The sequence below is a fragment of the Ischnura elegans genome, chromosome 10, assembly GCF_921293095.1.
Source record: "Ischnura elegans chromosome 10, ioIscEleg1.1, whole genome shotgun sequence".
NCBI lineage: Eukaryota > Metazoa > Arthropoda > Insecta > Odonata > Coenagrionidae > Ischnura > Ischnura elegans.
Window position 1 is genome coordinate 50,933,023 of NC_060255.1, and position 285,868 is coordinate 51,218,890.

The 285,868-nt window shown below is 36.8% G+C and overlaps 8 protein-coding genes and 2 long non-coding RNA genes across 18 annotated transcripts; 2 read left to right on the forward strand and 8 right to left on the reverse strand.

The window, feature by feature from the left end:
- Window positions 1–36,453: 36,453 nt before the first annotated feature.
- Window positions 36,454–41,376, reverse strand: LOC124167091. The gene is made up of 3 exons (XR_006866608.1): window positions 41,296–41,376; window positions 38,991–39,123; window positions 36,454–36,821 (listed from the first exon to the last, which is right to left on the reverse strand). It is a non-coding gene; the product is annotated as an uncharacterized LOC124167091 (long non-coding RNA).
- Window positions 41,377–77,417: 36,041 nt separating this feature from the next.
- On the reverse strand, window positions 77,418–97,359 carry LOC124166607 (damage-control phosphatase ARMT1-like). 3 transcript variants are annotated; one of them, XM_046544199.1, is made up of 7 exons: window positions 97,209–97,359; window positions 96,997–97,102; window positions 93,403–93,641; window positions 93,096–93,261; window positions 92,828–93,014; window positions 86,726–86,956; window positions 77,418–81,237 (listed from the first exon to the last, which is right to left on the reverse strand). In XM_046544199.1, exons 1-7 carry the CDS (start codon window positions 97,286–97,288, stop codon window positions 80,888–80,890), a joined length of 1,359 nt encoding a protein of 452 aa, XP_046400155.1. In that variant the 5' UTR covers window positions 97,289–97,359; the 3' UTR covers window positions 77,418–80,887. The 3 variants fall into 3 exon arrangements, with proteins under 3 accessions (XP_046400155.1, XP_046400156.1, XP_046400158.1); XM_046544200.1 differs by lacking the exons at window positions 96,997–97,102; window positions 97,209–97,359 and adding exons at window positions 93,713–93,818; window positions 93,924–94,142; XM_046544202.1 differs by lacking the exon at window positions 86,726–86,956.
- Window positions 97,360–103,381: 6,022 nt separating this feature from the next.
- On the reverse strand, window positions 103,382–112,521 carry LOC124167129 (DNA repair protein RAD51 homolog 3-like). Of its 2 annotated transcripts, XM_046544926.1 has the most exons (8): window positions 112,219–112,521; window positions 111,924–112,036; window positions 108,287–108,414; window positions 108,094–108,200; window positions 107,483–107,676; window positions 106,236–106,367; window positions 103,783–104,016; window positions 103,382–103,628 (listed from the first exon to the last, which is right to left on the reverse strand). In XM_046544926.1, the coding sequence occupies exons 1-8, from the start codon at window positions 112,316–112,318 to the stop codon at window positions 103,596–103,598; spliced, it is 1,041 nt and encodes a 346-aa protein (XP_046400882.1). In that variant the 5' UTR covers window positions 112,319–112,521; the 3' UTR covers window positions 103,382–103,595. The 2 variants fall into 2 exon arrangements, with proteins under 2 accessions (XP_046400882.1, XP_046400883.1); XM_046544927.1 differs by lacking the exon at window positions 111,924–112,036.
- Window positions 112,522–117,612: 5,091 nt separating this feature from the next.
- LOC124166664 (thioredoxin-related transmembrane protein 1-like) lies at window positions 117,613–133,521 on the reverse strand. Its single transcript, XM_046544294.1, has 7 exons — window positions 133,345–133,521; window positions 133,007–133,168; window positions 132,756–132,930; window positions 132,117–132,218; window positions 131,905–132,012; window positions 124,048–124,253; window positions 117,613–117,971 (listed from the first exon to the last, which is right to left on the reverse strand). Coding segments are annotated over exons 1-7 (903 nt in total). The 5' UTR covers window positions 133,494–133,521; the 3' UTR covers window positions 117,613–117,970.
- Window positions 133,522–135,497: 1,976 nt separating this feature from the next.
- LOC124166413 (death-associated protein kinase 1-like) lies at window positions 135,498–228,391 on the reverse strand. 4 transcript variants are annotated; one of them, XM_046543942.1, is made up of 29 exons: window positions 228,050–228,391; window positions 227,812–227,932; window positions 227,515–227,685; window positions 227,209–227,430; window positions 226,979–227,117; window positions 226,664–226,863; window positions 221,862–222,014; window positions 211,849–211,894; window positions 201,044–201,133; window positions 200,836–200,952; window positions 194,163–194,297; window positions 186,556–186,672; window positions 184,447–184,644; window positions 181,639–181,737; window positions 179,741–179,839; window positions 177,257–177,454; window positions 173,026–173,180; window positions 172,080–172,200; window positions 169,686–169,878; window positions 168,541–168,662; window positions 158,652–158,859; window positions 152,854–153,113; window positions 150,271–150,459; window positions 147,603–147,815; window positions 146,019–146,195; window positions 144,400–144,612; window positions 141,467–141,676; window positions 140,611–140,884; window positions 135,498–138,707 (listed from the first exon to the last, which is right to left on the reverse strand). In XM_046543942.1, exons 3-29 carry the CDS (start codon window positions 227,571–227,573, stop codon window positions 138,550–138,552), a joined length of 4,365 nt encoding a protein of 1,454 aa, XP_046399898.1. In that variant the 5' UTR covers window positions 227,574–227,685; window positions 227,812–227,932; window positions 228,050–228,391; the 3' UTR covers window positions 135,498–138,549. The 4 variants fall into 4 exon arrangements, with proteins under 4 accessions (XP_046399898.1, XP_046399901.1, XP_046399900.1 ...); XM_046543945.1 differs by lacking the exons at window positions 221,862–222,014; window positions 228,050–228,391 and having other exon boundaries at window positions 227,812–227,944; XM_046543944.1 differs by lacking the exons at window positions 194,163–194,297; window positions 228,050–228,391 and having other exon boundaries at window positions 227,812–227,944.
- A 147-nt stretch (window positions 228,392–228,538) lies between these two features.
- LOC124166415 (E3 ubiquitin-protein ligase ariadne-1) lies at window positions 228,539–236,966 on the forward strand. Its single transcript, XM_046543946.1, has 10 exons — window positions 228,539–228,940; window positions 229,087–229,236; window positions 229,315–229,383; window positions 229,456–229,671; window positions 229,752–229,973; window positions 230,413–230,543; window positions 233,891–234,095; window positions 234,315–234,428; window positions 234,864–234,976; window positions 235,691–236,966. The coding sequence occupies exons 1-10, from the start codon at window positions 228,731–228,733 to the stop codon at window positions 235,770–235,772; spliced, it is 1,512 nt and encodes a 503-aa protein (XP_046399902.1). The 5' UTR covers window positions 228,539–228,730; the 3' UTR covers window positions 235,773–236,966.
- A 2,827-nt stretch (window positions 236,967–239,793) lies between these two features.
- On the reverse strand, window positions 239,794–245,247 carry LOC124166416 (alpha-aspartyl dipeptidase). The gene is made up of 6 exons (XM_046543947.1): window positions 244,981–245,247; window positions 244,811–244,902; window positions 244,548–244,702; window positions 244,277–244,450; window positions 241,972–242,114; window positions 239,794–240,650 (listed from the first exon to the last, which is right to left on the reverse strand). The coding sequence occupies exons 1-6, from the start codon at window positions 245,079–245,081 to the stop codon at window positions 240,584–240,586; spliced, it is 732 nt and encodes a 243-aa protein (XP_046399903.1). The 5' UTR covers window positions 245,082–245,247; the 3' UTR covers window positions 239,794–240,583.
- Window positions 245,248–250,241: 4,994 nt separating this feature from the next.
- Window positions 250,242–272,689, reverse strand: LOC124166585. The gene is made up of 14 exons (XM_046544156.1): window positions 272,478–272,689; window positions 269,884–270,656; window positions 269,308–269,474; window positions 268,546–268,673; window positions 265,205–265,398; window positions 264,502–264,898; window positions 262,304–262,739; window positions 262,110–262,198; window positions 259,260–259,396; window positions 257,893–257,946; window positions 257,684–257,760; window positions 255,484–256,000; window positions 252,909–253,265; window positions 250,242–250,768 (listed from the first exon to the last, which is right to left on the reverse strand). Exons 2-14 carry the CDS (start codon window positions 270,584–270,586, stop codon window positions 250,638–250,640), a joined length of 3,387 nt encoding a protein of 1,128 aa, XP_046400112.1. The 5' UTR covers window positions 270,587–270,656; window positions 272,478–272,689; the 3' UTR covers window positions 250,242–250,637.
- Window positions 272,690–273,222: 533 nt separating this feature from the next.
- On the reverse strand, window positions 273,223–278,138 carry LOC124166587. Of its 2 annotated transcripts, XR_006866464.1 has the most exons (5): window positions 278,101–278,138; window positions 277,733–277,914; window positions 276,662–276,744; window positions 276,478–276,554; window positions 273,223–273,412 (listed from the first exon to the last, which is right to left on the reverse strand). It is a non-coding gene; the product is annotated as an uncharacterized LOC124166587 (long non-coding RNA). The 2 variants fall into 2 exon arrangements; XR_006866463.1 differs by lacking the exon at window positions 278,101–278,138 and having other exon boundaries at window positions 277,733–278,030.
- Window positions 278,139–278,220: 82 nt separating this feature from the next.
- LOC124166586 (mesencephalic astrocyte-derived neurotrophic factor homolog) lies at window positions 278,221–280,925 on the forward strand. 2 transcript variants are annotated; one of them, XM_046544158.1, is made up of 5 exons: window positions 278,221–278,340; window positions 278,426–278,525; window positions 278,608–278,732; window positions 278,815–278,956; window positions 280,461–280,925. In XM_046544158.1, exons 2-5 carry the CDS (start codon window positions 278,441–278,443, stop codon window positions 280,625–280,627), a joined length of 519 nt encoding a protein of 172 aa, XP_046400114.1. In that variant the 5' UTR covers window positions 278,221–278,340; window positions 278,426–278,440; the 3' UTR covers window positions 280,628–280,925. The 2 variants fall into 2 exon arrangements, with proteins under 2 accessions (XP_046400114.1, XP_046400115.1); XM_046544159.1 differs by lacking the exon at window positions 278,221–278,340 and having other exon boundaries at window positions 278,342–278,525.
- The last annotated feature ends 4,943 nt before the right edge of the window (window positions 280,926–285,868 follow it).

Consider the following 285,868-nt stretch of genomic DNA (forward strand, 5'->3'; position numbering starts at 1 on the left):
ATTTTGAATTATATGCATGTTTCAGGAAATTCTACAATAAAATACTACAGATCGACCCAGAATTTCAAAATAAAAAGCTTATGGAAATATTGCTGACAATATCTCAGAAATTAAGTGTACAGAAAGTACACTGGCCAAGTTAACTGGATTTATTAAATTTATTTATATTCCTACCGCACATCCTTCTGAATGTAATATTTTGAAGATCACTCATTCCATATTGCATAAAATTTTTTGCTTGCTGACATAACATGCGACACTAATAACACTGGACGGCAAAAAATAATTTTTTCTCGACCCCTGATACCATTCCAGCTGATTCCTATGTAAAATGACCTCCTGAATCCGAATATGACATTCGTTTTTCTCCATCTCCCACCATTTTCGGGGGGAAGCCCCCCCTCATTTTCATCACTTTTGCAATAATTTGGAGGAATGAAAAGGATTATATAAGTATTTATACTTCTTATTTGGCTTTTGAGAGTTTAAAAGTTCTAAAACATAATAATTAATGGTAAAGATGTAGATTTGGGGGGATTAGTTTCCGTTAATGATTAAAAAACACATAAAAAATTATCAACCTCTCCTTTTTTTCGCAATTTTTTCACTTATTTTCTTCATATTTCAGCTCCCATTCCATCTTCCACAACCCGAAATATCCCAGGTTGATGGGAAAATATATCAACAGCTTATATCAGCAATAATAAAAATATTTAAGGGCACGGCATAGAAAAAAATAAAGAAAATGTGCGCCAACAGTTCAGATGGTACTCTACCACGCTGGCGCCCTGAATACAGGGAGAGGTAACAAATGTGAAGAACGATGAATAACATAAGTAATTTGGCATTCGATTTCCCTTTACACACTGAGGTAGAAGTTTCTCACACAAAAACCAGCAGTAGGCCTAATATACATACCAACATGCCCGCATTCAACTCCCTGAAAATCTCCACTCAAATTTTATGATATCTTCATGGAACCGTTCTCAGTGTTAATCTGAAACTGCTCCAAAATATTCTATGAAAAGATCCAGGTATGAATGAAGAAAATGCATTTTTAGTGATATATTACACCCGTACGATGTAATGTTTTTCTCGGGCGCGGCTGTTGTATTCACAAAGGAAGCAGCAGTATTTCGTGATTGCAGTCCCGTGAGTAGAGCGACAACTTTCAGATCAGCGCAAACTTACCAATTATAATCACGATAATTATTATTTTCAAGTATTCGGCTGATAATTCCGTACGTAATCTTCATATCAGTAGAGTATGTAGATAGGACAGAAGACAGATGGTAACTCATTCCCATTGGCCAACAAGACCACTTTAAAGCTTGTCTTTGACAAATCCATTAACTGTCCCCATTTTTCTGGGCCACATGGCATCATCATTTTTATCAACAATGCATTTAATTACAGTAGAAAAAAAACAAGCCTTCACCTTACGTAAAAAGTAATTTCAGTGATGACTGTCTTGTCCTATAGGAAAAGATTTTTAGGCGTAACTTTTGCCACATGCTATAGTAGTTTGACCAAGTAGGTATTTGGTCAAATTACTATAAAAATTGGTGGAACAAGCACTTGAAGCTTAATCCTAGCCCTAACCGCCAATTTTGCAGCCAGAGTAAAATTTATAAGCAGTTTTTAGAATTAAAGAAAGATGTTATTGTTGCGATGTTTAAGTCAATTCACCGCAAATATAGCAGAAGTGATAAGGATGATTTTACACACGCATAACATAATTACATATTAAATCACGGTAATAGTCACAACTCAAGCCCACATACTGACATTCAATTGGAAAAAGCTGGAGTAACACAACTTTTACTGTTTTGCACAATTTAAACTATTTGGATAAAAAGGATTCTTGTCCAGAGCACCGAAAGAGTTTACTCCGCGATCGCTGGAATAAAGATGACAACTTCAATATACGTAATTGATTTGAGAGGCTGATACTTCCTGGAACTCCATGATGATAGAGAAAGAATACCTTTTAACTTCAATGAGAATATAAAATCTCAATCTTATATTTTTCGTGTAATTATAAAGCATTACCTCTCATTTTTTTAGCTGCGAAAGCAAGAGAATTGCCGTCCAAGCCTGAGCGGGAGAGGCACTGAGAGGGCCGGCGTAGTAAAGTGAATCTTCCAAGCTATAGCTACATATTTTAATCATTGTTGCTATGCTATGCAGCAAATCATTTTAATTATTACTCCTGTTTCTTGTTGCTATATATTTTTATCATTCGGGGAGGATGATGTGAAATGCAAGCTGGAAATTTTTAAAATTACGTGAAAATTTGCGAAAAAAATGGCAAAATTGGTCATTTTTAATGCGTTTTTAGACAATTTATGGAGACTAATTCTCCCCAAAACTACATATTTAGCATAACTATTAATTGTTTTAGGATTTTGCACCTCTAAAAAACCATAGAAAATTTTTAAATGCTAAAATAATCCTTTTAATTCCTCCAAATGACCGCAAAGTGGTAAGAATTAAAAGGGGGGAGCTCCCCCGAAAATGGTGGGTGATGGAGAAAAATGGAGTTCACATTCGGATTTAGGAGGTCATTTTACATGAGAATCAGCATGAATAATGTCAGGGCCGATTTTCATGCCGTCCAGTGTAACCGGCTTCGAAAATGCCGTGAGGCTTGGACTACGCAGCCTTGAGTACTTTTACTCGCACCTTCTTACATCAGTCACTTTCTTTTAAATAAATGATTATAGAATTGTTCATTTAATAATTTATTTAAGCAATGTTTTCTATTTCATTTTTAAAATACAATTAACAGGAGAGCTATGTCCAATGTCGTTCAATGATATTTTTTAATAATGAAAAAATATATGAATAATAATGTTTTATTAATGTGATAATTCATAACGATCACTTTTCTTTGCCATATCTTGACCATTCGAAAAAATGCTTCAAGAAAAAGAAAGATAAAATGAGGATAAAAGGTAGAAAAGGCTGAAAGGATGGTTAAATAAGAGCTAAAAATATAACACTGAAAGGAAATGAAGAAGACAAAGACAGAAAAAACAAAAATATGAAGATGAGAGCAAAACTGACATCCGATACTAGCTATCCTCATCTATCTACAGGCTCTGACAAGTCATTTATCATAGCCATTGAAAAATGAGGAAAAAGAAGAAACTGTATGTAGACAATCCTTTAGTCACAACTGGATTCAGTGTGAACTTAATAAGGAATGGTGGCATGAAGCCTACCTAGCATATAAAGGCAACGGTTTTTTCATTTGTGACCATTGTCAAGTAATTTCTGTTGCGTACTCTTAGCCTACTGTTGTCGTTCTCTTTGACGCCATGGAGACTATGAGTACGCAAACGACTTATTTTATTAACCTTTTTATTAAAACTTGCGAAACTTTGAGTAGCTGGTAAACCAAAATTAAAGAGTGGAGCTACGAAAATATGCTTTGATATCTTTATTTCAGGTGCGTACTCTTACCTTCCTGTACCATATACTTTCTGTACAAAAGTGAGGCGAGGACAATGACAGCAGCGGAGAAAACAAGGATGAGGCCTTCAAAATGTGGTGCCTACAGAAAAATGATGAGGATCAAATGGATCAACCGATGAAAAGATTAGCTGAAAGGAGAATTGAGTGGAGAGCTGCGTCAAACCAATCTTAGGATTCAGAGATTCAGATAGGAAACCAGTGTTGATGAATATCCGGAGAATGAAATATAAAAAAATCACCCCTGAGATTGCCCTGAATTTTTTTTTTATTTTTTCGTACATTCATAACATAGCAATGTCACAAACATGAATACCAAGACAAAGATGAATTCATCACATAGCAACAAACCCAATCTTAAGTCTTTGTCAGAAGGATAGTTTTCTTCTCACTCATTTATCCACAGGTGCATAGAGTTTTTCCTGCATTACAGGTTCCAGCCGAGTCAAAGTTTGTCAAGTAAAGGCAGCATAAGCTGCATGCGTCGCTCGGGCAATCGGCCAAGTCGAAACACTTACTTGATGTTAATGAATACGGACAGTTGTTGCAGCCGTTCCGGATTGCTGTTTTAAATAAAAATATCCTGCACACAATGGCCCGGGCAATCTCTGAAAACGAATGATATAGGGTACTTTAGAAACATGTAAATATGGGACCAAATTCACATCCGATAAGTAGTCGGCGGGGCAGTTCATTCAGTTCAGTGACAACTAGATGCTAATCTGTTGTTGTAAAATCTTGTGAAAAAAATATCTTAAACCGAAAAATAGAACCGCGAACGTTTACATTTACGGTGAATTGCGTAAAACTTACGGTATCGATTACCAACATACGCCATGCAATGAAATGTTGAGGCCAAAGCATTGCAGAATTCTATTTTAAATTAGTAGAAATAACAAGCATTGCTTTCTACGACATTGCATTTAATCGTAGACTAGTTTCTATAACACTATATCATTTTCAAGAATAATATTATTCGATACACCTTTTACCAGTTGATGGCTAAAGGCAGAAAGCAAAGATTGTAGAAAGTAAAGTTTTTTATTATTTTCTCACTTAAATTCTCATGAGAATAGGATAGTTCCCTTCGTGAAAGAAAACGAAAGGCATTCATTGCGATTTATTACCCACCGTTAGTGTATTTATGATATACAAATTATTTGGAATTAGAAATCCCAGTTTAGATGAATGTTAACTGTCAATTTTAACCACATTTGATAAAGGCCAGATTCGCGGCCATGAGATGCCACGCCACGTGACGCCAAGAGGGTACAGATACTGTAAGAGTAGTCGGGAGTTTTACATCGTCTGAGATTACAAATGCATGCATGAAGCACAGAACGCAGGGAAACATCTCTTAATAATCACCTATTAAAATTGCCTATGGTCGGAAATTTTCCTTCGTCTGACAGGGAATTAATTATCCTTATCTAAGCTCAACGCTAACTCCTAGCAGGGTACTCTGTTGCCTGCTAGCAGCCTGCATCGTAGTGGCGTTCATACCCTCACACCAAGGTGCCCTCACACAGCAGCAGCCGGAACCATACTGACGTCACGCGGGATTTTCCCAGCATTCATACCTAGCAGTCGCTTTTTCACGCGCTTGAAAATTTTCACTTTTCATTTAATGGCGAAAAATAGATACCGTCATTTGAAAACCTAAAAATATGTATTACGTAATAGGAAAAAAAATCGGAAACCACCTTATTCTTAGTGTTTCATCCAGCTAGATTAAACGCCCTCGTGGTCCATCCAAGATGGTAACTTGGTTGGTTTGTGCTTCTATTTCCGGTCCAGAAGAATATTTTTTCCCATGAGAATTAATACCAATGGAGGAATTTCATTTCTTAATTATTTAAATCCTTTGAGATCCTAGGAACTGCATTTAATTATTATCAAAGTAATCCTTCATTTGGGGGCACATTGAAACTTGCTCAGACCATTCCCACCTCTATTTAGGGACACCCTCCATGAGCGCCCACTTTTCCCGGGGACCGAACGTATTTCAAGGCCTGTTTCCACGATACAGTACCACGCTCTAGTTAATGTCTGATTACATGAACGATTTGGATTGGAACGGAACATGTACGAATACATGTACCAAATTAGAAGAGTTTCTATCATCTACTCATACGTTCGCGCAAGTTGAGTGGTTACACATTGCATTTTGGTGTTTATTCCCGAGTTTATACATTTAGAAATAAACTTTTACGATATAATTTACCGTGCAAACGGGCCTTTATAAGCAATGTGAATTATAAATCTATTTTCGGTGGACAACTCCTTCGACGACTATCGGCGACACATTGTCGCACAATGGCTTATCCTTAAGTGACAATTACCGGATCTTTAATTCCACGAAGGAAATGAAATTTGAAATTTAACAATTGATCTTGCCTAAGCTAGAAATTTTGCGTTCAAAATAGCTGGAATTTATGCTTAATAGCTTCCGAATAGCTTCTTGGAAAAAGACGATATATCGAATTCGAAGTTCTATGCCTCCATAGCTACTCGATCGGTAGTAGTCAAATAAAACGATTTTATTAGCACGTTAACTCTACACAACCAGTGACTAATCCTCGCATTAAAAGTTTTATAACTGAGTGGAGAGCTGCGTCAAACCAATCCTAGGATTGTTGACCAGTGATGATGATGATGACCAGGTTTTTATGAAAAAATGTGCTGTCCTTGAACAGAAAGCATATTATACTTTATTATTGTACTATATTTACCTTTTATTATTCTTTACAACACAAAAGAAAACGTGGTTTAAATCCTTCCCAAATGGGTTTATTGGGTTGGATGACTATTTTTTTAAGAACCCCTCTAAGTTTTGGTAATAGGACATAAATAAACAGGCTTTTTATCATTTTTTATATTATTCTACATTATTTTATTATATTTACTTTTATATTATACTTTACAGCACAAAATAAAACATAGTTTGATTCTTTCCTGTACATGGTTGATAATTTATTCATTTCTTACGCTACATGGGAGCAACATTGGGTTGGGATGGGTTGGATGGATGTTTTTTCAAGAACCCCTCTATGTTTTGCTTTGAGGACTAAAAGATGATGACTATCTTATCAGCCCGGTCTGACCTTTCACATATATTATGCACGAACGATTAGTATTAATAATTTAAATAATAACCAACGGAATGAATTAAATAAGGTGAAATAAAATTAATACAAATTGAGTTAGAAAAGGCGCGACGCTACAACACTTACTAAGTGAAAGTGAGGGCGGCGGGGGTGGCGGATCTGAAGATGACTCATATGCTTGGACGACAAATACGCAGGCCAAGACGAAGATCAGGACACAGTTTACTTTCATCTTGATCGGCTGGTCCGCTTTTCCAAATTCCGACAGATGGCTCTAATTTCCATGAAAATATTCAAGACATAGTTTTATAACCTTAATATTCTAATGAAATTCATCATACGAAATACTTACCATCAATTACACTCCTTGCTGAATACATATTTTCAAATTTTTGTAAGGAATTATGTTATGTTATGCGATTACTCATCGAAACCCGGGTCGCTTTATGTAAAACAAATTAGCCGTATGTGTAGAAGTTAAGTAACCAATAAACCTAATAATGGAATACCACGAAGTTACGAATGTTTTAGTGATTTTTGTTCACATTTTCCCCAGAGGAGTGATCCTCCTCCTGTCCATCGGGTCGTGCCCCCCTGTACATCGCCCTGGCCCACGTAAATCTGAATGGCTGGCTTTTTTAATTTCATAATATTTTACGATTTTTACAGAAATTTCTCGAATTTTTCGAAAATGACCTGCACAGCCATGACGAAGTTCCAAAGTTAGCAATAAAAACTGCGGCTAATATGCGAAGAAATACGACATGTGAGTTTCAAAATAATAACACCATATACTATTTTATAGAATACTTACAAGGATGTCAGAGGAAAAATGCTATACTTCCGAAGGTAGGAGTTCCTTTCTCTACTCAACGGGAAGAAATGGCTACTTATTCAACTCCGGTAATGGTTTATATATTCTCAGGTACAGGTATGAATTCAAATTTTAGCAGGTGTTATTCGCAATTTACAGGATATTCTGGTTTGCTGTAATATCTCAGTTATCTATTCAACGATAAGGCATGTTTTTAAAATGCACTTACGGAAAAACAAGCAAATGTTCGCATAACTAGTTAGCAGGACAGACAGTTGTTTTTTGCCATCTGACAAATCCTTTGACTCGCTGGCGGAATTATTTAATATTTAATTCGGGGCACCCTATTAAAGACAGTTTCCGTAAAATATCCAAGAGTTAGACTCAATTATGATCTATCGTTAATTAACATATTCGGGAAATAACCGGTAAAGCTAATCGTAAAACAGGTTTTATTAAAAGAAAATTAGGAAAGTGCGACGACAAAGTGAGAGAAATTATCTGCTTAAACGTCAAACATAATTTTTCTAATATCAGGTCCGGTAAAGACGCCTTCTTTCAGTTTAGCTCTTGAAAGGTGTGGAAACTTCTGACAGAGATATTTGAAACAAGGCCCTTCTCTAGGCAAATCCTTTACAAACTGTTTCATGAGACCTAACTTAATATGTACGTAGTGGTGGTAGGAGCATGTTTCTTGGTTCTATAAGGTTTTCGCGAAGAATGTTCTTCTCACCAGGCTTTAAAGACTCCCTAGCAGGCCAGTTCTTTCAACACTAATGCTGATTCCTAGCTCTACTGTCTCATTCACACAGGAAGCATGGAAATTTTGTAAAACCACCTTGCTGACCAGGGAGCATGCACATTACTTTCAAAACAATTCATCCAACCATGTGCAGAATAACCTATTTTATTTAACACTATTTCGTAGCTCTCTTTCATATGTACAGAATGACTGGCAGGTACAGAAGCACACATGTTACCGTTGTGTAGTAAAGCAGCCTTCAAACTTGTTTTGGATGAATCAATAAACAGCCTCCAGTCTTCTTTTTTGTACTTAATTCCAAACTCATTCATTAGACCAGGAATGTTTGAGCAGTACACCAAACCACCCTCTTGTTCAAAATACTTTGTAAATTGCTGTTCTCTCTTCCTATACACATGAATGCTGGTTTCAGCCGCCAACAAGTTCTTTTCTTTTAGCCTAGAGCTTAGCAGTTCAGCTTTTTCTTTCGTTAAGCCCAGATCCCTAACTAAGTCGTTAAGCTCGACCTGAGTTAACACTTTAGGCAGTACATTTTCAGTAACACATTGAAATTCCTCATCGTGTTCATCTAACTCCGACTGTACATCAGAAAATACTTCTGTTTCAAAAGAATTTAAGTCCCCTGGTGGTTCAGGAACAGGCAAATCTACACCGTGCCCAACTGGCCGGATGGCGGACGGAAGGTTAGGGTAGCTTATTACCTTCTTATTCTTAGAGTTATGACCAGTAATATCAACACTACAAAAGTAACAGTCATCGAAATGATTTCTTGGTTCCCTCCTTATCGTAGGAACAGGCAATTTTAAGTGTTTTTTTTTCTCTTTTGTTTACCATTTTCTAAGGTCTTCAACACATACATAAACACATACATATAACACATACAAAACTTATGCGGAGCTCAAGATTTATCCTGATCTCCAAGTTTACTTCCAAAGTATGCTAGATAAACTATTTTCACAAAGTCTGTAGTGTTTCTTTGGTGTTTTTAATGACAAACTCGCCACAAATGTAACAAAAACTGTCTGCAGAGTTTTTACAACCGCGATGAGACATTGCACTGAGCAGATGTACAGGAATTGTGAAAGTCAGGTTAGGATGAAAGTAAACAAATCATCAGCTGCTCAGAATGTGTTTCAGCAGTGATACCAACATCATCTTAGTTCATTAGACCTACTTTTTAATTTTATTTTAACTATAAAAAAGCTGATAAATTCTAAAAATATTGCTTGAATTCATAAACTTAAGTATAAATTGTGAATAAATGGAGGGTGATACAACTTTTTAAGCATCATATTTGGATTCAGAAGCCTAAATAAACATAAGAATAAGGTCTAAGTAAAAAAGTTTTTTCATCGTTGGCCTGTGTAATTTATGATAATTAACGTTCGAAAAGTACTCACTTTCACGCTATCAGGGAATAAGTATGTTGAAGAATCGGTGTAAAAGGGTTTCAAATAGAGAAGAAGGTATACCATTGAGTACTTTCTTTATCATCGTTTTCCTGAAAAAATATACAAAGCATAAGAATACAATACAGCCAAGAGAGTTTAGTACTAGTAGGAACAATCATGACCTGTGCTACTGAATACTAGCACGCAATTTAAAAACTACTTTTAAGACAATATTAGAAGTAACAATGTTACGTTTACTTATGTTACGTTAATTTAATCATGGATTTAATGGGTTTGTAAACTTTCTTATGGAGTTCAGTATTCAGAAAAGTGCGGAGTCAGTATATCTTGAGCGAGTAACCCTAATGGAAAAATCGAAATTTTTAAGACAAATAAATGGGTAAATTGTGAAATTTCAGATTCATATTGAGAAGCTGATGATTCAGCGCTTAAAGTGAACCCTTATTTCTCACTATAGGTGCAGTATTGACGGAGCATGTATGGCTTTATAGAAAAAAGCCCCTTCTGTGTTAATATATGTATATATGATAACTAGCTGACCCGGCGAACTTCGTACCGCCTAACATTCAATGAACTTATAGTTTAGTTGCACCATTTATAAATAAAGAGCGGCTGTATCGTTTTAATCATATTTGATTTATTATGAATTAAATGAGAAAATATTGATTAAATAAAAATTATACGCATTCAGTTGTTGGCTATTTGTGTTATTAACCGTAAAAAAATGTTTTTAGGTCTAAGTCCGTAGCGTAAACTTTATATTTTCACTAATAAATTTTTGAAATGATAATTCAAAGAACCTGGGTAATCTATAATGTTTTCACTAAAAATAAAAGCGTGGGGGCCTCACCATAACATATTACTCCACCCCCACGCTTTTATTTTTAGTGAAAACATTATAGATTACCCAGGTTCTTTGAATTATCATTTCAAAAATTTATTAGTGAAAATATTATGGATTACCCAGGTTCTTTGAACTATTCATATAAAAATTTATTTTTTACTTTTTAGTCCATTTTTTGAAATATTTTTTTAATTACTTGTTCCAAACGAAATAAAAGCGTGTTTTTTTAGTTTTTTTAAAAGAAGTATTTATTTTCTACTCTTTAGTCTTCACATCTTGCAATCGTATACTTGACCACTTTCATAAGTTTTGTTTACCTGTAAAAGCCCACCTCGTTAGTTACTGATTTATCAGTTAACAGGTCCACCAGCGTGAGGTGAGGTTTGGCACGTGATGTGAGAGGCTTTGAGCAGCAATGCTGCTTATATGACGCATCAACATCTTTTTAGACCTTTTTTTTCCGAAAAAATCCGCCATGTTGAAAATTCCATATTTAAAATTAATATGTTTATAATGATCAAAATACACACTTTGGATGTTCGAAAGTGGTAAAATATTGTATTGTCACCGGGAATACGACTTCCTGTAAAGTTTCAGATCGATTGGAAGTCGGAAAGTGGTCGAATTTTCGATTGCAAGATTTGAACTAAACATACAAACAGACAGAGTGAGTTAAATAAAAGCGTGTAAAAAACATTTATCACTTCAATTCCCTACGATTAGTCATTAAGATATGAAAATATATAATTCATAGAGATCTGATGTCTTTCTTGCAATAGGCACACTGCTCAAATGTTCGGTAATTCGACTTGCGGCCTGATGATGCCTCATGTTTGCGTATTTTTTTAGATAAGTGGCTGGTGAATATGTGTGTAAATTCTAATACACTTGTACCTGAATAACATGGCGTCAAATTTTGCATTAATATCATAAGAATATTTCCATTAACAAGGAAAAGATATGATTCATTCCAAATGATTTGGAGGATTCTTAATTGTTAACTTTTTTCTCCGTGCCATTTTTAGATTTTAAATAATAAATGCTGCTAAACAGAGACTCGTGACTTCTCGTTACATGGATACAAAAACATTGCATGTGGGAGTCCAAATGCATGCTGCATGCTGGTGATTGATCACCCCCTGCCAAACACCCTAGAGGTGGCTCGCAGGGTATTATGTGGATGTAGATTTGTAGAAGTCTATTAGATTTTTATTAAAAATGGTACTTCGAGAAATTATTTGGATTTCAACATGAGTGTTCTTAAAATGAATAAATATTTAAGGATGTTTTTTTCTGTGCTAAAGGCACACTTAATTACTCGCATTTGAAGTAAATTTTACGCAGTTTGGTTTAGTCAAGTAAGGACTCTCAATTTGTGTTTGACGATAAGAGGATAATCACATGGTCATATAGCAGACATAAAAAAAAGTAAACCGGCGGGATTTTACTGAATGTTATGATAAGTATGAAGTCATGTATGTACCATATGAACTTAAAACGTGTTATTGATAAAACCGTAACACACAGAGTTTAAGTGAAAAATGGATCTAACTTGAATTCTTGCCCCCAAATCTCATTAGCTTTTAAAGTCGACTGAACAGTGCTGCCCCAAAACTCATACGGCCGTATTCATAGATTTCCGTTAAAACACGCTTGTGGGACGACTAACTTAGTCGGCTACTAAGACCTTTAAGTCGCCTACTAAGAATATGGTATTCATGCATTTTATTAAGTGAGCTACTCCGAGCTACTCACTTAGTATGCTAGTAGCCAGCTCGGCAGCGGATACTGGTGTTAATGAGATTTGTGTTCGACCGGTTTGGCTACTCTTGTCAACACTGCATCCGACTCCTCTGCGGCGCGGAAAATTCGTAAAACTATCTAACAACCCCAATGAAAAAATTGTATAAACCTGGATAAAATTTGTATACATTCTTATACATTGTGATGGCAATTTTTTTGACAGGTTTATACAATTTTTTCATAGGGGAAAGGAAACTGATGCAGAAAAATGAATCGAAAATTTTACTTGGTAATGGAAAAACCGACGTAAATCCATGGAAGATATATTTATTGATTAATCTACACTATAAATTATGTAATACCATTGATAAAGGAGAGATTTATGCGTATTACCGAAGCATTTATGACGTTTGGGATGCAGTTATTCTTGAACAAACGGCCGTGTATTCATTGATGATACATGTAGTGTATTTTATGCACTTCGGATATTTTAATGGGTGCATTGATATATGCGTGATCCGTTTACCTGAATAAATTGGCGTTAAATTTTGCATAACACTTAAAAGAATTTTTGCATTAACAAGGAAAAGATATGATTCATTACAAATGATTAGGAGGATTCTTAATTATTAACTTTTTTCTCCGTACCATTTTTAGATTTTAAATAATAATTGCTGCTAGGTAGAAACTCTCATGAATTCTCGTTACATGGATACAATACCATTTGTAGAAGTCTACTAGATTTTTATTAAAAATGGTACTTCGAGAAATTATTTGGATTTCAACATGATTGTTCTTAAAATGAATAAATATTTAAGGAGTTTTTTTTCTGTGCTAAAGGCACACTTAATAGGGTGGTTTCCTATTATTTTTTTATTGCCTTAATCGAAAGATTATTACTCCTGGAGTACGTATTTCACGCTTTTAGATTTTTAAATGACAATATCTATTTCTCGCGATTAAATGAAAAGTGAAAATTTTCAAGCGCGCGAAAACGCGACGCTAAAGTATGAATGCCGGGAAATATCTCCGTACGTCGTATTTCTGGTTCCCCCTCCCGCCCGGTGAGGTGACCTTGAGGCGAGGCTTAGCGCTGATACGTCGCAGGCTGCCAGCGGGTAGCTGAGTACCTTGCTGAATGGTAGCGCTTGGCTTAAAAAACGTTTATTAATACCTTATCAAACGAAGAAAACTTTCCGACCTTAGCCAGTTTTAGTAGGTGATTATTAAGACATGTTTCCCTGAGCTCTATGCCTCATGCATGCATTGGTAACCTCAGACGATGTATAACTCCTATCCTCTCGTGTAGAAACTAGGTCCCTGTGACGTCACGTGGAGTGGAATCGCATGGGCGCCAATCTGGCCTTTTTCAAATGAGGATAAAATTTGACCCTTGCCATTCGTCTAAACCGGTATTTCAAAAACCAAATAATTTGTGTATTATGAATACACTAATGGTGGGTAACGAATCGCAATCAATGCCTTTCGTTTTCTTTGATGAAGGAAACTACCCTATTACTCGCATTTGAACTGCTAAAAAAACAGCTGCATAATAAATTTCAGTTAAGTTTTACTGGAGTGTTTTGAAAATATAAGGAAAAGGAAAGGAAATGTAAGGAAATTGATGACATAGTCTCATGAAAACGAAATAGAAACATTACACCGACATTTGTTATTTGGATACATCTGGAAACACATGCAATATTTATTTCTCATGTACTATTTTTTAACTTATTATGATGTTAATAAATCATCTCATGAATACAATTTAAAAAATTCACAATTGAAAAAGACTTTGGCTCAAGTAATCTGTGTGTTTTTTATCACACCTTTCTAATACACTCCATGATATACGCGAGTGTTGTGGGGGCCGCTTAGAACGGGTCCTTGGTGATCGCCGACCAGCCGACCTGGACAGACCGCCCTTTCGAAATTGGAAACACACATATATTTCAATAATAAAAAAATAGCACTTCGATTACCTGGCGATTAATCTTTAAAATATGAAAAGGTATAATTCAAAGATATATGAAGTACTTCTTGCAATACGCACACTGCTAAATGTTCGGAAATTCGACTTGCTGCCTGATGATACCCTATTAATGCCTATTTATGTGACAATCCCTGTGAATTCTAATACACGTTTACCTGAATAACTTGACTTCAAAATGCAGCGTAACTCTTATAAGAATACTTGCATTAACAAGGAAAAGATATGATTCTTTCCAATTGATTAGGAGGATTCTTCATTATTAAATTTTCTCCGTACCACATAAAGGTTTTAAAAAAATAATTGATGCTAAGTAGAAACTCTCATGAATTCTCGTTCCATGGATACAAAAAAATTCGTAAAATTCTCCTAGATTTTGATAAAAAATGGTACCTCGAGGTAGATTATTTGATTTTCAACATGATAGTTCTTAAAATATATTTGTTTATGTGATTATATGTTATATCATATACGAGTGTATATTATTGTTCTTAATAAATATTTAAGAAGTTTTTTATGCTAAATGAACATTTAATTCATCGCATTTGAAGTAAATGTGACGCAATTTGGTTTGGTCAAGCTAAGGCTCTCAATTTGTGTTTGGCGATTAGAGAATAATCACATGGTCATATAGAAAAGCTTAAAAAAAGTTAACCGTCAGGCTTTTACTAACAATAAGTAAAATTCATAAGCTCAAAAATATCCATAACCCGATTCCTTTTAAAAAATCGTGTTACAAGAAACAAGTGACCTTTATCGATGACTTACACTCGCAGGCGATAAGAGTGCATTGAGTTTTGGAGTTGTCTCTGCTGACTTCGATGGTATTCAAATGTTAAAAAACCGGAATGTTTTTTTCATGTTTTGGTATATAAATGATATAGCAAGTAAATATATGGACATTTATAAAATGTTATAGTTTTGCTTTGGTTGCGATGCGATGACATGAAGGAAACCTTGCAAGAATATCAACTAGGATCACGTTAAGTATGACGCACTGCACCATTGCATTCACAGGACAGAATTCTTGTTTTTAATCAGCGTCAAAATAAAATTATGTAGTCATGTATGTATCATAATAGCTTAAAACGTGTTGTTGATAAAACCGTAGCACACAGAGTTTAATTTAAAAATAGAATTACCTAGATGTTTGGCCCCAAATCTAATAAGCTTTTGAAGTCGACTGAACAGTCCAGCACCGAAACTCGTATGACTTACACAAGGGTTTACGCTTCTAGAAGTGGAAAAATAGGAACTTGTAATTCATGGTCACATGCTGGGATTTTTAGTTAAGAGTGCAAAGTAGGTATGATGATGATGATATCCTAACGTTACTGCAAACAATGTAAAAAACGATTCCTACCTAAAAGAACGTATAAAACCGGATTCCCTTTTTGTATGCGTATGAAAAATTTCTATCCCCTAAACCCCTCTTGAACAGCCTCCTTCAGATATTCTCCTATGATTTCAAATTTACCAGGAAAAAATTTCTGAAAACGGAGGTAAATTGTGGAATTAACGATGGTCTTCCTTCCCATTCCGTGAGAATTGACAACATACTTAATAGGAGCAACATTTTAGATGAGCGATATTTTTGCAAAGCATTGTCTAGCATAAGAGAGTGAGAGAATTGATAATTTTCTACATTCCAGTACACTTTCTACTGCCACCCTTACTGTCAAAAGTGAATGTGAGATATATTTTACTGGACAGCGTTTGATACCGTTGTTAAATTGCTAGATCGGCGCTTACGGAGGTTGATGCGAAAAGAGATGGTAAGTTTTATTTTCATTATTACTGCATAATATACTCTTCTCACTGAACTGCATCAACTAAGGACAGCAAAAAATATTTATTTTGTGCAATATTTTCTGGAAAATGCATTTTATAACAGCGTATTTATCCAGGTTCCTAAAAGATTAACGGTTGGCAAACAAATCTTTCCCATTTCAATGCAACTCCATCTTTTCATGTGGTTACATAACGTAATCGTTACAACTCTGGCTATGTAAAATAAAATTCTTTTTTCAGTGTTGTGACTATTCTTTACCTCATTTATCTAACTCTCTCCTCTAGGAAACCTAGTTTTTGAAGTATAATTTAAATATCAATTTAACCCTGCATATGACATTAACTTTATAAAACTTGAAAAGTCAATAAAACTAACAATATTTATTTTGGATGAAATTATTGAGCTATATTTCTGTCTTCTTTATTAAAAAAAGTTTTTAATTATGAAATTATCTATAAAATTATTTTTCTGTCTTATCTAACTTATTTTTGTTGATAATATCAAAAATATTATGTTTGAGTCGTAACTCATGGCGTTTGAAACTCATTAAGTTCTACCATTTCGAATAGTTTTCTCCTTTTTTCTTAAGGAGGTGATCTTATTTCTGAATTTTTATTTGAAAAAATTAAATGAAGTATACTAATCTTATACTTCCTTCTATTTATTTTTATGCTATTCATGAAGAACTTCATTCAAGAAATAATTTATAACGAACTGACTTGTTTTCTAATTTACGATTTTCTTATGAAAAATGTACAGATTCACAATAAATCTTATTTGTGCCTTGTTACATTTGCTTATAATTTATTTTTATCAACCTAAGGTAGCCCTAACGCCTACTGTCCTACGGAAAAAGTCCTAAAAAATGTTAACATCGTACTATTAGTGCGGAATGCCGAAAATATTAGACTAGTGAACCTTTCAAGAGTTATTCTTACAAAGTAAAGCCTGTAGATTCCAGTTATAATTTTTATTTTCTCCATGAAAACGGTAAGTACATACCAACGCAGAAAGTAGAGGGGATCGGACAACGGGCATTTATACGACTTAAAATCAGCTTGTAGGTAAGTGAATTGCGTCGAATTGGTAGCAATGCAAACATAACACCCTTCCCAGACGTATTAAAAAGTAATTACTTCATTGGTTTACTACTGTGCAAATAGCTTCAAATTTAATCTTCTGTTTTAAATTAATGGCAAATAAATATTGATCTCATAATTTTTTTTGCCGAAATAACACGAATAAATATACTCAATTTTGAATTGATAGGATCAAGTACTGCTGTAATCAATGCATGGAGCAGTGGCATTATTACCATTTACGAGAATACCTCAAAAGCGACGCTTAAAAGTAAACAAATTCTAATGATACCATTAACGAGCATATCTCCTAACAATACATGCGGCGCTAATAGCAGACTTCGAAGATGTGCATTTTAGAGAAAATCTTAACCCCCAGAGGCAACAATCTCTGATACTTGTGCCTTATATCTCCACGGCGAGAATAACATATATGAAGGTATCCCTGGAAGTTGCCTAAGTTAACATGAGATTTTGCAGTTGGCAGAAGACTACCCACCCTCTTCAACAATGCTCTGTTTGAAATGTCGGGCGTGCTGCTCAGCGAAGAGAGGATGAACGCCGGCGGTGAATTCCGAATAGCCAGCCGTTGAGGGGAGGAACAGTATGCCAATTGTTCAACAGCGAGTAAACAACTGCGAAAGTTGCAGAGGGCGTGGAAAATCGTAAGAAAATTCTAATGATACCATTTACCAGCATGCCTCCTGATATACACGCGACCCTAATAGCCGGCTTCGAAAATGTCTTTTTTGGAGGAAAATTTACCGCCCTAGAGGAAAAAAATCATCGATATCTGCGACTTTTATCTCGACGGCGAGAATAACATATATGGAGGTATCCATGTCAGTTGCCTAATTTAACATGAGATTTTACAGTTGGCGAAACCACTTCTCACCCACCTTCACAACGGTCTGTTTGCCATTGGCGGGCGTGGTGATCAGCGAACAGAGGATGAGCGCAGGGAGTGCATTACGACTAGCCAGCCGTTCAATAGAGAGTCAACAACCGCGAAAGTTGCAGAAGGCGAGGAAAAACGTAAACAAATTCTAATAATACCATTGACGAGCATAAATCCTGACATAACACGCGACACTAATAGCCGGCTTCAAAAATGTCCATTTTAGAGAAAATCTGACCCTCAAGAGGATAAAATCTTTCATCTTTGTGGCCTATATCTCCACGGCTATATAACATATATGGAGGTATCCCAGTAAGTTTGCGAAGGTTAACTTGAGATGTTACTGTTGGCGGACGACTACTCACCCTCCTTCACAATGCTCTGTTTGCCATTGGCCAGCGTAAAGGTCAGCGAAAATAGGAAAAGCGGAGGGGGTTCATTACCATTAACCAGCCGTTGATGGAAGGACCCATGAGTAAGCCGTTCAATAGACAGTGTACAACTGCAGAAGGTGCAGAAGGCGAGGAAAAATGAAAGCAAATTCTAATGATACCATTTACGAAAGGCGACGCAAAAACGTAAACAAAATCTAATTATAATATTTACGAGCATACCCCCTGACCAGGGGCGCAGCTAGGAATTAAGGCAAGGGGGGGGGGGGTTTCAGGCGCAACTAATACTGGGGTGCTTGGGGAATTGCATACCCGCCAGGGTTAGCGGGAGTTGCGGAGGCCTTCCGCCGGAAAAAAAAGATAAATGGTTAAAAATGGTGATTTTTACGGCCTTCTGAGGGACATTTTATTAATCCTCACACCATTTTGTAAGCGATATTAATCCAATTAAGTGAAATAGATTTAACTTAAAAATTTCTGTTAGCTCTGGGGGGGTTTTCTCCCCAAAAGTGCTGTGAAAAAAGTGCTGTGAAAAAAGTCTCCCCACTCTGCCACTGCTCCTGACATATAATGCGACACTAATAGCCGGCTTTGAGAATGTCCATTTTAGAGAAGTCACCCCGTAAGGCTTAGAGTACCAAGCCCTGGGTACTTTTACTCGACCTGCGTACTACTACCTCCTTACCTATATTCGTTTATATTGATAATTATAGAATTGTTGATTTAATAATTTATTCCAGGAATGTTTACTATTTCATTTTTAAATTCAATTAACAAGCTATGTAAAATTGCGACAAATGATATTTATTAATACTGCAAAAATATATAAATAATAATGTTTTTATTAAAGTGATTATTCATCTGGATCACTTTTCTTTGTCATATCTTCACCATTCAAAAATATGTTAGAAGAAAAGAAAAAAGAGAAAAGGAGGATAAAAAGGTAGCAAAGGCCTGAAAGGATGGTTAAATAAAGCTAAAAATATAACACTGAAAGGATATGAAAAAGATAAAGATGTAAAAAATATAAATATGAAGATAAAAGCAAAACTGACATTCGCCGCAAAAATTCCTCAGCCATCTACGAGTTCTGACAGGTCATTCAGCATACCCCATGAAAAATATGAGGAAGAAACCCATGATGTGTACAATCCTTTCATGACAACTGGATTCAGTGAGGAATAAACACGGAATGGTGGCTTGAAGCCTGCTCATCATATAAAGGCAACGGTTTTTTAATGTGTGATTGTTTGTGATCATGTAATACCTTGTGCGTACTCTCAGTACACTGTTACGCGTACCTAATCTAGCGATTTTATCGTTCGATTATTCTTCCTCATAGGATAATCCTCTAAAATCGCCGGCAAAGGGCTTTGCCTGGTTTGTCTATTTAGTGAGCCCTTTTCGCTTTTCTAGCGTGAAGGTGTTTTTCTCCGTCCTATCCCTTCCCTCCCCTTCCCACCCAAGAGGCGTCCTCGGGCTCCTAATGCGGCGTCTCCACTTTCCTTTTTTCCCTCCTCTCCTCCCACTCCCCGGGTGATCCGGCGCATAAGTCTCTGACTTGGTTCTCGGCCCCAGTGTATTATATCCCTTGAGCTCTCATTCTCTTTGTTATGCGTACCATTACACGCCATGGAGTCTAAGAGTACGGAAATTATTTTTATTATTCCTTGTATAACAAGAAGACCTTTCACTTAAACCTTACCAAACTTTGAGTTGCTGGTAAACGATAATTGCGGTTTGCAGCTACGAAACTTTGCTTTGATATCTTCATTTAATAATAAGTTTTAACCACTACGTATGTACTCTTACCCTCCTATACCATAAGCTTCTATACGAAAGTTAGGCGTGGACATTGACAGCATCGGAGAAAACAAGGAAGAGGGTTAAAAATGTGGTGCTGCAGCAAAATGATGAGGATCAAATGGATCGACCCAGTTAGCACTTAAGCGGTCCTAAGAAGAGTGGGAGAGAAGATAAGCCTAATGAAAACCTTAATAATTAAGAAGACGAAGCAATCAAATAGGCCACATCATGAGACTTGATGGCCTGATCAAGAGAATCGTCGAGGGAGGAGTAGATGGCAAGAACGTAAAAGGAAGACCTCAAACAAAATATATGGAACAAGTGAGGAAGGATGTGATAGAGGAGAAACACGTATATGCGAAAAAATAAGGTGATAGAAGAATTGATTAGAGAGCTAGGTCAAATCAATCTTAGGATTCAGATAATAAGAGTTGAAACCAGTGATGATGAATACCCGTAGAAAAAATAAAACAAAAATCACAACTGAGATTGCCCTGAATTTTTTATTTATTTTTTCGTACAATTATAACATAACAATGTCACATGCATGAATGCCAAGACAAATATGAATTCAGTAGATAGCAATAATTCCAATCTTAAGTCTCCATCAGATGGATAGTTTTCTTTTCACTCATTTACCCACAGGTACATGTGGTTTTTCCTGAATCGCACGTTCCAGCCGAGTCAAAGTTTGTCAAGTAAAGGCAGCATAGGCCGCATACGTCACTCGTACAATCGGTCAAGGCGAAATTCGAACCTGATGGTAAGGAATGCGGACAGTTGGTGCAGCCGTTCTTGAGTGCTGTTTTATGAGAAAATATCTTGCACAGAATAGCACGGGCAATCCCTGTAAAACGAATGATATAAGGTAGTATTTTAGAAACTGTGATAGTATATGGGATCAAATTCATATTTGATAAGTAGTATGCGGTAAAGTTTATTCATTACGGTGAACACTATATGCTAATAACTTCCCTGTGAAATGTATATCTTAAACCGAGAATCGAACCGGAATAGATTTTCGGTGCATTGCGTGAAACTTACGGTATCGATTACTAACATTCGCGATGCACTGAATTGTTGAGGCCTTAACCTTTTAGAATTCCATTTTAACTTAGGAAAAATATCAAGCTATGATTTCTGCAACTTTACATTTAACCGTCGACTCGTTTCGATACACCATATCATTTTCAAGAATAGTGTCATTCGATACACAGTATAATTTTCAAACTAGTTGACAATTACAGACAGAAAGCAAAGATTGTAGAAAGCAAATCTTGTTATTTTTTCCCCACTCACATTCTCATGAGAATAGGGTAGTTCCCTTTTTTAAAGAAAACTATAGGCAATAATTGAGACTTGTTACCCATCATTAATGTTTTTATAATATGCAAATTATTTGGTTTTAGACGAATGTCAATGGCCAATTGTAACCTCTAGTTAATTTCTGATTACATGATCGATTTTGGTGGAAAGGAAGGGATCATGTACGAATTCATGAATCAAATAAGAAGAGTTTCTATTTTCTTCTCATACATTCGCGCAAGTTGAGTGATTACACATTGTATTTTAATGTTAATTCCCGAGTTTATACATTCAGAAATAAACATTTACGAGCTAATATACCGTGCAAAGGGGCCTTTATAAGCAATGTGAATTATAAATCTATTTTCAGCGGACAACTCCTTCGACGACTATCGACGACACATTTTCGAACAATGGCTTATCCTTAAGTGACAATCACCGAATATTCAATTCCAGGAAGTAAATGAAAATTTAAATTTGACAATTGATCTTACCTAAGCTAGAAAGTTTGCGTCAATTTAATATGAACTTCCATAGAATCTCAATTTGCCATTGCAAGTGATGTGCGAGTAGTGCTTTATGAACTCGAGTCGAGTTGAAAACTACTCGCGAGTATCGAGTCGAGTACCAACTACTATATTCGAATTTTCGAGTACTCGCACATCACTAGTCATTGCCTCAATTCTCTCCTGACTTCTTTTAAACATTCCCCTTCTTTTTATCAACAACACGTAGCACGTTCTTTTAAAATAAACAATAAGCAATCCAAAGCATCAACCTAGCGAAACAGGCATTACAATATAAATCAATACAATCAAAAACCCAAATAACAAACGGAATGAAGCAAATAAAGTAAAATAAAATGAATAAAAATGGAGTTAGAAAAGGCGCGACGTTACAACACTTACTAAATGGAAATGAGGGTGGTGGAGCTGGGTGACTTCCAACTATGATGTCTTGTGTACGGACGACAATTACGCACGCCAAGGCGAAGATCAGGACACAGCTTACTTTCATCTTGATCGGCTACTCCGTTTTTCTGTATTCCAAAAAATGGCTCTAGTATCATGAAAAGATCCAAGACAAAGTTTTAGAACATTAAATATGAAATGTAATTCATCATACTAAATACTTACCATTATATACGTACCTTGGTGAATACATATTTTCAAATTTTTGTCAGGAATTCAGTTAAACGTCCAAGAATGTTTCATTAGGGGACCAAGGAAACTATAACCACCCATTTTTAACGGGCCAAATTTTAATAATAATAATAATAATATCCATAAAGATCCTCATTTTTGGACATGTTTGATATTATATCAGCATTATTTTCTTCCCCTTATTCTTTCATGGCAATTGTGAAAAATAAATCGTGAAATGTTAAAAATACGTAGTATGAAAGGCATTAGTTTAACTTAGGTTACATAGGGTATTTGTGATATGTCTCTTTTAATAAATTTAATACCTCCTGGCAATCCGTCGAACTTAAATAAACCAATATGCCATATATGCATATATGCGCTATCAAGGAATGCCATTGTTTAAAATCTAGAACAGGTTAGTAGCTGCGAAGTGTGTTCGTTTTTTTACTTCACTTCGCATTTTCGGCTGATATAATACTCGCGGGGGATAAGTCCATGCCAACTATACCGAAGGCCGCGATTTCGCCACCCGCCTGAATAAGTTGCCCTTACACAGGTAATGGATGTGTCATTGTACTTATTGACTTTTGAAAACTCTGATGCAAATGTCTCATTACTCTGTTTTCGGGGGTTATCGAGATAAATAAATAAACTACGTAATGAGATCATTGCTTATTGACTGCACTTTTTAAAAATCGGGAACCAAGTGTAATAATCGAGTAATGTTGCATAATTTACATTAACAGTAATTTAAGTTTTGCGTTTTCTAAAAGGAGAAGTCTGAACTACCATAAAAACCGCTAATCTTGGTGCTCGACACTGAATTTATGTTGATCACTGCTGATTTTTTCAGAATAAAAATTCTATCAGGATATCCTGTCTCGTTTCTTAACTATATGACTTGCTCTCGCTAAGAGAAGAGATTTTGTGCTGATTTCTGAGTAGTTTAAAAAAAACGCAAAACCCTTAAGAAGACACACCACGTCGCCGGAAAGCAAAAAAAGTTCACCAAGTCATGATGGCCATTTTTCCAAATACTTTACATGAAAACGCCTAAAAAATAGTTTATGCCTTTATGACACAGATATACGGAATAAAGTGTATGAACGTGTATCAAGTTTTTACGCTAGCGTTGCTGAATTTGTAGAGGAAAATTTAAAAGAAATATAGTTATACATCCAACATTACGAAAAATCAGAGATACTGATTATTTTTTAAAACTACAAAGTTGGTATTCTTCACGTAATTTGGTAATACACGTCCTCAAAACGTCATTTTATTGTATTACTAACGTACGTGAAGAATATCAATTTTTAGTTGCACAAAAAAACCAGTTACTCTGATTTTATCTGATGCCGAATATATAAATATAGTTTTTGACTTTTCCTTCAGTAATTTCCGTAAGCCAAAACTCGTCATCTTCACTTGAGGCAGATCTCCATGCCGATCTACAGTCAGCTATCGTTTTCATATTTGTGATTTGTCCTATTTAGACGATAATTTATGCGAGCCGTACGAAATTGCTTCGATTTCTCAACCTATGGTCCGTAGCTACTGCTAAAAGGTGTACCTTCTCAAGCAGCCTAGTCTCCGATTATGAGTTGCCGTGCAAAATGAGCCGTACCCAGTGTTTTGGCGACTCAAGCATGAAAAAAGGTAATATGTTCATATAATCTGCACCCTTTTCCTTTAATACCGGAAAAGGGTAAATATCAACCTAAATATAGCATTTTAGGTACTTTTCACATTCCGCTATTGCTACCAATAATTCGAAGCTCTTTCCCCCACCCTTTCGAATTCGTACTGCATACTGTGGGACTACATCAACTCTATCTCTACGTATATTAATAATTTGTTCACCAATTTCACATTCTTCCCCATAGTTTATAACCTCTTTCGTTCCTCTTGAGAGTTGAGCCGGCGTCCACGTAGTTGGCGTAGCCAAAGGGGGGCACAGGGGCCATGTGCCCCCGCCCCCAAAATTATTAATTTTAGCAGAAAAATATCAACCTTTACGACAAATTTATTCTACCCCAATTCATTAACAGTATGTAATTGGTTATAGTGATTAGATCTCTAAAAAAACTCATTTTTGCAAATTTATACAAAAGCCCATTATGCTTTAGCAAAACAGCTTCCCGACGAGACATCAATTTTGTAATTTTTAGCTCCAAATAGAATAAAATGTAATATCTTGAGATAAAGATGTTCACATTTTACAGTTTCTTGGTTAGTTATCTTTTAATTATACTGCTGCTTCTTTATATAAAGTGATCCGAATTTTGTTGAGGCGTAAACAATTATGTATTTATCTTTTCATTATACCATAGTTACCTAACGGACGAAGAGGTGAATTTTGAAATTGACGCCGGAACAGAGGAAAAATATGGGTAAAGGCATTCGTTTATCTGAGTATAGTCTTGGTTTTAAATAAGATTACCCAAATATCATCTTTACCAATCCTTTTCCCTTATTCTGGCGTCCGTTTCAAAATTAATCTCTTCCTCCGTTAAGTAACTAGGATACAATAATAATATTAATACATAATAATTTACGCCTGATGATGACGATTACTCATCGAAACACGGGTCGCATGTAAAAAAAGTAGTGGTATATGTAGAAGTTAACTAACCAAGAAACCTTGTAATGGAATACCACAAAGTTAAGAATGATTTACTGAATATTGTTTTCATTTTCCCCTGACTATCGGGTGGAGCCCCTCCCAGCACATCGTCCTGGTTGCGACCCTGGTCCACGTAAATGTGAATCGCTTGCTTTCATAAATCCATCACTTTTCACCGAAATTTCTCGAATATGACCTTCACTCAAACGCGGTCTCAGGCGTTATTCTGTGGAATTGTTTCATTGTTGAATGAAATAAAATAACTTTGTTTTATTCCACACTTTATTTTAAATAGTACGACCCGGGTTTCAACATCTAGTGTTATCATCAACTATAGTTTCAACATCTAGTGTTATCATCAACTATAGTTTCAACATCTAGTGTTATCATCAACTATAGTTTCAACATCTAGTGTTATCATCAACTAGATGTTGAAACCCGTGTCGTACTATTTAAAATAAAGTGAGGAATAAAACAAAGTTATTTTATTTCATTCAACAACTTCACTCAAACGAAGAGGTTCCAAAGTTAGCAATTAAAAGTGCAGCTAGCATTCATTGAAAAAAGGATATGGGAGTTTCACAATAATAACACCATTTACTCTTGAATAGAATACTTACGAGGATGTGAGCGGAAGAATGCTATGCTTCTAAAGTCCCTTTCTCCACGCAACGGGCAGAAGTGACTGCTTATTCAACGTCGGTAATGGTTTATATATTCTCAGGCACCAGGTAAGAATACACATTATTGCACGTGTATGAAGCAATGTAAAGAACATTTTGCTTTGCTGAAATATATCAGTCAACAATCCAACGAAAAGGCAAGTATTCGGAAAGTTATCTTCAGAAAAAAATGCAAGTTGTCGCATAACTGGTTGGCTGGGCAGACGGTTTTTTGTTTTGCTATCTAACAAATTCTCAGACTCACTGGCGGAATTATGTATTGCCTCATTGCCTCGAGGGTACATGAATTTCTGATCAAGAACACATCGAGCTCAATAAAATTCACAGTGTCAAACGTTATCTATTTTACGTTGTCGAGAATTCGGACGGAAGTTTTTTTTTTCAGCAGATAAACGAAGTACTTATTTGGCCGACTAAGTCCCAGTTTCACCAACACGGATAATATTCTCTATTATCTCAGTTTTCAAAAACTCGGTTAAAATTAATATCTCAGAAATGTGAGGATCGTGTTTCACCAACAATGTTTTATCTTGGTTTTCAAAAACCGAGATAATCAGAATTAATGATTTTGCTCGTACGTTTCTCATAACTCTGACGTGGGAAAATAAATGACGGTAAGCAACCGTATGACATGTAATCAGGTCTAATAAGCCGGTAAGTGTACAATGAAGTACGCACACATTGAGAAAATGAACAGCAACAGTGTTGATATTGACAATGAGAGTTAGAAAAGCTCAAATATTACGTTTTCCTGGGAGGATTTATTAATTTGCCTTACCTAATACCACGCACGGGCAATAAAAAATAAATAAAAAACTAATAAGGGAACCGCGTTTGGTAAGAGCAAGGAATGCGAAAATATTGCGGGAAAAACTTGTAAGCACCTTTGTTTAATGTATCGTTATTTAAAAATGAAAATTTTTAATTTACTGAGACTTCCAGATTTAAATAAACACAGTTCTTGGTTATTTTGTGCTACAATAATTATTTACGTATCACATTGGTAAAATTGAGATTTTGAAGATAACGATGCTGTTACATAGGTATTTATTCAGGAAGAGGACAGAGATTAAAGGTTTTTGTATATATATATGTAAGAAAATTCAAAGAAAGGGTTGTAACATTTTTGAATACGAACATGTTTTGGCAAGAGTTGTCATAATCATTGGCTCAAGAGGAGCATAGGCATGGAAAAGCTCAAGTTTTAGAGAAAGAAACGAGAAATTGCTTTGACGAGGGGAGATCACGTATCCCATTATGACGATAAAAATTTTCCTCATTTTTATGCTTGCTTGAATTATGGTTATTCATATGCTTGTCGCCCTATGATCAAAATGAAGATGACAAAAAAAAGCTTTGCAAAAGTTGCTATGGCGTAGGGTCGAATCTTGGCCCCCCTAGGTGAGAGACGACGACTGTACCACTACACCAACTGCCCGGCATATAAGATTCCGCGCTATTTTAGCATTATACATTATTAATTTATAAGGCTTGTTAAAAGTACGGCATGAAAATTAATTAGTTACAGCCAAACTAAGGCCCATTCATTAGAACCACTACCAGTTTAGAGAAGTGTTCGCCATTCCGAATGCCTTAAATATACGGCTTTGGAAACCTCCACCTCCCCTTCTGAGTAAAATTCGTCTTCTTCAATGAGATCGAGAAATGCCTTTGCAGTTTCATTTGCCATTTTGGGATGAGTAAATAAATGTACTTTACCATATATATTAAAATAATCTGCACGCTCATTTATCCATAATGAACGTGGTCTCCGAATAGAATGCCGATATTCTTCATCGCTTTCATTCGTATTTTCCGAGAGCTGATGAAGCTGCATGCGCACCATGCCACGTTACATCTGCCCTCAGATTAGCTCGGATAATAAGCGTTGAACGGCGGAATATCGTCAGTAAAAGTATGAACCGAGATAACAGCCCAAAACCGAGTTAATGCATCTGGTGAAACGCGTTTATTGTAATATCTCGGTTTTTGGAGAATAGTATCCGAGTTAATTCAATTAACATCGTTGGTGAAACTGGCCCTAAATCTGCGACAGGAATCTCGTACAGCGTGAAAGTCTGTGATTCGCGGTGGCAAGTCTGCATTCCATTTGAGGAGCGTAGCTTTGACTTAGACACACACTCTATTTGGTACAACCTCGACCGGTTTCAATACTCCGATATCATTTTCTAGAGGAAAATCATCTAGTGTAAGACAAAGTAATCAATTTATTTATTTCTTTATTAATAGATTTCTTTCAGAGAAATAAGAATTATTTTTTCTGGAAAATGACCGGTGAGTGTTGAAACCGGTCGAGGTTTCACCAAATAAAATTTTGTGCGGAATAGACTAAGTTATCATGTATTTTAATTTAATCTTAACTAATTCATCAAAGTAAGTTCGTAAGCAATTGAAGATTGAACAAATTTGACTCAATATAATTAGAAATTAGAAATGCTCAGTGGTGTGCGTATTATTATCTAAATACAAAAAAAACTTTGGTTCAATAAATATGAATCTTTTTTTATCACATCTTTCTTATACGCTTCACTGTTGAGGCGAGCGTTATCGGGGTCCCTAATTCTCCGTGAGAATTAAAATAGATGGAAAAAAATATTCAGTCGAAATTTGGCAACATACACCATCGTCGTAGTGTGCCCTCCAGACCCATTACGCGAACACAGATTTTGCTATTTCAATCGTGGTCTGAAAGCCATAAATCGCTCGCACCTCCCTCTCTGATCTCACTCTGATGTTTACCCAGAGAGAGAGATACCACGATGGAAAAGAATTGGAAAATATCAGTGCGTTCAGTGCGATGAAGTCAGTGGCAGGCGATTGACCCCGATGACCTTGGTTGGTGAGACAAAATATCGAATAGGATACAGTAATTCCTACGAGTAAATGCCTGTTTACACGATAAATTAACACGTGTGATTTTGTTGGACTTGAACGGGACATGTACGAATGCATGACTCAAATTAGGACCGATTCTATTTCCTGTTCTTGCATTCGTACAAGTTGGGTAAATAAACGGTACATTTTGGCGTTCATTCTCGCGTTCCTACATTTAATTGTACAAGTCACCGTGTAATCAAGCTTCAAGAATGAGATATCTAGATGAGATTTACGGATAGATTTGGTTGGAAAATGCAATAAAAGATAAATTACTCACCTCAATCAACAAATGTTGTGATTAGTTCTCTACTCTCTCTCTCTCACTTCACTCTCCCCCTCACCCTCTCTCTCACTTTCTCTCTCTCTCTTCAGCATCTACATTTTTAATAGAATATTGTCGAAGATAGATGTTTCCCGAATCAATACGACGACCAATCAGCTTTGAGTAGAGATTATTGCTAGGGAATTTCTTCAGCATAAATAATGGTATAAAGAAAGTAATATTTCGCCTACTTTAACAGGTTTCACGTCATTTAATATCGCGACTGGCTGCACTGATAATAAATATGCATTTATGTTGGCAATATATCTTTTTTGTTGAATTTTTATATTTGATTGATAGTGGCGCATCTATATTTCAAAATAAAAAACATTCCGCACTCCAATTCCCTGACGATCAATTATTAAAATATGAGTGGAAATCTTCTTTTCAATACGCACACTGCTTAACGCTAGGTCATTCAACTTGCTGCTTGAAGATACCCTAAGTTTGCGTATTTATGGCATAAGTGGCTGGTATAAATGACTGTAAATTCTGATACACGTGTACGTGAATAAATTGGCGTCATATTGCGCATCATTATCATTGGAATATTTTCAATATTTTAGTGAACCTTTCAAGATTTACTCTTTAATTATTATAAAGTAAAGCCTGTATATTCCAGTTAGAATTTTTATTTTCTCCATTAAAAAGGTAAGTACATACCAACGCAGAACGCAGAGGAAATCGAACAATGGGAATCTAAGCAACGTAAAATCAGATTGTAGGTAAGTGAATTGCGTCGAATTGGCAGGAGTGCAAACATATTTCACCCTTCACAGACATAAAAAAATAATTACTTCATTGATTTACTACTGTGAAAACAGCTTCTACTTCAATCTTCAGTACTACATCAAATGCAAATAAATATGCGTCAATATAGTTTTTTGCCGAAATACACAACAATATACTCAATTTTGAAATGAGAGGATAAAAGACTGCTCTAATTAATTCATTCGGCAGCGGAAATATTATCATTTACGGGAATATCTATGAATATATTTTAAGACTGTAGGAACCGGTTTTGAAGATTTAGAGCGTATCTGAGGTGCTTGGGACAAAAATCCGTGAGATTTAAGGCTTGTATCTCCGCGGCGAGAAAAACGTGTAAAGAGCTATGTTGCCCCGCTTGACTTTAGCTTTTGTTGCCGGCGGACGACTACTAACCCTACTCCAACATACTAGGTTCAGCATTGGCTGGCGTGATATCCAGCAGAGAGAGGCATTATTGTGAGGGGTGCATTATGAAAAGCCAGCATTTAACTTCAAGAGTCAACAAACCCAAAAGCTGCAGAAAGCGACGCAAAAAAGTAAACAAATTCTAATGATAAAATTTACAAGCATACCTCCTGCCATTACATACGACACTAATAGCTGGCTTCGAAAATGTCCGTTTTAGAGAGAATCTCACTCCCCAAAGGCAAAATTCTTCGATATTCGCGACTTATATCTTCAGGGCAAGAATAACATATAAGGAGGTATCCCAGTAAGTTTGCCCAAGTTAACTTGAGATGTTGCTGTCGGCGGAGGACTACTCTCCCTCCTTCACAATGCTCTGTTTGCCATTGGCCAGCGTGGAGCTCAGCGAACAGATGATGAGCATAGGGGGTTCATTACAATTAACCAGCCGTGGAGGTAGGGACAATGAGCCAGCCATTCAATGGACAGTCAACAAACCACGAAAGGTGCAGAAGGCGAGGAAAAAGGTAAAGCAATTTTCTAATGATGCCATCAACGAAAGGCGACGCAAAAACGTAAACAAATTCTAATGATACCATTTACAAGCATACCTCCTGACATTACATGCGACACTAATAGCCAGCTTCGAAAATGTCCGTTCTAGAGAAAATCTCACTCCCCAGAGGCAAAATTCTTCGATATTCGCGACTTATATCTTCAGGGCAAGAATAACATATAAGGAGGTATCCCAGTAGGTTTGCCCAAGTTAACTTGAGATGTTGCTGTCGGCGGTCGACTACTCACCCTCCTTCAAAATGCTGTGTTTGCCATTGGCTGGCGTTGTACTAAGCGAAAAGAGGATGAGCGGAGGGGGTTCATTACCATTAACCAGCTGTTGAGGGAAGGAACCATGAGCCAGCCGTTCAATAGACAGTGTACAACCGCGGAAACTGCAGAAGGCGAGGAAAAACGTGAACAAATTCTAATGATACCATTTACGAGCATACAGCCAGACATAATATGCGACACTAATAGCTGGCTTCGAAAATGTCCCTTTTAGAGATGGAGTCCTGCGAGGTTAACAGTACGCAGCCCTGTGTACTTTTACTCGCCCTGCGTACTCCTACCCTTATATCAGTCATATTCGTTTTAACAAATTATTAATGAACTTTTGATTGAATAATTTATTTTTACAATGTTAACTATTTCCTTTTTTTCAATTACACAATCCTCAGCCATTTACGAGCTCTCGCAAGTCATTTAGTAAATAAGAAATCACCCTTGAAAAATATGAGGTAGAAGAAGAAATTGTACACCCTGTATGTGGACAATCCTTTAATGACGACTGGATTTTGCGTGGACTTAATAAGGAATGGTGGCACTAAGCCTGCTCATCATATGAAGGCAACGGACCTTTCATTTGTGATCATTTTAAAGTAATTTCTGGTGCGTACTCTTTGACACCATGGAGCCATGAGGACACAAATGATTTATTTTTTGTATAACAAGAAAACGCTTTTTATTTAAGCTTGCCAAACTCTGAGCAGCTGTTAAACCATAATTGAAGAGTTGAGCTACGAAATTTTGCTTTGATATCTTCATTTAATCACAAGATATAACCCATAATCCACTAGGGGCGTACTCTTCCCCTCCTTTGCCATATACACCGTTTGAGAAAATACAAGAAATGCGTGAAAATTATAAAAAAATGAAAATATAGACGAAGAAAACACCTGGGGAGGCGTTGAGTGAATTCAAGACAAAAATATTGGGCGAATATTTAGACGACAGCTCTAAGGCTTTTCGGTCATATGTAAGGGAGCTACAGGGAAATAGCGCTAATCTCTTCACTCTTAAATGAACGTGGCGATGGAGTGACGAACAATCGAGATAAAGCTAATCTCTTAAATAACTTTTTCCCTAGTGTCTTCTCTAATTTCACGACGAATATATATACACCTTTACCTCGACTCTACCGAGAACAAATACTGTCTATCTGTATTTCAAGCAGTGGTTTAGAAAAACAACTCAGCTCTATCAATCCAAAGAAATCGTCAGGCACTGATCTCATTCCAGCTCGAGTACATAAGGAATCAGCATCAGAGATAGCGCCTTACTTGAAGATAGTGTTCGAAAAATCCCTAGCGGATACACACATTCCCTAAAGATTGGAAAACAGCGAACGTCACGCCTATATTTAAAGGTGGGGATAGGGAATAGCCTAGTAATTACCGTCCGATTTCACTTACTTCCATTTCTTGAAGAATATTGGAACACCTTATTTTCAGTTCGATAATGGGTCATTTAGATAGCCAAAATATGTTAGCAAAAGAACAGCACGGATTTAGAAAAGGGAAGTCTTGTGAAACTCAACTTGCTCTATTCGTTCACGATATCTTAGCCGCGGGTGACAGACATGTTCAAGGCGAAGCCATATTTTTACACTTCAGAAAGGCATTCGATAAGGTTCCGCATTTAAAGCTGATTCAAGAGTTGGAAGTATACGGCATAGTACACACGTAACTGGTTGGATCAAATATTTCCTAAAAGATCGCGAACATAGGGTTGGTTTGGATTTAGTTAGCTCGGATACAATTCAAGTTACCTCAGGGGTACCCCAAGAAGTGTTATCGGTCCTCTTTTGTTCCTTCTTTACATTAATGATATAACCACCGCGGTCACGAGCAAAATCCACCTCTTCGCACATGATATAGTTGTATACAGAGAAGTCTACGACCATAGCGATAGATTAGCATTAGAAAAGGACCTAGTTGCCATAAATGACTGTTGCAGTACTTGGGAGTTAGAATTAAATCTTGTAAATTGTATGGTGATGAATTTTTGGGAAAAGGATATATCTTCAAGAAGGAGCTACACCGCTAAAGGGATTCCACTATCAAATGCCGAATTCGTTAAATACTTAGGGGTCACCTTTACCCGGGATCTTTCGTGGGGTAAACACATACGTGCAGTATGCGGGAAAGCTAACCGTAAACTGGGATTTGCCAAAAGAATTCTCTGTAAATGCCCAAAAAAGATGAAAGAAATAAGCTACCTGACTCTAGTGAGGCCTCACTTAGAATATGCTGCTAGCGTATGGGACCCTTACGAAGTAGGACTAATAGCTGAAATCAATCGAGTACAGCGCAGGGCGGCCAGATTTGTGATGAGTTGTTACGACAAAAGGTGCAGTGTTTCCAGTACGTTAAACAATTTAGTATGGGAATCTTTAGTGGATCGTAGATCGAAGTGTAGGCTTAACTTACTTAAGAAATTCAAAGAAGATATTTTCTCAGATAACGTGAATCATATCCTTCGTTAACCGCCGTACTGTGGTGACGTGATCATGAGAAGAAAATAAAAGAAATTGACTACTTAATAGAGAGATTTAAAATGTCATTCTTCCCTCGTACTATTAAGGATAGTAACGTTGTCTCAATTGATAGGATTAATGGCGTCACTCGCCAGGATGACTCATTGCATGTTTTTTTTCCATAGTTCTAACCTTGCATGTATTTGATTTAGCGATTACTAACGATTAGCGAGTTCTTTTTAATGAACATGCATGTATATTATGCTAGTATGCGTAATATTTCTATGACCGTGCGGTGTGCATGTGGCGGTCCCCTTGCATGCTGCATGTTGGTTATTGTTCACCCCCTGCCAAGCACCCTGAGGTGGCTCTCAGGGTATTATGTAGATGTACCATACCGGAGAGCGGAGTTATAGCTGTAAAGAATTCAATCATCAGCCAAGCGGTAACCGTAACTGAGACCAGTGTTGAATCTGAGTGGTGTTCATTTAAATGTCGAAAATACAAAACTATTTTATTGTGCTCGTATTAAAGACCATCTTACTCAGATATAACATCAATGTCGGACTTTCAAAATAAACAGCATAGCATCAGAGTATCCTGAAAGAAACTTAATTGTAGGTGGAAATTTCAACGTACCTTCTATTGATTGGGAGACGTAGTGTTTCATTACTGGTGTGAGGGATAAAGTGAGGCTTTGTTACACACTTTTACATCAAACTCATGGTTTCAAATAGCATCCGTAACAAAGAGAGAAGAAAGTAGTCTTGATTTATTAGCGACAAATATGCCTCATCGGGTAATAAACGTGAGCACCGCCGAAGGAATAAGTGACGACAGGGTAGTAACTGCAAAGTTTTCTCTATATACCGCTGAAAATTTTAAAAAAGAGCGTAAAGTTTTCATTTTTAAAAGTGCTGATTTTTATGGGTTTAAGTGTCTCCTGAAAAATGCTTCCCCCGCGATTCAGGAATTAATAATAAAGTTAAATGTAGGGGGTACTTGAAAAGATTTTCTTTCCCTCGTGACTTCAGGAATAGATAGCTACATCCCCAGTAAAACAAAAAAGAAGGTAGCAAACTGAGATCGTATGACGCGGAAGTGAGAAAATAATTGAAGCGACTTAGAGCGTGCCATGCTAAAATGAAAAAAAGTCAGCTCGTATTTATCCGTTAATGCACGCGAGTTAATAATAAAAAAATACAGGTTGTCTAAAACCGCCAAGAAGGAAGCGTTCAGGAATGCATTCACGAATTATAAAAGAAAAACACTAGTAGAGCAGTTACGGGGTAACCAAAAAGCATTTTGGTCTTATGTTAGGGAAGTTCAAGGTAAACGATCTACCGTATGTTCGATGAGAATCGATAAAGGAGATGTGTTGACAAACAGTTCCGATAAAGCCAATTTATTAAATTCCTACTTCAAGAGCGTGTTCACCGAGCCTTCTGAGAACTCATCCGAAACAGTTGACAATCTCTGCAAACGAAATGTTCTGCCTATTGACATTAGTGCGTACGGAATAGAAAATACATTGAAATCGCTCAGTCCAAATAAATCACTGGTCCTGGCAAAATCCCTTCTCGCGTATGTAGAGCACTAGCCTCAGACATTTCCCCCTTCTTACAGTTAATATTAAGTAAATCCATCAAGCAGCACGAAGTACCTGATGACTGGAAAATGCTAATGCAACGCCAATATTCAAAAGTGAAGACAAGGAACTCCCATCTAATTACAGGCCGTTCATCTCATGCAAAGTCCTTTGAACACATCGTAGTCATCCCAGCAATGAGACACCTAGACGATTTACTAAAAATATTTTAATGAGAACTCAACATGGATTCAGGAAAAGTAGATCATGCGAAATCGAGTTAGCGCTTTTCGCCCACGATATTTTAGTCTCCGGAGAAGACAACATTCCAGTACACGCGATTTTTCTTGATTCCAAAAAAGCATTTGATAAAGTATCCCACGGAATGTTTATAATAAAGCTAAAATCTTCAAGTCTAGATGAACAATTGAACATGCCATTTCCTGGATAAGAGAACTTTTGAGCGACCGCGTCCAAAGAGTATTATTGGACGATGCAGTCTCCAACGAGGTTAGAGTCACTTCTGGCGTCCCTCAGGGTGGTGTCATTGGCCCACTCCTATTCCTTCTTTATATAAACGACAATGGTGAAATAGTACATAGTAAGCTACGATTATTTGCAGACGACGCTGTGGTTACAAGGAAATCCGTTCCATTAAAGATAGGGATGAACGAACGAGTGACCTTGCTGCTATCCAAGCGTGGAGCGATTCATGGCAGTTAGAATTAAATTTGAAAAAAATGCATCGTAATGGATTTCTGGAAGAAGAAAAACTCCCTACAACATAGCAATATAATTCGGGGCACCAAATTAAAGGCAGTTAAATCCGTGAAATATATAGGAGTTAGACTCAATAATGATATATCGTAGAATAAACACGGAAATAAATAATAAACGTGGAATAAACACGGGAAATAACCGGTCAAGCTAATCGTAAAATGGGTTTTTTAAAAGAATATTAGGTAAAGTGCGACGATAAAGTGAGAGAAATTAGCTACCTACTTCTCCATCGTTTGACCCCATTTAGAATACGCTACCAGTGTTGGGACACTCATGAAAAAGGCTTAATAACAGAGTTAGAACGCGTGCAAAGAAGAGCTGCCGGATATGTGAAAGGTCGTTGCGATAGTCTTGTTAGTGTAACTGACCTCTTATATAATCGCGGATGGGAATATCTGTCAGACCGTAGATTGAAAAATAGACTAAACCGTTTTGATAAATTCAAGAACAGTGCCTTTTGCCAGTGATCATGGATATCCGGAGAACAAAATAAAACAAAAATCACAGCTGAGATTGCCCTGATCTTTTTATTTATTTTTTCGAACATTCATAACATAACAATGTCGCTAGCATGATTGCCAAGACAAAGCTGAATGCAGCACATAGCAACAAATCGAATGTTAAGTCTCCGTCAGAAGGATAGTTCTCTTCTCACTTATTTATCCACAGGTACATGTGGTATTTGCTGAATTGCAGGTTCCAGCCGACTCAAAATTTGTCAAGTAACGGCAGCATAGGCCGCATAGATCGCTCGGGCAATCGGTCCAGGTGAAATTCGAACTTGATGGCAATGATTTCGGACAGTTGGTGCAGCCGTCCTCGATTGGTGGGCTGGATCTGAATATCAGGCACGCAATCGCACGGAAAATCCCTGAAAAACGAATGACACAGGGTATTTAGAAACAGGGAAATATGGGACCATATTCACATTTGATATAAGTAAGCGTCGCGGAAGTTTCTTCAGTTCGGTGACAACTAGATGCTTAACATTTTCATGTGAAAAAATACCTTAAACCGATAATGGAACCGCGAACTTTTAGCTTTCCGGTGCAGTGCGTAGATCATACGGTATTGATTACTAACATTCGCGATGCCCTGCATTGTTAGGGCCTTAACATTGTAGAATCCCATTTTAAGTTAGGAAAAATATCAAGCTATGTTTTCTGCATCTTTACATTTAACCGTCGACTAGTTTCGATACACCATATTATTTTCAAGAATAGTATCATTGGATGCACTGAATAATTTTCAAACTAGTTGACGATTAAAGGCAGAAAGCAAAGATTGTAGAAAGTATAGTTTTTTTTTATTTTTTCTCACTTAAATTCACATGAGAATAGGATGGTTCCCTTCGTCAAAGAAAACGAAAGGCATTCATTGCGATTCGTTACCCACCATTAGTGTATTCATAATACACAAATTATTTTCGATACACTGAATAGATTTCAAACTAGTTGGCGATTAAAGGCAGAAAGCAAAGATTGTAGAAAGCAAAGTTTGTTATTTTTTCCTCACTTAGATTCTCAAGAATTTATCAAGTTTCATGTTGCTATGTTAAACGCCCTCGTGGTCCATTCAAGATTGCAATTTGGATAGTTCGTTCTTTTATTTCCGGTCCGGAGGAATAATTATTCCCATGAGAATTATACCAATAGAGGAATTTCATGACTAATTTTATCCATTCCCCCTTTGAGATGCTAGGAACTGCATTTAATTATTATCAAAGTAATCCTTCGTTCGAGGGCTCAGTGAAACTTGCCAACACCAATACCAACATAATTTAGGGACACCTTCCATGAGTGGCCACTTTTCCCTGGGACCGAACGTATTTTAAGGCCTGTATACACGATGTACTAACCATACTAACGCACACTAGTTAATATCTTATTGCATGAACGATTTTGGTGGACCGGAACGACAAATGTAAAAATGCATGAATCCAATTAGAAGAGTTTCCATTTTCTGCTCGATGCTGCAATTATAAGATTAGATTTGCTGCAATTAGAAGAGTTTCCATTTCCATTCGCGCAAGTTGAATGGTTACACATTGCATTTTGAGTGTTTATTCCCGCGTTTATACACTTAGAAACTAACTCGTACGAACTAATGTACCGTTCAAACGGGCCTTTGTGAGCAATGTGAATTATAAATTTTCAGCGGTTTATTTTGATAAATTACGTTCTCATTCTGTCCGCGATTTTGGATGGATATGAGGTCTCTTTATCTACGCAGTAAACTTTTAAAAAATTAACATTTATCACAGAAGGAGTTTCAAGGAGTCTTAATTTTTTTCCATAATAACACAACAAATGGGGCTGAGGAAATAGCCAATTATAATTGAAAGGGTTGGAGAGTGAAACCTGTAAAAGAATGGGGTAGCATTGTAGGCCATGACGCCATTGACCAAAAAGTACGTTCCTTATAATATTTGTACCGCAAACGACTCTTTTCAAAATCACATTTTGCATTCCTTTTGGCAAAAAAAATCAAATTACTGCTGTTTATTAGTCATTACCATTATTCTTCTTACCCAGTTATTTGAAAATAAATTTCATTATTTGCATTATTGTGATACTTCACTTAATTAAACCTCAAGGTTGATTTGGATGGTAAAGCTCACCCCGAACTAAGCCTCAGACGAATGAATTTCACATATTCAGGGTATGAGGTGCCAATTCCTTGCCCTTGGCCACCTCGTACTATGAGCATGATAATTAATTTTTTTGATGATGTAAATTCAAGATCATAATATGAATCCAAGGAATCCCAACTTCCTTGCAATCTCAATTTGTCACTGCCGCTCTTTATTACACATCTTCTCTCTTAATTTTTTTTCAACAACCCCTTCTATTTATCGACAACACATGGCCATGTACTTTTAAACAAACTATAAACAATCTAAAGCATCAACCTAGAAAAACAGGCATTACAATATAAATTAATACAATTAAAAACCCAAATAACGAGCGGAATGACATGATTAAAGTGAAATAAAATTAATAAAAATGGAGTTAGAAAGGAACGACGTCACTGCACTTACTAAATAGAAATGGGGGTGGTTCAGGTGTGGATTGTGCTTGGACGGCAATTACGCAGGCCAAGGCGAAGATCAGGACACAGCTTACTTTCATCTTGATCGGCGACTCTTCTTTTCTAAATTCCAAAAAATGGCTCTAATATTCATGAAAAGATTTAAGAAACAGTTTTAGAACTTTAATGATCTAATGAAATTCGTCATACTAAGTAATTACCATCAATTACATATCTTGGTTTATACATATTTTAAAATTTTTGTCAGGAATTGAGAAAAAGTTCCAAGAAAGTTTCATTTACGTACCTAGGAAACTGTAACCTTTCATTATTTGAGGACAAAATTTAAATACGTAATATATTCTTTACGCTACTCAATTTTGATACAGTTTCTATGGCATAGTTGTCATAATTTTTTCGCCATTGTTAGTTTTATAACACTTTTTCAATAAATTGTAAAATATTAAAGAAATGTTGCCTAAAATTTACCAGGTCAACTCCAATTATAATGGATATTTGTGACATACCGCTTTTCATAAATGTAATACTTTCTGACAATCCGTATGATGGGACGGGACAGCTTAGCTGGCCTAGCTTAGCTGGCTTATGAGACATGATGGCATGACATGATATGAAGATCAGATCATATAAATAAAATAAGAGAGATAGATTGTATAACAGACAGATTCCGAATGTCATTTTTTCCACGATCAATAAGAGATTGTAACGGCAGCAATAGAACTCGTAAATAGATTGCATGACTTGTAGTGTAGCCTACTAACCTATGTAATAATTAATGCATGTTTCTTAATTCAATTATTATTTCTAACAGCATATAGTAGTACAGTTTGTTAGTATACGGGACGTTTTTGGACGGGTAGGTGTGCATATGGAAGTCCAAATGCATGCTGCATGCTGGTGATTGATCACCCCCTGCCAAACACCCTAGAGGTGGCTCGCAGGGTATTATGTAGATGTAGATGGCCTGATGAAAACAGCCGTAAAAGGACACGTGGAAGGAAATAAGGGCAAGGGATGGCCCCATATAATTTACTTAGGACAGGTTATACAGGACGCATAAGAGAGGAAATACTTCGCTATGAAAAGGCTAGCAGACATGAGAGAGGAGTATATAGCTGCGCCAAACCAATCTTAGGATTGTTAACTAATGATGGTGATGATGAAATATATCATACCAATTTCTTACTATGAATTACATACCTTATTGACTGTATACTTTCAAATTTTTACAGGAATTGCGTTAAAGGTCCAAGAATATCAAATAAGAATATTAAATGTACTCATTTGAGGGCCTAGGAAACTGTAACCACCCATTATTAAAGGACCTACGTTTTAATAATATATCTATAAAGCTACTCATTTTTGGTACATGTTTTATATTGCTATTAGCATAATTTTCAACTACACAAACACCATCTTTACGTAAATTAATTATTTGTGCACCAATGTCCCATAATTTAAAACATTTTTCGTCCTTCAGGCGAGTTGAGCCGGCGTCCACGTCAATGGCGTAGCCAGAAGGGGGCACGTGCCCCCACCCCCAAACTTATTAGTTTTAGAAGAAAAATATTAACCTATAAGACAAATTTATTCTACTTCAATTCATTAATATTATGTTATTGATTATGGTGATTAGATCTCTAAAAAATCTCATTTTTGCAAAATTTATACTAAAGCCCAGTATGGTTTAGCGAAACAGCTACCCGTCCACACATCAATAGTGTAATTTTAAGCTCCAAAATAGCATAAAATGTAATATCTAGAGATGAAGATGTTCACATTTTTAAGGTTTCTTAGTTAAGGTAACTTTTAATTATACCAATACTTTTTCATATAAAGCGACCCAGGTTTTGATGAGTGGTCATCCACATCAGGCGTAAATTATAATGAATTCCTCTTGCCATTATAGCCTAGTACTCATAGAAACCCGGGTCGCATTATGTAAAAAAAAGTAGTGGTATATGTAGAAAATAACTAACCAAGAAACCTTATAATGGGTTTAAGAATGATTTAGTGAATTTTGTTCACATTTTTCCCAGAGTAGTGTTCAACCCTCCTGACCATCGGGTCGAGCCCCCTCCCAGCACATCGTCCTGGTTACGACCATGGGCCACGTAAATCTGAATAGCTGGCTTTGATAAATCCATCATTCTTACCGAAATTTCTCAAATATGATATGCACTCACATGATGAGGTTCCAAAGTTAGCAATAAGAAGTGCAGCTAACTTTCGCTGAAATACGGCATGCCAGTTTCAATATAATAACACCATATACTGTAGAATAGAATACTTACGAGGATGTCAGCGGACGAATGCTATGCTTCTAAAGGTAGGAGTTCCTTTCTCGGCTCAACTGCTTATTCAACGTCGAAGAAGTGACTGCTTATTCAACGTCGGAAATGTTTTATATATTCTCACGTACCAGGTAAGAATTCACATTACTGCAAGGATAAGAAGCAATTTAAAGGACACTTTGCTTTGCTGAAATATGTAATCAACTTCAACAATCCAACGATAAAGCATGCATTCAAAAAGCTATCTTCAGAGAAAATGCAAATTATCGCATTACTGGTTGGCAGGACAGACCGTTTTTTTTGGTATCTAATAAATCCTGGGACTCGCTGGCGGAATTTTTTATTGCCTCGAGGGTAAATGAACTTCTGACCAAGAACAAATCGAGCTCAACGAAATTCACTGCGTCAAAAGTTATCTATTTTACGTTGTTTAGAATTCGGACGGAAGATTTTTTCGGCAGGTAAACGAAGTAATTATTCGGTCTGAATCGGTCACAGAAATCTCGTAATTAATCGTGAAAGGCAGTGTATCGCGGTGGCCAGTCTGCATTTGATTTGTGGATTGTGACTTTGACTCAAGACGTCCTTATGAAAAAATCTTAAATATTTAAAATAAAATAATATTGTTTCGAAAAAAACAGTAATTTACGAATACTAAAATTCGAAAAAATACGAAGGAGGACTTTCATAATGGGAAAACTTCATGAAAATAATGTGGTATAAAAATCTATTACCACATGGTAAGTATATCAAATTGTCTATGGCCATTCGTTACTGATACTAGAAAGACTTCGAGCTTCAACCAAAATGATATTTTTGCTGGAAATAAAGTTATATTTCGGCCTTATACAAATATTTACTAAAAAGCAATTCCTTTTCCTCAGTTCAATTATGGCACAAATTACTATCAACCCCCTTGTTAACTATACAAATTCAATCATGAATTTGAAACTTAAGTTGAAATTTATTGTTACTGTTTCAACCATTTTGAATCATACGTATATTGCTGCAAAATCTACGGTAAAATACTACAGATTGGCCCTTAATTTCAAAATATATAACTTATGTAAATATTGCTGGCATTTTCTCAGAAATAAAGTGCAAATAAAATATACTGTACAAGTAAAGTGGATTCTTCGAATTGATTTATATTCCTACCTCACATCCTTCTGAATGTAATATTTTGATGATCACTCATTACATATTGAATAAAAGTTATTTGCTGAAAATAGGATGCAGCCATTATGAAAATATATGAAGACTTGACCCATGCCATAAATATATAATTTGTATTAAATAATTTATAATAATTAACCAGGTAACCCGTTCGAAAATTTCGCATTTTCACGCTATCTTGGAATAAGTATGTTAAGGAAACGGTGTAATTGGGCTTCAAATAGAGAAGAAGGTATACCATTGAGTACTTTCTTTATCATTGTTTTCTTGAAAAAATATACAAAACATCAGAATTCAAAACAGACAAGAGAGTTTAGTACTAGTAGGAACAATCATGATGTGTGCTAATGTATTTTAGCACGCAATTTAAAAATTTCTTATAGACAATATTAGAAGTAATGTTACGTTTCCTTATGTTACGTTTGTATAGTTTAAGTATGAATTTAATGGGTTTTGAAACCTCTTTCAAATTAGGGCAGATTCTTGTTTCTGTTCCTGCATTTGAACAAGTTGGGTAAATACACGGTGTATTTTGGCGATCATTCTCGCGGTCCTATATTAACTTATACAAGCTAATATACCGTGTAATCAAGCCTAAAGAGTGAGAAATCGGGATGAGATTTACTGATAAATTTTGTGGGACAATGCAATAAAAGATAAATTACGCACTTTCCAATGGTACAACAGGGCTCATATTCATCTCAATCAACAATTGTTGTGATTAGTTCTCCACCCTTTCTGTCTCTTCTTCAGTATCTACATTTTTTTAAATAGAATATTGTCGGAGATAGTTGTTTCCCGAATACATTTGACGATCTTTCAGCTTTGAGCTGAGATTATTGCCAGGGAATTTCTTCAGCATAAAGAATGGTGGTAATATTTCACCTACTTTCATGGGTGTCTCGTCATTTACTGCACTAACTATCAATATGCGTTTTGGTTGGCAATATATCTTTTTCGTTGAATTTTTACATTTGATTGATAGTGGCGTATCTATATTTCATAATAAAAAAACCGCACTCCAATTCCCTGACGATCAATTATTTAAATATGAGAAGATAAAATTAATATAAATCTGAAGTCTTTCTTTCAATACTTACACAACCTGCTCAGCGTTCGGTAATTTGACTTCCTGCCTGAAGATACCCTAAGTTTGCGTATTTATGACATAAGTGGCTGGTGAAAATGACTATAAATTATGATGACCGACCTGAATAAATTGGCGTCATATTGTGCATAACTATTATAGGAATATTTTCATTAACAAAGAAAATATGATTGTGCGTATCATTTTGAGATTTTAAATAATAATTGCTACTAAATAGGCACTCATGAATTCTCGTTCCATGGATACAAAAATATTCGTTCAAGTCTACTAGTTTTTTATTAATAAAAAAGGTACCCTGAGGAATATTATTTGGATTTCAACATGATTGTGCATAAAATATTTAAGAGGTTTTTACTGTGCTTAAGGCACACTTAATTTCACGCATTGGAAGTAAATAGTATGCAGTTTGTTATAGTCTAACAAGGACTACCAAGTTGTTTTTGACGATAAGACGATAATCACGTGGTCTCAAAGCAGAACTGTAAAAAAAAGAAGCCGACCGGATTTTACTAAATAAAATTTATGACCCGTGACTCGATTTCTTAAAAAAAAAAAAGTGTTACGAGAAAACAAGTACCCTTAATCGATGACTTAATCACGAGTGCGACAAGAGTACAGAGAGTTTTGGAGTTCTTTCTGCTGACTACGATAGTATGTAAATGTTAAAAACCGGAATTGTTTTCCATGTTTTGGTAGATTAATGATATAGCAAGGAAATTTATGGACTTAAGACAATGCTCGAGTTATTCTTTAATTGCAATGTGATGAGATGAAGGAAACCTTACAAAAATTATCAATTGGGATGAGGTTAGGTATGACGCACTGCACCTTAGCGTACACAGGAAATTCTTGTTTTCAGTCAACTTCAAAATAAGAGTATGAAATCATGAATTTACTACATGAACTTAAAGCATGTTATTGATAAAACCTTAACACACAGAGTAGGGGAGACCGGGGCATGTTTTCGCATGGGGCACGTTTTCGAATTGGCTTTACCTCCTAAACTATCCGCTATAGCGCATCACCAATCGTACTCGAATGATACGCCTATGCATCGACGGCTGTTTTGTGAGTTTCAAGAACAGAGACGCAAGTGTTGTGGAGGAGTGTCACCTTTTGCTGATTTTTACTCAGGTGAGTAACTTTTTCTGTCCTACTTTAAACTAAAAACAAACATATACCGTTTCAGTTGTGCCTTGTTTTAATAATATATTTCGATTGATCATTAACTGCTGTGTTTATTAATATAGGTATTGGACAAAGAATTATTTATTATCACCATTTTAGGTTGGTTTCAAGTAAAATAATGGCGACGGGGCAGGTTTTCGAATACGATGCGGGGCAAGTTTTCGCCAACGAAAACGTGCCCTATGAATCATTTGGTGTTTACTGACACCGACTTCATGCCAAGTTATTTCACGGATAGGCTTGACCCAACTGGGATCAATGGTGAAAACTGATCCACTGAATCTAATTTGGATCAGTTAGCTGAAAACATCCCTCCAACTACTGCTGCTTCTTATACATAGCCAGAGGATGTCAGGCCGTTCGAAAAAGCTCGACCCAGAAAGAAAACCAGGTAATGGTGAAAAAAAAAGAAATTCGGCTATTTAAGAATCAGTTAAAAATGGAACAGGAACGAGCTAAACAGAAATGGCAAAAGCTACAGCAAGGAAAAAAGAAACAGAAAAAGGTGAACAAAGAGACCATGAAGAACGATGGAAAAATGGCAAAGTCAATGAATAAAATTTCTAAAATATATAAATAAAAAACTATTTCAAAGCCATTCCAGTGATGAAGATGAGACCGACTGTACGTGCGTTTACTGCTTGGAAAAAATTAGCAATTCCAAATCTAGCGAGCAGTGGGTCAAATGCAAAATATGCTGCAAAAGATGGGCACGCGATTCTTGCATCAAAGGGGAATCATTATTTTTTGTTTGCCTTAACTGTGACAGTGACGATGATTCTTAGTTTTGCTGAACTTTCTTAATGTATTTGTGTTAAATATACAGTTAATTCCTGACATATGTGTTCTTATTTTCCATTTAGTTATATTTTAGTATATGCGAAAACTTGCCCCAGTATAACTTAATGCTATGCGAAAACATGCCCAGGCCACGGGGCACGTTTTCGCACGTGACTTACATTTACTTCTTTATATTTTTACTAACAAGTATTTGTATTTCATGTGTTACAATAATTTCTAATTGTAGTTGATAAATTACTAGTTGTTATGGCACGACTTTGGTAATTGTAAATGTGCAGGGGAACAAAATAAAAAATAAATTTAAAAATTGCGAAAACCTGCCCCGGTCTCCCCTATACGTGAAAAATTGAATTACCTTGAATTTTTGCCCCCAAATCTTATTAGCTTTTAAAGTCGATTGTACAGTTCTGCCACAAAACTCAAAATCTTTCACAAGGGTTTTCGCTTCTTCCTGGGTTTAATGTGCATTCAGCGGAGCAATCACTGTAAATATTATTAAATATAATTGCAGGCCACCCGGCGTTACTCGGGAAGTACAGTACCAAGAGAAGTGGAAAATTTGCAACTTGTAATTCATGGTCACATGGCAGGATTTTTAGGTAGAGCTACGAAGCAGGTATGATGATGATATACTTATGCTACAGCAAACAATGGAAAAAATGATTTCCGTAGAAATACTGCGTGCGGAATCATTTTGCATCAATTTTGCAATCCTTATAATTTTAAGTGCAACCACCATGCCTCGAGAATGTCTTTTATAACTGACTTTTTTTTAACTTTCAACGATAGTGATTTTTATAATTCAAACTATTCGAAAATCTAGTCAAAACAAAATGTCAGAGCTTTCTTGGTTGGCAAGATAGATTAATCTTCAAATAATAAAAGCACTTTGTATCAAGTAGGATAGTTTTTGCTGTTATAATTGTTGTATTAAAAACTTACATTAAGTTCACCTTTCGGTCCTGAGAAAGAACTTTTGCTTCCATTAACTTCAAAAACACATAACTTCGACTATTCGCACTTAACTTCGCAGAAGTTACGTGCGAATTTTCGAAAATTCCACGTGGCAATGTAACAATTTTAAGAGCAAGTCATAAAAGGAATGGTAAATTGCAGGCTTCTGTTGAAGATAAACTACAGACAAATATACAGGTACTTTATGCTTTACAAACAGATACCTTAAGGTATCTGCAATCACAACACATGCAATAATTATTACTTAAAAAAATACCTCAATAGACATATAGCTAATATCTTTCCCATTGCAATGCAACTGTATCTTCTAATGTATTGACCATAAATTTATCGTTCTAACAATGGGTATATATAATAAAAATTCTTTTTTAATTGTGGCGACTTGCGGTTACCTCATTTATCCAATTCTCTCCTCTAGTCGACATATTTTTTTAAATGTGCTATTTTAGCCCTGAATATGGCATTACTTTTCATTGACACGTTAAAAAACTAACAATTAATCTTGTAGGAAATTATCGAGCTACACTTTTGTCTTCTTTCTTAAAACATTTTTTAATTACGAAATTACGTTTACAATTATTTTTCTGTCTTATCTAACTCTTTTTGTTTATATTGCCCAAAAAATATGTTTCACCCTTTAACACTCCTTAATAGCCATTTTAATCGTAGTTTATGGTGTTTGAAAATCATTAGGTTCTACTGTTTTCCATACTTTTCTTCTTATTTCTTTAGGAGGTTTTCGTATCCTTTAATTTTTATTTGAAAAAATTCAAATGAATTAATATTTAATGGTTTTTTCCTGTTCTCATTAATGCAGGAGTTCATGAACATCAACTTCATTCAAGAAATATTTTGTACTGCTCTGATTAGTTTGCCAATTTCTTTTTCTTGTAAAATAATGTATTAAATCCCAACAAACCTTATTTTTGCCTTCTTATATTTAATTTTAATTTATTTGAATCAACCTAAGGTAGCCCTACCGTCTACTGTTCTACGCCTAAAGTCCTAAAAAAAAGTTAACATTGTACTATTACTGTGAAAGGCCGAAAATAATAGACTAGTCAACCTTTTAAATTTTATTCTTTTATTCTTACAAAGTAAAGCCTGTACATATCAGTTATATATTTATATTTTTCATTAAAAATATAATATATAACATAATATAATTTTATTTCACTCATATTCAATACATTACATCGAGAAAAATAATAAAAAAACCTGTAATAATTGTGGAATATATAGGTACCCCTTTGTGGAAAGGTTTTGGGGCTACCTTCATACACTATTAAGAACATGACTGGTGCTAACATACATAAAAAATACATTTATTTCGTTTAATTGAGTGATTTGTTTTCTTGACAAATGCATTCGATTGTGAATTTACAGTAATTTACACATGGATAACTTTTCTTAACACACACACTTTCCTAACACACTTTCTCTCATAACGCATAAAAATTACATACAATATACCTTTATTCGAAAACGTTTATAACACCTATCTCAGCAGAAACTCTACTTCCTCATATTGCATACGCCATTTTTTAACTGCGGATATAAAACCCCATCTCTTCTCCTTCTTTGCCACATTTTTTGGCAACATACTATATAATTTTGGCCCCAAGTATTGATATGACTGTCTATATATTTCAGTCGTCGGCCTAGGAATATCAAAGTTTCTCCTAGATCTGATGTCATAAGTTTGTGGCCTGGCCTTTTCACCGCTACGGTTATAGAAAACTCTAAGGACTTTATGAATGAATAGATACCTTAGTGAGAGGATATCTAAATTTTTTTAAAAGAGGAAATGAGTGGCTTTTCCTATACGATCGCGTTACAACCCTGATAACCCTTTTTTGCGCCACTATCAATGGTTTAATGTTGATTAAATATGCTCCACCCCAGCAGGCTATTCCGTATACAGCATTAGTAAATACCAACGCACAAAGCAGAGGAGATTAGACAATGGGAATCTAAGCAATTTAAAATAGCTTGTATGTAAGTGAACTGCGTGGGAATGGCAGCAGTCCAAACACATTTCACCCTTCAAAAAATAATTACTTAATTGATTTACTACTGTGAAAACAGCTTCAACTTTAACCTTCATTACTACATTAAATGCAAATAAATATGCGGCAATATAGTTTTTTGCCGAAACACACAACAATATACTCAATTTTGAAATGAGAGGATAAAAGACTGCTGTAATTAATGCATGCAGCAGTGGAAATATTACCATTTACGGGAATATCTGCGAATATATTTTGCGACTGTAGGAACCGGTTTTCAAGATACGGACTTTATAGCGTATTTGAGGTACTTGAGACAAAAATCCATGAGATTTGAGGCTTGTATCTCCACGGCGAGAAAAAACGTGTTAAGAGCTATGTTGCCCGGCTTGACTTCAGCTTTTGTCGCTGGCGGACGACTACTCACTCTACTCCACCATACTAGGCTCAGCATTGGCTGGCGTGATATCCAGCAGAGAGAGGCACAGTGTGAGGAGTGCATTACGAGAAGCCAGCATTTAAAGTCAACAGTCAACAAGCCCGAAAGCTACAGAAAGCGACGCAAAAAAGTATGCAAATTCTAATGATACCATTTACAAGCATACCTCCTGGCATAACATGCGACACTAATAGCCGTCTTGGAAAATGTCCATTTTAGAGACAAAATGACCCCCCAGAGGAGAAAAGCTTCGATATTTGAGGCCTGTGTCTCCACGGCGAGAATAATATATAAGGAGGTATCCCTAATAGGTAGCCCAAGTTAACTTGAGATGATGCTTTTGGCGGACGACTACTCACCCTCCTTCATAATGCTCTGTTTGCCATTGGCTGGCGTTGTACTAAGCGAAGAGAGGATACAGGGTGGTGGTCCAATACGATTAACCAGCCTTTGAGGGGAGGGACGATGAGCCGTTCAATAGAAAGTCAACAATCACGGAAGGTGCAGGAGGCAGGAGAAACGTAAACAAATTCTAATGATACCATTTACAAGCATACCTCCTGGCATAACATGCGACACTAATAGCCGTCTTGGAAAATGTCCTTTTTAGAGACAAAATGACCCCCCAGAGGAGAAAAGCTTCGATATTTGAGGCCTGTGTCTCCACGGCGAGAATAACATATGAGGAGGTATCCCTTATAGGTAGCCCAAGTTAACTTGAGATGATGCTTTTGGCGGGCGACTACTCACCCTCCTTCATAATGCTCTGTTTGCCATTGGCTGGCGTTGTACTAAGCGAAGAGAGGATACAGGGTGGTGGTCCAATACGATTAACCAACCTTTGAGGGGAGGGACGATGAGCCGTTCAATAGAAAGTCAACAATCACGGAAGGTGCAGGAGGCAAGAGAAACGTAAACAAATTCTAATGATACCATTTACAAGCATACCTCCTGGCATAACATGCGACACTAATAGCCGTCTTGGAAAATGTCCATTTTAGAGACAAAATGACCCCCCAGAGGAGAAAAGCTTCGATATTTGAGGCCTGTGTCTCCACGGCGAGAATAACATATGAGGAGGTATCCCTTATAGGTAGCCCAAGTTAACTTGAGATGATGCTATTGGCGGACGACTACTCACCCCCCTTCATAATGCTGTGTTTGCCATTGGCTGGCGTTGTACTAAGCGAAGAGAGGATACAGGGTGGTTGTCCAATACGATTAACCAGCCTTTGAGGGGAGGGGCGATGAGCCGTTCAATAGAAAGTCAACAATCACGGAAGGTGCAGGAGGCAGGAGAAACGTAAACAAATTCTAATGATACCATTTACAAGCATACCTCCTGGCATAACATGCGACACTAATAGCCGTCTTGGAAAATGTCCATTTTAGAGATAAAATGACCCCCCAGAGGAGAAAAGCTTCGATATTTGAGGCCTGTGTCTCCACGGCGAGAATAACATATGAGGAGGTATCCCTTATAGGTTGCCCAAGTTAACTTGAGATGATGCTTTTGGCGGACGACTACTCACCCTCCTTCATAATGCTCTGTTTGCCATTGGCTGGCGTTGTACTAAGCGAAAAGAGGATACAGGGTGGTGGTCCAATACGATTAACCAACCTTTGAGGGGAGGGACGATGAGCCGTTCAATAGAAAGTCAACAATCACGGAAGGTGCAGGAGGCAGGAGAAACGTAAACAAATTCTAATGATACCATTTACAAGCATACCTCCTGGCATAACATGCGACACTAATAGCCGTCTTGGAAAATGTCCTTTTTAGAGACAAAAAGACCCCCCAGAGGAGAAAAGCTTCGATATTTGAGGCCTGTGTCTCCACGGCGAGAATAACATATGAGGAGGTATCCCTTATAGGTAGCCCAAGTTAACTTGAGATGATGCTTTTGGCGGACGACTACTCACCCTCCTTCATAATGCTCTGTCTGCCATTGGCTGGCGTTATACTAAGCGGAAAGAGGATACAGGGTGGTGGTCCAATACGATTAACCAACCTTTGAGGGGAGGGACGATGAGCCGTTCAATAGAAAGTCAACAATCACGGAAGGTGCAGGAGGCAGGAGAAACGTAAACAAATTCTAATGATACCATTTACGGAAGGTATAGAAAAACGTAAAGAAATCTTATATTACCATTTACAAGCGTACCTCCTGACATAACATGCGACACTAATAGCAGTCTTGGAAAATATCCATTTTAGAGACAAAATGACCCCAAGGGGAGAAAAGCTTCGATATTTGAGGCCTATATCTCCACGGCGAGAATAACAAATAAGGAGGTATCCCTTAGTAGGTAGCCCAAGTTAACTTGAGATGCTGCTTTTGGCGGACGACTGCTCACCCTCCAACACAATGCCCTACAAATGAGGAATGATAAGCTAGTGTTTAATAAACAGTCAACAACCGAGAAAGGTGCAAAAGGCGAGGGAAAATGTAAACACATTCTAATGATATCATTTAACAAAGGCGACGCAAAAACGTAAACAAATTATAATGATACCATTTACAGGGATACCTGTTAAGATACTGAAGAAAGATTTAGTATTTTCCCGGCGATTGGATTGCGTGAAGAGTTCTCATGGTCGTCACTAGTCTTGAACTACGAGCTCGTATCTACAAAAAATCGTAGAAATATCCTTCATCATTGGATTTTTTTCTTTTCTGTAGAAACATTAAATAATGGTTTCGCCTGTAGTAGGACCCGGCCGCCTTTGTGGCGGTGCGGGATTCCTCGTCCCTATCCTTCTAAACCTATCCCTTCCTTGGTGAATTCGTCGGGCTCCCATTGCGGCGAAACCTCCAATCCTTTTTTTCGTTCCTCAATCCTTCCCCTCTTGAGATGGCGCGGGCGTAAAAGTCTTTAACTTGGTCCCCAGTTCCAAAGGGTGTACCGGTACCCTGGGTGTCCGCTTCCACTGGTCTTGAACTCTTCACACTGTAAAGATGAAACATTAAGAGAATAATAATATGTTATTAAATACGCTGAAAATCTCAATAATAGCCTCTCTAATTGCATGCAACAGAAAAGTTTCCTTATCACATAAAAGCAAACAATCATCAAGTAAGTTCCAATAAAGTCTTCCATTAGAATTACATAGATTAATGTTATGAATAAGTGCAGCTACATTATACATGTAATACTTCCTAGGCAGCTTTACTCAGCAGAACCTTCAACCAAATCCACTTCTAAGGGCCGAGAATAAAAATTAATTATTATTCGGGAGTTTTTGTTGGAAGAATTAAGTATAATAAAGCACCTGTGTGAAAGCTAACTGTAATTAAAATAAATATAAACTACACTCATTATCGGTATATATTACTCAAATGATATCGCTATTAATTTGCGTCATGTTCGCATGAACTTCTGCTTCTGGTGCGGATAAAAGCCGTAATAAGAAAACTTGGAATATTTTAGTTTAGATTTTTTTTAGTTTAGTTTTAGAATAAAATAATTTGGCCATCCAGCAAGGGTGCAGTGAATTTTCACACTTCTTAAAGGACATTGAATGCTATTTTTTAATTCGGATTCAAGTTGATATTTGAAAATTTTCAAGTATTTAACATCAATCTACACCATAGCCGACATTGCGTTACACTACATTAATAAACGCCCGTGGATGGAGTAAAAGTGGTAATGATACACAGTGAACAGGTATATTACCATATTTTATAGCAAACACTTGCCTATTTTGTCGGCGGACGGACAACGATCGCTGGGTCGTCAGCCGAGATTCATGAGAACTACGTGAAAATGGTGAAAATAATGTAATAACGTACGTTTCATTTAGCATCAATTTTTTCAGAGATACCTCCCCATGGAAGAAAATGAAGAGCAGGATTCTGTAAAATAAAAAGTAGAAAGTCATTATTCAAAAAAATTCGCCACACGCGAGATTCGAACCTTGTGCAATAGATGAACAACCAATATATTTAGCCACTGGACTATGACGTGCTAATTACGAGGGTGGTTTGATAAGTCTGTGACTTGTTTGATAAAATTTATTTTTTTCGGCAAAAAAGTGTTTTATTTATGTGTATTTTTTTTTTAGGCAGGAGAAACGTAAACAAATTCTAATGATACCATTTTCAAGCATACCTCCTGGCATAACATGCGACACTAATGGCCGTCTTGGAAAATGTCCAGTTTAGAGACAAAAATCTATTATAGGATTATATTATATTATTTGTAGGATTTATAGATTCCTCTTAGCCCAATAAATTTAGCTCAACTTTTTTTTTTGTTTTAATTTATTCTAAATTATAGCATTTACCAAGGCACTCAAAATAGGCGTCCATTTTAGTGATAACCTCTTGGTTCGACCCAAATATCTTACCACCTAGCCATTTCTGCATATTTGGAAACAGAAAGTAGTCGCAGGGTCTTAAATCTGGAGAATTTTCAAGGTAGATTAGCAGTTCGTAGCCTAATTCATGGATTTTTATCATGGTGGTCCGTTGTTTTACGGTGTTCCATCCGGTGGACGGAAAGTTGCACTTGAAGTGCCCTCCTCAAGGCACTCAAGCAGGGACCGGACAGCTTCTAAAAACTTTGCCACCCTATCCTTACTATATTACTATGAATTACAGAAACCGCACCATACTTGTATGATTGTTATTATTATTATAGCATTCTAACGAATAAGGTAGGTTTCCGTGGAGTACTAAAGAAATAATCTGGGAGCCTCCCTTTCCTTCCTGCACTGCCTTCTTCAATTCTCTGTAAGGCCTACTCCCTTTCAATCTATCTAAAATTCCTATTCTTTTCCTTCCCCTCCCTCGTTTACCTAACATTCTACCCTATAGCACCGTTTTCAACCTCTCCTCCCCGCTAAGTACTTCCTCCATCCATACCTTCTGTCTATCAGTATCTCATCCACAAGCTGCCTCTCCTCACTCACCATATCCAGCACTTCGTCGTTCCTCCTCCTCTCTGTCCATTTCCCCTTCTCCATTCTTCTCCATGCCCACATGGTAACCCTTCATATTGATTATAATAAGAAATATACCATAGGCAGCCGCATTGACTGATAATTCGGAAAAATGAATTTCTTGAAAATTCGTTGAAATTATCCGACCTATTTTCAGAGTTTATGTTATAGTTAAGAGATAAGTGATGCCCAACTGCTAATCCCTCAATGACGACGGTGCGTTCTCCCTAAAAGCTAAAAAAATCGAACACCTGGGTTCAAATCTTTGGCAGAATCAATGGACACCTACAAGGAAAGAAATTCCTGCAGTGTAAGGTATGGTCTGGCGATGGAAGCTTCATTGGCCTAATTTTCGCGAAAATAATGACCTCGGTAGACCAAGGGAAGACCATTATATCTCTTCCTTCAAAAGGGAAAGGCGGCTAATTGCGTACACACTACGATAAAGTAAGTTATTTCCCACGAGGTTACGTAAGGTGGTGAGAATCATATTCAATACTGGAGTTGAGAGGAAATGGTTTTCTGGGCGGAAAACAGCTCTTGCTTAGAGACGCCAACGGATGCAATGCCGCCATGAATATGACTCACACGGTACAAAGGATATGTTCAGGATCTGCGTAACTAGTTTTCAGACTGAGAGGCACAGAAGTAACAGACACGAAGGAAAAGTAAAAGTAGAAGACGCATTCTTAACTTACTTATAGACAGCACACACAGCACAAGTGAAGGTAACAGAAAAAGAATCTGGTTAAAAAGTCATCGGTGGTGAAATACGACAAACAGTTACTTCACAGCCTGAGTGCATTTATGTTTCAACAAATTTCACCTCGTATATTGGCAGTGATGCCCAACTACTTATCCCTCAATTATGATAGTGCATTTCCCATAAACTTTAAAAAATCCTACCCTTGGGTTCAAATCTTTGGCGAAAGCAATGGACCCTCCAAGGAAATAAATTCTTGCGGTGTAAGATATGACCGAGATAAAGATATCGATCCACTCACTCTGAATGTTTGGACACACCTGCGGTTTAGTCAGGGGTGATCTCTGCCCTCGCCTACCCCTGATGGCACAGCCTATGTGCATCTCTGAACATACGAATAGTGAAGGGGACGGGGAAAGTTTTTTCTTCAGAAATCATCAAACCGAATGATATCTAATCTCTTTCGTGACTTGGTAACGTGGCCGAGGTTGCGTTTCATTGAAATTCTCTGGCATAAAATTCTCTCTGGTCTTAAGGCCTGTTTACACGGCAAATAAACCCGTACGAGTTAATATCTAAATATATGAACGCGAGAATGAACACGAAAATGTCCCGTGTAATCACTCAACTTGTGCTATTGCATGAATGGAAAAAAAGAACCTGTTCTAATTTGGTTCATGCATTCGAACATTCCGTTCCGGTCCACAAAAATCATTCACGCAGGCAGACATTACCTTGTACATGTTAATGTATCATGTAAACAGGCCTTTAGGTATTGAATTTGTCAATGCGTTAACAGAATATTTTTAAGGAACTACTGGAGGCACCTCTTGTGTATGCTAAGACCCACGATTATTTACAATGCTCACGTAACCCCAGAAAATAAAAAAGGAAGCGATAAAGACGAGGAAGTTGTGATCAAGGTGGCTAGCATGGTAATATATTGTGGTAGGATTTTAATACCACGAGGAAAGAGTGAAGACTGAAGGTATAACAAAAAGGATACAACAGCGGGAAAAGTTAATTTGATGAAAAAGCCAAATTGATGATGTGATTCAGGCCAGTGGTGGACCCATGCGTTGGAAAGAGGGGAGACACCGCCCGAGCAGAAGAGAAAGTTTTTTGTTCTGACGTATAATTTGCCACCTTGAAATCAAACGTCTACCTACAAATTTCTCAGTAAAACTCCCAAGTCAGAGGCATTAGAGAGGAATATATAATAAAAAACTCTCAACTCCGCCTCTAATTCTTGGTAGGTATTCCCCAATGTTCCCCGGAATTCCCGACCGCAAAGTGTATGTCTATGTTCGTTCCTCAATCAAAGACGCCCGAAAAATACGAGATAAATGTGTGTACGAGATAATTTTTTGTAAATGAAAAGTATAAAAGAAATGTGTGAGAAGGATAAGACTGTGTCTGGATACCGTTTAATGTTTTGGGGCTTTACTTCGTGACGCCACGAGTAAGGTAATAGAAAAAATAAAAGTGATAATGATATAGTATTGTCCTTAATAATGACACAGTATTGCCACAATAACGGCATAGTATTTTCGTTGATAATGACACGGTATAGTCGAAACCTATAGGAAGGGAATGAAGTACTAATGTGGGATGTACATAATGAATCTCCCACTTCACGAAAAAAAGAATATGAAAGAAGAACTGTAAGTGCTATAATCAGCATATCTACTCTAAAGAAAAGGTGAAAAACGAGGAAGGCATAAGTAATATGGACATGGTAATACATATAAGGATAAGTTAAGTCATGTTTTACGTTCACTGGTTTAATCACACAGGTTTAGCATCCACGTAAAGTACGATAATTATTTTAGATCCTATTACTTTTTAGCAGCTTCAAGTTTGGGTAATTAAAGAGCTATTTCCAAGATTCATAAAAAAAAAGCTTTCGTTGAGCTTTAATGCCTTACATTACGTGGAAACAAACGTTCACGAATCATTTGTATAAATGAATATTTATATAGTCGGTGAAGTAATTTCGAAATCAACACAGACGAATTTTATCAAGGTCTGAAATACTTCACAATTGAGGAAAAAGTCAACCTAAAACTACCGCCTGACGCCCATGGGGTTCACCTTATTTATTTGAATTAAAATAAGAACCAAAATGATAAGTCGACTTACCCTTGCTGGAGACAAGGCTGTGATCGCCAGGCAGGAAGTGGCTGTGCAAGATTGTTGCAGGCCCTTTAAGGGTCGTAAGGGCTTTGAGAATCTAGAAAGTTCCCCATCCACATATGATATTTGAATCCTCCATCGAATTCTTATACTTTCATCCATGAGCTCCTACGAAATGAAATGGTTCTGTTTTAAAAAGTCTCATGTTGTAACTGAAGGGAAAAATGTCCTAAAAAATAAATAAAATGTTATTATGATTCTAGTATTCGCCATAGTGATAACTTAACGGAGTCAACATCAATGTAAAAATGTGCGAAATTCAAAAGAGGAAAATTCATTGGCCTGGCCCGGGATTCAAACCCGGATCCCTCGATTACCGGCCAGTTATGCTAGCGATAAACAGGCGTAGCACAAAAAAACAGGCGTAGAGTGCACAAATTTCCGCAAAGGGGATCAACGCCTTAGTAGCTTCACTGGCAAAGCACTCGGCTGGAAATCGAGGGATCCGGTTTCGAATCCCAGGCAAAGGGAATGATTTTTCCTCTGTGGAATTTCACACAAATATATTATTATAATATCTCAATGTGCCTAGCGATACTAATATGAAGCAGTAATGAAAAATTTCGAGCGCCTACTCAAAAAGCCGTATGCAAGAATTAAAAGGCTATAAAAATTAATTCGAGTTCGAATGTGAGTTTTTTTTATTTCGAAAAGGACTCACATCTGCTTTTTATTTTATGGTCTTAATACTTTATGAATGTACTTAAAGCTTTATGATATTATATTTTACTTTTACTGTTCTTGGTTTATAATGTTACAATACATATACTACAGTAAAATATTTGTTGCGGTTACTCGCCGAGCAATTCTGCTAGAGGGATGCCTCCATATTTCACCAAATCGTTCAATTTCATGCATATGAATTTCACTCATTCATGGCCTGGGGAAGGGGCGGTTTCTTGCCCTATCTTAACCCACATCGAGGATTTCTATTTACGCAAGAGCGAAGGATTATGTTTAAGGTGATCGCAAGTAATAAATAATTCACATTCTCAAATGAACACCATTGATACGGGGCTGATGCGTCCTTTAAATCAGTGGCAAGTTCGAGCAAAATAACGAGAAACTTTCTTTCTCCAGTTTCCGGATCTCCTACTCACCAGAACATCTTCTAAATCCGCGCATGAGTGGGCTGGCATAACACGGTGTACACAACGACCAAGTGACGCAAATGTCAACAGTTCACTCACCAACTACTGAGGAAAGGTTCGGCTTGCAAGTCATAACTCCATCATCATCTCGACACTGACAATGAGAGGAGATACAGCTTTGACTCGAATTACGAAAAAACTGAATGAATAGACGTGTTGAAGGATGGGTGGACGGAGCAGTAAAACTACATAGAGGAGGTATCAGTCGGTCCAGTAGAAGCTTGATTGTTGTAGCGCATTTTGGGCACATTTTAATCGGTTCTCATACATCAACCACCCCTAGCCGTAAAGTAGTGTCTGAAAAAATCATTCCATTCAGGGGTCTCTTGAATTTCTGGTCCAGAAAATCGTATCTGTAAAATTTAAGCCAATTAATAGTATCTGAAACTTAGTTCATAAAATTGTACGTCAGAAATCCACTCAACAGAGCTTTATCTCGAAAAATCAGTCCATGAGATACCTTGACCAATTATTTAATTTTCGTCTTGGTGTATCCACTTCAATTTTTATTTATCAAATTATAAATATTTAATGAAAAGGCAATATTTTCGCGTCTTATCTCTAAAAATCGATTTTTTTGTTTGAGCTCACAAAAAGGAGTCAAATCTCATTTGCGAAACTTATTTCCAGCAAATTGTTATAATTTTGTGATAAAAATCGAAAATATATTTTATAAAACCTTTACATATTAAAAAATTGTATGAAAATCGAGTTCATAAAACGAAAATTGAATTATTGGCCTAGATGCGCCTTGGTGGACTGGTATTCTGACATACGATTTTACGTATGAAATTTCGGATACGATTTTAAGGCTCAAATTTTGCACGCACGACGCCTGAATGGAATGATTTTTTGAGATACTACTTTTCGACAAGGAACGATCGAAATGTCTGCAAAACGGCGATGAGGTGATAGCGATCCCTTTCGTCTAAAAATCTTAAGGAATAGCAATGAAAAGTTATGCAATGGACAGATCACATCATCACGAATTTACTTTTCAGTTAAGAGCCCTGAGTATAGCTTATTAACATTGATCGCCATGTTGTTTTAGTACCTACATATTTCCTGAGACGTCATGTTATTTTTATGTTCTACCTATCTTCGGTTCTAGGCATGTAGAAGTATCATCTCAAATGAATCTAAACTGAATTTTAGTCTGTTTTGAAGTACTGCTGTCATAATGAATATTTCGGTCACGATGCATATCTAAACAATCAAAACCCTCAAAATTGACACTAACCTTGCCTTGCGGGGAACCTACTTAATATCTAATTACTGCCCTTGGAGATTAGAGCCCGCAGCTTTATAAGATTCGCCCGGTGACACAACTTCGCGACCCACGAGTTGGAAATTCGAAGTACAGCATGAAGATGAGTGAAAAATGCTCGAGAGATGTGTCGTTTTCGTCACCTCGCACAAGTCCCCCATTCAATTAAAGCGCGTTTCCCGGAGAAGCGAGCAGCGCAAAACAGCCCGCTTTCCCCCGAGGCAGCAAGGACGGGGAATACCCGGGCACAATGGCCCCCGCTTGGTAACTCAGTCCTTCCGGGTTGCTCGAGCGTGAATTAGACGCGGATCTTCCCAGACACAGGAGAATAGGATGGGTTAGCCAGTGACAATGCGTGAGGATAGGGAAGGTATTCGCCTTCACTGGGAGATAAGAAACTTTAATATCTCGGATGAATAAATGCGAGCCAATGCTTACTCACAGAATTTGGAGCATTGGCCTCAATTTGAATGAATAAAAATCGGGAGCGAAATCATTTCCTCGGTCTAATGTAAAAAAATAACAGCTCAATAATAATGTAGTAAATCATTGCTTTAACACGGTTGTTGCAAGGCATTGTATTGTCTACATTTCTTTTAATTTTTCCAATGGTATACCAACCTCAGTTGTAATATGCACATTTTTTTTAATAACTCAGCTTATATTTGGAATTTGGAACATTTGCTTCATTTTGAATGAATAAAAATCAGGAGCGAAATCATTTCCCTCAGTCTCGCGTAAAATAATAATAGCTCAATATTAATGTAGTCGATCATTGGTTTCAAAGGGTTATTGCGAGAAGTTGTATCCTCTAAATTTCTCTTGAACTCTTTTGACCTTGAAAATGATGTAGTGTCGAAACCATGGTCGGTAGTAGAGTTATATTTAAGTGTGGAAATTACCGTTTGCTGTTAGTATTTTATCATGGATATATCGTACTCAACAACGTTAAGCCTGAAATGATTTCATGAGAAACTATTCGTTCAGCTGTGACGGCGGAGCATGTTCAAATGCTCAATTATCAAGCATTTAGCATGTGAAACCGATCGATTCGGCTTTCACTTGGCGAAAATTCATGCTGAATCGTGCTCGATAATGACGCCTTAGCGTTGAAACGCGTCGAATCAAATAAAAAAATCCATGAAAATTTACAAAGGTTGTATATTTATACATTCATTTAATATGTATAAAGTGGATCAATAGCTTCAAAGGGTGCTCAGAAATCTCTTCTGGACAAGGTGCACTACGGATATGTTTCATGATGGAGGATATTATATGTCATGTGTTTGCTATAAAATAGCCTTCAATCCATTTTTATCAATCAGACAGCGATTTAAAGTATTTATAAAAATGAAATTTGGGGATATCCACGAAAAAAGAAGAGGTGCCCTTCAATTGGAAAATCGGAAGTACTACTCCTTTAGTTTTTAAATACCACAGACGTTCTCTCGATATTTTACAGGAAGCAGACATGTGTGTTGTTTTTATAAAGGTCTCACTCACCCAGTGATTCAGCTCGAAGGTTGGTTTGGAAAAGCAAAGGGTAGAGCTCACCGCAGACTGTGTCACAGGCGTGTAAATTTATAAATTATAGGTTAGAGTGGCTGATATCGAAAAAAGCGGGCCAAAACCCAAAAGTATTATTTTTTACTATGGAAGTTGAAACTTTACACAGTTATTCCCAATATATTAGTACCTACAAGTTTTGGTGCATACCGTTTATCATAGAATACTTCTTTGAACAAAATACATGACCTCAAAGTTAAACGAATTTCGCAAAAGTTTCTCGTTTTCAATTTTTTCGAAATTCAGCAAATTAAAACTAATGGTACACATTTTGAAGATATTCATTCACTGCAGCGAAAACTTTAAAATGTTAACGAAAATTTTACTGTTGTTAATTCTCATCAAATTCCACGACTTCTTTGTTGCATTTGTGATAGATACGATACCAAAAGGCGGACCCCAATTTTTCAACCAATTTTGTGTCTACGTAGGATTATAAAAATAGGATCACTGAGTCCCCTCGAGATATTTACAGCACATATACAGCTAAACCCGCACAGTGTGATCCGAAAAAACTAACCGATGCTAACCGATAACACGATCCCAGTGGCATCAGTCCTCTTGACACTTCGATGCCGTAACATGTCATACTTTCTGCCAATTACGAACGCTAAATTAAACTTTAATCCCTATATAAATGCTGACATACGTAGGTTTTCCGATCGAAGAATTTCGAATTTCTATTTCGTATATATACGAATATGTATTTCCGAACCGAGTAACTTGACAACAAATATCAATAACAATACGCATACTCCCAAGCACTATCCGAAGCAAATTACTTGCTACGTATCCGCAAAGAAAAAAAATATCTTAGAAGAAAAAGATTACAGTCTTAGCTGCCAACTCATTTGAACTGAACTAACATGTTGTAAGATCATAGAGAAAGTATTACAAAGCTATGGAATAAATAAGGAGGCTATAATTTTCACTTTTAAGCGACAAATTATTTTTCATGTGAGCAATAACGGGAGGGTCGTATCCTATTTTTCCAGTGAAATCCACCCCACCTATATTCAGCGACCACTTGCCACTAGAACCGAACGTTATTTCCCAAATAAGAAATGCTAATTTCACTTCTTTCAGCGGGCACCTTCTTTAACGGTGAGTGGCCTTATTTTTTCAGCCATCGGCCGATCCTTAAAAGACCATCTTTGTCTTTTACCTCGACACAGTACTTCTGAATGCCGTTTGGGAATGGGTACCTCTCCATAGAAACTCTTCGTACTAATAAATATTTGAGCTCTTTGAAACACTCCTTTCAAAGAGCTCAAATATTTATCTTTAGAGCTTTCCTTTATTTGTGTTCCTTTCATCTCTAGTCTCCCTCAGTGGTCACCACCTTCAGCGTCCACTTTCCTTTTGGAATCGATTTTATCCCTGAATCCCTGAAGACGATGGGCGAGTTGGAAATCGAAACGTCGGAAGGAGATATGGAGAACCTTATGCGGTAGAAACACGATAAACCATCACGACTGTTGAAAGAATGTTTCATTTAATAGTATACAAAAATAAATTTGTAAACATGTTTGCTTGGACATGAGAGGAACTGAAAATACCTTCTTAAAATTATAAATGTACACCGTAATGTCTCATATTTCTTACTTTTCCTTCTTTACGGTGGGATTTGTATTTGAGGCCCTTTGACCACTGCCGTAGCTAGGGGTAGGATCCGCAGGGTTTGCCCCCCAGAAACATAAAAACGCTATTACTTTGCTTCATCAGAAAATAAAACAATATATTGAAAAATCATGAATTCCTAAAAGATTTCTATGAAAAATGAAGGTTTTTATGATTATGAAAACTGTTGAAATTAGTTTAAAACCCTCTACTTAGTACCACGTTTTCCAAAAAAATTTCCCCTTTTGACCCACCCCGAACGAAATTCCTGGCTACGCCACTGCCTTGGATCAAATCGCAGCTGGGGCTGGTGGGTAACCCATCTTCCCCTGGGATAGACCAGCACTGAAAGTTCCTCATCTCTTAACTCATTCAGGTGAAATCTTCTCGCATTTTCCACTGGGTGAGTTGCTTGTAGGCCGCTGTTTCGGTGGTAAAGGCAGCCATCAAAACGTCGGCCTACACGCAAATCATCCGGCGGAAAACCGGAGAAGATTTCACCTCTATCATACGCCGGGAAAGAACAAAATCATATTTTAACTCATACCGTCAATTTTTTTATCCCGGCCTTTGACTCCACCAGTGTTCTCTTCCTTCCCACCCAACAATCTCCGCTCCATCACGATCTTAAGTCCTCAACCCTCATTACACTCTCCAACCACCCACACAACCGCCTCTTATCCTCTTCCAGCACTTTAAGCTCCTCGCCCACAGTGCCACTTCACCACTTCCTCGTCCGCTATTCTTTTTTTTTACCTTTTTCACCCCCTCCAGTTTTCTCTCTACACCCACCTCTCCAAACGCCTGCAGCTCATCCCTTACCTGAATCCCACCGTCATCCTTGACGCGGTGGAGGCGTTTCCATGACCTCTATAGATGAACTCGTGGGAGTAAAAGTAATTGTCCCTGTCAGGATCCACAGCGCAAGATATATCGAAGAGTGAGAGCCAAACAAAGGAGAGTAGACGCCATTATCCACGTGATTAATGGCCGGGGGGAAATGAACGGGATTTCCATTCAAAAACAAGCATCTCAAAGAGTGGTGAAAATATCACTTATTCCCTATCATGATCTTCAAGCTTTTCCCCATCACCATAGACAAGGGAGTAAACAAATTTTCTTTTTCTTACTGTTTCCTAAAGTATTTTTAAGTAAGCGAGAATAAAAGAATGGGTTACGAGATTGCTAACACTTTAAAATATGGCTGTTTACATTAAATGAGAATATTTTGTTTGTTTTAGAACTATTAACAGTGCATGATGAGATTACATAAATGGAATGTATTACAGATATGAAAAAAGAAAGATATGTAATTATTTTTTCAAAAACACCAAAAAAATCTTAATTCAATGATTCGGTTAAGTCCTTGGCTCAGTGATGTTCCTAGTTTCCCTATGAATAAGTAAAGGAAGGAGATTTGGTGGAATTTTCAAATGAGATATCTAAATTTGCGTCCACGCAAGTACGGAAAAGGATACCAACTACATCATTCAGTGTTGAATGTAGGACGGATAGCTGAATTACAACATTTTTACGTCCTTAATCAGCAGCGTATACTACTTCAAATATCCACAACTGTGTTGAATGACATCGTTTCGTATGTTGGCGTGTGAGGAACCCGTAAATCATTTGGTTTTAATGTTAAAAACAAAACTTACAACATAGAAATAGGTTTATTTACTATCAGTATAGGTTTATTCTTGTGGTTCACATAACTGAGATGAAATTAACTTAATCAAGAGAAACATAAAAGTATGATTTTTAATATTACATTCGAACGCACTTTAAATAAGCATCCATCTAATATTGACTTACTAAAATGAAATTACACGTGAGAAAATGGCAAACAGAAGGATGCATGCGATGATTTTTCAGTCCCAATTGTTAACAGTTGTCTGAGGCTAGGTTGAATATGTTCAGATAACCAAATTGACGAGGATAAAAAAAAACCGTCCGATAAACTGGAACACTTTCACCGAATCCACGCACGAGATAGGTTCCAGGGGCAATTTGAACACAACCATGAAAGATAGATCGAACAACTTGAGGACACTAGTGAAGTTTTTACCTACATCGTGGGGTAGGCAATGCTGAAATCATTTGGAGCATGATGAAAACCCACTCCCCCATCCCCAAATTCAAAGAAGTTTTTCTGCAGAGCCTAATATTTTAACATTGAATCCCATGTCATCCAGAGGACTTTATTCTCTGGCACAAATTTTAAGATGACGTATCACTTCCGCTCAACCGTTTTAAATTCCAAGCTAATTAGTTTAAAACTTACGCTGTCGTCTTGATATTTTCAGAGCATAAAGAGTGGACCCTTATTAACAATTAACTTTACCTCAAATATGAAAAATTCCGTAAGTATTTTCTTATTGAACGGGAGTTATCATCGGAAAGGTCTGCTCTATTAATCCCGGAAAATTTTAGATGACAGAGTGTTACACATTAGAATACATTTTGTCCAAATATTATTTGAATTCGACCCATGTTTCGGCGAGGCACTTTATTTTAGTCCTAATTTTAGTTATTTCTTCTCATTGATTTATTGTTGCTTAGATATCGGTTCATAATTATTTTTAACCCGTATTAAGGCAAACTAAAGGTGGACTTATATCAAAGTTGTTTTAGTTGTAAATCATGAACCAGTTCCACAGATTAACTGCAGACCCAGCCTCCTCCTTGGTATTGTTTTAAAAGTAACACTTCAGAATGCCAATGTTAATAAAGCGTACGCTTGAGCTGGCGTGATGCGTCCTCTAAGTAATTTCACAATTAATTCAAAAATAAATCAATCAATAGAAGGTTATGAATCTCTTCATTGAGCACCCCATTATGTATTGCATACTGCCTGAGCTCCCCTGAAGGTGTCTCACCCAAAATCTATGCCTGGACCGGCCTCTGGGGAAAGGAGTTGTATAACTTAGTCTTTTGAGAACCGCTTCCTCCACAACGTCCAACCTATTTCCTTCGGGCAGGATTATTCGGGCGGAACCGGCGACCATCGTGCGTGAACTGGGTGGGCGTATTCGTCCTCCCGAACGTGAGGTAACCGTAATTCGGGTTCGTCTCGCAGGCGTACTTGGCCAGATCGAACCTCACTTCTCCGGGAACACCGGCCTCCGTGACCGGGGAGAGGGCGAACTCCTCGCTGTAACACTTCCCCGTGGGATTCAGCTGCACATTAATACCCTGGATATCGGCGACCCTGAAGGGCGGAAGGGTATCGTGAGATACCTCCGGGAAACACTGCGCGGAGATGAAAGAGAATTTCGCACTGTTATCCTTCCTCGTCAAGATGATTGTGCAGGACGAGTCGGTAACCGCGTATTTCAGATTGATCTTCTGCACGTCGCTGAGGTTCCTCCACGAAGGGTGACCTCCCAAGTCACCGAAATCGCAAAGGAAGTCCTCTGGATAGGCGCCGTCGGAGCACAGCACCTGGGTGGGCCTACCCTCGCATGATCCGTTGACGGCTGCCGGACCTTGGAGCGGGGGAGCTTCCGAAGGCGCCTCCCCGCGGGCGCCCGAGAAGTCGAAGAGGACCAGCTGAGTGCAGGGGTCGGCGCGCGCGGGCCGCACACAGTTGGACGCGAAGCAGAGGAGGGTGGCGAGTATCGCAAGGCTTGGCGACATGGCTGACGGGCGGCGAGCGTGGAACTGCCCGGCCGCCTTCGCGAAGAGAGCCCCCAGGAAGTGAAGCCGTGTTTTTTTCCCACGCAAGCGGTGGGCGGACGGCCTTGGGTTGGAAGGGAGTCTCTCTTCTCGGAAGATCGGACTTCCCGTGGGGACTTCATTTACGTGGCGCTGTCAGTTGCGGCTCTGACTCCGTGCTCCCACGAAAGTTGGACGTGCAGCCGCGGAGTAGCGCTGTAGCCATACGAGAGCTCCTCGAAGTATGCATGTACTCGTGCAAAGAGTGGCACCCCACTTTTTTACGTCGAAGTTGAAGAAAAGGATTTTGAGCTTATTTCTTAAGGGTACGAATCATTCCCCCCACACTAGTTACTTTTCGTGACATATTGTTTGTTTGAAACGTACGCTACAATCTTGAAATTATCAGGATATCAGTGTAATATAATAGTGTTGTTGAATTCGACTGAATAGTCACACGATATTTTCCTGTATCTCCTTCTAAAAATAATGACCTCGGTATTTTCTCGCACGTCAAATTTTAATATTTGAGATACAGTAAAGAATTTACAAAGTTTAATATGGAAACCCAAAAAATTTCAAGGTGTAATCCGAAGTTTTAGTCGATTAATACAATACTTCCACAAAAATTACATAGTCGTTTTAATCCTAAACCCTACCACTACTTGTTGGGAACCTATCATGTACTCCCTTCCAATATCTAAAGCCTGAATCACATGATCATTTTTTCCATCTCTTTCGAGGGGAGAATCCAGCAATCGCTCTTATAATGGCGGAAAAATTACCTTTTCACGCGTTCATTTTCCGCGATGGCTCGACGGTTGGAAATCCCATACCTTTTTCCATCACGCGGCACGTCCATTTTGCGTCGCTGGCAACGTTCTTCAGCCAATCAGAATTTACGGATGCGAATAATGATCGTAACGCCACGCTGTGACTTTAATTGAATGACATCTGTAAATACGGGAAGTGCCAGAATAAGCGATGGAAAAAAGGACAGTGAATACGATTCAGAAAATGGTGGGTCCGAGCTAGAGGCGGGGGGTGAGGGGGCACGGGGGTACGTTCTGGTGATGTTAGTAAAATTCCAGAACTTTGAGTAAAATTTAAACAAATTATATTAAAGATTAAAATAATTATAATTAATTAATAATAATTAATATTATTGTTGTTAATTAATTTATTAATAATTAAATTATTTTAAATAAATTGATTTTTTATTATTTTTTAAGTAGGTATAGAAGAAATAAAAAGAAGGATAGGAATGGCGAAAGAAGTTTTCAAGAAGAAGAAAAGAGCCTTGTGTAACAAGGCACTGGAATTAAAACTGGGGAAGAGATTGGTGAAATGCTATGTGTGGAGTGTGTTTATGTATGGATATGAGACTTGGACTATGGGGAAGAGAGACAGGGACAGGATTGGGGCGTTTGAGATGAGGGTTTGGAGGAAGATAAGGGAATACGGCGGACGGATCGAGTTAGGAATGAGCAAGTGTTAAATAGGATAGATTAGAAAAAAAAACGCTGATGGACAAAATAAATCAAAGGAAGGGTAACTGGCTGGAACATTTGATGAGAGGGAATGGAATTTCGAAAGTAGCCCTGGAGGGAACGGTGGAAGGGATCAGAAGAAGGGGAAGGAGAAGGCTGAAGTTTATCGACAACGTAAAATTTGGAAGATACGGAGACTTCAAGGAGATGGCCAGAGACAGGAAGGAATGGAGACAGTATTGGCGCGGAGGACCTGCCGACGGGCAGAACACCACAAGATGATGATGATTTTGAAAAAGTATTCCTCGCCAAAACAACCGCGAAGTGCAAGTGCTTATTATAATTTTAAAACTACATTTCGAGAAAAATTACAAATGATTATTGTCAAAATTGAACGAATTTTACTCATGGTGAAAACTGTGGACCATATGCGGATTTAGGGGGGAGACAGGGGCAAGTGCCCTCCCCCTCCACCCCAGACGCTTAAAAAGTAATCTTTTTAATACGTTTATCATTACGTTCGTTTTATTTTGTGCACTATGAAGCCTCAATCATTTAATTTAATATTAATAATTTTCATATCAAAACAAATAGAATATTTTCTACAGTATTTTTTTTATTTTGTTTTTAATCTCAAATATGAGAAGACCTGTCAGACCCTTGCGCCCCCCACCCCCAGAAAAAAATCCTGGATCGAGCGATCATTCTTCTGATCCCTGAAAACCTACCGCTGGAGCAATAATTCGATGGGACGGAAAAAATCATGTTGTGATTCAGGCTTAAGCCTTCCACTTGCGTCTCATCGGGGGCGGATTAAAGGATCTGAATGCTAACAAATTTTTCGTCCTAACGGTCGACCCTCACTGGCTAGAGAACCGCCCCAAAACCCAGTAGTCGAATGGAGAGAGACACAGGGAGCAGAGGTATAAGTTTATAGTCGAATGCAACTGACAATGAGAGTGGAATGAATCAGACAAGAGGTTCTAATTCGCTCAATGGCTCAACTATGTGGAAGTTAATATTCGAAAATGGAAAGGAGACTTCGTTGATCTTCAGTGGAAGAGGTTCTAATATTTGACTATTGCGTGAGTCTCGTCTAATAGGCTCAGCAGTCGCCTGTCTCAGTCAAATGGCACGATGGCGGTTCTTTCATATGTAAACCATTGTCGGGCCATACTAAGTTGGCACCTGGCCCCTAAACAATCAGTCATAAAGAGAAAGTCTTTGATGTCGGTTTTGCGAGGCGGGGCGAGAAGTCATGCGAATCAAACATGGCAACTTTATTACATCATCTGCTAGTATACATTCTACGCAGTTTTCCTTATTTTATTGATAAATAAATAATATTTTATCAAAATATTGCAGTTCTTCTATATAATTGTTTTGACTAACAACATTGCATTCTTAAGTCGCCTTTATATCACTGCTAGCACGTCGTCGTGTATGAACGCGTAGATAATGCAGATGAAGCATTAGTTAGCTGGCATTACTGGTGATGTAAACAAGTACCACTCTTACTTCACTCTGAATGCGTGCTGATTATTAATATTTAGGCTACAAATTGCGTGAATCTCCTGTTAGCCGGATGTTAGGATGTAACAATAGATCATCAGGAAGAAAGTTTACCCAATAATACCCAATCTCGGTAATATTTCGTGCCTTACCAAGATATCCAAGAAGATGTATCTCAATCCTGAGATCTTTTCGACGGCTTCACAGTAGACAACTCTGACAATAAGTTTTCCCGCCTAAGAAGCAGCTACCACTGTGGCCGAATTCCAATTCGGCCGAAACTCTATTCGTGGTCTGAACGGTGTACCTACAGGAATTTGCAAAGGGTTTCCAATTTAAAGTCGTGAGTTAATTCTCACAAAATCGTTTGGTATTTCACGGAATTTTTACGACTCGTTGCACCATGAGCATGACTTGGAATCCATTCTAATTTAATCATCTATTGAAGCCGAAAAAGCCTTGTTCAAAGAAAGAGAATAATGTAAGTCATCCAACTGCAATATCCAAAATTATAAACAACGAGGTTCCAGTAGAAGACTTCTATTGAGTAGCATATAGATTAGGTGGTTATTCCAGGGGTGGTCTGGGCATGTCGGCTGGTCGCCAATCGCCGAGGGTCCCGAGCTTAGGGGTCCCCCACAACGCTCGCCTCTATCGTGAAGCGTATATGACAGGTGTGTTTTAGAAAGACTCAGATCACTTGAACCAAAGCATTTTTGCAATTATGAAATTCTAAATTTTCATTAATTTGATTTATGTGTAACATTCTCAGTGGAAAAAGGTCATATAAAAATAAATAAAATAAAGGAGTCAGAAGAATAAAGAGAAAATGATTCTTTCTAGAAAAAGTTATTCTATAAGCTTATTTTAGAGATTTTTTTTAATTTGTACTATTGAATTTTGTAACCTGTGAAATTCTCACTCCTAACAGTATAGTTTTACGAAATTGCTATTTTAATTAACTTTTATCCACTTTTTAATAGCCGGAATAGGGTCAAAATCCATTTTCGGGCATACAATTTCCTAAAGTTATCCGGGCGAGGGCCCCATCATGAGCTCCAGCCTAGGGCCCCCAATAACCCCATACTGCCCCTTGCGGCCGCAGAAGGCCGGTCTATTACAATCGGTATCGCGAATCACTGTGATGGTTTTCAGTGGATTTTGCTCCTGTGCAATTTATCGAGTTTATGAACGCCAATTAAGTGAAATACAAAGGCAATACCCATGTGAATGTACCTAATAAAATGGGACTTAACTTCCTAATGATCTCTTTTGTAATTATTTTTTAATGAGCTTGGCCACCTAGTATGCCATGACAGCGTTATATAATATCGTGTAAGCCGAATTTTGAGGATAAACAATATTAGAAATGTAGAAAAACCAATGTGTGCAACCACGCACCCAATGGATATAAAGTGAATTAAATGAATTTCTATGAGGGTTTCTGAAAAACTGACGGCAGTCACCTTATTTTTATTTACAAGCCAAGTATTTTATTTTTCGCAAGATTACTTTCTTCAGTTTATGAGCCCTTGCCGCTGCAAGTTGTCATCGTGAGGATAACTGGTAAAAAAATAGCAACGTCATCTACAATCTCAGTAGCAGTCCGTACTGCAACTTAGATTTTCCGGCCCTCCAGCATGGCTTGTGACCAGCACATTGATATTCAACAATATTTTGCAATACTCCGACAGGCCATTGAGCAACAAAGTTTCTTCAGTTGTTCTCATTGGCTGTGAAAGTAATGTATCCTTGCCTTTAGGTAACTTTCTTAAAATTATAGCCTTGTAGGGGCATTTCCAAGTTTTGCAAGAAATAGGCTGAAATGGACTAGTTTATCATTGTCATTGACTACTGGAGGACTGGAGTAGGTTACGGTAATCGCCTAGGGCGCTTAATTTAGATGTGTGTTCCCTTGAGTGATCATCTCACAAGCAGGAGAAGTTGAGCCTAATTCATTATTCAAACACACTTTCTCCTCTTCTTTGCTGTATTAATTATAACCATTTAGAAGAATCCTCCGTGTGCCGAAAGATTTTCAGCACCAAGGAATTTTCACTGGAGCCTAATAAATCGGGTCGCGCATACGCGGAATAAAATTCCTAGCCATTGGATTGTGTCACAGAACTTCTCTCACAAAGCATCACTTATAGCTATACACGTCGACAGAGGTGACGACAAAATCACCAAAAATAAACTCATGCTTCACAGTACTGAAGAAAATAAATTCCAGGATTCTTATTCTCATGCGCAGATTTGAGGGGGGACACGTGCCCCCTCTTAAACACTTCAAAAAATGACTCCATTTTTATTACGTTCCCGTTATCATTACGCTCGTTTTATTTTGTGTAATCAGTAATAGAGATAAATGTAGAGGGAACTTGAAAAGATTTTCTTTCGCACGGAAATTCACGTACCTATCAAAAGTTATATCCAAAGTAAAATAAAAAAAGGTAGATGAAAACAATGCGTACTGATTTATCCTCCATTGATTGCGAGTTAATAGAAAATAGAGCTGTCTGACTCAGGTAGCATTTTTACCCTCTGATTTCTGGCTTTTTCCATCTACCACAGCACCGTTGTCCTCGTCCTTTTTCTATTACATGTCCCTATCCCTTTCTTTCCTTGCCTCTGAATTTATTTGAATTACACTTCACTACGTACGTCGACATATTGCCCTGATGACGATGGAGAACTTGTACATCGAAACGTCGGCCGAGATGAAGTTGGAGAACCTGACCCGGTGGAATTCCCAAGTAACCTTTCACGATTCTATACGCCGGGAAAGCCTGCGATCATTCTTTTCTAAATGAAACATAAAATAAAACTATCACTATTATAAATGTAACTCATCAATAACTTTTACATTCAAATAAGTATATTTCGTACGGTATGTTGTTCTTTATCAAAAATATGAGAGAACTGTTTGCCTGTGATACCCTTGTCCCGCCAGGGGCGCAGCTTGGAATTAAGGCTAGGGAGTTTTAGGCACAACTAATACTGGGGTGTCTGGGGGTTTTGCATACTCGCCAGGGTAAGCGGGAGGTGCGGGGGCACTCCTTCAGAAAAATTTGAAGATAAATAGTTCAAAATGGTGAGCTTTACGGCTTTCGGAGGGATATTTAATTGATATTTACACTATTCTGTAAGTAATATAATTCCAATTAAGTAAAATGGAATAAACTTAAAAACGTTTCTGAGCTCTGGGGGGATTTTATCCCTCAAACCCCCCCCTCGCTGCGCCATTGCGTCCCGCTACCCCCAGAAAAAATCCAGGATCCGACCTTGCTTTTCCCATGCGTTTTCAACCAGGTGAAATGACATTATTCTCATGACATGACTAAGAAGAGAAAATATTTTAATCCGTGCATTGTAACTATGGTAAAAACACTAACTATTGATACGTTACTGCTCCCGCTTGATGGGCAGGTCTCGCTTGCAATGGGAAGATAGATACCCAATCAGGTAACTACCAGAGAAAACGCAGAGCGAGGCCCTCACTAACGCTATCACTCACACTAACAAATTGTTTGCATGAAGTTGTTGAGCTCCCCTATTCTCAGAAAGACTCAAGGTCGAGCTGTTTGAGTCCCGAAGGAGTCGGCAGGGGTGGGTGGGGGGAGGGAACACGGCTACGAAAAGAATTCTTGGCTTTGAAACACAGGCTAAAAACGCAAAACATGGTAACGCTGTAACGCTACTACGGCGTTACCATGAACGCAACATTAACGTGAATTATTTCAATGATTAAATAAAGGGGGGAAGGAAGTGACCTTCAGGGAAAAAATCAGCTCCTCAATGATCATCTTAAGGCCGTTTTACATGGGGTACGGAATTGCGCAGGTTAGAACTGCATTAATTTTTAAAATGCGCGAATGCATGAACGAAATTAGAACAGGGGCTATTTTGCCGTATCGCATCCACGCATTCTCGCATGTGTTCTAGCAATTCACATCTTTACACGACGCAATTTAGACAGCGCCTTTGTACACACGTCAAATTGTGCAAGTACGTGACTCATGTAAAACGGCCTTTATGGTTTGACCGTCAAAGATGATGAAAAACGGAACATTCGCAATTTTTTTTAAATGTTTAATAATGGTTTAAAACTATTTATTCCGTTTGTTACAAATACTGCCCAGACGGCACAGGAAGTTTTCGTACCTAAATACGAGGGTGGACAATCAAGATACAAAAATCGCGCTTAGGAAGTTACTTAGAAGGTTTTGTTTCTTTATTTCCTTTAATGACGAAAAAAGATGCAAGAGGACTGGCAAATTCATATGCATCGATAAAATTGTATCTCATCGATAAAACTGTATTCGGTCTGGGACTATTTTCTTTCGCGGGTGGTGCCATCTGGTGCCATCGTGCCCTATCCTCCTAGAAAGATCACATGCCTTCACAAGCCGTTGGAGATCGCGTCGTTTACGTCACGTTTCACTACATTTCAGGGATTTTTGTGGTTAAGTTAGTGAAGAATAGAGTGTCTGGTAATGGTGAAGTTTCCCTTATTCTTTAATTTCATTCACTGGGCTTCAGAAACGTGTTTGTGAGATATTTTTGTTAGAAATGCCTTTCGTGTGTGTATTGTCGGGATGTAATGGAAACTCCGGGACATATGGTTCAAGTTTTTAGCTCTCCAAAAGATCCTGAGTTGAAGAAGAAGTGCATTTGGGCGATAAGAAGAAAACATTTCACCCCTACGAAAAACTGTGAGGTATGTACTCTTTCTCGCTGTAATTATTTGGATGTAATTTTAAGTCAGAAGTGGCTTCGGGATGTTGATGCATCAACATCCCGAACTATTCAGTACTAAAAATGGTGATTCAAAATATTGTAGCAGCAATTCTTTTGAAAATTCTTGCATTTTAGTTGTCTTTTTTGTATTAATTCATTCGGTAAACGTGTGGTTAAAGGAGAAACTAGGAATAAGCTGCCAAGTTTATAGGATCGAATATTGCTTCTTAGCTTGCCCTATGGTGTATTACACGTCGGCTTTCATCATTTCAAATTATCTTATGCTATAGTTTAAAACAATAAAAATATCAGGCATACAAATATTTACTATATTTACGAGCCTAGTAATTTGATTTCTCATGCAGAAATACCAAAAATTGGAAATGATTTGACCTAATAAGTTACATGGTATTTTATTATTTATTAATTTTAGGTGTGTGAGCTTCACATTGCACCATTGTGATATCAGAAAGTAATCTGTGGCCTTGGACGAGAAGACGAGGAGAAAATTCTTGCTGAATGGAAGGTGCCCAGATTGGAGGAAGGTACCATTGCTTCACTGTTACCTGTCGCCAAGAAGACAGACATTGTGGCAGAAGTGACATATTTGTGGATGTGGATTTGATTTGTGCAAGTTGGTGCAGTGATAGTGGACGTTCATCGGAGAAAGTATTGACGATAGTTTGTATGTATCGACCAGTCCTCTTTTAAATAATTTTCTATTCGAAAGAGAATAAGAGTAATTGTTTCGCTAAATTAGATGTGGGATAGAAGAGAAAATTGGAAATATTATTGTGGTTGACAATAGAAAATACATAATATATGTATTGTATTTCTGTGGGTTTTTTTCTTTCCTGCCTCTTTAAAATTTCTTGCGGTGGTGACTTCATGCAAAGTAAGTATAAAATCGGAGGTGTGATCTAAGAGATAACATGTTTTATTTTACAAGTGTTTATGCTGGTGATTTGGCAGGACTTTCATATTTTTAATAGGTTGATACATTTACTGCAGTTACCTAGGGACTTTTACTCATACCAAATAATTTTTCAAATACTTTAGCGCCTGATATGGGTAAGTTTTAGTAGCTGAGACTGAACTATACGTTAATTTTTGCTTGCATTTTGATGAATTCGATCATACTAATAGCAGATGTGTCAGCAATCCTGTTTCATCGGCAATTTTTATTTAAAAATCTTATTTCGTCAGGCTTTAGGGTAAGCTTTTTAATGCTCGTGGGCTATGTGATGTCTTATTTTGTGTCAAAATTAATAAGAATTTACTCTCATTAACATCTCAAGGTTTCCAAGTAAGTACGAGCCACTTAACAATGCTGGATGCTGGTGGTGCGTGAATTAGCCGTGAGAATCTCATTTTTCGCAGAGTTATTTAAGTGGCCGAGTAAGTTTTGTAAGTTCTCAATGGGTAAATAATACTATATCATGAATTCTAATTACCATGAAAAACTCACAACCGACAAAAACTTTGTCGGTCGTGAGTCTTTCATGGTAATTAGAATTCATGATATGGTGTTATTTACCTATTGAGAACTTACAATTCATTCGTATCAAGGTTCTCGCTACGGTCGGTAGTTATCGATTGTGTTGCGTTCGATACATTTTTCGATCGTGCGAGTTACGATATAACTAATTTCGACCTAATCGATTGAGATTAGCCTGTTCCTGCCGTGTTCCTGCGCGCTATGTATCCAATCGTACGTGCTTAGTAGCGGACATTCACATGCTGCGTACGCGCTTCGTCGACAGGCCGCGAATGGTATGTATCCATTGACGAAAAGCGACGGAGCGGCACAGTATCCCCTTAGTCAATGGGTACTATGTACATACGAATTAGATACGGAGGGTTCTGTGCCGTCTGGGTGGTGTTTTCTTTAAAAAATGTAACCGCGTGGTATGAACAGTAAGGCGGTTATCGTGTTAAATAAAAGCATCTACAGCGGTGTTTAAAAGCTAAGGGCGCGCCCCCTAGGCCCTAAACAACGCAAGGTAAGGAACGGTTTAGAACCGAAGATGGCCGTAATTTATTTATAAAAGCGGAAATAATTCCCCAAGGGTCTAAAGAATAGTTCGTCATAGCGGAGATTTCGTATCATCCGAACTAGTTACATTCGCGGAAATTGGCGATAATAGGAAAGTCCAAGGAACCGGAATTTCACCTCATTACGGGTTGGATTTCAATACATGCGTAATCGTTATAAGCTGAGTTCGACTGTAATTTGTATAGATTGTATAGGGGAATTCCTGACGATTTCGACGATTTTTTTACAATAGCGTTTGTTTACGTGCGGTCCATTTCGACTGTAAACTAATTTTCCCATTAAATTCAGTGCACACCAGTAAGGAAAGATATATTACGATTTCAACTTGGGTAAGTACATGGTTGAACAATTTTTTATTTTGGTGCATTGAAATAAAAAATTCAGATCGCTTGACCCACCCCATCCACCCCACCTTTCCCCTCAAACCATTATGCAACAGTAAAAACTACTATCACGCAGGTTACCATGCAAAGTTTAAAAAAATAGTGAACCAAAATTCATAACCACAATCTTATTCCAATGATTCTTCATTTGAATTTAAGCAGGGAGTTCCTCAAAATACAAGACCGAGATGAAAAACAAAATTCAAGGAGGAGTTAATTTGGAGAGGAAGAACATTTCAAGGGGGTCATTCATAAAAGGATGCAATTAAGACCGTATATCGCATATAAGTTTTGGGGGATATTGAAATCCCTCTAATGTCTCCTTCCCCATTGCAACGGCATTGTTTACATGTTGATTAATTTCTTTCTAATTAAATTTTCATCAAAAATTAACACTCACGAAAAAGGATATGCACATTTTTTAGGCTTCCACCTGCTAACTTTTTCCAATCTTTATGGTACTTTGGGCATTTCAACTGATTTCTACGAAATGCATTTTTTTAACCATCAATTTTTTTAACGACAACCCCACAAGCTTTAGTCGACATACTTTAATATAAAATACTGAATTTGTTTAATAATGGACCGATACCTACCAAATCGAATGGTTCCATTTCAGTCTTCATGAGTGCATTCCCCAACTTCTTCCATATCATTTCTTTTGCATGCCTATTTTTTAGCTAGTCCTACTACCCCCATATCACATATCTTTCACATCAAATGTTCCCGCATTCTTCATGAGTTTTGGTCAGCAGGGGTTCCATGCCTCTTATTTTGCTTTAAATTTTAACACACCACAGCTAATAAGTTTTTTATACCATATTGTATCAAATCACCCAGCTGAAACAGTTGGAAGAAACATTAAAAGTAACTCATAATCTTTAAGTCAACGGGACACCCATATGCTTGCATGAATGAAATTTAACCACAAATTTGTCCCTCAATATGAATATATACAACAATCTTCCCAGTAACCATATTTGATGAAAACTAAACAGTGATAGCATTAATTGACTTCACAATGAGATACAAAATACCTCTTTTCAAACTAATTAAAGTAAGATTCATTGATTTTTGAAATTCAAGTGCCTAACTACATATTATAGGATTAAGAGAAAATGAGTATGAAGAACATAGGCATATTTACATACATAGAATTTTAATTCAATTGGTTTACGCCAAGAATAACAATATAACCTCACACATCTCCTTAAGTCACTTTCTCCAAAGAAGACGACACCTTATTTAGTCACATCAGTATGAAAACTTTAAGCGGGTAATGACTGACTTGATTTCCACCAATCACAGACATTAAAATGTTAACAATGTGCCAAAAATTGGCATATAAAACTTGAAGAGTACAATAGTCACAATAAAACATTTAACTAAAAGTGATGAAAAATGCTTCGATAAAATTCATAACAAGAGAAGGATGAACATATCTATTAATGATAATTGAGCAAATTGAAACTTCTCTCAAATGAGAAGCCCAACAGAGGTTTGAATTAGGGAGATGATTGTACATTTGCTCACCTCAATAACTATGTAAAAGAAAATAATGCAAACATCAAATTCTCAGCACTTGATAGTTCTCATTCTTAAAGCTCAGGTAGCCTAACATTAGTAACTCTTCCTCTTCTTATTTGCATATAAATTTGCAAAAACCATGGAACTTCACCAAAGCCAAACCCACTATTATGAGGTATACACTGGATACAACAGTTACACCACCTGCAATGCAATCACTGTATTTGATTCCTGGCATTCAATCAGCAGTGGCTATAAATGCAAAATATGTACATCATAATTTAGACACACAGTAATTTCTTGTTGTAACATGACCGCAGGGAAGAACTTGTGCTGAAACCTCTGATGAGCACATAAAATCCTTAAGAGTCCAATCCATTACTTACAGTACATTGGCTCATATTTGTTTATCAATGAAGGAACTACACATTGTAAAACACTATGTACCAAACTATTTTTGCATCAAAGAAATACAACACAGATGCCGAAAATCCCATTACTTACTGCACTTAATAAAAGCATTAAATTAATGCCAACAAATACTGAATTCTGAAAATGAAATTATCCCCAAGATAGTTATGTCACTTAAAATTTTTTTGCAGGGTAAAGGAAAAAAATCAAAATATAATCAACAACCCAAGTGGAATCACCATAAACAACTCAGCTATACAAAGAAAAGGAGTGCAGCATATACCTAGTTGTAAAACATTACAAAAACAATGATAAATAGATTTTAACAAAATTACCCAAACATTTTCTTTTGCTATTTGCTCCATTTAAATTAGGAAAATTTTGTAGAGGGACATGCACTATAGCAATTACAGATTTCATCCATCTTTCTTCCTTCGGCATAACTGCACAAGGGGGTAGCTGCCAATTCGCCAAAATAAAAAATTTGGTAAGTACTTTAAATCACGGGAAAAAATACTTTCATTTGTTCACCAACCAATTCTAGGAAAAAAACGAAGACAACCAATGTAACCATTTTACAAGCACGGAAAATCAGAAGTGGAAACCCCCTAAGTACAACATATCAACGCAATCATGCTAAGTACAACGTTATCGATTGTAGACACTTCATTGCTCATAATCTTCAAAAGCATCATTAACCTTCTTTGAGGGCTATCCATTGATAAGTAGGTTATGTAGTAAAACTACTCCACTCCTTGACAATGGTCCCCAATATAAGAAGGCATATCACGGTAACAGCTTTACACGTGAAGTTAAAGACAATATTTCAACATTTTTTCCGACCATCCTACAAACACTTACATATCCATATGACGTACAGTTCAACCACATATAAATACAAAATTTTCACATTAAATTAGGTATTATTTGATATTTAATGGGAAATAAGTTGAGGATATTTGCATAAGCATCGCCATATTTACATAAGAGCCTTTAAGGAGGGGTAAGACATACATCTGGGCCTATACACCAGATTCAAATTGTAATGCGTAAAAAAATCCATTTATTTCCCACCTGAGAATAGGAGAATTTATGCATACAGGTCACATGAAAGAGTACTATTAATCTTAAGCTCCTGGTTTGCCTACAGTCCTTTTAAAGCCCCAAAACAGAGACAAGTCACTCACTCTAAACGAAGCAAGGTACTTTATGTCTAAACATAAATTTTAACACTGACAGACTCATAATGTCATAACAATAAAGCTGGTAATTAATATGTTTTAATGTATTCTATGAAATATTGATTGGAGCCCCATATGGACGGAAAAGATATGAGACACTAAAATTGATAAGTTACTATCATTGATTATTATCACTTAGACATTGACAAATAATATGATTTTTAAGCTAAAGTTAAGGATCATAAGTGCTACTCTTTATCTAAAATGTCCCAAAAAGTGATAATTAGATGATTCAGATAGTACTGAAACGCAAGATAAATTTTCACAGTGAAACCAAGTATGTACCTCAAATCGGAATCAATTAAATGCAAAGTAATTTCAATTCTTGAATCCTTCCCTAAGTATGTATTGAGATTTCTTACAGATACTTTAATATAATTTTCTACAATTATATCATGAGTATACTAGTACTAGGCAAAAGGAAGGAACCTAAGGAGGGAATCAAAATTTTGGATCAAATTGATACTACAGACAGTATGAAAAAATTGCAATACATTTTAAACACAAAAAATTAGCTTCTTATTTTTAGTTTTTCTCCTTACAGATACCAGTGATTAATTTTGCTAAAATTTTAATGAGGAGTTAAAAAACAATTGGCCCCACTAATGCATAAACTTAGAGTGCTCAACGCAAGACATGATATATAGGTCAAAATTAAAAAGATAAAGTTTTACCACAAAGAAATCAGATGAAAAAAGTTTCCAAAAGTAAGAAAGAATAAAAAATTAACATGTATGCACCAACTGAGATGTTCAATTAAATACATACAAGCATACACTACAAAATCACACCATGCATAAAAAAAATGGCTTTGGATGACAAACACTCTCTTAAAACCATTCTTTCAGGAGCCATAATTCTGAAGTCCAATTTTTTTACCAAGATCAGAATGAAACTTATGCATAAATGCAATTGATTCTTTATCCTCATTTCTAATCGTCTATCGAGTTGTTACTGAGTTGTTTGCAAATTCAAATAACTGTACACCAAAACTTGGAATCAGCTGCATTTGTTTTTTTGTACGAGGGAAATTTAATTTAATTGAAATATTCCACTGGATTTTCATTTAGGTTTCTTAAATGATGAGATTTATTGCCTTTATTAACTGGTCGCTGGGGAATTTGAAATTCTCCATACCGCAGGATGAGATAAAGTTAAATTTTAGGACTAGGATCACAAATGCCATAACAAATAGCAAGGTATAGCCATTTGAAGTTCATTTTCAAAGTACTAATTAAATAAAAATTCCATTAAGTCTTGTTAGAGAGGTTTGATTTTAAGAGCATGCCCCTAAACACATAATGGTTGAACCTTAACAATGAAATCCTCAGGGATACAGATTCAATTTGAACATTCCATGGAATAACACACAGTATGCAAGACAATTTGGCACAAATTGGCAGCTCATCACACCTAGATTATTGGCAAGTATCAAGGTATATGAAATTGTATAACACCATGAGTTCCTTTAATCATCCACAAAGGATCTTTAGTATTATTTTCCATTACAACCTCTGAATCGACTCCGACCAATATTTCAGTTTTGACAGCTCGTAAAGCTACCAAAGGAGCTGGAGTAAAATTTTTCAGAGCTGATCCAAATGGTGTTGAGAATTTCCAGTTTATGTCACCCAATAATTTCCGGTAGTTTAGATCGCCTTTGAAAATTAGAAGGGATGAGGATGAAAGTTGATTGTATAACTCTGCATCTTCAGAGGGCATCTCGTGGTATGAAAAGGGAAGGGTCCAATAAGTTTCATCATCCTTCACCTTCCATTTTCCTGCATGAAATAACACAAACAGCATTTATAAAAAAGAATTTGCCATAATCTCATCAAACTATTTCTCCATTCATTGAAACTTAGAATTGCCAATTTCAAAATAATATCATCATTAATATTTAAAATTTCTCAGTGAATCTTCGTTGTAGAACAAAAATCTTTGACAGAGAAAGATGGCAGAAGGCAATGAAAAAGTGTGTTCCTAATCTTTACATTATAAATATGTACTATCATTTGCAAAAGTCTTGCAACAAATCGAGCGGCGCCACTTTCGCTCCATTGTCGATTTCTGGCCATCATTAAGTTTGAATGATCACTATCTAGGTATGAATCTTCATGGTAGCTCGGGAACGACTCACGAACGGGTCGCCGTGACACGGGAGTGAGACGTAGGAAATCATTACGATGTTCAGTTGAGTAAACGAGCAGATGTTAAGTCGTCGCGGCGTTTGAGATTATTTTTGTACCCGTAGTTGACTGGAGTAGATAATTGAAAATATTTACCCGTTAAAAGAGTGGGTACCTATGACGCCTGGCATCCAATGGTAAACCCCATAAGGCCGGCTGGGGGCACGATTTCGCCATTAGGAACACGGAAATCAACTCGCTCGTAACCGTTTTTTTAGGGATTCAACGTCGTTCAGGAGACTTTATATTAAGTTGTTGAAATATTTGTTCGATATAGAAGAATTAATAAATGAAAAAAAATTAACGGGCAATTTTCCGAAAAAAAACACGACTCCGTCGTCTCCACCATATTTAATTGATTGGCATTAAATAGTTCTTTACGTAGGTTGAAGCTGATAAAGATAGCTCCATAAGCTTTCTTCTTCATTAATTATCAATTTGTTAATTGGATAAATATATTTGCACCGATGGAAATGTTTCTTCGGAAAAAAAAATGGAATTTTGATTGCCAAAAAAAATCGCTAGGCCTCATCGTTGCTAGCAGAATGTGTCTCTATTTTTACTGTTTACATATCTAGGAGAGGCTTCAATTTTTACGATAGCACTAACATATTTAGTGATCATGTCACATTAATCTTCTTTTTGTTATAATAAATTAGTTATTGTTTCGATTTTAATATTTCGGCTATTATTATATTATTAAGGACAACCAACTTAAAGAGTGACTTAATAGTACGACTTTTCCCTATCCATGAATGCCTCCATTGGTAAGGTTTCCAATAACAACAACGGACAGAGATTAAATTGAAAGTCAATTTAAACCAATATTCGCCCTTTTTTAGGGAGGGAAATACTTTGCGCATCTATTAGGGAGGTAAAATACTTTGCGCATAATTTAGCCGCTCCCTCAGCTCTTAACGCTGAATCGGGTGCTCACGGGCCGTAGTTTTGGTCAGCTAATAGGTCCTGCATCTCGTCTTGCCCTACATCTTTATCGCAACTTTACCGGCCAGGGACGAGAAGTAGGTTACCTGGAGTAAAACTTGCAGGCCGTAAGTGATTCTCACGTACTTCCAAAAATAGTGTAAATAGGGCCAATTTGTAGCACTATCATATACATGTTGATGCCACAATTTGCTTTAAGAAAGTACGCACTAGAAAAATAGTTGATAAATACCTCAAGATAAGCTTTTCCTATATTTAAAAATAAGCGCCGTAGTGCGTGCACGATTAAGGATTACCTTTTCATAGGTTATTCCTAGGATTGTACTTAGTAGATCAGCTAGTCTCACATTCTGTCCCTTTCCAACAAAATTACTGTATTAAAAAACACTGATTGTAGAACACTGAAGCCTAAAGTTTAAAAGTAAAATTATTCACTTAATTTATATCTTTTTCTATCTCTAAGAAAAGTTCCGTCACTGCTCATTTACGAAACGAAAAAGGGTAAAATTGTTCTGAAAACTTTACTGGAGAAATTAACTTGGTAGGAAATGGCGACAAGTTGAAGACAAATAGGCAGCATACTACATAGACGGACAGCATAATCGCTGCAAAATATCATTCATAATTTTCTTTTAATCAGATAAAATTGATCTATTTAAGAAATTACGTGTATGGAACCTCAGATTATTACGATAGTTCTCATTCCAAAGGTTAATAATGTTGAGAAGTTACGGACCTGTAAAGGAAACCATATAGCACTAGTAATTACGTTCATCTGTGATTCTGATTGGAGTTCCTTCAAGAAAACGCAATTGATTGATCCTACCGCGCTAACTACGCATGATTCCCGTCGCACGGTCATTTAAATTATAAATTGTTGCAAAAAATGCTCAAATTCAACAGCTGGTACCCTCTTAACATAAATTTCAAAAATAAAAAAACTTTAAAATAAAATACGGCTGTGCGGAGGATAAAAAATTTTCGGCCCCGGGAAGGACTTGAACGCGGACACCTCCCATCACCAGCACGAATGTTTATCCACTGAGCTACTTCTAGCTCAAGGTCATCAAGCGGTAATTTTGATTATTTACTGTTATTGTAACACTGAGCTCCTTCATGTGCTTCTCCTACGGCTTCTCACTTGAACGAATTTGATCAAAATAATCACTTTCTCGGTATATTAGTCTTTTATTCGTTTATATGATTATAACTTGAGCACAGAGGCTTTCGCATACTCTATGTTTCGGCTGATTAGTATATACAATAGGAATATAATGATGTTGTCGCCTGCGACTTCGGTATGGTATCGTCTTTTTAAGTTATTATTATTTGTTATAATGTTTCAAACTCGGTATTTCTATTTCTAATGAAGCAAGCGTATACATTCATTACAAACAGAAATTCTGTTAGGATTTGCTTACGTCCTTCTTACTCGACTTGAAAGGTTTTATGAAATGAGCTGCAGTTCCACTGATGCCTTAAACATAAAACGTATTGCCAACAAACACATTTCCTAATACAATGTAACCTACTTAATGCAAGTAGATAATTCAATTAATAATGCTAAGTATGTATCCTACATTATCCCGAATTCATCAGTGTATATGTAAATGATTGCATCTAAATAAGATAACTTAATCATCAACGACATAGCAGCTTAGAGTTATTATTCGCATTCACACTAATTCAGCAGTAGAACATATTATAAAACAATACCTGTTGAAATCTGACAATCAATAAAAATGGGACTTTTAGCTGGAATTAAGTTTTCCTCGTCATACTTTGAATAAGTGGAAAGGAATACATCTTTACCGATTGACGGACGTCGGAGAACTCTGTTATTACTTACGCAACGATTAATGCCGATCAGCTTAACTAATTCATATTTTACGTGTTTGCTCAGATATTTATATGATGAAACACTGGGAATTTCAAAGCTGCCTCGTATCATATGTCGTAGATATTGTATTAAAACATCAACCCGAGTCGATTGATGTAAACAAAAGTCTGCCATGTCCACAGTGTACGACTCGTGATTTCCAGCTCTCTGAAAAGAGCTGAGATCACTCAAAAAGAGCCAAGCAACCAACTTTTTAAAATCTCTCCGAGGAATTACCTTCGATCTTTCCTACTGCATTAAATGCTACAATGTGTTTGGGGGAATATCATGAACATTAATTTCACTTAAATGGAAGCGGTCAAATCCCGAGACTGAAAAGGATGACAAAATACCCCACCCACCCAATGACCCGTTCTCCATGCATTGAACCATGAAGACTAGTATTGGATCGTTGCATACACCCGAAAACCATACAATTTCCGGGCACAATCTTTGTGGAGCGAAAGTGGCGCCGCTCGATTTGTTGCAAGACTTTTGCAAATGATAGTACATACAAACAACATTTAGACACGAGAAATTCCAACTTTTCTTCCAATTCAACAAGCAATGAAAAAATAGATTTTCTTTGCAATTAATTCATCAAAATTTATGTGAAATGCATTCAAAATGCATTCTAATATATATTTTTCTTAATTTTTGAGAAATAAATAGTAAGTGGATTAATTTTTGAAACGATTCACCGCTATCAAACCAGCATCAGTTTCATGCATGTGGGAGGATTGATATTTAAAATATTTTGTAGGGATACCCAGAGTGACTGATAATAAACAAATATATGTGTATGTATAAAAAACAGTTTCCTGGAATAAGAATCAAAGTTAGGATATATTGTAAATCCAAATCAATGCATACATCACACTGCCACCAATGAGGGGGCTCAGTAATACAGAGCAATCACCTTTGCTCCTAGATCAATTAATGGACCGAAATCATGGGCTTGAGTGAAAATATGTACACCATTGATCAGTCATCACTTAAGTGAATTTAGTAAAAAGGTTCCCATGGACCCGGAATTGAACCAAGGACCTTTGGCTTTAATGGTCAACGTGCAAACCATTATTACGAGATTCCTTACTTCCCGTGGAAATTTCCACCAAGACGAATGGTGCTACATTGTAACAATTCCCCTTGACAACAGGAGAATTGTGTTTATGATTCATGGGCTAACTTCATTTGTGATTTAAAAGGGAACGTCTCAACATGTTAGGCCCTAGCAGTCCTACAAGGATGGCAACACAAAGGAGAATAGGCTACAAAGAACTCTAAAACCGGTAGTGAACCCACATACCTGCCCACAACCATTGTAAAGCCAAATACCTGTGGTTTGATTCCCGGTTCAGGGGTATTTTTTCCCATAGGCAATTATTGTGAATTAGCAGGCTACCTAGCATTGCTCAGGAAGGATGTATCCACAGAAGTAGGAAACTTGGAACTTGGAATTCATGGTCACATGGAAGGATTTTTAGGTTAAGGAACAAAGCAAGTATGATGAAGGTATACATATGTAATAGAAAACAATGGAAAAAAATTCCGTTTACCGCGCACAGGATTAGCCCTGCTCCACAACATTGATGATTGTGCGTCTACGTATGTGCATACATCAAAAACATGAGCACATTTCCCAGCAAAACCTTTGCACCAAGAGGATTAATAGTTAAGTTTAGAATCCATTACGCTATGTTTTCCCTATGAGGGCGTCACGGGGTGTGCCTACCCGGCAGGATGCCCAAACACAGAAGTTGTATGACTTGATGTAACAAACAGTGATGAGAAAATGACACAATGGACGTGTGTGACACACCCACAAGTTGCACTGTGGGCTTGGGGAGAATGAGTAGCACCTACATACCATCTTTGATTGCAATCCATGCAGCCGTATGGAAATGCAAAGTGGACATACAAACAGACATCCTCTTTTATACAGAGAGATTTCACCACCATTCACACATCAAGTTATAAATATATTACACAAGTTAATGAGTAAAGAAAGCACCAATCACCACTAACTATTTGGGAACAAAAGGGAGGAAAACAATTGCACTCCTCTAGCACAAAAAGTAGATCAACAACTCATGGAGCAAATAGTACTTAAATATACTCGATAGTTCCAATTTCCGGAGTGAATTTTCCAACTATCGCAAAATCCTAAAACCAAAATTAAATTTTCAAAGTAAAGAGACCTTCATGGGTGAATTTTTCCCATAAATTTCAAATGGGAAAAGTTATATAACTTACCAGATGAAAAATTGCTTTTCCAACGAGCTAGCAATTCCAAAATATCTTCTGAATCTGAAACCTCAAAGGCACTGAGAACCCATAAAATATCATGGCTGTTGGTATCTGATACAAACCATGGCATATTCTTCACATGAAAAGTGACTCTATCAACTTGAGAGGAACTAAGAAGCCAATCAGCCAAGCAGAAGTCTGAGAAAAGCTCATAGCCAGCATTATCCATTATGATATCTACAAAGAGAAGAGAAATTAAACATTTTTTATAGAGATGGGTCGAATATCAGATTTCTTGAACTCAAATATTGAATTCGAATATTAAATCATTGCTCGAATATTCGAATACCTCAAATACTAAACAATGAATGCGGGAATGTTTGACTCGGTTGCCTATGCAGCAGGTAACACAAGATAATGGGGAGTAAGTTTGATTTCCTTTAAAGGATTCGAACAGGAATTTAGCTGATTAATGGAATATTTTAATTCTATGGAAAAAATTGGGCATATATAGTTGATTACACTAACTACTCTTTCAAATGTACTAAGGGGACACACCACCTCGCGAAAAATGATTGCATGCCGTCTCGGCATTTACACTGCTACGATGGATTTCTGTCTGATGTATACATTCTTATCTACCAAATGCCATTTCAGCGGCACGCTCATCTGATACTCGGCCTCATCCAACTTCTTATTTTCAACAGGCAGCTCACTTTACCCCCACTCCTGCTGTCAAGTGCTAGCGGACAATGTGAGGCATTTTGCAAAATACACGCGCTCCTCCACCGGATTTTCTTCAATTATTTTCAGTCCATCTTTGGAAGTTCTCACGAGATAAGAAGATGAATTCGAATTGCTAGCAGGGAGAAACCAAATATCCTGTGAAAATATCCCTTCGTCTGTGACTGTAAAAATAGAGATTTATAACACAACTCATAAATTGTAACTTGATATATGTTTTCGGAAAAAAATACCGCATCAACTTCCGAGAAGCTCTGCTGCTCACATCAAGTCTCGCCAGAATGCTAAGTCTCCGTCGTATTTTGACATTTATTTCCTCGCGTAAAATGCTTAAATAAAGTCAGAAATGCGTCGCGTTTGGTCTCATTATTTTTTAAAGTACGCGCACATTGCTAATATTTCAATCCAATAAAGGTGTAATATCAATTGCCGAAAGTCATTGTTAGACACCTTTTGGGCTAATAGGTGATTCATGCAGCAGTTGACCGCCAGAAACTGGGAACTTTGAAGCATAACTATTCTAGCCACTTAGTTTGTGCATACAAATGTTATGCATAAATATTAGCAGGTTAACATTAGACAGCCTAACATCCAAAATTTGCTGTTATCAATATCTTTAATTCTCTCTAGGAGAGAGATTGCAGTAATTACATGCCAAAACTAGACAATAGTTTTAAATATTTTTTTATATTTCTCCAAGTCTTTGGGGGGGGATATATCCCCCCCCCAAAGCATGCATGAAAGCATGGTGATTCCTGAGAATAAGAAATATTCCGGAGTAATATGCCCACATTCGGATCTCCGGGTGGGCACTATCCCAGGAGAACTGTGTGGTTTGAAAGAGAAGAGAAAGAAGAAGGGAAAGGTAACATCAGCATTGAGAATAGGAACATGGAATGTCAGAACAATGAATAGGAAAGGGAAGTTGGAAAATGTGAAGAAAGAAATGGTGAGACACAACATCAGTATTCTAGGATTAAGTGAAGTAAGATGGGAAGGAGAAGGAGAATTTGATTCAGGAGATTATAAGATTATTTATAAGGGAGGGGAATCTAAGGTAAATGGAGTCGGGTTGATATACAGAAAGAATTTGGAGAGAAATATAACTAAAGTTATGCCAGTAAGCGATAGAGTAGTGGCTATCAAGATACTGAGTAAGCCAGTAGATACATTAATTATCCAAGTGTACTTGCCAACATCAGATGCAGAAGAAGAAGAGATTGAACGGATATATGAGCAAATAGAGGAAGAATATGAAGAAAATGGAAAAGGCAAAGTAAGAACTATAATGATGGGAGATTGGAACAGTGTAGTGGGGAATGGAAGAAGGACGAATGTAGTTGGAGATTATGGTCTTGGAAGTAGAAATGAAAGAGGAGAAAAATTGATAAATTTTTGTGAACGCTTGGAGTTATGGATTGCAAATACTTGGTTTAAAAATCATAAAAGAAGGTTGTACACGTGGAAAGCACCTGGAGATATTTCAAGATATCAGATAGATTTTATTATTGTCAATCAAAGGTTTAAGAATAGTGTTAAAATGGCAAAAACCTACCCAGGAGCAGATGCTGACTCTGACCACAATCTTCTAGTTACTGATATAAGAACACGATTGAAGCTTGTTAAAAAAGGGAGGTTGATAAGGAAATGGGATGTAATAAAGCTGAAAAATGAGAAGAATGAAGCATATAATAAAAATGTAGAGAAAAAATTGGAAGATGTAAGACAAAGTAATGAGGTATCAGAGGAATGGAATAACATTAGGGATGTAATATGGGAAGTCTTAGAAGAGGAAGTTGGTGTTGTACAAAAGGAAAGAAATAGGAAGGAATGGATCACTCAGAGCATGATAGATAAAATGGAGGAAAGGAGAAAGTGGAAAAATGTTCACACTGAAGAAGGAAAAGGGCAATATAGGAAACTTAACAATGAACTACGAAGATTAACTGATAAGGCAAGAGAGGAGTGGATGGAGAGAGAATGCGAAAAGATGGAAGTCCTAGAAGAACAAGGGAGATTGGAAGAAATGTATAAAACAGCTAAAAAGTTCACAAAAAGAGAGCCAAAGAAAATAAGTAAACAAGGAATGTTAAATAAATACGGAAAGATAACAACAGGTGTTGAGGAAAACAAAAACATATGGAAAGAATATGTGAAAGAACTATATGATAGTAAAGATGATCATTCTGAGATGGAGCTGGAAGAGGAATGGGAATGTGAAGAGGTGAATAGAGGACCAAACATACTGAGAAGAGAAGTGGAAAAGGCAATCAAGGATCTCAAGGAAAAGAAAGCAATGGGATGCGATAGAATACCATCAGAAGCATTAAAGAACCTAGGTAACAGTGCAATGAGTCGACTAACAAATTTAATCAATAGGATATATGATACCGGGAGCTGGCCTGATGATCTACTTAAAACTATTCTAATACCAATACCAAAGAAATGTAATGCCAAAGAATGTAAAGACTATAGGACAATTAGTCTTATATGCCATGTTACCAAAGTAATTACAAGGATTATATTAAAAAGAATCGAAGGAAGAATTAAAGAAAATATGGGAGAAGATCAATTTGGATTTAGAAAGGGTAAAGGGACTCGTGATGCAATAGGATGCTTGAGGATGATAGGAGAAAGAATGATGGAAGTGAATAGAGATTTGTACATTTGCTTTATTGATTGGGAAAAGGCATTTGATAAGGTTAATTGGAATGTGTTATTGAAAATTTTGAAAGACATTGGCATTGATTGGAAAGATAGGAGATTAATAAAGGAGATGTATTGTAGGCAGGTAGTAGTTATAAAAATTGGAGATGATGAAACAGAAGAAATTGGCATAGGAAGAGGAGTGAGGCAAGGGTGCTGCCTTTCTCCAGAGCTCTTCAATGTTTATGCAGAAAAAATGATGGAGAAAGCTTTAGAAAAAGCTAGAGGAGTTGTAATAGGAGGAGAAAGAATAAAAACAATTAAATATGCAGATGATCAGGCAGTGCTGGCAGAAAGTGAAGAAGATTTACAACAAGTGATGGATGATATAATGGATGTGGGGAGAGAATTTGGAATGAACTTAAACATAAATAAAACCAAGGTGATGAGAATCAGCAGAAAAGAAGGTTGTGTTTGTATATCCTTAGAAGGAAATATCATACAGCAAGTACAGACTTTCCAATATTTGGGAAGTCTGGTAAGATGGAATGGAAGTTGTACTGAGGAAATAAGAAGAAGGATATCAATAGGTAAAGGAGCGTATGGAAAGGTAAAGCATTGGTAACAGCAAAAAGAATTCCAATAGAGATGAGGAAGAGGTTTATGAAATGTTTTGTGTGGAGTGTAGTGTTGTACGGATGTGAATCATGGACTGTTAAAAAGAAGGAGGAGAGATATTTAGAAAGTTTTGAAATGTGGGTATGGAGACGAATGTTGAAAGTGAAGTGGACTGACAGAGTGAAGAATGAGGAAGTTCTAAGAAGAATAGGCGAGGAAAGAAAATTAATACATATGATTCATAAGAGGAAGGCAAGTTGGTTAGGGCATATATTAAGAAGGAATTGTTTGGAACGGAGAATAATAGAAGGGAAGATAGAAGGAAAGAGAGGAAGAGGAAGAAGGAGGATGGGAATGTTGGATGATATAAGAAGAGGAAGAAAATACAAAGACCTAAAGGAGGATGCTCAGGATAGAGAAAGATGGAGAGAAGTCCAGTGGAAACCTGTCTAAGGACAGTAATCACTGATGATGATGATGATGATATCCCCCTCATCACCCCCCAATGTTGCACCACTGATCTAAGCATTTGAGTTAGTACTAGTGGGATATTTAATATACAGCTAGGTGAGAGTGCATTCTTCAAACTAAGATCATTTAACAATGCACATCAATTCAAAAGACATATTCTCCCTGATGAGAATTAGTAAAATTCAACTGCCTCTGACTTAACCCGAGTTGAGCTTTACATCAGCCTAACCAAATAAACCCAAGGGTTGATGTACTGAGTGAGGGAAGACAATTAGAAAAGGCTGAAGAGAGAGAAAAATAATCCCTAATCTTAATTTCTGAGAAGCTCAGACCAAGGGCAGTCACATGCTGGGGATTATGACAAGGCTGTCCATGGTCAACCTTAATATTTAGGTAAATTCCAAGGAAATATAGCAAGAGAGGTATACAAAGTAAAAAAGTTAAAGTGGAACGATTGATGTTTCTGATATCCAGGCACTTATTAGCCAACAGGTTTAAGACTTGCGGGCACTGAGGAATATACATACAATAGTGTGAGCTGAAAATTGACTTTATGCAGGATCAACTTTGTTTTGCGGGGGAAATTTGTGTGCTCATAATAGGGTATTAGATCCCAATTTTTTTCCAAATCAAGTACATACTATTAAATACTGCCGCTCCAGTGGCGGATACAGATGAGGCACAGGTGGGCCCCCCCTTACGGGCCCACCCGTATTGCCAAACATTGCAGAACTATGATTATAACTTTTTGGTATCATACAATGGCATTGTTTTGTATGTGTGAGTAATAAATTTAATTAAAATTTTCTTAAATTATTTTTTGTTAGGATAAAAGTAAAGGTAACTCGTGATATCTTTTGCGCCCCCCTCGAGTTTTTTCTGTATCTGTTACCGTGCCGCTCAAGCCATAAACTTTGAAAGTTTTCAAAAATTCAGATGGTATTTGGAGACAAACACCTATCGCGAAGAAATGCATAAAAAATGAACAACTTATGCCCGTCAATAGAAAACATATCCAAACTGAACTGAACCTTTGAAAACTGAGAACAAGAAGTTCTACAAAAGTTAAGAATAATGTAGCCCTTAGCTTCGGTAAAGGCCCAAGAATCCAATCCAGTGGCATAACTAGATATATGCTTTGGGGGGGGGGGGAGCCTGGGAGGGCGACCCCCTCCCCTGGCTACAAGTTGTCCGGAAAATTTTTGAAAAATGACATACTTGGAAATACAATAAACATCATTTTGTCACTTAAAATTTAACTTGAAGCAGATGCAGTAATTACAAGTCAAAACTAGACAATAGTTTTCAATATTTTTTATATTTCTCCAAGTCTTTGGGGGGGATATATCCCCCTCATCGCCCCCCATAGTTACACCACTGATCTAAGCATTTGAGTTAGTACTAGTGGGATATTTAATATACAGCGAGGTGAGAGTGCATTCTTCAAACTAAGATCATTTAACAATGGAAATAAATAGCAATAACAACTCAAACTTGAGTTCACTGCTGCTGTTTTTGCTATTTATTTCTAGTTTACTATTTACTTAAGTAGAGCCATATGCATAACATGCCATATTTTGTAAATTCCAAAACTGTATTACAATAAACGTTATAAATCAATAATCTTACCAATCTCTATTTTCTTGTCAGGCTCTTGGCCAGCTTTTGTGTCGCGCAAGTATAAGCAAATGCATTCCAAATCGTTACATATTACTTGCTCTTTCTTGCTGATAACTTGTTTAATTGCATTGGTACTTTTATGACCCACTCCTTCAATTGCCATTGCGAGATCACATTCATTACCCCACATGCACACCTGCCAAAATACAAAATCATTAGCACATTTTACTTTGGTAAAGTAACCAGGTACTATAATAAATATCAACTAAAATATTACCTGGAATAGATTCATTGTTTCTTCCTTCAACTCCTCATCACTCATTTGTGGAATATTTTTGGTAATCTTATTACAATACTTGGACAAACTCTTGATGGACTCCATAGATCCCTTGAGGGCATCATCCTTTTGCTTTAAATACGGATCGTATGTAGACAAAGTCTTGCTATAAAGTACAAGGACCGAATAGAACAAAACGACCAAAATAATAAATTATTCCACAAGAAGAAATAATCTTTAACGTCATTTCTGTGAAAACTGACATAATCATGCGTAACAAGATGTTTTTAAAATATGTTCAACTAACCTAGCTTCGAAAAATTCCGCTATTCGGCGGTAAAAATAACAATCAGCGAACATAAATGGGCAATCGAACCATGTAAGATCGCGGTCACCCCTCTTTTCTTTTTGCTCGGCCATGAATTGATTCCATCTTACAGCATCCTTGGCGGAGTCACTCAGAGGAACTAGTGCTTTATTGGTCTGCACGTCAGTTTTCAACTTGGATAGCATTCCAATAATTTCCTTCAACTCTTCTGAGCTTCCCTGAAAAAAAATATTCATTATATTTGGCGCGTCAAATTTATGAAAAACCATCGTCAATTGAGCACCTTTACCTCCCGGTATTTTTCAGCAATCTCAATTTTACTCCGACAAAGAGTATCTATGACTTGGGTGATGACTACTGGCATTCTATCTTTTGTAAAGGTGTACGCAAAGCTTCTGTAACAAAATATATTAGGGACTTAACTAATATATAAATTTTAAGACAAATTTTTAGCCATGCTGGATACTTAGGACCCTAAAAAGCAACAATGAAAACTCTACCTTCTATACTTCGCCGAAGCCAAAACATTGATAGGCGTGGAAGTATCAATAGTAGTAAATAATCGTGGCATTTTTTGTATTTGAATTCGTATTCACTAATATGTTGATGTTCCTCACGTATGAACTTAGCCTTATCGCTAAAAGAGAAAGCTAATATTTACCAACAACGGTATGACAACAACTTCGTCACGTCTTGACAAACACAATCGTCTGCTTGATGCGAATTCCGATGCTCATTTAGGGGGGGTGCGGAGGGTACACGGCGGGAATTACGTTCACATCTATTGGGCGTTCCACATTTAGTTGACGGTATGGGCTCTTATGTAGAATCGTTTCCCATGTTAATCTCCATAAGGCCAGGAGCGCGTGTTGTCAATAACAGCACGAAAATTAATGTTGCGTTATGCACTGATTAAAAATTGCATTCTAGGGTAGAAAGAGATGCTGCATTCATTGGTTCTAATAGTTTTTCGCTAAAAATTATGACAAAAGTTACAAAAAACATTTCCTTAAATTTCCGTCAGAAACGTGTCTTTTTAACTTTATCTTCTTCTCGCAATTTCTGTCTGACCGTTGTCTGTATTGAATTGAATCTTCTGCACAAAATTCTTCGCACTATTTTCTCTTTGAAGGTATTCACCAATTGTACAAATATTGAGTTAAAATGTTGTTATGCCGACGTAACACCCTTTAGGACAAGAAAATTTTAATTTTTGCAAGGTAAAAAGTAGTCGCTTACTAACTTACGTTTCTTACGTGTTAGGTCCCTATATGCTGCGTATCAAATGTGAAGAAAACTACAAAGTTATTTTTGGTTAAAATATAATTAACTTACATCAATAGGGTAGTTTCCTTCATCAAAGAAAACAAAAGGCATTGATTGCGATTCGTTACCCACCATTAGTGTATTCATAATACACAAATTATTTGGTTTTAGAAATACCGGTTTAGACGAATGGCAAGGGTCAAATTTTATCCTCATTTGAAAAAGGCCAGATTGGCGCCAGTTTCTATAGGAGAAGATAGGAGTTATACATCGTCTGAGATTACCAATGCATGCATGAGGCGCAGAGCTCAGGGAAACATGTCTTAATAATCACCTATTAAAACTGGCTAAAGTTGGAAAGTTTTCTTCGTTTGATAAGGTATTAATAAACCTTTTTTTAAGCCAAGCGCTACCAGCCAGCAAGGTACTCAGCTACCCGCTAGCATCCTGCGTCCTATCAGCGCTCAGCGCCTCGATCAAGGTCACCTCACAAGGCGGGAGGGGGAACCAGAAATGCGTCGCACGGACTTTTTCCCATAATTCCTACTTACGCGTCGCGTTTTCGCACGCTTGAAATTTTTCACTTTTCATTTAATCGCGAAAAATAGATATCGTCATTTAAAAATCTAAAAGCGTGAAATACGTACTCCAGGAGTCTTTTGACTTAGTCAATAAAAAAAATAACAGGAAACCACCCTATTCTGAAGCGAGTTACAAGGTAAGAAAAGAGAAAGAAAAAGTCTTAAGAAAAAATATTACGGCGCCGCTGGGCCGGGCTTCTTGCTTTTTCTTGCGCGCAGAGGGAAAATTCTCGGGCGGAAAAGGAGTTTTTTGTCAATGCATACTATGAAATGTATTTATCTATTCGTTTGATATCCTAAACAGAGAATACTCATACGTCGTAACAGCAGTGTTTTTATCTGAATACATTTATACACGAAAGTAAACAAGCGGCTTGGAAATAAGACGCTTTCGCCTTGGGTGTTTCGATCCCATCGCGGAAACCAAGAAAGAGAATATTTCATAATCTGTGCGAAACACTACCCCATCCAGTGCACGCCTTTTACAAAAGGGGGCTTGGTTTTTTTCTGAGTTCCTTTCATAGGGCACCATAAAACCTGCACCAGAATCGAGCCTAGCCGAAGGAGCCGTGGGAAGAATTAACGAAGGCGTTCAGTTTGTCATTGCATTTTTTTGGAGTGAACAAGTGTTGTGTGCAAGGCCGTAGCCAGAAAATATTTTACGGGGGGGTTCATGGAATAGTAGACAAACATAAACTTATTTACCCTTAAAGGAAAATATAAAAATATTATTATAAAATTGAATTTAGCCTTCTAGCTTTTTTTTTGCAGCGACCAAATGAATTAACTCCTCGGTGTCGATGTCAATTCTGCGGTCCCTCAGGAGGCTCATAAGTTACTCACCTCTCTACTAATTCACAGCACTAATATTTCACACACTGCACTACAACTAAACACACTGCACCTACAAATTCGCTTAGATAATTATTGACTTAAGTCGCATTGGACTACTAGATGTCCCTGCGCCGCTATATAATATCGTCGTGTGAGCACCAAGCGAGCATAAAGTATCTATTTAATTTTTTTCATTTCGGGGGGGGGGGGGATCAATCCCCCTTGATCCCTCCCCTGACTACGACCTTGGTTGTGCGGTCTTCTGAATTTTAGAATCGTGAAGTGTGTTTTACACTTATCTCTGCTGTAACAAGACCAATCAATATGTCCGATACAAAGAAGAGGAGAAAAGGTGAGAAGCTCATAAGCCGCGAAAGACAGTTGGTGCTCAAAGTCTTCTCGTACTTCAGGAAATCTCTCAGCATTAGTGAGGCCTGCCGAGAAACTTCGAAGGCAACTGGGTGCTCGGGATCTACAGTTTACAGAGTGAGCAAGGAAAGCTCCCGTGGTCCATTGGTAACTCCTTCAAAAACTAAAGAAATTAGATAGCCTTACAAAAATTCGAGAGCAGTGATTTTCGACGATTTTTTGAGATCGGGAATTAGAAGGAAGGTACATGAATCCTTCGTGAAAAATTTTCCTCCGACTTTAAAACCCATCTCGGTAAATATGGATAGTATTCTCCCAGATTACAAAAGGACAACACTATATCGTCTTCTTTTGGACGCAGGCTTCGTGTACGAACGCAGGGGGAAAAGAATCATCCTTATCGAAAGGGATGATATTAATCGTTGGTGGCATAGGACCAATATTCATAGATGTTTCCGACGATCAACTGCCAAAAACAGGACTCTTAACACATAAAGGCTTATTAGCTTAAGAAAAAACTTACCTCGCCAAATCGTTGTGGAATCTTAAAGGAATCTTTGTCAAGGTCATGTAAAACATGTGCTATTAGAAATAGCACTCTATCGGCACAGAAATTATACGCAGTCGACCTGTTAGGAAAATTAGCATGGATTTAAATAGACTACTTTTTGTCTTAGGCTATAGAGGATAATAATATAAGACAAGAATGGAGCTAGATGCTACGTATTACCATACCCAACGTATTCCGTGGAAAGGGGGTCATCGATAGGAGTGGAACCAAATATAAATTTCACGAACTTGAAATTTGCGGCCATACTTAACGCGAAGCAGAGACGCTAGTCAAAATTAGTCGGTTTAGCCACTGAGATTAGCTCCACAGCCCAACCTATCAAGAATTTCCAAAACATAAATAAAGATACACGTAACGTTACCATAATAAATACGTCAGGAAATAACAATCACCTTCTCCAATCACGTTGCCCTGCAAGCTACTCGCCAGGGATGACAAGCGAAACTAAACAAAAAGGTTTAGTTTCGACCCGGAGGGAAACGAAAATACGAGGCCAGGGTTTAGTTTCGTTCCTGCACGAAATTAAAATCACAAAGGAGTTTAGTTTCGACCCGGCACGAAATTTTATTCCCAGGAATGAAACTAAATTAATCGAAACTCCGCTACTCATAGTTAAGTTTCCATCCCAAAGTTGATTGGAAGGGGATACGAGAGAATAGTTTCGATCCTTCACATTTGACATACCTGTAGAGAGTACTCGCCCGTGGCCAAGCCGTGGCCCGACCCATACGATCGGTCAGTTAGGGCGCACAATACGAATTGCTGACCTGACTGTAGACAGCTACTGGATCTGGGTACTGTATGACAGTAGCTCGACTCGCCTCACCCGGTCCCGGCCTCGCCTCACAAGTTCGAGCTGCTGGCGTGAAAGTAAACAGTTACTGCACGTGTGCACTCGCATCGTTTCAGTGGCGTTTCAAACCCAATTCCATGCGAATTTGTTCAAGCGAGGCTTTACGCAAAACACTGTTATTATAATTAGGATTCAAGCAATTCTTTACGTTGGTTTGGTCCTTGCATAACTCCACAAACTTTACATTTTGCACATCCGCCCGCCATTTCTTTTTTTAACCACTACTTGAAACAGGGGCGCAGCTAGGAATTAAGGCTAGGGTGGTGGGGTTTCAGGCTCAACTAATACTGGGGGGTTTAGGGGCAATGCATACCCGCTAGGGTAAGTGGTAGGTGCGGAGGCCTTCCGCCGGAAAAAAATTAAGATAAATGGTTCAAAATGGTGATTTTTACGGTCTCCTGAGGGATATTTTATAAATCCTCACACTATTCTATAAGCAATATTAATCAAATTAAGTAAAATAGATTTAACTTAAAAATTTCTGTGAGCTCTGGGGGGTTTTATCCCCCAAATCCCCCCCCCCCCCCCCATCGCTGCGCCACTGACTTGAAACACAGAAACACGAAGAATGCACCCGGAGTGGTCCCGAACTTACGAGTTGCTGTCATTTCGCAATACCTTGCAATTTGACGTGCGAGTCACATGCGAGCTGCCTCCTTGTGGCATGGTGGGGGAAGGCGAGTAAAAACAAAAGTTTTTGTAGTAACTTGGTTGCGAGTCACCAACCGACACGCACACAAAAGCAACCCGTATGATGCGGTCACACGGTGCAAGTAGCTGCGCTGCAGTAACTGACTAGGCCAGCTCGAATAGTAGCTCGTACTGTGTAAACCTGTACTGTATTTCAGGTTAAAAGCCAGTTCAAGCGATGTAATCGGTGGGATAGGATATTTTATTATGCTAATATTAAGATAAATTTAAATTTTGCTGAAAACATTGCGATTCTCTTAAAATATTCATTTTATCAATGTTTGAAGAGAATCGGGCGCAAGTTTAGGGGTAACGCGTGAAAATAAATATTCAAAAAGGCGGCACCCAGCACACCCCTTACGCCTCTACAGCAGTTTTTACAGGATGCACGTATCCTCGATAGAGTATTCTTGAAAAAAAGATTAACGGGAAATTAGATCGAGATAAATTATATTAGAGATATGTGTTCTCACATTCGCGCTAGAAGCTCACGCAATGTAATTTTGAAAGTGATTGAGGCACGCGTCTACTTAAGTGGCATGGTGTAAACACTAAGAACCCAACTCAAGATGCGTAGTCTACCTTTCAAAATAGCAATATTCTTTTGATGCCGAGGAAAAAACCGACTTGCCTTGATATGGTGGTTAGTCTCGCGTCATCGAAAGCCGCCAAATGTTACCTTGCTTTACTCCTGCTAAAAGAGAAGCCTGACTTAGAAAAACCTACATTTCCTAATTTTCAAGTTTTTCTCTTTCGAAAAAGAGAGATCTAAAACATACAGGCAATATTCCTGCTTCCAGGATCCTCAGTAGGGAGGCGCGTAGCGAAAATTTTAATCTCAGCATACTTTTAAAATTCATTTTATCAATCAAATCATATATGATTAATACGGTGTTGATAATTGCATTTCATTCAAAATTTTCATTCCATGGAATACTTAAGTGATTATTGACATAAAGGAGCGTACTAAAAGTTTAATTTTTTTACCTATTCAATTAAAAGATAATAACAATATGTACTTCCACGACTGAACTGAAATACACCCATGCCTCGCTTAGTGCAATGGATGACTGTAAACATCGTGAGCTTAAACTTACACGCAATATCGCTTTGACGATCTCCGTTTTCAAACCAATAGATCACTTCCAATTTCTCTTCTAGGCTTATGCTTTTCCTTGATAACTTCTTTATTTTTCTATGTGCATTCCTATATCTTGCCATTTACCTTGGTTTTTACTCAGCATGGCTCTATCGAAATCACCTTCCACTGCTGAATAACTGCCGCACTGTATTCCTGAGACGCAGAGGGCTTACGACTACTGGAAGGGAAAGAAGCTAATGTGTTTGAGAACCTCCCTCAGACTTTTTTACGTGTTGATGCTATTCATACGCCACTTGGCCCCCGCTCCATTTCTCCCCCGTGAATACCTTGAAGGCTTTAAGCTGGATCCTTTACGTGGAAGTCAATTCGCCCGATAACCTAGGACGGCAAAAAATACATCCCAAACCGTAGTTTTAAAAAACTCATTTCCACTAGCTCCTAACTTAATTAATGATCCAAATTAACTTATATCATTCAGAAAAGGAGACGAGATAAATTACTTTCGTAGGTCGCCTACTCGGACCGCAAGACGAGTAATGCTTTTGGCCATTGCGCGGCAATGAATTTCGACGAATATATAAACAAAGAATAAGATTTGAGGCAAGAAATATTATTAATATGCGTAAAATGAGTGATTTTGTGTGTACTTCGCGCAACTTCACGTTTTATCAAGAGAATGTTAAGGTTATTTGAACAGGCAAAGCAGCGTTGGAAAGTTTCCCCGAGGAATGAATTTGCGCTATATTCGAATTGCGCTAAGCGAGGACTGCTAGGCTGGGACTAAAATCTATATACTTGAACCGATGTATTTTAAATAATGCGGCATCATCTCTTCAATCCAAAACGAAGAGTCACACTCCGAAACCCCCCAAAAACCATTGAATTAATAAAAATTAGCATGTTGTACAATTATTCGACCTTTAAACTCACTTTACAGCTCGAGCGAAAACTGATTACGGAAATTTAAAATTACTAACGACAATCGCCATATTTCTCATAACTTTCAAAACAGGTAATGAGGATATCGAGTCACTCCTCGATTTTTGAAGTACAAAGGTGTCCCAAAACGTCGAAGGACTGACTATAAATTGATTCTCGCTCAAGGTGAATTCTCTTCCGAACACTCGGCAGATAATGAGTTAATAAATAAGATAATGGAGTATGGAGTTCCATTAAGAATTCAGAAATCGCAAACAGCTTGCCCACAATTTATCTTCGCATATTTTATCATTTCAATATTTACATCAGTATAATATTTATTTTTGTCGTAGAGTGAGCAATTGTAATCGGAATACATTGTTATCCTGTGGCTTACACCTACCCGCGCTACACTTATGACGAAAGGGTTGCCAGCACAGCTCCATGCGAACGACAGGGCACACGAAATCACTCACATGAAATATAAACCCACGGCATTGGGAAGGCAGAAAGATTTTTCGCTGACAATACAATGCTATTAAAAGTGGTGATTCCTTAAATCATACGGCTCAAGGCAAAGATTGCGTTAACCTAGATTTTCTCTTGAGCGTTGATAATGTGAAATTCATCCAAAAGCATTATCTGAATATTTTCCGCCAATTAAAACATAATTTGAACTCAACACTATTCAATAGGAATAGTCTTTCTAAAGTCTCTTATTTTTCAGATTTGAGAAAAGTTATGCTTTCCTAGTCCTTTACTGAATAGTTGCTTTGTAAAAGTTGCCAGTGCTCGGGGTCCCTAAGCTTATAATATTAACAGCTTTCCAAATGTATATGCTCCCTTAGCAACAATTTTCTTAAATAAGGAGCTTTATCTAATAATCTGCTAATCATACATTAATCCAGATTAATAATTTGTATGAATGAGATTTGGAATAGTGAAAGCATATTCAAGGATCAAATAATTGCTGTTAAAGTTCACCACAAGCATTCCATTAGATAACTCAAAGCTTCACCATGAATGCGGAGATATCTTGAAAATCTATCATTTTAATCATCCCATTCTTCCAAATCTCCTTGACTTACCGCACACAAAACTTGGGTCATCTTACCATCAAATAACTTCCATAGCAGCTACACACAATACTCATTCATAATAGAAAGAACTTGGTAGCACACTCACTCCATAAAAAATCATTCATTCACTATAATACTAAATATGATAGCAAAAAATATTGTTACTTCCAATGATTCAGGTGTAATATGTTTAATGGAAGTTCAATATAAACTACCTATTATTGAACTTTTCCACTTTTTTTTAATGTATTGCACGTTTCGGCATAGAGAGATGGCAAAGAGAGACAAATGTACATTAGGCCCTCAGTTATTTTCAGATTTGAGAAAAGTTATGTTTTCCTAGTCTCAAAACGATCCAAATGAGATTTATATGCACATGTTAAAATTTGGTTACTTTAAAATAATGGGAACCCGTATCCCAAGGGCCCTAAGTGCTGAGGACCTTCATTTGAGGTTTTAGGGGCTGAAAAGGCACTCTTTCAATGTAAAACGTGAGAGTAAAGCCCTCTAGGACCAAATTTATGTTTTTTTTACCTATCTCAGAGCGTTTATAAGATCCGTCCGTCCAAATGCGATCCACCCTCTAGGGTGCTACCCCACACTGCGGCACTGCTTGGGTATGGCACGCACCACTTACTAGAGACTTCCCCTCCACTTCCACTCCCTTCCCTCCTTTGGCAAAGTCTTTGCTCCTGCCGGCAAGATCTAGCCACTGAAGAAATGTGCTCTTGTTATAAAGGCCTCAATCAGCATGGCGAAATTTCCAATCAAAAGTGATCAATTTATTTCACTCAGTCCATGAATTTAAGTAAATATGTATAAAATAAATAACATTTTTCAGCGTATTTCTAATCTTCCACAGACAGACATTATTTGACAGTTAAAGTATCTCTGTGCATGTTGGGTTGTGCTACCATGGAAATTTGCACTTAGTAATAATTTTGAGAGCTCTATTCCTTCTTCATAACTTCGTACTTTATTAAAGTGAAGGCTTTGCCTACTTCTGGTTTCATACTTTTGAAAATTGGAGTTAATTTAACCATGTCCAGATTTTTATGCGTAAAAATTAGCAGAGATAATAAAAAGACAGATGGTAATGGGAGGATCTTTATAAAGTTTTAAAGATGGGGAATTCAAAAATCCACGCCACCAAGACGGTCAAACTCTAGAAGCTAATTTTGCACACGTTAATATTTCATGAATTGTACAGGATGTGACTTCAATGCAAGCACTAACGAAGAGTTAGAACATTTGAAACAGGAGCACTTCGTTGAACAGTATGTAGTTCATTGTTATGGCAGAAAGAAGAGACAGTAAAAGAAAGGTTTCATGAGATGTATCCTACACGCATCAACAATGAAACCTACAAACCTAGTACTAAATCAATCAATTATTAAGAAGGAGTGCAATCACTAAATCAATGACCTTCAGGCCCTTTTAACAGGGCTTAGTGGGGAAATGCAGATTAATGTATACATACTCACTTTACTCTTCCTTTTGCATCCCCAAAAAGTTAGAAGGGTTTCATGATCATTAATGTGATCCACAGGTTATATACAGATTAAAAAATTGCAAAGTAAATTATTTAAATGACAATATATGCATTCTTCATATAATGAGCATAGATTGAGGTGAAGGAAATATGATGTTCAAGCAATGAACTGAAAGACTCATTACTTCATATAAATAAATAACAATATACATCTTTATTAAAAACTTAAGAATGAAATAAACATACCTTGAAGAATTCAGAGACACAAATGTAAAATATTCATCTAAAAGGTCACATCACATTCTCATCCCCATAAATTGGTATAAATGCTTCTCTTCAAAAATAAACACCCACTTTTAGGGTTACCACAAAATACGTGATGAACATCTAATTTAAATTACTCAGGCTTCAACAAACTTAACTGGCATCACGAATACCTCCTTGTTCTATCTGTAAGAGATAGGTAAATTACTCATTTGTATACACTTTTAACAAACACAGTGAGCGATATGACAATGCAAGCAGAGTCAAAAAAAGATAAAAAGTTTATACCAGCAAATTTTATGATATATACATTATTCAATTCTCCATAAAATCAACAAACCTCAAAGAGTGCAGAGCCACAGGGAGGGTCACAATTTTTCGTGACAAGCATCATTAGAGGAACCTTCCCATTGCTAGAACAAGGAACAGACATTGGTGCGGGGCCCAGCATTAAGCGCAAATCAATCAGGTGAGCAAAGCTGTCTCCTAGGGAAGGAATCAAGGAGCTCTTGCTGACACTCCCATCCTCTGGTGCAAGCTCCAGGGAGGTTGTCAGCTGATTGGTAACAACCACCTAACCAGTAAAACATGACAAAGAAGATGCAATTGAAAAAATAATAGCGTACAACAATAAAGTTTGTACAACATCTCCAAGGGGTGCAAAAGTAAAAGCTAGAATTAAATGTAGAATATAATTTTTTTAAACAAGACAAGAAATAGCCAAAGCATTACTTTTAAATTGAAGAAATCTTTTATTTTTTATTCACCATGATACTTGCACCAAAATCATTTGTACAAGAGACTTAAATTTATAGGGGGTTTTCATAATCACTTCAGGGATAAATGCGAAAAAATCCTAAACACACCAACAAATGTACCTCAATAGTGTCTCAAACATCGTTTTGTCTGATGGAAATATTGGACATACAAGTACAGTAAGCTCTCAACTATACAAAGTCAGCTGGACAAGAAAATAGGCACTTCATAATATCAAGTTTTGTAATTTCAAACCTTTTTAATAAGCCGCAAAAAATGTGACTTTGTTCCCACCGCCCTTTTTCTGTCTTTAGTGGCCTTGTCTAACATTTTCAGTGGTTATTTAAGATGGTATTTTTTTTAATTGCTCTTCCTTATTGATTTTATGCTGTGAAAGACTGTTAAAAATCACACAACCCAAAACTTCCCATTTTTTATTGTAAAATATCAATGATCACAGCACTAAAGAAATTCCTGTCCATTTTAGAAAACAAAATCAAATAGCATCTTGAAATTTTTGTATAAGAATATAATCTAAGAATTTTGAGGTCAGTAGCGAATAGCAACTATTATCTACGCATATGATAGATATTTGCTTCCAGCACCAAGGAAATTTTAACGGCAGCCGGCTTAACTGCCATTTATATCGCCCTCTATCGCTCAGTGACAAGAAAAAAACAAGGGTCTTAACCTGTTTCCAAAATAACCTACGTAGGCTAAAATATAGTTCCCTCCATATTGTCAGGTATATGTATGATCATTTGAATTGGTTATTTTCTTTGTGATTCAGTTACGATCATAAATTACGTAGGATATGATTTTCTACAGGCGAATATTTGAAGTTAATTCTTTTCGGGCCCTATGTCCGAGTCCCACGCTCCATCATCTTTGCGGATGTTAAAATGGAAGACTTTTTACTCGTCATCAAGGTCATTCATGCCGGGTGTGAGGTGCCATGTTTATATAGTATGTCTCTCTTCTTTAATGCCAACAGGAGCAAGGTTCCTACCAGAGAAAGGCTGGAGAAGCATCTTCCATTATCGGGGAAATAAAGAGAGAAACATTATTATGCATTCATTTTTTTCCTAAAACAAACATGTTATCATTTCTTAACATATTTAGGTGTAGTAATGGTTCACTAGCATGATTTCCCAAAAATGACACCCCAAAACGTGTACCTTAACCTCATTTAGTTTTCGTGTTTCTTTCTCCATCGTATTAAAAATTATGCTAAGTATCATCGATTTAGAAAAAAGATATCCTTCATTTTAGTTCTAAAAATTAGTCGCGCCATAATTGTATAGTAGTAAATAGGAAAGGACTAAGCAAATAACTAATTCCGATTGAAAAGTCTGCAGAGAAGAAAAGGGACAATTTTATAAATGCAGCACCTGTTACCCGGTAGGTATCGACGGACTTGATGATGATGAAAAAGTCTTCAATTGAAACGTCAGCAGAGGTAGATGGAGTGCCTTGCCTGGACAGGAACCTGATAAGAATTTTTTTTATCACATAGTCATCCATTTTCAGTGTAATTCCCTATTAGGTGAAATTATTTCATTGACCAAAACCTACAAAACAATATTTAATGAAGTTTAACAGACATTTTCATTTTTTTGGACCAAAGGAATCAGTTGGTATTTACCCACACTGGTCAAAACTCTTCTATGCACCGAGAGGGTAATAGGAGGACACGCTATGTAATAGTATGCGACTGCTACTAATTAGGAGGAGGGACTGTTTAGGATATGAAGAAAGGATTGCTAATGACTTCCTAATGTAGGAAAGAGTTTGGGCCACAAAGATAATAAGAGCCAGGGAAAACTAGAAGAGATGGTCACATGCTCTTGAACATTTTTCTTGCAGAAACCTGTACACTTGTACTCGTACGTTTCCCACAACTGAAGAGTTGAGATAAAATGCAAGAGTTGGAAGACCTTTAATACTTAAGCCACCAGGATCCATGTTATTAACATGAACAATGAGCATTCAAATAAATTACTTAAATTAATATTAAATGAAAATTGCAATACATACAGCAATGTTGAATTTCAGAGTCAAACTCCGCAAGTCAGCCATAATCCTGTACAGTAGTCTGGTTCTATCCTTGAAGGATGTCGAACCATATCGAAAAATGAAAGCCAAGCTATCAATAATAATTAATTTCACCTGTAAAAGAGTAAAAAGGGCTGGAATCACCTTCAGAGGTCCCATAAAATCGATAATACATAATAAAAATCTCAAACATATCATCTTCAACAACAGCAAAATATTATTCAAGGAAATACTGCTAAATTGCTAGCAGCAAACCTTCACCGATTCACCAGCAACTGCATGTAAAGCACAAATGTTCTACAGCAGAAAAATTATCTGTCTTGATCAGGATTCGACTCTGGATCCTCCAAATTTGCACCATTTTTTCCATTGCAGAGTTTGAAACAAACAAATCTTCTCAGAGGAAGAAGATGAATGGTAGTTGGAGTGGTAGAACACGTGGTGCAAATTTAAAGATTCAAGTTCCTTTCTCATGAAAGGTAAATGATAAATAGGGAAAAAGCTTTCATTTTAACATAGTTGGCTGGTATACTTCAGTCTACTTCTTTCCACTCATCTTATAGCTAGCCTCTAGCATTTTTCAATCAATTAGGTACTTCTTTCACTCACGATGGTTCTAAAATGTACCAAAATACACTTGAGCTTTAATTATTAAGGGAAAAACCCAAAGAGACAGTAATAGATCCAGAGAGCGGCTGGAAGGACCATATCCCTCCATGGGGTATCCAAACAAAACTAGATAAAATGGTAATTTAATTCGGACCCCCATTACTGCTGGGAGGTTAACCCCCAGGCTCCCTACCAAGCACCCCACTTGTCCCTATCCTGGATCTACCACTGCAAGTAGATAATAAATTCTAGATGACATTCTTAGAACATATCACTTTGATTTCATTGTCATACATTATCACTGATCATTCCATTGAAATAATCATTATGTTACAGGTTAGGAGGGTAGGAAAAGTGAATAGAGGAGGATAGAAAATTATGGAAAGTTGCACTTCTACCATGCAAATATTCCACCTGATGATTGTTTGAAATATGTCTAGCACTCTAAATAGAAGTGTACAGTTCTATGACAGTACATTTATATTCTTGAAATGCTGTTGCCACACAAAATTTCCACTTTAGTCAAGGAAACACCTTTATTACTGTGACACTAATAATGAAACTGAATACACAGACATATACAAAGTGAGTTTTCTATAACGAAGATAATCACCACTAACCTTTCCATTTGTTTCAAGGAAGTTGTCAAGAAGTGATACTGTTCCTATAAGTTCCTCATGATCATTTACTGCCATGTAATGTACCCCATTTAGAATTGACGCTTCTGTGTATTCTTCCACTTGTATAGATCCTTTCTTGAGAGATTGCTCCATCATTAAAGGTCCACAGTGTTTCGCGCATGATTTAGCAATATCTATAAAAAAAAGAGAAGTTAATTGATCTTTTCAACTGTGAGAAATGTAGTTTACGCTCACACCTAATGGTAGATAGGTAGTCTAATGAACATGGTGTTTACACCACGGTTTACAAGGTGGTACAGCATGGATTAATTTAATCAATTTTGATTTGCTTTACAACAATAGACTCCATCCATAAACACATAATAATGTTGCTAAAACTCTGATTCATCAATAATCGCAATAAGATCAGAGCAAAAAAGAGTCATAGGCTGTGATTTTTGATCCACCCTGATCCAGAGTGGCACCAGAGACTTTTCTTGATCAGACAGTATTGTACCCTGCCCTTTCAAAATCATACTGCACATCGAATTATTATTAAGAGAGAGTAAACATGTAAACACTCTAAACTACAAAATACAAAGTAAAAATACCTTGGAGCCTGATGGGAGAAAATCCACTGTCTGTATCTATAAACAGTGCTTCTCTAGAGACACCACCTAAACATTGAGGAACTTGGACACTTACGCTCAACTGCAAACTAAAAATTAGAGAAAAATAACTAACTTATTATAATTTAAGAAGAAAATCAAATAAAAATTACTACATATTTACAAATTTAATTACCAAAATTGGGTCTTCCCAGTCCCTGGGGCTCCACAAAATTCTGTAATTCTTCTCAAAGGAATACCTCCTCCCAAAGTGTTGTCAACTTCTTCACAAAATGTCACAATACTCCTCAAATTAACTTCAGTCTGTAAATAAAATTTTTTAAATCTCTATAATACTACCTTTGACAAGCACACATTTAAGTAATAATTCCTTTATCTCTCTTTCTGTCTCCTTTCTCAAACCATCAACTCTATTATTCCTTAAATACATGGACAGGAAATAAAAATCAGAGGACTGACACAGAATACATATAAGAGCCAGTCAATAGTAGGCTACGTAGGAACAAGGAGTTAAAACCTCCACCGAAAACATTTGGGGTTATAGTCTTTACACATTTAAATCAGGACATATTTTTTTTTATTCTGCCAAAAGCAGGCCCAAATTTAACTACAATTTTAAATACACTGCACAAAATTGAGAAAGGGTTGACTGAAGGTCACAGTGAAGAACGAGACCTAGCGAAGACACTTCCCAGGAAATATGGAATGGGGAGAAACCTAACTTTAAAAAAAAGTTAGGATTCTCAAAAAATATTCAAAATTCTCTTCAAGTTCCATGGTTCAGGAACCATGGGTGGGACAAGAATTTATATAGAAACCTAACAATGACATTCAAGAGAGGAGAAAAAACACTAGGAAATATAGAAATCAATGCTTACAAAAAATTGAAAATAATTTTTCCAGTAAATTTTAAAATAAGCTACCTGGAATGACACAAGAGGAATGAAAATAATTCAGTTCAAGATGAATGCAACAAAAGAAAGTAAAGCTGTGGAAAAAAATGAGTAAAAAGATAAAGTAAAACTAGGAAAACAAGACGTAACAAGAAAAAAATACTTGACGTGCTTGAAAGAGATTAAAGCACTCATTGCTAAATCTCTTAACATTTAAATTCATATTAGGGATTCCATATAATTCCAAAGCATTATGACCTAATATATATGTGCAACAAAATTCATGACCATTTGAGAAGTCAAACAATGCTTGATACCACACTTAAGAACTCAAGTAAAAATTTTTCCCTTGAAACAGAACTGATTCTGGGTTGAAACTCCACTGAGTGTGAGAAAACTGCCTTAAAACAACCTTGTAACTGCACCTCACTGCCTTGTCCTCAACAAGAAAAGGGGCACTCAACTGAAACTCTGATGCCATTCTCCCTTGCAAGTCCATTGCATTTGAACTGCCTCTCCCTTGCTGCATGTGTGATCCACTGACACTGAACTGGACAGTTGGCTCAGGCCAGGCCAACGTTATGACTCCACTGCATCTCTCTTGCCGAATGCCTTTACTGCCCTGCCGCAGAGCTGCTGCAGCACTTGGGTATCTCCTCTCCCTTATAAATTTGAACTGCTTCTCCCTTGCTGCACGTGTGCTACCCAGCGTAAGTTTTGCCAACATACCAAATCCATCTACCGGACATGTCCGGGACCCATGTAGTTAGCGGTAATGTATTTTTTTTTAATTTAGCTATTGGCAACACAGATATCTTTTCCCACGCATCAAAGTGTTGGTTGCCGTTACTTCTCTCAAGTTGCTAGGTACCGAAGACAAGCAGTGAGCGAGGGTGTAGGCCTCAGAGTAAGGATGTTCTGAGGTGTAGGCGTGAAAAGATTGATGTCATAAATATTTTCCCAATACTTCGACGGTTGTTAATGGCAAGTATATATCGAAATGAAGGTGAAGGGGAGAACGAGGCCGGTGGAGGTGACTGCAATCACAGTAACTGGAGGTAAGCGTTTTAACTTCCCTGATGGCATGTTTATTCCTTCCATGTTTAGCCACGTGAATGTTGACATTGAATCTGCGCTTCAATCCAGGTAGGGTTTCAAGGATTTCGATGACCTTTTTCGGGTGTCATGCAGACACCGCCGAATTCTTCTTTGAACGCCGTGATGACTGCCGTCTGCTTTTCCTGCCTAATGGATAGCCCGGACGAGGAGGAAAATATAATGGTCATTAATGCCACGCCATCCGTTAGTATCCTGCAGAGGACAAGAGTGAGCTCAAGTGGGCTTTCGAAGAAATAAGGAATGCGGGTGGGTATCGCTAGTGAGATGTATATTTAAATGTACATACGTTCGCAAAGCCATATGTAATCGGTAGAATACTGGGATGAGTTCTGCATTGCGTAGCATCAGGAACGTTTCACTAAACTGTGATATTTCACAATTTCAGGGCTGACTGCCACGGCCGACGCCACTTATTGCCTGTTCCTGCGCCTGAAACCAGCAGGTTGGGACAAATAGGTAAATCTCCATTGTATATTCAGTGGCAATTTGGTTCTGTAAATTTCCATTGTTTTGGATCATGGTGTGCTTTACTAAACTGTTGCAGATTGCTACGAAAAAGTGAGCTCAACGGAGAACTATATATAATTACAATTGCCTGTAGCCACGTAGCCAAAGTAACGAGTCATCGCTTCGTTTTTCAATTAAGTATGTTGCAAAGCACAAGCTTCTTCAGTGATAATTTAAGTTTTGATTTCTATCATTTGAATGCTTCACAATAATACAACTATATATAGCTAATAAGCCAAATACAATTTTTTAAAAGATGTGCAGTATCTTTCTTATTTTAAGAAATTGATGCTAAGTCGTCCTATGGTTGATGGTGGTATGAATCCAGTGTAATTAATGAGGGATACAACTGTTTCATTTTTATAACTTAATTTGATTTTCTAGTAATCAATTGTATGTTGATTATGTTTTCATAGGTTACCTACTTTATCTTAAATACCCATCTCTTTGAATTCTCTGATTCTAATTTAATTTTGAGTTAAGTCATTTGTGACTCTCATCAGTCATGTTGTTTCTCTATTGCAGAAGCACCCAACTTCCATCACTTCTTTGATTTAGAATATTTCTGTATGTGCATTTAACATTTAATAATTTATTGATGTATTTTCATGTTCTAATAACGTGTGTCTTGAAAAATATGTTGTGGTCATTGCAGTTATAACTGTTGTTGCTCGCAATCACCTGTCTACCCTTTATCTTTTATCATGCATGCAGTGTAAGAAACCTATTATGTGATCATCCACTGTTGGCTAGGTTGTGCAAGTTGTTAATTTATGGTGTTTCATGTGATTTGACTTGGGAATTTCAATGGATTGGGCAGGGGAATTGTATTCAGCCAAACAAGGGAGTTTCAGTCTAGCTAGCCAAGGGAGTTTCAGTGTAGCTATTAGCCAAGACAGTTTCAGTCTAGCTAGTAGCCAAGGGAGTTTCAGTTTAGTCGGCCAAGGGATTTATTTTCATTGTAGTAGCTGGAGTACTTATTTGCACTGCTACTGCACAGCTGCCATCTCTCTTCCAAACTCCACTGGTTTTGTTTCAATTTCAATGCAGTTTCAGCATAGAAGCAAGGCAGTGAGTTTCAAGGTTGTTTCAGCCCAGTTTCAATTAAGTTTCAAGGGAGAAATATTTACCTGAGAATTGATAACCAAAATGAATGCTTATTGCTTGAATTTCTGGTTATTTAATATTTAAAAAAAGAAATGCATAAAAGAAAACCTAAAACAATGAAAAAAACTGATCATACGGGAAATGTAAATATTATTTGGGTTAATGGTCATATTTAAATGTACATACCTGCCAAATATCTAGGGCCGTTTCCAACTTTGGTGGAGCGATACATTTCTCAAATGTGTCCCAAATATCCTTTCCCCACTGTCGCAATATTCTACATACTTCAGCCCTTGACACTCAAATGGAAATAATTACACAATGACAATTAACATATCTCATGATGAGAAGAGGAAAAACAAAATAATACATGCTTTTTTCAACACAATGACCGCAGCCACTTTCGTAACACGGCAAAATATTTGCTACTCTTTTACATAAGAGAAATCCTAACTATCTTGGAACACAAGAAAAATAATACCTTCATTCTCCAATATATCTTCTAGATAGAGAAATCCAGATTCCTGTAATTTCAGCATGGCAGAATGAGGCAAAGGAAGAGTAGATACGGGCCGCAGCATTGCTCGTCCGAGGTATGAAAATATTAACTTTGCTCTATTTCCTCACGCAATAGCTTCAGTTTGAGAACATACTGCAATATTTATAAGTATAATTACACTGCCTTTCGCTTCTTACCGGGCTAAAGCCAAGCATCTAAGATTTTAGACACAATTCTAATCATAACGTCTCGGATATCACGGCTTGTATTTCTCCCGCACTAAAATGTCTGCTTTCCCAAGTAATGCCATCTATTGCGAAAAAAGTACTATTAACATAAAAAGTGATGTGCTAATAATTGAGGTTAATTTAACATTATATGAACTTTATCAACGCTAGAAATTTATATTTTTTATGATTAGAGGGATGAAAACAAATATATATACATAAGTAAATACATTTCCTAAATATTTTGTTGTTGGTCGTAGCGCGGGAAATCAAATTTCTCTATATCAAAACATGAACATATAATGTGTATAAGTCTGAAGAGCATGGGCAAGATTTTATTTTTATTTCCAACACTAAGCAGCCAATTGACAAAGATACATGCGTAGGTACATTAATATAGGTATTTCAAATACAAAAGCACAATAAATAACAGAGTATACTTATCTAAAAAATCAAAAGGATAACAGACATCATTATTTAAATAAATAAGATGAATATATCAAAGTATATTTAAAAAATTAAAGCATTAAAAGAAGACATAGTAATTTATTACAATAATAAATAAATAAAATCAAGGGTGTATCCTGCAGGATCAAAACTACAGGGGAAAGCCATGGTCGTTCAAGTTGTAACGTTTCAGCATGGAAAAGGTGAATGAAACCAACATTTTAAGAAAATCATAATATCGCTTTACCTTTTTAAATTATCTTATTTATTTTATTGTCTTACACTAATATAATTTTTATGGATTTCAATACAATTTGTTGAAAACTTTCATTCCAATTTAGTCCTAATTTTCCTTAAAATTGCTTCTATTGAGTCTTTATAAAGATGCTGCGAATGCGCACACATAATAAATGTCTAGTATACATATTTAAATAGGGCCGGTTGGGAGTGATTGAGGACCTTTGGCTAAGGTTCATGATTGGGCCCTCCTTACCGCCAGATGCAGGGTTCATCCTCCAGAGAATTCTATAGGAAATGGATTTTGATGCCATTCTGGGTCTTAAAAACTAGATAAAAGTGGACAAAAAATATCAATTTCATAAGAAAAAATACTATAGAAAGTGAGAACTGTACAGCATGTGAAGATTGATGGTATATTACAGTCCTACTCTCTTATAGTTAGTGAAATTGTTCTTTGAAACTGCTCAGAAGGCTAGCCTTTTCAAATGACCCTACCAAAAAAGCATTATAGGTTCTTCTTCATCTTCTGATACCTTTACTTTAATATTCATTATACCCCGAGTAAGTTGTAAATAAAGCAAATAATGAATACGTATAATTTTTAAATTGCAAAAAAAACTGTGGTTCATTAACCCCTTAACTGGGGAGAGCGACTATAGTTGTAAGCGGACTCCGCTCCCCATGTGGGGAGTACGACTATATAGTCGCGCGTGCCGTCACAATGTTATGCGGAGAAGGCGTGAATATTCATTCTTTATGCATCATTGCATGTTTTATGCTTTGTCAGCGGTTCTATACCAATATATTTAAAGTATATTGCCATTTTTATGCCATAGCTTTACTATAAATTTTTTTTCGAAAACGGCATCTCCGAAAATCGGTGGATTTGCTCCCCACCAGGTGAAAGATAAGGAAATTTCTGCCCCCAACCAAGGGGTTAATTCTTTTTTTTATTGCACCCTTAACTTATGCTTCACAATAGGCACAGGTGTTTTAGGGGACCCCTACGCTCAGGGCCCTCAGTGATCACCGACTCCTGAGTTTAATCTAAGCAAGAGGAATAAGAATGTGATGTCATGCTCATTGGTAAGGGAGTAAGGCAGCCGAAAGGAATGGGTGATGCCCTGGGGGCCATAAAACAGATACCTTATAGGTTTCAGATCCGGCATATTGGTGATTTCCCTGCTTGACATTTAGCGGCCTTACAGATATTGTTCATGTATAATATAAGACCACCATAACTTCTCTGCAGGGAATTTTGAAGCCCATGAAGATGAACAAAAAATCTGGTTGAAACTTTTTCAGCTACATTGGTGGCCATTATAACTCAAATGATGGATAAATGTGCCTACATGTTTATATGCATCAATTTCATGTCATAGCCCAAACCTCCAAATTGTGTAGCATTTTTCAAACACTTGGGTTCCTATACACTTCAATATTGTCCTGGTAAAATTATGTTTTCACCATTGAAGCCTTTGGCCCCATGTTCTTTTCTAGCCCACAGGGCACTCGTTGATATAAGACAGCTTCAAAGCTTGAGATATCATGAGTCAATTCAATTTAAAATGACTGTCCCATTGGTTTGATCAGAGGCAATATGAACTTGATGATGGGTGAAGTAGATAAAACCAACACCCACAAGAAGTTCACTATTCTTCTCACCAGAGGGCACAATACCTGGTACATTTGTGCAGCAGGCTGCGGCAAACATACCTTTCCTTCCTACCTGAACGAGCTCTATGCTTTTGGTGCATGCCACGGGTAGGTTTCCTTATAACAAGCAGCAGCAAAAGGGTTAAGCAACTGAAAAATAATGATTTTCACATACTGAATGCAGATAATCTCAGCATATTAAATGAATAACTACTCAAAGAAACTACATTCACATAAATGTCAGAAGTCAGAACATAGAGTGCAATACATTGACATAAGATGGAAGTCTCATAAATTTATTCGAAGACGTCAAAATAATATAGCACATTTGAAACACCATATGAAAGAAAATAAAGGAAGATCATTTTACATGAATCATGAACCATCCACTTTCCAGGGAATATTTTTACATTATAGAGATGAACAAATTCATTTTTAAACAATGCAAACAGTTATTGACATAAATTGAAATATATTTCACGCAATAAAAGAAAAATGAACTTCCATTTTATTAACTGGATTTGATGAAGTTTATTCCACACTAGTGAAGACACCAATGTTTAATACCTGTACAAATTTGGAAACTGTTCACGAGGAAATAAATTTATTATCGAGCTAATTATAAGATAGGAAAATTAGATGATTTTTTAATGTAATGATTTCCAATTATCAACATCATCATCACTAAAATAGGATGAAAACTAAGTGTCATAATAACAACCTGGGAATTTAGATTTGTGTTAAAAAATAAATAGGCTCTCCATTTTTCATGATGTTTTGAAAAATAGTCTACATTAATGTGCAAATTATAATAAAAAACATGCAATATAGTTTATCAAGAACATTAATGATTCCCAAGATGTAAGTGTTGAACACCTACTTGAACATTTTGAGTGAATCATCCATAAATGTTATTGATACAAGAAACTTTTCCACGCAGAGAAACATTTCTCGGACCTGAAGTTGGCTATGAACTTAGCTTCCTTTGCAGACAGATATGTACACCAAATTCCATTTACGATCATAATTCATTAACCCTATTTAGAATAGGGTAGTTTCCTTCATCAAAGAAAACGAAAGGCATTGATTGCGATTCGTTACCCACCATTAGTGTGTTCATAATATGTATACAAATTTTTTGGTTTTAGAAATACCGGTTTAGACAAATGGCAATGGTCAATTTTATCCTCATTTGAAAAACGCCAGATTGGCACCCATGCGATGCCACTCCACGTGACGTCACAGGGACCTAGTTTCTATACGAGTAGATAGGAGTTTTACATTGTCCGATACTACCAATGCATGCATGAGACACAGAGCCAAGGGAATCATGTCTTAATAATCACCTATTAAAACTGGCTAAGGTCGGAAAGTTTTCTTCGTTTGATAATGTATTAATAATCCTTATTTACACCAAGCACTACCAGCTAGCATGGTACTCAGCTACCTGCTAGCATCCTGCGTCGTATCAGCACTCAAAACCTCGCCTCAAGGTCACCTCACTTGCGGCAGCGGGGACCAGAACGACGTCACACGGGAGTTTTCCTGGCATTCATACTTAGCCGTCACGTTTTCGCAAGCTTTAAAATTTTCACTTATCATTTTAATCGCGAAAAATAGATATTGTCATTTAAAAATCTAAAAGCGTGAAATACATACTCCAGGACATTGGCGCCGACTCCATGGGGCCTGAGGGGGCCCGAGCCCCCCCAAAAATTCGTTAAAGATGTGAGAAAAAAATGTGTCAGGCTTGTCGATTTTCCCCGGAGTGTCCAGATATCGAGATTCGAGTGATTAGGGTTCTAATGTTATCATATGACTCTTCTAAAATGCTTAAAAACTTAAAATTCACTACTTATAAAATTTACCGGGGCAAGGTCCCCGCATTGGGCCCCCCAATATTTTTTGTAAGTAGGCACCCCTGCTCCAGGAGTAATAATCTTTCGATTTTGGCAATAAAAAATATTAGGAAACCACCCTATTAGCATATTTAGTACTTTTAAGTCTTTTCATTAATTAGGATTGGATCTTCCACAAGACAGTCACAATTTTTAAGGCAATTAAATAAGGATAACCACCCACCAAGCATCCAAGATGGCATTTGCAATGCAAAGTGATAGTTCAAATGAGCTCCTATCAGCTGCAAGAGAATGGAAAGAACAAGAAATGAAGGCCTCTCATGAGATATGTGAATAGAGTGATTATGGACAAGAATAAATATTTTACTTACAAGCACATGAGCACATTACACGGAAATTCACGCGTAAGTATTTATATACGTCCTCCAATTCGCGTGGTAAGGCACAATTCGGAGTTTCGTTTAAAATCCATAAATTGATATTATATTTAAAAAACCGCGAAGTAACTAATTAAAACGAATTGGGGTAAAATGTAACTGTGATTTCAAAAATTGGAAGAGAGAAAAAATATTGCCGGCGCTGGGTCTCGAACCCGGGACACCATCTTACTTACATACTAAAGCTCACAGGACTAACGCCCTAGACCGCACCGCCACGACCGTAGTTTGAAGGAAGCGCTTACTCAAGGGACTTGATGCTGCGCGAAATATTTACATGCGCATATCTCTCGAACCCGGTCCTATGTGGAAGAAAGCCGTGACACTTTTTCTACCTTACCTATATAGTTTCAGAAAATAACATCCGCATCCAGATCCTGAACATCACTTTGGCGACCTCTCCTTGTTAGAAAAGGTAGTTCACAGGAGAACTTTGAGGGGTGAGCTGCAGAAAATCAATCTCAGGACTGACAGCCTATGCTGATAAGGACAATTCCAAGAAAATGTAAATAAAGGTGAACATAAACTTCATATTCCGAGGACTTATTTTTCTCATTAAACCATTACCCATCTTTTAAGACTGGCTTTCTGAGAAAATTCATGTACCAACTGATGACTATATCCTCTCATTTGAGCATATGAGATACAGATAAAAACAAAATTAACCAAGCTTACAGAATACATAGATTCAAGGAAAAATATTAAAAAGCAATATCTGATTGGTGCAACTGGTTATTTGAATGTGTATAAAAAAATCATAAAAAATTATCACAATAAAATCTGGAAAATTATATATCACGTAAGCATTAGCAGTAGAACATTAATAATTCTTCACAGTGAAGACCACAGCCGGGTACAGGAGTAGAATCCTAGAAAGAATGTATCATAAAAGCATTTTTAGTTATCTGTATTCACAGTAAACAAAAGATATCCAATAATGGTAATCCAACTAAAAAAGCTTATCTATCATCTTCAACTACCATAATACTCAGACATGCCTAAATAATTTAAAAATCAGTATACATAATAAGACTATAAGTGATATGATGCAAAGAACTTGCAGGCCAATATTTACAAACAGCCTGTTTACACGATACATCTCGTAATTATTAATCACATACAGGTTAATGTGTGCATGAATGATTTTTGTGGACCGAAATGGAACATGTACGAATGCATGAACCAAATTAGAACACATTCTATTTTCTTTACGTATATTCGCACAAGTTGGGTGGTTACACGGTACAGTTTCATGTTCATTCAAGCATTCATACATTTAGGCATTAACTCATTTGCATTAATGCACTGTGTAAACAGGCCTTTAAAAAGTCTATCAATGATCGATAAATTATCAAATTGAAGGTATAAAATGAAAATTACCAGAACCTTATCGTTAAATATGACGAAACCAGCAGGTTCCTGATTATTTAGCTATGGAAGCTTATAGACATTCCAATGCCATCAATTACAACATTAAACCCACTATTTGATAATTTTTACATTAAAATTTCTTTCATTGAAATAAATGGTTGATGCTATCATTGATTTGATTATCCATTGGCTAGCAATACATTTTTTAGATAAGCACAACAGCATTTGGCAGGCATAATGAAAATTACTTAAGCAGGCATTCTTTGTCTGCATGTTAGAATACCATTATTTAGTATCACAAATACATGCATGCACAATGGTAATCAAAAATAAAATCATGAACTTTAAAAAAATACTGATTAGGAACCAGCCATTGCACAGGTCAAATTCATCACAACTATTTCCAGCTACATTCCATAATTCAAAATTATGAATACTTCAAGATTACCCTACCTGCTAAGACTTCAATGACCCAACATTGGATTTATTGGAAATGCACAAAAAATAGTTTCTGTTGAAATTAATTTAGATAAATGTAGAGCCAGAATCACAGAATATCTAGCCTTACACATGTCCATGGATTTTTGATAGTACTGTACGCAGGGGAAGTCAGGGATGACTGGAAGCCCTTGGCTAGGACACATGATAGGGCACTCCTTACCGAGGGACTTGGGGGTCCTCGCCCAGAAAATATTAGGAAATTGCACGCTTGGAGGGGGATCAGGTTGGTGTGGTGGCTAGATGGTTGGCTTCCCACCCGGCGGGCTCGGGTTCAAATCCCGGCAGTGGCAGAGAATTTTCAGAGACTGCCCGATCCCTGCTTGAATGTTGTGTGGAGGACATTTTAAGCACAACGTGTTAAGCCGTTAACGTTAAGCCATGGTCCCCTTGGTGCCTTTCGTTAAGAGCAGGCTAATGCCGACGCCGGGTTTCTCTCCACCCGTCCCTCATGGCGCAAATGACCTCAGCTGTCGGTCACCTCCTCCAAATACCATACCATACCATGCATGCTTGGAAATGAATTTTGATACTGCTCTGGTTCTTAAAAACTAGATAAAAATTAATAAAAGATGGCAATTTCATAAGATAAAATGCTATGAAAAGTGAGAATTTCAAGTTTGATAATGTATTATACATGGTTCTATTATCTATTTTGTTAATTTGCTCCTTAAAACTGAACTGAAATTACCTTTTTGAATTACCCTTTCAAAAAAGCATCAGGTTCTGTTTCATCTTCTGACACCTTTATTTTATTTTTATAATCTTTTTACCCTAAACATGTTGTAAATAAAGCGAATAATGAAAACATGGAATTTTTTTAAATTGCAAAAATAACTTTGGTTTAAGCTATAATCGTCTTTTTTTATTACACCTTGCATATATATTTCATGATAGACCCAAGCATTCTCCGTCCCCTAAGCTTGAGGCCCTCAGCGGTTGCCATACTGGCCAGATCGCAACTGACCATATGATTCATAAGTAGCATCGCATAAATCCTCATGTGTGCAAGGTCTGCTGGCCATGGCGGCGGCAGGGTTTGCCAAACAGAAGGGTGCAGGTTCCCGTCCTGCCTGGGTAGGTCGCCTATACGCAGGAAAGGGACATTTGTAGGGATGTGCGAGTTGTACTTTTTGATCTTGAGTCGCATTGAAAACTACTGGCAAGTATCGAGTCTGGCTATTCCTGAACTTGGCAATACATGCTCCAACATATTCTCATTTTTCCTATCTCCTTGTGAATTTTCTATAGTGAATGATTGGCTTCATCTAATAAGGGATAGATAATGAGGAAAGCTGATGTAATTGAGCCACAATTAGGAAATGAATTAAAATTAATGTCTTAAACAGTTACATATGCACAATTGAAATGAATTTACCTCTAGAAATAAGTCATCATTTTAATTAATGTATGTATCCAAATTGCTAAGAAGAGCCCTCAGTAATGGCATTTGTACAATTGTAAAAAACATTATATACATAAACAAATCATTTGATGTTTGATCATTTCTAATTCTCAAGCAGACAAATTAATTTTTCTACATGCTCAGGCAGCAGGTTATGACGTCTCCATGTTACAGTATTACTGCCTGAAAAATTTGTCTTTCGCAACACATTAGTGCGGTTGGACAAGTACTTTCTAGCCAAAGTTACAAGATTAACGAACCTCAGGAATTTTTATTAAAATTTATGTCACCCATTTTAATGGATCTAAATATTTTCATAGAATGTAAGTCAACAAAGCAAGCCAACTATAGAACTTAGCTTTAGCTTTGTAGAAAAAAAAAATTTCTTTATTTCTTACTCCGTTTAAACAACCATAGCAACTTTTATTTTGTTAGTTCAAGAAGGAAACTAAATGCAACTAAGGAATACACGAAAATTAACATCGGACGAACGTAGTAAAGGCATTCGATGCCCACGTGGATTACTAAAGTGGTTGACGTATACAAAAGCTGAACTCCTATGCTAAGGCATTAGAATGACTCATTGATTTTAAAAACTATATTCATAATTACATGAGTTTCATGATAGCACCCCCTGCTAGCAGATTTCTGAACTAACCGGCCTCAACATCTCTGTTGCCGAAATTACTCAACTCGACATTTTAGGCAGGCACTCAAAGCACTCGAGTCAAGTACCAACTATGTACTCGACTCGAATTTTTGCGTACTCGCACATCCCCAAACATTTGTGTACATTAATTATTATAAAACGCAGATTTAAAGGCAATAGGGTGGTTTCCTAATACTTTTATATTGCCTAAATCAAAACATTATTACTACTGGAGTACGTATTTCACACTTTTAAATTTTTAAATGAAAATATCTATATTTCGTGATTAAATGAAAAGAGAAAATTTTCAAGTGCGCGAAAACGCGACGGCTAAGTATGAATGCCGGGAAATCTCCGTTCTGGTTCCTGCGGCCCCAAGTGAGGTGACCTTGGGGCGAGGCTTTGAGCGCTGATACGTCGCAGGATGCTAGCAGGTAGCCAAGTACCATGCTAGCTGGTAGCGCTTGGCTTAAATAAGGATTATTAATACCTTATCAAACGAAGAAAATTTTCCGACCTTAGCCAGTTTTAATAGGTGATTATTAAGACATGATTCCCTGAGCTCTGTGCCTCATGCATGCATTGGTAGTCTCAGACGATGTAAAACTCCTATCTACTCGTATAGAAACTAGGTCCCTGTGACGTCACGTGGAGTGGCATCGCATGGGCGCCAATCTGGTCTTTTTCAAATGAGAATAAAATTGACCATTGCCAATCATCTAAACCAGTATTTCTAAAACCAAATAATTTGTATATTATGAATACACTAATGGTGGGTAACGAATCACAATCAATGCCTTTCGTTTTCTTTGATGAAGGAAACTACCCTATTATAATGCTGTATCTGGTGGCATGGAAATAAAATAAATGTGGAGTAGCATCCAGAATGACTTTCCTACTTGTTTAGCATATGATTACTGAGAGTGCAAACCTGTTCGGTGGCCTGCATGTCAACTGGTACATTATAACATACACGTCACATTTGAAACCATTAGGTATAACCCAAGATGTACCATTACCTACAACAATCACGAATACCTTTAGGCTCCAACCAGTAGTATGAATGAACCACTTTTAATTGGCTTTAATGGCTCTCTTCCTACACACACCTAATGCACAATGTTCTCTAGTTCCCCTAATAATGAAAGTCTTATTCTCTCAATAATTATTGTTCCCCAATATAATCTTACTCTCCTGTTGCATAAAAAACACACAGGTTCCCATGGCATCTTAATGGGGACTACTACCACAGAAATTTTACATTAACCCTCACCAACTCCAGGGTCAATCAGAGTCCAATTAGTTCAACAGTTTGATTGTACAACAAAAAAATCCTGTCCAGGCTTCAAAAACTGGTAGCTGACTATTAACTTGGATTAGGAATGAGGAAGTATCCATATCTTCATACAAATAACATTTATTATTGAAACTTTTCATGATATATAAGTGCACTTACCAACATAAAAGGTGATCGTTTTTCTGGCCATACCAGTAATCAAACAATGTTATGGACAGTGAATTTAGAGTACAACAATAAGTATTTTCTTCTCATATGAACTTAATTTTAAAGATATAAATCATGACATTACATTTTCCAATGAATACACAGTGTTTAGCGTATTTTTCATATTTTAACGATTACATTCATAACTTTAATATTACATGCATACTTCTATTTGATGAGCAACACACTTGCAAAAAATAATCGTATTCAGCTCATTGTGATCACTATTTCATAGCTGAATCAAACATCACCGAGTTCCATTTAGTCCTCTAAATGCAATTAAAAAATCAGTCAATATTCATTTCCAAAAAATATAAAATAAAAATATTTTTACTAGGCATCTGCCTTCTAGACTCGAACATTCTGATGTTCCGTTAGCCATTCTTATCACAATCCCCTTTTGAAATGCACAACATACTGAAGCAAAATTCATACTGCACCAGAGGTGACACTCAATGCGATTTAGTTATGCCCTAAAAAATACAGCCCCATTTGTTACTATAAGCTATTGTGTTATGTATAAAGATATAAACAAGAAGAAATAGAAACTTGAAAGAATTTAATTTCCAAGTGTAAAATAAAGAAAGTTAATTCCCTGATTTAAATGATTAGCTCCGTAAAATTCAATGAATAATAATTTGGCATTAACTTTAATGGCATTTAATAGCTCCATTTAAATTAGAGTAGATAAGGATAAAATATTTACCACATCACATCAAATTTTCCTCCATAACACTTAAAAGTCTAGCCATGGAGTCTGAAGGCACACTTAAGGATTCAATGTTAAAATGTAGCTAGGGTACTCATGTATAAAGTATATTGCAGTGGTTATACAACTAAAACTATTTTAAATCAATTAAAAAAGCTAAAAAAAATCCAAGAGCTCATCACAGTTAACCATGTAAGTACATTTCCAGACAACTATCTCCGATTTGCTTATGAAAAACATTCTTAAAAACTACCCTAAAATCACAGATAATGAGAATATAATTGAGTGAAAATGAAACAACCTTTAGAAAAAATGCACATTGTTTTAATATTGTATTCAAAATGTAGAAACCACACAAAAGTGAAAAAAACACAACCACAAATTTTAATGGAATGTTATGGTACTTGTAGATTTTAACAATACACAGCAGGCAATTGAAATACCATTTAAATAAATTTTACAGTGCTGGAGATTTAATAGCTCCAAGCCCAAGAACATTCCCAACAAACATGTAGGCACATTTTACAATGTAAACAAAAGTTATTGTTGAGGTTTAAGGCGATGTTACGGGAGTGTAAGATATGCTGAAAATCAATCCAAAAAAAATTAAAAATGATCTAAAATTCAGCATACAAATAATACGGCAGATAGGTTTGAACCAAACCACCGACATCAAGCATCCATTTTGTTACTCTGCAAAAATTATGGTTAATTACTTCGAGAATTCACAGTTTCTGGTACTTGAAGAATATCAAATCAAACTCGATGCCTCAAACAGGGCTGCGTTAATGATTATGGTAAATCCTTACTAATCTGCCTTCCTTGACTTCCTCTTGTGGACTCGAGGACTTCCTCCCACAGAACTTGTCTCTTCCGACCCGCTTCCACTACCTGCATTCTTCTCAGATTCATCTTCTTCGAGATCATCCTTAATATTATCATCATTCTCATCATATTCCTCATCTTCATTGGCCTCTGCATCCTCCTCCTCCTCATCATCATCACCACCACTTTCCTGCACAATAAAATAAAAATATTAAAGCCTATCATCCAAGGGAGCCCATTCAGCACATAGATTTCCATGAAATGGGGATATGATTAAGCATGAAAATTGACATCTTGTTAGGTCCTGGCTAGGAAAAGCCCAGAATCACTTGTTTCATTACATTCGGAGGCACAACATATCCCTTCCAGCAAAGTTACAAACTTGAGGAGAGGTTTTATCCACTTTTGGACCAGTGAAGGGAAGTTAAATCTTAATTTCAATCAAGCTTGGAGAGACAAAATAATCAACTTAAGCTAAATTTTGATGTGCGAAACACCCATACTGATAATACACAGCCCTGGTTGTATGCTAATTAAGCTGTACAAGTTAATGTCTAAATGCCCAAACAAGACAATCAATGCCGAAATGCACTGTGTAACCACCCAAATTGTAAATACAATGAACAGAAAATAGAACCTGTTATAACTTGGTTCATGCATTAGTACATGCTCCATTTCCCAATATCATTCATCATCATCACTGGTCAACAATCGTAGGATTGGTTTGATGCAGCTCTCCACTCAGTTCTCCTTTCAGCTAATCTTTTCACACCTACGTATTTCTTCTCTTTCACATCCTTCTTTACTTGTTCCATATATTTTGTTCGAGGTCTACCTTTTCCGTCTTGCCTTCAACTTGTCCCTCGATGATTGTCTTCATCAGGTCATCATGTCTCAAGATGTGGCCTATAATATTGTTCCGTCTTCTTGTTAGGGTTTTCATGGTTTGTTAGGCTTCTCTTCTCTCCTACTCTTCTTAGGACTTCCTCGTTACAAACTCGGTCGATCCATTTGATCTTCATCATTCTTCTATAGCACCATATTTCGAAGGACTCTATCCTTGCTTTCTCTGCAGAGGTTATTGTCCATGCCTCACTTCCATATAGGAGCATTCTCTAAATGTAGGTTCTTATAAATTGTTTCTTTACTTCCATATTTAAGTTTCCCGCTGTAAGCAGGTCTCTCTTTTGGTGGAATGCTCTCTTTGCCTGGGCTATTCTGATGATAATTTCTTTCTTACTTCTCCCGTCACTAGTTATCTTGCTTCTCAAATAACCGAATTCATCCACCTCTATCAGTTTTTGCTTCCCTATTTTAATGTTAGTCTTGACTCCTTCTCTTCTGCTGCATACTAATATCTTAGTTTTCTTCGTGCTTATTTTCAGTTGATATTTACCCATTACCCAACCCATATTAACCAGAATATTTTTCAAATCCGTCTCGGTTTCTGCTATAACGGCTATGTCATCGGCAAATCTTAGTATGCTAATTTTTTCTCCATGGATATTCACTCCCAATGCCTTTTCTTTGATTTCATCAATGACTTTCTCAATGTAAACGTTGAAAATTACTGGTGACAATGTACAGCCTTGTCGCACTCCTTTCCTAATTCTTGCTTCTTCACAGCTGGACCCTGATTTTATCACCGCTACTTGGTTTTTGCATAAACTATGGATGATTCTTCTGTCATTGTAAAGAACCCCAATTTCCTTTAGGATTGTAAGCATTGTGCTCTAATCCATGTTGTCAAATGCCTTCTCTAAGTCCATGAACGGAACGAACGTTGGCTTGTTCTTTTCCATTCTCTTCTCTATGAGCAGTCTAAGGCCCAATATTGCTTAACTTGTACCTTTGTTTTTTCTGAATCCAAATTGGTCCTCATCCAAGTACTCTTCTGCTCTTCGTTCTATTCTTCTATAGATGATCCTTGTCAGTATCCAAGGCATGTGTAGTTAGGCTTATGGTCCTAAAATCTTCGCAGTTCTGTGCTCTTTCCTTCTTAGGAATAGGGATTATAATGTTCCTCTCGCAGTCCTTTGGTTTCTCACCTGTCGAATACATTTCCCTAATGATTTTGTATAGCTAGTTCAATGCCTTATCTCCTGAATTTTTAATTAGCTCTGCAGGAATGTCATCAATGCCAGACGCTTTATTTATCCTGAGCTCTCTTACAGCCGCATCAAATTCTGTTCTTAAAATTAGGGCTCCCATGTCATCGGCATCCACATCCCTCTTGTTTTCAATAGCATTCGTTCTTAGGCTGCTTCCTTTGTACAAATCTTCCTGATATTCCTTCCATCTCTTCCCTTTGTCTTCGTTTTCAATAATTAGTTCTCCGTTTTTGTCCCTGTCTACTTTTCCATATTAAAGATTGTTTTGTACGTCTTCACAAATATTTTTCATCCACGTTTCTCTAGCCTTCCACGCTTTACGACATATTTCGTTCCTTATTCTCTTGCAACAATTCTGTCCTTCCTCTGTTTTTGCAGCCTTGTATTTCCTTCTTTCTTCAAGGAGATCTAATACTTCCTGCTTGATCCATGGTTTTTTCATTACGACTCTTCTTTTACCAAGAACTTCCTCTGCTGCTGCCTGCAGACCACTTCTAATGGTTTTTCCAGCTCTCTTCCACTGTTTTATTGGTCGTGTCCTCCCCTATTCTCTTTTCTACAGCTTCTTTGAAAGCCAGTTGTTGCTGAACCTCCTTCAATTTTTCAACCTGCCCTATATTTTTCACGGCTTTCTTCAATTTTTTAAATTTAAGGTGGCATTTCATCATAACTAAGTTATGGTCACTATCGAGATCTGCCCCTGGATAACTTTTGCAGTCCTTCACCTGGTTCCTGAATCTTTGTTTCACTAGAATGTAGTCGATTTGGAATCTTCTAAGGTCTCCCGGCATCTTCGACGTGTATCTCCTTCGCAGGGGATTTTTGAATAAAGTGTTGGCAACCACTGGCCTGTGCTCAGTGCCGAATTCAAGTAGCCTTTCTCCTCTTTCATTTCGGTTACCTAACCCATATTTCCCAGTTATCATTCTGTCTTGACCTTTGCCGACGATGGCGTTCCAGTCACCTAAAATAATAAAATTTTCTTCGCCGCTTACCCGCTTTTTCTTGGTAGACATCTTCTACTTCTTCATCTTTATTATCTGACGTAGGCATGTAAACTTGCAGCACTACAGCAGCTGCGGGTTTAGTATCCAAAATCATTCATGCATTTAGAAATGAACTTGAGCAGGTTAATGCATCATGAAACCAGACCTTAAGACTATCGATCAATATTCAAACTTGAAGTGTTGGAGCAATCTCTACTTGTTATGTAGAAGCCTAACCAAGGTAATACCACACATGGATGCTGAAGGTGCTCGGAGAGACAATTGAATAAGCGATTACTCAAAAGATGATCATGAGAATCCATGTAATAACTCCATTCTGCACATTCTGAATCCCAAACTTATGACTTAAAATTGAGCACCATCCCTGCCTCCAATTATTATTGCTATTTTGTTTCTACTGTGCTTGGAGATGCCGATTTCCTTTATTACCTGTTAAGGTAATTTACTAGTGCCAAGCCAAGCACATTTATAGTTTTGTGACAGGAGTCCAAAAATCTATAACATCTTTTCATACCTAAGTCTCATCCACAGATAAAAAAAGATACAAGTGCTTATAACTATACATGCTAGGCAGCAAGGAAAAGAATTTTGACCGCAGCTCACAACGATGGTGCAAAATCTACAAAGGTGAATAGCTAAAAATGTATCTTAGGACATGGTATTATAATTTTATGAAATGTGCTAACATTCAGATTATCGGAAATACCTATTTATGTGCTAACATTCAGATTATCGGAAATACCTAGTTTGACATTGATGGCAACAAAATATATTTTATCGCCAATCTCATAAGGCACAAAAACAATACAATGCAAATTATGCACAAGCTCCTACCAGAGAGAATCCATTGGAAATTCTTTCAGTTTCCAATTTGAATGTCTTACATTAACTTTATAGCACTAAATATATACTTTGGGATATGGAGTCACTTTTCTGGATTTAAAATTTTATTCCAAATATGTACCATTTATATTATTACTAATTCAATTATTTTCTGTAGTGATTTATAATCTGTCCCCTTTCCCAGCAAGTATGAGAAATTAAAGGACTGTTTCCCACACTAAGCATTTATAAAAGTGGTTCCCAAATTTAGAAGAGCTAAGACCATTCAGGCTGATATTAAATCAAATACAAACCACCCCTACAACATAAATACCCTCTATCAGCTGTAACCCTTCTATGTAACCTATTTCAGAAATGATTCACCTGAAATGTTTGACCTCATCCCATTTGACAGACATCGCTTTTAAGATTTCAAAGCCAGCATTTTCATTCTCAAGTGGAACTTTTTCAGAGGTCTGGCAGACCACTTGCATTCCGTAAAATTCCAGCAGGGAATCACTGCTTGGAATCTCTGACTTAATGGCTCCACAGTTCCGATTCAATTGCATTTATTTCCACCCCCAACAATTCACAATTCTGCCCTAGGTAGTCAACCACTTTATTGAGATAAACATTCCACTTCTCCATTCCATTTATTTTGAGAGTGATTTACATTCAACTTCATTAGACTTTCATAGATATTGCTATACCTAAATTACCACCTTACTGAAGCGATCCTTCAGATATTTATAAAAAAAAGTAATTTCAACCATTAAAGACAATTCAATAATTAATTAGCATTGTTGGAATTAGAAAAAAAACAGTGGTCACAAGTGCATCTATATACCATCACTCAAGCCACCTCCATATTTTGGTTGGTATCGTAACACCCCCTGCCACACGCCTTTTTCGGCCGCTGGTGGGGTAGTAGGTATGTAGATGTAGAATAGGTGTGAGGCACATGGGGAAAAGGGTTGGGGGGGATTAGTACACCAGCTATTACATACGTACATACAGCCAGTATGGACATATACAGTATTACTCAACTAAGTTATGCATATGACATTTAAGCTGATGGAGAAGTAACTGTTAGCAATATTTTTCCTGCAAGATGGCAGTATGGTTCAATTTATTACCCAAGACTAAAACTCGGTTAACTAAAATTTGGTTAAAACTTAATATCTCCTAGTGAATAATGAAGGTCCCATCAAGTCCACTGAATTCAAGGCTGACGTTGTAGTACAAAATTGAAATGCTTTTTTTCACCCTATGGGCTCACGGCTAGAACGGCTAGCAGTTTTAGAATTCATTTTCAATCATCCTAATTTTCAATATTTATTCCTTAATATCCTCTTTGGCATTAATGATTGCTACAACAATTATCATTACTTCCACCAACCCAATTTCAGGAATCATGAGATTTTGCAAACCATCAGGATACGTTTAGGGTGCATTATTGCTTGAGCAAACTCCAGGGGCCTAAGTCTGTAACTTCGTTTTCTCCCGAGTTGGGAGAAAATAGACTCGTGAGGCACCCGTTTCATCCAACCGAAGTCTGTAACTCGTTTCTCCCAGTAACGGAGAAAACTTTCTCCCAGTAACAGAGAAAGAGTTTCTCCTGGAGAATATCTTTCTCCCGACTGAAGTCTGTAACGCGATTTGGAGAAACTGACGCACCCTGGACGGGTGCTTCGGAGTCAACCGCCCGGGACCCGCCGACTCATTTTCTCCCTAGGAGAAAACGAGGAAAATAGCAATGGCGGACCGTTGTGGATGATCAAACTGCAGTTCTATTTGCATACTCTTACAAATTTTTTACGCATTTGTGCCAAAATAGAACACGAAAATCCATTCTTCAAGTTAGGCAGCAACGTATGTAGAGTAATTGTTGACAGGAATTGAAAGTTTTGTATAGCTGCATTTGCTAGGAAACTACGTGCAGTGAACTTTCATTGTGCCTCTAGTGTATGTGAACACAATTTGTGCCCTTAGTGTACCCCTAAGTGAATTGATTGCATATAGACGATGAAGTACAGAGTGAAGCGATATGTGAAGTGAGTTGTGAATGTAACATCTTCGACGAAATTATTTATTTCAATCAACCGTATACATTTTGATCAAAGGTATCTAACTATTGCGAAGGGGATAAGATTCATATTTGAACTAGTTGTAATTTAGGGTTACATCGAACGCATATTAATTTTCATTCGTTTGTTCGCCTCTAAGTTCTGTTTGATTTTATTAAGTACTGCATCTATTACCAATTCCCAATTCATTGGTTTGAGGATTGTGAGCCTTTGCGTGTTTACATTTCACGCATTTCGTTGCGTTGTTGTTTGTTTTGGTTTGGCCCGTTTGGTCATATTTTGGTTACGGTAAGAGTGATAGTGAAATTCCAAGTTTGTTGACGTCACAATAACTGGTTTGGCAATTTGTTTCAGCCTATTCATTTCATTGTCTTCGCAATATTAATGTGAAATAACGTAATCTGATTTTAATTCGTTAGTGATGAGTATGAAGTGAGGTGTGAAGAATCCTTTCGAGTGCAAATTCTTTTAGTGTGTGCAAAGTGATTGGAAATCCAATTATCATGTTTTATTAGTGTTACATAATAGTGTTTTATATTAACTGTGAGCCAAGTTTTTCATTGAAACAGTCGATTCGGAATAGACTGATTATAAGTATCAAAAAGACTGCTAGTGAAATGTGTGTTGTAGTGCTATATGTGATATGATAGGCAATAAATATGTACAAGTAAGGGTAATTTTGCTTTGTTTTTTATATATAAACCATAACCTCTAGTAAACCATTTTCCCCATGTTTTCGCTCTTCTAAGCTGTCAGTATTTGAAAATTATAAATGTAGTGAGGCACGTTGTTGTGTTTCCTTAACTATAACATTTTGGGAGTTTGTAAACATATGTTACTAATTGCTCGCACGTAGGTATTTGCAATGTAATGAATGTGTACCATTCACACATTTACGGTAACGTTATTTCTTTACGATTCTTTTCTGCATAGTAAAATTTTTCAATTTTCTTTTTCCACTCCAACATGGTGTATTTCAGCTTTTCGAGTATAAATGCATATAATACTGACGTTGCTAATTATGTTTCTCCATACTCATCACACATTCACCAATGAAAGTAAGCATTCGAAGTGCAAAAAATATGCAATATATATCATCAATGAATGCAGCGGCCGCTTGTATACAAGAATACCTGCATCCAAAACATACAAATGCTTTGGTATTACGCATTAGTCTCTCCTTTCTCAATTGAATAGTATGCTCCTTTGTGTGTAATAATGAACAAATATATCTGCGATGGATTTAAATCGATTTAACCATTACCAATTATAATTTCGATGCATTAATTTCTTTTATTTGAAAGTTTGACTCTAATGATGAATGAATAGCCTTAATTACTAGTGAGAATAGTTTGATTTCCCGCTCGTTTTTTTATTTGAAACAAAGCATTTTGATTGGTTCTTCACGGTATCGCCGGCTTCGGATTCAATATTTTTCATACCTATCTGCTCTTCCTATCCGATACCGAGAATTGGAGTTTTCTCCGCCAAGTTACAGACTTCAGTCGGGAGAAAACTACAGTAGAAAACTTTCTCCGGAGAAAGGAGAATTCAAGTTACAGACTTAGGCCCCTGGTCTGCAATAGGAGAGATGTATGACACCAGTTGGTGCCATTGAAAAATATTTTCGGAGGAATAATTTAAGGAATGTTTAAAATGCACACTATACACTCTAGAGGAAACTGTGGCTTTTTTTAAGGTAAGGGGGGATGCATCATCAGCGTTGGAGGGGATAGGCACCCTGAGGACATCGACATATAGGCATAAAAACACTATTTATATTAAAAGCTACTTCCTGGAAATGTGTAACTTACATCATCAGATTTCTTTTTCTTCCCTTTGCTGTCAGACTTGTTAGCAACACTTTTACCCCCAGTATGTGGTTTTGGAGGATAAAAATGATCAATAACAGCCACCAGCAACTGAAATATATTATGTAAGATTAATTTAACAAAAATGAAAATTCTCAGCCTAAAATATTTTATTGTAAAATGATGCACAATAAGAAAGAACATTAACTACTCACAATTCCCAGCAGAGCACCCATCACAATTGTAGCCACAGCAAATATCAAGTATGAACCCCATGTTGGTAACCCATATTCTTCCATCAATTTCGTATGGATTGACTGCAAATAGTTTTAAACAACAAGCTATTAGAAACAATACCTAATATACATATATTTTTTTCAAATATTCAAGCCATATCATGTTTCAGTTAATGAGCCAAAAACTGAAGGACTTAACGTTCATATGTATGCATTGCGTTACGCCATTCACTAATTATCTCTAACATAATGTCACACTATGAGTATTGAAGGTAAACTGAAAAGGTTGACTTTTCAAAATACAGCACTTTCATTTTGGGGGAATTAACATTATACAATCATAAACACCCATGCCCAGGGTAGGAGGTAACCAACCCAGGCGAGACTCAAACCTGAAACCCTCAGTTTGGCAGGTGAAGACTCTACATAACTTTTATATAAAAGAAAACATTAAATTGAAATTCAGCTCCTTATACATATTTAATAATTAATAAAGAACTACCACAGTCTAAGTGATATACTTCGAAAAAAATACACTTAAAGTATCAACAATCGATTAACACTACAACTTAGTCATTAGAGAAATGCTATATGAGAAACACCTCATAAAATACTCACTCGTAATACCATGGAGAGCTTGAACAAATAGGAAACCAATGACATAACTAAAGATGATGGTGACTTCCAACCGGGTATTGGTTCGATTGCCGCCCATTTGTCTTCCTCAATGAATGAGATGAACTCATCTTTAGTGCGAGAGCTACGGTACTGTCGAAATTCTCCATCTATAACGCTAAATTTTAAATTTTTGGTCAGAAAAATCCATTTCGTAACGGAGGTATAGCAGAATTCACCATAAATACACTTACTGAAAAATTGTGGGAAGAGCTGTGACCATAAATCTTCCGCTGAGTCCCGGCGATTGTGTTACATCGACCTGGCCGACTTTGATGCTTAAGTCTTCACTCCACGTTGCGAATGACTCCCAATGTGACTGTAAACTTTGGCATGCCGGACACCATGGTGCATAACTTGGAGAAAAATATGTTATAACAGTTAGTTATCACCAAAAACAACAAAACTTCGCCCATAATAAGATCTCACAACTAGTTCCTATTACGACAAACTATAACTTCAGCGGCATTTGTTGTGATACAACCAAAGCCGACCTGTAGGCAACACATAAACACGATGTTACACGACTCACAATTCTACCATCCAGTGCCCCGTGAGTATTTGGTCCCAATTGTTATCGTCCAATTTAATTAAACTACTTTTCGCGACTGCTAATGAACATTCTTGAGAGAAAATTGCTAGGAGAAGAATATAACACACTCCCCGCATTGTGGAATCCATCTTTGAAGCAGTGACGTCAACAATGAAAACAAACGAACTATTAAAAGAAGCAGACGGCAGTAGTTACGAAAGGCTATTCAAAACGTACAAAATAAGCATAACATGCAGAAAGTCTTAGGTTTATTTTAGAAGAGGAAATGAATGGAAAGTACGGAATTCAATATGACGATAAATTATATGTGATTTTAATTTGATTGACCCGTGGCCATTTCCAGCTGTTATTCAAGCGTCTATTTCGTAGTGTGAACGGGGCATTAGGAGGCGTAATATTTTTTGCGTGCGAATTATCAAGTCGAGATTTTACGGGAAATAAAAAAAATTATGTACACTATTTAACGTTACCGTAATGAATCGTGTCCTACATAGCTTTTGAAATATCTCATTTATTGTTTCATTTCGTGCCACATTGAAATAATCTCCAGTAACACCGTTTCCCACACTCCATTTTCCTGCGCTCTTCCTGAAGAAGAGCCGATTATTAATAAAACTGACCGGCAATTTTTCACAAAAATTTTACCACTAAAACCGATTGATAATTGGTTGTAAAAAAATTATTGTAACTAGCATTGTGATGAAACTTTTTGTGAAAAGTTGTCTGTTGTTTTTAATAATATTTCCCCAAATTTTCACGTCATATTTCTTCAGGTTACAAATTATGTTTCAACCACATTTGTAACTTGCATTTGATGAAATTGAATTACTTGCAGAAAGGAAGCTATCTGTTTTGGTGAAATATAGCTATTTAATCAAGCAGATGAGAAAATCAGATAAAATGAAAAATCAATGCAACATAGGTGACAATAGGTATCTAAATAGCATAATCGACGTCAATTTGCCACATAATCAGCCAAATTACCTGAGAAGTGAGCGTGGACATTTTGAAAACTGCTCACTATGGAATTCTTCAATAAAAAATATCATATATACCTATGTATAGGATTAATTTTCTGGGGACAAACAGCAAAAGTGGAGATGTTTTCATATCGCAAAAAAGAGCAATAAGGTTTATGGCAAATGCTACGCGGTGGGATCACTCCAAACTATTTTCAATATTTGGCCATCTCACCACTGCCGTGCTATAGCACTTAGAGCAATTTTTTGCCAAAAGCATGAAGTCAGGCCGCATTTTTACCCTCTGATTTCTGGCTTTTTTTTCCACCTACCACAGCACCGTTGTCCTCGTCCTTTTCCTATTACATGTTCCTATACCTTATTTCTTTCCTTACCTGTGAATGAATGAAGTAGAATATATATATATATATATACACACGAGAAATATTTAGTAGGGTATCACAATTCCATTCTAACAGCATTTATTTTATCAAACATTACACATCTCACATTACAGTATTAATCATCAAACTTTGGCAACAAGCACCTATGGAGACGAAGCCATAATAATATCTACAGCCGTTTCAGTAAAAACCAACAATGACTCTTCATTTTAGCTCGGAGCAAACAAATTTTATAGCTTATTTGATCAAATTTATGTATTTTCTGATGCAGTGAAATAAAAAAATAAAACAACACTGGTATAACCAACCAGCACACCACCCAAGCACCCCACAAATCAAATTATGTGCCGGTCACGGGGAATTTTTTCCCATGGCAACTGATACGAATTTCACTGGTTTTCATATGGAAGAATCAAATTATTACACACTGTAGATCTTTGGCCAGGCTACTATATGCTCAACTTATCTGGCTCATGAGTTCATATCAGGATCAAGTTTTACATTTACCACCATGGCAGCCCAATAAACTTTGTTACACACCCGATGGGCACATCCCATGCAAGGCAGATTAATGCTCCCCCTGATAACTTTTTCAGCCTCCTTTCAATTCCTATGCAATTACCCCTCAACAGGGAAAGTACTGTTCCACCACAAGTGATGTATGTGTCACCCAATACATGACCATACCACATAAAAATATATTTTCAACTCAAATATCAACTGGGGTAAGGAATAACTGAGATTAAATTACCATAAAAAAGAAAAAGAGTATATGAAAAAGGATTTATTGAAATTCGCTCAATGGGATGGGACAGTTATAGACAGATGACATTCACAATAAATTAAATTTATTCTTCGCCATAAAAATATAAACCTGAATATAGGATGGAAGAATAGGTATACATAATTTTGTTGCCAAACAAACAGTCAATGTTATAACCATTATATTAGTGCAAATGCTTCATAAAAGTATGAAAAGTGCAGCAATCAGAGTACAAACGTATAAAGCATTTACTTGACCATTTTATAAATAGCATTAATGCTTTCTATCGACACAGCAGTTACAAATTATATCCATTATAGTAAGTACATAATTTAGGTAGAACACACAATTTCAATTGATAGTCAAGAGTAGGTAAGTGCATTTCAGCAAACATTCATTAACCACTCAATGCCCAGTCTACTCACTAAACTTCTCACAATAACCACAATTTCATTGTGCCCTGTACTACATACAGTGATAGATCTTTTATAAGCTATAAGTGCCAGGGATTTTATGCCTTTCATAAGTAGCACACAGCTTTAACAGTGATCATCTTTTAGATAGCAGCAAAGCCAAATAAAATAAAGAGACTACAAGAATTTACTATGAGTAAATTTAATAACTGATCATTGTAAAGATAACAGCAATGCTAATGGAACTGAAGACAATTCACAAATTCCTCTAAGTTAAATTATAATTGAAGGGAAGGGGTAATATCTTACGAATAACAAAATCTCACACAGCATTCACATAAAACAGAGAGTCAATTAAAACCATCAGTACTCTTACTACAGTATAGGAAATGTTGAGCCATGTTAAATAATTACTACAACAAATAAACATCCATTACATAAAAAGATCACTTTCACCAAAGTAAAAACATAATACGTAGGGAACTTAAACATCTAATATTTCTTAATGAGAGCTAAATTCAAAAGCAATCGACTAGTTAAAATACGCACTGGCAGTTCTAGCCTTTAACAAATGTACTGAGTACAGTTTCTATGGAAGTCAATGTGTTCACAGGTATATCATTCATTCCCATATATTGTAATTCCAGTTTTCTCAAATGCATTAAAAATGGAGAAAAACGCTTACAAAAACCTTTTGATCACAGGCAAGTTGCCTCCTTGACGGATTAGAAATTCTTAACTCACACTCCTTTTGGAGCGATCTGCTTGGAAGCAAATGATTTCATCATTTTAAAAAATTCACTTAAAATTAAGCAGGAAAACCCTTACTCCTTGGCACAATTAGGCCTCAATGAATGATACATTGAAATTATTTTTTTTGATGAGGACAATCATTGCATACCCTGACCTTAAATACCACCTTTGCCCTCCTCCTAAACGCATGGAGGGAATCAAAATAATACGAGTGAATCAAGTATGTATAGGACTTATACAGAATATTAACTGCCCCTCATTTGAGCCATTGCAAGAATGGAATCAGGTTGAATACATCATTTGGTCAGAGATAAAACTGTGATAATAACATGAAGCAAATTCTATCACAGACAAATTTGGAAAGGGCACTCAAAAAAAAATATATAAGGAATAGAGTCCGCACATTCCAGTGTTAAGGCAAGAAATAAAAATAATTTTAAGTACCTCTTACAATACACAAAACAAAATATTTAACATGTTACACTTATATTATAAAAACAGTTCATCGACAACAATGATATATACATTGCCACAGAGGAAATCTCAATGCATTAATGAAAGACTAACATATATGCAAGTCACACACTCATTAGGCCTAAAAAATACATCAACAAGCTGTGAACATATGCAAATCTATTGAGTAAAATCACTGACTGACTGCAGAACAGACGATTATCTTCATCTGAGTGCATTAAATATTAATTCAACAGATTGTTTTAAGATCTAAACTTTAGTCACTGGAAAGTTTTCTTTCAAATCACACAAAACTAAATACTTAACAGCCTGAGTGACCAGTGAACTAATATCTAAAACTTCAAGTCAATGCCTTCTAGATACTAAAATGATTACCTTTGAGACTTGATTTTAAGATGAAATTTCAGTAAACAATTTTTAGTTTTAAGTATAAAAAGGGCACATGTTTAAAAAAAAGTGCCAGGAATGATGAACATGTTTAAACAATTTGAACAAGCATCAAGGATCTATATATATTAAAAAGCTGACCAATCTTAGCAATACAACTCAGTTGCTCAAAAATCGTGCTCTCTATTCAAGCTCACAGTGCACTGTTTTTGAAAATACACACAATCAACATTAACAGCAAACTTTGTCAAAAACAGCATAAAATCTTGCCAAAATTTCTCAAATACAAAGACCATAATTAGAAGCAATAGTATTAAATAGTTAACTTTGGTAGTTAATCACATTCAGAGAGTTTAACTCTTCAAATACGATGAATATGATCAGACTTTGGGAGGGAATTCACCATTCTAAGTTCATTACTTGAAAAAATGGTTAAATACTTCATTGTACTAGTCTCAATAATTGACTAATCCTTAGGGAACTAATAAAATGGAAAATAATTATGAATAAAAAATTACAAAAAAATGAGAATAATATGTAAGTAAAATAAAAATAGTAAACATTGTAAAAACAAAATAATTCATTTATAAAAAGGATTGTTAAAATGTACAGGTGGAATAAAGTTAAAGCAAAGGCATCAGTGAAATAAATACTAATTCCTTTTTTAAGACACTCAAATGTTCATAACAATTGCAGTCCTGAAGATGTCCTTCCTCAAAACATTTGACCTCCAAGAAAGTTTCTACCGTACCTTTCTCATGGATGCTTGCCTAAGAGTGACTTGCAAGCAAGGCATTTTTGATTGCATGCATCAAAGTTATTTCCAATAACTAAGGGCTGATGGAAAGGACTGACATTAACACATGCCAAAGAGCCTGACCAATTGAAGACTTGCGTGACATTAGCAGTCACAAAATACTCTCGACAGCCAAGGATGGTTCATTACTTAAACCACATCCTTTACCAAGGAGAAATTGGCAAGAGAGTGAATGCATTTCAGAATGGATACCCTGAGGATACAGAATGCTAGTTCATCGTGAGAGATTTGAGCAAGAAGTATGAGAACCAGCTATCTCTTCGACTGGTGTTTCATCTTCATGTGGAACTATTCTATACAGTGGTGCAGTTTGCAATAACACCTGAGCGCCGTCCTCTCTATTCAGCTCACGTAATTTTTTAATTAAATGACCTAAAAGAAGAAAGAAAAAATGAAATATTATGCAACATTTTAATGATGGACATGAAATTCAATACAATAGAAAGATGATTCAGCACTTAAGGCATTTTACACAAAGTTAATACTGGTACCAACTGCCCACCGAGTCTTGGTAATGTCAAAAAAAACTTAGTTGTTTCTTTAACAATACATCAGCAAATAACCAGAATTTCATTAGAAAAAAATATTTATAAATTTATGGTTACTGTTAGCAATTGACCTGATATTAATCAAGCTGTTGGTTCAAGAAAATTAATGTTAAAATATGATTAAAAGGTTTCACCATTTGTAAATCTGATAAAGATAAAGGATTACTTATCTGGGGAGCCTATTTCAGGCCAACAAAAACAGAAGAATAAGAGTCTGGGGACCAGGGACAATACCCAAAGAGGGTACTGTCCCTGATCCCCAGACTAAAAAATCCAGATTTCATATTGGAAATAGTATTATGTACTTGGATGCTCGATTTCCAATACCAAATGACCAAGGGGAATTAGAGGTGGGTTCAATATTTGACTGCTAAAGCTGTAAAAATTTATAGCCAACAACTATGAGCAAATTAAAAAGAATATAGGGATATTTCCAAGGAAAGTAATTAAATGTGCAATCTGCAATACTTGGGAAATCTTTAAATATGCTTCCTGGATGTCACAACAGGATTTCCTTGTGAGTGTGGGAATAAAACTAAGGTATCACCATTTAACATTTATGTAACTCATAATTTACCATTCCATCACATCTTTATCACAGTATTTAAGTTTCAATCTCAAATTAAGCATTATGATCAATTAAATCGATAATGAAGCTGTTGTAAAAAATAATAAATTATATTCTTACATGCATAAGAAAGAAATTGCCCTTCACAGCTTGAGGATTTTCATGGGTAACTTTGAATGAGAATCAATAATTTAAAATTTGCCGAACATTTGTTCAAGGGACAGCTGAAACTGTGCTGAATTGTATTTGAAACCAAACTATAAATCATTTAAAAATGTACAGCTTTGCAAAAATATCCGTAAGTTGATTCAATCTATAGCACTTGTAAGTGATACTTTCCTTTTCAAATATTTCGAGAAGAAATGTTTTTTTTATGGTAATGGGACTCCATAGTAACAAAAATAATTTGCAAAATTTCGTAGTGTATGCACATGAAGTTCATGATACCCACTGAAAATCTTAAATGGCTGAGGGTACAATTGTTTAAAATTTTCTCACAATTTTCTCAAGAAGAGTGAAGTGTTAGTAACCAACGTATATTCAATTTGCCAAAACAAGTTCAAATAAGTGATCTCAACAGCAAAATACTGACTAATGCCATGCAATTTTGGCAGATAGTCTCAGAAAAGTATTTTTTCCCAGAAAGTCAAGGCACGACTTATCAAATAAAAGTCACTAAAATACATTAATTTTATAATTATATCCAACTACATGAATGAAGACATAGAGAAAGGTGCTTTTATGTGGTGCTAAAACAAAAAATAATGCTATTTAATGAATATGCTCAAGTTTGAGCAAACAAATTAAGACAATCTCTAAATTGTTCACGCTTATTCAATGGTAAAAAAATAAAACTAATACATGGAGACAGATTGCAACAAGATTCTTAATTGTAAGATATATATTTTATTATATTATTTCTAAAATACATTAATTTTATTTGATAACATTGGAATAGATTTGCAGTTAAAACCTTAAACATCCCTTTTTGATAAAAAGACAATACATTTTTCCTGCTATCAACTCCCGATATTTGACCAATATTGATGATGGTATGTTGCATGACTATTTGTATTCTTACTTCCTCTATCTCCTAATTTCAACTAAAACAACAATACAAAGAATCATAGCACATGTCATTTGTACAAACGGCACTCACCAATGCTGGTGACTCCAAATCTTGCCCACTCATCCAGCAAGCGAGCAGTTTGGCTGATTGGATGACCACTGATTAGGACGGGTGTCAAGGCAGGTGCCTGAGACGGCGTGTCCAGCGAAGCAATTTTGTCAGCCATGCCAAGCTGAACAGCTAAGAGACACCAATCTTTCCCTAAAGGATCTGGTGGGTCAAGAAGTCGGCATAGCATTTGACGGCAAGCTGTGCTCAGTGACGTAACTGGCAATTCCCCACCAGTAACCACGACACTAGCAATCTAGTTAAATTAAAGAGTGACTCTCATTAGGAAGTTTGAAACAATAACATAATTCATGTCAAGCAAATCCTGAATAAACGATTTTAACTGGAAGAGAAGAGGATAGCCAATGAGTAACAGGGACAGATAAATGCATTTTAGCAACGATTTTTAATCTGGATATGTCAAACTCACATCCATTAAGTTCCATTCTTAAATAATAGAAAAGAGATTGAACTACATGAATGAAGACATAGAGAAAGGTGCTTTTATATGGTGCTAAAACAAAAAATAATGCTATTTAATGAATATGCTCAAGTTTGAGCAAACAAATTAAGACAATCTCTAAATTGTTCACGCTTATTCAATAGTAAAAAAATAAAACTAATACATGGAGACAGATTGCAACAAAATTCTTACTTGTAAGTTTTGAAATTTCACAAACTAGTTTCATTTCAATAAATTACCATTAATAAATTTATTAATGCTTTTCACAAAATTATAAATGCAGTGATTGGTAAATTGTTTTTTTTTAATGTTTGAAAACATAAAACTCTCAAAGAATATAAACCCGTATTAAGCATCCTCATTCCATCACCTTACCTCCTCTGCACCAAACCCAATTAAATCAAGCATTGACTCTTCTTTTTCAGTCAGAGGATTCATAAGTTTCGCTTCAAGCCCTCCATTCAAAACTGCCTCCAGAAGCTGTCCAGGAGACCAACAGTATACTACTTCACTGTGCTCCGACAACTGCTTGGCACTGAGAACATGCTTCTCTACAGGGAGACCGGGGCTCATTTCCAGCAAAACCTGTTCAATAAGGAAATTTATGATGAAAGGCCGATACAAGCTGTTTTGACATCTTGATCAAATGGGCAAAACAGTAGACTCTAGTAAATACAAACAACGTTATTATGAAGCTCTCGTTATTATGAAGCAAATTGTTGGTCCTGATGAAAAGGCCTAATCAATCTATTGGAAAATAAAACATTAATACGAAATTTTCGTTATTATGAAATTACAAACCTCGGTCCCGGTAGTTACAAAAAGAACTTTATTACGAAGTTCCATGAAAAAGCAATGGCATTTAGATAACTATATACACTACTCTAAGTTATTACTATGGGGCTAATAATTGCCCCATGTCTAAGTTCTCGTGCATTGTGCCCAAGGGAGTCAATTATGATTCTTTCTTCAGTATGCACACAACATCATGTGTAACCTTCATTCCTGTGGAATGATGGTTACCCACTAATAACCGCTCGTATATTGGACGTACATTTAGTCCTCTTCTTATGCACAATCTCTTTACAAATTTTCAGAGATACCAGCATTCAAAAATTTCAAATTTCGAATTTGGCACCTTCCTCTGGGTCCTTCATGCTCGCCATCCATTACGGCTCCTTTCTTTGCAGAACCCTTTTGTCTACAAGTGACATGGGCGATTCCCTTTCTTACATGGCAACCTTGCCCCCAACCCCTAACTAGACCCTTCTGCCTGTCGTCAGACAACTCTCGGGGGCCAGACTGTAGGTTTATCAACTTACGAACAAAGTCTCGGAACGCATCTAGTTTGTATATCAAGGACTTAGTGTATTCGGGAAGATACGAACTCTCGATTGCATTATACCGCATTTTCTATTGAGAACCTGAAACGAATTTTGTAGTTTTTATATATTTGCTCGTTATTTAATTGCGTATATTATAAAAAATTTTTTGACGATTCCTAAAAGAAACGTTAATACGGACTTTGTTATTACAAACCTCTGCTTTTTCGGTCCCGTGAACTTTGTAATAACGAGAGTCTACTGTAGAAGGCTGCATCCATAAAGACAACATATTCTTTACCACTTTACAGCAAGGAAAAAGTATGTCCTACCAGCAGGTTACCCTCTTTGCACAATAATTTCAGTTTTTAAGCCCAAGTTCAGGAGAAAAAAAGTTGTCTGAAGGTTTATGAAAGTGAGAGATTAAATACAATAGAAAGACTTCGGTTTTAATAATTATAGACAAAAATATTGCTATTTTTCCCTTATACTTGCATTTAAGATCAATTGTGGGCAAACCAAGAGTCCTTTGCATCTCTGAGATTTATTGAGATGGTGGCAAACATTGTATAAATTTGGGTGAAAAAATATTATCGTCTAATCAGTGGCGTGGCTGGGACTTGGCTTATGGGGTGATGGCTTAGATTGAATGGCACAGCACACCGGGTTATAATGCACAACATTTTTCTTGATGACATGTGAATGTATTTTAGAAAAACATGGTTAAATTTAATATGTGCAAAAGAAAGTTACAAGTCTTTTACTCTTCTTTTCATTAAAATTAAGGAAAACTATCCTACGTAAGGTGAGAATTCTAAATGGGTTCTGGGGAGAGGCACATACTATCCTCCCCACAGTTGCGCCACTGTATCTCATAATGAGGTAGAGAAATATTGAAATAGGGTTGCATAGACTTCAAAGATGGCCTCCATTCCACAATAGGATGTCATTTAATTGTGTTTCCGCTCATTAAGTCACACATCAAACTTTTTCAAAAGTTGTTTCTTGATCGACCCCATTGAGCAATTAGGGTTTATTCCTTTGGTTGTGATTTAAGTACCTAGGACGACCAATTCTCCTGAGCTACAATGAGGAATGGTGACATGAACAACTTGCTCAGTAACACACTATAAATAATTTGCTTTGGAAAATGATGTCTAGATACCATTAACTGGCAGTTTGCATGACTGAAAATTGATGAATCTGAATTCAAATCCAGCTCAAGTGATTATTTTTTTAGTAAATTATTTCTTTGGATATTCAATTATAGGTAGGTTGGTTCATTTGGTACAGAGAGGAGTTAAAAATAATTAATCAAAGAACAAACTAAGACTAAGATTTAAAAGGGGATTACATTTTTTTCTGTACTTTGCACAACATTTCAGATTTTTCTTTCTTCAGCAAAATATATATCACATGAAAAAACACAATTAAAAAAAAATTAGATGACAACAATGACCATTAAATTTAATTCAATTTTCAGAGCAAAACCAGCATTTCATCAGCATGAAACAATCTAATATTAATACATCATTTGAGGACTCCATATTAATACAATAAAAACAAGACTCAACCAGAAAAAGTTTGGGAACTTCCAAAAACTAAATTATAAGATATTTAGAGGAAGGTAGGCTCCTACCAACTGGACACATATAAAAAAAAATAAAAAAAGTCTCTATTCTCATCAGAAAAACATGATGGACAAGAATTTATTCATACCATCCTCAACATTTTGTAAGACCAACTCTTCAGCAGCTATGGGTAAGTAACACAAGGAAATGTTTTAAATCCTAAAAATTTAAAAGTTTTCCTCCAAACCATAGGGAGTTTAAATTAATATAATAGTGGCATTGCATTTTTCTTTCGATTGGAATGCAAGGATATAAAAATTGCTAATTATAGAAATTTGCATTTCAACCATGGATTTGTTAAAAGAGAGAGGAATCTGGGTATGACTAAAATATCATTTAGAAAAGAAATACTTACTTGATCTACTATTCCTAAAAGTTCTTCCAGAAAATAAAAACAAGCAACTCTTGATGCCGTTGGACCACGAACTTTTATTTCGATTGCTTCTCCATCTTCTTCAAGAGTGAGCAAACTCTCCACCAACCCAGAACATAACTTTGAGCCCCTAAGCCATTGATAGAGATCACTGTCAGGATCTGATGTATTTTGCATTGCCCTTCTAAGGTGGACCTAGGATAAAAACAACCATTTTTTAACACATTACACAGGTACACACAACCCAACACAGTAAGGCCCATATTCTTAGTCGACCCTACATATCCGCCCCTACATAACAAGAGGCCCCTACAGGCGTTTCTCAGTCGACCCTACATAAGTGGTGGGGGGTAATTCTGTCGTCAAGTTCTCTGAAATCTCTGCATAATGGGACCTAACTATGAAACTAAGAAAAGAGGTCCAATAATTTTCAGGCATATTGTTGGGGCAACAGTCAAGGTAAAGAAACAACCGGTGTCGTCTGCCGGGCCGTGTCAGACCTTAATTATCACTACAAATACTCTCATATCGAGCCAAAAGTAGAACCGAAGTATGGGGCGGATATGATCATTGACTTGGGAACTTACCTTGCATCATCAAGGTTAGTCATTCACTTTTACCTTCCATTAGTAAGTATTACGGTAAGTTTATTATGTGGCATATAGCAGCATGAAAATACGTTTTCCATGATTATATATAAACAAAGTACATATTGGTTTCTCAAAAGCATGCCAAGCACCAAACATGAAAAATATTAATATATATTTGCAGAAACAAGGTGATGTATACTGCTATATTGTACTTATTATTCTTCAGCCAATTTTATTATTTATTTCACTCGATGAGTATAATGTGGTAGTAATATTACCTTTGTGTTGTGTTTATGTGTGTTTTAAAATGACTTGTATTAGCTCATCTCCCTTAACATGCATTATGACGTACATTCCTTAATTGAAGTGATCAGAAGACGAAATTTGGCCACCATCTTTTTGTAGGGTGTAGGGCTGGTTTAGGTACCCTATATCAAGTAGGGCCCGTTTACTTCCAAACAGCCATATGCAGGGATTGAGTGGCGTATGTAGGGCAGGATCGGTTTATATAGGGGCTGATGATGCATCCAGGGTCGGTTGGCCCTTCAGGGTCGACTAAGAATTCGGGCCTAAAATTGTTTCTTTTCTACCACTAATCAACAATAATCATAATTCAAAGAAGGAAATTACAAAATTACGGCTACATGAATCGTAACTGTCAATGACCGAATTTCATTATAATTATTATTGTCAGAAAAGCAATTAGAGCCTCAGCCAAGATCCATTTTGAAGTTATACTGGTGTGATTCAGGTTATTATTTTTTTTAGATATTATAAACATTCACAGTTCTCTACTGGCTCAAAAATTAATTGTGGTATGATAAACCATATCCTCTGCTATAGAGAGAGGGCTTAGTTCATATCTTCCTAGGGGATTTTCTCTTTTATACATTATATTATTTAATCTATAAATGCGTGTTACCAATCATTTCATTCACAGAAGTCGTTGCATTAAGGCTGAAGTGAACATTAGCAGTGTGCGCTACACATTATTAGGACAAAAGAAGTTACCTGAATCCTGGGAAAAATATAGTTGAGCAGGTGAGAAGTATTTGGAGGTGGCCTCAGGCGAACCCCTCCATAAGCACTTCCGATATATCTAGGATCAGTTTCATCCCAAAGACCATCCAATGTTTCCACCAGATTATAGCATGGGAACTCGTACTCAATTTCTCCATCATTCTCACACTGATGGGTAGAGAATAAAAGAATAGCAAATTTCAATCAATCGTGAATTAAATCATGAAAATTTTCAAATTTGTTTGTTCATTAATAAGAAAAATATACTGTATATTCCAGCTTATAAGATGAATGGGCATCCACAACAGCCCCCAACTTAAAAAGTTAAAATATGGATTTTGGGCCATACTCACTGCATAAGGCTACCCCTCTCCCAACACACACCAACTTGTAATAAAAATAATATATCCATGCTTTTATATAGGGACAGGTCAAATCTGCAATTTTCACGAATCCAAATCCACAATAGAATCTTTCAGGGATTTGAATCAAATCTCAAATCAATATTCACAAATTTCATAAAATTTTGAAAATTTACAGACAGCATGTATGTAAATTCACCTCCAGGAAGAAATGTTTCTTGAGCAATTACCAGATAACTGAGTGATACCACTCCTAGTTCCCATGCTTGCTCACAGGGAGTACTATCTGCGGCTCTTGAATAGGCCGCAAGGAAAACCATTTCAGAAAGCACCATTAAGAAGTCCATATGCCATTTCAAATTCCAAGGCCATGAAACCCCAGGAAGCTCAACGCAAACAATATTGACTTTTAAGTTGTATTATTTGCTATTTAGAGTAAGTTATTACACTCCTAGATTTTATCTCCAGCAAGAACAATTGATAGCATAAATGTACAAGTTATTCACATTGTAATTGTAAGAAAGATTAGGGTGCTACTAAAAATGCTTTGTGTTCTAGTTAAAATCTTATTGAATCCACATTCTAATCTTTGAATCTTGGCGATTTGATGGATTTAATGGATCTGGGGAGATTGGCAGATTTGATAACCCATCCCTACTTTTATATTATTTTTACTTCAACAACAGTGCCCATGCTGCATTCATATGATTACATAAGATGGAGATACAGGTGTGGCCATTTTAGAGCTCCTCCCCAGTGGTGCAGCGAGGGGGATAAACTCCAACCCCCAGAGCTCAATGAAATTTTTTTTTAACTTTAATCTATTTTACTTAATTGGTTCAATATTATTTATAGCATTGTGTAAGGATTAATAAAATATCTCTCAGAATGCCGTAAAACTCACCATTTTGAACTATTTATCTTTATTTTTTATGAAGGAGGGCCCCCGCTTACCCTGGTGGGTATGCCACACCCCCAAACCCCCCAGTATTAGTTGCACCTGAAACCCCCCCCTCTAGCCTTAATTCCTAACTGCGCCCCTGCTCCTCCCCCACACTATACAGCCACTGTTGATGCTGTAGTCTCGTGGCAAAGTTCGAAAACCAGCACTATGAGGTCAGACCCAGCATATAGGATGACCCATGACGATTGAGAATATTTTCCTGGGTATAATAGTTGCCTTATACACCAAAATAAATTGTAATTAACATACCTGAATGCATAACTGAAGAGCCTCCAATACTTGGAGCATATCCAAAGCATCACATTCAGAAAAAGCAACTTGAAAGTCATCCACTGTGTAACATCCAGTTATTCTAGCTTCACTCATAAACTCAATGGAAAGAAGCTGACCAACCACATGAGAACAAAGCCACTGAGGACACAAATCCACAAGGTCTTGAGTGGGGCTTTTTAAATACAAAACCTGTAATGAAAAAATACATCACAATAAATTTTCGTCTGATTTAAAAAATATCAACAATTTAAATATCTTCAAAGTTAGAGTAAAATAATACCTTCTGCAACACCCCTACTATTCATTAGAAGAATATTTATTGTAAGTGAACCATCTCTTTCAGCCATTGTACATGACCCATTTAATCTCTTTTGTTCTACTGTACATACACACTCGCTAATTCAAACAACGTTATTACAAAGTTCTCCTCATAACGAAGCAAATCGTTGGTCCCGATGAAAAGGCCAATCCAAGCTATAGGAAAATAAACGTTAACACGAAATTTTTGTTTTTACGAAATTACAAACCTCAGTTCCGGTCCCTGCAGTTACAAAATGAACTTTATTACGAAGTTCCACACATAAGCAATGGCATTTAGGTGGATATTCACTATGCTAAGTTTTAATAATCACGCCACGTTTAAGTTCTCCTCGTGCACCGTGACCAAGAGCATCAATTATGGTTCTTTCTTCACCATACACGCAACGTCATTTAATAAGCTGCATTCCTAGGGAATCATGGTGACCGACTCATCACAGCTTGTAAATTTGATGTACAGTTAGTCCTCTTCCTATGCACATTCGATTTACGAACTTTCAGAGATACCAGCATTCAAAAATTTCAAATTTGGTGCCTTTTGACTCGGCTGTTGCTATGCGTAGACTTGCACTCTGGGCATAACCTGAACAAAGTATCATTGAATCCGGTGTGAAGTTAGGAGCTGTTCAGCGTTTTGCCCGTTCTTCCTTACATCGGAGAGCGATTTTTTTCAGCTCCAGCTGCGTTGCACGCCCAGCTAGATCAGTTTGCCACAATAGTGAGTTAGCGCACAATTGTTATGCAGTGTTGTATTCTGCAGGATCACCGTACTCCGCGATTCCTTGCATACAGTCCGGCCGGCGAGAGTTGTCCAATGACGGCACAATAGGAGGGGCAAATAACCCTGCGCCAGCATGATTTACAGCCAATCACTGTCCCCCAAACGCACCTCACACCCTCCCCTAGTCATACAACGCTGTCAAATGCATAAGGAGCACCGATGTAGACTCATCTACCAAAACAAGCTCTTTCTTCGAATCACCAAAAGAAGTGATTCTTCCTCTGGGTCCTTCACGCTCGTTATCCGTTCCAGCTCCTTTTTTCACGGAGCACTTTGTAGGTGTTTCCCTTTTTTACCTGGCAACACTGCCCCGACCTAGACCATGCCATCTTGGATGCTTGGTGGGTGGTTATCCTTATTTAATTGCCTTAAAAATTGTGTCTGTCTTGTGGAAGATCCAATTTCACATCCTAATTAATGAAAAGACTTAAAAGTACTAAATATGTTAATAGGGTGGTTTCCTAATATTTTTTTATTGCCAAAATCGAAAGAGTATTACTCCTGGAGTAAGTATTTCACGCTTTTAGATTTTTAAATGACGATATCTATTTTTTGCGATTAAATGAAAAGTGAAAAATTTCAAGAGCGCAAACACGCGACGGCTAAGTATGAATGCCAGGAAAACTCCCGTGTGACGTCGTTCTGGTTCCCGCTGCCGCAAGTGAGGTGGCCTTGGGGCGAGGCTTTGAGCACTGATACGTTGCAGGATGCTAGCACGTAGCCAAGTACCATGCTAGCTGGTAGCGCTTGGCTTAAATAAGGATTATTAATACCTTATCAAACGAAGAAAATTTTCCGACCTTAGCCAGTTTTAATAGGTGATTATTAGGGCATGTTTCCCTGAGCTCTGTGCCTCATGCATGCATTGGTAATCTCAGACGATGTAAAACTCCTATCTACTCGTATAGAAACTAGGTCCCTGTGACGTCACGTGGAGTGGAATCACATGGGCACCAATCTGGCATTTTCCAAATGAGGATAAAATTGACCATTAACATTCATCTAAACTGGGATTTCTGAAACCAAATAATTTGTATATTATAAATACACCAATGGTCGGTAACGAATCACAATCAATGCCTTTTGTTTTCTTTGATGAAGGAAACTACCTTATTGCCTTATGTTTGTAACACAAACCAATGGGGCCAATAAACATCATTATTATTTATGAAATATCTAGCGACACACAAATTGGTATACACTATATACATGTGTAAAAATTTCATTAAGCACCTTAAGGGGAAATATATGGAGAGTGAAGCAGTAAGGCTGATTTGGATGAAAGATATGAAAGAGATCTAGCTTCCCATTCTAAGAATTCAAAGTAGCTCTGAAAATCGTAAGGTTTTGTGATAAAAACCCCATTAATACTTGTGTATAATCCATTTAAAATAGAATGTAGCACTCATTGTATGTAAAACCAAACTTATGATGCATAATTGTCTATTCTTCATTTAAAGACAGGCTTGAATCACAGTTTTCCTTAAATCAAATGGTGATATAGAAAAAAATAATGAACATTTATTATAAAACTAGAGTTATTACCTCCCCCATGAGCTGTAACTGTTGAACCAATTCTTTCATGTGTTCATCTCCAGCTAGTGGATTAACATTGGCATGGAGTAGGTCCACAAACTGAAACCAGTCCACCACAGGGAATGTAGGCGAGGTCTTCCTCCAATTTGGAAGCCAGTTCACAACTGCTTCCAAAAACCCAGTAGATTTTGGTAGCTCCTGCAAAATAAAAACATGCACACAAAATAATTATAAAGCCTACAACAGCATGTAGTCACAATAGTGCATATCTTCCTCAATATTATAGTCATCAACATGAACAACATTTCCCTTGAAGCATGCGATGATTAATAGAGTAGCCATGCACAACATGCATTAGGAAAGTACTTTATTTCAAATCCCAACAACTACTTTACACAGCAAACACCAACATTTCATGCACATTTGACACAAATATTCTTGAGAAAAATACATATATATTTACAACTAACTTTATGTTATCTGAAGAATAGTGGCTACTGAAAGGGGCACTACCTTCCTGAAACATTTTCCAAAAAGAATAGTTAAAATACCTTTGTTACCACTGTCATATAGCGACAAAATATACATATTGACATATTAGAAAGCAAGCAAAAATTAGGTTCAATGAAATAGTCACATCTGAAGCAGTTTAAGCATTTGAAGAGCATGAAATAGCACTGAGAGGAAGACTGGAAACGCATTATTAGGATAAGTCTCCAATAATCAGTTTTAGAATGGAAATTCGATGAGATGTAAACAGGACAAACTTTCATAAATGGCACAGATATGTCAAGTATATATACTTATACATATTCACACATATTAGAGTTTTCACTGAAGAAAATCATGCCTATATTTTTTCTGGCTTCAGAATATAGAGATGAAAAGACGTGGAGATATAAGCCAAGCAGGGATTTAAATGCTTCCCCCTTTCTTTCAAATATTGACCAATTGAACTGCAGAAAAGCCATCCCCACTTGAGATAAAATTTCACCAAATGCCTTTGCCTAAGAGCTGATTTCATTCAAATGATCCTCAAAGCTAGCACCATAAGCCACAATCTTTTCGAAAGGAGGAAGCAAAGAAGATTGTAATCCAGAGAGAACACTTAGCTGGGTGCACAGAAATCTGCAGTGCACATGGAATAAATACAGGCACAGAATACAGTGAAACTTTTTGATAATTAATAATGGATAAATCAAAGGTGATTCAGAAATGGGAAAGAGGTTCTTAGCTTCTGGCATTGAAAAAAATTAAATATACATACTATCATATAAAATTATGACAGAATAACCTCTCACATCTTCCATAAACAACACTCAACCTATTAGTAATATTGCAAAAGGACCAACTCATGAGTAATTCAAATGGTGAACTCACAGCAAAAAGCATGTTTACTTAAAGTTATAACTGATTACATCGACATATCATCTTCCCTACAGCTGAGGTCTAAGATTCTTAGGGAGCACGTTACATGGCTTTGTAATCCCTTTTCACTTTTGATGAATGCAGGGCAATTAATAACAGAAGTAATAATCACATCTATCATATTTTTCCCTTACTTTCCTCTAAATAAAAATATGTAGATACAATTGGTATTTTTCCCAGGTAAAGCAAACATTGTAATACCCAATAAACTACTAAATCGTGAAAGGGGTACTGAAAACTTTTCCAAAGTTCGTAATATTAAAATTAAAATTTTAAAGAGGAATTCATTTTTCAATACTTTTACCTTTATTACTATCATGCCATCATGACCTTGAAGAACAGCAATCTACATTACAACACTCTGGCATACTATCCATAGCTGATAATATGAATAAAAATTCACTTAAACAGAATACTAACCTATTTTGACGAGAAACTGAGAAACTAAGAGGAAAGGATAGCATTTAAATTAATTTCCACCACACCTATGATTTATACCTTGGTAATTATCAAATTTTCTCACTGTATTCTTGTCTCGAATTTTATATAGTACAAAATGTAAGCGATAAAATGTGACATGAGTAATAGTGCCTTAAAGCGTACTTAACTCTGGTCCCCCATCACCACCATCTGTTAGTAGATTATAATCCTTGTATCCACGGAATGATGTAGAGGTCAAACGATGACTACACGCAGTGTTTCCCTGCAGACATTTCACAATGGAAGACGAGTGGGAGGAATAAAAACCCCTTATCCATAACACAAAACAAAAAAGCAACCTCTTTAGCCTATTTAAAGCTTAAGGCACTTCAGGAAATACTAGTAAGCAGTAATCTTAGGATGCATGGATTGTTAGATGAGAGCATGTCACCTTAGCAAAATGTATCAACCAACCTCTTTGAAAACTTTGAACAACAAGATCCGAATTAAAAATCCACATGCACTTATGACACACTAATTATACACTATTTACCATCATATACTTCTAAGTTGAACATCAAGATATCTAATATATGTTTTAGTTAGTGACTGCGTGAGTAACAGAGTATTACAAAACTTATAAACAGAAAAATTATATTTTGGCAAAAAAATAAATGTAAGAATGAAAAAGTAATTCTTACCATGCATAAATGCATGCCTATATATATATTCACAATTACATACTTGAACAATTTTCTGTTTAGCCTCAGCAAGGTATGCTTTTAATGCTTTCATTCCCAGCGAGGAAGGGACATGGGCATCCACAGTTATCACTTGATGCTGAAGGTCAAATATTGTCCCAAATCTCCTCTCCAGTTGCTCCAGAAGGTGCTCAACTTCAGTGCTTACATACTCGCCCTGTTGATTACGAGGACACCTCACACTGTCTGGATGAGTGGCCACTAATATCACTCGGGCAGGTTTACTGGACTTCCCACAAAAGCCTGTAAAGTGCAAGATTAAATAAGAGCATGCCGGATTGAAACATAAAATAAAGGAAGATAAGGCCATTTACACATGAGACATGGAAATCCATAACTAGCTTTGATGACTTCAACTACTTAGAGAGATCATGATCTTTGACACTGGTGGATAATATTCCTCTTAACTCTTTAAAAAAGACTCTGCTCTTTGGGAATAAACATATGTTTGACAAAAACAGCTAGAAACTAAATGAGAGCGTGCTTCTACATACCCCTTTCATATTCACTATTTCATAGGTGCAACCAAGGACTGGCTCAGTATTACTTGAAAACGAGACCTAAATTTTTTCCCTTCAAGCTTTCAGAAAAAGGTTTTCCACCACCTTTATAACTAAAATAAGCTAAATAGATCTCACCTAACTATAGATAGGAGGAGGGAAGGAGTTTTGAAACACTATCCAGAGAGACGAGCTTCAAATGAATATATGTACATTAAAAAATCTTTCCATGTCAATTATATACCTATACCTGAGAACAAGTGGTGATCTATAGTTAATGTGGCAATGAAAAAATGAACAGGATACACTCAATTCTATTCATGCTTGGGGAGAAATAGAATAATATTTATACATTCTGCAATAACTTGACAGATACCCTGTCTAAATTCTCTAATATCAATGAATACTCTGGCAAAGGTGTGGAGGCCATGTTCAAGCATGTACATAAAATAAATATTAGCAATGTCCTCACAGCATTCAGTTCGTATTCAACTCAAAGAACAAGTGTTTTTTTTTTTACTGAATAAGCACAGCCTTACCACTATCTAACTTATGAACTTAAATACACACTGCAAAATAGGTCTATATAAAGCTACTCTTGATAAATATCCACGTTGGATACAGTTCAAAGATCACAAAAATCCATATTTATACTTGAAATTCAAGACTGAGGAAAAGATGCGATATTTATACAGCTTAAGTTACTTCACACAGAAATTTAAATCATAATGGTTTTAATGCCACCACATTCACAACAATAGAAACTAATGCCTGATACACATCCTGACTCTAATATTGAGATGAAATGGCATGAATTCAAAAATATACATAGAGAGAGTTTACCAATCATAGAGTCAAAATTTCATTTTAACGGGCATTGAAAAGTAATTAAAGATCTCCTATGAACAGCAAATATGAATCAAAACAATTCATAGAAACCTTGCACCATTGACACATTTTTTCAAGGTTAAGGTCCATTTTACCGGAATAGACATATTTGAAAATGATAACTAACCACATTAGAGCATGGTATATAGATCCATTAACCTCACTAGTATGGTCCCACCAAGTGTCCAAAGAGACTAATGTGAAAACAACATACTGCCTCATGGGTAAAGGGTCTGAGTAATGAAGTTGAATGTATTCAAAGGAAGTATTATACATCATGGGTCTATCATCTACCTATCCCTTTAGATTTCATGGGTACATGCACACATACTTTAAAGGCTGGTTAGAAAACAAAACTATCAAAACTCTTTCTGTTATGTAATAGTATTTCTAGGTTAACCCTCATTACTGATACAAAGCATGCATTTCGTTGCCTATCTAATAGACAGAAAAATATAATTAAATATGTATAAGGTTCAATTGATTGGCTACTGCTAACACTGATAATAACTATGTATATTAATTTATATACATGAAAGGAGTAAAATATTAGGATACAGCTTGTAAAACATCAACTTGAATGGTCACACATTCAGCAGTACAATTACATATATCTATATTTTCTAGGGTAAATATTTCAATGGTTAATTTCAAGCAACTTGTAAATACCACCAACAAGACAAGGAGTATCACACATCAGTAACTTCAGAAAAGCTAAACATGAATATGAAAATCTGAAAAAGCACAAGAATCCTATATACCAAGATAAACTATTTTTTGTAACAATATCAAACAACAACAGTTAGCATGTTAAGCTCATTTATAAGATGCCCTAAAAGAAAGACAGAAAATTACTGGGCTTAAAAGAAATTGATGCACTACAACTTTTAAAAATATGCTACAGTTAGTGGATGTAGTTTCAATGAATAAATACTTGCCAACAAACAACCACTGTTGCTTATTTCACAGAAAATTTTCTTGCCACAGTACTAAAAAGTTTATTAAAAATTTATTACTTATCAAAATATAGGAATATTGGCACATGTTATGATTGTGTTTATTCCAGAACATTGGTAATATAATGAATGCATTTACTTAGTAAGCTATGGCAACGACACACTGTTTAGTGTAATTTACAGATAATGGAAAAATATTACAGATACATCATGCACAAGTCAATATTCCTTGAAGACACTTCGATAGGAAGATATTTATTTCAGTAATGAAGTAGTTAAGAGTTTCCAACAATATTACAAGGCAAATGTCACATAATTTGAAGAACTTCATTACATGAATTTGCACAATTGTTTAAACTTTTTTACTCATTTTATCACTACTTCTGAAATGGACATCCCTAAAATATAAATATGGACCAAAAAATCCCTTTGGTTTTCAAAATTTACACAATCTCCCACTTATATTTTGTAGTAATTATTATCAACTCTATTTTCAGAACTATCTACTTAAGGGCTATCTATCTTATTAAGAAAAAAACCTTATCAAATTAAATTTATAATGACTTATGAGCACATTAACACCTAGTTTAAATTGTGTAAGTATTTTCATACCAAGATGTTCCCTAGAGAGTACAAACCCGTACCACAAAAAACTGTACTGCCAAGTTCATACCACTTAAGAATTTTACCATTATTCGACAACATGACAACAGAATAATGAATTGCTACTTAACCAGTGAATTCACAAAATTCATAGAAAAACTTCATCTGGGGGAGTGACTTCAGACTCACAATTGTGATAAAAAATTCCGTGATGAAAATTTTACCAAGAGGACTAAGTTTATAAAAACCCCTTTTTGCATTTTTTTGGGACCGCTGATAATCAGGGTGAAAAGTTGGAAAGAGTATTAAGTGCAAAAAGGCATCACAAGTCATAAATGACAGGACTCAAAAAAGCAAGGGAAGTCTGGGCAAAATCAGGGAATGAAAAAATGGGGTTCTAACATGATGGTAACTTATTGAATTTACCTTGCATGCATAGTAATTAAAAGTCCAATATTAGTCTTCAGGAGAGAAAATGGATGCTACAATTCTACATGCTCTGACACCTCAAATTTTTTTTTTTAAGAAAGCTTATAAAAATGCGGCCTAACATCAATGACGTTAACACCTGTACTAAGTTTCAACATTTCAGTATTGGGATGATGTACTTACTTTCCATTAACCTCATTATCATAATTCCACCATGAATCCAAATAGACTAGCGTGAAAAGGGTCTTCAAGAGAGTTCAAGCTTAAATAAATCGTGTAATATTGTGTCATGATGACTACATGGGAAAGAAGACCAAAGAGGAAGAGCAATGCCCCTGGGCCAGATAGCAATTCCTTTATTCACAATGACAAATAGCATAATGCTTATGTTAGGGTAAGAACTGATCTCTACACAGCTACATATCTGTTCTCACATCACTATCACTGCATTTCCCTTTCTTTCATATGAACTATTCTCATAAGATACTCTTCTGTATCTTAAACGTAAAATCATAATTAGTTACATTTCAAACATTTGTCTTAAGATGCTATTTAAAAGGGGAACTCTTTCGCAACAGTAAGAAATCTCTTAGTCAAGATGAACACGCCCTTCTAGGGTTCCTCTGCAGAGGTTGCCCTTGCGGAGGTTAATTCCCCTTCTGATATTTTTTCATCCTCAAATTTAACAGTTTTCTAACAAGAAAAAATTTACCGAATATCCAATCATACAATTTAAGTGGTATAGTGGTATTATTATAAAGAGATGAGGGGCAAGACTGGTCGTTCAATTCTTAAATAAACATCCAACTTCTTTTAGAATCCATTCAATACAATAGATCGATTAATTTAAATTGGGTGTATAATTTTTTTAAACTGTTTGACTAAACATCAGAAATAAGTTTGGCCCACTAATTTAACACACTACCTTCACCAACTGAGCTTAGATCGATCTGGCCAACTCAGTCAGGGTTGGTAAACAAAGTGGACCGACCATATCTGTCTTCTATCAGGCCAAATCGTTTTACTTTCAAAAGCAGTCTGGAAACTCAATTCGGACCAATGGGGCCTGGTCTAAGTGGTAAATACACTGAGCTGATCGAGCTTATTTGCACATAGCAATTCATCTTGGCCATACAAGGACCACTTTCATTCTAAAAGGCACTGATGTAAGTGGGGAATCACCCATGGCACAAAGTTACGGGTCTGAAATAAGGCTAAATTATTCAAAGATGGCTACCCTCATTTGAAAGTTATCCAATCATTTTAATTGAATTGGTTTGCAATAATCGCTTCCCACAAAGAGCCACTCCCGACTTAGAAAGGTATTCTCATTCATCACTTAAAATACGAACACATGATGAATCTATCTAAAGTCAAAATGGAATGAGAAAATACCCTAATGATGGCAAATAATTTCTGTAGCTGTTCCCTTCCCATTTGATTCACTAGCATCAGATAATTATTTAAATTTGCCATTACCTGAGACAATAAAATATTGATGATATCATCACTGATTCCATATTAAGCAACTAGATTAACAAGACATGATGAAGATGCAAAATCTAAACACACTGGAGGGAGGCAAACAGAAGGGCAGAAGAATTGATAGGTGAAGATTAATGTTACTCTTTATCCATATCACCTCCATATTGGTAAATACAACATGCCGAGTCAGCTCACTTTCTCTTCTCAAATCAGTCTGTGTTCAGACTGATCTGACTTAGGTTGGTAACCATAGTGATAGTGGCCCATGGATGCCAAAATTAAGAAAGAAAAATCCTTGCCCTATTTCATGGGGTAATCATGGCAAGAACTCAAATTCTTCCTCAAATGCTGAACATAACCATTACTTCATTATTTTTTTAATTTGGATGCTCAATTCTTTGAGCCTTCCATTTCTAAACACAATACTTGATTTAACACAAGAAATTTAAACTCAATTAAGGATTCGAGCATACAGCACTACCAACTGCACTGCTTTTTCTTTATGTACTACCACATAAAAATGGACAGAAAATGTGTAATCCATGTGGCTCAATTCGATATTTTAAGATAAATATTGAATTGAGAGATCAACTTCATGGATACAATTACGAGCCATAGTTCATACTGATGCAGAATATCCTGCACACCACAGTCTCAAAGACTGAAAAAATATGGAAGCAAAAGTAACTAATGTTTAAAGAATTATAATGAGTCAGGATAAATGAATCGATTTCAAGCACATATAAAACTCCTTACAGAAATTATATAAAAACAAGCAATCACAAAATGGTAAAAAAAACAAGCAAAATTATTGAAATTATTAATTGAGACCAGTCTTACATTGGAGTTGGTTAGATCTTGGACGTATTTCCATCATCAATAGCATGGCATGCCCACTAAGACCAACATAAACTACCTACCTAGAGGTTCAATGGGTGGTATACGGGCCTGAAGAAATGATAGCCAGAAACAGCATTGCTGTAGCTGGGTGCTAAGTGGGTCCTCCATATTAAATACCACTACATGCACACAGCTTGTGTTACCAATAAAGTGGTCATATACTGGAAAGTAACTTTCCTGTCCAGAAAACTCCCAAATGCTCAAATCACCAACACCTGAAACAGATACCTGAAAAGAATCAAATGGCATTAATAGAATCTTAATATCTGTTAATCTACCAAATAAGGTAGATTAAGTTAGAATACTAAAATATCATTAAATTACTAGCTGCGGTGAAATTTCCCCATGAATTGAATTTTTTAAATTCAAAGTCAGTTTTTGATTGTCCACAACATTTATGAGGTTATTATAATTGGTCACCATACGGACATCTTTTAGGAGCTGCATCATAAAATTATTTTTTTAGTGTCCAATAATATGTGCCACAGGCAACCTTCTTAGGGAAAAGGCTTCCGCAGCAGTTGATGATCATGCTTCTCATTCTCCTGTTACTCCAACATGGGTAAATACCTATTCACGGCTTATTTTTTTCTACTCTATTACAAGAGGCATCTTTAGGTCCAAGATTTGAAGACCTTGCGAGGTGTCAGGGTCTAAAGAAGTGGCAGAAAGAGGCACTTTCAACTTGAAGATGCCAATTCCAACATGGGAAAAAAATGTTTGTCCTGAAAATGCACCCAGGTGCACTAAAAGTACACAAAACTTTCTTGTATTGAATGCAATATTTTGCTATCTATTGTCATATTGGGGCAAGACAATAGGGGTTCTTGAAGCATAACAATCACTTATGAGAGAAATCTTTTGAAATGGCTATATAAATGGTAAATAAATGAATTTATTTTAAACTTGAAGCTACATTGAAGATCTCTATTTGCTTCCTAGCTCTACAAAAGTACAATCATTATGATGGGGCTTACAATAAACACTATTAAGCAAAGCAAAATAATATGATTATTTTTAGGCCCCGATGACTTTCTTTCATTTTTACAGTCCCAATTCTGATTCAAACATTTGAACTATAATTTCATTAATTCCAATGTAATGGATTCCTAAACAAATACTTATTCTAGGTCCATAATCTACGCAAATTACATATAAAGGCTTAATTTCAGCAATAAGGACCATGAAGAAGTAGTCTCAAAAGACTACACATCTGTAAAAAAAATTTGATCGTACCATATTCTTTAGATTAATACAGGGGTCTCCAAAATACGGCCCGCGGACGGCTTTCATCCAGCCCGCACACTCGTTTCAAGTAGCGTGCGATTCTCGCTCGTTTAACTCTGTGAGACGCTGCTAGGAGCATTGCAGCGCTGTACTGCATGTCAAAGTCGCCTTCAACAGTTCGTAAATAAGAAGTACGCCACCGGATACTTCAGTAGACGTTGGTATCGAATACTTCAGTTATCGGCAAATTTGCTATCCGGCCCGCCGGGCGATTCGGAACTTGGAATGTGGCCCTCTTGCCTAGTAAATTGGAGACCCCTGGATTAATATACCATGCAACACAGGGGCGCAGCAAGGAATTAAATCTAGGGGGGATTTTAGGCACAACTAATACTGAAGGGTCTAGGGGGTATGGAATACCCACATGGGTAAGCGGGAGGTGCAGGGCCCTCCCCTAGGAAATTTTTAAGATAAGTGGTTGACGGCTATGTGAATAGTTTCATATTTTGCATGTGAGTCATCCGCCTTCCTAATATTAGTCACAAAATTTGTCACATTAAAGTATTTTTTAGAGATGTGCAAATAGTATCCGTGAATACTCGAATACTAGAAAGTATTCGATATTCGATGTCTCGAATAGTTATGCGAAAAGTACCGCCTCGAATACCTCGAATACTTTGAATTTCACGTCATACACTGTCGCACACACGTCGTTGGTAGTTGACTCGGAAAAATGTAGATAACTGTAGTCATTTAGTGCTCGCAGCGCCGTTTTACGCAAGTTGACGAATTACATCAAATTCGTGGATTTGAGCGGTGAAAAGAGTTCGACGAGGGGAACCGAAAATGGTTGGGTGAAAAAATCCGAAAATCCCCGATTCCCCCCACCAGGAGAACCTCAGTGCCGTGGGATAGCAACCTTAGGGCATTTCCCACGATCCGCTATCCCCCTCCAAAGCACTCGCCTCACCCACTCTGACGCTTTCCTCTTCTCCTAAATCAAACAAAAGGTCCAAGCTCACACAGGGATCGCATTACGAAGACCTTAGCTTAAAAAAAAATATCGAGTTACGAGAACAATAAAAACGTGTTTCACGCCCTCCCCCCTTTTCTCACCCACTGACCTTTTTCTGGCTACCTGCATCGAAGTTCCCCATTTCCGGAGGTCAACTGCTGCGTGAGTACCGTGGGATACTTACATTAGCGCATTTCCCAAGATCCGCTATCCCCCTCGATTCAGCACTAGCTCCCCTCTGAGGATTTCCTCTTCTTCGAAATAAAAAAAGGTCACAGCTCGCGTAGGGATCATATTACGAAGACCTTAGCTTCGAAAAAATACCAAGTTACACGAGAACAATAGAAACGTGTTTCGGGCCCTCCCTTTTCTCCCCCACTGACCTTTTCTTTCCTACCAGCTTCGAAGTTCCCCTTTTCTGTGGAGGTCAACCGCTGTATAAGTCATCTATTAGCACAAAAGGTGTCTTAAGAATGACTTTCGTCAATTGATGTTACACCTTTATTGCATTGAAATATTAGTAATGTGCGCGTAATTTTAAAAAGAATAAGACCAAACAAGACGTATTTCTGAGTTTATTTAAGCATTTTATGCAAAGAAATAAATGTCAAAATACGACGGAGACTTAGCATTCTGGCGAAACTCGATATCCTCGCAACTGAGCTCCTCGGAAGCTGATGCTGTATTTTTTTTTCGAAAACATACATCAAGTTACAATTTATGAGTTATGCTATAAATCTCTTTTGTTACAGTCACAGAGGAAGGGATATTTTCTCAGGATATTTGGTTTCTCCCCGCTAGCAATTCGAATTCATCTGCTTATCTCGTGTGAACTTCCAAAGATGGACCGAAAATAATTGAAGAAATCCGGTGGAGAAGCGCGTGTATTTTGCAAAATGCCTCGGATTGTCCGCTAGCACTTGACAGTAGGAGTGAGGGTAAAGCGAGCTACCTGTTGAAAATAAGAATTTGGATGAAGCCGAGTATCAGATCGGCGTGCCGCAGAAATGGAGTTTGGTAGATAAGAATATATACATGACAGAAATCCATCGTAGCAGTGTAAAAGCCGAGATGGCATGCAATCATTTTTTCGCGAGGTGGTGTGCCCCCTTAGGATATTTGAAAGAGATGTTAGTTGAATCAACTATAAGCCCAAATTGTTTCCATAAAATTAAAATATTCCATTAATCAGCTAAATTCCGGTTTGAATCCTTTAAAGGAAATCTTAATTACCGTATTTCCCGGCCTATATGACGCACCGGCGCATAAGACGCACCTGGATTTTTCAGGTTAGAATTTACGAAAAAAAACTAAAATACTTGGATAATGCAAAAAAGAATTTTAATGATAAAATTTTACATAAAAACGGAACTTTGATATTAAAATATTTTAAAATTATTAATGAGCAAATATATCAGAGTTTATTCATCATAGAAACCCAGAAATTCCTCATCACTGCTGCTAAAATCATTCGCGTAGATATTTTCTTGGGAGTCGTCACTTTCCTCATACAAAATGTCATCTTCACTTCCATCTAGCGCAATGCTGATTCCACACTTTTTGAAAGACTTTATGATAGTCTCAGTTTTTACTTTCTGCCAGGACTTTTTCACCCACTCACAAACGGTAGAAATTGACGGCCGTTTCATTCTTCCGGTCGGTGTGAAATCGTGAGTTGGTGCCTCAATCCACTTTATCCATTCTTCACGCATAAATCCCTTGAATGGTTTATTGATTGAAACATCCAAAGGCTGCAGTTGAGAAGTCAATCCACCAGGAATCACAGCAAGATGCGTCTTCAGTTCTGTAGCAAGGATTTTTGCGGACTCCGTTATATGGGCCTTAAACTGATCGCACACTAACAAAGACGATTTCTTCAGAAGTCCGCCTGGACGCCGGGACCACACCCTCTGCAACCACAGTTTCATACCCTCTCCATCCATCCATCCCTTAGGATGAACATGAATATAAATTCCATGTGGAATTGTACACTTAGGCAGCGTTTTTCGTTTAAAGATCAACAAAGGAGGGAGTTTTGAACCATCAGCACAACACGCAAGGACAACAGTATAGCGTGTTTTTTCGTTGCCGGAAGTCTTTATCGTAACTGTCTTTGCACCTCTATTCTCTCACCACAGCTCTATTTGATGGCACATAAAATGTCAAGGGAACCTCATCCATATTTCCTATCTGTCCTATTTCAAAACACTTCATTTTTCTCAGGTTAAGAACGTATTTATGGAATTCGATAATTTTTCTTTCGTATTCGGGTGGCAGTTTTTGTGCTATTGTGGTTTTAGTACGCATGCACAGACCATTTCTCTTCATAAATCTTTCACACCACGACGTTGTCCCTGAAAAATCGGCAATAGACATATCTATCGCCAACTTTCTCGCTTCCATTAAAATCATTTTTGTTGAAACAGTGATCCCGTTCTTCCTGTGATTTATTATCCAGGTCTTAACGTGCTCCTCAAGCTTTGGCCATTTCGGAGAACATGAACGTAAAGTTTTCTTACTCTTATTTGCATTCATTAAATCTACCTTCTGCTTCCGCCATTCTCGTATCATCTTCTCGGTTGGAGGCGGGCCGAAACGCCTTGCAGCTGCCCGGTTGCCGTGTTCCGAAGCATATTTCACGACTTCAAGTTTAAACGCAATACTGTACGACAATCTTCTCTCTTTAGATGCCATTAGGTTATTCCAATTTTGACTTTTTATACAGAAATTACCCAGTTTCTGTGCTTAGAAGCACATGTGCAGACTAAATAGAAACATACGTATTACGCCTGAACTGACTGAACACCGAGCTCATACTTTGTTACCTAAGGTTGAGTGCCGGTGGTGCCGGTAGACTCGTGAGTTTATCGTGAGAGATACAATGTATTAGCATATAGATGACATCTCCTTTAGCTCAATGTATGTAAGTTTTGCAGCAGCACCCATTGCAAGATTAAACTAAACATGCTACATTGTATGCATTTCTGATTTATCCGGGAATTTTTTTAAGGGAGTTAGACATCGACGTATTAAAACTTTATTTTTCTAACAACCTGCTCAAAAGAGTGCTATTATCAAAATTTTTAATGAATTGAACTATTTTCAATGCCTGATACACAAAAAATACCTAATGGTAATTATTTATCCTGTCAAAACGGTTGCTTATTATAGGACCCGTGATATCCGTATACCATCGGCGCATAAGACGCAGGCAAATTTGACCGCACATTTAGGAGAAAAAAAAGTGCGTCTTATCGGCCGGGAAATACGGTACTCGCCAAAATCCTGGGTTTCCTGCTGCATAGGCAACCTAGTCAAACATTCCCGCATTTATCGTTTTTCTCGTCCCCCCTGAAAAACGATAGATCGAGGTTCCACTGTATAACTTTTTATTTATACATTCATCAAGGGAAATAGAAACTTAGCAAGAAATAAGAAGCTTAAAGAAATAATATGCTTTGTGCAATTCTAGTATTCGAATATTCAAGCAATGATTTAATATTCGAATTCGATATTAGAGTTTGAGAAATCTGCTATTCGACCCATCTCTAGTATTTTTATATACAAAATTTCTCTGAGCTCTGGGTTTTATCCCCCGACCCCCTCCCCCCTTGCTGCGCCATCTACTGATGCAACATGAATTAAGCTTATTCATCAGAATTATTTTGTCTTCACGAATAGCCGGCAAGAAGCAAAGATGATTTACGGGAGCACCATTGCATTGTTGCTCATGGTTCAAGTATCATGGGGATCCATTTTTCACCCTTTGAAGTATTCAATTCAGACTCTAGTTAAATAATTTAAGAATAGGGTAGTTTCCTTCATCAAAGAAAACGATAGGCATTGATTGCGATTCGTTACCCACCATTAGTGTATTCATAATACACAAATTATTTGGTTTTTGAAATACAGGTTTAGACGAATGGCAAGGGTAAAATTTTATCCTCATTTGAAAAAGGCCAGATTGGCGCCCATGCGATTCCACTCCGCGTGACGTCACAGGGACCTAGTTTCTACACGAGAGGATAGGAGTTATACGTCGTCTGAGGTTACCAATGCATGCATGAGGCACAGAGCTCAGGGAAACATGTCTTAATAATCACCTATTAAAACTGGCTAAGGTCGGAAAGTTTTCTTCGTTTGATAAAGTATTAATAAACCTTTTTTAAGCCAAGCGCTACCATTCAGCAAGGTACTCAGCTATCCGCTAGCACCCTGCGTCCTATCAGCGCTCAGAGTCTCGATCAAGGTCACTTCACAAGGAGAGAGGGGGAACCAGAAATACATCGCACGGACTTTCCTACTTACGCGTCGTGTTTTTGCGCGCTTGAAATTTTTCACTTTTCATTTAATCGCAAAAAATAGATATCGTCATTTAAAAATCTAAAAGCGCGAAATACGTACTCCAGGAGTAATAATCTTTCGATTTAGGCAATAAAAAAATAATAGGAAACCACCCTATTGCAAACAAAAATCGTGCTTACCCTTCAATATTTATTGCAAATATCCTCACGTAAGTATGTGGAACAAAATAGTTTCAGGGATTTGATGGTGATGATTACTCATCAAAACCCAGGTTGCTTTATGTAAAAAAAGTAGTGGTATAAGTGACAGTTAACTAACAAAGAAACCTTATACTAGAATACCACACAGTTAAGAATAAGTTAATGAATTTTGTTTTCAACGCAAAACCTGTACAACACAGGTGCATGAGTTTTCTTTAATTACAAATAGAACCTCATTACTTCGTATTCCTCACACCAGCAAGACTGCTTGAGGGCTAAGAAATATTTTTAGTAACACAATGTAAGCTGCCACTTACATGTAACCGGAAGAGTAATAAAATGTATAGTTTCCAGGGATATTTTTTAATTCCAACTTTCTTGTGATTGTGCACAGTTGCATATTCTGCATTACTGATTTGCTTTTAGTATTAATGAAAGTGGAACTCCCTTCCATTTAAAGTTTCTCATTTCCTCATGTTGTTTGGACTGTGATTATAGGGCTCATAATTGTAAATTGGCAAAGTTATTAGCTAGGGGACACTCTTGTTCACATGACACATGCTTTTTGAATTATGTGCCCCAGTAGGGTATGAGTCAAAAAGTAACAATTACTTTCGGAAACAAATGATTAGATTAAAAGTGATAATTAGCTATACAGTAAAACCTCACCTTAACGAACTCCCGCTAAACGAAGAACTCCGTTCAACGAACAAATGCTATTGGTCCGGCCAATTGCCTATGTAAACACATTAGTGAAAAACCCCGATGAACGAACTCCTCTTTTACGAAAACTCCCGATCAACGAAATGAAATTTCGGCGCGATCGAGTGAAATTCACCTCCCAATAACCAATTTTTCCGGTTAAATTTTTATTTTCATATGAATAATTTAATATTCGTAGCGTTGGAGGGCAAATCAGAGACTTCCACTGAATAAGCCAATCAGAATCGTCATTATTAACCGTAACCATAGCCTTCCGTCGTGTCTTTCCGCCGACCCCAACTCGCGGCTCGCGGCGAATTGCGAAAAATGCTAATGCTGACTTTCGTAAATAACTCAATGTCCCAATATTTACACGCTCAAAGATATGATATCTAGAGCTATGTACTTCGATCGCATTCTTTTGACGGTTGTTTCAGATACTTTACAGAATTACAACGCGTAAATTCCGAGAAGCATTTTTTTCACTCGCCGCCATCTTGGATAACTTCTTTAAAATTTAACTAAATTACGGAAGATACAATGTGCGAGCTAGAAGATGAAAGCCAAAATTTGCCTCTCTTAATTATCTTTAATATATGACTCAGTAGTTACTCTTGTTTCATTCACATTGTTTATTTCAACATCATCTAAAAAATAGGAGAAACTTTTGCATTTGCCGCAATTTTGGATAAAAAATATTCGCACTTAAGAGACGAAAGCCAACATTTCCCATTGATCTAGACGTTACTTGAATTGAGTGCTTTATACTAAAGGTCAGTCTCTGTCTGTCGGCGATTGTAGCGATGTCCTAACGTGATGTGAAGCGGTGTTGATTTTCTCCTGAGAAAAAGGTTTGCGGCGGCCGTCAATTGTTGCATGAAGAAGACGACACATTCTAAACTAGCCATGTTTAGATTGGGCCACTGGTGAGAGTGATGCCTCACCCCTGTGGTAGCAGCAAAAATCCATGAATGACAGCGGGATTAATTCAGCGGTGGTTGACGGGAGTTGATGCACTCATGGGGAAAGTAGATTTCTTCCTCGATCGCTGCACGGGCCCAAACATAGGACTAACAATAAAAAATGTGCGCGTTATTTTCTTCCCCCCAACTGCAACAGCTAAGTTGCGACCTCTCGACCGAGGGGTCATTTCTGCAGCAAAGCGGCATTAGCGTCGGATTTTAGTGGAGTTTTTGGTTTGTCGAATGGATGTAAGGGATCGGCGAAATTGAAGAGGACCATTTTGCAGGTAATGCAGCGGCTTTGCAAAGCTTGGAAGCGTGTCGCACCCTTCACCATACTTAGTTATTTTTGCAAAAACCGGGTTTTCAGTCAACAGCATCATTATCGTGATCATCATTTTATTTACATCAAGAACTCATGCATGAGGCCTTTCAAGCTGTTTTCTTATCGGGAGTTGTCAATCCGACCAATCAACTGCGACCACGCGATGGAGAGTGATGACGAAAGCCGTGAATCCTGGCAGGGTCTCTCAAAAGTCATGAATATTGAAGGGTCGTTTGATGAGTTCACTGGAATAGACTCAATTTTCGTTATCCACGAAGCCAGCGAACTGAGGGTTGCAGAATATAATTTCTCGAAAACTCATTTTTCAAAATCGTGACGTATTTTACTTCGAGAACTCCTGCATAAGGCCTTTCAAGATGTTTTCTTATCGGCAGTTGTCTATCCGGAATGCGATGGAAATGATGCTAGTTCAATGAATTATTTACGAAGCACGCGACCGCAAATATTGCTATGGAGTATTCTGGATTCGACTGCTATAAAGAAATGCTGCCACCCACTGCGCTTTAATGGGTCGACGAAAGTCGCACTCGCGCCGTTATGGTAGAGCGATCTTAATTTCATGATGAAGCTATAATTGGCGCTGTTACTTTAACTTTATATTAGTAATGGTCAAATCTATCGAATTCTTAATTTTTCAGTGTAAACTTCGCGAATACATGTACTCTATTTCAAATATTGAGAATAAAGGGATGGCCTCGCGCTCACCGCTACGTTGCATACATTTTTGAAAACCGATGAAAAAGCACGCGAAGTGATTGAATAATACGAACTGAGGCTTCCTAAATGTGGTCTATTGCCCGCGATTTGCATTGCAGCTGAAGAAATAAGCACTGTTTTGAAGTATGCGAAGGTAGAATGAAGATAACGCATGCAGACTTGCTTCAATTTCCGAGCCCCTAGAATGATGCAACGTGCGCATCACCTCCGGGGAACGAACTCCCGATCAACGAAACGGCAAAATTTCGGTCCCTTGAGTTTCGTTTAAGAGAGGTTTTACTGTATTTTTAAAATCATTAATTAATAGTAAAAAGTAAATGAAATGTACTAATCATTATCAGCCACCTAGTTACTTTAATTCAGTTACTCCCAATCTCTGTCAGGAAGCACATATATTGGATGTTTTACCCAAAAATATTCGAAAAATTCACTTACCTGTTGAATATCAATACCACGGGTGTACTGATAGTTGTTAGTATCAAACGTTAGAGAGTTCTGCCTGGACTGCACGGTGACATCCATTTCAATTTGTGTCTTGCTGGGTGATGATGGTCTCGCTGCACAAGAGAAAACAGTAAAAAGTCAACTTTAACTCAGGATCATAGTTGTATCCATTATTAGTTAGAAAAACACCCAAAATTCAGCACAAATTGTGATGTAATGCCTGTATGAATCCTGTAATTAAACTGTGCTCATTCAGAATTTCAATCAAACATTTTTTGAATTCCCTATGAAAAAAAAAGGAATCAGGCAGATAATATAAGAGAACTTCAATATAAATTAGTTTCTAAAGAATTATATTCCTCCTTAAACAGAAACTTCAAGCAGCAAGACCAACAGATCATATTAATAGTAAAATTTATAGTTGCAAGAACACGAAATTTTCAAGTTGAGTCGAGTTGCAATTTAAGATTTCTGCTCGAACTTCATTATCTTTTGAATCCACAGTTGGAAATGGCCAAACTTAAGGATGCAATTTTTAAATAGTTGAAAGTCGGAGTTTAGGTCTGTATGCTGTGTAGCAAGCTGTATCATACAGGAGTGAGCACAACCACTTCCATCCCTAGAACTGCAAATTTTCACGTTGATTGGTGAGTTGGGATTTATAAGCGATTTTGCTACAGAAATTAATGAAAATTCCTTCGAGGAATGATAAAAATGGGTCACTTTGTTTTGTTTATCACGTAAAAAACTCAATAACTATTTGATATTTTTTACGCCATTGGGTATAGGAGCGAACATCTACTTCTTCACGCTCGCATTCACAGATAAGTCGAGACATACGTAACTCAGGGGATGCCTGTACTAATAACAAGCTAGGATGATGGTGAATAGCACATCCTTACAAAAATGGATACAGGGCATTCATATATAACATAAAAATTAATACTGTTTTTCAAGTTCATGACTATTACATTTGTACAATAAATCATGTCAAATAGTGTGTTTCAAATTTGTTACATTGTCCTCCAAAAATATAATAATAACTACATTGCTAAAGCAACTACAAGAGATTGAGATACCTTTTAGATGCAACATGCTAAAACACTAAGTCTACGAGAGGAAAATAATGCACTTACACTTAATTAACAATGATGGTGGTCCAGAAACACTCTTACTCCTTTTAAACAAACTTGTGAAGTAACCAGCTTTCAAGGAGTCAATTAGGGTGGTCTTCCCGACACCAGAGTTCCCAAAAAACTTGACTTTTATTCTTGAAATGGGTTGAGATGTGGGTATTAATTGACTGATGTATTCTTCTCTCTGATGACCCTATTTTAGTTTTAAATTATAAATGAATACATTCACAGCACTTCAGGTCTTCAATGATAATTCAGCAATTACATACAAAATTTTAGGGAACACAACAAAGTAGAACGAAATAAAATTCCACCATTTTCCAATAGTCCACATGTAAAATATAAAAAAAATCAACTTCAGTGAAAGAAAACGATTCTGGAACATTTGGACCAAATTCAAGATGGCCACCAGTGAGAGAATGTGCTTTACTTCCCCTCCTATGGCTTTCGTTTTATCAGCAGTGTTTTATCTTCTTTTGATTTTTTCTGTTACTCGAGTGTGTGTGATGTACCCAACTGACCCCTTGTTATCAATCGTGCAGCATTTCCCCCAAGATAGATACAGTTGTAGGAGATATTGTTTTTCCTCATTCGTCCCCTGTGGTCCCTCCTTTGGTAGCCTCCACTTCCAGAGCTGGGCTTCATCTCCGTCCTGGCTGATCCTCTACTGCCCGTGGGCACACTTGATGCCGAGGCATAGGACCTGGACTGGAGTCTCCATCCTTCTCCTAGCTACACTTTCGGAGGACATTGACATCAACCCTGGCCCTTCCAGTGCCCCAAAAGTGAATGCTTAATACCAAAATGTTATAAACATCAGGAACAAGTTGTCTTTGTGTGATTTACATGCTAATGAGCTGTCGTCCTTGGATGTCATTGCTCACTCCAAGACATGGTCAAATCCTCCATAATGATAGTGAATTTTCCTTCTCCAGTTTCCATAGTGAAGACAGAACCTTAAGAGGGGGAGGAGTCCTTCTTACGATTAATTTAGTTCACCAGTCCAAACAAAGGAGAGACATAGAGACAGACTGTGAAATAGTTTGCAGTGAAGTGTCTCTGTTTTCAATTAATCATCCAAAGTGCAAGTCAAGTAAGAAACTCATTGGATACTTCTCTCTCCCTCCAGCAAGTGACTCAAAAGTTCTAGAACAGTACTTTAACTCCTTGTTAAAGGCTGTTAAACTTGGTAATTTGATTCTCATTGGTGATTTTAATTGGTCTATTCGTTGGTATCCCTCTACAACTGGCTCAACAGTCAATTCAAAATCACGCCACCAGAACTACCAATGACGTTTACCTCAAAGACTACCCCAGCACTTTCTGCCAAAAAGGACCCTTATTCTCCCTATCAAAAATATACATCAAATTACCGTATGATATCAAATGCCTTCTACCTACACCATTCAAGAATGCTTTGAAGAAATATTTAATGGAAAACAACTACTACAGCCTGAAGGATGTTGGGCTCTGAGTAATCTTTGTCCATCAGCCAAAAAAATTGTAACTTTTCCTTTAAACTGGAAATTTGTACATATTCCTATCACTTCATTTATTTGTAACTATTATTATTTTTTATATTTTTTTTACGACTCTCAATGTCGCCAGTACATATGTGATCTCTAGGAACAATAAAAGTATTTCCTATCATGATAACTTTATAATTCATTTAATCAATGCACACCGCCTATCTCAGTTCAATCTTCATGCCACCAGAAACTTGGCAACACTTGATTTCCTATGTCTGAAATGCCATTAATTCCCACAGTGACAGTCGCGATATTGTTTCCTCCATCAACATAAGAATACCTTCCTGCCACACCAATTCAAATTTCCTACTCCATATACCAATTCCCCTGCCATTCTCATACTAATATTACCACTCCCATATTAATAATTAAATGTTCTCTATTCCACTGTCTTTCCCCCCCAATAAATTCTCCACTGACTGATATAGATCCCTTTTCTTTATTATTTTTTCTTACTTGGCATCATCTCATTTAATGCAAAATAACTTCATAATTCCTAAGGTAGTCATGTGGTCATCATACCGGTTTGTTGTTTGTTTCTTTTTGTTTTTTTTAATTTTATTACCTTCTTTGTTTCACTTTTGATGCTATAAGTGCACTTTAAATTGGCATTCTCACTCTATGTGTGAAATTAAAAATTAAATAAAAACTAAAATTTTGTGCAGATACTTTTCAGCATTTCTGCTCTACTATACTTTTAATAATTTTCACAGGAAAAGTAATTCACTGTGCATTAAAAATGACCATAGACCAAAGAGAAATAAACAGACATTTATCAAACATGGAAAGGAGTATCATACACAAAAAATCTGAGCAAAATATAGCAAATCCATTAATATGAAAAAAGAAACAGCCAAAAACTTACACTTCGTAGGCGATTCAAGAGATCTCCAATGTCATTATATCCTTGTTTCAATGCAGTTATTTCTGCCTTGATACCATCTTTGTTTTTCTGGTCAATGTTGCAGCCTGCTAGGCATAGACACCTACAAGAGACCAGATATAATTTCAGTATGCCATAAACTTCATGGTACCAATGTAATGTAATGATTAATGGGTGCAGTTGCCAGTATAGACAGTACACAGCCAAGGACTGGGTTCAAATCCCATTGAAGCCTCAACATTGCCATCAAATATCACAGCAGTTTGAGTCTGAAATTGTGTGAACCTTGTGGGAAATTGTAGGAACTAACAAAACATCCTTTAAGTGGTATCAACTTTAACATAGTTTTGCCGAGCAACTTATAGTTAGTAGATGAAGAAGCTTGATTGCAAAAATTAATGGACATGATTTGAAGATAACGCAAAGCAATTCTCGCACTAGCTCATAATCACCGTGTTAGATGGCATATAAGATGCATCTTTCTTCCAAGGTGATAGCCCAAAAAAATCATCTGCGTCTTATATGTGGAGGTTTGACCTCCATGGGCTAATGTTTAATACTGACTCCACCGTATTTACCAATATATATTTTTTATTAAATTGAAGAATGTTGCACTTGTTATTGTTATTACTAAGCTCATAGCTATTATGCGAATTATTTATCATTAATTTACTATATTGTATGTTACTATGGTTCAGCTTGCTTCTGCAATATCGAGGGAGTTGTGAGCGAGATATCAAACAAGCTTGATCATTTTAACACGATCAAGCTTGTAAAAATGTAACATATATTTTATAAGAATTTAAAACACAAACAACTCAAAAGATAGAGGTGGTAATAATCACAAAGGCGGGAAGAAAGGAGAGGTATTGCAAAACCTTAGGAAAATAGGTCAAAATCTTGCATGAGAATTAAGAAATATACAAACCTCACAACTTCAGTGTGTCCATATTTTGCAGCACGATGTAAAGGGTAAAGCCCATGCTTGTTGGGTACATCAACATTGCACCCAAAAGCACAAAGGGTTTGAGCAACAGCTAATAATCCTTCCTGAGCAGCAATATGAATTGGAGTGTCACCTTTCTGAAGAGTACATTAAACATGAAAATTAGTTCCCAAAAATATAAGTAAACCCTTACATGATATTTAAATAAACAGGCTACGATGTGAGATAGAAATGCCTATCTGCCCAATTCTTATGGTGCATTCTGTCCAAAAGCAACAACTATGTATGTAGTTATCATCATTGAAATCCCCAAATTTTTTTCCTGTGCAACTTGTGCAATCACCCCCTTAGTGAATGATGCTGATGTGGAGCACACATTCAATTAGATAACTACATTAAATTAAGAGATCAAATAAAGAAAAATTAAAAGAAATTGATTTTTGTTTTTAAAAATTTTCTTTTAATTCTAAAAATAAATCAAAAAGCAATTGATTCACATGAAGAAAATCTCAATTACACATTTCAGACATTACAGGATGCATTCAAACAACCAAATATTAAACGCCAAGGAGGAAGAGCTGAAGAGATAAAATTTACAACTATAGTTAAAAACACAAACAACAAATATAACTAATTTTACTCCTGAACGAAAAAAAAACCAGCTTAAAAATAATGCAAAGTTGAACCTGAGATTAGCAAAGTCAAAGGGACCAAAATTTTTGACCTGTAAAGGTAGTATGCAAAGGGGAAGGTTGCTTTTCTGTGTTGCAGGTTGCCTGTATTTGTCACTCTGCATACATGTATCACACCACTCACATTTTACAGTTGGTATTTTAGTAAAATTGAGAAAAATTCGAACATATGCAGTGAGAATATTTTAAATGCAATGATAAATACTTTGTAGAAAGGTGGAACTGAGTGTAATTATGATCCAATTTTTTGGCAGTTATGGCTCAGACCGTTCAACAACATATTGACTATGAAACTGAGAAAACACAGCACAAAGACCATCATCTGACATTAAATTAACAGACCATAGGATTTCCAATGATAGGCCCCTCAAAAAATACCCCAGGCCCTATTCCAACTCTTCTATGCTAACCCCTCTCCCACACCATATAATCACTTTGGTCATGTCACTCAGGCGGCTGTTTTTTTGACTTAGTTAGCTTCTTTCAGGAAATTTCCTAGTTCAAAATGTACTACTCTTCATTAAAGAGAGGGTGAGTTGTAGGGAAAGAAGGGTTGTGTTGTGCTGGAAATTTCAGAGTACTAGATATCTAAGTTAGTGGAAGATTTTGGTATAAGCCTATTGTGAGGTTAAGGAAGAATCACCTGTGGCTCTACACCTAGAAATTGGGGTGGTTATAGAACTTTACTTGCTTACTCAGAGAAGCAGTTTGTGGAATGAGGGTGAGGAAAGGGTCAGGCAACCTAGTAAGTTTTTTTCGTTAAACTGATATAAAAGGGCTTACTTTTGAGGATTCTGGAGAAGAAGGAATGGGCTTGTTCACCAATTTATTCCTATTATATTCCAATTGTTGGTTAAGATAAAGAGTTTTGAGTAGAGATGGGTCGGTTCCAGTACCCGGTTCTCGGTTCTGCCGGTTCTTGACCTGTGAAACTGGTATCGAGAACCGATCGAATAAAGTCAGTACTTTTAAAACATCAGTGGCTTCAGCCGCAACAACTTCAACCAAGCGGTCAACACATTCGGAAAGTTCATAGTGAATCTATACAAAAAGACGAGGGTGGTAATGGCTCCAAGACATTTAGTGAAAGCTCCGGTTGGTTCCAGAATTTTAAATGGCAAGCAGGTATTTTCAGTGCGCCAATATCAGGTGAATCTGCAAGTGTTGATAGAGCAGTCACTGCAACATTATCTGATGAACTCCAAGCTGTGATTAAAAGTGGCTCCTTTCCCCCTCAACTACTTTTCAGTGTTGACAAGACGAATTTGTTTAGGAAAAGAATGCAATCTCATTCATTCACTGTCAGGGAGGGAAAACTGGGTCAGGTTTCAAGGCATTTAAAGACTGTTTCATGTAGCTGCTAATGCCTCGGGGGACTTCAAAGTAAAGCTAATTATGATTTATCATTCGCAACCTCCGCAAGCAATGGTATTCAAATTAGCACTAGCCTGTTATTTGGATGGGCGACAAAGGGGCCAGGGTGACACATTAATTGTTTTTAGGATGGCTTGCAAATTCATCAACTGCCGGCAATGCATAACAAACCCCTGAGATAGCAGATGTTAGCCCACCCGCACAACAGGAGGGAATTTGAAAAGCACGTACAAATTTTTTTACGTGAATGAAAGTCTTTGAATGCGTGCCCACTATCTTTGAAGATATTTTAAACTTTAAAAGCTTATATGAATAAGGTTTTCTAAGGATATTAATAGGAATATATATAGTTTAGAGGAAATTCCATACCCAACATCTATGCTACCAGGAACGCATCCCTATCATCCCAATGTTAAAACGCTCTCATATAATGCAAATTCATACAGTGCCAAGACTCCAAGGAACACATCCCTTGCACTATACGAGGCATGGGTGTATATTACTTTCTGATTGCATGGCGTCCACATTTTTTTCTTTTGAGAGTTGCTGGCTAACTCGCGCATTTAAAGGTTTGTCAGTTTGTCGCCCTTGCCAACAATGTATTTTTTCCATAGCCTGATGTCTTCAAACGAGTTAAAAACGCGCCATTGACGGCACAGCGCCCATTTCAATCCGGCCCAGTGATAGGCCAACTACGGCATGAAATACACTCAATGCTACGTTGAGGCCACTTTCAGACAGAGCGACTTTTCACTGGCCGCCGTTCATGTGAAATTCAGGCAGCATTCAGATGAGATGACTCTCTGCAACACGGTTTGCCTAGTCGTGAATGGCGGAAAATCATTTCATGTGAAAGTGGTATTACGATTGAATCACAAACATATACAGTAATTCTTTGATGTACGAGCAAGATACGTTCTGAGAACTTGTTCGTAAGATGATAAACCTAAGCAAGGCATCAAAAAATGTTGTTATCCTGCGGAATGCAACACTGCATTACAATTTTGTGTTAACTCCCAGCCACTCAGTTTATCCATGGTGTTGCTGTACCGGCATGTTGAGCAGTTTATTGTTGAGGTTAAAAGAACCGTGACAGTGAAGCATGCGAATAAGTTGTCAATTAAAGTAACAATGTAAAATAAATCGCAGAATACAGGATATATTTTGAACAGACTCAGAAGTTACAACAAATTAACTAATGATGTTGTTAGTTGTTCGGGGAGTTTCACTATTGATCCTTTGGCACGGGCCTTCAAAATCAACATCGACCACTACTGTTTTCAGTGAATGCCTACTCAGTACTGCAAGCAATATTTCTGCCAAAAAAATAATAGATTAGACCCAGTTAGGGAAAAAATATTGGATTTTTTAAATCAATACCTGGAGAAAGAACCAGTGGCTGACTGATGCAATGTGACATATTGGTCGATCATGCATTCTTTAACAACGTTTTATTTAAAATGTTTTGCTCAGAAAATAAAATTATGGAGACGATCTTAAGTTTTTTTACAGAGCTTTCCTGCTAATTTACATTGTTAGTGAAATTATTTTCATTTATTTCTAATGGTTGCTCATTTAAATTTGCCATTAATTCAGATAATAAGAGTTCATCCTTGGAACCGAGTATCGAGAACCAATCTCCCCGATGGGGGAGAACTGGACCCCGGAAAAATTTAAGAACCGACTCATACTTAATTTTGAGAATGAAGAGATCTATATTTTTCAGTTTTTTGATTCATTGAGCTAATGGTCAAATGACCCTTTCACAAATAAGTTGTTGATTTATAGAACTCATGCCATATATGTCCCCACTTCTCCACTGGTCCACCACTCCTAAGCATGGAACATATGTGGTTCATTGTTGTCTACACTTGTGTGACCAATCCCTTCCTTCAATAAAATGAATTAGAAAATCAGCAAGATCCGTAACGATGTCACCAACTCATGTAAGTGGGAGGCAACTTTCATGTCTTCTTTCTCTAAACTTAATAGCTATAAGGAGAGGACATAATTTTTGACAATGCTTATCTCTCCCTTCCATCCACTGAATTTTTAAAATGAATTTCAATTTTAGGTCCGAGTGACCTACTTCACTTCCCAAGATATGCATGGCATGGAAAGCTACCCCAAAAGAAAATCATACTCACCCAGTCTTGCATGTCAAAATCAGCCCCAGCATGCAGTAACAGCATGGCAACTGCAGAATGCCTCCTGGCTAAAGCTAGATGCAGTGGAGTTGCCCGCCTGCAATCCACTACGTCCAGCCCAGCCCCAGCATCCAAAAGACACCTTACTGACTCCAAATGACCCCGAGCACTAGCACAATGGAGGGGAGTTTGCCCTTCCTGTATAATAAACAGTGCAATTTATTGTAATACTTTCATGAATTTTTTTATCAAATACATAACTTGAAGCTAACACTGTATTCAAAGAAAGATCATAAAGTAACATTTTTGCATACTGAAAAATGCTAAACAGCATTTTTGTGCAGCATTCAAACAAACCATAATAGGAGTGCCTTAAAATGCATAGCAAAAACATGTATTTGAACAGTCTCAAAAAGTTGTGCTGAAAATTTCACAATAATTTTCTGAATAGCCAATACTCACTACATTGGGAGCTCGTTTTAGAGAGTACAACATATAGTGAGCACCTCCTTGTAATGAGTGATAGGTAATGTACCGCCAAACGGCCTATGATGAAATTAATGGATGACGGTGATACTTTGGAATTTCTGTCCGTTAAGCATATTAAGAGAAACTACGTTGTACTTTCAACTCAGCTTTTCAATTACCCCAATCAATGTCAACAACAATGCGTAATTTTCAATGGGGGAGAACCCATTGGCCTCCCTTAAAAATCACTCATTGATTTTGACATTGATCAAGGTAATTGAAAAGCTGTGTGGAAAGTACGAAGTAGTTTCTTTTAATATATTTAGCCTCTGCTTAACATGTAAAAAATATAGTTATACCAAGGCCATGAAGTCTCTGCTGAAGTATACGCTCTGAATAATGAGGTATACCTCTTCATAGCAATGCATAACTAGTATCAGTCATCGCTTAATTTCCTTTTTTTTCGTATTTTGTCTGTTCCTAACAACAAAAATATCTGTGGCTTTAAGTGCTTGTATTGAAGAACCACACGTGTGGCTGCATGATGTGTGATACCACACTTACACATTACTTGCCCTCACAAGAGCTCTAGGTTTGTATCTAAGTGTAGCAGATCATGCGACTGCACTGCATGATCATGGAACTTGATCCTTCTATGACTGCCTCTGGTGCAACTTAGTGCCCTGAGAAAATTTGATGCAGTGTCTAGAATATTGCTTCTGTCACACCTCAAAATGATGCTTCTTACCAACCCCAGAAGTTCCCAGATCCACGGTCATGTCGCCACACATGCAACACCCAGCCATGGATGCTTGATTACCGTAAACGAGCACCAATAGATACTCTGAGATAATATATTTGAAATATTATACACGCATCCACAAGTTAAGGCAGACGCAGTCTGGGGGTTTTATCTATCACCTTCACATACAATGAGAGCTCAATATAGCGAGCGAATTTTCTAGGATGAGCACTCATTAAACAGAGCTTCCAGTGTACCTATTAAAACACTAAGTAAAATATAGCTAAATATATGCATATAGAAGCATTTCAGGAAAAATCAAATTTGAAACATAATGAGAAAACTATAAGTTCGTTTTCAATTGATTTCCAATCACCTAATTTCATAGAATCTTTGAGAATTTTTCCAACAGATAAAAGCCAAATCAGAGTGGTGAGATGGCTTAGAATGCAAACATGCAATGGCTTATGTGATATTTATCTCTTCTAATATCTTTAAACCAAATTTGTTTACCACTTTATTATCTCAAATAAATTCTTTCAGTCATGGCTAAGGAGATACTACTTCATTGGATTAAGTGATTGTTTTCAAAAATTCAAAACTACCTTTAATCACAATATCAAATTAGGCAAAATATATCAACAGCAGCTGTTGGTTAATTACATGCTATTTCAGTGACAACTTTAAGATGAATACCATATTGGCCCTTCCATTAAGATGATTCTAAATACCTTTGAAAACACAAACATTTTGCTTGTGGTACAAAATAAGATACATATGATAAAAGGTTAATCCATGTTTAGGCATCCATCAATTCTTTCCACAAATGAACAATAACTGTGATTAATTTTCTGAGCATGTTTCAAATCAGTAATGGCAAAGGCATGGTGAGCAATGACAAGAAGCTAGATTGTACATCTTAATTTAATTTTTAGATAGAAGCGTATATTTCCTTAACATGAGTTGCATACATGAACCCAAGGATTTTATTTACAAACTCTACAAAAATTAATATTATGCCATTCTGTAAAGGCACTGGCAGAGAGAATGGGGCAAAGCACACATTACCCTTAAATTCCGGCACTATTGGTTCATATTCACTACAAAGATACCACATCAATCAACAAGATCACATCAATAAATAATATGGCATTTTAAAAAGTTCCTAGCACAAGTCATTCATGTGCATATGGCATAGAAAACTACAAACAACTGGACATGCACCAATCATCAAACTACATACATACTAAAAAGAAAGAATTGTATCTTCATACCTTATCTTGAAGGTCAAGATTGGCATTTGCTTCACATAATAACTTGACGATATGAGGAAAGCCATGCCAAACAGCTATGTGTAGGGCACTCTCAGCATGCTATTTGAATAAATAACACAAATAAAAGGAGTATAGCAGAGTACACAGAGCTGAAGATTCAAACGAGATATGATGCCTAGTTATTGACCTCAAAAACATTAAACAAGTTCTACAGCATTTTTTAAGCTTCATTTCTGCAAATAATATTAAAATAGATTTCCTCAAATTGAATCAAAATGGATTGACTTACAAGCTAGTTAAAAATCACCACTGCTTGTATGTAAGACTGAAAGCTTTCATATTGAGAATCGAAAAAATATGTAAGCATACTATTTACGTATGCTTACCAATTAAATGGCAAAAATCATTATCAACATGCGCCATTTATGAGTAAAAAAACAAATCTTGCAACAGATACAAAAAATTTTTAAAATCCAAGAAAGAAAAAATACAGCATACAAATTTATAAGCAAACTATAGGTATGGGAGGATACAGTGGCGGATACATATGGGGAGCACAGGGGACCCACGCCCCCCCTTTGCAGGCCCATCCACATTGCCTAGCATTGCAGAACAACAATAATAACTTTTTTATATCGTATGATGGCATTGTCTTGTATATGCATATTATCAGTTAAAATAAAACTGTTAAACTTTGCATGTGAATTAATTATTTGTAATTACGACAAAAGTAAAAGTGTCTCAAGATTCTTTTTGCGCCACCCCTTGAATTTATTCTGTATCCGCTACTTGGAGGATACCTACTGAGATTATGCATATATTGTTTAAAACTGCATTTATGCGAGTAATAAGTATAGCAGGATAATATTAAAAATTAACTGTCCCCATGACAGCTAAAAACAAAAGGGTTCCTACGATTGGAGTTTACTCATTTCTCTCCACATGGGATTCTAAAACAAAAGAGAAAAATGACTAAAATGCAAACTCAAAATATCTCCACATACATACACTGAAAATTATGGTTGCTTGCAAAGGAAATTCTATAGCATTAATTTTCCTTTAAGATATCAGAAATAAGGCCTTAGAAACAACCCCTGAAGAAAGAAAACGAAAAGAGTAGGCTTTTATGGGCTCATTTTCCTTAAAAGTTATCAAAAAATGACATAGACAGGGAAGGGAAAACTCTTCTCTACAGATGAGGATAAAACATGACTAGCTACTGTTTAGACTGTACCAACCTATTTTGACTTACATTTGAATGTCAAACCTAGGACTAAAGTAGCTATAGAATGATGATGTAACACACTTCAGTGCTTATTGTAGATTCGGTATTTTTGCATTCAAGAATCAATGATATACTAAATGAGATCAATTAGCTAGAATTTGATATCCAGCAAAGAAAGAATTAACAAAATTTTGAGCTGTGCAATTTTATAAGCCCATTTCTTTATCATAATTCTCATCACATCTGTCAGCACATCCTCCCTGAGGAGAGAATTTTCAATTGGATACCGATTAAGTATTTTGATGAAACTGGTAACTCCTCACAGCACAAATTATATTTAATATAGAAAAGCTACAGGGTCAGAAAATATCATATAAATGTTAAATGTTACACAAAAGATTACCACATATACATAAGTAATCCATCATGTAACAAAAAGAAGCAGAATAGTAAGCAACTAATCATAAATCAAATATCCCATTTCAAAACATGATCAAATAATTTCCGTTAAGGACCCGATAGTATGATTACTTCATAATCAAATAAAGATTTTATTTTTGCTAATCAAAGAGAACAGTAAAATAATAGCAAATAAAAATACATAGTTAAGCATCGAAAAACATTAATAGGAAGTTAATCATCGAACATCATTAAGAATGAAGATAACCATTACCTCGTCCTGCTGATCCAGATTCACAGACAATGAGCACAGCTCTTGGACAACAGAGGTATGGCCATACCTGCAAGCCATATGCAAACACGTTTCTCCATTCTGCAATAGTTTATTAAAAACCATGGGTTAAAAAAAACCTAGAAAACTAAAATATTATACATACATGCTGATACGTATTGCTATGCCCTTAACTGCCACTTCGAAAGTCCTGATATTGTTTCCTTCTTCAACGTCAGACAGGGTTCACACTCTAACTACATTATAAAATTCACGGTTTTTTCCAGGTTTTCACGGTCTAAATTGCATCAAATTCACGTTTTGTAGATAAGGCATTTTAGGCAGAAATATTGATCACATAACAATCATCAGTCGCACGTTAACTAAAAATGTAACAAACGCAACAGATGCCTTGAATGCAAAGGCAGCGATGAAAGTGATGACTATCTCTTTGTGAGTGGGAAAATGGAGAGAGCAGGGTGGCAGGGAAGTGAAGACGTGCCTGATTTTTTGCCAGGGTTAATGTCTTCCAAACGCAGGCTTAAGGTCAATGTGCTGTCATGGCACACGGACCAATTAATAATTGCGCTTCGAATATGCGTGTGCAGAAAAATGCGTGGACAGTATCTGCACGTGACTCGGCCATGAAACATGATCGAAACATCGATTTTTCTTTTAGCCTGTCTATCGTAGATCTGCAATCAAGTTTGAGAGATTTCTAAGGTTTGATGACGAAATTCACGGCTATTTCCAGGTTTTTTCACGGTAGGCTAAATTCACGGCTAATTCACGGTTTTAAGGTTTTCACGGTTGAGTGGGAACCCTGGTCAGAGTACCTTCCTGCCACACCCGTTCTACCTCTTTACTCCAGATGCCCATACCCAGGCTATCAGTAATTAAGCTCTCTCTAAACCACCAACTTTCTTTTCAGATAAATTCTCTCCTGGCTGATATTGATCCATTTCCTTAGTCAATTCAAAATTTTACTTATTTGCCATCAACATATTTAACCCATAATTGATTATAAAACTGGATAAATACTGAGATTGTGGCCACGGTAATCGGTTTGTTGTTTCGTTATTTGTCTAAATTAGTCAAACAAATTGATGAAGAACTACCATAGTCATAGTGATTTCATCATTAAGGGACCCTTTATTAAAGTACCATTCTCATAATTATAGCAAAGAGACTGACTGCTATTGGGTGAGAGACGATCACGCTATCCAAAGCTATTTTCACAGTGTGGGCCACAATAATCTTTCACAGTTGGAATGAAGCACAACCACTGCATAAGGGTACCTGTCCACAAAGTATTCTATATTTTGATATATTTCAGTTTTTTACATTAGTGCATGAAGGGACAGACTAAAATATACCTACAACATCATTCAGTCATAAAAAATCACAGCACATTCCTGATTATCCGGGCTACTGATGGCGAGGAGCGGCACGGATAATCGGAAAACAAGAATAATCCAAACGTTCACTATAATTTGTTGTAATTTTCATAATTTACATAAATCAAACAATCGATTACTATCCACGCACATTTTCTTTTATTTTTTTATTGCTTTCCGGAATCATTTAGAGCTTTCTTTTCCTGATTACGATCTTTTTAGCTCGATCGATAACGTGATTGTACTCGTATTCCTGCTGCTTTGTCTAATACATACCTGGTTTCCCATAATTATGTATCCGTGGCTGCGAGATCATGGATTCAAAAAAGTGGTTGGTACGAATGCTTCAAAACCACTGTGCGACGTCGGAAACTACAATGTCACAAGGCACCATGCCACGTAGTCGCGTTTCGTGCAAATTGCCCGGGATGCTGCTGCGAGTTGCAGATCCGTGATCACTGAGCGCAATCGCACACCGCGATGTTTAGAAAAATGGAGCCCGAAACTCCCGTGAAGGCAACAGGTGCACGATCACGCCATCGCGCAGCAGCGGTTATAGATTCTAATGGATATAATAAGCCCAGTGTAGCCTTGCATTAAAATGCAAATATCCTGGTGCTAGTTTAAAGTATACCGGGACTAGCCGCGGTGATAACTTTTACGGGAGTCACCCGCAATGCACAATCGTGCGAAAGATCAACAGAGAAAAAAATCATTCGCCTTGACCGGGATTTGAACCCGGATCCCCCGATTTCCGGTCGAGTGCTTTAGCCAGTTAAGCTACCGAGGCGTCATTCTTCCCTGTGGATATTTTCGGACACTACCGGACAAGGTGTTGCTGGACTTCTGAGCATATGATGCCACAAGCAGTCCAAATCCAGAAAATATCCACAGGGAAGAATGACGCCTCGGTAGCTTAACTGGCTAAAGCACTTGACCGGAAATCGGGGGATCCGGGTTCGAATCCCGGTCAAGGCGAATGATTTTTTCTCTGTGGATCTTTCGCACGATCCTGGTGCTTTTGCGCCTGATCTTATTTTTTATAGAAATCGTAGAAAATGTTGTAGGAGCGTGAACTTATGCACAGATAATCCACGAACTTGATAAACCGCAGCCAGATAATCGTGAGTCTGCTGTATCTGATGAAGTCAAAACGAATTTGACAACTTTCCTTACTTTAAGCAACGCAAATACAAATCAGAAGCTTTTTTAGAAATGAAATTCATTCAAATAAAATAAAAAGGCTCCAATAATGTCAATTTATATCATAACATTGCAATTAAAAATGCCAAAATAATTAATGTCATATAAAAATACATTTTTAATGTGAAATTTATGTCAAATATATAAATTAACTGTTGCCATTTTGAGATTAAACTGTAATAACCTCACAAAATTTGAGAAGCTAAAATACCTTGTTCTGAACACCAACATCAATATCTGTAAGGGCCAATGTCTTGATGACCTCTGCATGGCCTTGCCTGGCAGCCCAAAATACTGGAGTATCTCCATGAACATCAGCAATGCCTAAATCAGCACCATTTGCAGCGAGAACACTGAGAACTTTCAAATGACCATGGCCAGCAGCAACGTGGGCAGCAGTTTCCCCATGCTGAAATACACAGGACAATAGATATAGAATAAAATGCCAATGTTTACACAGAATATCCAAAACTTCATGAGCAATATTATAAATTATGTCAAAATTCTTGAGTCTTCCCTTTTTTTATTTTATTATTGTACAAAAATATTGCTTGTAACCTTTTATTTATGTATCAATATTAACCCATCATTTTTTAATTTAAAGCCCTGAGGATGGTTAACAAATAAACTGACATGTAGGTAAAACATTTTTGCATCATTTGGCCTTAACTCCAGGAACTTTTGATCATTAATAAATAGAGGTCAAGACAAGAAAAAAATAATTATTCAACAAAATATGTGTAATGGCTACATTAACTACATAGTAAGTTATATGAGTAGGTGAGAAGCCAAGGGGTACAAGTGATTTCCCTTTTCTAAACAGAGTTAGGCACAGAAATAAGGTAACGAAAACTAATGAGATCAATTAAATATTTATCAGTGCATTTGATTTTCCACTCGATGTCAGCACAGAGCATAGACTCACTCGTAACCCTTGGCAAACAAGTTTTTGTATATTGCTTCTAACTTTAACTAACTCTGTTTATAAAAAAATCACTTGTACCCCTTAGCTTCTCACCCCCTCATACGACATCTGCACTTTGACAGCTTCCGAGAGAGCTACTCACTTGCTGGAAAAAAGAGTAAGCACCGTGAAATATAATTTCTGAAATTTGCAGTACACAAATACTTCAGGATATTGAAGGAATATGTCTTAATCACAGGAGACGCAATTGATTTTGGTCCGGTAAAAAAAAAAGGATTCATAGGTAAAATGGCAAAAATATTCCGCGAAAACTGATCAATTTATATGCACTACATATAAATATTATTTTGAGATTTAATGCCAAGATGAACCCCCATGGAAAGACCGATGATTGACTTCGTTATTCTTGGACCATAAACCAGCTTCCATCCCATAGCGACTCATTTTCACTCAATGCTAAGTTTTATTGAGCTGTTCTGAGAATCTGAATGATATTGGTAGGCCTGAAAAAGTCAATGCATTTACCACATGCATTTGTACTAATCAGGCAAACGGGGCAGTGCCTTGATATCTTGGATTCTCTACACTGTGTAAGCATTAAGGATCTGACGCCAGAACCTATTGGGTCAACAGAGAGTAGATGGAGATATTGTATAAAGCAAGTTGTTTTGTTTTCCATTTAATCTCCACATAGGGCAGAGTAAAGAAACCTATTATGATTTTCCTATGTCAATGAACACTTTGGTTATTCTTTCTCTGTGATAAAGCATGCTGAACTTTCATTCAAAATGTTCTTTTATCTTATAAATCAGGGATTCCCAACCTTTTTCTCCACATGTACCCTCGATATGTATATAACTAATATTACACCCTCAAAAATGTCACTTGCAAATTTTATTACATACTTTCACTATGGGTAGGTGACACTTTTAGTTAGAAATAATTGCATAAATAGAAGCTTTGTTTTGAATACCCCATTTAATATTTATTAAAAAAAATAATTTTCAACTTCCCATAAAAGCACATAAAAGCCTTTACAATGGAGGATTAACAAAGTGCAACACAAAACTCCATGCCCAGGATAAGGACCAGCAACCCAGGAGGGATTCGAACCCACGACCTATGGTTTGGCAGACAAGGACTCTACCCCGCCGCCACCATGGCCGGCAAATATTAATACTTATACATAAGATATCCATAGTTCCTGGTGTCTGCCAGTACTGATTATTATTGGCGTACCCCCACTGGTTCGTCGCACACCCCCAAGGGGAGCGCTTACCAACGGTTGGGAACTGCTGCTATAAATCACATTGTCCATCAACCCATACTATACCACCTGAGCCACAGGTCAGTTAAATATTTTCTATTGACCCCTAAAATTTCATGATCACCAACCTTATTGGCCATATTAATATCAATGTTTGCCATTGACAGGAGCTCCTCCAATCCCTTGAGATTTCCTTCTTCTGATGCACACATAAGTGCTGCCAATACAAAGTTGTCATCTTGAGGCTGGAAAAAAATTAATGACCATTATTACTAACTACCACTAATAATTACCATTATATTGATAACAAAAGCTTTACATATTGAAAAAATTCATGACACTTGAAGGTAATACAGTAGACACTTGTTTTATGGTATTAATCTCTTCTGGTGGATCGATTGCTAAGCAAATTCCACCGTGCGTTGAATCGGCATTATTTCCAGAAAAGTAATCAGTTTAAAGAGCATCAGTGGATGTACATGTTGCCGTTAAAAATTATATTAAAAAAAAGGTGTAGAATTACATAATTGATGACATATTGTGCACATGATAAAATTGCTTAAATTTGAAATTTAAAAAAAATGACATGCACAATCAGCTCAGATTGTATGGTGAATCCATCATCAGTCAAACGCATCGTCATCCAAGGGTCAACTGAGCTCTAGGAAGAAACAGCATTTAATCCACAAATCCATTATGTTTCTAGCTTCATTTCAATAATAACTGTAAAATGATGAATATACGTTCACATCCAATGCTTAAGTGGGAAGGTTGTTTTGGAGAGGCGAAAGTAAATAGACTAAGCCCCAGGAATATGAATTTCACTCACATAGAACAGGTCAGTTCTATCCCCTGGGTAACCCAGCTGCCCAAGAACTTTTCTTATGGGATAAACAAAGGCTTCGCCAAGATATATACAAAGCAAAAATTGTAAATAAAGTTTAAATGAGTACACAATGAATTGGTGACATTATGTAGAATCACAATGCGGGATCCCTATTACTGTTTTAAATTAAAGAAGTAAACTGTTTTACATTAGAGAAGATGAATGGCTATAAGACTGGGTCCTGAAAATCCCTATTGGCAACAATGATGGAATGATGAGATATTCATGGTGAAACAAAAACCCAGTACTGGTCCACAAACTTTGATTTGCTGTTGACTAGTTTTTATGGCTATAGCATCATTATCAAGACAAACACAAGGAGCAATCACAATGTCGAGCCCTATGTATACGACAACAGTAGGGGGGAAGACCAGATGAGGGAAGGGGGGCAGGTTGGAAGGAGGGTAAAAACATAAAACAAGCTTATCTCATCTTGGTAGCATTCACTGTAATTCACTGGCAACTGTGGTCAATTCAAGGGTGGAGGGGAAGAAGGGACACTGCCCCCCTCAACTCCCAAACCCAGTTTCAAGACAATAAAAAAATATACAGGAAAAAACACATTTTCCAAAACAGTATAAAAAATGCCCTAAAAAGTAAAAAATTTGTTTTTCATCACTCTGAGAATGAACATGGGTGCTATTTGGTTGGATAGACATGAATGTAGATAGAAGAACCTGAGAAGTGACTAAGGATTGGCACCCATACTTCATTTTCCAAGTAATATTTTTTTTAGGTTTCTTATACTGATTTTGGTAAAGTGTGTTTTTTGAAAATCTGTGTCACTTTATTTTCTACTTTTCAGTGGTAAATCACGCAATCGATTAAACCAGAGCTATTGAAGAAAATAAAAATAAAAATACAGAGTATAAAAATAATTGTATTTAGTATTATTTTACTAATAAGTTATTGTGAAATATTACAAGTTAATATTTGAAAAATAAAATTTTGGAATGAACTGGACTTAGTTTGGCACGGGCTTGGAGTTCATTTCCAAAGATTTTTCCTCGAATGCCATTTCCCTGAATATAATAGGGCACTAACATCCTCAATCTTCACACCAATATTCGAACTCTAGTTTTGCCTGCAATTTCAATAAATAAATATCGCTTTTATCATTAAATACTACTGATGAAGGTGATTTGCTAAAATAACAGACTCGCACAAAAAAAACTACGAAAGAAAACGAAAATAACGAAGTAAGGTAAAAACTCCGTATGCCATACGGCTTATACATGTCTTGGAGTGGCGGCCGAGAAATATTTCGTGGATCTCATATTTAATACGGGGAAGCATGAAAATGAACACCGCTAGGGGAATTTTCGATTGATGGCGCGAAAAAAAACCATTTCATTAATTTGCATTGATTAGTCGCATGTAAAAAATATAGGAGATACAAGCAAAAAACGACGGGTTTACGCGCCTTTTTTATCGCTAACGTTTTACAACCATGAAAGTTGCCGCTGACGGTAAGAAGTAATTCATCACATTGAAATTTTACGGAGTTGATCGTAAAAAGATTTTATACTTTAATTTGTGTTTCTATGTCCCATAAACCAACAAATTCTGGCGATTCATACTCCGCGAAGAAATGCCACAAGTAAAAAACACGAAACAGAAACCATTCCCCACGCATTATTAACGGCAGCCAGGGAAATAATATGGTAACCGGGGCAAAAAAAACCGCTGTATTCTGTGTCAGGGTATTTTACCAGAAGTTAGGTTAGTAATCAAACATGGTTAGTCTAAAATAAAGCTCTTACTTTTCGAAGCATGGTAGGAAATACACTAGCACTACGGCTCTTGACTCCAGACGTTCTCCAACTCTCGACTCATCAGTTTTATTTCCGTGATTTCTCGTTTCTCCGAGTTCTATTTTCACTCGACTACGCACCCCTACAACTGACTCGTCAAGCAAGCACATGGTTATGAAATAAAATAACAAGACGATTTCTGCACGCTCCCCGCTAGATCGGGAAGGGCAGGCTGTAGTTAATTAAATAGATATCAATTACTAACACACAATTCAGCCGGCTACCAGGTCTAAAGGACTTTAATTTCTCAAGAGAAAATGTTGACAAGAAACTCAATTAAATGCCAATTTTTTGAGCTTTCAATGAGGTGCCATGAAGCTAAGTAATAAACGTTGCGCACGACTAAGACCCGGTATATCAATTCCATTCAAGATAAGGACGCTTTTTATAGATGGGTAGTTGGACGCGAGAAGATATGAGAAAAGATAGCGAAGAAATATCCCGTTACCTCTTTTTTGGTTCCTTGAAGACTCGGCTGCTTCGCAGTCCAATTCTTCGCCACCATTATTATAAGCCTGATATTCTCACGCACACGAGAGCAAAACTTAATTCTCAAATTGAAAACATTGGCGACAGATGTATTCAATCCCACCTGAAGGTCATTTAAGAGCACGGGAACTTCCTACACCATCAGGCACCGCTGATTCACAATGGAACAACAAAAACAGTAACGAATATTACTTATCCCACCCACATAATCACTAATCCAGCGCCGCAAACGATTAGGTGAAATTAAAAAGCAGCATCTAGGGACCTCAACACTATCAAAAGTCACGGGGGAGAAGGTTCACGGTTGAAGGGATCCGATGTAGGTCTTAAACACATTCCCTCGACCAAAACAGAGCATGACAGCGGGATCGACCTGATTTCTTCAAGCTATGGAGGGGGTGAGAGCGTAAAAGAAACTGAGATATCGATAGGGGTAAACATCCACGTCCAACAGCAGGGATTCTTGAATCTATAGAGCGTCTAGAGATAGCAAGCGAGGGACGGAGGGGGTACGAAGTGGGAAGGAGGCGGGCACCAACGTCCAGGGAAGCGCAGGGTCAAACAAACCGAGGTTTAGCTACGCGCATCTACCGGATCAATAAGTTTCCATGACAACGCGGGAGTCCCGAGCACAAAAAATAACCATGCCAACGGCACGGCGGCGAAAATGCGAGCCGCGGTGAATGAACTTCCTATTCGAAGGGTCTTAGAACAACAGTAATGGATTTTAGGAGTATGGTGCAAGAAATCTAATTCTACCGATCCTTTGATCTAATTGTCTGATATAAACCGGATAACGATCGCTAACTCATAACACTACAGATGGTATGCAGAAATAATCAGCCGGAAAATTGTCAAATGGGGCTAATTGACTAGAAGTTAGTAAATAGATATGTATTTAAAGCATTATGTAAAATTTCGGGAATGAAAAATAATAAAAAAAAACCACGGGAATTCACAAGCTAATTTCAACCTCGCTTTTAAAATTTCAAAAAATCGGTTAGCTTTCGAATAGGAAAAACCCTCTTGGGCGCAAGTACCTACAAATTCCCCTCAAAGAGTAACAACCTTCCTCCCCCCCCCCCGACCCCCCCCCCGACCCCCCCCCCCCCCCCGGGTAGAGTATATATTTTAAACACCCCTACTGAAGTTAATTCCCTCAATTTTTGTAAGGCGCAACTTCTCCCATTAACAGCTTGAAATGTTTAGTGAAGTATTTTTTGATCCCAAAATCATTGGATTAAATAACAAGCGATAATATTTTAAAGGTAAAACGTTATATGCTGTATTTATAACCCACACGCTTCTCTCCACTTCAACTTGCCAAAATGAGGGGAGACTTCACAAGGGAAATGAATTTATAGGTAGGAGAACAAAACTAATACACTAAATTATACTCAGAAAATAGTGTGTAGTCAGTGTGAACCCCATAAAAATTGAAAACAATGTAACTCGAATCTCATACATCCCGTCTTCACTTCATAAGTAGTCAATTACTTATTTAGTATAAGAGAATTTTCAAGGGCCAAACAGGATAAATTAAGGATTATTAAAGGATACCCAATTATTAATTATCGTCAATCTTAAAGCAAACAAACATCTGATTTCATTCTACAAAATCATCTGAATATGACATGATTTCCTACCTCTCACCAATGCAATGAAGTAAGTTATTTGTATGCTAATACACACTTCCTAAAAATGGATGTCACCAGATAATTAGAATTCATTATATGACCCAAATGCTCTTCATCAGATATTTTTAAAAACACATATATTTGATTCATAAACCATTAGAGTAGCTTCCACTGACATGATTTCACTATCCAGTTGTGGTGTAAAAGTGAGTACTGTATTTGATGGCATAAAAGACGCACTTTTTTTCTTAAATTTGGTGTCAAAAAAGTTACCTTCGTCTTATACGTGAAGGACACAGGTTAACTTTCAATACTGAATGCTATTTTAGCCCGGATAAAGGGATAAACACATCTTTTTCTACACATGCCATAATTATTTTATTAGGTTTAACTAAATTTTTGCCAGAGAAAATATAGCTATAAAGAGAGAACTGGGATGGTTTCCTTCCAACACCGCACCGTTCCCGTCAAAAAGTAAACGAAACTAGTAGTGCTCGCTCTGCCCACGGTGCGGAGAAGCGGGGAGTAGCACACAGTACAACATTTTACTACTCGTTCAACATAGAACACCTGACACCCAGCCGACACACAAGTTGCTAGTTATCGGTGCTACTCTGTATAATCATGTCGGTATCGGTGCTTAAAACTATTTCTTTAAAAAATACCCTGGAAAATATGACTAGAGGAAACAAGAGATTAAGCGATACAATTCAGTATAAACTAGGAGTGCTTAACTACACCAAAGTGCATGGAAACAGAGCAGTAGCAAGGCATTTCCGTCCACCACCTATTGAAAATTTGATATGTACTTGGCAACTGCACGAAGATCAACTGAAGACTGCTATTAAACAAAAACATAACCTTCCATGCCTAGCTCCATCTTGGCCTAAACCTGCGAGTGGGTAAAAAGATCTTGGGACGACGTGAAGGCTGAAGTAATTGTTACTTCCTTTTAGAAGTGCGAAATCAGTAGTGCTCTTGACTGAACAGAAAACTATGCATTATTCAAAGGTGATACTAGTGATGGCGGAAACAGTAGTGATGACATTATTCTCATTTTCGATGATGGTAGTGAAAAGGATTTTTATGGTTTTGAAAGTGATTTCATGATAGGCAACGTTTTCCTTGAATCTGTGTTTTTTTGTTGTTTCTGCTTCATTTTGTATTATGTTTGATTGCTTGCCATTCATTCATTTATTCATTATTGAAATTTACATATTATGTTCAAAATATGTAGCTTGACGTTCATTAATTTTCCTATATAAAAATATGTTTGGTAATTGCATTCAATGATTGTTTATTTGGCTTTTACGAACATGAGAACTAAAAGAAACCACATTTTAAGTTATTGTGGTACCATACTGTGGCACAGACCATTGAAACATTTTTTCCTCGTGTGTGGCTTTCTGAATAAGGGTGCGCCTTATCAGGGGCACAGCCAGGAATTAAGGCTGGGGGAGGTTTAGGTGCAACTAATACCGGGGTGTGTGGGGGTATGGTATACCCACCAGGATAAGCGGTAGATGCAACATTAGTAAATTGCGGAATTATAATATAAATGGTTCAAAATAGTGAGCTTTACGGCTTTCTGAGGGATATTTTATTAATCCTTACGCTATTCTATTAGTAATATCAATCTAATTAAGTAAAATGGATTAAACTTAAAAATTTCTCGGAGCTCTGGAGGGGGGGGGGAGGGTTTTATCCCCCAAAACCTCCCCCTCGCTGCACCACTGCGTCTTATATGTCATAATATATGGTAATTAGACCATTTATTTGCTTGACAACTCAAATTAGAACACAACACTTACATCGTCAGTATGGACACAATACACCTCCACACATCTATCCACAATAAATGGTACTATTGCAAAATTAAAGATACAGAAAACCTAAACAAATAGTCTTAGAGATTGATTTTTATCATGACGCTTCAAGATATAAATCTCTTGCTGGAAATAAACAATTCCAGAACCTGACTAATACTTGAATAAGAAAGATTAAACTTTCAGAAAATAGAAAATCAATGAAATCATCCTACTAATCTAAACAGCTCATCAAACCAATACAAAACTTGATAATTCTACACAGGGGCAAGAAGATAAGAATTTCAAAGCCAAACAGACGAGTCCATTCTGATTTCCCAACCTTCTGAAAGCTTACACCACCACTTAAGAGCCTAAATATGTACCCAAAATGAAAGCCACCGGAACCAACATAAATCTGAAGAATCGATACAAATTCTTAGAGAATCCATTAATAAAGCATGCAAAAATAAATAGGTAAACACATGGAGAGGAATACTTATTAATAAATGGAAAAGAACATTAAACAATCAATTAACAAGAATTTTTTTCTTTTCTCAACAAAATTCAAGTGCTCAAACCCTAAATATGCTATCCCTTTAAAATACTATCACAATGGAAACACTTTAAATTGATCCAATTAATTTTAGTATTTTGCTAAATATACTATCTTCATAGAAAAAAAAGCATAAATAAGTTAGTTCGGTCAAAAAGCCGCTTTAATTCAAGCACCAATTCTTATCACTGATTGCCATTCCCAGCTTCCCATTACGAGTATTCATACTCATTAGCCATGCCAACACCTAATACCAAGTAAGTGCAAAAGATATTAAACACCAAATGAATCTTTTATAATACAAGAATTGAAGAGTAAAAAATTTGTCAAAGTGTATCCAGATTTTTTTAAAGATACAAATGAGTAATACAACTTGGCAGAAATCTGTATGCTTGATAAAGAGAAGCGGCAAAGAAGAGAAGAAAGAATTCCTGAGGAAGTAAGCAACAAAAATTCTTAATAACAATTTTCCCCTCAATTCAATTCAAAGGGGTTCCATTGCATGTTCTGACTTATCATTTTCCAAATATCTTGGAAAGAAATATGACCTTTGACACAGGCTCCATGTTGAGAAGTACTGCTGATTTAGGAGTCAATTGTTGTATCACTCCACACTGCTGCTGTGCACAATGGTGGCAGAACCTGATGATGCACTCACTGCACTCAGGTTCCACACAATATCTCTGTATTGAAAGAACCAAGCCTTTAGCTGGGCCCACAATAGGTCATTACGCTTGATTAACCATCCCACTGCTATTGCTGTTTTAAGATGTGTTATTAACCATACAATTTTATCATCAAGCATAAATGACACTTAGTCAATGGATAAAATACAACAAACAGTGCTCATTGGACCTGAGAAACTGGTAGGTATGTGCCTAATACACAGCTTACCTAGTCAATTTGGACTTTTAACTTCCTATAATCACTTAAAATTATAATTAACTATAGCCTAAATACATAGTACATAATCTCAGAGCCAGGAAACTGATAACTTATGTCCAAATAAACTTTGATAAGTCTTTCTAGAGAAAAATTACTTAAGCTGATTCTCTAAGCTGCTCTGCCCTAAGAATTCAAACCTCAACTTAGTTAAGTGTAAACTTGAAAACAAAAACAAAAAATCCCTAATCCTACTAGTAGATTCCTTCATTAAGGATCTGACATTTGCAATTACTTTTAACGAACATCATAAAGTGATAAATCTTTATGGATAAAAAGAGGCTGGAAAAACGAAATAGAAACTAAAGCAACACATTTACTCATGATGCATAATTGTGAAGAGAGGAAGTTCTTTGCAGCTGATAGCTCTTCCAGGGAAGAGTCAGTAGAAGGAACACATTCTATGAAAGCAGAGCAGGATTACAGTAGACTCTTGTTTAAACGAAGTTCACGGGACCGAAAAACCAGATTTTCGTAATAATGAAGTTCGTATGAACGTTTCTTTTAGGCATCGATGAAAACAAACTGTACATAATATACGCGATTAAACTACGCACAAATATATAAAAAGAAGTCAATTTGTTTCAGTTTCTCAATTGAGGAATGCGGCATTACGCAATCGAGGGTTCATATCTTCCCGAACACAGTAAGTCATCGATATACGGACTAAATGCGTTCCGAGACCTTGTTTGTAAATTGATAAACCCACAGTCTGGCCGCTGAGGGTAGTCCGGAGTAGGGTGCAAGGTTGCCAGGTAAGAAAGCAAAATGCCTACGTCATTTGTATACAAAAGGGTTCTGTGAAGAAAGGAGCCGGAAGGGACGACGAGCGCGAAGGACCCAAAGAAAGTATCGCTTGTTTTGGTGATTCGAAGAAAGGGGTAGTTTTGATGCTTCAGGTTTATTTCAGTGCTCCATATGCATGCAACAGCGTTGTATGACTTGGCGAGAGTGTGAGGTGCGTTTGGGGGACAGCGATTGGCTGCAGACAGTGCTGGCGTAGGGTTTTCCGCCCTTCCTTTTGTGCTACCACCAGACAACTCTCGCTGGCCAGACTGCATGCAAGGCATCGAGGAGTACCTTATCCTGCATAATGCAACACTGCATCACAATTGTGCGCTAACTCAAGGTTGCGACGAACTGATCTAGCTGGGCGTGCGACGCAGCCGGAGCCGAAAAAAATTGCTCTCCGCATAAGGATGAATGGACACTGAACAGTTCCTAACTTCACACCGGATTAACACAATGACACTTTGTTCAGATTATGCCCAAAGTGCGAGTTACTCTTTGCCACACTGCGTCGCATCGGCCAAATTGAAAGGCGGCAAATTCGAAATTTGAAATTTTAGAATGCTCGTATCTCTGAAAGTTCGTAAATCAAATGCGCGTAAGAAGAGGGCTAACTGTAAGTCCAATTTACGAGTGGTTATGAGTAGGTAACCAGGATTCCACAGGAATGATGTTTACATATTATATAATGTTGCGTGCATACTCAAGAAAGAACCATAATTGATGCTCTTGGGCACAGTACAGGAGGAGAACTTTAAGGTGGCGAAATTATTAAAACTTAGCATAGTGTATATCCACCTAAATGCCATTGCTTATTCGTGGAACTTTGTGATAAAGTTCATTTTGTAACTGTTGCAACCGGGACTGACGTTCGTAATTTTGTAATAAGGAAAAGTTCGTAATAATATTTCTTTTACTATAAATTGGATAGGCCTTTTCGTCAGGACCAACTATGGTAGATTCCAGTTAATGGGTCCACCAGTTACTAGGGGTAGCCGCTTAATTGGGGCAAAACTTGAAGAACAGAACCCAATAGAAGAATGCCTTAAAGAGGAGTTTTCTCCGCTTAAATGGGACAGCATGCCCCTTTATTGGGCCATGAGTTGGCAACATTGACTCTATACTCGCGATGAAATTAAATTTATTTCGTATCAGAATACGTTTTTTTACATTATCCTCCTTAAATTTAGTCTTATTTTACACAAGGGTACCCATTCTTGCCTTATTCTTAAAGCTCTTCTTATACTATCGGTTAGAGGATTCGGATTCCGTTTCCCGACCCTGAGACCTCATTCAACGTGGTGTTCTTTTAAGAGGAGAGGACTCCTGTGCCAATATTTGGGCTATAGATGATAGATTAAACTGGGATAGTGAGAAAGAAGTGGCGACACCCGTGGTGAGGGTTTACGAGCCAGTATCGGCCAATTTCTAGGTATTACTGGCCGATGTCGAGCAGAAGGGATTAGTCGAGATGCTGCTTACCAAGAGCTTTTTGTTTGCGTCATCTTGCACAAAATTCAACTGACTTATATGGTCTATATCCTTTCACCCCTTTCCACTATAAAACTAAGCTATTGCTATTATAAGACGTTGTGAGTGCATAGGAGTGGAAATTGAACGAACTGCCCCGATTACTCGAGAATGTTTGAGCTGATGACATTTACAACACCGATACAACTACCAAGCTGTATTACCGAGCAACGTCAAATGGCTATCTTTGTTACAGTTATGTAGGACTAACGGACTTCAACAAAGCAATGGATCACATCACTGTTTTGTGTTGATCAAATGTTTCGGGAACTGATAAAAAACTCTCCTGGCTATTGGAAAATGCTAAGCCTCGATGTTTTCAAGGGTTAAGAATAAGCAGTTAACCAGTGGAGTACCACGCCAATAGCAATGCATGGATTACTGCGAGCCTCTTACACAATGGTTGACCAGTTAGGATAAAAAATTAGCTTGAAATCAAGAAAGGTTCCTATTGTACTTGATAATTGCACGATCGACTGCATCCTAATTGCTCAAGTGATAAAAAAAATATTCAGAAGGAATTCTGCCCCCAAACACAACATCCTTGAAGCAAGCAATGGATATTGAGATCACTAAAAATTTGAAAACACTTTGCTGTGGGAAATAAGAATATATTACTCTAGAATCTATAGAAGATAACCTTCTGACATTGTTATCCAGCACCAACGAAGTACGTTCAAAGGTGAACCTTCTGCCGGCTGAAAGCTGGCAAAATGTCACCAGTCAAAAACCCATATGGCACCCAGTGCAGTGCTGAGCCAATACTCCTGCAATGCATTTAATGTGAGAATTTTAGTGTACATTTCAGTGCACATACTTAGTAGAAGGTTTCCTCTATTATTCAGTCAGTTTGAATTGTGTTCATTGTGTTGAGCTCATATACATATATCATATTTTTTTAAAGTGAAATACGTGTGAATTTAAAAAAAACTTTGGGCGCTGACGGGTTAAGTATATTAATAGTTTAATAAACACTGTTGCATTATAAAAATTATTTAGTCTTCTTTCTATCATTAAAATGTTTGTTTATGCCCATATATGGGATAGTTCGCCTAATAGGGTGGTTTCCTGTTATTTTTTTATTGCCTCAATCGAAAGATTATTACTCCTGGAGTACGTATTTCATGCTTTTAGATTTTTAAATGACGATATCTATTTTTCGCGATTAAATGAAAAGTGAAAATTTTCAAGCGCGCGAACACGCGACGGCTAAGTATGAATGCCGGGAAATCTCCGTGTGACGTCGTTCTGGTTCCCACTGCCGCAAGTGAGGTGACCTTGGGGTGAGGCTTTGAGCACTGATACGACACAGGATGCTAGCAGGTAGCTGAGTACCCTGCTACCTGGTAGCGCTTGGCTTAAATAAGGATTATGAATACCTTATCAAACGAAGAAAACTTTCCAACCTTAGCCAGTTTTAATAGGTGATTATTAAGACATGTTTCCCTGAGCTCTGTAGCCTCATGCATGCATTGGTAACCTCAGACGATGTAAAACTCCTATCTACTCGTATAGAAACTAGGTACCTGTGACATCACGTGGAGTGGAATCACATGGGCACCAATCTGGCCTTTTTCAAATGAGAATAAAATTGACCATTGACATTCGTCTAAACCGGTATTTCTAAAACCAAATAATTTGTATATGTATTATGAATACACTAATGGTGGGTAACGAATCGCAATCAATGCCTTTAGTTTTCTTTGATGAAGGAAAATACCCTATTAGGGCAGCCGCTAAATTGGGGCAAAGTTTGCCTGTCCCTATATGTCCCAATTAACCGGAATCTACTCTATTTGCTTTTTATAAGGTTGTTCGTATTGACAAGAGTCTACTGTAATGAATAAGTTACAAAAGCCATAGCTTAGGACCCCCCAAAAAATTGTCCAAGCAAGCATTTTCATGTACACTGAAATATACTGAAGCATAATATGTCCCGAATGTGAGTTACATACTACATTCTTTGCCCAATTTTTAGAGCATCATTTAGAAGTACAAACGGCTACTATGGAAAGTGCTTGCATCAACGATTAAACAGTATTATAAGGGCTCCCATACATGAAATGGCTTTTAAACACTGCAGGTCTGATCAAGTCTAATTCTGGCCCTGTTAGAAAAAGTTGAAACACCACTTTGTCAATTCACAACAATTACAAAGTAAGGCACTCCTTTTATAATTCACATTTCCCATTTAATATCAACATAATTTGCATTTTCAAAACAAAAATTAAGAGAAATAAGGATATAAAATTGAAATACAGTTGTCCATACGACCATTATTAAATTGAGTTCCATTATAGTACCACACCACCTGACGACATTAATTTTGCCAAATAGTGTCCAGGCACGGGTGTAGCTAGGATATATATATTCCACTTCCTTAAGGGGGAAGCGACAGGGCACCCACCAAAAGGTATTAAGAATGAAAATTCCACAAAGGAAAAATTATGGATGAATTACCTTGACTTGGATTGGTTCAAGGAAACTGATTTTTCCACAGAAAATTTTTGTACTTAGTGTCCACCTGTGGGTGACTCAATAAAGGCTTTTAAATAAATTTACTACTCGTTAGCCAGCAATCTTTAAAAAAAAAAAAACATAAGCAACATTTAGCTTTGTCGAGAAGTTTCTTGGTGAACTGTGATACATATGTCGTAACATAGATTTTTTTGGGAGTGGCCAACTGCCTCTTCTCCTACATCTAGGTCTCTGAGGTCCACAAGCATTTCTCAAATGATAGAGTCATCAACAGAATTTTAAATTTCTTTTAGCAGTGAAAAGGTTTGAAAAGACAAGAAGAGAAAGAAATAACATCCAATATGTGTGAGGAGTGAGAGAAACCATATACTCATCCAATGCCTTTATACAAAGACCTTAAAACATATGAAATGATGACTGATCAGGAGAGTTACTAAAATATCCCACCATGCATAACTGCCATAGTCTACACCCTAGATACTGAAAATAATTGAAGCCATCTAATATTTTTTCTAATAATTATGAGATGATCACATGGAATTTCATACTATCTACGCCATTTTTCTCCAATGAATTTTGTATCTTGTGTCACATTGAGAGAAATAAATCTACTACCACAGCCTTCTCAACAAAATTGGATATAAACCGGGTAAAAAAAATACTAGAGTAAAATATCAGCAGCATTCATTTCAATGACACCACATGGTAAAAAATAACATGAAACAGTGGGAAAAACAAAGAATTAATTTGTTTTTATAATCTTTCAATACTTATAATTTGTTAAATTCATGAACTGATATACTCTGGACTAAAATGATAAAGTGTGTTCCCAAATTCTCCTTGGTGGCATAAACCAACTATGAATATCAGAAAATACCACAGGCTAATTCACAATTCACACTTTTTCTAGAACCCTAAGATGCTTTTGCACTAAGCCGAATGAATATCATTGGCATATTACCATTCTACAAAGCCCTTTCATTTGATTTTCAATAGAAGGAGTTAAAATCATCTCCTCAATTAGAAGTGTTAATAAGGCTTCAAGCACCAACTAGCTATCTCTGACTACACTGGAATGCAAGATATGATTTGAAAAAAAAAATACTAATGTCTAAGTGGCTATCTAGGTAGATTGAAAAGCTATCTTTGATGCAAATAGTCTTCACCAGAGGAAATAATGAAAGGCTGTGGCAGACATATTAAAACCATAGATATGAGAAGAATCATATTAATAGAAAGTAATGGAAGAACGCACCTTCACAAACAATAAACTGCTGTGTATACATTTATTGGCAAAAACAAGTGCACATTGCCAAGACAAAGAAAGCTGCAAAACTAAACACATAAAAAAGATGCAAAATTAAATAATATTACATTAAACCCACCAGATAAAAAGTCTGTTATAAAAATTTACATCCAAATTAGATATAATAACATGCAAGCAACAGTTATTAGTAACATTTTAATGAAACCAGTGCTAACCTCATTACATAGCACACTGCTGGAGTGTCCAACACTTGAATCAAAATCTTGGCTCTGGCTGTGTAACTTGGCACTTCTGGATAACTTGTTGCAAAGCGTTATTACTTGCAATGAAAGCTGTAAAGTATGTTTTAGTGTTAATAACCACAAAACAATAAAACATAAAAGAAAAGACAACACAGCACAATAGGTACATCAAAACACTAACCTTCCATCTTCTCCTAGCTTGAAAAGCCTTGAAATTGTCAATATTTATCCTTTTTTCTTTTCTCATTATTTCTTGATTTGAAGTTTTTGGCTGAAAAGAGTAATTATCATACATCCAATAAAATAGCTCTTAAAAGTTTTGCTGCATTGATAAGAAAAAAAAAAGGTTTATCATCATACATGGAAAATAATCATATCAATCACATCTTCAATAATTAAAGCAATTCATACAAGGAATCACTTATATGATACCAATTAATTACTCTAAAGTTTTCATGCGCGCGTGCGATTTTTGTGAGCTTTTACAGATGAAAAGCCGCACAAAAAAAATTCACTAAAGGCCTGGTTACACGGTACATTAACACGTACAATGTACGTTCGCGTGAATGATTTTGGTGGACCGGAACAGAACATGTACGAATGCATGAACCAAATTAGAACAGGTTCTATTTTCCGTTCATGCATTCGCACAAGTTGGGTGATTACACGGTACATTTTCGTGTTCATTCACGCATTCATACATTTGACATTAACCCGTACGTGTTAATGTATCGTGTAACCAGGCCTTAAGAACTGATTAAGTGTGATGTATGTACAAGGAATTTTACAATGGAAATATGCTGTTTAGTCAGAGTATGAAACTAGCTTCCAATTAATGATAGCCGAGGAGGAGGTAGGTATTATAACCATTACATGCAAGGAGAAAAGGGGGGGGGGGGAATTTTTCCTTAATAGTGAAAAATATTACTTCCATCAGAGTGGGAAGATAATTTATAGCAAAGGGAATTACATCCTTCCTCTAATTGATTCCCACACAGAATTTAGCACCAAAATGTATTAACTATAGTTCATTCTATTAGAAGTGGAAATAATTATTCTGTGACAGAAAACCTGGTAGTCATTCTAAGTACAAATGAGAATGCACATAACATATATTGCGGGAGCTTGGCCATATTCAATCTTCCTGCAATTTAGCTGGCAAAGGAAGTCTCTCACCAGAATGAACATAATTCCTGGTAGACTAAAATTTCAGCAGGCAAGCAAAGAGAACAGGTTTACATAAAATTCATTTTGAATTACCTCCAACTCTTCCAGCATTAATTGTTTTAACAGTTCAATGAGTACCCATACCTAAACAATCCACATTTTTAACTCTTTTAGGGTGCTGCACTATTATTCTTGCGTATTATGAAATGATAAACATGAACTTAAATAGGGACACAACATACTTGCACCTCAGTAGGCAACCCAAGATGATACTCATCATGAGCAGCAAGATGATACTCATCATTTGCACCAAAAAGGCTAAGCTCAGCAACATTCCCATGTGCCTTGCCCTCAAGTCAAAGCCCTTAAGTTTCAGGTTGAGATGTTCATTAAAATAAAATGTAAGACCCACCAGCAATAGCAAATCTAGCTTTGTTGATCATGAACCACAGACTAAAACACAAACAAGTAACTTGGGACATAGTCATGACCATGAATTCAAAGACATCATTATCCAAGGATGAAATGGTCAAAATAAATCCTTTTGGGTTTTAAGTTACTCCAACTGAAATCAAACACACTAGGTATTTGTATTTATATGTATTTCCTACCCTACCATATGCTTCCACAGGGTATTTCTACCTAAAATATTTATATCTTTGCAACCATGTTCATGACTGTATGCAAAGTCACAAGTTAATGCAATTCTCTGAATAATCAAGTCTAATTCCCCATTCAAAGAGGAAAAATCGACAATTTTCATGGATTCAAGGCTGGAACAAGCAACCTACACTCCTCCAATCAAGGGCATTTATTCCTACTTTGATTAGTCACTAACTACGATAGCAAAGAAATTAGCACCTCTTGCAAATATTTTTGCATTACCTTGTAATGGCTTGCCAGTGTTAGCAGCAGCTAACGCTGATCAGCAATAGAATGGGAAGAAATGCCCTTCTTGCAGAAACTTTGACAAAATCTTACATGCTCTGCGGATAGTAGACCACTCTAAGGCCTCATTATCTACATAAAGCTCTTAAATACGGCACAGTTTTCTCATTAATAACAAGTGTACAAGCTTAAGGAATGTGAAGTGGGTGTTCTAGGCCATTGGCTTCTTAAAAATAATCACTACACTACATAAGGATGTTTATAAAAAAACTGTACATGATATGATACTACAGCATAGAAATTTTGGTAAAAAGATTTTTTCACCCACTTTCTTGGAAACCTGATACAGATGGTTAAGATATTTTAACATATATAATAACAGTTTAATATAAGCAATTGGGTATTCTTAGATTTCCAGATAAACATTGACATCCACTGTTGTTAATCACTCACAATAGAAAAAAAAGCGATATGGAGTGCCTAGATGTAGGCAACTCCCAAGGCATGGGGTCGGCATCTTCCTGGGACCCCGCAACTTACAAGAGATCGGCCGTTCGCAAGGAAAGGTGATACTCGGAAATTCACTGTTTACATCATTTTTGTATTGGCGACGAATGGTTATATTCGACTTGTATGATCAGGTTTTTTCAAGGCACGTTTGTCGCAAAGCTGAACAATAAGTAACGGGAAAGTGCTACACGAAACAGAGCGCTGAATGCATGATACCGTGCCCCACAGTCGTAGGCGACTTACTTCAGCGTGAACACGACGACACATGCAGAGTTTCCCGCAGAATTTATGGACTACCTTATTTAAAAAGTAGTTCTTAATCCCGGGCGCAATTTGTGGTAGATTAATGTGCACGCATATGTCTCATTATCGCATGGATTAAAATAAAAACAGACTGAGCACCACACAAACTATATGACTGTCACACGCGATGGAGAAATACGCCGGGGAACAGCTCGCGGCTAAAATTTGGATTAGAAGCACGTATCGGGTATCTCACGGCATGTGCCGTAACGTGACGACGCGTCAAATATTTCGATTATTTTTAAATCCACGGTAAAGAAGGACGCAAAGCAGGTTTTCTCATGCAGCCTTTAAATTACTGATTGCCTGGGCGCACGTGCTTTTGAATTCACCGATGCACGAAAAGTTAAGCGAATGCGTTCCACCAAGAATAACCCTGCATGATTTTTCGGTCAGCTGAGCCATGAAATCGGAATCCGCCCTTACTTCCGCATCGCATACGAACGTGCGTAGAATTGTGTACGGCTACCGTTAACGAGCTGCTCACGTAAGTCTTGACGCGTCGCGCAGGGTCTCCAGTTTTTTTTCGCCGTCGAGGTGGGCCGCAGTTTCCTGCCAAAGTTGAAGCAGAAACAAGGTTGGACTACAAAACCAGCAGCTTCGGTACGTACCACAATACCTATCACGCTCAAACCCTGAACAATCACAGTCAAGAGATCAAAGCAATCAGAATACGAATGTCTTATCACATCTTATGAACGCGGAATCTGAGTCAACGCAGTTAATGCAGCCCCGTCCTTCTCCGTTTCGATGCGAGATGATATCCGCGGCAAAAATCTGTGGGAATCGGAAAAAAGCCTTAATCAGCGAAACACTTAAGTGATGCACATGTTATCGGCGGCGTTTGCTATTATCTTCACCGCTAATTGTTTCCCTTTGATAAATCAATTTCAGAAAATCGCCACTAAATCGTTTGATTGAGCGATTAAGGTATATACTATCTGACGGGCAATCAAACTGGTTCTCTCTTCACTGCATGGAAAAAATTACAATAACCTTAGTAAAAATGTATGTCATTATATGTCTAATTTTGTAAGAAGATGCAAAAGAAAAAACTCGCTTAATTTCTCTGCATTGTCAACATAAATTAGTCACCAGAAAATTCACTCCCACTGAATCCACATACCATACATTTCACTTATTTGCATATCTCATTCAGACAACTTACTGGTTTGAAAGACAATCTCTCAAATCTACAGAAGATTAGTTTATCAAGCCATTCATTGAACATTCCATAACTGCAATCACTTTGGACAGTAATGATAAGGAATCTCACAATTGAAATATTGTTAACTATCCAGTCCACTACCACACCCATGACATAATTGACACATTTTTTTTGCTTTGAAAACCTATACCACCGATAATCTGTTACATAAATTCACAATTCTATTCATTCCAGAGTCATACCAATATCGATACCCCAGAGAGATCACTACGAGGGAGTTTTGAGATCTAATTATAGGTATTTCAATGATCTTCACTGAACCCTGAGATATCTGACAGGCTTGTGGAGAAGACATTAGAGGGTTGCCAGGGATCAATCTCTACTTAGCTAATAAAATAAAATGAGAGTAGATAGAAATATTTCACTATCCAAGGCACCAAAAATTTCTTTATTTTTCACACGTAATTTATGCACACAACAGAGAATTTAAATTCAAAATTCATTCTTCCTACTACTTTGAACCCTAAGAAAATAGCCAACCTGTTGCAGCATTTTGAAGATCTTCGTCAGCAGCAGGGTACATGGAGCTAAATCACTTCTCCATGGGGATGAATAGATAAAATCACTGGAATCCAAGTACGGCAGTAACCCCACTTTACAATGGGTTTAACTTACAATGACGATAAACAGCATACCATCTCAGCTGATTTGGGCAGGCTTTTCAAACTTTGCTGATTTTGTTTCCACTGGCACAATAGGTCATCAACGATGTAATTCTAAATCTCATTAACTAACAAAACACACTTTTAACAGCAGCATTTCAATGCACTGGTGCAGTTTAAATTGATTCCTCGTCCGGAAATAATGCAGATGCTGCATAATGATAGAATTTGCTTTACGATAGAAGTTTCCTAAATAAAAAAAAATTTTTTTTTCCTCAAGGCCTTTAGTATTCAAAGGGTCTATCACATATTTTTCCACATGTTTCTTGATAACGTGCATCATTCTCCTCTTCATATATTGACTAAATATTTTAATACCACTTTTGTTATCAGACTATGCTTCATGGATAATTTTTTAAATTATATTTTTGTAATCAATTAAAATTTTTGTTCTTCTTGGGGAGAAATTCTTCGGGAGAATGAAGAGGTTCAACTGAATTTGCAGTTTTTCTCCTACACAACCAGGTACTGCTGCTTCCATTTAAAAAATAAATACTTTTTTCATCTATATCATAACCCAAACTCAGTGATCCCATAATTGGTTTGAAGCAGTTCTTCACTCAACTATTCCTTCAGCAGGTCTTTACATAAGAACAGGTCTTCTATTTTGCATTCTAATTAATTAACTCTTAAGACTCATCATGTAATTACAAGCTTTGAACTAGGGCACAATTTTTTGACATAGTGACCACGTTTATAGATATCGACACATCCTTCGTAAAATTAATTGGAATTAAAACCTCAACATAGCAGATATTTGTCCACTTTTCAATGATTAAATGACTCAATACGACTCATCTATGCAGCCAGGAAACCCACAACACCTTGACCTATCTATGTTCTTCTCCTCCAATAAACATGATGAAGGCATTTTCAGACTAATACTGCAAGAGTCATGGCAAAAAGTCATCAAGATAAGTCGAATATATGGCGTAGTTACTTGAATCTGCCACAATGGATACTGAAATTGAATCACACATGAAGTAAGCTAGCCAGCACTGAAATATGTATTCAAATAACTTCCCTGTCTTTTTTACTGATACCAACAATTTTATGCCATGACTTCTGTACCGTACTGACTGGATAAAATGCAGTCTTTGGGTCGCTTATTGCATATAATAATAACTTTGTAGGGCATTAAGTCTTCCAATCACTGAAAAATGTCCATATAGTTGGCATACAGAGCTTATAAAGCCAATATTCAATATAACTGGAGACTGCTTACCTTAAAATATGGTCACTCTGAACGAAAAATATAAATTAAATTTTTTTTTGTTTATTCTATGAATTTTAAAACAAATAGGCAAAAATTCAGACCAATCAGTTTGGAAAAAAGCACATCTCTTGTATTCTAAAAGGCAGGCTTTTACAGTGAAAATTAATCACTCCATTATCTTGGTCTTCCAGGTGAAGCCAGAACGAGTTGTCACTCATCAGTTGATTACTTGGTGAGCCCAGATGGAGAAGATGGAGTGCTGCATAACCTCTGAAACGTCAGCTAGGTATGTGAACAGTGACAACTCGACTAAGCTTCACCCATAAGACCAAGATAGTGCAATGATTTCTTGTATTGATACATGATGGCAGCTTCTGATAGGTATTACAATTTGCACCAAGAAAAAAGAATTGCCAAAATGAGCCACTCTTAGCGACAACACAAACTATGGCTTAAATCTTGACCGATTACATTTGACGGATCCCAGGAATAAAATGGAGTTACTCTACACCTAGCATCCAATTTCATACTTAAAATAGCAGTAAAGATAAGTAATATAAAATTTTCCCAACACTTTAACACATCTCCCACTAGTATACAATAATGTGCTAAGTACATACGACCAAAGAACCGTTGAGTATGTCTCAGTTATGCCTCATTATGAATCTTTCAAAAATCCTTGTAACACAGACCTCTATTGTCTCATCTCACCTCACAAACAGAATATACTGTCACGTATTTCGTGAACACTTCATATTACAAATTATGAGTAAGTCTTACAAAAAATATAGAGACAATGGCAAAGTAATTTTTTAATTAATGACTCTACCCTGGAGCACAATATGTATTAGTCCTAAGAATCCAGGAGTCCCCTCAATTTATCACTTAACGTAAAAAGCATCAGTACAAGAGAATGCCAAAATAATTTCTGAACAAAATTTCAAACAAAAGAAGCTCAAGCTAAGCAAAATCTAATAATACTACGCTAGCCATTTTGGCTGATGGTGACAAGGTTAGCCTTCACTGAGGTAATAATAATAATAACTTGATACAAAATTTTAATTATAAAATATTATTTATCTACCACTTGAACTTATAATGATACTAATGCATAATTTTTAGCATTTAACAAATATTACACGGCATAAATCAATATTTTTAAAAGCAGAGAAGTTTGATATGTTCCTTATCTGTGGAAATAAAGGCATTTGACAATACATATTTACTGATTAGCTCACAAAAAGAAAAAAATTCTCATTCATACACGTAAGTATACCATACATTCAAATAAAAAATATATTACAGGAGGCACATTGATATAACATCACAAGGTTGAAAATAAAAACACAGTTTTCTTCATCATTAATTATGCACCACATCAAACATAAGTCCTCAAAAGTGTTACTTACTCAACTTTATATAATATGCATAAGCCTAGCAAAATTTTTTATGTTGAATCAACAGTGTTAAGGAAAAAGAATAACTTTCAAGAAAATTAACAACTACAAAAATGGTAAAAGTAACATGAGATAATGGAAGGTTAAGAATTATATCAAACATGCATTTTCATTATACCTTGAAAGCACAACAATTTTCACAGCATTATCTTATGACATTAGACTTCCTCTTAATACCAGCAAAAGGTCTAGTTTCACTCGACCAATTATTTCCCTGACACCCTTCATTGCTCACTTGTTTATCCTAACCAACTTCTTATTTTAAAAAATCATCTTCATTTTAATGCATTTTACCTATATCCTATTCTCTCCATTGCCTCAAAAATTTAAAGCACGAGCCTTTATTCTGTTGTACATACTCAGCCAACAATATCACAGAATATCATCATTCAAATGAAAATACACATATGTATCTGCAATAATTATGTTTCCTCATTACTGTACACAACTATCATAAAATTCATGGAATCATTAAATACATACATATATAACTAAAACTACTTTATCTAATTAAACCCAACTTCATACTGAATCAGGTAACTTTAGCCCCATCAAATCAGGAGTTGGATGTTCATCCAGAAAGCCTAGCCATTCTTTCACTGCCTTATTTAGTCTTTTGGTGAACAAATAATATCCTTAATACTGTTCTCCCTTAATGCCAGAGAAATTTAATCGGCTCAAATCCCATTCTCCACAACCGAAGCATCTATTGATTCATTTGCTGAAATATACCCATAATTATTCCAACAGGACATTTTATCATTAATGAATAACTGTTCTTTACAAGAACTTACAAAGCAGTGCCTGGCTCATATAAACACAATGCATTCCCTTTATTTCAAGTGTCTGTGAAGCATCCACTGTCATCTCAGCCTCCAGTATTACATATTTTCCTTTTACACAATCATTTCCTTAGGCATGAAATTCTTCCTGAAAACTCAAAAACACCTAAGTCTGATGAACGATTAAAAATTTTCTTTTATAATTTCTCAATCTTCAAGAATCCTACATTTACTAACAGAGCCCTTTGATCTATCATCATCCAAAAGAGAACCCTATTAAACTAGTCCAAACTAATGCACTTATTTCCTAGATATAAATTGAACTCCAGGGGGTCGGCAGGTCCATTGACAGTAGTATGCGGGATTATTGAAGACTGACTAAGTTCAAAAAGTCAGCATTCTCCAAGGGATTCAAGAGTGCATTAACTAAAATTGAGCGAACAATTTTATTAAAAGAGGGAAAAAGAGAATATTTAGGTACTATCATTTCCAAAGTACGAAGATACCTAAAGATCTAAAGTTCTTTTCAGGATAGGCACACATGACCAGCTAACTGCAGCCTTCTGGACGAAGCTTTACTATCTCCATATTCGTAAGTCCACAACTAAAAAGAATTACTTCATATTATTTGGAGACGATTATACAAATTTAATCAACAGAAAATGGGAAGTAATTTCAAATTCATTGGACTCCTGTCTTCAAGCCCAATATAATCAATGTCCACCCTGGTCACCTGTCAGTGGTATACCACTATTAACAAGGAGGCTGCAGCTAACTGTGGGAGTGAACCTTCCAAAGCTCATTCTACTTACCCTCATTAATTAAAATGGGCAAATGAGATAGGAGTGCACGTAAAAAAATTTAGAAGAAAATAGCACAAATTCTGTAAGATATAAACCAAACAAACCAAAAATTTAGACCAATTTTGACATATATGACATTTGTCATCAAAACCCATGGAAATCCATTCATTGACAAATAATCCACAACCATCCACACTGATGAGACAAAAATGAAAATCTCTAACTTTTCACCTACACATGCCTACTGAAAAAGGGTAAATATGTAGTCTGATAAAGCCAATGCATGCAGTGAAAGGCCAGAGAGAGGAAAAAATACTATCAAATAGTATAAAAACCTGCTAAACTACACATTTTTAAAGTGCTCAGGGAAATCCCATTTCCAGCATCACAGTCACCATGCAATCATCATTGACATTTGACCTAGGGGCAACTAATGAGTCAGGCACTTTTTCTGATGCATTCATTCTGACTAAAGGTTGGACACTAAAGCCATTTAACATTAGTATATTCTCACCAACATCACATGAAAAACTATTCTTTAAAAAATTGCCCACCAACTTATCTTTAACAAGCAATAAGTCTCTATCCACTGAAATAGTGTCACAAAACTACTCTTCAAATACCAACTTCCATAAGTACCAAGGGTAATACTTTGGTCATAAATTTTTCATTTCTTGAATGACATCTATGTTGTTTCTCTGAGAATTCTGCTCACAGCTAATTGTAAACTCTTTATCACAATGTTCACACATGTTCATCCATCACAATAGTACCCATCACTTCCACAAACACGCAAAAGTATATTCATTTATTTCATATTCACTTAATTCACCAACTCTTTTTCATTCACTCCTTCGCATCAATGTCTGCATCATCATGATGGGCCACCCAAAAACAACCTCTGCTGTCCATCCCTTCTATCCTCTTCAGCCATCAAAGGCTCCAATTTGACTCTTAAAGCGGCTCTAACCCTTTTGCAGCCTGCAAATTCCAGGAAGTGTATGCTAACTCTGCCATCGTCACATTTTTTTTAATATTCAAATTTCTGAGTTAAATTTAATTTTCCATTAGAATTTATTAATTCCACCAAGGTTAATTTTTCAGAGATTAGAATACACATTACGTATTGATGGATAAAAAGCTATGTAAAGACCTTTTTAAATTAAAAGAGTGAACATTAACAACGTTTGACTTGAATCCATACAATCCAGAACAAAATAACAGGAGGTGGTTGTTTTTGCTAACGTACAAACCAAATGCCAACTCAATGGCCTACTGAAGGTACAGCAATTACTATGAACATACATCTTGAGAGAAATTAGCACCCATTTACAATTTTGATTCAGTTTTGTATTCTAAATGGGGCAGAAATGTAGGTAACTTGAGGGTTTACTCTGATTGGATAAATTACCTAAGTGGCCAGCAAACTCTTGTCTAGGACCCACCAAGATGATATTTTATCATCAACTTGAAAGTAAGTAGCTATGCCAATAACTAAATTTATAGTATAATAAGCACTTACTAGACAAAGAAAACTAAAGACAGAGGTTATTCAAGGGTTGGTGGAAATGTTGCAAATGCAAAGATTAATACTATCAGAGCAGTGGGATGAACCTAATTAATTTGGTTTTGCTATGGGCACTCTACAGCCTATACTACAAGTTATCCACATTAATTAATATCCACAGTCTGCTTGATGTGGAAAACTGTGCTTCACCAGCACGTCACCTTAACCTCACTGATGTTAAGTGCAGCTATAAAAATGGCCAAAAAATGCCTGCCACAACTAATATTTCAAACTGTGCCCACAGGGAAAAATCATAATCATAGCCCTAATGTCAATATGATTGCTTAGTAATCATTTAATGAATTCTAACTGATAGTGCACACACAAGAAATGGTACATACACAAGTTAATGAAATGACATGTAAAAAACTTAAGTGAGAGACATTAAAAATAAAAAAATTACCTGAATCCAAGGGTGTTGCAGGCATTCCACAACAGAGGCACGTTTTCTGAAAGGAAATAAAAACAATTAAGTACAAAGGTACTATGAGAAATACATAAAAACAATGATATCTATAGGTAGCTAATGACTGCCAGTTCTGAAATTCCTTCACATCCACTACATAGACATACCAATATTATTCGTTGAAAAAATGACATAAGGTCACATATTACTTGGAAGTTTCTTTTAAGCTTAATAAATGTTTATTTAGAGCCCACACCATTTCTAAAAGATCAAATTAATCTGTAGTACTCAACAAATATAAGAGAACTTTAAATAAATTTACAGTATTACTCACAAAACTCGCTCATTTACTGTGAGTATTGAGGGAGGATCTCGCTTACTGCTTATTCTGCAGAGTAATTTCTGACATAAAAAATGATTTAGCTAAAAATAAAATACAACTGCCGGTGGGCTTAGGTGGAAATACAGAAAGACAATTAAGGAAAAATAAATATCTACAAAACTGGTATTCTGATTGCCAATAGCATGTGGTGGGGGTGGCAAAACTCAGAAATGCTGCGCAATTATGCCCACACACATAGTTAGGAGAGAGAGTAATAAGGAAGTGGTGAATTTAGAGGGGGTCATAGGGGCCATGACCTCCACCAAAATTTTTAAATTTTTTAAATTTAATAGTTTTTGTATTCTCATTTGTGCTTATATCCACTGTAAACCTTTTCTAATGAATTATTTTCACATTTTCAGTTGCATGAAACATTAATACCTCGTAATTATTTTTAACTTAAAGTTGGCTATATATTTCTTCTCCATTGTTTAGTGCTCTTAAATGTCTAAAACAGTTTAAAAACATCTGTTAGTATTAATAAAAAATGAAATTTTAGGTTCCAAAATGCATAAAATAATGGGTGTTGAAAAAAATATTTAGACTGGAGAATGCCCCTCTCTACCAGGGTGTAACACCTAATTTTGAGTGGTTTGTTTTGGTTGTTGGTGTGACGAAATAAAAGCAATAATAAGCAGCAGAGGTGGAGTGAGGTAATTGTTGGGATTGTTGACGGCGCGGGAAGAGGAAGAAAAGAGGGAGTCGGATTGTGATAGTTATGGCGGACGGGTGTTCCCTCGCTCCCGAGTATGTATTATTTAAAAGTGAAATAAAATGTTTGAAAGTAACGTGAAAACGAAGTGAAATCAATTGAAACGTTACATTTTGGCCCCGCAACGTGTAGGGCACGACTTCTCGAAAGGATCGAGACCACGGAACGCCTTGAAGAACGAGTCGCGTCGTAGAGAGCGGGAATTCAAGATGGCGGGAGTGAAAAAATTTTACGAACTGAAAAAGGCGGATTTACAAAGTTTGTTGAGGGATCGGGGATCGACGACCCAAGGGGCGAAATTTGAGTTGCAGGAACGTTTAAAACCGCTTTTGATAAAAGAAGGGGTAGATATAGAGATACATGAGTTTGAGATGGAGACGCAGGACCAAGGATACAGTGACCTACGGGTGCTACTAAGACAGATGCTAGAAGACCAGGAGAGGCGAGATAGTCAGTTAAAGGCAGAACTGGAGAGGCAGGATAGCAAACAAGAAGAAAGGGACAAAAAGTTGGAGGAGACAATGAAGAGCATCAACGAAGGGTTAGCGGCGTTTCGGCGAGAATGTAAGGGGAGAAAGGAAAAACAAGCGGAGGACGTGCCCGGGAAGATGGCGGACGAGATAGGACAAGAATCCACCACAAAGGCAGCTGGGCTAGATGAGGAAGCAGTCCAACGCATCGTGCGTGAGAAAGACGCGAGACCCGGCGTCACAATGACATCCGCGGTACAGTTGAAGGTACCGACGTTCGATGGGAGGCATACATCGGGACCCCGTGAGGAGAGTGCGTGGAGGACGTCGGGAGGCGCGTTCCAGCACAACCAGCAGCACGGATGGGACTCGAGGAAGTCGCAGCAGCAGGAGTGGCAGGCGTCGAGCCAGCAGAAAGAGGGACGACGAGACAATGACTTTCTTGGCGATGGATACTTTCACCAGCCGGGCGAGAGATCAGCTGATCAGCGGCCTGCACTAAACAATGTAGCGGAGGCGCGCCAACCGGAGCGACAGCACCTTGTCAATTCCATGATGGCGGAAGGAAGCAGTCACATAATCGAGCTTGGATCGGCGGGAGAAGGTGACTCTGAGAGGATCGCGAGAATATTTAGGATACGTGAAGGTAACGTAAGAAGGGACGAAGGTCGGGTGGAGAGAAGAAGGAGGAAGGAGAAAAGGAGGAGAGTAAAATTTAAAATGGGGCAATTAGATAGGTGGCGAGAGTGGTTACACCCTGGAGAGACGGTGGAAGGGTGATGTGACAGGAGAAAAGTGAGGGTAAATACATGTGTAATAATTTGATATGGGTGATTGCAGGAGTGTTTGTTGATTGTTTATTAAGTGCATGGTTGGTATTTATATGCTTGGAATGAATGATGACAGTGATGAATGAATGAGTAAAGTGAACGGAGAAGGGGAGTGATAAGTAAGAGAAGTGTGACAGATGGAATAATGAAATGCCGGTGTGTGAAGTGGAGTGAACTGTGTTTGTGTGATGGAAAGGGGGAAGTTCAAAACTGAAGGCGTTGGGGCCACGCCCGTAACCCATAATACTTTGTTTTTGAAGGCTTTGAAAAAGAAAATTGCATGTCATTCCATTTTCTTTTCCAATGGGGCAAATGTAACACCTAATTTTGAGTGGTTTGTTTTGGTTGTTGGTGTGACGAAATAAAAGCAATAATAAGCAGCAGAGGTGGAGTGAGGTAATTGTTGGGATTGTTGACGGCGCGGGAAGAGGAAGAAAAGAGGGAGTCGGATTGTGATAGTTATGGCGGACGGGTGTTCCCTCGCTCCCGAGTATGTATTATTTAAAAGTGAAATAAAATGTTTGAAAGTAACGTGAAAACGAAGTGAAATCAATTGAAACGTTACAAGGGGTACTTCATACTCCCACGATACACGTCATGAACCTCCCACCCCAAATTTCATGCTGAATCCGCCCCAGTGCCCTAAGGCCAATGAGTTGGGTTGGCATCCAAGTCAATGTTATTTGATAAATTTCACTCAATTCACTTCATCACTGCCACCAACCCTGACCATGGGGGGAGGAGAGTAGATAAATAATTTCAGTTATCCCATACAAATCATACAAAGATTTCTTGAGTTTACAGTAGACCCCCATTATTACGAAGTTCGCGAGACCGAAAAACTGGATGTTCGTAATAACGAAGTTCGTATAAACGTTTCTTATAGAAATCATCAAAAGAAAAAAATATATTTTGTCAAAATTTCTTATCTTCTCAATCTCCTGTGCCTATATCCTTCAGAGTCCAGTGTATAAAACACGCGGTTAAATTATGTGAAAGTCCTCGATATATGAAGAAGATGCGTTCCGAAACCTTGCACGTAAGTTGATAAGCCCATACAAGGCATCGAGGAGATTGGTTATCCTGCAGAATGCAACACTGCATCACAATCATGCGTTGACTCACGATTGTGACGAAATGATCTAGCTTGCAATGTAATCAGAGCCGAAAAAAAATCACTGTCCACGGAAAGAAAGAATGGGCGAAACACTGAACAGTTCCGGACTTCCCACCAGATTAAATGATTCTTTGTTCAGATTACGCCCAAAGTGCGAGTTCCTCTATGCCACGTCATGTCGCACCAGCAAACTCTAAAGGCGCCAAATTTGAAATTTCGGGCGTGCTTTAATTTTTTGAATGTTTGTACCTCTGAGAATTCGTAAATCTAATGTGCGTAGGAAGAGGACTAACTGTACGTCCAATTTACGAGCATTAATGAGTGGGTCACCATAATTCCACATGAATGAAACTTATCATTTGATGTTGCGTGTATTTTGAAGTATTTCCTATCGGAAAAAGAACGATGATTGACGCTCTTGGGCAGAGTAAAAGAAAAGAACTTAAAGGTAGATCAATGATGATAACGTAGCATAGTGCATATCCACCTAAATGCCATTGCTTTTTCATGGAACATCGTAATAAACTTTATTTTGTAACCGTCAGGACCCAGACTGAGATTTGTAATTTCGTAACAACGAAAATTTCGTTATAACGTTTCTTTTGCTGTAGATTGGATAGGCCTTTTCGTCAGGACCAATGATTTATTCGTAATAATGAGAACTTTGCAATAACTTTGTTCGTAATAACGTCGGGGCAGAATTCTTCAGGGAGGAAGGACCAGTTGGACACAGGAACGAAAGAGGTGACACAAAAACAAAATGTATATTTGTGAGACCTTCACAGAACCTGCTTCCCAGAGTAAATCTGTGAGGGAGTGAATGAGTGCATGATTATTTCATCGTATTTTCATTTTATTACTTGTTTGATTAACGGCCAATGGGGTAAGTTTAAACTTTGCAAACCTGAGTGTGTGAGTGAGCAGTCAGACCCATGCAGAAGCTGTTCCTCAGAACAAATCTGCAAAGGAGTGAGCATGTATTCATTTTTATTTATTTTAATATTATTATGTGTTTGACTGATGGACACTGGCATAAGTGTAAACTTGGTAAAACCGAGAGTGTGTGAGCATGAGACCTATACAGTTCCTCTCAGAAAATCTGCAAGAGAAAGATTGAACAAGCACCTGATTTAATTGTTTTCTTCCGAATTTTAATTTTTAAGTGAGCATGGTACTATAGTGAGTGAAGGCTCCCTAAACCTACATGTCAGAAATGTCTGGTTAGTTGGCATTCTGCTTGGTGAATGAGTTTGCTCATATGTGTTCTGCCCTCCTTTATTTTCTCAAATGTGTATGTTCCTCTATCATACCCATACATCTTAACTACCCAGCAAAGAGTACGGCCTTGGCAAAATTCATTTATCTACGTAAACCAAAGCAATAGAACATTCAAAATTAATATCACCTGTATGTCTCATAATACTTTCCTTTCCATTCTGATATCCATTTTTTAAAGAGCACCCTGAAGATAAATGAAGCTGTTATATTGAAACCCAGGTAAGGATTAATAAATGAGGAAAATTTTCAATTGTTTATTAATCGATTGTGCATTGCGGGTGACTCCCGTAAAAGTTATCACCGCGGCTAGTCCCGGTATACTTTAAAACTAGTCAAGAGCGAACACCTCTATGTGTTCTATGTCCGGGCCTGCTCTCCGGCTGTGGCGCTGTGCGCACGACTTGGACTGCTAGTGGCATCATATGCCCCGCAGACCAGCAACACCTTGTCCGGTAGTGTCCGCAAATATCCACAGGGAAGAATGATGCCTTGGTAGCCTAACTGGCTAAAGCACTCGACCGGAATCGGGGGATCCGGGTTCGAATCCCGGTCAAGGCGAATGATTTTTTCTCTGTGGATCTTCCGCAAAATTGAAAATTATTATAATTTTAATTTCAATATTTGCTTTTTGGTATATTACCGTATAAGCATGTGTAAGAGCCGCACACGTGCAAGAGACGCACCCCTATTTTGAGCATCGAAGCTAAAGAAAAAAAAATGTGCGGCTATTTTTTTATCCTATCGCGCGGTGTTGCAGACGTATGCCTGGAATTTTGACAGTTATCAAAATTTCCTCTTTCAACACTAAAAATTTTATGCGGCATTTTTTCAGCTAAATTTACACTTTATGTATGGCACTCAGAGATACATAGGTATTCACTTGTAGTCTTAACTAGAGATGCACGAATAGTATCCGCGAATACTGGAGTACCTCAAATACTTAAAAGTATTCGATATTCGAGATCTCGAATAATTATGCTCAAAGTACGATCTCGAATACTTCCAATACTTTGAATTTCACACCATACACTGTCGCACACACGTTGTTGGTACTTGACTTGGAAAAACATAGAGGACTCTAGGCATTTGGTGCATACCGCGGCGTTTTAGGCAAGTTGACTGACTAAATCAAATTCACGGATTAGAGTGGTTAAAAGATATCGTTCGACGTGGGGAGCCAAAAATGATCGGGTGAAAAAATCTGAAAATCTCCGGTTACGATCCACTCTTCGCGCCGTAGGATAATAACCACATCGTAGATTTCACATAGCCACACTCAGCCCTCCATCAGCCAATACCTCTGCCATTTTTTTTCCTTTCCCAGATGCCACAGACCATAAATCACTTGCGTCAAAGAAAAATATCAAGTTACACGGAAACAATGGAAACGTGTTTCATCCCTACCCCATCTCCCCAACAGACCATTTTCGATCTACCAGGTTCAATTCTCCCAGTTTCTGGAGGCCAAATGCTAGGTGAGTTACCCACTGAGCTCGAAGATATCTCGATATCGAGCTTTCAGCAATTGTATGATTGTAAGACACGTGAGGTTCAAAAAAGAATGAGACCTAATGCGATGCATATTTGACAGTATATAAGTTTTTTAAGCTCTAATTTATTGACCCAAAGATTTATAGCCACAACGAGGCTACTACTATTCAACAAAGCCCACATAGGACCATTTCGTAGCATGAGCGCATTCAAACAAGATGAGACAGACTGGAAACTTCAGGCAATGCAAACTGCGTACATCTCATTGCTGCTCCTTTGCCCCTTTGCTTTGACGGCAACGACATCACATGCAAAATCGGACGTGTTCTTCCCTTGCTCCTTTGCTCGTAGCCTCGTTGCTTGAAAGACAGAGAGAGCACGCTCCTTCCCCTTGAGCTCTCTTACAGCACTCTTCTCTTATAAGCATTTCCGATTTTTTTCTATCCACCATTCAGTCCAACAATGTACACACTCCTTCCAATTTTTTAAACTGCAGGTTTTGACACCAATATAATTTTCAGCTGCAATAATCCTCATAATAGCGTCGGTAGATGATTTTTGAAAAATCACACCCTTAGCATAATGGAAATTACTCAACAGATGTTCACTATTAACCAGGTATTGTCCTTCAAAATTACGCGTTTCTCTAGGTTTGATATGTGATTACTATTTGAAATATAAATGCTGTGGGATGCCCACTCATGGCATTAAATTTAGCGCGCCCTTCGGAGCGAAAAACCCCGCACTATCTTTTCCATGTTCACCTCTGAGGTACCAATGTGATGGCGTGATGCTTATAAGTAAGAAAAGCAAACAGGAGCATATTAAAAATACGTCAGATCAGACTATACCATTTTTCTGAACTGACGGCGGCTGACCTTGAGCGTGCTCGAAACCCACCCACTCTTCTAGCCAATCACAGAAGAGCGACAGGAGAAAGTGTGTTGGAGCCTGCAGTCTCTCTCCGAACTCCGTGCAGTGCACATTGCTCTCCAGCTAGCAGTGTTGCCAAGCTGTATCTTTGGAGATCGCACAGCCCTAGTTCTGCCGCCCCCGAAAGTACCGTTATTCCCAAGGCTGGCAACGCCAATCGGCCGGATGGAGGGGAGCGGAGGGGAAAAGGGATGGGGATGGAGGGGAACGGAGAGGTGGAAGGGGCAGCGTTTCTCATTCGCTAGTTTCTATTTTCCACCCAGCCACCGTCAGTTCGGAAAAATGGAACGTCGATAAAAAGTGCGGTTCTTCTTCTTCTAAGCTATTTAAGGTTTGAAACGTAAGCACAAATAACTGGAGTAACATTTTGGTCCACTCTAACCAGTAATCTGACCTTCATTTCTTTAACAAAACGCACTTTTTATCGACGTATTAGTTCTTTCGTAGAATTAATGTATTCAAAAGCAGAGATGTGATTATCCCAAAGTTATTTTCATTTCGCTAATAAGGATACGTCAGTCAGCTATACATTTGCTTGGTTGAGGTTTATGAATAACATTTGTGAGGTGTATCTTAAAGTAATGTCATTGAAAACTTGGTCTGGATGTACGATCTTATGATGGTAATCTCTCAGGTTGGAAATAAAATGTTTGATTGTTAGATCAGACGATTACTTTTCATTCATTCCATTTTAATATGCTTCTTGAAGCATTTGTTAGCACAATTTAAAAATTGGTTCATTTTACATTTCTTCACAGGATAAGTTCATGGGTTTTCAAGGTACAACTATCTTGTTATGACTATTCACTAAGCGAGGAATCCATAAGTGCGATGCATTTCCAAAAACTAGTCCCGACTTGTGATACGTAATAGAGCTTATTTCACATCAGATTTTGAAAATATTTGCATCACTGTTTTTGCCATAAAATTACAAATATTTTGAATACCCAAACTATCACTTTTTATCGAAAATTAATTTTCCATTTTTTAGTTAATAGTATGGGTACTGTTACTTACAATTAGTGACTTAGTTTTCACTAAGTGGTAATATTAACAATGATCATCACTGTTTAAGTGCCTCTATTAATTTTAATGTCAATATAAATCTGCAAACGAACACAAAACCAAGAACTGAAGTGTGAGAAAAACTATTAGGTACCTAGTTCAAGGTAGAAAAGTTGACAGAGAGTCTTGTTGTCAGCGTAACTGAGAAATAAATGAATTAAAAGGTGTATATGATGGCATGCACACATGTTTAATCTAGTCCATAAGCCATTCCATGGCTTCTTTCCAAGCTTGGTATACGCTGTAGAGGGGCTCACCCTAAAGAGCAGGGTATGCCTGAGAACACAAAACAAAATGATGTCACAGCTCTGAGAATATGGCCGACTAGTGTTTCAGCGCATCATTAATTTTGCAAATTTTAATAATTAATATTTCACTTAAAAAGTACCTCACTACGTATTCTCACACTCAGAATTTAGCCTAATTGAGGATTTAATTTTTTTTTAAAGATCACTTCCCAAAATCGTGCACATACTCTATTTTCATTTCATTTTATGGGGACTGCCTGCATCTTAGAATTAGGCTGAATTTTGAATTAACAGTGTTAGAATTAACAAGGTTTAACTGTATTGCAAAAAGTTTTTTCACTATTGCAAAGTGTAATTTAACTCTTGAAGGATGCAGCATCCTTTTTCACTGAATCTACTCATGAACTCCTCATTTGATAGTTTTCCTTAAATCTTTCACATCGTATAGAAATATTTATAAAAGATGGGCCATGTAAAAATGCAGTGGAATGCATTTTCTCTCGCAAGTACATATATAATACTGTTACTAGTGCACAAAAATATACAAATAACAAAACAGTAATAAATAAAAATGCCTCTAATTATAAAAAATAGGGATAGGCACCACTTAGGCAAATTTAAGCAGTCCAAAATGTTCCACTGAGTTCCATGAGGATAAACTATGAATGGTAAACTCCCACACAATTTTATTTATATACCGACCCGGTATTGACACGTAGTGTCATTGGAAGTTTACCATTCATAGTTTATCCTCATGGAGATCAAACATTTCCACAAGGTATCGCCGGACACTGTTAATTATGTTCCACTGAGTTGTAAAGGTACCACTAGCATTCACTATAGATATATTAGGTCCTGCCAATCGTGGATACTAGGGTATTGAGACCAGAATGTTTATCCCAGAATCAGTTACATACTCAAAAATTTACTTAATGGGGGCTTGTGTCATATGGGGGTTGCCTGCACTGGTAATTAGTGGTCACACCACCCACGCAACAGGAAGTCATAAATTATGCAATAAAGTTGTGTGTAAGCATAATGGTAAAATTTGAATTCATTATTGGTTTTTACCATAAAAGCCATAGCTATTATGGCTTGTTCCCCATTGGAATTTGTCTCCAAAATCCACATGATTTTTTGAAAATTTTCAAACTCTAGAGCTATGGCAGCAGTACTAATATTATCTCATTTGGAGCCATTTTCAGATATGAGAACCTGATATCATTCCACAACTTTCGGTAGAAAAGTAAGTGCAAACTGCCTCCTAAGGAGATGCATTGAAGGCTGTTGCCACAAAAAAAATCTGAGAGGTTGAAGGCCCCAACTTGGGCTATGTACCATGCTAGAATGCTTTCTACACACTGTCAACCTCATGTGCATAGAGCATAGCAAACATCCAAGGAAACCTAGCAATGTTACATAAGCCTTCCAACAAGAGAATGAGATGTACCTCTTAGATCAAAAAATTTGAAAAAAAATCTTACCGGGGATCCTTAACAAAAAGCTGAGCAATAAAATCTTTGGCAAGGTCTGAGGTTTGGTCAAAATATTCATCATCAAATGAATAGTTTCCAGCAACAATATTGGAATATGTTTCTTGTTTATCTTCTCCCAGAAAGGGTGACGCTCCACTAAGCCTAAAAAAAAAGCAAAATAGCAAATAGCAGGAAAAACTTAGCAGACTGGAATAAGGAAATGAATTGTGTGAAACAGAATTTTGACTAGCAACATTGAGCTTCGTTTATCACTTTAAAAAGGGTTTGAAAAAGAGTTAATAAAATAGAGCCATACCAAAAAAACTAGACACTCACTGCAACATCTTTGGGTTCTATGCCATAAAAATTAGAGAGCTGAGCATGGCAAGTGGAGAAAATTTACATGTAGGTAATATTGAACAAATGTTACACCACAACAGCCAAAACTAGTCTTAAATATGAGGGCTGGACTAAGCAACAAATTTCATCTAACTTTAGGGTACAATTAGGTAAAAAGCTAGCCAAATGCACACATTAGGATTTGTTGATTCTCAAACATAGAGATAGCTATAACTTTGAAATTAAACATTATTTTGCTTAATTAGACTAATAGATTATTTCTGAATAGACTTAGGAATTGAGAAATGTAAACAACAGAATATAATGACCATTACTACCCATAAAGGTAAAAATATCAACACACAGTAAACATTATTGTAAAACATACATGTATACAAGACTTCATAATTTATTAGCATACATTTCGGGTGAAATTTCACTGTGAATTCTACTAGGTAAGTTGATCAGCATTGCCAACCTTTCAAGTTGATGTTGTGAAGGTAAAGTTAGCCATTGAAAAATTCCCAAGAAGACTTCACCTATACATTTGCTCATAAAGTTATACTAACTTAATTTCGAAGTAAAGCCATCTTTGAAAACTTCAGAAAGAGAAAGATCAATTCCAATTCCTTTACAATGATACAATAAATAGTACTAATAATTATTTTTATATGTACAGTATATATTGATAAGATAAAAATACGTAAGAATTCTTAAGGGATGCAAGATGCCTTTTCCAAATAATACAAATACAATTTTGGAGTACAAAGCCCATGCCAAATTGTGTCAGCCAGCATTTTTCTCAATCATTCATTTCCAAAAACCTTTATAACATCGGCCTCTAAGCTCAGGACACCTGCATACCTCAATGCACCTGTCATGACGTCTTACTGCCCCAGTGGTAAGGGCCATTCCCAAACAACCATTATACTTACCCCTGAATTTATGGAGACTTGTTGGAAGATTTAAAAATGTGGTATTACAGATGAATAATGAAGATCAAATTGATAGATCAGGTGAGGAATATGACACTTTTTAGAAGAGTAAGAGAGAAATCTTCGAAAAACCTTGAACAAAAGAGCAAACAACTTAATAGGCCACATTATGTGACAAAATGGTCTGATGAAAACAATCATTGAAAGACAGATGGAAGGGAGGTAAGGCAGAGGAAAGCCTTGGATAGGCCCTTTACTTCAAAGGGTGATGCCTGAGATCTAACACACTCAAGGAAGCATGCCCTTCAAGGAAAATCCCAAAGAAAATTCTAGAAGGTGAAAGGTTTATACGCTAGAAGTCGGAAAATGGGGGAATTAAGCTCAATGGCTTCAAAGATACAATATAGAAGGAAAACTCAATTGGCCGCTAATTGAATACCACTGCTCAGTTGGCCAATTATAGCAGTGCCATCCAATATCCTCCCTCTTAACTTCTTCAGACCTTTACATCTACGCACACTCCCCCCTCACAGTTTTTTACATTGGTCCTCTTCATTTTCACCCTCCATTCCCTTTCCTATTTTAGGTAAGTTGTCCTCCCATCCCCTCCACTTTTGACCTTGCGTTGGAAGGGCTTTTTTCCTTCAGTTTGCTGGAGAGGGCCACATGGTGAGCCAAAATGCGCATCCAATCTGTTCCTCGTCCTCTTCTGAATCTTGACAATGCTCCTTCTATGATCTTACTTCTCCTAAAAAGTTGAAGCCATCTACGGGTGAGTGAATGTGTTTGATTGTTTTCAGAGTGCTTGTGTGTTTACATTGACCAACTGTACATTGGCCCTCCTCAGTAAGCTGAAGGAAAAAAGCACTTCCAAAGCAGTGTTGAAAGTGAAGGGGACAGGAGAACAACCTATACAACATTCGCCGGCCTCGGCGATGGCGGGGTAAGTCCTTGCCTACCGAACAAGAGGTCGCAGATTCAAGTCCTGCCTGGGTAGGTTTCTCCTATCCAGGGCATGGATGTTTGTGCACGTGTATAAGTCAAAGTGTTTAAAATTATCCCCTATGTAAAAGGTCAAAATGTGCAGTTTTCGGTGGCATGAAAATAAATATGCAACCAGGCATCCTTAGTAGGGTCTCTCCAGCCCTGTGAAGAATCCTGGGTTGTAAACCAAGACGCCTTCTTTTGGGTCCCTACAGCCATCACAAAGGATCTTGTTTTGGTTGCTAGTACATGTGTGTACTAGTATTTATAACTCATTTAGCTATTCTAGTTGAGAGGCAAGGGTTTGGTCCCTGCGGTGAAACTCTCCCCTTTCCCAAACACCAACACAGTGTTTTACTTTTTGTAAGGTGGACCGGAAGTGGGAGATACTATACAGCCAATTGAGTTTTCATTACATATAACACTAGAAATTAGCAAACAAAAGTAAAACCTTAAGTCTCCCCATTCGGAACCCATGACTGCCTGAGCTCGTGTTCAAACCCAGCTGGATTGAGGTGGTGCCCCTCTGCAGCCATCCACCTTCCTAGCCAAGAGGTCAACTATCTGCCTTAATTGCCTCAAACAACCCCTTCCAAAAGAAAGAAGACTGTGGGCAGTGGTGGGTATACACGCCTGCAAAGGGGTGCCCCTTGGGCGAATGCCTCCTGATGGCTGGCATTCAACTCTCTGTGTTGGTCATGACTGTCTGAGAACTTCAGAAATGTTTGTGAAATACAGCAGGAAAGGCTCTTTCCCTCTCAAGCACTGTCACAGGAGCAGTCACAGCATACTTTTTTTTGCAACCATGTTCAGGTCCATTTCATGATATCCAACATCTTCTAAATACTTCAGATCCATATACCAGCGGTCATAATCATGTACGCTAAATTTTTTGACAGTATGATTCTTGTTAGATTAAGGTTTTTGACAGACATCTACTGTCTGTAAAAAAGACGCCCAAGTTTGAGGAGCTCTATCGTTTAAACAATGTTATCAATTTCAATGCAATAAAAAGCACACAAAAGAAAATTTATTTCTACTTTGGATCTATACTTCAAAAAAATGTCCGTCCAATGGTATTTCCTGTACTTAATTTTGTCTAAAAAAAGTGCCTGTTTTTGTGCGTAAAATCAAGTTGCAAAACTTAGAGCACTTGGTATTCCCGTAGTTTATGTTCCAGCAACTTGGAATTTTGATAACAGAAAGCCAGATCTATTGTTGACAATTTGCAGAAAACAAATTTTTTACACCATGAAAATTGATATATTTGTTGAAAACAACGCAAATCTTTGCTAACTTCAAAACCAATGGATCAATTGAAAGTTGATTGGTACTGTTGTGTGCTGTACAATGAGTTTAAGACTAGTATTGATAACATTTTCATTAAATATCACTAATAAAGTTAATATCGTATAATATTTATATGTATAGATGTTTCTAATTGCATACCGGCAGCTCCATCATAGGAGAGGGAGGGGAAAAGACACTTGTGATTGCCACCAACTCTGCCTAAGCAACCAGTGGATGATTCATAAACTGCCAGGGTACAATGCATCACGATGCATGATATGGCAACTGCGGACGGCTTTGAGAGACTTCCTCTTTTCTGTTGCTTTGTTTTGGCCTGCCTCGCTAGGCAGAGCAAAAGCGACAACCAGAGCTGGACACAAGAATAAATATCAAACGATATTGAATATACTGCTGCCATTTAACGTGTATGATCTACGTACTTGCATTACTTACATTCTATGGCACACAACAGTACCAATAAATTTTCATGATATATATACTTTTTTAATCTATAAACTGTTAATAATAGATCTGGCTTTCTTATATCAAAATTCCAAGTTATTGGAACAAAAAATACGGGAATACCAAGCATCCAAAGTTGGGCAACTTGATTTTACACGCAAAAAACAGGTACTTTATTTAGAAAAAAATAAGTACAGGAAATACTATGGGGCAGAAATTTTTTTAAAGTAAATGATCCAATGTAGAAATAAATTCTCTTTTGCATGCTTTTTGTTGCATTGAAATTGATTGCCTTGTTTAGACGATAAGGCCACTCAAACTCGAGTGTCTTGCTTTTTTTTCAGACACCAAGTGATCATTTTTTTGCCATCAAACCCTGATGGCATGATATACCTTTGAGTTGTGACCCCAGGGGAACAAATACTTGAGACATGATATCTTGTAATATTGAATGAGAATAAATTTCATCAAATGAAAGAGCTGAATGCAATTTACTTTTCATTAACATAAAAGAATGGAATTCTGTGCATAATTATAGTAAGAACTCATCTACATTCCCATGAATAGCAATGATCAATTCTCTTTTACTAGGCAATTAGTTCATGTGTTCCCCATGACTTCTTGATGGGCTGTCAACATGCTGGTAGGTTACTCAGAAAACCTTCATCAGAATAATTATAACCCAACAACTTTACACATAAAATACAGCAAAATAAAAAAGGTTCACTCTTTCTTCAAAAACAATTAAGTTCACAAATTAAGCAGTGGCAGATAATATACTATTCAATTTTCATTACTCACAATATATATGTGATGACTCCAACAGCCCACATATCAGTGAACAAAGACAAAGGCTCGAAACAAACTATTTCAGGCGCAACAAATTCTGGAGTTCCAAGCATTGCTTTTACTTCATCACCGGGAAGGAGACGTTGAGAGAGCCCAAAATCAATCAATTTTATGTGGTGTGGATCTGTTTTCAGCAACATGACGTTTTCAGGCTGCATAAAATTTAATATTTAGCACATTAATTAAGAAACATAAATAAAACAAGGATTCAGCAAAGAACTGGCCAAAAAAGCAAACAAACAATATATATGACTAAATCACACAAACCTTGAGATCGAGATGAGCAATCGATTTTTGATGCATGTGATTGAGACCTTCCAAAATTTGTTTAATGAAATTTGAAGCTTCTTCTTCAGACAATTTTTCCTTCACCGATATGAAGTCAAATAGCTCACCGCCGTTAACTCTGTCAAGCATGGAGATTAAAGTAGAAATTTTGGAATAAGAAAGACAAATTATTCAATAAAACGATAAATGAATACTCAGAAGACACTTACAGTTCCAAAATAAGAATCACATGCTGTCGATTGTCATACACATCATGAAGAGATATTATATTCGGATGGTCCATTTCTGATAAAATACTAACTTCTCGTCGAATGTCGACGAGAGGAACGCCTCTTCTAGAGGAGGCGACTCGCCTCTTTTTGATAAACTTAGCCGCAAACTCATGCCCTGTCGACTTCTCGACGCAACGTTTAACAACAGCAAACTGTCCACTATTAGAAAAAATTACCATGAGTAGGACTTAAACCGAAAGCGCTAAAAACAGATAAATTTAAACATTGCAATCAAGTACATACTTCCCAATTTCTTCAAAAATGTCATAAAATTTTTCGATTGGGTCAGTCTTAAATTCCATAGTATAAAAGCAGCTATGATTGCTGCAACAATAAAACAACAATCCATCCAAATAAAAGGCATGAGAAGGCTATGGGTGGAATTGATTCCATGAGATTAAAAAATATGCATTCCTGCAAATGTATAAAAAAAAACAACATTACAGTTATTCCCAGTGGCGACATGTATCAATTGACTTACACCAATCAGGCAAAATAAACAAATATTGAAGTCACGTTTGGAATAAATTAAAGGCTAACCTAAGGAACAGTGTGGTTCACTGTCCAAAACTTGCTACGGCTTGCTTTACTGCTCATATTTATCGGATCAGCGGTAAATACAATCGTAGGGTCATTACACCACTCCGCCAGCCATGGTCCACTATCATCACATAAAGAAAAACGACTGTTGATATGCGAAATTGTGTCGATTTATCGGCTGTTTTGTATGGTTTGTGCGAGTAATGACTTTTATGTCACGAAGAAGTACATATCATACCTTTATAAAAGTCTGTATTTTCATTTGCAGAGGTATACACGCAAAGCAAGTATATGAAAATACATAACTGTCACGTAAGCAGACGACCTTTCACTATCATTTGTTCCGTTACTTTGTTTGATGTGAAACTGATGCATTATTTTTCATCTGTAATGAGTCAAATTTGTGCTCCTCTCCATGAATATTGTTACAACACCACGGTTTGTAACCAATATTGCAAAATGGAAAAGCCCAAGGTCACGGGAGATTCAAGGGAAACAACCGAGACAACTATTGTTTATCGATAGTCCTCTGTTTTCTTGTGCACCAAAGAATTGTTTATTGATTAAGAGCCACAACAAATTGAAATGTTTCTATAGTCAAGTTCAGTGAGCGATTGGGCAAAGTAAAGACGATTTATTGTTCAACAGCGAAGCCTTGGACGTATAACTTACTGTCCCTCAAGGCTTAAATTGTCGTCTTTACTTTCTTCCATTTCTTTTGCGACCGATATATTACCCATAATCCTCAGCGATAGGCTGGAGCTGACGTCATGTAACAAACATCGTCAGTGTACAGGTGCTCGACAATTTTACTGAGATCGAATTGTAGCAAAATTGGCAGAGTTAATGTATACGTAACAGGAATTTAAAATTAGGATCCCTAGGGTTAATAGAAGTTAGTGAAAGTAAGTGATCAATAATGGATTCCGAAGAGGAAACACTCTACGACGATGTGGATTCGGGCAATGAATCTAGCGGGGATGATGTAGATTTTGCAATGGAAGTCGAAAGTAACAATCCCAGAGAAAGACAGACAGAAGTGGATGAGTACCCATATGAAGTTTTATCAACGGAAGAAATAGTGCAACACATGATCGATTCGATTAAAGAGGTGAACAGCGTCGTCGAGGTGAGAGTTGTGTGGAACAATGGATTTGTTTTCATTGAGAATAATGCTATGTACTCCCAGACTAGAGTGTCACTTAAGTCTTGTTCCCATAATTATTCCATTTGTTTTTAACTATGTGCTAAAAATTGCTATTTCCGTCCCAAAAGATACCCGTTACCACGACGAGGATTCTTTTAAACCATTTTAAATGGGACAAAGAAAAGTTGATGGAGAGATTTTATGACGGTGATCAGGATTTACTTTTCAACGAAGCGCGTGTCATCAATCCGTTTCGAAAACCAGTCTGTAAACCAAAGGTATCTTGGTGAAATTTCACATAATGCTTATTTTCCTTGCGCAGACGTGTCCTTGATATCACCATTTGTTTGTTTTAGCTACAGAAGAAGCAGTCTACTTCAGGTACTGAGGAATGTGAAATATGCTTCATGGTTCTTCCATTTAATGTGAGTATATGTGAAATAATTTGAGATTACTTTTCTGTGATTGGAGCTACACCTTAAACAAATGATTTTCAGATGATGACTGGGCTTGAGTGCGGTCATCGATTCTGTACACAATGCTGGGGTGAATATTTAACTACAAAGATAATGGAGGAGGGTGTCGGGCAAACTATAGCCTGTGCTGCTCATGGTTGTGACATTTTGGTTGATGATGCCACTGTTATGCGACTCGTTAGAGACTCTAAAGTGAAGCTCAAGTATCAACACCTTATTACCAACAGTTTTGTTGAGGTTGGTTATTGAATAAGCCTGTATTTTAATAATTTTACCTGCTATTCCTTGTGTATCTAACCATTCTCTTATACTAATAGTGTAACAGGCTTCTTCGTTGGTGCCCTTCACCGGATTGCAACAATGCAATTAAAGTTCAATACGTTGAACCAAGGCCTGTGACGTGTAAATGTAGTCACACTTTTTGTTTCCTATGTGGTGAAAATTGGCACGATCCCGTTAAGTGTCATTTGTTGAGGAAGTGGATAAAAAAATGTGACGATGATTCTGAAACATCTAACTGGATAGCTGCCAATACCAAGGTAGAATACCTCTATTACTTACTTTATTTTTCTTAAGTTTTAAAGATTATTCTGTAGTGCAAGTATTTTAGTATTGAATTAATGTAATGGCAATGGAGTTGATAGCTCTATAAGATCTAAGTTTGATGTAAGAGGTAATGAACGTTATTTTAACAGCAAATTGCAGTTCTTCATTCTACAAATTTGGTTGGAAATTCAGATTATATCTTATATGAATACAATATCTTTTGGTAGTGAGTATATAGTACCTATTTTCTCAATTTTCATGTTAGCATGCTTGATACAATATCGTTCATGATTTACCTTGTTAAGTTGTAGAACCTTTCAAATAAAATGGAATCCTTATTGAATTGTAGTCAAACCTTTCCTGCTACGATCCCGAATTTATATTGTTGTTTTTTTTGGAACCGTTGTTGATTAATATCCTCTTTTCATTCAGGAGTGTCCAAAGTGCAATGTGACTATAGAGAAGGATGGAGGCTGTAATCACATGGTGTGCAAAAATCAGAACTGCAAAGCAGACTTCTGTTGGGTGTGTTTAGGACCTTGGGAGCCTCATGGATCCTCCTGGTATGGGCATGTTGAGATATTGCTATTTATTTATCAAAGTAAAATCTTATGGCATTTAAAAATTGTCTGCAAGTACCATGGTGGGGAATTCACTGATTAATAGATTTTTCATTTGGGTCTGTATAATTGCCTTTAAATATGTAAAAAATGATCCCTTGTTTCTCTAGAAGTCATTTTGATTGAGATTAGTTCTTAGCTCCCCATTTAGTGTTCTAAAATTTCATGACCATTGTTATCAAAAAAATTTGATGTTGTATAGTTCCTTTAATTTGGATTTTCTTGTGTTTGCTTGTTAATGCTTTGTCAGTGACTCTTTTGAGCAATAAATTTAACAGTATTGATTTAGTTGAATTGACCATAAATTATGGACAGTTTGAAATTGTTAACAACAACTTTCCTTTCTGCTCTTCAAGCTCGAGAAAGACCTAGCCAATGTGGTATGGAAACGGAATCTGAAATCTGTATATAATCACACACTTGAATTGTACTTTAATTTCGATTGTTATATGGAGTGTCCTTAAGTTATAAAATACCTCCTCCGACCAATTATGATGTGCCCTAAATCTTTTCATATCAATGTAACAGATCTCCAGGCAAAAAAGTCATCATTATTAATTGGGGTAGCAAAAGAAAAAGAAAAAAATTACAGTTATGCTTCTAGAAAAATTTGGTCTATAATAGTCATTTTGAGACTCACTGTGGCTTATCCCAACTCCCATATCGAAGGTCCCTCTTCAATTCATGGTGAATTCCTATATCTTTCGTTCTGTGCCTTCATGGGTTTGTTAAGTATTTTGAAGCAACCCTTACCTATTATGTACACTTAATGCCCTTCTTACTTTTCTATCTTCTTTAAGTGTTTCCTTTGGTCATCCCCCATTTCTCATTCCTTTTCACTTCACATTTTAAAATTATCAGTCAGATAAATGAGAGACAGGCACCCGATATTAGTGTGTTTTGATTAGTGATGGGTCGGTTCGATTCTTGGCCAAGAACCGGAATCGAAAATGAGTACTTGCTAAGGTGAAAAATCGATTCCGATTCCAGTAGTACTTCAAACCACAAATTTATATACGACTGCATTTCCAACTGTCATTTGAATTTTCGTGCCTCGTAATCGTAACAACAAAAAACATTACATATAGATTCTAAGGCCCAGTTTCACCAACACGGATAATATTCTCTATTATCTCAGTTTTCAAAAACTCGGTTAAAATTATTATCTCAGAAATGTGAGGATTGTGTTTCACCAACGACATTTTATCTTAGTTTTCAAAAACCGAGATAATCAGAATAAATGATTTGGCTCGTACGTTTTTCTTAACTCTGACGTGGGAAAAATAAATGACGGTAAGCAACCGTATGACATGGAATCAGCTTTAATAAGCCGGTAAGTGTACAATCAAGTACACAGTGAGAAAATGAACAGTAACAGTGTTTATATTGACAATGAGAGTTAGAAAAGCTCAAATATTACGTTTTCGTGGAAGGATTTTTTAATTCGTCTTACCGAATACCATGCACGGGTAATAAAAAATAAATAAAACACAAATATGGGAACTGTGCTTGGCAAGAGCAAGGAATGCGAGAATATTGTGGTAAAAAATTTGTAAGCACCTTTGTTTAATGCATCGTTCTTTAAAAATGAAAATTTATAATTTACCGTGACTCCCAGATTTAAATAAACACAGTTCTTTGTTATTTTGTGCTACAATAATTAATTACGTCTCACATTGGTAAAATTGCGATCTCGATGATAACGATGCTGTTACATAGGTATTTATTCAGGAAGAGGACAGAGATTAAAGTTTTTTTTATATATATGTAAGAAAATTCAAAGAAAGGCTTGTAACACTTATGAATACGAACATACTTTGGCAAGAGTTGTCGGAACCTTTGGCTCAAGAGGAGCATAAGCACGGTAAAGCTCAAGTTTAACCCTTTCGAGACGGCGGAGTACTTACTACACTTCGAATATTCATGTGTAGATAAATGCGTAGACTAAGACTCTACACATGCCTGACCTTTAAACATAATAAACATATCGAATATGATCAGTCAGTCATAGTGTTGGTATCGAGATTGAGATATTTTTAAGGTTTCATGGCAAAATTCACGCCTTTTTCCAGGTTTTTTCATGGTAGACAAAATTCACGGCTTATTCACGGTTGAGTGGGAACCCCGGTAAAAGTTAAAAAATAATTTTACTGTCAAAAATAAAATTTTTCCTAGTAAATAATTTTTATCTCTTTGTTTTGCATCATCAATTTTTCTGTAATGAATTTGAGTTTCAATTTTTTTAAACAATATTGTAATTTCATTAAACCAGTTGTTTTAGGGATTTGCATACACATATCCAAAAGAATTACCCATTATTACCTTCATGTAGACAGCAGAGTTTAAATCTGATTAGTTAATATGAATATATTTTTATCTTTATCAGGAAAACAGTGTACATTTTTGATAACAGGAACAGAAAACATCTTCTATAGTCACGTCAGAAAACGTCTAATACAATGGTAAATTTCACTGTATTTTTAATAGAGAGAACAACATCTTTGCTCTACGAATAACTTTTAAAAATTAAATTTTACCCATTTATTCATTTTTAAAATGGCCGAAAGGTGGATTTCAATTTCCCAGGTGTAGAATATTACATAAATATCGAAGTTACAAATGCGATATGAAAACAATGTTTCCAAACTTTTCATCTACGGAAATGTTTATATTGTTCCTCTTACTTAAAATATTATAAATTACATGAATATCTTATATTTAAATATATATGTAATATACTACACCTGGGAAATTGAAATCTACCTTTTGGCCATTTTAAAAATGAAAGAATGGGTAAAATTTAATTTTTAAAAGCTAATTGTAATACAAAGATGTTGTTCTCTCTGTAAAAAATACAATGAAATTTACCAATCAAATATTTTGCCTGTGACGAGATGAAAAACACCGTTTTGCAGTTGTTTTTTTTTGCACATTCTTCTTCACTCTTTCAACTATAGAAGCTAAAATTTTATGTTGAAACGATATATAATGATTCATTGTTGTAGTTGAATAAACAATGAGTAAAATGATACATTACATGACCCTTTGGAGCTTCCAAAGAATTTAACACGAATGCTTTAAGTTCAGCTTTCTACCTTTTTGGTGCCATTAGTAGTTGCTTATTTAATACGGCTCTTTTAAGTTTATTATAAATATTTCTGGGTCTCAATATTTTCATAAATTGTAATGATATTTTAAGTTTTTCACGCAATTAATCACCATTCATTCTGTTAAATTTATTGTGGTGGAGAAACTAAGAGTAGTTTTATTTCTTTGCTATCTTAATATAGGTATAATTGTAACCGTTATGATGAAGAAGAAGCCAAAGCTGCAAGAGATGCTCAAGAAAGATCTAGAGCTGCTTTACAGAGATATTTATTTTATTGTAATCGCTATATGAACCATATGCAGTCTCTGAAGTTTGAGCACAAGCTATATGCTTCAGTGAAAGAGAAGATGGAGGAAATGCAGCAACATAATATGTCTTGGATTGAGGTAATATATTTAATTAATTTTGTTGCTCAGTATATATGATTAAAATTTGGAGTTGAACGAATTCCTAAACCAGGAATAGAGTCCACACTCTCTTGAAAGTTCTGTTATAATAATTAAATTATTTGTATCTCACTTAATCAACGAGATTGTATTGAGTACTAGTTCTCAAGTGTATGAGTCATAGTTTTGTGATATGTATTATTTGAATTCTACTCCCAGGTCCAATTTCTCAAAAAGGCTGTGGATATTTTATGCCAGTGTCGGCAAACATTGATGTACACCTATGTATTTGCTTATTACTTACGAAAGAATAATCAATCAGTGATCTTTGAGGTAAGTCATCTTTTCCTTAGAAATGTCTACTCGTGTGATTGCTTTCATATCAATCATATTCACTTAAAGTGGATTTTACTCTGAATTCATTTCTGTCATTGTTTGTAATTTCTATGGATGATAATGATACAAATAATTAGTTGACATGTCGGAAACCTGGATTTAAGCATGGTTGTTCATTTTGCTGGAAGTCATTTCTTTAGTCCTGAGTACATGTGCTTATTTTTGTAATGATTTGCCTTTTTTATTTTTCTCAAATATTTTAGTATTTTTTACGTTCTTTTCTAAATATAGTTTAAATATGTTGTCAGTGTTTTATGCTGAGTACTTCTTAATGAGGATTGAAAGTATAAACGTGTTAATTTAATGGATTTTTATTAAAAATTAGGTAGTTTTACTGTGTTAAATAGAACAAATTATGTTTTTTGTCTGCAGGAAAACCAGAAGGACCTTGAAAGTGCCACTGAAACACTTTCTGAGTATTTGGAGCGAGATATTACTCAGGAAAATCTGGCTGATATTAAACAGAAAGTCCAGGATAAGTACAGGTAAATATAATTCTCTGTCTTTACTTTATCAAGGTCATTCTGTCTGTTTGTTTTGATTTCTGTACAAGTAAGAAAACAATATGTTCAAACCATACTTATTAATTTACAAGTTTATCAGAAAACCCCAACACTTCTACCTCTTCTGGTTGCTTCTCCTTCGGGAATAATTTCAGAATTCTCTGAGAAGCAACCTTACGGGGATGTGAATTGTCAGAGGTTACTAATGAACATGCAGTCAGATCTAAGAAAGTACATATATTTAATTCCTCTGTAATCATAGGCAGCGAATGACTGAATCAATTTTAATTTTTGTTGTTGTTCCATGGAATATTATCTATTCCGTAAAAACTAGATGGCTACATCTTCGTGGTAGTGAATGTGTTGTGTTTAGAGTTAGGATCAATTTTAAAGGTCTCATGTTAACAAGGGTCATGCTGAATATTATGTTGCATCAATGGTAATATGGTACAATCAGCATTTTTTAAAAGTTTTTTATTGTTCTTTGTGGAAAATGTCAATTTTGTCTTTCTTCCCAAGCTGAATATCTCTCATCTGCCTTTAATATATGTATTTTATTAAGGTTCTTGGTAAATGATAGGAGAAGGCAAAAATTTGCTTTCCCATTGAGGTAGATATGTTTAAAAATTTGCTATTCTCTTAACCTGCAAGTCTCATTTTACTGTATTCTTATCAGCTTACATTCTTTGTTTCCAGATACTGTGACAGCAGAAGAAAAGTTCTTCTGGAGCATGTTCATGAAGGCTATGAGAAAGAGTGGTGGGAGTACACAGAGTAAAGTACTTCTTGTAGATATCTTCTTTAAGTGTCATAAAAACGTTGTTGAAGAATCTCGAGTGTTAAAAAAGTGGCAAACCAATGTCATGGATGGACTCTTCGAGTGAGTTCTTAAATTGACAGAAAGTTGATATTTCAACTCACCAGTGATGGAGAGCCGGCTGTTGTGTCACTTACGGGACATTTCTAAAAATTATTCCATGTACAGATAATTTATCACTCAGTGATCAGTTGTAATTACAAGAGGAGTCTGATGATATATAGAAAACAAATTCATCTGTACAGTGTATATCAAATTCTACATACAATAGTAGAGCATAAAAATTTATTATTTTAAAAGTTACATACTACCATCACAATTTTTTTATGCTAAGATTTTGATTTTCTCTGGTTAGTTCCTAAGTAATTTCAAGAATGCTACATTTATACTTAACTTCTTGTGATGGGGAGGCCAAAACACATTCTTTCACTATGGGATTTAGAAATGCATAAATATCCATTAAAATATATATTAAAGTTGCAAATAAATTGATAAATATTCCATATGGCTGGTATCTTTTGAATATTGGGCATAGATGAAAATAACCTGCCAATTTATTTGAACTTAACTATTATTTATTTTGAATATGGAATCATGTCTCTCATAGAGAGATGATTGTATAGTGATTATATATTCAGTATTTTGATTTGAACGTAATTCTTTGGATTTTTATTTATCGAATGCTATAATTGTTTCTTGTTGAAATTTAAATAAAGAGCTAAAAATAATTCCCTTACATTGAGACCAAGGCTATTGTCACCATTTGCAAATGTGAATCGATAGAATGTCATGGTGTACCTAAGACCAATGAACTGCATTTTGAAAGTGGTGTCAATAGTCAAGGCTTGATATAATGGCTTTCAATGCATATATTTCATACAATTGAATAGTTTTCATGTTAAAATGTCCTTCGGTCAAATGTCAATATTTTTGTGATACAAAAATTGCAATGGATATTAGCTCATAATAGCTATTAGCAAAATGAACTGATAAGTGTAAATCTAATGGTTTTTTTTAGAATTGATTACTTTAAATGGACTCCAGTGAAATAATTCTATCAGCTCTGAAGTTGGCCATAAATTAGTGTATTTTTGCTAGAGTGCTCTGTGCTATTGATGTACTTGTTAGAGAGATGCATAAAATGAAGAGAATTACCTTGAAAATGTTTTATTGAATGATAAAAGAGTAGTAGGATAGTATAATCTATAATGCTGATATGACCACTAATTGATGGCATTAACCTAAAGAAAATAACCAACATCAAAGCAATTTTCAGAAGGACTGTAAGTTGACTTCACATTTGTTGTGTCATTCTTACTCGTTAAAATTTATGAATCAAATTGTTGCCTCAGCAAAAAGAACTGATATGTGAGAGTAATCTCAAACTCAAATACAGGAAATATTTTTTGCTGTAATCCCATTTTAATAGGGTAGAGTGCCGATTATTCTACGGAAGTATCCTTTTTCCAGCTACCACTTCCATTTCTACCCTTCTATTCCCCATTTCCTAATCTTCCTTCCATATCCACTAGAAGTGGAGACCATTGCGATAGTAAACAATCCCATCCTCACTCAGTGACTGCATAGTGGTAAAACCAGTGCGGACTAATTGAAGTACACTAATTTTCAGGAGCTGATTCCAATTATTTCATTCCGGTGACATTAATGTATTATGGTGTCATGAATTCAGTCAAGTATTTGCCATGATTTATATTTATTTTGCATTTGCATACATATATTTCATGTGTATGTATTCATTACTATGGCTCACCCTGTGATATTTAAAAAGTTTCCTTGCAATTAGAAAAAGGCTGAGTTTACCCTAACTATCTTCTTGGTACAACATTCAGTACCCTAACCTTTTTACCAATATGGTTTAAACAAATTAAAGCTGTGTCATGGTATTACTGGTAATCTTGTCTCTTATGACAATTGACTAAATTTTTATCAGCTAGTTAAAACCAATACAAAATACAACATCATTTACTCACTGCCTAATAAATAATATAAGTACAACCCTTTCTGTCCTTCCTTCCTTAAATTACTAACCAAACAGATATAAGTACAATTCTTCCCTGATGGTGAAGAAATGATTGAGACCTAATCATGGCTGTCATGAAGTCAGCAATCATAAAACCATTCCAGGCGAAATCTTGAGAAAAATAAATATGTAAATAGGGAAATTTTTATAACTACTTTCAACAAATATTTTGTCATTAAAGTCTGATTGATAAGGTTTGCCACTTTTATCAAGGTCCTCCTAATCTTAGTCCTTACATCTAGATAAAAGTTTCCAAAAAATGGGAAATTTATCTTAGATTATACAATAGGGTAGCAGATGTTATGGCCAAAAACAGGTACAAGCTTAAATGTGGCAAGCATGAATACTTCTGAGAGCCACAGGATCAGATCAGGTTATTGTAGAGGGTAATGCATGGAGAATTGAGCGCTGTGTTGGCATGAGGCACAGGCCCACTTTTGTACACATCACTTTGTTGGAGGATATCTCATTGCAAAAGGTGGTTTTTTAGGTTAATGCTGACATATAATAGTACTTAATTTAAACAAAGGTCTCTATCCAGCCTTAGATTGATATTGGTTGAATGTGTTTAATATCAAGGTATGTATTTTATTCTGAAAGGAAAATATAGAAAATAATGGTTGACTATTTCAAATATAGCCAACATCTGGTTATATCAGAGTTGAAGATAATGCGTGCCAGTATTAGATGCTTATAGAACAAAGCTTATTTTTAATACATGATCCTTGCATTGGTTTATTCTAAATCATGACTTGATGTTAAAGGTAGTTGTAGTGATGTTTCCTGCAAGAAGAAAATGAACACCATGTTACACAGTCTGAGATTGATAGAAGATGCTTATTAGCATTAAAGAGAGCAGAGTATTGTAGCAGTAGAGCCATTGAGTAAATTCGAGTTCATATAGTAGCGAAGGAATCGTTGAGAGCCTTGGCAATGGTGGTCATAATGCAACACTCAGCTCTCACACGATCCATGAAATATCAAAAAATGTGCCAAGGTGTCCATGCAGGCACGTGGCTAGTAGGAGGCTTCAGACCCCCAATAATGTCCCCCATGTGGCAATTTCTTGCGATACATCTGTAGAGGAGACCATTAGCACATGGGCATCTATCCTCAAGACACTCCATTTTTTGATATTTCATATTAACTGCCAGTAACCAACGTAAAATTTAACTGTCAGCATTTTGCAATCAAAATATAGAGCTGACTTCATGAAATGTATGGTTTTCCTACGTGCATAAATTTACAGCGAAATATCAGTGTAGGCAACTCACATACCACCCAAGCTTTCCCAGAAGCAAATTTCTGGCTGCATGTGCCTGGGTTTCCAAGATGAGGGAGTGTGATAACAAAATTGCATAGAAGTTCACTAGGCAAGGAAAGTGCTATATATGCTTTTCTAATGAGTACACGCCTCTCCTCTAAATATTCTCTCTTGCCACACTTCTGGTGAAGGTAGGCCCTTAACCAACAGAGAGGCGACTAAGTTCACCTATAAATGCATGTGTAAGCATCAGAAGGAAGCACTTCTAGACAATCAAGGAAGGTGCATTTCAACAGTTATTTTACAGTAAGAGTTTGAATATTCCAATCATTGGTCACCTTCACTGCAAATAAGCAATTATCTAAAATTCAGCAGAACATTGATTATATGACGTGCATTAATGCTTTTCTTCCTCAGATCATCACTGTTACCACTGAAATCAGAACTTTTCTCATCAAGTTCATAGAATTGTAATTGTTTTAATGATAATTCAACTCTTTAGACTGATTAAAAGTAAATTCATGAATTATTTTTTGCAATATTTTCTGTTTTTATACAGCCTGAGCATTTAGGTTTCCCTTAAAATTTCAAGCCTGCAGAATGGATGACAAGTCAGAACAAGAAATCTATACAAGGACTAACTTTTTGTATGTGTGAGGAAAAAATATAGAGAAAACTTAAACTTATCAGTCATTTTTATTCCATAATTAGGAAATCCATATTTTAAAATTACAGATATTTTCCCCGAATAACAAAATTGACAGGTGGGGATGGAGTTCATATAAAGGCACTAGGAATACTGATTTTTAAGGCATTTACTTGTCTAGATATCTTCAGCACCTTTCATTAAAAAAATGATATGACTCTACATTTTAATTACATTCCTTGGTTGGAATAAAAAAATTGAAAAGGCAAAATACCAAGGACACGATTGGACCACCCAATCTTTCCTATTTGGTATATTTTGGTACATGTGTAGACTGAAGAATTATGCTTTCTTTTACGCATGTTGATTCATACAGGGCTAAAAGTATTATTACCCGATAACTAATACATGGACTACTGAAGAAAATTCATGCCTTGATTTATTACCATGGCCCATAAAAATCTAATAGATAAAAATATATATTTTTCCCATGTGCATTAGGTAGCTTTAAGGATATTCTCTGAATGTCAATGAGATATACTACAAGCAATCCCTGTATTGATCCAGAAAATATTTTCTAATATAAAAGTTAAGTACAGAATATAAAACAAATATAATAAATATTAGAATTATGACTTGCTAACATCATTAAGTCCCAAAATTAATTTCAATCAGCCTCAAGAAGTGAATTACAATAAAACAAATTCAGGAGAATGGCCACCACAGAGTAGCATATGCAATAATAATGAGAAATTTACATGTTAAAAAAGATATAATCAAAATGAACCGTGGACATCAATCACTTCCATTCTTCTTCTCCATCAATTAGTCTTGTTCAGAAGAAAGCTAAGATCTGAATCCGCAGGATACTCCTTTGTAAGTTCTCCCCTATAGATAAAAATGTTTCATTAGTCATCACACAGCAAATTCCATCGTATGTTGAATCATCATTATTTCTAAATGAGGAATAAGGTTTAAAGAGCATCGGCGCATGCAACTTTTTCTAAGTTAAAAATGATTCCCCATAATAAGTAAGGTATAGCATTACATAATCGAAGAAATGAAATCCGAATGAGGAATCCGTTTAAAAAGCATCAGTGCATGCAAATTTTTCTAAGTGAAAAATGCGTCTCCATAACAAGTAAGGTATAGCATTACATTGATGAAATATGGTGCAAGTGGAAACTACTTAAAACCTTATTCCCGACTCATGTTGTGTCACCTTGAATGCACTAGTGCCCCATTCACTCTTCTAGCGAATAACATAAGAGTGAAAAAATATTTAGTGCTTTCCCATAGAATTGGCTGCGTGAAGATTTCTCAGGATCTCCACTGGGTCAGGTACTGCATTACTGGCTGCGTTTCGATGACAGATTCGGACATCGTACTAAGGGCTACGAGTTAGTCTCTCACGAGTTAGTCACTCATTGCCCTGATGACAATGGCGCTGAGTCGGACAGTGAAACGTTGGCAGTAATGCAGTTCCTGACCCAGTGGCGATCCTGAGAACTCTTCTTGCGAACATAAGAGTGGAGGAGGACTCAGTCTCTCTGACCTCCGTGGAGTAAACATCGAACTCCAGGCTACAGTGTTGCCCAACATATTTATTTAATGCATTATTCAAAAGCCAAAACTTGATTAATTACTACAAAAAAAAAAGCTAAGAGTAATTTTTAATTTCTCATATTTTTCTAAGTTCATACTTGTTTCATATTTTTCAATTTGTAATTTGAAAAACCGTTTGTTGTGACAGATGAAAATGAAACCTCATTTTCAAACTAAGACTGAAAAAAATAGATAGCTATAAACTAAAAACCGAACATTGCTTGCTGATTTAATTGACTTATGAAAAAGGGTTCTAATGATGACAGATATAAGTTCTTAAGCTAACATTGGGCCAAAGGGTACATCAGACATAAATTCCAAAGGAATAAAATTTGTAGGAATTATACATAGTTTCGTATTCTTTATGTTGGGACGTTATTTCTGTGAGACGTTGAAAGAGCTTCCAGGTCATACAAAGAAACCTTCAAAATAGCATTTTAAACTTTTTGGATTTAATGAAATATAGTATCAAGATATTTAGTGAGCAAATCTCAGATTTGGATTAAACACAAAAAATTTGTAAGAGGAAGAAATCAAAAGTATTCAAAAACTTTTGGCACAAAAAAATTCATTTTGAATTGATTAGTAGAAAAATGTAGCTTACTCAATAAATACACGACCAGACAGATCCCCTAACAACTTCACTTTATCACCAATAACTTCTAAAATACTGCCTTCTCTCAATCCAACAACAGGAGGCATACCAGGGATCTCATGATATTGATTAATGCGTGTTTCTCGAGTTTCCTGAAATAACAGCAAAAGGAGGTTAGAAATGCAAAAGCCGTGACTCATAGATTGATTGTGCACCATAATGGATCTTTAAAAAAAATTACTCAAAAATTGAGAAAACACTTTTTTAATGTAAGCTTTATCAATAGTGACAACATTAAATGTTGGAGGTGGAAGGTACAGGATTAAGAAATGTACTAAGGTTGTCGAAAACAAGAGGGAGGAAAGGGACTTTAAATAAAGGTATAACATGGTAACATGTAGTTACAGCAGGAGTATATTTGAGTACATATTATTAAATTTATGAAGCTTTTCTCATTTAAAACGATGTATTTTGACTCCCTATTTACAAAAAAAACTAGATATGTATAAATAGCTCTCACCATGCATTTTCATCGCAGCATGAATAAGAAACTTCAATAATTTCTCAAAAACACAAAACTTCACATTCAAAAAAGCTTCAATTTAAGATATGCTGTATGCTGGTGTTAAGACCAATCAATGCAAATTTGTTGATGGGAACCTGCGTTTTGTATCCAAAGTCTACCACTGTCCTGCTATTGCTAAAAATGATACATAGCACATAAATATTGGTGCCCATCAACATTTTCCACTATAAAGACAGGATTTCATAACTAGAAAAGAATTCAAGTATTTTGGATACAGGGAAGTAGGCCTAAAATTTATAATAGTTGAGTCTCTTCTAGATTATATGAGTCTCTTAAGCCAGAAAAAAAAATCCTGCAAGTACAGCCTCATCTCTCTAAAATTCAGTGGCTATCCAGCCTTTATATTGTATGCTTCATGAATCCACTGGATTTTCAGCTGAAACTCTGAGCACCACACCAATTTTCCAGGAAGAAGACTCAGAACTCGGCTACATCAAGCCCTTGAGTCCAAGATATTTGAATTCCAAAATTTCTTCATTTATGCTGGGAAATACACGTAAAGAATTATCTTTAAATTTCCTAGGGTCAAGATTGAAATTCAACTCTTGTATGAGAGCTATACAGTGTTGACTTCAATTGCTCCAATTAATGTGCTGAAGTTTATCAGCAGGGATGTTGCGATCTCTTTGGCACCTACCATTGAGTACATTCTGTAGGAGTTAAAACTCAAGAGCTCTTACTCAGCACAGGAGTGGACCGCTACAAAGCATTTTCTCAGCCTCCCTGAATGGAAATGCTTAATGAACGCTATAGATGGACTTTTTAATCATTTAGCACCACACCACTAGCCGCTAAGAACTAATATTTGAACACCCATCAATCAGTAACAAGTGTTTGCACAAGTAGCCACCAAAAAGACAACTCCAAGCAGTTTTATTCAGGATGACTTAACCCAGTTGTTATAGCAGTGCTCTGAGCACTTGCTTTCTCCTGCATACACCCATTTAAAATTGTCTAATGCAGCAGCGTAACTATGGGGGGATGAGGGGTATAGATCCCCCCCCCCCCAAAGGCTCGGAGAAATAAAAAAAATATTTAAAACTACTGCCTACAGTTTAGACATATAATATCTGCATCCGCTTTAAATTAAAGATCATTTATTAGTGGTGTAAAATGTAACAGAAAAAGACTTTAGAGATTTAAAAGGGTAAATAAGTAATTTCCTAGAGACCAATGAAAATAGAATAACTATTAGTAGTGCCCTTCTTGCGGCATCCAAGAAAGAATCAAAATCCCTCTGCAAGATAAATATATGGGCTTGGGGAACGCCATTTCATGGCCTTTTGACGGGAAAAGACATTATAATGGTATACATATGCTGAGAACTGCATATAAAACACACAGTTGAACTCACATTCAGGTGTCTGAATAATAACTGTCCCCCTCCAACCAGCGGTGCAGCGAGGGGTGGTTTAGGGAGATAAATCCCCCATCAGAGAAATTTTGAGTTTAATCCATTTTACTTAATTGGATTGATATTACTAATAGAATAGTGTATAAGGATTATTTAATATCCCTCAGAAAGCCGTAAAACTCACCATTTTGAACCATTTATCTTAAAATTCCGTAATTTATTAATCTCGCACCTACCGCTGATCCTGGTGGGTATTCCATACCCACACACACCCTGGTATTATATAGTAGCACCTAAACCCCCCAGCCTTAATTCCTAGCTGCGCCCCTGCCTCCAACGACTTCAACTTAACCCCCGTAATAATAATTACTTACCCCCATATGTTTTGATCCAGGAGTTGGATCCATGTAGTGAGGATTCACGTTGAATGGAACCAATGCCAATGCATTTAAGGAGGGGACGTGCACGATTGGCATGTCATTGGTTGTGCAAATACTTATAGTGGCAACGTTTGTGCCAGCGCTGCTTCCCATATAAGGAATTCCATCCTTTAACATGAGACAATCACATATTAATACCAATCGATATGGTCGCTCTAGAACTGATACTAAGACAAAAATAGATTCGTATGGTACAGGCACTCACATGAAGAACTCTTTTACGAATCGGCTCAATTAAACTGTGATCGTATAGAGTCTTCAACAGTAAAAATGTATTACCTCCACCTATAAAAAAAGCCTGTGCATTGTTGACTTCTTCCACATAGGAAGATGATTCGTGTATACTTTTCACTTCATACCCTGCAAAAGAAGATGGGCATTGGAAAAAGCGAACGCCGGTCATTCATGAGGTTACGTTTAGCATTAAACAAAAATCCGCCCCAAAAAAAAATGGAAAACACTTCTTACCCCATACACTCAATGCATCCTTCACCTTACGGGCGTATTCATCGTGATTACGAAGGGCAAACGGAATGAACAATATTTTAGCAACGTTGTTCCTAAAATTCAGAATATCATCCTATTAAAAGATCTCATACTCAATTTTTATGATATATAATACATAATAATAGTGTTACCTCTTGAAAAAGGAATCAATTTCAGTCTTAGCGTACTGCAAATACTCCGATCCAAAAACAGTGGACGTAGATAAAAGCAATAGCTTTCGCTTGGAAGCCATAACTAATGAAGAAAATGAGTAATTTTCCAAAGATGGAGTTAACCCTAACAGGAAAACACTACGAAAAACTGGGGCACTTATCTTAGCAAAACGAAGGACTTTAACTAGATATCATGAGATATCACGTGAATTTGAACGATTGAAATTATGGAACTTTCCTCGGCAGAAATCTACTGAAAGACGAAATGCGCAAGCGAAAATCCGCGCTACGTTTGAATTGATTGGAATCATTGACCGAACCCATTGGTTCGAATGCATGTAAATTTGCAGTCGAAGAAAATACAGAGGGCATCGTTACAATGAAACGAATCTCAAAACACGCGAGATTGGAGTAAATTGTCCTCTTGCCAATATTATTTTGATTTCATGGTTTTTGTCCTTTTCTGTGCCACACTGAAAGAATACATATGTATATTAGGGTGGGCCGAAAAAAGGTTTTTTTTTCCTGATCAAATTTGCCCTGTCCGGAAAAGTTGCGAAATGATATAAGGATCTCGCACACAAAATTTTTTTCAAATCGGATAAATTTAACCACTACCGCCCGAGCTCTAAAGTTTAAAATTTTGCGAAAAATCATGCTGATTTCAGAATCAAACGGCTATGAAGACGACGTTTATGAAAATATGGGATAATGGATAATAGAAAAGAGTGGATGCATGTTTATAGTTTATGAAAATGAAATTTGAAGTTTATTTGACAAAATCTATGGTTCAAAAAATGTCTATGAATTTACAACAAAATTAGAGTATAGACCACCCGAACAACACAACTCATTTTTGCCTACGTTTCTAAAATTCCATTTTGGGGGCTAAATTGCAGCTAAAATAATATTTATTTCGATTGAATTTCATTTTTTAGCAAATAAGTCATCATATGGTAGTAAATAATCCCACAAAAAAGTGATAATGAGGTAAATTATTTGAAATTAACATCAATCATAATGAGGAATAACGTACCTGTGGAGCTATTTTCAACAAGAAATTCAGTCAAGGCTGAGAAAAAACAGAACCTGAACACCAAGCATTTCCCTAAGTAGCTCTCTGCTAGTTTCGGGAAGAAACTAGCCGGAACTCGAGCCACGAGGAAGAGGCTACTATCGAGTTCCACCCATGTGCCCCCAGCCAACCTTTCAAAGGACACGAGTGTGAAAGCACATCAATTACTCTAACAAAATTATTTTGTGATTTTTTCGAATTGCGGCTGAATTTCTCTGTCTCTTATGCACGATAATGCCCATCCATGCCTGCTTTCTATACTGCACACGGATTTTGATGCTAATTAGCATTAGCATGTTAACATTATCATTTGTACCATCCTTTCAACTGCTTGTGTATGGCAGGGAAAAGGTAGGTACTTCTAATACAGATATTTCTGTAACAAGGTCTTCCAAGTTTTTGTTTGTCATCCCAGCTACTATTTGTAGTTGATTTACCTCAATTACTTCCCAGTCAACCAAGTCGATATAATTTTGAGCATCGAAGTTTAGCTTTGGAAAATTCGAATTTCCTCGCAATTTCTCCCACTGAGTTTCTCTCGATTTCAATGTATTTGTGATGGCCATTGCACGAATTTGTCTGCGTTCATCGGCTAACATTGCAAGCAGAATATTCTCTGGGAGAGAAAAATTACACTTCCCTGAATTATAGAGTAGCGGCATAATTTGATGTCTCTAGCCTTCATAAGAAGAATCATGTTCATAATATGCTTCGGGCCTACCGTTCAATATTGTCTCATTTTTATTGAAAACCGCATTGGAGCATAAACTTCGATAACAAATTTTGCGAGGGTCATCAGTTCTTTTGACGGTGCTGAACGATAGTTCATTGCAATGAAGCAGGCAAACAAACCAATGTAAAGGTCTTCTTAGGGCCATTTCCATTCTCCTGATTACTCCGGCATGGCTTCCGGTGTTAACCTCAGTTCCAACGCACACAATTGCTTTTAGTCCATCGATAATGATCATTTCCTCCGCTATAAAATTCATGATGGAATCTTAGAGGCCAATAGCTTTGCTAACACATGGGTTGACCTGTCATAAGTAGCGTGAACCGGGCTCTTGAACGAGAGTTACATGATCCTCCACTATTGTTTTTCGCTTTGATTGACTATAGACGAAAGCAGAGTCTTTCCTCTTGTCGAAGTAAAGCACTTGCAGTTTAACAGTTCCCACATTCCTCCGAAGAGACGTGCGCAATCTTTCCCTTCTAACTTTGTTCTTGTCAACAACAAGTACCTCGACTCCTTGAGTAACCAACCCGATATCTATTAGGTGCGCAGATGCAAGTGCTGCAGAGGTATGGTTTGATAAGCAGAATTATTCACAGGATGAGGCAAATCTTGGCAATTTCAAATTACTTACACTAACCTTTTTCCATGAAATCCTCTCCTTCACTTACATCACATAACTCTTCGTTCAATGTCATTTCATCACCTGAGTCTTCCAAACAAAAGTGTTATGACAAACTAGGGTGGAGCATTCGGGTGTTCCTTTTTTCCTTCCAACCTGCAAAGCCTCGTCTTCCTATTTTTGGTCTCCTGCGCATTGATGGCGCCTATCTTCATTTTCCTGCCTCTTCTCTGTCCTTAGGGAATTCCCATGCTAAACTAGGTATTTGCGAAGGAATATCACAAACAAAATCAGTCTCACTTGAGCAATTTACATGCCGCAACATCAAAAAGCTGACGTGCGTGACGAAGAAAGTCTTGCTTCAGATCAATGAAAGCATTTTTGTTGACAGATGGAAGAATATTGCGATTATTTCCATGATATTGAATAATTCGCCAAACAATTTGCCTATATCCAACAACTGGGGTAGAGGATCTATGCCAAATGCCTTCAATGGCATAAGTCTCCGCGATTCCCGGCATAGGAATAATGGTACCATTTTAACTTTCTTCTTCAATGTACCGAGAGTACAAAAACATTTTCATCATCTTTTCATAAGTGGGCAAATCATTACCCCTGAAATTTTCGGGTGCAACAAATATCACGCACTCCACTCCACACCTGGTATGCTTTCCCTCTATTCTAACCATTGCGTCATTCCTCCCATAATCCTTTGGAATGTCGGTTGGGGGGACACGGGTGGAACTCGATAGTAGCCTCTTCCTCGTGGCTCGAGTTCCGGCTAGTTTCTTCCCGAAACTAGCAGAGAGCTACTTAGGGAAATGCTTGGTGTTCAGGTTCTGTTTTTTCTCAGCCTTGACTGAATTTCTTGTTGAAAATAGCTCCACAGGTACGTTATTCCTCATTATGATTGATGTTAATTTCAAATAATTTACCTTATTATCACTTTTTTGTGGGATTATTTACTACCATACGATGACTTATTTGCTAAAAAATGAAATTCAATCGAAATAAATATTATTTTAGCTGCAATTTAGCCCCCAAAATGGAATTTTAGAAACGTAGGCAAAAATGAGTTGTGTTGTTCGGGTGGTCTATACTCTAATTTTGTTGTAAATTCATAGACACTTTTTGAACCATAGATTTTGTCAAATAAACTTCAAATTTCATTTTCATAAACTATAAACATGCATCCACTCTTTTCTATTATCCATTATCCCATATTTTCATAGAGGTCGTCTTCATAGCCGTTTGAATCTAAAATCAGCCTGATTTTTCGCAAAATTTTAAACTTTAGAGCTCGGGCGGTAGTGGTTAAATTTATCCGATTTGAAAAAAATTTTGTGTGCGAGATCCTTATATCATTTCGCAACTTTTCCGCACAGGGCAAATTTGATCAGGAAAAAAAAACCTTTTTTCGGCCCACCCTATATACATATTCTTTCAGTGTGGCACAGAAAAGGACAAAAACCATGAAATCAAAATAAAATTGACAAGAGGACAATTTACTCCAATCTCGCGTGTTTTGACATTCGTTTCATTGTAAAACGCTCTCTGTATTTTCTTCAACTGCAAATTTACATGCATTCGAACCAATGGGTTCGGTCAATGATTCAAACGTAGCACGTCTTAGATTTTTCTGTTTTAGATTTAGATTTTTTTCGGCCCACCTCAATGTATATGGTTTCAGTAGAAGTCACGGTTTTTGAGTAATTTGCGAAAAAAGTGAAAAAATCATTTTTAAGGCGGGCCCTAAGCTTTTCTCACCCCCATAGATAAGTTGCTTTAATGGAATGTTTACAAGGCTAGACCTGCGACAAAAATTTGAGAAAACTTAATGACTTAAACAAAAATTTGATTTTTTTCTCTACTCGCCATTTTTGACATTAGTTGATTGGAGTAATTGCTAAGCACCTTTATACATACTCTCAATACACCATTATCAAATCCCTCAGTCCCAGGCCCTGACCATATTGATATCGCCTCCTACAATCCCACCTAAGACCATTACTTTTTCTTTTATTTATTAACGATGTATGTTCTTATATTCACCCGGCAAAATATCTTTTGTATGCTGATGATCTAAAAGTTTACCACCCTGTTGATTGCGCTGAGAATGTCAAGGAATTACCACACTCCCTGAGCAATTTACTCATTTGGTGTGGTTCTAACCAGATGCAATTAAATTTTGAGAATTGCAAGGTAATGACCTTTAGCAAAAATAATGCCCCCTTTCTTTTTCAAGTAAATTGCTTCTCTAATTTAGGAATTTTATTTGAAAATAATTTAGGCTTTAGAATGCACATTGAACAAATAACTATTAAGTCATACAAAATGTGGGGATTTATCAACCAAATTTGCAGAGATATTAAAAATGTAAATTGCTTGTCACTACTTTATGCTATCCTAGTGAGATCTATTCTGGAATATGGCACTGTGATATGGAATCCTTATTATGAGACACTTCTCAATGCTCTGGAAAGGATTCAAAAGAAATTTCTCAAGTTACTTGAATTTAACCTTAAGAAAAAGTCACATAATGACCCTGGATTTGAAATTTCCAAATGACATCTGTGTGCCTCCCTTCAACTTCCGCAACAAAAATTGTATGTATAGGGAGTCCCAACAATATACACCATGCTGCTTTTAAATTATTGTTACACATTTTTGTATTTATGGCATATATAATCAGCACTTGGTTTTAACACCAATATGTGAATATATAATAACTAAGATATGCTGAAGGCAAGGTTGAATAATTGACCTAAAATTCATTGTACTTGAAGATGAATAACTGAGAAAATAGTATAGCATTTAAGGCAAAATTATCAAATTGTTGATATTTATTTTAGCTATCAAACATATTTTACATATTTATTTACAAAATATTCCTTCCTCTTCTTGCAGGAGGAGAAAGTTCAGAATTCTTCTCGTCACTTTTGAATAGTAGCACCACGCCCATATAATGGGCAAAAATGTACAATGTATGTTCATACATACTGACAAACTTCAATTTCCTTAAAATGTTCTTAAAAATATTAACAAGATAGTTTCAATCATAAATTATAATACATGTGCAGTGTTCTCAAATGAAGGCACTTTTTCTTAACAGACTTTACTATGGTCACCATTACCTGAGGGTCTCATCATTTGAAGGTCATAAATGTGATCAGATATTTCACAGCCAATTCAAATAAAACAATTCATTTTTAGGAGTCACTTGAGCACCCAATATTTCTCATTGATTCCCAAATATTTTCTCCATTTTCTTCTTCATCTTCGCTTTCAGCAGGAGGTGGTACAGAATTCTCCACTTCAAGTAACTCCTGAAGAGCTTTTTCTATAAATCAGACAGAGAGAGAAATTCATCAATGATATAAAATTTTCGTCCTCAATTGTGCTTTTAAATATAACATCCGGTGGCAGATCTATGGGGGGGGGGGGGAGGTGTTGCATGGGGGGGGGGGGGTGTTGGGTCAAAACACACACTAGATAACATTGAATCTTTGGAAATTGCCACTTCATAAAAAAAGTATTTAGTTATATTTTCCGATAAATCTACCAACTTTAACGAATTGAAGTACAAATTAGCTCTAAAATTATGGCCTATTTCATGCTTTTGGTAGGTTACAATCCAGTGGCGGATCCAGAGAGGCACTACAGCCCCCTTGTGTATCCAATAGGGTGGCTTCCTATTATTTTTTTATTGCCTAAATCGAAAGATTATTACTCCTGGAGTACGAATTTCAGGCTTTCAGATTTTTAAATGAGGATATCTATTTTTCGCGACTAAACGAAAAGTGAAAAATTTCAAGTGCGCAAAAACGCGACGGCTAAGTAGGAATGATGGGAAAAGTCTGTGTGACGTATTTCTGGTTCCCCCTGCCTCCTTGTGAGGTGACCTTGGGGCGAGGCTTGAGCGCTGATACGACGCTGACTGCTAGCAGGTAGCGCTTGGCTTAAATAAGGATTATTATCCCCTATCAAACGAAGGAAACTTTCCAAACTTAGGTATTTTTTAAATGTGATTATTAAGAGATGTTTCCCTGAGCTCTGTGCCTCAGGCATGCATTAGTAATCTCAGACAATGTAAAACTCCTATCTACTCGTATAGAAACTAGGTCCCTGTGACATCACGTGGAGTGGAATCACATGGGCACCAATCTGGCCTTTTTCAAATGAGGTTAAAATTGACCGTTGCCATTCGTCTAAACTGGGATTTCTAAAACCAAATAATTTGTATGTTATGAATACACTAATGGTGGGTAAGGAATCGCAATCACTGCGTTTCGTTTTCTTTGATGAAGGAAACTACCATATTTATACTACATAGAAAGGTAGTATTGTTTGTTAGTTTTGATTTACGCAACTGCAAGGAGGTTATACCCACTTAACCCCCTCCTTGTCTCTACCCTGGATCCGCCACTGATCACAGCCATCATCAAGTCTGCAGAGTCGAATCGGAAGCTGTGTGAAATGTGCAGAAAAGCTGTGAGTGGAGGAAAAGGTTCATTTGGGGGAGGGAAAGGCTAGCCTGTGCCATTGGTTCTGAGGAGAGGTAAGGAAAGGGATGAATGGTCAGCAAGGTGGCTGACAAGGAGACATCGCCAAAGTGATGTTCGGGATCTGCATGAGGATGTTATTTTCTGAAACTATATAGGTAAGGTAGAAAAAGTGTCACGGCTTTCTTCCACATAGGCACGGGTTCGAGAGATATTCGCTTGTAAAGATTTCGCGCAGCATGACATCCCTTGAGTAATCGCTACCTCTTACTTACGGCTGTGTTTTTCTCTCTTCTAATTTTTTGAAATCACTGTTACATTTTATCCCCATTCGTTTTATTTAGTTACTTCGCGATTTTTTAAATTAATATTAAGTTATGGATTTTAAACGAAACTCCGAATTGTGCCTTACCACGGCGATTACTCAAGGGATGTCATGTTGCGCGAAGTCTTTACAAGCGAATATCTCTCGAACCCGGGCCTATGTGTGGAAGAAAGCCGTGACACTTTTTCTACCTCACCTATATAGTTTCAGAAAATAACATCCGTATCCAGATCCTGAACATCACTTTGGCGACGTCTCCTTGTGAGAGCATTAGAGATATCCACCCCAGGGTGGAAAAAGAAAGTTGTGAAGGCCTGCCAAGTAAACCTAGGTTAGAAAAATCACTGGGGTTAGCAGAATGGAGAGGTTTATGTCCTGTGGGATGGTAAGGGAGGGCTTTCACCAAACTGTTCCAAGCCATACACAGTAATTCACAAATATGCAATCATCCAGCTCAGAAAAGAGTTTCTGTGCACTGGCCATGACTTTTCAAACACACTCATCAAATTACACTTCATTTATTGTCATTTGAGGAAAATTATTAAAGACATCATGAAAACTTACAACCAATATTTTTTTCTCGTTTTCTTTTCTTAATATTTTCAATAAAATTAAATCCAATAATGGATTCTATAAGTGTCAAAAAAGCTCACCTGTTTCAGGGCAGAAGTCTAACATTTTCCCTTTCATCTGCTTTTCAAGTTGTGAGAGTAGCAGTACATAACGACCACCAATTGGGCCTCCAGGTGTATTCTTGTGACTGTAATCTTTCCTCACAATTTGCCCATTAATCAGGACACTTCCTCGGACAGTGTAGTGATTCCACATAAAACCTTCTCCACCAGGTGTATTCAATTCTGGATGATCCCTTCGAAGGAGAGCTCTTAAAACAAATAAGCCCAGCCTCAAGCAGAGTGACTGCTCATGTTCCAACCTTTTATTACAAATGATTGTTTTTCTAGCATTGTAGAGAATCTCTTGGCCTGATTCCTTTACGTTCAAGTCATGGACTGTAAATAAATAAAATTTATGGTGATTGATCATTTTAATTAACTTTTTAAAAGCCTCTCCGCACTCTACGTACACTTATACCCAGTTACTTAAAGAATTTGGTACTCCTTCCCAGTCAACATGTCTTTCAAAAGATGGTGGCAGCTTTTCTTTAAACCTCACCTAGCCCAAGTGGAAGAATATAATAAGCATAACTTTGCCATTAATTAAGAAATGAAGGTATAAAAAATATAGAGGGGATTAATAATACTCTAGCATTAGCAGACACATCAAATTGCTAGCCAATAAAAACTCAATTTGACATTTTGTCCATAAAAAATTAAGACACCAATGGGACCTTCAACTACATAATGTACACTCCTAGCCAACAAAAAAAGCAACTCCTACTGGCAACACCTTAGAGTTACTTTCACACTCCTGAACCTGTACACATTATCCTTACCACAAGAGCCTGTATCCTCACTAGTCTGGCAACCCTGAGCTAACTAATAGGGAAGGATTAAGAGGATGGCAAGGGAGAATTAATGTTCTCGGGCTTAAAAACATTGCCATTCTTCCTAATACACTAGAGAAATCACTCCCTCCTTGGCTCAGAGTTGTCAAACAGCTGAGGAGAATGTTTTTTGAATTTTTGCATGAAGAAGATTCAGAGCTTGCCCATATGTATTGCAGTTTTTATTGACCAAGACTGAAGAAACAAACTAATGGTGAATCAAATGAGATAAAGGATGAAATTTCCCCACCTAGATGCAAGAGAAATTTTTTTGCCAAAGCTATAAATTAATATTTTGAAACCCAACTTCTTCTATGGATAAAGATGCATTAGATTTATTCCAGGAGAAATCATCATAAATAATGGTCATAATTATACTCCACATGTAACTCTAGCTTAAGCCATTCTACTCCCAACAGTTTTTGAGTACTATCCTGAAAAACAGCTAGTTTTTTCTTTCATATGAAATGAGGTCCTTGAGTAATGCGACTGTGCATCCTTAAGTACATATCTTGCTATCATACCCTGAACGTAAACTCAAATAAGTGGTCTGAATGTTTTAGTTCAAGATATGCTTTCCAAGAAGTGTCATAGCATGTGAAATAACATTAAAAATGAGATGCATTAAACATGGCATAATTTACATTTAAGGCTACCTTTTCCAAGATTATCTTGATGCTGGGGGATATTTTCTCCCTCGCCAAAATTTGTTTACATCTGGCCATGACGCAAATGAATTACATATTTCAGACACAAATACAGAACATTTACATGTACTGGCAGATGAAATGAACGAGATAAGGGGATTACCCTTTAAGTGATGCAATGAGTAATTTTCACTACAACTATGTATACTATATAACCATCCCTTTAATTGTCTTTTTCCAAAGAGTGGAATATTCTTGGTGAATTCCCAAAAACTTTCCCAACTGAATGACACACATCACAATAAGTATACCTTTTCCATTTGATTTTCCGAAGTACAATATATCAGTAGAAGGGCTAACAAAACTTTCTTCTGTCAATAAACTTAAACATGGAATGAACCCAAAAAAAGATATACTGAAGAGTGTATCCACAGAAGCCTAAGAATTAACAACAGAAACTATGACTTTTGATCTAATGACAATCATGAAAATTGAAAGATGAAAAAGACATGCCAAGTGGAGGAAATTTAATGCGAATGAATTCCCTCAAGAATATAAAGACGATATCCTTATATTTGCTTTATGGTATACTGAATTTATGTAAGCTCATACATACTGGAAATTCAGTAACGGTAATCCTTACACAGAATCTATGAATTTAGGATTCAACAGTATTCATACTTATACATACATAGCTTGTTTGGAGATCAAAAGGTAGGATTCACGTATTGAAACATTTGAGTAAGTAAATACAGCCTGGCTTCTTCAAGGTTGCAGGGATCCTCTTCAGGAATGACCAAAAAATGTATTGCCAGAAAAAAATTTATAATGCATGCCTCATTCCATCAACTGATCTCTATAGGGCAATATAAAGGAATGATCTAAAACATAATGTAAAATATGCAAAAACATGCACGCATGTACATAGGCATGTTTTATAGAGATCTGATACACATTCACGGATATCAAACCGATCTAGGATTGTTGACTAATGATGATGATGATCAGCAGAATATATATATTGAATCACATACATATATTGAATATTTACATTACAGATTAATTCTAGGTACATACCAGGATTTGTGATGTTCTGTAGATCAGACAAAATGGCATACAGGATATTGACTAAAATGTTGACAATCCACCTCCTGCAACAACATCTCTTGCTTGGCTCATGAACATTCTCTTTTTCTTCATCAGATTCCTCGCCACTTAATTTTGAAATTGAGAGGTCAGCTAAGGACTTGCATGGCACCTCCTCTCCTAAATCTTTGCCATCGTTTTTCTGATTATCAGTCTTTCCTCTCATTTCTGGAACATCTTCTTTTTCCATAGGGATTTCACCACTAGTAGATATTTTTGACAGATCTGATTGGGCCTTTTGACCTTTTGTCGAGGAAGCTGCCTTGTTAGGTCCAGAATCACAGTTTTCCCTTTTGTTTGAGGCAACTGTTTTCTTCTCGCTTTCTTCTATGTCATCACCTATGACATAACAAAGCCAGTCAACTTGATGGCCAGGCTGTGTGAGAGCAGCATTCAACCACTGAACAAACAGTAATCCAATTTTTGCTCTAAATATGCACCATGTCTCCTGTTAATAGAGAGGAAAAATAAGGATAGGATATTAATATAGGTATAAAGACATCCAGGATCTTCCGTTATTTCCAATTTATGATTAACAACAAAGTATCAATAAAGCCAAAAAGTAGCAGGTACTGCTTAGAAAAATAAAAAATAGCAAACATAATTCAGTATGAGACAAGGATATGAATTGATTATGAAAAGTTAAACAACCTTAACTTTTTAAAGGATATAACCATTGACTAACCAATGGCATACATTTATGAAGTCACACACAAGTTGCAAAAATAATTTCACTCGACCATAATCCTGATCAACAAAAATGATTTTTTCTCTTGTCAATTTTATGCAATATGTAACTTATATTTAATTTGCAATTCCCCGAAACTGGAAATGAACCAACAAAAAAGATTTAATATTTTTGCTAACAAGCTTTAACAGGGAAAATTTTAAAATTATGGTCAATGATTATACATAAGTAATAAATGGACTCAAATGCCCATTGTCTAAAGTAAATAGAGGTACAAATGGAAATCTAGCAATTTGAACTGGAACTGACCAATGACGATAGAAAGATGAAATGAATGCTCACATCCGTAGTTACATATATAGGAAATTTACATCTCTCTCAAACCACTAGTTTCCAAATGAGGCTATAATAACAAATAGACAATGGTGTATCTAAAGTAAAATCTCTGGACCATTCTCTTTAAAGGTTAATCTCCCATCTTGGGGATCATGTTGGTGTGGTGGTTAGAAGGTTGGCTGCAAGGAAGGTCGGCTCTGGGCCAAATCCCTGCTAGAATGATGCATGGATGACACTCCCAAGTGCAGCACTCCATCAATGGGAAGGGACACTAAGCCCTGATCCCTCGGTGCTATTTGTTAAGAGCAGATAATGCCAACGCAAGGTTTCAATCCTCCTTTGGCAAGGTTTCAATCCTCCTTCCTTTCCCATACAGCAACAATGACCTCAGCTATCCATCGTTTTCTACAAATAGCATACCATCTCAGACGCACAGCTAGGAAGTAAGGCTAGAGGGGTTTTGGGAGCAACTAACACTGGAGGTATGGATTATGAGAGGTGCCCTTCCCCATAATTTTTTTTAAGATAAATGGTTCAAAATGATGAGTTTTACAACTTTCTGAGGGATATTTTACTAATCCTTACACTACTCTATAAGTAATAATTATCCAATCAAGAAAAATGGATTAAATTTTAAAATTTCTCTTGAGTTCTGGGGAGGGATATTCCCCAAAACCCCCACTCGCAGTGCCACTGTGCCATATCTAAGATGGGTTGGTTGCTCATAAAGTAAAACAGCTGGCGCAAATTCAGAAGCTTATTGGGTTCAAATCACAGTCAAGGCAACTAACTTATCCACCTCGGCAGAATACCTGCTCTTTACATCTACTCGCAGGTGATGCCATTGCAATTGCCACCGACCAGTTTGCAGTATTTCCTTGGATAATGAATCAGCTGTTGTTTAGTGGATGCTGTCTAAAATTATATTTCAAGCCATAAGCCATCTCTTGGGGAGTCAAACAATACCATGGCTTTGATCACATGCAGTACAAATATCTTTTTAAAAATTATGAAAAATGCGAAGTTCATACTAAAAAAATATTCTTTTCAAGAAGGATGGTTTCTCAATCATTATAAAAATTCTTTGAAAAATAAAATTTAATTCACCTTAGTCACTCCATCAGGACTTCTCTCATCAGCCACATTTCCCAGAATGGTAATTAGCACCTGAAGAGGACAGACTCCTGGACATAAAATGACAGCAATTATTACAAATATAGAAGAAGGAATATTGCCATAAGTAAAACTTTTGAACATAATCAAAACAAGTTATAAACACAAGCAAATGTAGCATATGCAGCATAAAAGGGTCTTACCTTTACTAAACATCCATATGTTGCTCCATTTGTCTCTGTAGGCAGTGTTCCATGCTGAAATGTAGGTTGAAGAGAATTTTAAAAAGTGTAACACATATAAAGTTTGGTCAATTAAAACCTGTCAAATTAGTATTTTATTGATCCAGAATTTCAGGACTCACTAATTTAAGATGATTTTATTTATTAGAATTCCCTTTAAAAAATGTAATTACTTTCTTTAATAGCTGACAAGGAATGTTTCAAGTTTACTTGGATTTCTGCTTTTGAATTGCACAAGATGACGAGCAACAGAAAAAACTTGATTAATTTTTGAAGATTTCTTCAATGGATAACCAATAGTTAAGAGGTCCGTGAAAGTGGTTTTATTTTTTTATAACATTTGTTTTAAAACTATGTGATTTTGGTGATACAGAAAATCTTGGCGGTGCTATCATAGTGTTAAAATGATTGCATCTTTCGAGGCATTTTATAATTTTTTGGAACATGTTTTGTGTATGCTTATGCTTTTATTAAGCATTTTACATAACCTTTAACACAATTTCGATTGCACAAAATTTCTTATAAAACAGAATGAAGGAAATGGTTCAAGTTATGTTAATATCACAGAGTGAGTAAGAGTCGTCTCATCTGAAAGCGGCCTTGAATTTCATGGTGCCATGCCATGAACGACAGCCGGTGAAAAGTCGTTTCGTCTGAAAGCGGCTTCAATGTAGTACTGAGTGTATTTCACGCCAAAGGTGAAGGCCAGATTGAAATAGGTGCCATGATGACCATAGCAGCCATTGATGGTGCCGCGCCGTCAAGGGCGTGATTCAACTCAGTTTCAGGCTGTTTTCAGACGAGTCGATTTTTTGCCGGGTGCCATCCACGGCACGGCACCATGCTTTCAAATTACCATAGGTCTCGATGAATATCTTCAAATGAGTGGAATCGCGCCGTTGACGGCACGATGCTATTGACTGTCGCTGTGGTCACCACGGCACCCATTTCAATCTGACCTGGTGCTGCGCCGTCTACGGCGTGAAATACACATAGTGCTGCCTTGAGGCCGCTTTTGGACACGACGACTTTTCTCCGGCTGCCGTTCACGGCACAGCGTGAGTGCCGTGAAATTTAGGCCGCTTTCAGACAAGAAGACTCTGAATTTCACGCCGACTGGCAAAAAGTTGTCTCGTCTAACAGCGGCCTTTTCAGCACATTATTGATTCAGAATATCTAATTCTTCATGAGAGAAAGCGCGTCAATCTAGATACTCCCAAAGATTTTAGGATTGGTAAATTTGAATCGGAGAGAGAGGCTGTGATTAATTGAATACTGTAAGCAGCCACAAAAAATAAGCAGAAGAGGACAAAATGATCATCACTAACCTGAGTTGACACACAATTTCTGCAAAATCAGAGGGTATTCTCCAGTTACAGATAACAACCTCATCAAGAGTGGAAGAGTTCTTAGATGAGGACGAATGAACAAGACCTCCTTCACCACAGCAGACATCAGCAGCAGTCTGGGATCAAACATTTCCTCATATTATTACATAGTGAACTTCAATCTTGAGTAAAACCATGAGATCAGCTTTAGATCTCAAGACATTTTTAGAAGATAGTCACATGTAATGCATGCAAATGAATGAATTAGACATCCTCAGAAAAATAAACTAGAGCTAGAGCAAAGATGTAACATATGAGAAATTTGTAGTGATTTCAAGATGGATCATTTGATGGCTTCTGATTGCAAGGCCTAGGATTTGAATCTCATGAGTGAAGAAGAATTTGGGTGTGCATCAAAGGCACTTCAATTTTAATTAGCACTCCATTAATCTAATGGTTGCACTGAGATGTAGTTTAATATAACCAATAGATGGCCAACTCTAGTCATCTTTGGTAAGGGCAGGCAAACAGTGTTTCTCCACACCATCCTACCACTTCCATCTTCCATTCCTCATAGGTTCACCTGTTATCAGCTACTGGTCACTTTCTCCATATATGTAATAATGAAACAATGCAAAAAAATTTTACCAACCAATATAGGAGAGAGAAGGTCCAGTGAACAGAGCACTTAGCTTCAGATTGAAGTGTCCTGGGCTGATCTCCAGTGTGAAATTATTGGACATTTCCAAATAAATAATAGTGGTGAAAGGTGGTCCAGGGAAGGAGTTGGCTCGACACCTGTCCCGAATGTGTGGAAATCATCCCTGTCACAAATTTCTGTTACACCCCCGTCACAAATGTCATACTAAATAGTTCCACATGGAAATAAGACTAATATTGGTCAGGTCAGATGTGGAACTGAAGTTTCCTACGTGGAAAAGGTAAAAAAAACCTAAGTCCCTGCTATCAAAAATGCTGGGACCAGGATAAACTGGTTGTATTCCATACTATTTACATATGTTCAATATCATTTCTCAACTGTTTTAAAGGAAACAAAGTTCAAAACATCCAACTTCAAATCTGAAATTCATCTTCAATGGGGAGTTGTAGCTCAGTCTGTCCATAGCCTTCATCAATTCATTTCATTCTATGGTTTAAAGCAGTAAAAGAAATGAGCGCAGGTGAACATCTGAAGTAAGAAAACAGATTTAAAGTAGAACTAAATCTCAAGGAAGCTTAGCTATACCCACTATATGTATTATTCAACCCATGAGAATATGACCAATATTAATGGCAAGGGTGAAAATATTAGTCCAGGATAATTTCCTATAATTCAATTGTACCAGTAAATCTGAGCATCAAATGCCCAGCCTGAAAACAGTCGGCAAGGGTTCCCTTCCTCTACAATTATCACTCAACTAAAACAGCATTTTTGTTATCCAACTCCACAAGGGATTGGAAATCCGGAGATTTTTGTTTGAATCTGGGGCAAGACTAGCCCCACCAATTTTTTTCTTATACATTTTTAATGTTTATACATATTCATTTACTCTTGACTGCATACACATATGCTTGGTAATTCAATGCCTTACACGGTACATATTATAAGATGTACTTAGGACCCATCTAACTCATTACCTCAAACCATCATTTTTAGAATATACAAAAACACCATTCATAATAAAAATTAATTCTATCATACTCCAAATATAGCCCCAGTGGCTCAACTATACCTAAACCACTGGTTGAATCAGCAATAAATGTACTTGCATAAATCACAGTAAGGGGGACTGTTGAGGATCTCTAAATTTTGTTGCAAGGACACAAGTATAAATATGCATAAATTAAAATAGATAAGTTCAACAGATTCCGGCTTCAATTGGTAGAAGTTACAGATATTTAAATAAATAAAAGATCGTACATTGTACAATAGGGTGGTTTCCTATTATTTTTTTTCATTGCCTAAATCGAAAGATTATTACTCCTGGAGTACACATTTCACGCACTTAGATTTTCGAATGACGATATCTATTTTTTGCGATTCAAAGAAAAGTTAAAATTTTCAAGCGTGCGAAAACGCGATGGCTAAGTAGGAATGCTGGGAAAAGTCTGTGTGACGTATTTCTGGTTCCAGCTTTCGCCGTGTGAGGTGGCCTTGAGGCGAAGCTTTGAGCGTTGATACGATGCAGGCTGCTAGCAGGTAGCGCTTGGCTTAAATAAGGATTATCAACACCTTATCAAACGAAGGAAACTTTCCGACCATAGGCAGTTTTAATAGGTGATTATTAAGGCATGCTTCCCTGAGCTCTGTGCCTCATGCATGCATTGGTAATCTCAGACTTAATGTAAAACTCCTATCTACTCGTATAGAAACTAGGTCCCTGTGATGTCATGTGAAGTGGAATCGCATGGGCGCCAATCAGGCCTTTGTCAAATGAGGTTAAAATTGACCATTAACATTTGTCTAAACTGGGATTTCTAAAACCAAATAATTTCTATGTTATGAATACACTAATGGTGGGTAACGAATCGCAATCAATGCCTTTCGTTTTCTTTGATGAAGGAAACTACCCTATTATGTAACCTGGAAGTGCTTCAATCTTTTATTTATTTAAATAAAATAAACAAGTCCCACCAAAGGTTGGATTTCTAGGCACTATAGTCTGTATACCATAGGGTGGTGCATGGGCCCCCCAGCGACCTGAGTTGGTCCTTTTTTCTCCCGGTTCTCACGGCTCAGGTAGCTTGTGGGCCCGGGCGCCACCCAATGGTATACAGGCTATAAATCATTAAAATGGCATTTTCAAAATAGTACTTATTCTACATGGAATGAGCTGAGGATAAACTTACGCCCTCCTGGAGAGAACCGTCTGTTCACCAAGACCAGAAAAGAATGCCAATATTCCAGCCAGAGTTCCTTCCATTGGTAATATTTCTCTCTATTATTCGTGATTGGAATTATGTAAAAAGATTAAAAGAACAAGTCAGTACGGCAAAGACAAAAAAAAGAAGAGGAAATCATCACTGAATATGCCATCGCTTACCATTCCTGATATCACTTTGCAGATTTGTTGAACAACATGAAGAAAGTCAAATTTTAAGAAATCCTTAACCTCTTGCATGATATCTTTCTCCGCCTCACTGTCACTCACATTCTTCGAGGCAGAGCATGTGGGCATAATACCCACTGAATTTCGACTAGAACCCTCTCCTGAGCTTTGCCTAAAGCAGGCAACTTTACCGCCAAGATTTTCCTCATTGCTTACACCATCTTCCCTATTTTGTCCAGCACTGATATCAACAGTATCACAATCAGTCTTGATGAAAGAGCCACACAAATAACAGTTTTTACAGTCATTTTCACTCTTCTGATTGTGAGAGGAAAATACTGAAGCCATACGCCTTGACACCCTCATCAAAGAAACAATTAAAGCAAGAGTCCTCCTAATTTCAGGGAACATCTCTCTTGGACACCACGGCCTGAGAAGAATCAAAATGACATTATTTGAGTCAGAAAACCTTTGGTTTTGACTACATACCACAAATAGCTTAAATTTAAGAGAAAATGTTGTGCCCTACCTAATTACATATTAAGGTACCATTGGCGTATTTAGACAGTGGGCACGGGGGCACATTAGACGCTTATAAAATAGACAAGGTTTTTAACTCGGTCCTGTTATTGTTACCTTTATTTTGATTTTTGTAATCACTAATCGAGTTAGATGCAGACGATATTTGAAAGGCTTTTATTTCGCACGTAAATTTAGGTATCAAAAGTTGATTCCCAATAAAATAAAAAATGAAGGTAGCGAACTGAAATGGTATGACGCAAAAGTCAGAGGTTCATTAAGGCTACAGAGAGCATGCCATGCAAAGATGACATTTGAAAGAAATTTGTCATTACTATATATTTAACATATTTTTATATGTATTCATATTAATAACATTTATATTAAAACAATAGGTATATTTTTCATTTGTTGTATGTTGTTTTTAACCCTTTCGCCGCTGTGAACGAACCTCGTATGTTCGCACAGTAGGCTGCTGTGAACGTACTTTTACATACTCCCTGCCATGTGCTCAGCCTTTACGCTGCTTGTAACAGTTAGATTTCCAGAGGAAGGGTTGGATGATGACATGCCAGAGCTGTTATAAAGTAGACCCTCGCTATTATGAAGTTCACAGGACCGAAAAACCTTAGGTTCGTAATAACGAAGTTCCTATGAATGTTTCTTTCAGGAATCTTTAGTTCATAAGGCTATGCAACGCATCGAGAAGTACGGCTATCCTGCAGAATGCAACACTGCATTACAAATGGGTGTAAACTCACTACTGTGAAGAACTGATCTCGCTGGCCGAGCAATGCACCCAAAGCCAAAAAAAATCACTGTCCGTGGGAAGGAAGAATGGGCAAAACATTGAACATTTCCTGACTTCATCGCATATTAAGAGATAATTTGTTCAGATTATGCCCATAGTGGGAGTTCCTTTATGCCACACCGTGTCGCGTTGGCCAACTCGAAAGGCACCAGATGTGAAATTTTGGGCACGCTTGAATTTTTCAAATGTTCGTATCTCTGAGAGTTCTTAAATTGCATGTTTGTAAGAAGAGGACTTACAGTACGTCCAATTAACAAGTGGTACTGAGGGGATGCCATGATTCCACAAGAATGAAGCTTATAATATGATGTTGCATTGATACTGATGTATCTCCTACTGATGAAAGAACCATAATCGACACTCTTGTGAACACTGCACGAGGAGAACTTAAACATAGCAGAATGTATATCCACCTAAATGCCGTTGCTCATTCGTGGAACTTTGCAATTAAGTTTTTTTTTAAGCCAGCGGGACTGGGACTGAAGTTCGCAATTTCGTAATAGCGTTTCTTTTACAATATTTGATAGGTCGTTTCGTCGCGACCAAAGATTTGCTTCGTAATCAGGAGGAAATCATCATAAGGTTGTTAGTAATAACGAGAGTCTAATGTAGTACTCATATTCCATCCAATGGATATCGAAAAAAACTGTTTAGAAGAGCATCATCATTTTCTTTTTTTTTCAGGAAATTTTGAAAATTCAACAATTTTCTGCTCAGTAGGAAATTATACAAGTTCTTTCAATAATATGCACATGTTTTCCTGAAAGAATGCCTAAAATCATTTATTTATAAGAAAAATAATTTTATCTTAATATGTACCTTCACCCTGAGTTTACTATATATTTATCCCTAATACTGTTACCTGAAGGAAAGGAGGCAGCTCAATTCATCCTTAATAGATTCCTCAGAAAAATCACAAAACCAGTCCTCAATGAGGCCTTCATCTAACGCCTGTTTTTGGGGAGGCAAAGGTATCCTCCTGTCCAAGCACCATTCCTCATACTGCCTCCTACTTTCCTCTCGCACTTTATGCAACTTGTAGTCATCTTCACTCTTTTGACGTAATGTTGAGAGGAATGCAAGCATACGTTGCCAGCACCACTCCACTAACTTCTCCATCGGTTCACCTTGAAAAGTAGTCATCTTCAAAAGCTCAGTGACAGCTGAAACTCCTTCCCACTTGTTCTCAAACTGCTCTTCAGTTGCACCTGAATCCATTTCAAACCAAACTGGGACTATTAGCTGACTTAAAATTTCCCCTGAAACAAAAATAAAGATGCTAAGATATGTTCCCACTCCAATGGAAACAAAAAAAAAATTGATCTTGTATGACTGATAGCTTTTACAATATAATAAAATCAAATAACATCAAAACTTGTGCAAAATTCAAAGGCTAAAAACTAAATAATATGTTAATAAAGCCATTAAGGTAGATGCTTATGTAATGATGCTAATCCAGACAATTAATTTGAAACTAATACAATAACAATACCTAAAACTCAAAGAAGGTCAAAATTAGCAAAGGTCAAAGAAGGAATTTATTATTTTCTTCTAGTATTAATTACCTTCTGACACTCGACTGAACAACTCTGGACGAGATTTCTGCATTGCTATGAATTTATCTTCAGTTTGGACAGCAGTTTCATTAACTTCAACTTTATTTTTTTCATTTTCAGGTGTTTTTGGTGCATTCTGCTTGCCTTTAGACTCTGCATCAGAATGAGCTCTTTTTTTCGGGGTTGATTTTTCAAATGATGACCTAAAAGATCATACAATAGCTAAAACCAAACAAATTAACAATGAACATAAAGTACAGTGAAAAACATTGGCTGTTACTCAATCTGGTATGATAAAAACAGATTTTGCAAGCATTAAAAGAGGAAAAAGGAAGAATGACAACTAAAATGTATGTCTCTTTCAACTCTCTCTCTCTCTCAATGAAAAAGGACATCTTTTTCATAGGTAAAAATGGGTTTTACGCCTTCTCTAAGTTGAAGATGTACTTTGACATTTGGAACACATTCGATTCTTTCTTTAAAAATGTGATCATATTTCTTGATTTAATTCTTTTTGTAGGCAACTGAGACAATTACTTTGCCTTTGGGCTTAATAACGTGGTCTGAGTAAGAGTGGAAAGAGACTGATGTAGATTGAAGAGGTATGTTGAGTCCAAGTTCGTTGAAAGCGGCTTCTGAGAGCAAAGAGAAACGTGCACCTGAATCCACTTCAAATGACTGTGGCTAGTTGTTGAGAGTGACCATTACTATGTATTTACTGGTGTCTGGTCCAACCTTATATAAATTCTCAGTGTCTTCAATGAGAGTGATACCATTTTTGTTGTTCGAGTAACAATTTTCTTCCGGTTCATGAGGGTGTTGAGACGACAGGGTGTTAGTCTTTGATTTACGGATTAGGGTGGTGATGCAAGCTTTAGAAATGTGACCGATTTTCCCACAGGAAATGCAATATAGAGATAAGCGAATTGTTCTGCAATCATGCGATTTATGGTTTGAGCAACCACATTTGAGGCAAATAACATCAAGACCTAATGACTGATAGTCTACATGCCCTCTAGAATTTCGGAACTGAGAAAAATGATGCGGATAAGAGCTGGACCGATGGCGATTATCTTGAGATTCAGATCTCCGGCGACTACGACGTTTTCCTTCTTGACGACGATAAATCTCATTTATTTCTGCGGCTTGATCCGGTGTCTTCTCTGGCGGTTTACTCAATTGTCCTGACTCAAAGCGAGATGCTTCCAGAGCTGTGGGTTTCATCAGAATTCCGTAGAAATCCTTGAGGTTTTCCTCTTGCAGTATCGATTTGCATATCCAGCTGTCCTTCACACCTCTGATAAACTGAGCACTGAGGAATATATCAGCTATTGAGAATTTCTTTTTACAGGTGGTAGTAAGACAAGTACAGTACACTTCCGATTATCCGGGTTAATGATGGGGAGGGACGGCACGAATAATCGGAAAATACGGATAACCCAAACTTTCACTTAAATATATTGCGATGTTCATAATTTAAGTACATCATCATCATCATTAGTCACTCCTATCTGCTAATCTCTTCATAGCTACATATTTATTCTCTTTTACATCCTTTATAACCTGTCCTATATAACTCATTCGGGGCCGTCCCTTGCCCTTTTTCCCTTCCACTTGTCCTTCAACGATTGTCTTCATCAGACCATCGTGCCTCAAAATGTGGCCAACTAAGTTGTCCCTTCTTCTGCTTTATGTTTTTAGGAGGCTTCTCTTTTCTCCTACTCTCCTTAGCACTTCCTGGTTACTCACACGGTCTATCCATTTTATCTTCATCATTCTTCGATAGCACCACATTTCGAATGCTTCCACTCTTGACTTCTCTGCTGCTGTCAACGTCCAAGCCTCGCTTCCATAGAGAAACATACTCCATATGTAGCATCTGATGAATTGTTTCCTTCCTTCTATGCTGGTATTTTCAGCTGTAAGAAGATTCTTCTTTTTGTAGAAAGCCCTCTTCGCCTGCGCTATTCTACTGTATATTTCTTTCTTGCTCCGTCCATCGCTGGTAATTCGGCTTCCCAGGTAAGAGAACTCGTTCACCTCTTCAAGCTTATGCTTTCCTAGGTTGATGTTTGTTTTAGCCTCCTCTCTTTTGCTGCAAACTAATATCTTAGTCTTCTTTTTGTTGATTTTCAGCTGATATCTGGCCATTGTCCTTACCATGTTTGTCAACGTCTTCTTCAAATCCTTCTCTGTCTCGGCTATGACTGCTATGTCGTCAGCAAATTGCAGCATACTAATTTTTTCTCCGTGGATATTGACGCCCGAAGCTTTCTGCTTGATTTCATTGATGGCTTTCTCTATGTAAACATTAAAAATTAAGGGGGAAAGCGCACAACCTCGTCTCACCCCTTTTCTTATTCTCGCTTCTGCACCGTTTGGTCCACATTTGATCACAGCTACTTGGTTTTTATACAAACTATGAATAATTCTACGATCATGGTAGAGTACCCCGATTTCTTTCAAAATTCTAAGCATTGAATTCCATTCCACGTTATCAACGGCCTTCTCTAAATCGACAAATGCTATCTATGAAGGTTGGTTTATTTTTCTCCATTCTCTTCTCTATGATCATCCTAAGAGCCAAAATTGCTTCCCTTGTGCCCCTGCTTTTCCTAATTTAAGTACAACAAACAAAAAATTTTTATTTATGCAGTTATTCTGTTATTTACGAGTGCTTCCCAGACTAATCAAGAGCTTTTTTCGCCAGTTCGTGATCTTTTTAGCGGTGATAACGTGGTTGTACTCATATCATTAATGCTCCATGTAAGGCTTGGTTTTAAAAACCACACCTCCGTTGCTGTGTGATCACGGATACAGAAACACGGTTTGCACGAATGCTTCAAAACCACTGCTCAACCACATTGTCAGACACCACGCTATGTAGTCACGTAGTTGCCCAGGTTGCAACTGCTGTGGGACGTGTATCCGTGATCACAGAGCGTGGTCGCGCACTGCGAGGCTTGGAAAGCCCAGGTCAAAAATTAGCTTGGTGCTTTACTCGTACTATATCTGATCGACGACTGAGTTTGTGCCTCAGTCACTTTTACCTTTTGATTTATTTAGATTGAAGGTGAAGACTAAATTTATACATCATTAAATGTATCATAAAACATTTTAGTCACTGAGAGATGAGATAATAACTTTTGCCTCATTTACAAAATTGCTTTAAATTAGACTCTAGTCTAAACAATTCTTACAGACTTCAGCAATTATATCATCAATAAATTTAAATTCTATTTCTTTTAATTCATACTCTAAGAATTTTAATGTTTAAAAAACTAAATTGATTAAATTATAATGGCTTATACATAGGAAATGAAAGAGAAAAAAAAGAATACTCTATTTACCTGCTTGGGAAATCACTACTATTGGTAGATCTCAATGCTGTATGCAGCTTAAGTTCCATGGGTCTTACTTTCAAATTGCCTGCTTCCAAAAGTTTGCATTTTTCAATGGCTTTGTCGACGTCAAGCTCCTAAAATGTAGAAGATAAATAAATGCAGCATTTTTTAACACACCGTAATTGAGAACCCTAACTACATGCACAAAATAATAAGAGGATTTTGATGGTTGGCCTAGATACAAAAAAATATCATTGTTTTGCCCCCCCCCCCCCCCAAAATGTACCCCCATCTGCCAGAAAATTTTTCCAGAGAGCACTCAGAGCAAGGAAGGGGTTTGGACCCCCTGGACCTCCCCCCTTGCTACGCCATTGGATTTATAATAGCACTATATTAAATAAAGAGGATAGTGAAAATTATACATATCCTATCTTTATATGCAACCTTACCACTCTTAATTGATTCTCATATTGCATAACCTCACAACAAATTGCAGACCTATCCTCTTCCGATGATAAGACCAAGACAAATAGATGAACTACATATTTTATTACATTTCTATCTGTAAAAATATTTATAGTCATAATTTTTTAATATCTATTTCTGTTAACAAAGTTTTTGCCACTCACCAGAAAAAAATGTTACATATTTATTACAACATAAAGCAGCACTACATAAAGAAAAGAAAGAAGTTACATACAAATGAATGACTGAATGGCAAAACGAGGCCTCGGCAATGCACAAATATCTTTTTTTCTCTAGGCTGACCTTGAATTGTAATTGCGTCTTTGCTGCTTCAAGTTCCCGATTAAGCGCAGATAATTCCAGCTGGTGTTTTTGATTGGTCTTCTCAAGCAAAGTAGCACGGTAATTCCGTTCCCTCTCAAGGTCCATGGAAGCATCTTTAATCTTCTGCCTTAAAAGAGCAGCTTCACCTAGAATGATGTGAAATAGACTTTGAATGTTTATTCTGGATGTTTGAGGGCTAATTAAAGACAGGTCACACAAATGATAATTGGGTTTGGTCAACAGCAAGGGTCAAGAATTAGGAAAGTAAATGAGGTCATAAACGAGCCATAAGCGGGAAAATAAATAAATAAAAAAGGCACAAGAGGAAAATTCGAAGTAGCCTCACCAGCAATAGAGCAGCCGTTAAAAGTGGGAGGTCATAATGATTTAGTTTTTCTATGATGATGTTGTAAACAAAGCCTATTAACCCGACGACAGAGGGGAGGAAGATGAACTAATGATGATGAAAATAATAGATCTTATGGATTGGATATCCTATGAGGACTAGAAATGATGCAATAATACACAGTGAAATTATGGCGAGAAGATTAATACCTGCTTTCGTGAAGGCTTCCGACCTTAGCCTTTCTATCTCTTTCTGTAAAGCTTTCAATTCCTCAGCGTTCTCCGCTGGACGGTCACATGGTTCCACATTCCTTGTAGTTGAATTATCGAGCAGGTTTCTAGACAGATCCTTGATTTCACTCCATGGTTTAGGAGCCGCTGAGCTACAACCGGGACCACCAAAAGTGGGCATTGAGTTGGAGCGAGCACAGCCTTTTCCAACGGCATTATTCTTGACTTTTTCTACAACCAAGGGCTTGATAACAGCGGCAGTATTTGAGTGGGTATTAGGCGGCCGTTTCTCATGGGCTTTCGATTCTTTGAAACCAAACCCACAGTCTCTGAAATCATCACGGTGGGATGTCTCTTTTTCTGGAATGGCTTGAGTTTTATGGGACACTGTGGCCGTTTTCGGCTTGAATACACCTACGGTGGGTTTTGGTATAGGTTCACATTTTACAACTGGAGGGTTTGGAGGCACAGCCTGACTTTCTAGGAGTATAACTTCTTGCATAACATCACTTTCAAGTTCGTCACCCCATAGTTCATCATTTTCATCCATATTTTCGAAACTTTCATTTTTGGAGCCGCTCAATGATGGTCTTTGTATCACTTCTAATTTCGGTCTCTTTGGGGATCTACTACTGCTACCAAAGGTGCTTTCAAATTCAAACCTCTTCTTTTGATTTGCCATGGTTTCTCGTAAATTCAATTGAAGTATGCTGATCCTATGAGCTTCTCCACAACTTCCGCAATGTTTACATGATGGGCGTAGTCCAGTACACGCTCCCAATGCTCCCAAGTGCTCCCGCTACAGACGCTACAGATTCGTGGTCCACTTTCGCTCCTATCGCTCCCAGTGCTACCCTACTGGATCATGGCTGGAGCGATTGTAGCATTTGTTAGTCGTTTGTTTTACTAGTATCGTCTGCTCGGATATTAGATCGTCTGAATTAGGGATTGTTATAGCCCCTTGTACTTTACTTAGCTTGTTAGAGAGGTCAGTAATATAAATGACAAAAAGAATATGACCATGGGGTACACCACAAGAAATCTATTTAATATTAGATCTTCATTGGATACCATGATCGGGCACCACAGCAGACCGATGCTTGTCCTGAAGATTTTACCCACCCAAATCCTCTAACAACAAGGTGATAAACTTAAACTATAAAGAGCAGATCATATGATACATATGAAAGAAGATAAGACTGATTAAATACCTTATTAGAGAAATTTCAATTAAACGAAAAATAAGCCTAATTAACTTAACTCATCTAATAGCCTGCGTTTAAACGATACAGGTACAAGTTAATGCCTATTTGCGTGAATTATTTTTGTGGACCGAAACGGAACATGTACGAATGTTTGAACCTAGCTAAAATAGGTTAAATTTGTCGATCATGCATTTGCACAAGTTGAGTGGTTACACGTGAAACCACTTAACGTGCAACAACGCAACCGTACGGTACATTTCGTGTTCTTCCTCGCGTTCATACATTTAGACTTGTACGGATTTATGTAGGTGTAAAAAGGCCTTAAGTGGAGTGTCCTTTATACGATTTATCAATTGCACTCATGACATTGTATGACAGTCTCAAAAGCAGTCCTACACTTGAACCAATCTCGTCAACAACGAGCCTTAAGCATAAATGCAATGCGTGTCAACCTGACCTTAAGAAAATTACATAAGTAAAATACAACCGAACATCAATAATTGATTAAACTTCAGTTGAAGATTAGAGGAAGATATCATCATTTAACAGAGAATACAATCTTCATGGGGAAAGCTTGAAGAAAACCTAGGTTGGCCGCCAAAAAGCAACAAACGGAATGCTTTAACTAGAAGTTCACGTACCCTAACCTAAGAAGTCATATTCTATCTCAATTTCACGCAATATCAAGTTCAATTAACTAATAATTGATCTAAATAACAAATAAATCAATATAACTTACAAAATTAACATAATTCTTATATGTAACGGACGGAATGCTTCGACCGGAAAGTTCACTCACTATACATGTCTTATTAATTTCGAATAGCCATTTTCTATCTCCCCTTCTCGCTAGCTCAAGCTTAAACCACTAATAATTAAATAATATTATATATAATTAATTATCACAACAAATTTTATAAGATATCTTGGTCTTGCCGCTCAATTTCTTCCCCGATCTGGCCCGTGGCGACTCTGAATTGTGAAACCATTGAGTTACAGCCATTTGCCTCACCGTAATATTCCCCGAATAGTTCTTTAACCATTTGTTTTTAGCATTTACTATCCAGGCTCTCTTAGCGACTTCTTCCATCAACTCCAAATGGTCATATTATTGCCGGCCAGGTCCACAATTGTTATGAACACCATTTTCTTTTGCCTTCCTTCCCGTTCAAATTCGCGCTGAAAACCGGTTCGCTCCAGCCGCCCTACCTATTTCTTGGGAGCGTTTGTAGCGAGAGAGAAGCGAATATAGTGACGTCATGCGTGACGTACGAGAGCGCCACGGGAGCTTTTGTAGCTTCTACTGGACCACGAAAAGACTCGCTTCCAGTGCTTCGGAGCACTGGGAGCTTGTACTGGACTACGCCCGATATCTATGGTATACACACAACAGATAACTCATAACAAATGACGATGTCCTTAATATTATTTACTTCGATGTTACAATCCACAACACTCATAGTAATAATATTAACCTGGTAGAAATGATTGCACAAGCCTTGAGAAACTATGAAGAATTTTCCATTTTGAGTTCTTAGCGGTGTTCGCGGTATTATACAAACAACCACCATGCACTTTCGCCCGACGTTGTTGTTTTATTTGATATTTCTCATAAATGACATACTCCTTCCAAGAGGTGCCAACTGTGTAATATATTTATGGCCTGGCCGATCTAGTACCTACTCCAAGGATAGATGGCGTTAGTTGTCACCGGGAAATTCAAACCGGGCTTCTTCCCAATTCTGTTTAAGTTTTCGATTTAATTTTTTTTCATGGATATTTCAGCCTATAACAATTCAAATTACCAACAATTAAATAAACTGGAGGCAATTTGAATTCTTATAGGCCAAAATATCCATAGCAAAACCACTTCATCATTATTAAGCAGCTAAAGATTACTTTCCATGAAGTATCTTCGGTGTTTGTTGAGAATTACTTGTCACTTTACTAAGAACTTTAATTTAATGAGCATTAATTCATCAATCATAACAAAAGATGATGATAAATCATATTATCGATAAAAATACTGCTAAAGCAATGGAATAACTCTAAAGGCAATTATTGGCAAAGTTGAAAATAGCATGCGCTGATTAAAAAAATTCAAATAATACAATATTGTCAACACAAAAATTTAATTAACTCAATAATGTGCAGCTACATAGTAACACAATTCATGATAAATAATGAAAAAAGTACAAAAATATGTAAAATATCAATTTTCCTCTTTACTCTTGCCAGAAATTATAGCTGTTCTTCACTTTTTCCACAATGATGATCCCTGATTGCTAATTCAACCAAATAACCTGAAAGAAATAAAGGACACGAATGAGACATGGCAATCACCACCATGCTCTCTAAGGTAAAAGTAATATTAAAATCCTAGGAGAAGGGAGAACCAAACTTTTTCTAAAATAACACATTGGTCACCAACTTGGCAATGCCTTTACACTATCATGTTTTTGGTTTATGAACAATTTAATTGGGCCTCACTTCATCATTAGGACCTAACATGATGTCTTGGGAGCCCTACTCCCACCTTTTTGGAATGATTCCGTAGGAATACAGAAAAATCAATTTAAGGTTGTCACGAAATTTATAGGTTGTTCGCCTAATACATTTGTGGTAAAAATGTAAAAAGCAGGTGATTTGGTAAAAATTTTAAAAAAATCAGGAGATACAGTAAATATGAACGTTTGCTAACACACACTCAGGAGTTAATACAAAGGAGCTGCAGATAACTCATCTGTCACCTTAAAGACTAGGCCGAATGTGACTGACTCTTAGTATGAGAAATTCAATCGCTGTCATTCAAAGGAAAACTGAGTGTATAAATATTTTTTGTTGAGATAAATTATGTCACCATATGCTTAACAGATCCCTGATAAAAATTTCACATATAGTTGTTTATATTTTTTGACATTTCACAAACAGTGTATATTGTATATTCTTGGTACTGTAAACGTTTGTCTAATATTTTATAATATGCTTGCATTGACGTTATCGAGGGGTTAGGTGGAAGAGGGGACTTTCCAGTCTCAACCTCGCCCGAATAAAGGCATTTTATTATTATTATTATTATAAAAATAAACTCCTCCATTGTGGTGAGGTGTACCCTCCAATGAGGGTAAGGGAAGGATAGGTGTACCCTTCCTATACCCCTCAGCAAGGGCAGACGAAGGGTATTTTAGAAGATTGGTGGGTAGGCCCTCTCCTTCCTGGAGTGTACAGGAAGGGTAGAGGAAGGGTTGGGCCAGCCAGGGTAAAGGAAGGATAGGTGTACCCTTCCTATACCCTTAAGCAAGTGTAGACGAAGGGTATTTAAAACATTGGTGGGTAGGCCCTCTCCTTCCTGGAGTGTACGGGAAGAATTGGGCCAGCCTCAATAAAGGGTAGGACTAATATAAAAACTAAATTAAACGAATGGGGATGAGTTGTAACAGTGATTTATAAAGTTATAAGACAGAAAACAATTAGCCTTCACATGGTTTTGAACCCAGAACCTACATATTGGAGGATAATGAACTCAGCTTTTACAACCTCAGCCATTGAGGTACTTGTCAGATGTCACTTCTCAACGGAACTTATACTACAAAATCTTAAGATGAGATTCGCACCCAGGCCTATGTGGAAGAAAGCTGTGTCTTTTTTCTACCTATTTCGTTTCAGAAAATAAGATCGGCATTCAAGTACCGAACATTACTCTTGCGATGTCCCATTGTCAGCCACACAAATATGTTACATCCGAGAAATGCGAATGAAAGAACTTCTAAATGAGCTTTTTTCACACAATTATAGTAACTATTGTGTACAGTGGCGTAGCCAGGAATTTTGTTTGGGGGGGGTCCAAAACCAGGTGGGGAAAGTTTTGAAAACAGGATACTAAGTAATGGGTTTTCAACTAATTCGAACACTTTTCATAATCGAAAAAACTTCAATAGTTAAAGAAGTATTTTTTTAAATTCATCATTTTTCAATATTTTGTTTTCTTTTATGAAGGAAAATGATTGTTTTTATATTTCGGGGGGTGGAGGGTCCAAACCCCCTGGGAACCCACCCCTCCCCTATGAAAAAATTGTATAAACCTGTTTCAAATTTTTATACATTCTTATACATTGCCATGGTAATGTATAAGAATGTATAAAATTTTGAAACAGGTTTATACAATTTTTTCATAGGGGCTGCAGCCATGGCTATACATATTCAGTGGCTTAGCCATGGCTAAGCCACTGAATATGTATATTATTGTTTTCCTCAAGGGAATTTTAAAGATTAGTTGTGTAGCCCGTCTATCTTTGCTTTCAAAGACTGCTTACGTTCTTGTACAGAACTCAATACTCTTTAGCAGGTGAAAGTAGCTGAGGAGATACTTTCAGGATATGTTTTCCTCAGTTATAAATGCTAAGTCCCAAGGAAGGGTAAACGAAGGATTTTTCTACCCTTCCTTTACCCTTAATGGTTGGTAAAGGAAGGGTACACAGATGGTAAGGGAAGGAGTTCCAAGGAAGGGTAGACGAAGGATTTTTCTATCCTTCCCTTACCCTTAATGGTGGGTAGGGCGTGGGTTGTGTAAGGGTAACTACCCACCATGAAGGCTACTACCCTTCCTTTACCCACCATGGTGGAGTTTATTTTTTTCAGGGATATTAGTCATTAGTATATCATAACCTAAAAGGCGTTAGCGTAAAGGCATTACTCATTTGGTGTCCACTTAATGAAAATGAAACAGGAAGCACTGAATGATAGAATGATTCATCAAAATTTAGGCACTGTCTTTGAGGAAATATCCTTACGAAATACTTTTGACTTCATGAAATTGTCATACTAAACTGAATCAAAAATTTAAACATATGAAACAGTTTGATCAGAAGATCTGAAGGCAGAGTGTCAGGATTAAAAATAACAGAGGACCAAATGTAGTAGTGAATTGATTTCTCAGCTGCTTACAACAATGAATATGTTACTGTATTCATGAAGTAACAAGTAATGGCAGAATACTTGAATTCATAGAATAGCTGAAGTCATCAATAAGTTTGGTTTAAAGCATCAAACTTGTCAAAAATTTATGAAAATTGCATGCAATATTACAAGAGAATGACAAAGAGTTTGAGAATCCACATTCATATAATAGTTGATAATCATTCTGGACAAAATTTTGTATGAAGTGGAATATACATGCAAAAATACATGGTGACTTCATTTCAGGCCTTGGTCAATATACTTCCAAGACTTGTTACTAAAAATCCATCAATGAATTCTTTAACTAATCGATACATACTTTTTAAAATGTGAGCCTCAACATTCGATCAGAAAAGTGTGGAAGGAATGGAGGGATTTAGAAAATTATTACATTTCCTCTTGAATTACTTACCTTTAGCAAAACAGTAGATTCCTAGACCATATATACGGCATGCCATCAGAGGTAACTGGAATACATCAACCGGCTAGCTGCAAGTAATACAATGGATATATTTTAATTGGTGGCAATGATGACAATTGTTTCAGATCTAAAAGTTAATGTACATATATGGTTCAGTCCCTTTGTAATAACATACCTTTGTTTCAACAGCAACAGAATGATCATCCTCATATCTCTGTCATGCCATCTAGAGGTAGCCAGAATGCATCAAAGAGCTTGCTGAACATGAAAATGATTGAAGGCAATAATGAGAACATTTAAATGTCCAGCTGATGAGTAGTCATTTATGAGCAATATAATTTCAATTCATACCATCATATCTTCATAAATGATGGTATGAAGTGAAATTCATATATTTCATTCATACCATCCTATTGTATCATAAGAACCAATTAACTGCAACTACATTTGTCAAACAGCAACTACTCATTTGTTAAATTTTCAGTGGAAAACACTCTAATCCTATATCAAAGGATTATTTCACATCTGTTCAGTTATTTCTAAGCTAAAACTCAATTTACACTCCCAAAATTTACTATACGAAGAATGACTGATGGAAAATAAGAATCACTTTATAAATGGACACTAATTCAATAACAACAGACACCCTCCTTTTTCCGGGCTTGGGACCGGAAACACAGGCCCTGAGATATCAATACCTCCATTGCAAATAATAGGTCAACAATCATGACCCACCGAATCAAATCTTAATACAAAACGGGAGGTCCACAAATCACATGAACGAGTTCTTATAGTACAGCATATAGTAATGGAAATACTTCCATGTATCTCCACCGATGGCTTAACAAGTTATCACTATGCCTCTCCTCCTTTTGTAGAGAAAATAATTGTGTTTGGTTGCTACATGCAATTAAAAAGGTACGTGGAAATTGCTGATGCAATGATCATGTTAACAAGTTACACTCTGAAACATTTCACCAATTTTGCAGAACGAATGTCGGACACATATGAATGACAATTTGGTAAAAATAACAAGGGTATCTTGAAAACGTTGCATCAACAACGTTCACCACCAGCATTTCCAACAACCCCATCAACTTAATAGACACATTGGAATAATTATCGAATGCACATCAAAATTCCTTGAAGAAAGAATTACATTATAAGCTAATATGGCTTGAAAACTTAACAGTTTATATCAAATAATTATATATAAATTTTTGATCTGAATGAAGAAAACACTCACCTGGAAACAGTTCGCGGAAATCGAAAGAACTTGCAATCTTTCGATTGACAATCACTAACTGCACATTTTGAGGCGTTAAATGTCACTACACTTCCAGAAAATGGTCGATTAACAAACCTTTTCTGCGTTAAAAGCAAAAAAGAACACGGCCCACAACGAGTATGACGACAACGACAACACAGCTGATGGACGGCATGGAACGGTGCGCAATGTCCGTTGAAACGATTCAAAACATAAACACATGTGCGAATGAAAATATTACTTTGCGTTATGTAGTAATGTCAAAAATATCAATAAAAATAAAAATACGAATATCTGAAAGTACTTCATCATTAAAATTGAAAAAATATATTTGAGTTATAGCTTACTCCAACTATAGGCGGAGTGGCGGTCGGTGGTACCTCTTCCCCCGGGCCTGATAAACGGCCTTGCTCCTTCTTTCTATCCGAGCGTAAAATTTTCATATACTTAAAATGACGTCACTCACACTCTACCAATCGAATGTCGCCAGCTGGTGAAGTAGCTTGAATCAACGTGGTGCGAGGAGGCTCGTACACGAATAGCCACGAATGTAACGTCGCAACAAATAAAAGTTCGCCGACTCTGAGGTATCTCATCATTTAGAGTTGGACTTGTTGAGCTGTTCACTTGCTTAGCGTGGTTTTTATCCTCATTATTCGTGATTTATTCCAGAAAATTCAGTTCAAAATGAAGCCACATTTCGGAGTATTTATATTTTGCGTCCTGTCCTTATTTAGCGATGTGCTATCATTGAAGAAGGAAGATTGCGAAGGTAATGATATAAATATAGCGTTGTGCTTATTAGTTATTTTGTATTGAATGATTGTTCTAATAGCAAATTTTTCCTTCGCAAGTATGTATCACCGTTGTGGATAGATTCAGTCAATCTTTAACAGACAGCATTAAAAAGGACACCAAGTTAATAGAAGCAGAGTTCAAAAAGTTTTGCAAAAATCTTAAAGGAAAAGAAAACAGATTTGTGAGTATAAGTTAGCCTGATTCATGTATTTCTATTTTGTCATGTTGTAATGAACGGCTTAGTTGATGACTTCTCTTCTTAGTGTTACTACTTAGGTGGACTGGAGGAGTCTGCAACAGGCATTCTCGGTGAGCTCTCTAGACCGATTTCATGGTTAATGCCCCCTGACAAGATCTGTGAGAAGCTGAAGAAGAAGGATTCTCAGATATGTGATTTACGTTACGGTAAGTATTCAATGTGCCCACATAATTAGACGTATGACCATTCCACTCCTTGCCATTGACTTCTGAGTGTAGTAGTGGCTTTTATTAACGGTGCGTTTTTTTATGAATACTTATTTTCCATTTTCAATATTTTTTCTTAATAAATACCTTTTAGGCATCCAAAGTAGTGTATTTGTTTATATATCAATATGAATGGTATTGTAATTAAGAGTTTATCTGTTAGCAATCTGTTCGGTAGGTCTTATAGGTTTCATGAGCGTCGTATGTTGAATACGATGTCTGCAAGGTAACGCACATAACATTATCGGTTTATAATTGATAGCAGTTTGATTCGCTGATTAGTCCGTTCTTTTAAATGATCCACGAAACCGGTTACAATGGTTTATTTTTTCTTTGAGTGTAAATATTTGCATTCCATTGAAATTTTATATCATACTTCTGTCCTTGATAAGAAAATTGAAGTCTCATCGCATTGGCAGTTTGTAAGCAATGCCTATATAGTGGTTGTAGTCCTTGGGAAGTGATTTTTCCTTTGTTTGCCCTAAAACATGCTAGTAATTTGGAGAGATACGAGGCTTTTAAGTACGTTTTTATGTCGATTATCCAATGGCTAACCATTTCGCAGCTGTTGTTGATCAATAATTGGGTTATTTTTGGTCTCAAAAAATTGTTTTCTTCTGATGAACGTTAAACGAACGACGAACTTCTGGTGTATAACTTCGGCTTAAATGCTTTTATTATTGGTTTTAAAGTATTGATTATATTGTCAGCAGAACTATAAATGTTGGAATTTATAAAATTTGATCTGTTGAACTGAAGATCTATCAACGCCTAGGTTTTGTATGGAGTGATTAGTGAAATTTGCTTATTTATTTCCTATTATTTGTTACTTATCCCATCCCAAAGTTTAGTTTGGTGATATTTCTGTCTTATTATATATTTTGTCTTCAATTACAGTCTGTTTCAAATACCTTATTTACTGAGAGGCAGGCCAAAGATTTTTGGAATTTGGGGAAAACGATATCTACCGGCACGTTAATTCCTTAGAAGTATACACAAGTCCCTGTCAGACATGAAATTCAGTTATGAAATATGACTGTATGGTGCTTCTTTTCAATGAAAATACTTGGGGATCAGTTGGGTACTGTTATGGAGTGAAGTAGCAGTTTAGTCTTGCCCCAACAAGTACCTTGGGGGAAAATTCAGTTTCAGATCTGACCTGGCCTGACCAATTTCAGGCCTGATTTTCGATATGAACTGATGTAAAAATTTAGACTTGGGTTCAATATTTGAAGCTTAACCTATTTTCTGGTTTGACTTGGGCATATTTCAGTGCTAGGAGATGTTTTTTTATCCCAGTCTCATGAATCACTGGCTTACCTCTTGTGTCATAATTAACTTTGGCACAATAGGTAATCACTTAGAGATATCATTAATAGTAGTGAAGATGATTTTTTTGCTTTTATGTGTGACAAGGTTTTAACACTGAATATTTTTATTTCAGACAAAACCATTGACTTGAAAACAGTTGATCTGAAAAAACTCAAAGTTAGGGATTTAAAGAAAGTCCTAAGTGATTGGGATGAGACTTGTGAAGGTTGCATCGAGAAGACAGATTTTATCAAGAGGATAGAGGAGCTCAAGCCAAAATACATGCGTAATGAACTGTGAGTGTGTGGAGAGTATATTCTAATGGAATAAGCCTAAACGTCGACATATTTGTTCAATCCAGACTGGAGAACTTCAATGATCTTGGTCAATGAACGTGGAGAGATTCACCCGTTGATTCTGTGGTGTTCCTTTAGCCTAAAGGATGTTGTATTTCCTATTTCCACGGGATCTATTTGTTTACAATTATTTATGAACTAAGGCCACATTGCCGGTGTGAGAATGTGTGTGTATTACTTGAGTGAAGTGTGTGAATTTATTGTGAAAAGTTAAGATTCCTAATAAATTTGTGTTATAGTAAGAGGCATGGATTATTTAAGTTTAGTTAATGTCCTAGAGTGCTGTCTTCCCTCCCTGTAGTGTCTGGTTAAAATCTGGGTGGTGACTTTTAAGAGACTGCCCAATCCCTGCTGGAGTGTTTTGTGAAAGTCTCCTTTAGCACAGCACTCTGTCTGTCCCATAGGATGTAAAGTACTGCTCCCATTGGAGGCTTTTTGCCAAGAACAGGCGAAAGCTGACGCCAGGTTTCTCTTCAAACTTCCTCCCCACCCATCTTCCATGGTAAAAATGACCTCAGCTGTCAATTGCCTCCTGCAAATAATATCACATTAGTGAATGTCTACTTCTCTATTGTTATCCCTTGATACCAAAAAACTGTTCCTACCTCCAGGTTATAGAGTTCATCAACTATGTATTATGGCATACAGTGGAACCTCGTTAAAGCGAGTATGGGCTATAGCGAGACCCCCGCTATTACGAGAGATAGCCGATGCACCGTTAATTGATCCTATTATAAGCATGTTAAAAATTTCGTTTATGCGAGGCCCTTTTGGTGTTGGCTCTCGCCATAGCGAGGGTTTCACCGCCGGAAAAACTTACACCAAGACTCCTTAATCTCTGTAATTGCTAGCGATCTGTTAGAAATAGTGATGGGTCGATTCCAAAATTTTATCGATCCCGATTCCGACATTTCGATTCCGATTCTACCGATACCGATTCCATCGATTCTGATGCCATAGGCTCCAAGAAAAATATCACTTAATTCCAGGCAACAAGAAAACCACTTTTTAAAATATTACTCTGTGAAAGAGTCAGTCAAACAAAAGCATCTTTCATATCATCACTATGTAATTAAAATATAATAGCTAAATTTCAAAACAGAATATAGGTACCTGAAAAGTGATGTTACATGATAGGTATTACTTTAGAGTATTAGCACTCATGTTTAAATTTAAAATAAAAGTATCTCCTTTAATATCTATCTTTTATTGATAATATCTTATCATTATCAATAATGTCTCACAAATTTAGTCTCCTTTTACAGGCTTTAAATTTTTGCTCAGAAAGCAAAGCATCTTCACTCTGTCAGCTGACAGAGTTAAGATGCTTTGCTTTCTAGGATATCCAAGGATAAAGCCTGTTGCATTTTACATCACATACTTTTCCTGCAGAACTAAATGTCTTTCGCTGAACACAGTGGATGGCGGTATGGCAAGAAACCTCTTCGCTAATACTTTCAGCCTTGGGTAGGAGATATAAGTCTTTCGGTATTTCCCAGGGAAGGAATTTGGTGGTGCATTCATCTATGATAAATAAGCTTCCACTTCAGCTTCAACAGTGTTTGCTATGGTGACTTTGGGTACTTTCCAAATGCATCACTGTATCTTGCAAGATACTATATACCTGTCACAGGCTCCCTAGTCTGCATTTGCTCCTTTGGAATATAAAAGGGATTTCCAAGTAGCACTTTTTGATCTCGAGTCGAGTTGAAAATTACTCGCAAGTATCAAGTCGAGTATGATAATTTCTGAACCAGGCAATACAGCAATGCATACTACAATTCCGCGCGACTCACCTCAGCGAAGGTGGAAAGGGAAAAAGGGTATCAGTTGTTGCCTTTCGTGGAAACTGTTCATTTTTCTCTCTCTTAAGCATGGTGACTTAATTTCTTCACTTTACTTCAATACCCGAGCCATATTTCTTATGCGTGGGATGGTTCCGAAAAATATCCAATCCTTAGTATTTTCTTTCGAGTAATGCGCTAAATGGCCTAGTCGATCTATACATAATCCTTTTTAACATCCTCATTTTAGTGTTTTAAGTCAATTAAGACGATTATCCATGCTTTACATGACGATTTTCAAGACTAATGTTTTAAAAAACTTGAAAAATCGGCCTCAGTTACCGAGCCTCAGAGGTCCGCGGCGTGTAGGTCAGCCTTGACGCGCGATTGAAAAATCGCTCTTATTTCCTTCGTCGCAAACTTTCTTTTCAAGATTTCTACTTAGTAATCTTTAGAAATCTCTACTTTATATTGTGGTTCAAATTTTCCGAGTTATATTTTTCGTAAACGAAAGATAATGTCTACTTTATGTCAAATTTCACGTGAAAAACGGGTCGGCCATTTTGCGTTGTAAAACCAGACAGATGAGAGCCAAAATCTTCAAAAGTCATTGAAAATACAAGAAAAGCACCATGTCAAAGGAATATTGCGTTTTTTTATCCCATTTAACTCATCCAACGCAAAACCACCTGGATAAATTCAAAGATTTTTTGAGGAAAAACGATATGTCGCGTGGCATTGAAAAATTGGTCATGTTTGGGCCACTGTATCTCACTAAAGGGTCGTATTTATGTCAAACGGCATATAAATCTATATCTGGTAATAATTTATGAGTATTTACGCTAAGTTTCAAGTCTCTATCCCCAAAAAGGTCATTTTGGACTTTATTCCAGCTTTTTCCGATTTCGGACCAGTGCGCGCCAGGTAGGAAGACGATCGGCTGCCGCGGCTGCCGTAAAGGTATTCGGCGCCCATGTCGACAACTAGTGTATTCGGCAAGCTGAAACTATCAGGCCAAGGCATTAGGATGACTTATCGGCTTTAAAAACTGCATTATAACACGAGTTTCATGATAGCACTTCCTGACGGCAGATCGCTAGGCCTACTATACTCGAAAGCTCATAACCTTAACTACTCGACTCGACATTCGTAATGCTACTCGAAACGCTCGAGTCGAGTACCAACTACTCGACTCGACTTGAATTTTCGAGTACTCGCACATCCCAGGAAGATATGTGTTTTATTATCACGATTACGAGGCGCGAAAATTCAAATGAATTTTGGAAACGTGGTCGTATATTTTGTGGTTTGAAGTACTACTGGAATCGGAATCGATTTTTCACCTTGGCAAGTACTCGTTTTCGATTCCGGTTCTTGGCCGAGAATCGAGGAATCGAAGAATCGAGGAATCGAACCGACCCATCACTAGTTAGAAATGAAGTTAATGGATTGATCAGTCTCAAATTTATGTGGTAAACTGTCGTTCGATAAATAAGTTGTTAATTTTGGTGAAAATATTGTGGCATTAGCATTTGCGAATGTTTGATCTTCTTTTGTTCCTCGGGCGGCAGAAAGCAGACGGCAGCATACCCGCACGTCCGTGAGTTGCGTGAATAGGAAGCATTTGATGGAACACACCATGGCCAAAAAAACACCAAACACGTCTAAGCGATAAAATAAAAATAAAGGAGTAATATGAGGTATATTGGCTATTATTTGCACCACCTCCGGTAAAGCGACAATTCGCTATAGAGAGTGTTTATTGGTGCACCGTCGGGTGTCGTTTTATCGAGGTTGCACTGTACATGTTCGTGACCATCCTGAGCATGTATACGAGTGTGTCTTTTACCTCGGAGCTGGAGTTCTTGGAGGCTGAAATGTAGGCCTCCCTGGAACCTTGTTCCCAGGCTCCTCTGAGTTGTAGTTTGAACCTCTGTTTGACTTTATACTCATTGGTACTGCATCAGCTGAATGACTTAAGAATTCTTTCAATATATCACTCCCTGACACTACATTCATGGTAGTGCAATTTCTTACTTGAGACTTGATCATTCTCACGCATTGTTGAAATCATGACCCGTCGTACAAAATGTCTGTGAAGATTTGTAAAAGCTTTTTGTTTTCAGCTACCTATAATGAAGACCCCATCCCCAAATAGAATCTCCCTATTCAATTCCCAGTTCGGCAAAATTTGTCACGAGTTTGTTATGGGTTGTGCAGTCACTATGGTAACCTCCTCGACTCATGCGTATATTCACCAGCAGGCATAAAAAAGGTCAAGGATTTCTTCGTATAGCCTCCAAGAGTGGTTATCAGCCCCAGCCTTCTCTTACTTCACTCTCCTATATGAATTATTTTGAAGCAAGTGTTCAAATGAGTATGAAATAAAAATTTCTTTAAATTAATTTTTCGATCATTTTTTTGCAATTCAACTTATGATAAATGAAGATACATAGTTCATTTCAATATAAGGATCAACTAGATTTTCTTCTGTAAACCATTTTTGGGTGTACTTCTGCTTGGAATGAAATTCAAATGCTCAATTTTTCATTCCTCTTGCTGGGAATGTCATGAGGAGACTCATGAAAATGGCTTATACTAGTGAATCCATTCCCTGCAAAAATCTAAAACCAAAGATTGAGTAGATTGTATGGGCTTTTAAGGTTATTTTAGAGCCCTTTGGAGATTACATTCGGGTTCCATAGCACCCACTGTGGGGACTCCTATGCAGTGACGTCATGGAAAAATTAGCAGGGCCAGAACGTACTTTCCTCAACTTTTTTTACAAGGGAAATATTACTCAAGGTTTTTTATTGCAAGTTATTATTTACGTTTCATTACAAAAATATTTGTTTTGATTGCCAATGTACATATATATTGACATTTTGAGGTATTTGAAACATTTCAAAATTGATATTAGTGTTACTTAACTATTAACAAGTGTCTTTTCTTAACCAGTGCCAGAACAGCGTTCCGGCACCATGACACCACTGCTCCTATGTCAACAATATCTCTTCCTCATGAACTCTCATGCTTGATATTTTTCCAATTTGGCAACCATAAAATACTGCCACAATTGGCTAGCTGAAAACTGGGTTCAGCATTATGAGACTCCCTTATTATCCCCAGTAGGAACGAAACCCTTGGGTCGGGTTCGCGGGATACACTCCTGGAGCAGGGACTATAAGCGATCAGCTTTATTCCTCTGCCACCAGAAGGGGAAGGACGGGAAGGAACAAGGAAAGGAGGCGCCGCCGCGATGGGAGCCCGACGACGCCTCCAGGGGTAGGACGGGGAAGAAGGGGTGGGGACGAGGAATCCTGCACCGTCACAAAGGCGGGCAGGTCCTACTACTAACGAAACCAAGCTTACGCAATTAATATGCTACCAATTTTAGTAGA

Bases quoted from the DNA above. Each gene is read 5' to 3' on its own strand.
- LOC124166585 (XM_046544156.1), bottom strand. From the start codon at position 270,586: ATGGCAAATCAAAAGAAGAGGTTTGAATTTGAAAGCACCTTTGGTAGC. The intron at 262,199-262,303 runs GTAAGCGATGGC...CACGAATAATAG, and splicing joins GCAAAGTGATATCAGGAATG to AGAGAAATATTACCAATGGA. The intron at 250,769-252,908 runs GTGAGCTTTTTT...TCTGATTTATAG, and splicing joins AGACTTCTGCCCTGAAACAG to AAAAAGCTCTTCAGGAGTTA.
- LOC124166415 (XM_046543946.1), top strand. From the start codon at position 228,731: ATGGATTCCGAAGAGGAAACACTCTACGACGATGTGGATTCGGGCAAT. The intron at 228,941-229,086 runs GTGAGAGTTGTG...CCGTCCCAAAAG, and splicing joins AGGTGAACAGCGTCGTCGAG to ATACCCGTTACCACGACGAG. The intron at 234,429-234,863 runs GTAAGTCATCTT...TTTTGTCTGCAG, and splicing joins ATCAATCAGTGATCTTTGAG to GAAAACCAGAAGGACCTTGA.
- LOC124166607 (XM_046544199.1), bottom strand. From the start codon at position 97,288: ATGGCCGCAAATTTCAAGTTCGTGAAATTTATATTTGGTTCCACTCCT. The intron at 86,957-92,827 runs GTAAGATTATTG...TTCTCTTTGTAG, and splicing joins TGACAAGAAAATAGAGATTG to ATATCATAATGGATAATGCT. The intron at 81,238-86,725 runs GTAAGTTATATA...TATTTCATGCAG, and splicing joins GAAAAGCAATTTTTCATCTG to GAAAATGGAAGGTGAAGGAT.
- LOC124166664 (XM_046544294.1), bottom strand. From the start codon at position 133,493: ATGGATTCCACAATGCGGGGAGTGTGTTATATTCTTCTCCTAGCAATT. The intron at 133,169-133,344 runs GTGAGTCGTGTA...TTTTTCTCCAAG, and splicing joins GGGCACTGGATGGTAGAATT to TTATGCACCATGGTGTCCGG. The intron at 124,254-131,904 runs GTAAGTTACACA...TTTATTGTGCAG, and splicing joins AGAAAAAGAAATCTGATGAT to GAAAGTGGTGGTGATGATGA.
- LOC124166586 (XM_046544158.1), top strand. From the start codon at position 278,441: ATGAAGCCACATTTCGGAGTATTTATATTTTGCGTCCTGTCCTTATTT. The intron at 278,526-278,607 runs GTAATGATATAA...TTCCTTCGCAAG, and splicing joins GAAGAAGGAAGATTGCGAAG to TATGTATCACCGTTGTGGAT. The intron at 278,957-280,460 runs GTAAGTATTCAA...TTTTTATTTCAG, and splicing joins GATATGTGATTTACGTTACG to ACAAAACCATTGACTTGAAA.
- LOC124166413 (XM_046543942.1), bottom strand. From the start codon at position 227,573: ATGGAATTTAAGACTGACCCAATCGAAAAATTTTATGACATTTTTGAA. The intron at 227,118-227,208 runs GTAAGTGTCTTC...CATGCTTGACAG, and splicing joins GTGATTCTTATTTTGGAACT to AGTTAACGGCGGTGAGCTAT. The intron at 138,708-140,610 runs GTGAGTGCCGTT...TTCTTCTTTTAG, and splicing joins ATTTGGAGTCACCAGCATTG to GTCATTTAATTAAAAAATTA.
- LOC124166416 (XM_046543947.1), bottom strand. From the start codon at position 245,081: ATGGCTTCCAAGCGAAAGCTATTGCTTTTATCTACGTCCACTGTTTTT. The intron at 244,703-244,810 runs GTAAGAAGTGTT...CTTCTTTTGCAG, and splicing joins GGATGCATTGAGTGTATGGG to GGTATGAAGTGAAAAGTATA. The intron at 244,451-244,547 runs GTGAGTGCCTGT...CTCATGTTAAAG, and splicing joins TTCGTAAAAGAGTTCTTCAT to GATGGAATTCCTTATATGGG.
- LOC124167129 (XM_046544926.1), bottom strand. From the start codon at position 112,318: ATGCTGCGGCCCGTATCTACTCTTCCTTTGCCTCATTCTGCCATGCTG. The intron at 108,201-108,286 runs GTAATTAAATTT...TCTAATTTTTAG, and splicing joins ACTGGGAAGACCCAATTTTG to TTTGCAGTTGAGCGTAAGTG. The intron at 107,677-108,093 runs GTATTTTTACTT...TTTTTTTTATAG, and splicing joins TTCTCCCATCAGGCTCCAAG to ATATTGCTAAATCATGCGCG.